This window comes from Stenella coeruleoalba (genome assembly GCF_951394435.1).
Source record: "Stenella coeruleoalba genome assembly, chromosome: 13".
Classification (NCBI taxonomy): domain Eukaryota; kingdom Metazoa; phylum Chordata; class Mammalia; order Artiodactyla; family Delphinidae; genus Stenella; species Stenella coeruleoalba.
In genome coordinates, this window is record NC_137159.1 from 82,555,654 (window position 1) to 82,842,228 (window position 286,575).

The window sequence follows — 286,575 nt, forward strand, 5'->3', positions numbered from 1 at the left end:
ATAGAAAGAAAGAAAGAAAGATAAAGAAACCTATTATATTTAGAATGGATAAACAACAAGGTCCTACTGTATAGCACCGGGAACTATATTCAATATCCTGGGATAAACCATAATGGAAAAGAATATTAAAAGGAATGTATATATATGTATAACTGAGTCACTTTGCTCTACAGCAGAAATTAAGACAACATTGTAAATCAACTATACTTCAATATAAACAAACAAATAAATAAATATGAACTCGTTAACAATTAAAGATAAAATCCCAGGAATGTCTTTTGCAGCCTTCTCTGACAATGAGACTTGTTTCCAACCTTGGGGTCAACCAGACAAGGGGTCACTGGTGAGAAAAGCTTTGGGAATTCCACTTGCTGTGAGAACTTGGCTTTGGGGGGAGATGTCAGAATGGAAGCCAGTAGCCGCAGGCGCAGACTGGAGGGGCACTGGCATCCCTGTCCTCTGGGCACCAGGGGGGTCCCGGGTCCCAACACCTCCCTGTCGTCCCTTGACCCAGAGCCCAGCCTCACACTCAGTTTTGTTTCCAGTTCTTTTCTTCCTGTGAAATAAAGAGCCCGATGGCAGTGGTGGGCACATGGCTTGGGTTGGGGTGAAGCCAGGGGGTCATGACCGTCACGCGGCTGTCCACAGTGGAAGGACCCCACGGAATCTCTTTCTCTCCACCCTCAGTTTATTCCTGTAGCCACTAAGTGGGGTTCCCGTCAGAAAAGGCCAATGACGGCAGAGCTTTGGGGTGAGCGTCGTGTTCCCTACCCACCCAGGTTAAGGTGGGTGGGGAAGGCATGCCCCCACCATGGACGGTGTCCAGGTCCCTCAGCCACTGTGGACCTCGCACCTTTAAGAGCTGGATACTGTGGGCGATACGCTTCACACGTGGGATCCAACTGTTGCGCACACGGACCCCAGAAAGCCCACAGTGTCTGCCCATTCTGTAGATGAAGAAATCGAAGCTGACCAACCAAGGTCCCCCAGCCACCGAGGGGCCCAGCTGGAGTGTGAGCTGGGGCCTGTCGGTCTTCAAAGCTGAGCCACGCCTGCTCCAGCCGGGGCGGTCCTGACCGCCGACTGGGCTGGCAGACACAGAAAGTGGCTCCTTAATTGACCTACAGGTGCAGAGGGCACTTAGGACAATGTATCGCGGTCCATGCATTTTTGCACTTATCAGGCACCTGCTGTGCAAGTGGGCTGGTGTGGAGCTCATAGGGGTACCAGGGACACGCAAGGCCAAGTCTTCCTTCAAGAACTGCCTGTGAGTCTGGGAAGCAGGGTGCACACAGAGGGGACAGCCCAGCGTGCTGGGTGCAGTTGTAAGTGTTGAGGGACCCCAGGAGAAAGCCTCCTCTGAGGATAAAGGGGTCATTCAGAATGCTTCGTAAAGACAGTTAGGTTGGAGCTGAGCTCCAAGCATGAGCAGGGCTTGAGTTGGTGAGAACAAAGGAAGAACATTCCAGAAGGGAGAAATAGGATGAGCTATGGGTCAGAGACAGACATGTGGAAGGTGTATTGGGGAACAATAGATCAGCCTGGCTGGAGCAGCAGAGGTCGTGGCGGGGTCTAGAGGGAGATAAGTTTGGAAGGTACAGTTCTGACACATGGTACAACGTGGATGACCCTGGAAAGTATTATGCTAAGTGAAATAAGTAAATGATAATAAAGGACAAACAAACAAGTGAGGGCCTTGTCATCTGTCCACTCTGACTAAATCACGCTTCTCTTCTAAATCCACCAGTTACAGGGAGTTCCCTGGAGGTCTAGTGGTTAGGACTTTGCTTATTCACTGCACGGGTTCAATCCCTGGTCAGGGAACTAAGGTCCCACAAGCCGTGCAGCCAAAATAAATGAATGAATGAATAAATAAATAAATAAATCCACCAATGACACAAAGATCTTCTTTCTGTCATTAAAATCTGGCCAATAACTTTCCATCTTCCCTGTTGGCTATCTGTTGTTTTTGCAAACTAATCAGAGGCTTTTATTATATATATATATTTTTTAATTTTATTTATTTATTTTATTTATTTATTTTTGGCTGTGTTGGGTCTTCGTTTCTGTGCGAGGGCTTTCTCCAGTTGCGGCAAGCAGGGGCCACTCCTCATCGCGGTGCGCAGGCCTCTCACTGTCGCGGCCTCTCTTGTTGTGGAGCACAAGCTCCAGATGCGCAGGCTCAGTAGTTGTGGCTCACGGGCCTAGTTGCTCCGTGGCACGTGGGATCCTCCCAGACCAGGGCTCGAACCCGTGTCCCCTGCATTGACAGGCAGATTCTCAACCACTGCGCCACCAGGGAAACCCTTTTATTATATTTTTAATAAAGGTATTCAAAACCCACCAAGACTTTTTATTGGGATGAATTGGAAACAGAGAATTGTGTTCCCAAGTGTCTTTGCTGTTGTTCCCAAGTTTTGGGGGTGCGCAGATATGGAAGTTTTTTATTGACACCTTGATTACCAGTGGTCCCCCTCAAAAAATCACACGACAATGGGAACATTTTCAAATATATTTTTCAAATGCTCAGTTGCACAAACTATAGCAAGGACTGTCTTAGAATTATCAGAATGTCATTTTTTTTTCTGAAGGGACAGATCATGTGCGGGCGGGTGTCTTTGTTGAAAGTATCTGCTAGGTGATGGTCACGTGATCAGAGAAAGGCTCCCTGCGTTTGGAGCACTTGTTTTTTGTTTGTTCTCAGCTCAGTGGGTCTTTTAAGTGTTCTGTCACAAGGTCACCTTTGGATCTCTGTGGAATGAGAGATTTTCTTCACTCCTATCTTATAGCAAAGTATTGAAAAGATCCTACTATGTTTAAAAGTGTTGTTTTTATAAAATTAACCACTTCTGGTCACATTGCTCGTTGGCGTCACACTCTTTGCCTTCCTCAGCGATGGAGGCAATGAGTTCCCGCTTTGTAACCTGATTCTGAATCGCTTTTTTTTTTTTTTTAATTCCAAGGAAAATGAAGCTCCCGTTGCTCACAGAGGTTTTCAATAACACATTGTTTTGAGGAGTCACTTAGAGTTGAGAAAGTACCTTCTTTTGGTGGCTCATGAAAATAATAGTAGTTCTTTGTGCACTTCGATCTTGAAACGTAATCTTTTCCAGATACAGTAACAATATCCCTAGTTTTATCCAACTGTAGATAGCAAACTTCCCACTGAATAATCTGTTCTAATGAATGTTCAGATTTTCACTTGTGTTTTCTAGGCATTTTCCAACAGTATTTGTTGACAAAGGAACGTGTTTTGGTTTGTTACCCTCTTCTATATCACTGTTTCATCCATTTAAGTGTTTGCACACTGGTAATGCCTCTTAGGCTTTTTCTATTAAAATAAAACTCAGAAGAAGCTTCTAGACACTTTTCACTACAAGAGTGAAAAGAGTTCATTTGCAAGAGTTTGTGAAGAACTGGATTAACTAAAATTTGTAAAGAAAAGTATTGAGGTGTGTCTTGGGCTCTGGGGGCTTAGTTTTTAAATGTGCTGCTGAGGGACTTCCCTGGTGGCGCAGTGGTTAAGAACCCACCTGCCAATGCAGGGGACACGGGTTTGAACCCTGGTCCGGGAAGATCCCACATGCTGCGGAACAACTAAGCCTGTGCACCACAACTACTGAGCCTGCGCTCTAGAGCCCGCGAGCCACAACTACTGAGCCCGTGCGTCACAACTACTGAGCCTGTGCTCTAGAGCCCACGAGCCACAACTGCTGAGCCTGTGCGTCACAACTACCGAGACTGCGCTCCAGAGCCCGCGAGCCACAACTACTGAGCCCGTGCGCCTAGAGCCCGTGCTCCGCAACAAGAGAAGCCACCGCAATGAGAAGCCCGCGCACTGCAACGAAGACCCAACGCGGCCATCAATAAATAATAAATAAATAAATGTGCAGCTGACTGAAGCGGCGTGGCACAATGCAATGCATGAACGCGAACTTGGAGGGAGGCTTCCTGTCAGTAGAGCAATCAGTATAATCCACATTTCGAATGGTCTTGGTAGCTTTTAAAGAACGGCTGACTTCTTGTCACAGACTTCTTGTCACTAGATATGCACGGTTTTTACTAGATGTTTGTGAGCTCGGTACCTATTGTGCAGTGTTTTCTGCCATCGCTGGTGGCACTAAACGCGTGTTGTTTTTCCACGCCAATAACTAATTCTCCAGTACTCTGGGGGACCAAGAATTCAACCCAATTCTGACATGACCTACCTGGAGTTAATGTCAGACCCCACAAGTTAAAGGTTCAGTCCTATATGATGGCCCCCAGGGATTGAACCCACGTCCTTGGCAGTGAAAGCCCAGAGTCCTAACCACTGGGCCGCCAGGGGATTCCCAGATGGCCCCCAACTCAGATGCCAGCCACACTTGGGATCCCCAGCTGGCCCGTGATTTGACCCCATTGCCTACAAATTCAGGCGTTCCCACAACTCTGCCCCCAGCCCCATCCCCACGCCCACCCCTGCCCCCAATCCTGGTTTGCTAATTCACTAGAATGACTCAGAACTCGGGAAACGCTTTACGGACTGTCTCCATTTATTATGAAAGGTACAAATGAACAGCAAGCATAGGACCAAGTCTGCAATGGCCTGAAGCATAGGCGCCTCATCCCCATGGAATTGGGGTGCATCACCCTCTGGCACATGGATGTGTTCACCAAAACCAGTGGTTAGGGGTTTTTAATGGGGTCCCATTACATGGGCACGATTGATTAAACCATTGGCCATTGGTGACTGAACGCAATCTCCAGCCCGCCCCCCTCCCTGGAGGTCAGGGGTTGGCGCTGAAAGTTCCAACTCCCTAATCATGACTTGGTCTCTCTGGTGAGCAACCCCCATCCTGAAATTATCTAGCTGGCCCCCCAGGAGTCATCCCCTCGGCATACAAAAGACACTCATCACACAGGAAGCTGCAAGGGTTTTTGGAGCTCTATGCCAGGAACTGGGATAGAGGCCAGATCTTTATTTTTTTATACCATATCTATTATCCACTTGGGCCTGCATATTAGGATTATTTCCACTCTTAGGGTTTTTGGGGTATTTTTTTGGTTTTTTGCTGAATATTTCAAAACCACTTCTCCATTTTAACACAGTTACTTTAGCTAATATCAGATGATGTAATCCAACTATCTATAGGAATCCCCTGCGTACAAGTGATCTGCAAATGTCACACACATCTAAAAAGGGACAAAATGTGGGACGAAATGTGGTTGGGAGCTCTCTGTATACTGTGAGCAGGACAACCTTCTGACATACAGGCTACGTGGGACCAGTGTCAAATGGAATAATAAATATTTGTAAATCTTGCTTTCTTCGGATGACAGAGTCAGTGAAGATTCTCAAGTTTCACCCGTTCATCCCACAAACATGTGCTAGGCGCCTCCTGGGTTTCAAATGCCGTGAGGGGGCTGAAGCCATGAGGTTGAATGGCACGGTCCTTGCTTTTGAGAAGCGCACAGTGTAGCCATCAATTCAGAAAGACAGACGGTTGCGCTGCCGGGTGTAAGCACCATGGGGTGATGGCGAGGGCTGGGACCAGTACGGGGGCGCCTACATCAGTCATGAGGCGTAGGAAAAGAGTCGAAGATAAACTTCCAGGAGGAGGTGACGTTCTGGCTGAGTTTCGAACATTAAAGTAGAGATATGACCTATGTCGTGACAGTAAGATTCAGGAAACTCCAAGGAAGGCGGTGAAGCCAGAGGGAAGTTGCCTTGAGGGGGCTATGTTCTAGTTTGGTGAGAATAGGACTGAGTTGACGCCCTGCATTCAATTTGTGCTTTTCCTGGAATTTCTTTTCTGTTCTTTCCGGAGGGGGAGGGCCGAAAAAAGGACCATTCCAGGGCGCGGCGCTGGGCTTGCCACATTTGGGAGCGCCGCCTGAAGTTGGGCGCACAGCCTCCCGACGCCCTGCCGTTGGGCTGGTGGAGGCCGCAGCACTGCTAGGGTTGTATCAGTCCTCCTGTTTGCACTATTTCTTTTTGCGACCATGGCCCCGCCTTAAGTATTTCTAATTAAGAAACAAAACCTCAGGAAACCGAAACTTAACCAGCCGCTCTCGCTTCTGTAATTACGCCTGCTGACCACCCCCCCCCCCGCAACCGTCCAACCAATCAGACGGCGACTAGTGTCTCTGTTTAAAAGTCAACCAATCGGCGACTAGCGTCTCTGTTTAAAAGTCAACCAATCGGCGACTAGCGTCTCTGTTTAAAAGTCAACCAATCGGCGACTAGTGTCTCTGTTTAAAAGTCAACCAATCGGCGACTAGTGTCTCTGTTTAAAAGTCAACCAATCGGCGACTAGTGTCTTTGTTTAAAAGTCAACCAATCGGCGACTATATTTGTACCGGTCTATAAAAGAGCTGTACTAAACTCCGCCAGGGCCTCTTAGCGTCACGGGCAACGAGTGCGCGGAGGTCCAGGTTCGAACCTGCAATAAATGACCCTTGCCGTTTGGCTTTGACTCTCGACTCTGGTGGTCTTGTGGAGGGGCCTCGCGACCTTGGGCATTTCAGCCTGAGGTTGAGTTGGGCAAAAAAGAGGTCAGCAAGAGCCCTGGGCCAAGGACTTTAGATCTTACCCAGAAAGTAACGGGGGCCAGTGAAGAGCAGAAGAAGGGATCAAGGTAAGATTCGAGTTTTAGGAAGGTCTTTCTGGCAGCAAGTTGAAGGATAATGCAGAGAGAAGAAGAGACAAGAGTCAGGGCCCCAGTGAGAGGGATGTTGTAATTGGGGGGTGGTGTGGAGGGATGAGGTCTCAGGAAGGGGAGCTCCCGGGGGTCAGCAAACTCAAGGTTAAGGGCCCCATCCTCCCTGAGACAGACCTCATTTTAGACCAACTGCATGCTCAGACCAGCTGGCTACAAATCCAGGGGTTCCCGTAGACTCCCTCGGTCTGATAATTCCCTAAAGTGACTGGGAGAACTCAGGAAAGTGCTAGACTCAGTGGTTACACTTTTATTACAGCAAGATAATGAATTAGAACCGCCCAGAGGACCTCACCCTGTGTAGGGTGAGGTCAGGAGCGTTCTAGAGCTTCCATAATCTTCAGGGTCATGGCGCGCCTCCAGCAGCAAAGTACGACAACTGTCAGAGTGTTTGCCAAGCAGGGACGCTCACCTGGGCGTCAGTGTCCGCACTTTTGGGGGGCACCCCAGTACGTGGCATGATTGATTGACTCACAGCCGGTGTGGCTGACCTCAGTCTCTGCTCCATCCCCGCCCCCCAGGTCCGGTCTGATATCTTGTGGCTCAAGCCACAACCCCCTAGTCACACGGTTGGTCTCCCTGGTGTGACCAGCCCCTATCCTGAGCCGTCGGTTAGCATAAACCGTCAGGTGTGGTCTGGGGGCCCACTGTGAATAACAAGACACCTCACCGTGTGGGAAATCCCCCGGATTTAGATGCTCTTCCAAGGAGCGGACACAGGCCAGTCGGAGTGTCCATTGCACAGGACCCTGTGGGAACGTGAGGCATACAGGAAATGCTGGAAAGGGAGGGCTTCGGAGTGATGGTGGTGGGAGGGACTGCTGGAGGGGCATCAATGGGGGGAGACAGGGAAGGGCTTGGGAAGCAGAATCTGTTTTTCTTAGCCCATCACTGGCTGTGGGCTGGTGTCTCCGAGCCAGCGCCACCTTGCAGAGCTGCGGGGAGGGGGTGGGGAGGGGGGAGAGTGGGAGAGAATTCTGAGCCCTGTCCTCGAGGTAACCTCCCCCATCCTTGCCACCTCCGCTGAGGGCCCCCAGCCCCTCCTTCCAGGCCAGAGGCCTGGTGTGACTGTGAGACGTCCCGTGCTAGAAGAGTCCTGGGCAAACCAGGACAGCTTGGCCCCTGCATCAGCAGCAACTCACTCCTGAGAAGTGAAGGAAGGAGGCCGCTCCCATTCTGGACATCACCATGCCCAGCTCCCGTTTGCCCACACGGCCTCTCTGCTCCAAACATGCTCCTCGAGCTAGAATAACCTTCACCAGGCCAAGAAAGAAAGGTTTTCCAGACACAAGATCAAAGCGAAAAGCCAGAAGAATGTTAGGTTCCAAGGCAAGGAATTTCCAAACAACGGGGCTCAGGTGATTTTGCATCTCACAGGTCTTGGTAGGAACCACCCCGGGGGCCTGACTGGGGCAGCACGGGGAGAGCCGGCTGCATCTTTGGTTAAAGGACCGCCACTGGGGCCTGACTGGGGCAGCGCGGGGAGAGCCGGCTGCATCTTTGGTTAAAGGACCGCCACTGGGGCCTGACTGGGGCAGCGCGGGGAGAGCCGGCTGCATCTTTAATAGCTGAGGAGCAGTCAGACAGGAGGCACGTGTCAAGCCCCAGGGCCGAGAGATGCCAAATCTGAAACGGCAGCCCAAGAAGTTGATGACGGGACTGGAGGGTATGCTGGGAGGCCTGGCTGCTGCAGCTCAGCTGGGCTCAGCCAGCGCCTGGTCTGGGAGCTTGCCAGCTTCCCGCGTGGGGAAGAGCACCTGGGAAAGGCAAGGCCTCCTGTCTGTGACCTGGGCCGGGGCAGGGGGCGCTGCCTGTGCTCAGGAGACCCCGTCATCGTCATACTTCCCTCTGGGTGCTGGATGGTGGTTTCTCCATCACCAGGTGGCTCACAGCCTTCAATTGAGGTTCAAGGTCCAGGAAGGCTGTTCCAGGTATCAGATCCATGACCCAGGTCTCACTCACAGCATCCCCTGCATGTCTGCCAGGCGTCCCCACCTCTGGTGCGAAGCCCTTGCAGCTTTGAGCCCTGCAGCCCCTTGCGCCCCAGCCCGGCTCCGGCCACCGGCCTCGGCTCCGGCCTCCAGGGCTGCTCGGAGGAAGCCGGTCCTTCTTTTCTCTGCCGGGCGCTGCAGGTATGTGAACACGGCCTTCCCCTCGTGGGTCTTCCCTGTGTTCCCAGTTGACAGGCCTGGCCCTGCGAGGGGTCCGCCTTTGACCAGGCCCCTCGCCACAGTGCTCAGGCCCAGCTGCAGAGTCTGCAGGAAAATGTCATAATTTCATAATTTAGGAAAAACTCATTCTCCCCTCTGGACACCAGTTGTGAGTCCAGGTGTCACTTGTGCTTCTGACCGACCGGCTGTAAAGGGGAGTTTCCCACGACCCCCTCCTCTGATTAATTTGCGAGAGCAGCTCACAGAGCTCAGGAAAACAATTTCCTTGATGTTTACGGGTTTACATCAGTAACCAGCATGGAAGACATGCGTGGGGCGACATGTGTGGGAAGGGGCGTGGAGCTGCCCTGCCCCCCCAGTACCCACGCACGTCCACCAGACCGGACGCTCTCTGAACCCTGTACTTTTGAGATCTTGATGGAGATTTTATCATGCAGACATGGCTGATCGTTAACACCATCTTCCCTCTCCCCTCTCTGGGAAACGGGGGGCGGTGAGGGGTGGAGGGAGGCGGGGATGAAAATTCCAAGCTTCTCATTGTGGCTTGGCCTTTCTGGTGACCAGCCGCCACCCAGGAGCTGTCCGGAGTCACCTCATTAGAACAAAACACACCTGCTATCACCCAGGAAATTCCAAGGGATTTAAGAACTCGTGCCAGGAACCGGGATCAAAGGCCAAATATTAGAGCAAAAGACTCTTCTAGAGCTCTTATCACAAAGGTCTCGGGAGCTGTGTGCCAGGAACCAGGGCAGAGACCAGACTAGCTCACACCAGTGCAAAAGAGCTAAGAGGTAGGGCCCTTATTCAGAAATTATTACGAATTTCCGGAACGGGGCGTTAAACCAGAGCGGGGTCCGGTGTGACTGCAGGGTCGCACGGCTCCCGACCTGGCCACTCCCTCTTGGATGCCCCCTGGCGTGTCCATGGCCTGCTTGGGGAGTGAGGTTGGGCTCATTTGGCCGGTCTGGGTGGGCACTGGACCTGGTCGGGCCTCACTCCCTTGCCCGGTGTTGCAGCCTGTAGTCAGAGAACCGACCTCTGTCCTCTGAAGCCCTGCAGGGCAGGTTGACTGTCCGCTAAACCTCCCATTCTGTTCCTGAGACCGCTGCTCACCTTGTCGTCCATCCTTGGTATGAACAGGTTCTTTCTGACCTTCTTGGGAGAGCACAGCCTGAACTTTCATCCCCTGCCCAGGAGAGAAGCAGAGGTGGCCTGCAGAAACGCCACCCAGTTGCCCCAGACAGAAGTACACCTGGCGACTCGGGTCTGTTCAGAGCTCCTGCCATGTGCCCAGGAGACCAGACGTACCAGCAGGACCACCAGGGCCTGGGACATTTGCGAAGGAGGTGTGGATGTTGGAAAACACTTGGGTTGGCCTGGAGGGTGGGACGGACTACAGGGACGCAGCCATGAAGCCTTGCTCGGCCCCCAGAGGACCTGGACTGTGGCCTCTGAATATGTTGTCATCTGGCTTCCTGCCAGGTCCTTCTCTTTCCCCAATCTCCTATCCTGGTTTTACTTCTTAGTCCCCAGACATCCTTTTTTTAATTTAATTTAATTTAATTTTTTATTTATTTATTTTTTTGGCTGCATTTGGTCTTCGTTGCTGCGCGCGGGCTTCTTATCGCGGTGGCTTCTCTTGTTGCGGAGCACCGGCTCTAGGCACGTGGGCTTCAGTAGTTGTGGCACGCAGGCTCAGTAGTTGTGGCTTGTGGGCTGTAGAGCGCAGGCTCAGTAGTTGTGGCGCACGGGCTTAGTTGTTCCGCAGCCTGTGGAGTCTTCCCGGACCGGGGCTCGAACCCATGTCCCCTGCATTTGCAGGCAGATTCTTAATCACTGCACCACCAGGAAAGCCCTATCCCCAAACATACTTTTCCCATCAGGTCTACACAACTCAGAGCATGAAATCTGCCTCCTGGGGGCAGATGGGTGTCCTTCCACCCATCAGGGCCTTTATGCACAATGAAAACTGACCACACGTTTTTTTTGTTTGTTTGTTTGTTTGTTTGTTTAACATGTAAAGAGTCGGTTTACTAATGGGGTCTCCGTGGAGTTTCCTGGGTCCTTCCCTTGCTCGCTCATTAGCAGGCAGCCTGGGGAGGGGGCCCGGAAGCAGAAGAAGGGGGCCTGGGGCTGCCCGGAGGCTGTGCCACGTGGGCAAAGCTGTGTCTCTTGCATGGACACGCTCCGTGGACCTTGCACACACACACCGATGGAAGCAATGCTGGGAATCATTTTCTCATCGTGCCGCTTCCAGAGGATTGCCCTCACACCGTCGGGCCCCCAGGTTTGGATACTGCCCAGTGCAACTGCCTGTGTACCTCACCAGACCTGTTGTGGGTATTTCCACATTAGAGGCACCTTCTGCAAAGAGCGGAGATTCCTGGGGCTACAGCTCCTCAGGAGAACTGACTGATGGCGCTACAGGCAGCTCTAACTCAGCTCTAAGCCAATCAGAGAAGGGCAGCAGCCTTGGAGCCAGCGCCACTCTGGGGCTGCTCACTTGGGGATGCCGTTCTCTGCGTTGAGTGTTTGCGAGGCGTCGTACACCCACTGTCTTGTCTGCTCTTTGCAGTAAGCCTCTGAGCTAGAGATTATTGTCCCAGTTCTACTGACAAGGAGGTGAAGGCTCAGAGGGGATGGGGGACTTTCTAAAGTCCCATAATGACTGAGCTTAAAGCCAGGGGTTGAACCGATTGGTCTTGGACCAAAATCCAGAGTCAGAGCAGACAGAGGTGTCTCGTGTTTGCCCCCAGGGCTGGGCTGGGCCCAAGTTCTGGCCTTTGTCTGCCTTGTTGGGAAGGGCTTTGGAGAAAGGAAGCTGGTGGCCGCCTCATCGTCCCCATTGCCATTCCTTCCTGTGAAAGACGTTTTCACACCCACGACCTCATCGTACCCCCGAAACCTAGGGCGTGTCGGTTCCATATATCAGGAGCAGAAAGTGAGACATCACATTGTGGCCAGAAAGAGATCAGGTGAGTTTACGGCACAATAGGTGGCAACACCCAAAGCCCTAGGAGGGATGTCACAAGTGTCACCCTCTGAACGGTTGCAGACCAAACTCTTAGGGATAGAAGTTCTTGCACTGTTGGTGGGAGAGTAAATTGATACAGCCACTATGGAGAACAGTATGTGGGTTCCTTAAAAAACTAATAACAGAACTACCATATGACCCAGCAATCCCACTACTGGGCATATACCCTGAGAAAACCACAATTCAAAAAGAGTCATGTACCACAATGTTCATTGCAGCTCTATTTACAACAGCCAGGAGATGGAAACAACCTAAGTGTCCATCATCAGATGAATGGATAAAGAAGATGTGGCACATATATACAATGGAATATTACTCAGCCATAAAAAGAAACGAAATTGAGCTATTTCGTTGGTGGATGGACCTAGAGTCTGTCATACAGAGTGAAGTAAGTCAGAAAGAGAAAGACAAATACCGTATGCTAACACATATATATGGAATCTAAAAAAAAAAAAAATTGTTCTGAAGAACCTAGGGACAGGAATAAAGATGCAGACATAGAGAACGGACTTGAGGACACGGGGAGGGGGAAGGGTAAGCTGGGATGAAGTGAGAGAGCGGCATGGACATATATACACTACCAAATGTAAAATAGATAGGTAGTGGGAAGCAGCTGCATAGCACAGGGAGATCAGCTTGGTGCTTTGTGACCCCCTAGAGGGGTGGGATAGGGAGGGTGGGAGGGAGGCTCAAGAGGGAGGGGATATGGGGATATATGTATGCATACGGCTGATTCATTTTGTTGTACAGCAGAAACTAACACAGTATTGTGAAGCAATTATACTCCAATAAAGATCTATATAAAAAAATAGAAGACATGGTGCTTAAAGGAAATTAAGGCCAATTTGAACCCTGTACCAGGCCAAAATAGTCCCCAAGGATGAGGGCCCACTCAAGCCACTTGCAGATAAAAGCTGAGAGCAGGTGTTACAAAGAGCCCTTCACTAAAACATGTACATCAGGGGGCTTCCCTGGTGGCGCAGTGGTTGAGAGTCCGCCTGCCAATGCAGGGGACACGGGTTCGTGCCCCGGTCCGGGAAGATCCCACATGCCGCGGAGCGGCTGGGCCCGTGAGCCATGGCTGCTGAGCCTGCGCGTCCGGAGCCTGTGCTCCGCAGCGGGAGAGGCCACGACAGTGAGAGGCCCGCGTACCGCAAAAAAACAAAAGGATAACTGTAAAAACAGTCATAACTGGAATCACACTGCCTGCTGTTTTGTATGCTGGGGGTGAGCATTGTAACTGAATATGATATTCTGTGGATTTTCCCACATCCATAAACATGATCTAAAAGCAAAATTCACTTTTTTTTAAGCCTAAGCTTTTGGAGAGGTTATGATACCCGTGGTGCATGGCACATGGTAAATTCCCACTGCCAAATAAATATCTACATAAAAATGCCACTTTGTCCCTGCATTGCACAACTCCCACCTCTGAGCTGGCTGGTCTCAGGCTCTGACTCGAGCCAAGGAAGTCAGACACGGGAGATTTGGAGGCACCCGTGTAACGAGGGGAGCTGCAGGCACTGATGTTAGAAGTACATGTGCGTTATCCCATCAGCTCACGTGGCCAACCTGTCAAATGGGGCAACGGGTCAGAGATGGCCTATTTTACCCCAGTGCTCCTCCCGCTTCTTCCTTAGCAAAAGGATCCTAATTTTATCTGGACACGTGGCTGCTGCAATAAGGACTACATTCCTCAGAATTCCTTGTTGCCAAGTGGGGCATGTGACAAATTCTGTCCAAACGTACGTAAGCTAAAGTGTTGTGTGTGGCTTCTTGGAAGTGTTCTTTAAAGAACGTCAGAGAACCCCACCGTGCTCCTTACTCCTTCCTGCTAACTGAAAACAGGGCATGATGGCTGGAGCTTGGCAGCCATATTGGGCCCCGAGGTAAAAGCTTCATTCTGCGGGTGGCAGAACACTAAGAGAGAAGGGGCCTGGGTCCCAGAAGATTATGAAAGTGCCGTGTCAGCCTGGGTCTCCTTACCTGTAGAATTTTAGATGAGAGAGAAATAAATTTCTATCTTGTTAAAAAAACAAAATAGTGTGGCTGGACTTTTGGAGCCCTGGGCTCTCTCCATAGATAACTCCCTACTATTAGGGAATGTTGTTAACATTTATTGAGTGTACCACTTGCCAGGCATATTATATACCTTCTTTAATTAAAGTTAATGTAATTTAGCTTAATTTAATTTTCCCAACAAACCTGCAGTGTTAGTATTATTATCACCATTCTATAGACACAGAAACTAAGGCTCAGAGAAGCTGAGGAACTTGTCTAAATCACACAGACAATGATGGAGTACGATTGCCCAATTTCTGTTCTTCTCACTTTCCGTTACTGCCTCCCAGATTCTTCTGGATTCATTTGATTTTGCTTCTGAAAAGAAGAGCTCCTACCTGAGAAAGTCAAATTCACTAAGGGTGGCTTTTTCTCCTTGTTTTCTTCCAGCCTCACTTTTTTTTTTTTTTAACATCTTTATTGGAGTATAATTGCTTCACAACGTTGTGTTAGTTTCTGCTGCATAGCAAAGTGAATCAGTGTTTCTTTGTAACAACTGCTCTCAGTTTTTATCTGCAAGTGGCTTGAGTGGGCCTTCATCCCTGAAGACTATTTTGGCCTGGTACAGAGTTCAAATCGGCATTAATTTCCTTTAAACACCATGCCTTCCTTCTATTTTTTTTATAGATCTTTATTGGAGTCTAATTGCTTCACAATACTGTGTTAGTTTCTCTTGTACAGCAAAGTGAATCAGCCATATGCATACATATGTCCCCATATCCCCTCCCTCTTGCGTCTCCCTCCCACCCTCCCTATCCCACCCCTCTAGATGGACACAAAGCACCGAGCTGATCTCCCTGTGCTGTGCGCCTGCTTCCCACTAGCTATTTTACGTTTGGTAGTGTATATATGTCAATGCTACTCTCTCACTTCGTCCCAGCTTACCCATTTGAGATGAAGTTCCAGAAACCGATCTGTTTCTCAGGGGTTTGAAGGAAAACTTAAACCATGTTTTAATATCGGTAAATTATTCTTTTTCTCTACTTAACGAAAAAAAAAAGTCCATCATCAGCTATAGTAAATCCAACTCAGTTACCCTTATTATAGTGATTACTGTTCATGCCACTCTAATTGGCTTCTCTCCGTTTTTATTAAGAACCCGCATCTTCAAATGTTTATAACTCAGATGCATTTTTACTTAGAGCTGAAATTTGGCTTTGACGGCCAGATTGGGAACCCAGGCGCCGGAGCTGCTGCCACAGAAGGAAGGAAGCCCAGCCTCCGAGCCGGCCCTCTGTGCCTCGGAGGGTGCCAGCAGGTCTGCCCGGACATCCGGTCACTCTGCACACTTGTCTCCACACGGATCTGAGTCTCGTTGGGACAGTCCCCTGGGCTTCTTGGACGGCAGTGTGGCCACGGCCTGGCCAGGCTCCCGCTGGGGTTCTGACAGCCCATCTCCCTATGAAACAGCCCCTGCCCGGGGACCCACCCGGTGTGGTGGAAGCAGGCGGGATGGGGAATCAGAAAACCTGGGTTGCGGTCCTCACTCGGCCCTGCTCGTGGGCACCTAGTGCTTGGCCTTTCGGATACCTCAGTTTCCCCATCTTCAAAGTGGGAAAGTAGTTGTCGTGAGGCTCAAATGAGATCAGACATGCAAAGCACTTAGGAAAAGTGCTGTATCAATGTGAGTCTCTATGGTGGACCCTAAGACACCAGATTTTCTCTCTCTCAACTGGGAAGCTAGGACAGGCCAGCTTTCTGGGCCCACAGAGACACAAACTCAAGTCAGTTCTGCCAGGGCAGGTGTCAGGCCATTGAGAGAGGCAGCCTGCCCCTCAGGTGTACGGGCTCCTGGGCAGCTGAGGGGCTCCTGCAGGGCAGAGAGGTGGGGTGCTCCTCTTGGAATGCCCTGAGTTCGAATCCTGCCGCTCCATTTATTCTGGGGAAGTCACTCGTCTTCTCCGAGCCCCCATTTTCACTTGTAGAAAAGGCACATAATAATTTTCACTTGTTTAGAATGCAGGCTGGCACAGGCTGGTTCTCCCTGCAGCAGACCTAGAGTCATTACCAGTGGGTAACCTTGCAGAATTCAGAAAAGCTGGTGAGCAGAGAAGGAATCAGCCCTCCGGTGCCTTGATCGTAGCCCCAGAGCTTGCCTTGGACCTCTGGCCTCCAGAACTGTGAGGACAACCTGGGCTGTTATAAGCCACTAAGTCTGTTGTCATTTGTTATGACAGCAACAGCAAACTAATCCAGAGGTGAAGGGGACACAATTAGGACCACACAGCCCGTCTGCTGGGATGGGGACCTGACCCCGGGTCACTGTGACCCCTGTTCTGGGGCCCCGCCCTCTGCCACCACGACCAAGGAGCTACCACAGAGCCCACGAGTTGCGGCCCCCCCACAGCGGGCTGGACTCAGCACGCGAGGTTACCTGAGCCTGGCAGGATGGGCCAGCGTGAGGTGGGCCTAACGATGCCCGTGAGGGTCTGCCCCTTCCAGTTTGGTGCCTTTGACCTCAGCAACGACCCCAGCATCTGCAGCTGCCTCACCCGGGGCCTGGATTCTCCGCCCAGGAATCGGCGCCGCCTGGGCCTCCTTGCCTCTGACTGGCCTCGAGGCCGGTCGGATCCTCTGTGGAGCCATCCTGGACCCCCACCTCTCCTCTCCCTACCTCTCCCTGCATGGTTGCCTCCCCTCCCCCTGCCAACTCCCTCTGCTCTCCCCCTGCCCGCCGGTGTGGCCGGAAGCCCCTTCCTGGCTTATCTGGCCTCCCCAGGGGCCATGCTTCATTCTGGGGGAGATGCCTGCCTCCCACATCCCTACCCCTCGTCTCTTCCGGACCCTCAACCCCTCCAGAGCACTGACTCCCAACCGCTCATTCAATTGTTCACCGGTTCTTCATTCAACAAACATCACCTGAGCGCCCATAGGTGCCAGACAGCGTCTGGGTGCTGGGGGTACATCTGTGAACAAAACAGCGAAAGATCCCTCCCTGGGGGGGTCCCACTCCAGCAGGGGTGGACCCACAAAAATACTAAGTCAGTACTGTGGAGGAGAGAGGGGCCAAAGCAGGTGGGAGGGCTAGAGGCTGCTGGGGAGAGGGGGCAGCACCAGTAAACAGGGGTCCGGGCTGAGCCGGGCTGGGGGCTGGAGCAGCGAGCCTAGTGGGTATCTGGGGATGGTGGTGTCAGAGGAACAACAAGCAAACGTCCGAAGTCTGCCCGTGTGTGTGAAGGACAGAAGCGGGCAGGTGAGGCCAGATCTGCGGAGCCCTCTGGGCGCTCAGGAGACCTGCAAGTTACAGGCCTGCTGTGTGGTCCCCGGCTGCCGCTGAAGTGACGCTGACCCACGTGGAAAACAGACGGGAGGTCCCTTCTCCCCTTCTCCCATCTTCCAGCCTCCCAGGGGCAGAGGCAGCCACAAGGGGTGTGGGCACGGCGGTTGGCAGAGTCCCCACTCCAGCATCCTTAGAGCCGGGGGCGGAAGGGTGGGCTTGGAGCTGAGACAACGGATAAAGCCCTGACTCAGCGGCTGGCCTCTTTCCACGCCCGCAATAGTAACAGCTGACGCTGGAGGGGCACTGCTTAGAGGGGGCCCGCGCAGTGCAGCAGCCCTCACGTCGCCTTGAGAGGGGTTATGCTGTCAATGAGGAAAAAAGATGACTTGCCCAGGATGACAGAGCAGATAAGTAGAAGAACTGGGACCCAAGGCCAAGGACACAGGATGGCGCTCTCGTGCTCTGGGCTGGGCCGTTGTTGTTGTTTTTTACTCTGGATCTCTGTGTCATGTTTGACTGTGTGGACCGCGCTCTTCTGAAAGGAGAGCTTGCCTGTCCTCCTCCTGCCCCTTGGGCTGTTCCAGCTGTTTCTTCCTTACCTCCTCGGCCGCTTCAGGGTCTGGCTCCGAGGCTCTGTCTTTAGCCCACAGCTCCCCCTGAGCTCTGCTCGGGCTCTGGAGGCCCCGCCTGCCTGCCCGTGACTCCTGAAGCCCCACGTCCAGATGCCCCTCGGCGGCCCACCGTGGTGTCCCACCCGCACCACAGGCTCGCCGCGTCCGGGACTGGCTCCTGACTTCCCCCCCGCCCTCCGCCTTGGCACCGCCTGAGCCAGGGACCTGGGGGTCTCCTTGCCCCCATCTCTCACATGCAACATGCAGGCCACCACCTGCCCCTCCCAATTTTGCCTCCTAAATGTGGGGGATCTCTTCCGCTCCTCCTATGCAGGTAATTACAGCAGCCTCTACTGTGGTCCCTGCCCCCATCCTGCCTCCACGCCCCTGCCCAGCTGGCCCGTCCGCAGCGCCCATGCATCAGACCCTGCTGGAATGGCCCCCTCACGCCCAGCTCCCAGCACCACCCAGACAAGGCCCCCGATCCCTCCAGGGTGAGCGCGGATGCCTGACAGGGCCACTGCCCTTCCCCAGCCTCAGCCCTGGCCTCCCTCCAACGACAAAAAATTGCTCCTGGCCGCCTGCCCTGTCACTTTGTTCTCACACCTGCTCCTTTGTTCGAGCAGCCCCTCAGCAGCACGTCCTTCACCTCCTGCTTCCACTTGGCTGGCACCTGCTCAGCCTTTAGGACTTGGACCAGGAGTGCCTCTCTATCAGGGCCTCGCCGACCCTCCTGCCTTCCCAGGTGCCTCCAGGTGTGTCCTTTCAACAGGACAGAGTGTGGGGGAGCCTCAACCAGATGTTCGTGGCTCTGCACGGCAGGGGCTGGCAGGTCTTGCTCTCCCCCGGTTCCACTGGGCACCATTCAGGGCCAAGCATTGTGTGGCGTCGGGTTCCAAAGCTCACAGGGGGACAGACGCGCCAAAATGACCCCAAAGGCTGCGGTAACCCCGGGAATCCCGGGACTCCTAGCAGGTCTCCTTGCCTCTGGTCTCCTCCCTCTCCAGTCCTTCCTTCCCTGGGCAGGTTCTTTCCAAAGTCCTTTAGATGGTGTGACTTCCCTGATCCATTGAATGGACCAGCTCAAACGAATGGTCCACTGCGCTCCAGGCGCAAAGCCCGAGGCTTAGCTTTCAGGGCCATCTGGCTGCCGTCCTGTGCCCCAGCCTTGCCCCCTCACTCCCTGCCGTGGCTCTGTGGGCTGTTTCTCATGCCAGGAGTGCCCTGCCTCACACCTCTGTCCACTGGGCATTCCTACTGGGCACCCCGGCCCTGAGGTAGGCGCTGAGGATAAAATGATGACCAAAGCATGGCCCTGCCCTGGGGACTCAGAATCCAGGACCACATGCTGTCCATTGTATTGTCTGTCTTTATTCAATGAATAAATGAGTGAATCGATTAATAAGGTAAGCAGATGACTGAATTCAAATGAAGTGTCCTGGGAGAACAGGTAGGAAGACATTAAGGGGTACATAAGTAATGCGCTTTGAGGCATTCCCACAGGGAGGGGGCAACAATGTAATTTCTGCTCAAAGGAAGGTGTGAAGGCAGGTTGCTACGGACTCAGTGTTGTGTCACCTCCCCACCCACATTCCTATGTTGAAGCTCTACCCACCACCACCTCCGCCCCCCACCACGTGACGGTATTTGGAGGTGGGGCCTTTGGGAATAATTAGGTTTAGATGATGTCATGAGGGTGGAGCCCCCATGATGGGAAGAGGGACCATCGTTCTGCCTCTACCCTGTGAAGACAGAAGGAAGTTGGCCATCTACAGGCCAGGAAGTGGGCCCCTCACCAGGGCTTGAATCCGCCAGCACCGTGATCTTAAGAATTCCAGCCTCCAGAACTGTGGGAAGTAAGTGTGTGTTGCTCAAGCCAGCCGTCTGGTGTATTTTGTTATAACAGCCCATGCAGACGAATACACAGGTGAAATACCACAATCACACCTGCAGTGAATTCTCCTGCTAACAGACAATGGCCCTACATGAAGCACACCTTCATTGGGTGGACAGTGTGCCCTCAGATATGCCTGGGAATGTGCCCATGATGGACGCTCAGGGTCCCGGGGCTTACCATATAGAAAGACATCCGTGCCCTCGGACCACAGAGTGACCTTCAAGGCTCCACGCCCTTTGACGAAGCCGTCACACGGGCTCCCAGCTCCCTCCTCCCTCCTCGTTGACCTGATGCAGCTTTGACCATGAGCAAACACATCCCAAGTTTAACTCAAGTCTCCACGTATTCTGTCTCTTGAAGGACTTTCGTCTTTTGTATTTTGAAAACAAAAATGTACATTATGGAGAATTTGGAAATTACAGAAAGATACAAAAATATTAGAATCACTTGTAGCCACACCATTCAGAATTAATTAAGGTTAACATTTTGCTGTATTTCTTTCCATTTTGCTCCCAGTATTTTCCTATGGGCATTTCCCCCCCAAATTGTTTCACATTATAGATATAATTTCATGCCCCTTCATTCACTGGTATGATTACTTTTTTAAATAAAGTTATTTATTTATGGCTGTGTTGGGTCTTTGTTGCAGTGTACGGGTTTCTCATTGCAGTGGCTTCTCCTTGTTGTGGAGCATGGGCTCTAGGCTCGTGGATTTCAGTAGTTGTGGCACGTGGGCTGTGTAGCTGTGGCTCGCGGGCTCTAGAGCGCAGGCTCAGTAGTTGTGGTGCATGGGCTTAGCTGCTCCGCGACATGTGGGATCTTCCCGGACCAGGGCTGGAACCCGTGTCCCCTGCATTGGCAGGCGGATTCTTATCCACTGCGCCACCAGGGAAGTCCTGGTGTGATTGTTTAGCTTAACATTGTATCATGAGTATCTTCAACGTGTCAGTAACTATTTTTCCATTTGTGGATTTTGATTTTTCATTCTTTCATTCACTCAGCAAATGCAGATTCCGGGCCAGCTGTGCATGTGCCGGACACTGATAACACAGAAGCCATAAAGCAGATGTGATTCCTGCCCCTGAGCAGGTTCCCATCCGGTGGGAAAGCTGAGTGGTAAATAGTCATTTGAAGGGTGACAAGCATTATGAAGGAGAAGTGTGATTGCTCTGGGTGACAACGAGAGGAGCGCCCACCTGGTCAGGAGATTCTGTCAGGAACTGGTGTTGAAACTAAGATCTGAAGACTGTGGGGAAGTATTTAAATCAGGGTGTGGCTGGGAGGTAACACTTTAGGCAGGTAGCTCAAGGTCTGGGAAGTGCGTGGCATACAGGAAGAATGAGAAGAAAAGCGTGTGGCCAGCATGGAGAAAGCCAGCCCCCTCCTCCCCAAAACATCCTCACAGGGATGGGTTTCTGCTCATCCACACACCCTGCCACCCCCCACCCCAACTCACCAACTTTGGGAGGTCCTGACTGTCACTCACCAGGCCCCCAGGACTGAAGACCAGAGATGTTTTGTCCACGTTGGGATGTGGAAACGGGGTTGGGGGGTGGATTGCTGCACAATCGCCAGTGGGTTCCCAGATTGAGGTCTCCAAGGACAGACCCAGCTATAAATCCTGTAAAAGACAGGTACTGTGTCTACCCAGCAGGGGAAGACAACCACTGATGCCCATCAGACTTCATCTTCAAAGGGCTACACACCCAGGATGAGTGTGACCAGAAGCAAACTTCCCTTCTTCTCCCACTTTAGAGACTACAAGGACCAGTTTCTTGACACTGAGGAGGTCAGGGGAGAAGTTCATCTCTGGGAAGTTGTAACCACATGCTAACCCTTGTGCAGACTGGTAGCCTACATTCACATCTTCTGAAGGGGCCAAAAAACTTCAAGAAGAAAGTTTAGAATAAAGTGATCCTGGAAGGGACATGATCCGAGGTACATGGCAGAAGCAAATGCAAATCCTTTCTGGAAGAAGTCACATTCATCCCGGTCCTCAAAAAAATTCCCACTAAGTAATTTTTCAGGAATAGTAAGCAGCACTCAGTGAAATATAATGAAACACACAAGGAAATGAGGCAATAAGAGCAAGAATAAGCAGAAAAAAACACAGCTAAGCTGACCCTCAAACACTTCGTATAACAGAATGATAGAAAAAAATTATAAAGCTGCTTATTATGTTAAATAAAATATAAGATTAAAAATCGGCAGGAAATAGAGAACTATAAAATAATGATCCGGCAGATTTTTTTTTAAAGAATCAAATAGATCTTTTAAAAATATAAATGAAAAATACAATGACTCAAATTTAAAACTCAATAGATGGGTTTACTAGGAAATTAGATATAGACAAAGAGAGAATCAGTGAACTGGAGGGTAGGTCAGAAGAAATTATCCAAGTGACAGCACAGAGAGACAAAAAGATAAAAATCATGAAAAAGAGACGCGGGGACCAGACAGATAGTGTAAGGATGCCCAAATACATCTAACTGAAGTTCTTCAAGGAGAAGTAAGAGAGAAGGGGCAAGGGTATTGTTTGAAGAGGTCATGCCTGAGAACTTTTTGGAACTGCTGAAAGATGCCAATCCATAGATTTAAGAAGCCCAACAAATGCTAAAGATGAGAAAAAAAGTAAAAAGGAAATTTAGATTTTGAGAGCCCAGGACAGCCCTGTCTCTTACTGGCAGGGTAGCCCAATGATGTGTCCAATGGGCTTATATTACTTGGTCAGTCCTAAGACATAGAGCTCCTGCCAGGGAATGAGCAAAGCAAGTATAATTGCCTCTGCAAAGCCCTTCCCTTCTTTCTTGGCCTAGGTCTGCCGAGGGCCATGATCAGCATGGCAGCTGAGGTGTCCGTACATGCAGATCCTCTCCTGTTTATTATTTATAACACAGGACAGATGGGAAAAATTGTGGGGACCCCATTCCTCCAAGGCTAGATTAACTTATTATTAAGACATCTAGCATGAATCCATTGTTTCCCCCACTCTGCCCTTTAACTTAATTTCCATGTCCACCTCTGTAGTGCCATGCACTTAGGATTTGATAGCAAACACTCTGAGAACTCTTGCCTAGCAAAAAGACTCATTGAGAAAAGTTTAATATTGTAAATTCTTTGAATGTCAAAGCTTAGGTTTGATGTAGTCCAACATCTCACTTTAAGGTGGAGAAACTGAGGCCAGAGAAGGTAAGCAACACAGGGGAATCTGTGTCAAGGCCAGCCTGAGCCGGGGTCTCCTGACTCCCAGTCCAGGGTGCGATCCACCATTCAGCTGCTCCCTTCTCAGAGAACCAGGAGGCAGGTGATTTCATTCTCAGGGATGGCATTTCAACAATGGTTTGTTATAACCATTGAACCGGTGAATCATTGCCGTGTAATGGAAAAATCAGATTGGTCACTAGGAAAAGTAAAAGGATCACTATGGGTGAGTCACTGGGCTCACCCTCCTGTGGAGTCTCTGAAACACTACACCTACTGGTTGATTCAGAGTCTGGGTTTTGTCTTCCTTTCTTCCACATCGATGTTTCGATATTTCACAATGGAACTTCACAAGTGAAGTAAATTTCCAAAGAAGGTTGGGCCAAAGCTCTACAATGTGTCTCTGGACTATTCTGATGGGTGGGCTCTGCACCTACACCCAAGGGAGATGGTAGTTTAAAATGGAATCATAATAGCTAATGTTATTGGGTGCCTACTGTGTTCCAAAAAGATACATGGACTCGAGATTCATCATCCTGATTAGTCCTCATAACAGCTCTATGAGATAGGCATTGTCCCCATTTCACAGATGAGACAACTGAGGCTAAGAAGGATTAAGAACCTGCCCAGAATCTCACAGTTAGTAGGAACTGATGGAGGTGGGATTCATCCCAGGCAAATCTAACCTAAGGCCTACGCTTTTTCTACCAGAACAGAAGGAATTCTCCAGTCTTATGACTGCCTTTGTGATGTAGAGAAAGGCAGACCCCCAGGGTGTCATAGGAAAAAAGAGAGAGCAAGTGGAGAGGGCCCTGCCTCCCCCGCACCCCGTACTCCCAAAGGCTATGCAGGAGGGATGGGCTTCCCCTTTGGTAGCTTGGAAGAGTTGAGGTGGGGGAAGAAAACCAGACACGTCTCTCGGAAGAGGACTTTTTGTTCAGTGGAGAGCAAGGCTTAAACTGATCTGTCAGTCCTTCCGTAGACCATGTCTTAACTTAGCCATCCGAGACCATGTGGAATGCTAAGCACTTAGAGGGAGGCCTCCTGGCAATCCCCTGCTCTGGCCTATGCCACGTAGTGGAAACTCTCCCAGAATAACATTTTCCAAAGCAACTGCTCCATTGGCAGGCCTGGTGTGGAGAATTGCCTCTTCCTCAGGAATTGCCAGCTGGGCCACATCAAAACCCAGCTATTTTGGTGGCTTGAAGGGTGATTCACTTATTTATATACATTACTGGTGTGACCCACTTTCTCAGGCACATCTCTTTTTAATATTCAAAAGGGTTAGTCAACTGAGCACGCATCTAACCAATTTCCCAAGAGCCTCAGAGAACTCAGTCTGAAAGGGCTGGACACTCTGCTTCCAGCTGTAGAGAAGTGAGGAGCTGACCCAGTTTCTCTGCAGTGGTTTCATCGTGGCCTTGAAGGATCATTGCCAAGCACAGGTCTCACGCAGTCCAATGGTTTTCCCTCAGCTGGCCTGGAGGCGGTTCCATAGGGTACAGGAGAGGAGGAGGGGTCTTTGCCTGCATCCATTCAACTGTGACTGCCCCTCGCCTCTCTGCTGCCATGGGCACCCCGGCCTCCCTCAGCAGCGTGCCAGACCAAGGCCACCTGTGCCAATGCTCACCTGAGTATCTGGCTCCCAGCCCCTCCCACCTCTTCATAGCCTCCGTCACATTGGGTAGTGGTCAGGTCAACAGCATAGTCTAGTCGGAGACCCACGCAGAGCTGAAAGAGCTCATGCTGCCCAGCCACACCAGGCCAAGTCCACTCCCTCCTGGTGGGGCCTTGTCTCTCCCACCCTCAGAGGCTCCAGTGATGTTGAGCTCCACCTGCCTCACTCCATACATTCACAGAGATCAATTCCAAATACACAGCAGATCTAGATGTGAAAGGTGAAACAGTAAAGTCTTCAGAAGAAAAAAATAGGAAAACACCCTCACGGTCTTGGGATTAGCAAGGATTTCTTAAACAAAACATAAAAAGCACTCACCATAAGGGAAGAAACCAATAAACTGGACTTTACTAAAAGGAAAAACTGCTCTTCATCAAACGGCACCATTAAGAGAATGAAAAGGTCAGCCACAGAGTAGAAGTTACCTGCCATACATATTTCTTTTTTTTTTTTAATTAATTCATTTATTTATTTATGGCTGTGTTGGGTCTTCGCTTCTGTGCGAGGGCTTTTCCCAGTTGTGGCAAGCGGGAGCCACTCTTCATCGCGGTGCGTGGGCCTCTCACTATCGCGGCCTCTCTTTTTGTGGAGCACAGGCTCCAGACATGCAGGCTCAGTAATTGTGGCTCACGGGCCCAGTTGCTCCATGGCATGTGGGATCTTCCCAGACCAGGGCTCAAACCCGTGTCCCCTGCATTGGCAGGCAGATTCTCAACCACTGCACCACCAGGGAAGCCCCCTGCCACACATATTTCTGACAAAGGACATGTCCTCAGAATATATATATATTAATTCCCACAAACCAGTAACAATCAGGCAAGCCAATAGAAAAATAAGCAAAGGACTTGACCAGGCTCTCCACCAAAGAACAAAGCCAAAGGCGAGTGAGCAAAAGAAAATGTGCTTTATCAGCCAGCGGGGACACGCAAGTAAAACCACAATGTGGTTCTACTATACCCACCAAAGGGGCTAAAATGAAGACAGACAAAACCATGAGTTGACAAGGACCCTTGTCAATACACACACACACACACACACACACATATCTGAATCACTTTGCTGTACGCCTGAAACTAACACAACATCTTAAATCAACCATACTTCAATTAAAAAATAAATAAATTGAGATGTATTCATACAATGGAACAGGACACAGTAACGAGAATGAACAGCATGTACAAGACACCAACATAAGGCTGAATAAAAGAAGCAGATGTAGGGCTTTCCTGGTGGCGCAGTGGTTGAGAGTCCGCCTGCCGATGCAGAGGACATGGGTTCGTGCCCCGGTCCGGGAAGATCCCACATGCCGCGGAGCGGCTGGGCCCGTGAGCCAGGGCCGCTGGGCCTGCACGTCCGGAGCCTGTGCTCTGCAACAGGAGAGGCCACAACAGTGAGGGGCCTGTGCCCAAAAAAAAAAAAAAAAAAAAGAGAAGCAGATGCAGAAGAGAATGTGCTGCATGCGTTTATACACATAATGTTCAAAAATGGTGAAACAGTCTTTGGTATAAGAAGGGTGGTTTCCCTTGGGAGAGTTAGTGACTGGGAGGGGGCATGAGGTAGCTGCAGGAACATTCTGTATCTTGCTCTGAATGGTAGTTGTACCTTTGGAAAGTTCATGGACTTGTTTGCTCAGAATTTATGCACTTCCTGATGTAGTTTATAGTCAACAAAATTTTTCTTAACAAATATGAAAGGGAAGGAGTCAAGGTCTCCAACTCCTTTCTTCCAGGAGGTTTCTCACTGTTTATGAATTTGCCCACCTCCTCACCCTGCTGTGACCTTGAACTCTGTGTTTCAAGGATTATTTTCCGGAATGGCCTTTGTCCAGACGATGAACACCTGTGACTCTTCCGTGTGCATTGCTATGGAGGCTGCCCCTGAGGCCTCTACCCAGAATAGAGGCATGTCTTTGCTTTTCCTGCTCAAGAAGCATCTGGCAGCTTTAAGACAACAGCTTCTTTCACCAAAGCAAACAACAAACAAGTTTTGCCTCATATCCTGCACACACACACACACACACACACACACACACACAAAACAAAACACTGTTTTTTGAATATCTAAGAACTGCAGACCCACTGAGAACATTTAGAAAATGTAGAAAAGGATACAGGAGAAAATAACAGCGTCCATAATCCTATTACCCAACGGTAAAAGAACTTACTGTTTTGGCATGTTTTCTTCCAGTCTTTTCTACACATATATTTTATGAATATATATTTTAACTTCTTTATTGAGGTATAATTTTACGTACATTGAAAGTCACCTGTTTTAAGTGTAAAATTCAACGACTTTCAGTAGATTTACATTTGTAAATTGATGTGCAGCCATCAATCACCACAGTTGACTTTTATTTTATTTAATTAATTTATTTTTTTAACATCTTTGTTGGAGTATAATTGCTTCACAATGATGTGTTAATTTCTGCTTTATAACAAAGTGAATCAGCTATACATATACATATATCCCCATATCTCCTCCCTCTTGTGTTTCCCTCCCACCCTCCCTATCCCACCCCTCTAGGTGGTCACAAAGCACCTAGCTGATCTCCCTGTGCTATGTGGCTGCTTCCCACTAGCTATCTATTTTACATTTGGTAGTGTATATATGTCCATGCCACTCTCTCACTTCGTCCCAGCTTACCGTTCCCCTCCCCGTGTCCTCAAGTCCATTCTCTACATCTGCGTCTTTATTCCTGCCCCTGGGTTCTTCAGAACAATTTTTTTTTTTTTTAGATTCCATGTATATGTGTTAGCATACGGTATTTGTTTTTCTCTTTCTGACTTACTTCACTCTGTAGGACAGACTCTAGGTCCATCCACCTCACTACAAATAACTTAATTTTGTTTCTTTTTATGGCTGAGGAATATTCTATTGTATATATGTGCCACATCTTCTTTATCCATTCATCTGTCAATGGACACTTAGGTTGCTTCCATGTCCTGGCTATTGTAAATAGAGCTGCAATGAACATTGTGGTACAGGACTCTTTTTGAATTGTGGTTTTCTCAGGGTATATGCCCAGTAGTGGGATTGCTGGGTAGTATGGTTGTTCTATTTTTAGTTTTTTAGGGAACCTCCATACTGTTCTCCATAGTGGCTCACAGTTGACTTTTAAAGCATCCATCACCCTCAAAGGACCCCTCGAGAACATATGACATCTGTCTCCATTCCCACCCCCAGCCCCAGGCAACCACCTATCTGCTCACCGTCTCTATAAATTTGTCCTTTCTGGATATTTCATATAAATGGAATTATACAGTATGAAGTCTTCTGTATCTATCTTATCTTACCATAATATTTTGAGGTTCATCTATGTTGTATCAGTAGTTTGTTCTTTTTTGTTGTTGAATATTATTCCAGTGCATGAACAGACCACATTTTGTTTATCCATTTATCAGTTGATGATCAGTTGGATTTCCTCTATTTTTGTCTGTTACGAATCATGCTTCTATGAAAATTTATGTACAACTTTTTGTATGGCCATATTTTTCATTACTCGGGTAGAGAAAATTCCTGGGTTATATGGTAAAATTATGTTTAACTTTTTAGGACACTGAAAAACTGTGGTTTTTTTGAAGTTTCAACATATTTTCCCACCAGCCATGTTGACACTTAGTATTGCAAGTTTTAAAAATTATAGCCAGTGTAAAGTGGTATCTCGATGTGAAATGGTTTTAATTAGCATTTCTCCAATGACTAATGAGCGATTTGTGCATCTTTTTTTGATGAAATATCTATTCAGATATTTCGCCTGTCTTTTAATTGGCTGTCTGTCTTCTTATTGAGCTATATGTTGTGGGTACAAGTACTTTATCAGATATATTGATTGACAAAGAGTTTTCTTCCAGTCTGTGGCTTGCCATTTCATTTTCCTAATGGTGTCTCTTAAAGTACAAAAGATTTTAACTTTTAGATGAAGTCCAACTTATCAGTTCTTTTTCTTTCACAGTTGTATCTAAGAACTGTTTGCTTAGCCCAAGGTCACAAAGATTTTATCCTATGCTTTTTCCTAAAAATATTAAGCTCTTATACATATGTCTAGGATCTATTTTGAGTTAATGTTTGTGTAAGGTGTGAGTTCAGGGTCTAAATTCATCTTTTGGCACATGGGTATATAATTATTTCAGCACATTTGCTGAAACACCGTTCTTTACTACCATACACATATACATATCCTTATGCCAGTACTATACTGTCTTAATTATTGTAACTTTATAATGAGTTTTGAAACCAGGGAGCATGAGTTCTCCAACTTTGTTCTTCTTCTTCAGAGTTGTTTTGACTAGTCTGGGTTCTTTGCATTTCCATATAAATTTTAGGATTAGCTTGTTAATATCTGCAAAAAATGCCTGCTGGGATTTTGATAGGGATGGCACTGTATCTGTAATTCACTTTGAAGAGATTTGACATCTATCCAATATTGAGTCTCCCAATCCATGAATGTGAAATGTGTTTCCATTTATTTAAATCTTCAGTTTCTCTCATGGAAGTTTTATAGTTTTTGGTATATAGGACTTGTGCTTCTTTTTTTTTTTTTTTGTGGTACGCGGGCCTCTCACTGTTGTGGCCTCTTCCGTTGCAGAGCACAGGCTCCGGACGCACAGGCTCAGCGGCCATGGCTCACGGGCCTGCCTCACAGGTGGTGCTAACGTGAGGGGCTGAGCCACACCCCGGGGGCTCAAGGCCCAGGCCCTACATCAGCCCTGGTGCTGAGCCTTCAGGGGGAAAGCCAGAGAAGCAGGGATACGACTCAGGTGGGGGCCAAGCAGAGGATGGCCTCCCAGGCGGCCATCAGGCAGAGGCCAGAGCTGGGAGCAGCGCCCTTGGTGCCCCTCACTGACACCCGGCCCTGGGGCCCTCCATGACTGCTGGGGGCCCAGGGCCCACCCAGAGCAAGGGCTTCCCAAGGACCGATTTCTCCCCCTTTCCGCAGTGATGGAGACCCCGGGGAACAACCCGGGAGCACCACACCTCAGAAGACCTACACTGGCCAGAGCAGGAGGTCAAAAGAGGCCAGGCCAACCCAGGACTCCCGCCACCTTTGTCCGAGCTTGAGATTTATGCAAACCACAAGTGAGGTCAGAGCGCCGGTGATCCTGAGCATTGCCTAGTCCAAAGAGCCCATTTTACAGATAAGCAAGCTGAGGCCAACCAGCTGAATGTGGAACCCCATGGTCCCGAATCAGGGGACCATTTCTGCTCAGCTGCTGTCTGAGGCCAAGGAGTTTTGACTTTGTTCTGGTTTTTCAGTCCCTTTCTTAGGCTGGCCTGTGACTGGATCCTCCTGGGTGTTTATTTCAAGGCACGCGTGAATAAGGAGTTTCTGACGGAGGTTCTGGGGAAAGGGGCTGTGAACGGGGTTTCTCTTGTCTCTCGTAGCCTGGATGAAACTGTGCGTGTCACGCCGCTGACCTCTGCCAGCCTGGAGGGAAGGAAAAGAAACATTTATTTACCTGCATTTATCTACCGTGAGGCTGACCTTGGACTGAGGGCTTCTACTCGGGGACAGCAAGGCTCAGAGGTGGGAATCTTCATCTCCTTTCCACAAGGCTGGGAAGAGCCCAAAGTCACACAGCCCCTCAGTGAAGGCCTGGGATTTGAACCTTGGCCCTTGGACGTCAGGACAGAGCTCCAGAAAACGAAGAGAGAAATCCACAATGTTTCAATATGTCAAGTTGAAGGATGAGCCAGCAAGCAACCCCCAGGTCGCATGCTGTGGCCAACAGTTTTCCATGCATCTGTACCTAAGTTTCATTTCTTAACCACGACAGTTCTGTGAAGGGGATGTTGCCGTCCCCAAGTGCTGACAAGGAAGCACATGTGCCGCGTGGGGTCACCTGGCTACAAGGACGGAGGCGGTAAGTGTTGGAGCTCGATGCCACTGGCCACCCCTTCCTGCCCCCGCTCAGAGCCCTCTGGCCAGGGAGCGGGGTCAAGGGCGATGCCAGGGCTGGTGCTGCAGGTGCCTCCTGTCCTACGCTCAGGGAAACGGGGGCTCAGAGGGGAGGCCTGACTTGCCAAAGCTCACACCCCTGGCTCAGAGGCTCCCACCAGCCGGTCGGTCCAGGCTCAGCGTCTTTTCCTAGACCTCGCCCCCTCCCAACCCCACTCTAAACCTCTGTGCAGCCCTTCCAGATGGATGCAAGGTCGGCTCAGGGGGCCGGCTATGCAGAGAGGGCAGAGGGAGGGGGGCGATGATCACCCCGCAGATGCAGCCGTTCGGTTACTTTCATCTTCTTGCAAATCCTGAAATAGCACTTTTTAATTGCTTAATTTTCTGCATTCGTTCATTTTATTTGGACTAGCCTGGGGCTCTCCAGTCTGGCTTATTAGAGAACTTCTTACTTTTTCATAATAATACTTGACATTTATATAGTGTGTTTCGTGTTCGAAGTACTTTACAGAGTTCACTAATTAACTGGAATACTAACTGCCGCCTTGGGCAGGTCGGACCAAGTTCTCAGGTTCCTAGTTGTGGGGATGGGATTCTTCCTGTGGCCCAGCCCCCATTCCCTCTCTGGACCGCCATTTCCATCCGCAGCAGAGACCCTGGGCCATCGGTCACGGCCTGGCCCCTGGGTGCTGGGCCGTGCCCACGGCTGGGGTCAGGGAGCTGGGTCAGACAGGCTGCCCGCTCTGGGAGCCATCCGAGCGGTGAGCGGAACAGATCGTGCGCACACGACCCTTGTGCTGGAGTGGACGCCATCGGGGAGAGAAGTCGGGAGGCCAGAGGGGGCGTTGGATGGGAACAGGCACACAAGACGTGGGACCGGATGGGCCTCCTGGAGCAGAGCTCCTGGAAGAGGAGGATTTGAGGAGTGGAGAGGGGCTTCCCAGGCGGGTGAGGCAGGGAGGGCATCCTAGGCAGAGGGAACAGCCAGTGCAAAGAGGCGGCATTGAGAAGTGGGTGTTCAGTGTTTCGACAAAGGAGGGAGAAGCAGGAGGGGCCGGAGGCCAGCGCCAGGCGGCAGCAGGCTGAAAGGCCAGCAGAGGACTGTGGAGTGGAGAGGAACTGGGGCAGAGGGACAGACGGACAGACCCCAGGGTCACCTGGCAGGAGGTGAACAGGACTCGGCGGCCAGTTAGGTGGGAGTGGAGGGGCACGTGGCAGTGGGCAGCTGAGGTGCCCGGTCATTGAGGGAAGGCCCGGGAGGACGGCGCCTGCACACTTCCTGCCAGCAAGGCTGCAGGGAGATGTCTACTAAACTACTGCGAATGGATCTGCAGGTCTAGGGCTTGGAGGAGATTTGGAAAGAAGGTCTAGAAAGAGCAAGGCTTGGGCTCCAGGTGACATGGAGACCTGGAAGTGTCTGGGCTCTCTGGGAACATCTGCATTTAAGGAGCGGTTGAGGAAGGGGGCTGAGGCGAGGAGGATAGAGTGGGGCAAGGTCGGGCCAAAGTCAGCTCAACAGCAGTTTCCACCGAAGCAGAAGGAGGAGGCTTTCAGGGCAGGAGCAGGGCGGCCAGGCCAGGAAAGGAGGCCTGGAAGGGCCAATTGCATTTGGTCACCGGGAGGCCAGAGACCAGTGAGAATGGTGTCAGAGGGCAGAGCGCATGGGCAAGGGAGGGCCAGCTGACATGTGCGATGGGTGTGCAGGGGAAGAGGTGGTTGGGCGGGAGAGCCAGTGGAGGAAAGCGCAGAAGGACGTTTCAAACATCACGCGTGGGCTTCCCTGGTGGTGCAGAGGTTGAGAGTCCGCCTGCCAATGCAGGGAACGCGGGTTCGTGCCCCGGTCCGGGAATATCCCACATGCCGCGGAGCGGCTGGGCCCGTGAGCCATGGCCACTGAGCCTGCGCATCCGGAGCCTGTGCTCCGCAACGGGAGAGGCCACAGCAGTGAGAGGCCCGCGTACCGCAAAAAAAGAAAACATCATGCGTGACCGAGTCCAGAGGAGAGAACAGAGATAAGCAGGAAAGAGGAAGGAGCTGGCTCTGTGTGCAGGGGAGGTGCGGAAGAGCCCAGGGGGTCCGCTTGCCGCGCACTGGGGACATTGGAGGCTGGGCGGGCGGGAGCAGAGGGGGCTCCCACCTGTGGATGCTGGTTGCCCCAGTGGAGGAGGATGGAAACTCTTCTGCATGGCACAAGGACTAGCCTGGCACCGGAGGCCATGAGCCTGTCCTGGACCTGCCCAGTCCAGGGGCCTGGGGCCGTCAGGGTGGAGGGCTGGTTTGTTGCTACAGAAGCTTGTCGTCAACATCCCAGGGACCAGCCGTGCCCTCGGAGGGCTCCGGCGTTCTTCCTCCTTCCTCCAGTGGGGCGGGGACAATGGCCCAGCTAGCGCTCTCTGCCCTCCCCGAGGTTCCCCTGAGGACGGGGCTCAGCTGTTTTGCTCACTCCATCCCAGCCCGGACCGGCGCCTGGGCTGCTCTCTCAGTAGTCTTGAGGGAAGCTGACTCAGCTCTGCCCAGTCCACCCTTGGTGTGGGAGCTCTGCCCAGTCGACCCTTGGCGTGGGCCGAGCAGCAGGGCTCAGGCAGCCCGTCCACATTCCAGTTCCCAACTCTCCACCCACCCTCCAGCAAGAGGCTGGAGATTAGGCTTGAAGCCCGAGTTGTGGGCCTGGAGTGGGGCAGGGCCTCAGATCCCACTTCCCACCGGTCAGATGCACTCACAGCTGGATGCGCCCCAACCTGAAGCCAGCCAGATCGGGCCTCAGTCCGAGGAGACTGGGAGACAGCGGAGAAACCGAAGAAGGGCTGGAGAGCAGGGCGGGTCCTCAAGCCGGAGGCTGGATGCAGTGCAGCTCCGTCCTGCCCGGGGGCACCGGCAGCGCCAGCCCCTCCGCCTTGTGACCGGGGCACCAGGGGACATCCAGGATGTGGAAAGACAAGGAATACAGAGGAGGAGGGAGCAGTGGGGAAGGAGAGGAAAGGCGCCCGGAGGAGAAGGGGCCAAAGCCGGGCAGCTGTCCCGCATCCCCGTCTGATTGTCCCGGACGGGACGACAACAAAGTAGGGCAGGAGAGGAGGTGCTGACTCCCGCGGGCCGCGGCTCTGCCAGGTCTGCGGCGACTGGGGGACGTTGCCGACCCGGAGGGAGGGAGGCGCGCGAGGTTCCCCATCTCCTCTCAGGGCTCTGACCAAGGGGGTGCTCAGGACCCAGGCCCGGCAGCCTCCTGGGCTCACGAGTCCCCAGGGCTGGGAAGGAGAGGAAAGTTAATTGAACAGCTAATAGGTAACGGGCCCCGGACCAAATAATAATAATTAACTTTGACTGAGCACCGTGCTGGGCGCTCCTCTTAGCCCTCCACATGAATTATCTCATGTAAGGTTCACTGCGACCCTATGAGAGGGGTGCCACTGGGGTTGCACCCACTTTACAGGTGGGGAAACTGAGGCAGGAGTCTGAGGCCACAGCACCAGGACTGAAACGAGTGCTGCACTTTGGATGCTGCTGTCTACCTGTACAGGCAGGACGCCAAGGCTCAGGACACCCAGAGGATGTGGGGGTGTGTGTGTGAGGGCATGTGTCCAGAACGACTTACCCCTCACCCAGTCATGGGCTTCCTCACAGGCAAAATGAGCACTTTGGACTAGAAGTGAGTGTTCCAACCTTTTAACCACAAACTCTTACTCAATGGAAATCTTATATGGGATCCCCATAAGATAGATCAGCAAGGAGTGTTTCCACGTGTGGGTCAGAGCTGACTGGCCTTCTTCTTTGGCCCCCCTGGACAAGCCCAGACATCTGGGAAGGGATGTAGAGACACGAAGGGCCCCTCACGCTGTCAGCCTTTGCCTTGAAGACCCCTGCTATCGCTGAGAAATTTCTAACCTCCACGACTAAGAGTTACCATCTTTGAACATAATGCACGCTTGCAAATCAGAAAGGCAAAGAGCCGCAGTATAGGGCTTCCCTGGTGGCGCAGGGGTTGAGAGTCCGCCTGCCGATGCAGGGCACACGGGTTCGTGCCCCGGTCCGGGAAGATCCCACATGCTGCGGAGCGGCTGGGCCTGTAAACCATGGCCGCTGAGCCTGCGTGTCTGGAGCCTGTGCTCCGCAACGGGAGAGGCCGCAGCAGTGAGAGGCCCGCGTACCACCAAAAAAAGAAAAAAAAAAAAAAAGAGCCACAGTATAGAGCTGTATGTGAGCGATTCACAGCCACACAAACTAGGTAGGAACAGCCCCAGCACAAAGAGTTAACTTTATTTTCAGTGTAAAGACACGCAAATTAATCGTGAGATAATGATTGTTTTACTTATCATTTTGCAGCCTCTCCCTGAAATGTAAATTGAAACCAAAGCCACTTTATAGAAAAAACCAGCACCAGCATATTTGACAAGTATTAACCCAGCGATTCTCTCCATGAAGGCCCCGGGGCCCAGCTCCCACCCTCACTGCTGCAGGCGGCTTCAAGAGTGGCCTGGCAGTTTTGAGTGGCTTCAGGATGGAGGAGCCCCAAGGAGCCCAAGGGCGTAGTTGTGCTGTGTGTAGGTTTCATTCATCCATGATATTTATGCATATAAATTCAACCTACTTACGCTGGGCACAGCCTGTGTTGGACAATCACAATTTGGGGGCCAGGGCGGGAGCAGCTGTGCCAGCTGGTGCAGAAGTGTGTCCCTATTGTAACAGTATAGACGAGCTGGGGCGCTTGGGGTGCACACACACACCCCGCCCCCGCCGCTCTTCCTCTTCTGCTCCAGGCTCTGCTCCCCACGTTCCCCAGGGTCCAAGGTGATCGGGAAACAGCTGGGAGAAGAGCCGGCCAGGCCAAGGACCTGCCCACGTTCCCAGAGCAACACGCAATCAGCTTGGGATGACAGCTGGCTTCCCCAGATGCGCCTGGGGACACACCTCCCTCCAGTCACCCTTCACTTCCTTCTTCAGGGGCCTGGCCCCGTTCAGTGAGGTGATTCTCATTTGCATGGAAAGGAATTTTGAGGCAGTGGCTCAGTGCAATAACCTAAATGGGTTTGTTAAATCATAATCCTTGAGTTTCACCACTGGGAAGTCCCCTAACCTTATGCAATCCACACTAATGTGACTTAAAGCGGTGGCCAGCCTGCAACAGGGACATCACTACATTTAAGGCAGCCCCTTCCACTTCTCAATGGATCTTATTAGAAACTTTTTCTTGAATGTTCCCCTTATTATTTTATACCCACACATCCTTAGGGTAGCTCTGACCAACATTTATCCTTTTCCTTGGAACATTTCAAGTGCTAGAAAAACAGGACTCACATGGGCCAACCCAAACTGACATCACTTCCACATGCTCCTCACGTGCCCCACTCCCCACGCGTGCAGGACCAGCATCCACCTCTGTCCCTTCCATCAGGCGTGATCAGGCCCTTTGCTCCAGCCCCCCAGCCCTGCTGGGCTCTTGGCTTGCCCGCTGTTCCATAAGAACTCTTCCAGTCTCCCTTTGATGACTAGAAACACTGATTTTGGTTGGTAGAGTTTGCCAACAGGTCCATGAAGCTGACCTCCCGCTGTGAGACTTTTGCTGGTAGAGAAAGTTGGTGTCGCGTGGGAAGGAGCACGTGGCTGGCTCCCCAGGGCCCAGCTGTACCGCCCACTGGCCGTGAGATCTCAGAGGCGGAACAGGGGCGCCTGCCAAGAAAACGCTTCTCGCCAGGTCATGTCTCCTGGTGGGAGGCTGCATCTTCCCAGAGGTGCAGCCTCTTCTAATTCACACGAAGGCGGCTGTGAGCCCCAGCTCCGGCCTCGCCTGGGGAAGTCAGGTCACCTCTGAGCCTCTTATCCGTAAAACGACGCTATGAGTGATGGCACCTGGCAGGTGGCCAGAAATATTTAAGTGAATGAATGGATGGATGAATAAATGGATGGATGAATGAACGATACCCATCTCACTGAGCGGCTGTGAAGACTCAGTGAGATCACGCAGGTGCTTACACCGCACCTGGCTCCCAGTAGGAAATCAAAACACGGTTCCCCCTCCCTTCACCTCCTTCTCTAGGTCCAAAGAAGAAAACCCTTCTTCACGCGCCGACAGCCTGCTTTCCGGGTCTTGCCTGCATTGCCTTCTCTTCCCACACGTGCTCTGCGCCAGGACCGACCTAGCTGTCCGTCTGGTCCGAGGCTGCAGGGGCGGCAGCTGGGAGTGTGGGCTGATCCGTGGCCCTGATGTTCGGTGCCTGGCTGGTGGCCCTGGCTGTGGGCACTGCCACACCCACCCTCTCCAGCCGTGGAGGCCATTAGAGGCTGTTGACAGAGGAGGAAAGTTAGTCAGTCTCCCCGCCATCCAGCAGCCGTAGCAGCTCTGTTACATCACAGCCCACACACCCGGCTGCCTGTCACCCACTCAAACGCGCTGGAGGACGCCCCGGCCCGGCCCCGGCCCCGGCCAGTGACCCGTCATGACTGTAGCTCCCTACCGCCTCCCCACACAGCTGCGGGCCCCGCCTTGCCCGGGTGCCATCAGCTCCTTTTCTCACCGAGATCACTGCGGCGAGAGTGGCGTGAGTAGCCTCTCTGCCTCCTGAGGTGAGGCGGACCAGAGCGCTTGCGCAGGGCCCCGTGGCTTCCAGGGCTCCCTCCCAACTGGCGCCTGTGACCAGCCACCAGAGACCCAGGGGACAGCTGCAGAGGATCGTTGGTTTAAATTATGCAAATGGCTCGGGTGGGGCTGGGGTGTCAGCGGGAGTCGGCTCCGCCGCTCGCCTGCCGTGACTCGCATTTCTAGAACCTCAAGCCTCAGTTTCATCAGCTGTGAAGTGGGGATGGTAGCAGCACCGACTCTGCACCCTGCTTTAAGTTAAAGGAGACGATGCTTGATGCAGAACCAGGACGTGATCGTAAACGGCTTCCATCAGTTGCCGTAACGACGCTTGACTCTTCCTTCCCTTTACTGCGGGTCAAATGGCCAAACGCAAACGCTCAGGCAAGGTCACGCACGTGGAAGACCTCGGCGTATGTGAAACACGCATGTGCACAAGGGGAGGGTGAGTCCTACTGGGCAACGCTGGCCCCAGTGCGTGGGGCCTTCTGTGGTGCTTCCTCCCTCAGGTAAACCTTAGTGTGTCAAGGGTCAGTCTCCATGAGTCCACCGGCACAGCCTGACATTTGTGAAAGCTGCCATGGTCTGTTTTCCCTTGTCTCTGTCTCCATCTCTGGGGGCCTCATCTGCCGTGTGGGTGTTCCCAGAGCTCGCCCGAGTCCAAGGCACCATCCCACATTCTGCAAAAGTAAACACCGCTCAGCCTTGCTGGTTCCCTGAATGGGTTCTGGGTGAATCAGCCGGACAGCTTACACAGCCTGTTAAGTAATCAGCCTCTCTCCCGGGGGTTCCCCTCTTTCCAGGAAGTGGCCTGTAGAAAGTCTGCTGTCTTGGGATGTGCTGCCCCAGCCCAGTCACTGCCCAGATTGCGCAAATGGTCAAGCCGGTGAGGAGTGCAAACAAAGGCCGGGCTGCCGAGGTGGATGCTTCCAGGGAAAGGAGCGCAGGGCCCGGTGCAGGTAAAATCCAGGCTCCTGAAACGGCCCCTGGCAGTTCTCACCTTGGGCCCATGTTCTCCAAGGGCCAATTCTCTTTATTTGATTTCTATTTGACTATCAAACTGCTGGCTCTGGGGAAAGACAGACATTGTCTCCAAACCTATGAGGTGGAGTCATTTGCAGAATGAAACACTGGCTTCCTGTGGTTAAGGGCTTCTGTACCTTGAAGGCAGCACAAGACTTAGGGTCTAGGAGGGTAAAATTCATCGCTAAGTCTATTGAGGTGCAACTGACAAATAAAATTGTAATGTATTTAAAGTATACAACATAACGATTTTTAAAAAATTAAATTTTGATGAAGTTTATTTATTTATTTATTTTTCTTTTTCTTTTTTTTTTTGCGGTATGCGGGCCTCTCACTGTTGTGGCCTCTCCCATTGCGGAGCACAGGCTCCGGACGCGCAGGCTCAGTGGCCGTGGCTCACGGGCCCAGCCGCTCCGCGGCATGTGGGACCTTCCCGGACCGGGGCATGAGCCCGCATCCCCTGCATCGGCAGGCGGACTCTCAACCACTGCGCCACCAGGGAAGCCCAATGAAGTTTATTTTTTTACGTTTGTCCCTCATGCTTTTGGTGTTACGTTAAAGAAACCATTGCCTGATCCAAGGTCACGAAGATTTATATCTAAGAGTTTCATAGTGTTAGCTGTTACATTTAAAAAAATCTTTGATCCATTTTGAGATTTTTTTTTTTGATATGGTATGTTTGTGGGACACGTCCAACTTCATCATTTCGCATGTAGCTATCCATCAGTCCCAGCACCATTGAAAACACTGTTCTTTCCCCCACTGAATTGTCTTGGCGCCGTTGTGGAAAATCAATTGCTCCTACGTGATTTATTTCTGTATTCTCAATTCTGTTCCACTGATCTACACGTCGGTCCCTATATTCCTACCATACTGTTTTGACTGCAGTAGCTTTATAGTCAGTTTTGATACTGAGAAGTGGGTGTCCTCCAGCTTTGTTCTTCTTCATCAGGGTTGTTCTGGCTATTCTGGGTCCCTCGAATCTCCATGTAAATTTGTGGATCAGCTTGTCAATTTCTGCAAAGCAGCCACCTGGGTGTTTGATAGGGATTGCATAGACTCTGTAGGTCAATTTGGGAGTATTACCATCTTAACCATATTATGTCTTCCGATCCATATACTGGAGATGTCTTTCTATTTATTTAGGTCTTTAATTTCTTTTGACAGTGTTCTCCCTCTCCCTCTCACCCCCAACCCCAGCCTTTTCCTTCCAGCCAAAATAACAGCAATCTCTTCGAGGTAACACATCAGACGCGGTTATGAGCCCCTCAGCCTCCTGGATGGTCCTCTGAGATGTGTTCCTGTTTGTCTGGGTCCCTTTGATGCTGTGGGACAAAGAACCCCTGAGCACAGAGGTCTCCCTCCGACCTGCACGGCAGGGGGGAAGAACTGTGCCTCTGGGGGCTCCACAGCACCCCAGGACACCACACTGACCTCCAGTAACCCACACGCTCCTAGGCCCCAGTATGCTCGTCCTGCGCTGTTGTCTGCCTGCCCCAGGACGCTATGAACCCATTCGAAGCAGAGACCCAGGCTTGGCCAGCTCTGTGTCTCTAGGGTCTGACTCCATTTTTTCTGTTAATGTTTATGCAGTAAGGCAGCTCCCTGGATCTAAACAACTATTAATTCCACTGAAGAGTATGTCTGCGGACGCTCCAGGACAGGACTGATCCTGTGGCCCGTCCTGTGAATGAAAGTCCCTCTCTCTTTGGAAACCAAGCATTCTAAGTACGGCTGGAGATTGCCATTCATCCTCTCATTCCACAGCCTGCTTCCAACTGACAAGACTCAGGGCATTTAGCTCTGACTTAGGTGCTTACATGGGAGCACTTTTTGCTTTATGAGTACCCAGAGGTGATAAATAATAATAATATTAATAATACTCTCTTCTCCTGGGCGCTAAGACTTTAAATTGAATGTTTCATGTGGCGGGTGCCTTCCAATGCCCACAGGCAACTTGCAGCACTTTCAGATAGGAATTGCAAACAGTGAGAACCATGTGACTCAGTTGCAGGAGAGCCTCGGAGACCGCCAGGAGTGCTGTTTCTGAGATACAGCATCTCAGGGAACAGAAGTTTCCTGGTAGGGCAGAAAGAGGATCAGTCAGAACAGAAGGCACTGGGCAGTCTAGGAGAAGTGAAGGTGTAGGAGAAGAAAGACAAGCAAACTAATGGCCTAAGGCAAGGAGCCCAGTTAGAAACAAACCCCCAAAAAAGCAGTCTAGAAAGAGGAACTGAGAAAACAAGAGAGGAAATAATGGATAACATAAATCAAGAAAATTTTCCCAGGCTAAAGGGTCTGAGTGTCCAGAATGACAAGGCCCCTGAGTTCCAGCACAATGGAGGAAATTTGAGCAGTGACCAAGGCTTTCCTGGGAAAGTGGCTTGCTATTATTTCCCTGAAAACTTGTAAGCAGTCACTTTCCCCCTGAAATGTGGGAGGAAAGAGGCCTCTGCGAGTTGTTGCTAGTGCTGGTAGGTGAGAAGGCTTTGTAGCAGGAACTAAAGGGAGGTTTAGCATGCCCTACCCGCTACCCCACCTCAGCACCAGGGCATACACTCTGGGCCCCCAACACTCCCTCCTTACCACCTTGGGGTCTCCTGAGATTTTTCTTTGAAGGAGATTTCATGGGCTGAATCATTGAATTGAAGGGGGTGCCTAATCAGTGGAGAGGTTTACTAAAGGGGAATGAGGCTCAGCCTGCGTGCAGGAACTGGACTGTGGCGGGAGGGTTCAGGCACCCTGCTGACTGTCCCTGGGGAGCTGGGGAAAGGATACCGTTTTAGGAACAAAGGCATCTGGAGCTGTGGCAGGAAGGGACCTCTGACAGCCGCCACAGGGTGCACCTGTGTTGGGTGGGGGAGGATTTTGGCTGAAGGAACGGGTGATGCCATAGCATCATCCCCTGCTCGGCCTTTTTCAAATCCCTCATCCGACGGCACACCTGTCCACGGAGCAGCGTTTCGAGGCTGGATGAGCAATCCATTCATGCTTACTCTGTGGTTGAGTATGAAGAGACCGGAGCAGGGATGACAGCCCCAGCCGCTCACTTAAATCAAGGTAGAAGGAGCTGAGGGCCTTTCTCCAAGCACAGGATTGATCTGTGATCCCTGAGTCACGAGCAGGTGAATGGGAGAGGCTTTCAAACTGGGGCGTTGGAGGGAAGCTCAGGTTAGTAATAGAAGCATAGTGAGCTGTTCTTGATATGACTACCACGCTCAGTAATTATTATTATTATTTGACCTACTCAGATGGATCCAATTAAATAAGAATTGTTTTGCAATCAGGATATTCAGAGTATGACAAAGAGCTCTCTCTTTGGAGGAAAGGACGATCCCTTGGGTTTATACTGCTCTGGGTGGTTTATAAAGCAGCTCTACCTGTAGGGTCTCCTTTAGATTTTGATCCACACAACCAAGAAGACCAGACATTATTGCCTTATGTTATGAGCAAGGAGTTATTTTATGCTTCAGAGAGGCCAAGTGACTTGCCAAGGTCACACAGCAGGAAAAAGACAGAGCCAGGGCTGGTCTGTTCTTCTGGCCCCCATTTCAGATTTGCTCCACTACTGTCCTGGGGTGGAGGACGAGCAAGTGCTGGAAGGAGCAGGGATTTGGGGTTAAATAAACAACTGTAATATAGGTCCTGATGATGGGACCCACTGGGTGGCAGTGGGACCCCGAGCCTTCCGGAATCTGTAAGCCTCAATCCTCCACTAAGCCCCAACCAGGCTGTGCTGTGAAAACTCTGGGTGTTGTTTGCATCTGAAGGAGACATAAGATTCTTGTTACTGACATTTCAAAATTAAAATGTGGTTTTCCTCCTTATTATAACAGCATGACAAGTTTATTACAGAAAATCTTGAAAATACATAAGACTATGAGGAACAATTAGAAATCACCCATATCTCTCTTAACACTATATTTCCTTTCTGAGGTCTTTCATGTAGGTATTTATTTTTTAAAGAATTAGGATCATGCTGTCTATGGTTTTGCATTCTATCTTTTTATCCACTTTAACTTATTTCACCATTCTCTTCTTATGACAATAGTCTTTGGGAATATGTTATTTGAAATGATATTGTATTCCATCATATGCAAATAACTTTTTGCTTGATTTTTGTCTTTGGAAAACCATAGAGATGAATTAAAATAAGAAAGAGAGACAGACAATATGCCTGTGTAAATTTCCAAGCACAAAAGTGTCTTCTTTAAAAACAAAGAGCAATTAAAAAATAAAAATCACACACACACACACACACACACACACACGAGTTTAAAAGACCTTTGAAAAAAACTTAGCATCCTTTCCTTAAAAGTTCTAAACACTATATTATGGAAACTTTAGAAATAAAGATCATTTACCAAGAACCAACAGAGAATATTTTTCTAAATGGTGAACCTCTAGAATAATGTTCATTTAAATCAGGAACAAATAAAGATGATATAATCACCATCACTATTTTTTTTTTTTGCGATACGCGAGCCTCTCACTGTTGTGGCCTCTCCCGCCGCGGAGCACAGGCGCCAGACGCGCTCCGCGGCATGTGGGATCTTCTCGGACCGGGGCACGAACCCGTGTCCCCTGCATCAGCAGGCGGACTCCCAACCACTGCGCCACCGGGGAAGTCCCATCACTATTATTGAACATGATCTTGGTGGTTACAGCAAATGCAATAAAAAAAATTTTTTTAAACTATAAAACTGGTTTGAATCTCGGAAAATAAGAGAGAACTTTGTCTATTTTTGTTGATGATATACTTAGAAACCCAAGAAATTAGTAAAAGTGATCAGAATTAATGAGTATTTGGTGACATAGCTAGATACAAGATAAATGTACAAATATTGACATCTCTCTAGTCTAGCCTTAAGTAAGTAGAAATGGGAAAAAAATATTCACAGTAGCAACCAAAACTATTGAATATTTAGGAACACAGTATAACAAGAAAAAAGTCTTACATTAAAAACAATAAAATCTTATCAAATGACATAAACAAAATTCTGAATAAAGGGAAAGCCATACCTTATTCTTGGATGGGAAGGCATAGTATTTATTTAAAGTCATCCCTCCTAGAATTAATATATATATATATTTAATGCAATTCCAAATAGAATCCTAACAGAGTTTTTTTAAGGGACAGATAATTGGATTAAAATAAATTATAAAGCTTATTTGGAAAAATAAATTCCTAAGAATACCAACTTTTTGAAAAAGAATAGTTAGAGGAATTTGCGTGATCAGATCAGGACATACCAGAAAGCTACTCTATTCAAATAAATATGGTATTGGCATAGGAAGAGAAACTAGCTCTAGAACCAAACTGAGAAAGCAGAAATAGATCCAGTATGTTTAAGAACCTAATACATGAAAAAGATGGTCTAATACATGAAAAGATGGATTAATTTGTTCTCAGTCTTACAACTTACACAGGGATCAATTCCAAATAAAAACTTAAATATAAAAGCAAGACAATAGGGATTTCTCTGGTGGTCCAGTGGTTAAGAATCCACCTTCCAATGCAGGGGACATGGTATCAACCCCTGGTCGGGGAACTGAGATCCCACGTGCCGCAGGGCAACTAAGCCCGAGTGCTCTAGAGCCTGTGTGCTCTAGAGTCCGAGCACCACAACCAGAGAGCCCTTGCACTACAAAGAAAGGTCCTGCATGCCGCAACTAAGGTCCCGAGTGCCACAGCTAAGATCCAATGCAGCCAAATAAATAAATATTTTTTTTTAAATCTCACAAAAAAGATTTTCTTAAGGTGCTACACAATAATTTAGCAGTAGGAAAACCCTTTTATCAACAATGAAAATTTCTAAGCTATTAAAAAATCAGTGACTTCCCTGGTCATCCAGTGGTAAAGAGTCCACCTTCCAATGCGGGGGGCCTGAGTTTGACCCCTGGTCGGGGAACTAAGATCCCAAATGCTGCAGCGCAACTAAGCCCTCATGCCACAAATACTGATCTCGCCCGCCTCAACAAGAAAGAGAAGACCCACATGCCACAACTAGAGAGAAACCTGTGCACCGAAACAAAGAGCTCACGATGCAGCAAAAGATCCTGCATGGCTCAACGAAGGTCCTGCGTGCCACACCTAAGACCCGATGCAGCCAAAAAACTAAAGAAAAAACCCCACAAAAACAGAACTAAACAACCATAAGAAAACCAGACAGACATGTTTGTCAATATTAAACCATTTAAAATTGTTTATGGCAAAAGATATCTTAAAGAAGGTGCCAATTATTTGCAATTCAGAGGACAGATAGTAGCTTAGTATCCATTATTTACTAAGAGTTCTTAGAAATTGATGAGAGACAATTACCTAATAAAAAAACGGACAAGGATATAGAGAAGCAATTTACAGAAGAGAAAATCCAAATGACTAACAAAATTTTTTGTAAGATTCTCAAAACTCTCGAGTGTAGGAAAAGCAGTTTATATTAACAGTGAGATAATTCTTCACAGCTATCAAACTAGCAAAATTTAAAAACAGAAATAGTACCTTTTGCTCTTGGGGATATGGTGAAATGGGTACTCAATTACTGGTTACAGCTTAATTGAGAGGCAATCTGGCAACATCCATTAAAATAATACATATATATCCTTCAGCCTAGCAATAACCCCATGTCTGGGTATCTAATGCATAGAAATAAGAGCATCAGTACATAAGACTTTATATTCAAGAACTGCAGCTCTGGAAGAATGTGGGAACAAAGTGAATACCTATCAATAGGATAGGGTTGAATAGAGCATAGTTATTCTCACCTTAGAATATTATATAACCATTAATAAGAATAAATTAGGGCTACAACTAATTTAACTTCTTTAAAGTTAAATTCAGGTGGTTAACTTCTTTGAGAAAAGTAGGATGCAAAAACCTGTATAAAGTATGACCTTGTTTTTGTAAATAATATTATTAGAACTTTGTATATGCTTGTATATTATTATATACAAGGAGAATATATTTTAGGTTGTTAGCATAGATGTCCAGAGGAGTTGTGGTAAGTGGAGCTAGAAGGGGCATGAAGGGCTGCCAGAAAAAAGGCAAAGGAAAGAATTACTACCCCCAGAAGAAAAATAAACCAAAGGGGATGGTGGAAATTGTGCATTCTGAACCTTCTTCCTTGGCCTGGGCCCAGGGGAAGTCCAGTGAGATCTGCCATATCTGCCAACAAAGACACAGCATGGAGGTTTTTCTCTAATATTTAGCAAGTAGGAATGAGAGACACAAGCTTATCAGCTTAGCCTACTATGCCCCAGTACTATTCAGTAAAATCATTCTTATTGCATCTTCTTCAGCAACAAGATGGTAGTGAAAAGTCTCACCTTGCCCTGTCCCCATATGGGTGATGAAATGCAGTCTTTTATTGCCTGTCCCACCATGAGAACTTTCTTGGACAGCCTCCCTCCCCGAAATGCCTGCTGCCCACAGGGACCTCTGGACTCAGGTGTCCACTGCACTCAGGGTACACGTGAGTGGAGAAGAGGCCAGAACCAGTCATTTGGTGATGGTGAGCTCTTGCACAGAAAGGTTGTGTTGAGTTGGGGCTGGGGTGACCATTTGGGGCTGAGTAAGCAGGATTGCGAGAGTGATGGGGGAGAAAGCACAGACTGCAGTAAGAACCACCACACATCCCCAGAGAGAAATTGAGAGAATAGTCACCAAGCCTTCAATGGCTTCCCAGCCCCCAGTTTCCATTCCCATGAACTGGACTTTGTTTCCATGAGCTTGCCCTGTGCACCAGTTATCTACTGCTGTGTAACAAACATCCCCAGGGTGCAGTGGCTTAAAACAATGATTTTATTTAGCTCATGATTCTGTGTGTCAGTGATTCGAGCTGGAGTCTGTGAGGTTTTTCCTCTGGGCTGAGCTTGGCTGTGCTAGGCTTGGGGTCACTCACTTGTCTGGGCATCCGTCCACGTGTCTCTCATCCTCCAGCAGGCTAGCTTGGACTTGGTGGCAGGGGATTCCCAGCCCAAGAACAGAAACTGCAAAACCTCTTCAGGTCTAGGCATGGAACTCTAATGTTGCTTCTGCCCAAAGCCAGAGTCAAGGGGTGAGGAAGAGGCTCTACCTCTTCATGGAAGGAGCTTCGAAGAGCTGTGGCCGTGTTTGCACACCCTGTATCATTTTGGTAACTACATTCATTCCATTATGTGAAAAAATTTCTGACCCCTGAAGCCAGAGAGCTTTGGCTACAACGTGGATAGAGACACAGAGCCCTTAAAAGAGATCAAATCCTACCTCTCTCTGTATCCTGAACCCTAGAAAATAATAATAGTTCCTGTTTGTTGATCATAGGAGGGAGCAGGCAGTTACAGCGAGTGGACTCTGAGGAGGCTTTGCAGCAGTTGGCCCGGGCCTGGAAGGAAAGGCAGGCGTCCTCCCAACTGAGGTGAGGGGCCAGCAGGGGCCAGTGAGAAGGCAAGGGAGGCACTGGGGAGGATGCTGTGTGAGGAGGGCTGTGTGCCCCAAGACCTCCTGGTCCCCGTCCTGTTCAGGCTAATGAGGGAGAACCTGCCTCCAGCCCGCTGTGGGTTCTGGAAGAGCAAGGGCCATGTGCCTCTGACATCTCCTTCCTCAGAGAGTATCTTGTGCAGGAACAGATTCCTCTTGGTGCTGAACCGCCGGGATGACACAGTTGCCTCCATGGAGCTCGCCGTGTGCCAGGCACTGCTCCACCTGCTTTCCCTGGAGCGCGACACGTACGGACTCGGGCGCTAGGTCCCCCCCTTACCACGTCTGGACACCAGGCAGTGCTTCATTTCGCTTCCTCACTTGTTAGCTGATGACGGCACCGTACCCCTCACGGTTCTCTGTCAAGGGAGGCGTCTCAGTACTTAGCCCAGTGTCTGGCACTTGGGAAGCACCTGGTAGACATTATAGTCACTGACGACCAAGTCATTGCTCGTTCATTGACCAAACAAGACGATGAACTGGTTTCAGTGACATTGCGTATTTGTGTTTACCTCTCTTTCCTGGCTCCCCAGCTAACCTGCATGGAAGTTGACAGACTTTAGATCCCTTTATGCTACTAAAGGGTATCATGATACGCCACTGGGTGAGTGTGTGGGTTTTGGCCATCTTGAAACAAAATGGCAGCAGGTAAATGTTCTTAAATTAGCGTATCTATTGAGGCTAAATTGAGTGGGGTTAGAGGCCCCCGAACTGCTAAGTTATGATTGTTCTTATTCAAAATTCAGGCTCACCTTTAAATTGAGAAGTGGCTTCTTATCTCTATGAAGACTTTTAAGTTACAATTGCTATTAGCTCTAAATCCATCTGGCCTATAACCAGGGAAATTTATTTCTACTATCTTGAGAACAAGAGAGTCTCCATTTTTCTGTTCATGAAGTGTTTTAGTGATTTTTTAAAACTGAAACTTCCAGGAGAATATTCCACAGGCACAAAGTTTATGACCTTTAAATAGCGGCAACTGGGCTTCCCTGGTGGTGCAGTGGTTGAGAATCTGCCTGCCAGTGCAGAGGACACGGGTTCGAGCCCTGGTCTGGGAAGATCCCACGTGCCGCGGAGCAACTAGGCCCGTGAGCCACAACTACTGAGCCTGCGCGTCTGGAGCTTGTGCTCCGCAACAAGAGAGGCCGCCACAGTGAGAGGCCCGCGTACCGCGATGAAGAGTGGCCCCCGCTTGCCACAACTAGAGAAAGCCCTCGCACAGAAACGAAGACCCAACACAGCCAAAAATAAATTAATTAATTAATTAAAAAAAAATAGTGGCAACTATGTTGTTTTTTCTTACAAGAGGGGTGCCTGGATTCACAGTTGATAAACGTTTTCCCTCTCCGTTCCCCTCTCTGTGCTCCCACCCCTTCTCCAATTTTCTGCCACCCCAAAGGTCAGATGAGCGTCAGTGGCTCCCATGAGAAAGGAAGGCTGAACACTTCTCATCTCTTGCAGCAGGAAGACATAGGCAAACACATGGTGGTTTCTCCTGGGGTTGATGTATGGGGCACACACCCACACACGACTGTGTGGACTTGCTCTTCCCACAAAGTGAGTCTTTCATGGTGGGAAGGGAATATTCATTTATTTGATTGGATGCCTGTCGGCATTGCTCTGTGGGAAAAATGCCAAAATGGCGCCAGAAAACAGGCTTAACAAAGCATCAGCTGAAAATCACTCCTTTATCCACCTCTTCACTCTTACTTCCTGTTGCCCTTGGGCCTACATCCACACATTTCATTCATTCATTCATTCATTCATTCAGTACTTATCCAGTACCTTCCCTGTGCTGAGGATACACAGACAAAGAACCCAGGGTTCCACCTTAAGGAGCTCACACTTAGGGGGTGGGCAGTAGGGGGAGAACAACAAACAAAGGGCCAGTGGCCCATGTCCTGGTAGAGGGAAGCTAAGGGAACCTGGGCAGCTCAGCAGACAGACGGGTCACCAGCTCAACTTGGGACAGGGGAGTCTGCCAGGGTGAGTTGACACTGCCGTTGGGTCTGGAAGGATGAGTAGACCTCACCAGGAAAAGAATCAGCAGATGCAAATGTTCAGAAGAGGGGAGAGGGTGGCAGTTCCGATCCCTCCAGCCGTGGGGCAGGTGTGTAGCACACAGGCACACAAAAACACCATAATTATTTGTTCAGTTGTGTCTCTTGCCCACTGGGCTGTAAACTTTAGGGCACAGATGGCATTCCCTTCCCCTGTGGCAGCCCCAGCACCGCACAATGGCCTTGATGCTGGTGAGACCACTCAGTGAATGGAGAGTGAGTCAGACAAAGGCCCTCGCACAGCTGACCCTGCAGTGCGCTCCATCTCGTCCTGGCCCAGAGGGGACTTGGAGTCCTTTCTCCTTTCGTGGAGCCTGGCACTTGGGATTCTGATCTCTGAGTGCTTGCTGGGTGCCTCAGAACCCCAAGATTCTTCTCTCTGTACCAAGTTATAGAAACAACAGTGAAAAATGCAATATTTTAAACCTGACTTTGAAATGCCAATGACATCTCCAAAAGTGGGAGGTGCTTCTCCTTTCTGGTCTATAAGTTAATGTCAAAGGAAGACATATGGTTAGAACATCATGTCCTTGGAAAAAAATAATTTGATCAAAGAAGATTGTTTGGTAAATTTGCCCAGAGTTCAATTAATTGGTTTGGGAGCAGATAGGATCTCCCTGAGATGTTCTGCTGCTAGATTAGTATTGGTCAAGATGTTTTGTTTTGTTTTGTTTTTAAATTTATTTATTTATTTATTTTTGGCTGCCTTGGGTCTTTGTTGCTGCACATGGGCTTTTTCTAGTTGCGGCGAGTGGGGGCCACTCTTCGCTGTGGTGCACGGGCTTCTCACTGTGGTGGCTTCTCTTGTTGTAGAGCACAGGCTCTAGGCGTGCAGGTTTCAGCAGTTGTGGCACACAGGTTCAGTAGTTGTGACTCGCGGGCTCTAGAACTCAGGCTTAGTAGCTATGGCACATGGGCTTAGCTGCTCCATGGCATGTGAGATCTTCCCAGACCAGGGCTTGAACCCGTGTCCCCTGCATTGGCAGGTGGATTCTTAACCACTGTGCCACCAGAGAAGTCCCTGTTCAAGATGTTTGAAGTTCAGAGGAGAACGGATTCCCAGAGGAGAAGCCCATTTGAATAATTGTCATCACGCGGGTTCCCAAACACTGTCTCCCAACATGAAACCCTCCTGGAAAGATGAAAGAGACATAACTGAGCTGGCTTTGCTGACAATGGAGACGTTCTGGAAACTTTTAAGAACAGGTGGCTTGGACTTCCCTGTTGGCGCAGTGGTTAAGAATCCACCTGCCAATGCAGGGGACACGGGTTCGAGCCCTGGTCCGGGAAGATCCCACATGCCGTGGAGCAACTAAGCCCGTGCACCACAAGTACTGAGCCCACACTCCGCAACTACTAAAGCCTGTGCGCTCTAAGGCCCATGCTCTGCAACAAGAGAAGCCAGCGCTCGCCGCAACTAGAGAAAGCCCGTGTGCGGCAATGAAGACCCAATGCAGCCAAAAATAATAAATAAACAAATAAACCTTCTAAAATAAAAAGAACATGTGGCTTATGACTTTCTCTTGAAAACTGAGTGTTTGAAGAGCACTAGCAAGTGGGAAGAGAAACAGGTTTGGAGGCGGAGGCCTTCTCCAAAGTCTAGGCCACAGCAGGGTTTCCTAACCGTGGCACTGCTGACTTTTGGGGCCTGACCATTCTTTGTCATCCGGGCTGCTCTGCACATTGTGAGACATGTGACAGCATCCCTGGCCTCTACCCACAAGATGCCAGGAGTACATACCCCTTCCTTGTCGCGACAACCAAAACTGTCTCTGGACACGGCTGAATGTCCCCTAGGAGGCCAGAATCGCCCCCAGCTGAGAACCACTGGGCTAGACCAATAAAATCTATTCTTTGGCTCTGAACAGAATTAGGTACCTGGAGCTTCAATCCATAAACTTCCTTTGTCAGGGAATGTTTCCCCCTCTAGCTGGTTGCTGTCCTCTTCCTAGCCTGTAGAGTAAAGATGGAGACTTAAATTACAATTCTCAATGACTGATTTGAAGTATTGCAGGCTAGTCCAGAGTTGTGTCTCCTCATTCCTGTGACATTAGCAGGCCATTCATCTCTCAGAGCCTCAGTTTCCCCACCTGTGAAGTACAGAGGATGCCCACTTCATTGGCATGGTGGAGATTCCATTAGCTGACGTAGGTGGTGCCCAGCACACAGCAGGGATTAATACTTGGTAGCTAATCTTGCTGTGTGTACACTTCTCTCTTTAGCCAGGAGAGGATGGGGCCATTCCCAGGCCAGAGGATCCGACCTGCTACTAAGCGCTTTGCTGTTGGCTTACCTTGTTCACAGCCTGTCTCACACCTTTAGAAAGAGCCAGGAGACCATTCTCTCCATGACAGGTGCACAGGGCTCAGGGAAGGAGCAGGGCTTTGACGTCAGTCAGGCCACACTCAACCTCTGGCCCCACCGTTGCCCAGCTGGGTCCAGGGCTGGGTCACTTAGCATCCTCACACTTGCCTCTCCTCCCCTGAGAAAACGGGGTTGAGTCCCCTCTTCACAAGGTCTTGGAAGGGACGAAGTGGGCGACACCTGTAACAGTTCCCAACACACAGCAGTTTCTGGGACATTGTAAATGATCACGTCTGGGTCAGTCAGAGTGACAAGCCCAAGCCCCGGAAGGCAAGGACCAGAGCAAGCCCCGCCCTTGACCCAGGGGGAGTCGAGCGGGCGGCGCTTTGCTGGAATGTGCGGGGACGGCTCCACCTCAGATGTGGCTTCTGTGCAGCGTTAAACTAGGCATGAGCTGGGTGTAAGTCGGCTAGCTGAGCACCTCGGTTTCTAGAACCATGAAATGTCAGCTCTGAAGGGACAGTTAATGGTCAAATCCGTCAGCGGTTCCGGACTCTTGGTTTTCTTTAAGCAAGAAAACGTTCTTCCAAACCAAGCCATTTGTTCCCCAGAGACTATAAAACTAGCAAAGACTGTGGCAGAGAGCTAGGGGCAGGTAGGGAGCAGCGTTGGGTGCGATCCTCTGGGGTCTCCCCAGGGGGCCTTTGGGCTCAGAGACACACAAGTCCAGAAGCATTTACTTCACAGTCTAGCTTTGGCATCCAGTTTGCTTCTCCATTCTCTTACTCTGAGAACCTTGGTTCTTAGCAGCATAGACATTTATCCTGCTATATACATTCACATATGTGATCATTTCAGAGTCACAGTATCCACATTAGCACCACGAGGACAGCCACTGAGCACAGCCTTGGTGGGTTCTTAAGAGGCTTGGTGTCACTGAGCGGTAACATCTAAGCACTGTCAATGGAAAGAGTCTTCTCCGGGCATTTGTGTCTTCACACTGATACGCAAATATTTATTTAAGCAGTGTTTTGTTTTTTTTATGGATTGCTTTGCAGTTCTTTTTCACTTTTTTTTTTAAAGTTACATGAAATTGATGCACAGTTCCAAAATTAGCACCGTGAAGCAAGGCACACTCAGAGAGGTCCAGCTTCCACGCCTGTGTCCCCTCGCTAGCCCTGCTCTCCCTTCTCCCATGGGCAACCGTTTAAAAATGAATGTTTGGCTATTATATGTAGAATGGATAAACACCAAGGTCCTACTATATAGCACAGGGAGCTATACTCAATCTCTTGTGATAAACCATAATGGAAAAGAATACGAAAAAGAATATATATGTATATATATTTTTGCTGTACAGAAGAAATTAATACAATGTTGTAAATCGACTATACTTCAATAAAATAAAAAAAAGAAAGAAGGGCTTCCCTGGCGGCGCAGTGGTTGAGAGTCCACCTGCTGATGCAGGGGACGCGGGTTCGTGCCCTGGTCCGGGAGGATCCCACATGCTGCGGAGCGGCTGGGCCCGTGAGCCATGGCCGCTGAGCCTGCGCGTCCGGAGCCTGTGCTCTGCAACGGGAGAGGCCACAGCAGTGAGAGGCCCGCGTACCGCAAAAAAAAAAAAAAAAAAAAAAAGAGAAAAACAAATGTTTGGTTTATTCCAGCATTGTTTCTTTGTGAAAAATAAGCAAATACATCTTTTGAGTCCATATATATGCTGAATATGTATATATATATATATATATATCTCATGTATATAAAGTATATTATTGAATATATACATATATATTACAGTATATACATGGACTACATATGGAATTTTTACGTTAGCACACTGCCTACGCACCATGCTTCTTTCTCTCAATGTATCTTGGAGATGTCTTCCGTAGCAGAATATGGAGATTTTTTTCTTATTCCTAAAATCAGCACCTACACCCTTTTCATTCTGACATGTAAGGACACTGGCCCAGAGAATCTCATCTGTCCTCTGTGCCCAGGATGTGTGGGGTCGGAGAGGCCACAGGACGAGCCCAAGCCTCTTTCTACTAATCACACACTAGTCCAGGGCCCCCTGAGACAAGACGTCTTTCCAAGGCTGCAGGCCGGGGTCATGTCTGCGCAGCTCTGTCCCTTGCCCCCAGGCAGAGGGTCAGAGCACCCTGGGGACCTTATCCAGACCACAGTCCAGGGCATCCAGCCCCAGGCCCCAGAATGGGGGCTAGAAATGGCTTAGGCAACCCCTAAGTCCAACAGTTCCCTGCACTGACGAGCAGCCCAAGGCTGGAAGAGGCCTCAGGCTCCCCACACAGGCACCGATCACGTCTCAGGCTCTGCAGGATGCAAGGGCTCTTCCCAGAGGGACTGCAGACCATGGGAGTGGAGTCCAGGAGACCTGGCTAGAATCGCGGCTCTGCCCTCCCATGCTGTGTGGCCTTGGGCGAGCCGCCTAACAGCACTGAGCCCCTGTGCCCTCATCTGTCAAACGGGGATCCCACGCTGCAGATTTCATTGCTGGTCGAGCCAGGTGTGTGAGAATTGGAGATGAGAGTTTCCCGCACACGATGGGCGTGCTGTAAACCGCAGCCACGGTGTCTTCCGCCACGGCCCATTTTGGACGTAGCCACAAGAAGCAGCAACGCCAGCCAACCACAAGCCAGCGTAGGGGGGAGAGTGGGTGCGGGGCGGGCCTGGGAGCAGTGGTCACATTCCCGTCCTGCTTCCCCCTCCCTGACCGGGGCTGGGGCCTCACCCTCATCAGTCCCGGGAATGAACCGAGAGCCTGCGGTAGAGGAGGCGACAGAAAGGGGACAGAAGCTCCGGGGAGCTCCCTGGGTCTGAGAGACCACGTCAAGGCCCTGCCTAGGCCCCAGCTGCCCTTCTGTGGCCATTTCTCCAAGAGCAGGCCCAGCAGTGCCGGAGCCCCGAGGCCCTGCCCTCTTGGTCGGTAATTCCCGGTGGCCCTCCAGGCTCCCAAGGGGCTTCCTGCCAGATTTTCTATTCTTATGGTCACTTTGGCCTCTCAGTAATCCTGGGGAACAGGCATGGGGCTTTGCAGGTGGGAAAACCAAGGCTCAGAGGCCACCAAGATCAGAGAGTGGTGGGAAATGCAGGAAGGGAAGCTTGACCTTCCCTCTCCAGGGACAGTGTGTTGCCCTGCTTTGGTAACACATTCGGGAAGCCCCCAGGCCTCCCTGAGTCTCAGCTTCTCTTATCTATCAAATCTGATGATTTCAGAAGTCCCTTCCAACACTCAACTCCTCAAATTCCAAGAATCAAGGAACATGGATTTCCTTCCTCTCCCCCATCTGTGTCAACCCCTCCTTGGGGGTCTGTCCCTGCAGAGAACCACAGGCCGACTCTGGGGGCCCATATCTGGTGAGAGGGCGGCCCCCACGGCAGGGTCTGCAGGTGTTCGTCCCTCTGCAGCTCTCAGTCACCTGCCCAGGAAGGCCAGCATGCAGGAGAGATGACGGAGCATCGCGGCCCCTCCTGATTGCCAGGTGCTCCCCGGCTTCTGCTTCCCACTCAGACCCTTGCCAGGGGGCTGCTCCCTGTGCTTTGGATGTGGAGTGAGGGATTTCACCTCTGTGTTCCATTATGTCACAGATTTCATCTTTCTCTCTTTCTTCATGGAACAGGGAATTGTGGGAAATGATTTTTTTTTAATTTACTTTATTGAAGTAAAGTTGATTTACAATATTGTGTTAATTTCTACAGTACAGCAAAGTGATTCAGTTATACATATACATATACATTCTTTCTCATATTCTTTTCCATATGGTTTCTCCCAGGATATTGAATGTCGTTCCCTGTGCTATACAGTAGGACATTGTTGTTGTAAGAACTGGTATCTTGAAGGTAAAATTAAGATCCTAACATTTGGCCTGGTAGATTCCTTGTGGGGAACCAATGAAATAAGATGGAGAGAACACATTCAGTGAGGAGCTGGCCCAGACCAGGGCATGGGCAGTCCTCACAGGACCACGGACCTCTCCGCGGACACTTAGCCGAGCGCTGACCCGTGGGGTGCTCACCACACTCTGGGGGAGGGGGTCCCAGTTTTCCAGATAAGGAAACATCCAGAGAAATTCAAATCCTCTTGAAGTCACAGACAGTGAGTGGCAAAGCTGAGATCTGAAAAAAGGGACTAGAAATTGTTGCCCCTTCACCGTCTGTCGCCCAGAGGCAGCGGCTTGGGTAGGCTGCACGCCAGTACCCACTTCAGGGGTCCGCGCTCCTGGGACCCCATCTTTAGGCTTGCCTTCCTCTCCATCAGCCAGCACCGCCTCCCCAGAGGAGACCCCTCCCCAGACCACAGAATCCTGGCGTGAGCAAAGCGGATACACTCTTCTTTCTTCTGGGTGCCCGTTCATTTCATGTTATAATTCTCAAGTCTAAATGTATTTTTTAAACATGCCAGATAGTTGTGAAATCATATGACTATTCATCCTACCCTGCATCCTCCCATTTTTCTGTGTATCTAGTACACAAAAAAGAATAATAAAAATCACTTTTTGTCAGTATCAGGTGCTTTACATGAATTGACTAAAGGGGCCCAGGTGTTATAGGGTTGACCCCAAATCTCACCCCTAAGGGGCAACGCTAGAGTCAATCCAGGTCTTCTGGGACCCCAAGCTCGTGGTTACCCCACTCTGACTCTGCTTTCCCCAGCAGAAAACCCTCCTAAAGGCCTGGGTTTGTCTCCCTGCCCCCTCACCCCAGGCTCCCCAGCCTGGGACTTAATTACATGTGTGGAAGGGCTTCAAGCAGAGATGAAAGGGATCAGCGCTACGGAATTTTCCACGTGGGCCTCTCGTCTGAAAGCTCTATCTATCTATTTATCATCTATTGATTTTTTTTTAAAAGAAGGGAATTGACTCTCCCAACACAGCTCAGAGGCAGGTGGAGATGGTCTTTCCTTTTTTTCTTACGAAGAAAGGAGCCTAGAGATGTGGGCGGGGCAGCTTTCTTGGGGGATGGGTGTTTGAACAGGGACCATGACGCAGGGTGGCAAGAGCTCATTCTTCCTTCAAACAACCTGGTCCCGGCCTATGCCTCAGCTTCCCCTGTGATTACCTCTCAAAGCTGCCAAGGGGAGTTATCGATAGAATGTCACCCAGGCCCTCCTCAAAGCTTAAGCGTGAAGAATAGTGGCTAAAGTCAGGAGGGGATCCTAGAGTTCGTCCTGGAGTCCTTGCCTCGTGTGTCAAACTGGGGTGATGACATTCACCTCATGGGGTGGTCATGGGATCCCAGGAGATAACTCATGGACAGTCCCTAACCCAGGGCCCAGCGCACTTATTAGAGACACATTATTATTTTCTGAAATCTGTAATTATCATGCTGCATTGATTATTGGTAGGGAGAAAACGTTATAATTTTTAAAAATTATATAAATTATCTTCTAGACCTTTTTCCTCCCACTTTCTATGACTATATCTGCCTTTGTTTCTGCTTGTATAGAAATTAAGTTTTGCCTTTTCTTGCAAAATTATCTTTTATAGCCTACTGGATTATGATAATAATACTTTGTACTTTCACAGAACCTTTTATCCGGGAATCTCAAAGCACTTCATAAACTTTAATTAATTCTTGCAACAAGCCCCGTGAGGTAGGTAAGTATTATTATCCCTATTTTATAGATAAGGAGAGCGAGACATTGAGAAGTTAAGTAATTTGCCAAAGGCCCCAGAGCAGGTAGTAGCTAAGTCTGAGCAAGACCGCAAAATGCCTATCTCAGGCCTCGCTTGGCCCACTGGGGCTGCCCTGCTGGTCTCCCCGGGCCCCAGGGCATGATTGACGGGGAGGCCTCAATCAATTGCAGTGCCCATGTTAAATAAATGTTGGATGGCTTACAGGTGTTATGGGGAATTATGCAGGCGACTCATATGCTTTGCCCCTGGGTACTGGCCTATCTTCAGGTGAGCTGAGCAAAACCTGCAAACCCACTTCTCAGATCAGGATGCTCGTGCTTCAAAACTCCCATTTCCCCCAGATCTGGACTTAAGTAAGCATCTGCTCTGTGCCAGGCACTGTGCCAGCGGCTTCTTTTTTCTTGCCTGTGCCCTCTCCTCTAAATTTAGTCTTATGGCAAAACTATGAGTGACTACTGTTATCCCCATTATACAGATGAGGACAGTTGAGGCTCAGAAAATGAAGTGACCTATCCAAGGTGACACAGTAGAACTGGGATTACAACCAAGTTCTGGCTCAAAGATGGGTGATCTTGTCACGCACCAGCTGACACCTGGCGTCCAGTTGTGTGGCAGGAAGGGTTATTGACCCTACAATGGATTTCCAAGGGGCAATGGTAGGTGATCAAGCTAACTCGTGGATGCACGAATTAATAAGGAACTCTCCTGGCAAGGTCTGATTGTACGCAAGATTTCAGAAAGGAGCCTGGTTCCTCCAGAGACCCTTTCCAAAGGGTATAGGGCAGAAGGCTCCCATTGTCTGCCCACCCCACCTTCTCTCTCCTTACTCAATGGCTTCTCACCACGGGCAGCAAAACTCCTTCCCACAGGCTTGAGACCTGGGAGAGACTCAAGAAGCTTCACTTGCTTTCCTCCAGAGTGACTGTTGAAGTCAGACAAGCCTGGATTTGAATTGCAGTTCTGTACTCACTCATGGTTAATCTCAGGCAAGTCTCAACCTCTCTGAGCCTCAGTTTCCTCACCTGTAGAGGCATTGTTGCAAGGATTCAATGAGGTAACAAACACCATGGCTCACAGCACAGGGTCTGGCATACAATAAGTGCTTAGTAAATGTCAACGTTCTACATTCTTCTTCTTGCCTGATCATTGCCCACATCCTATCTGGCTGACTCAGACCAGTGCTGACCAATTCTTTTCTTTGTTGCCTTTGCCAACATCCTGGCTTGGACCCTCGAGGCCCTGCCGTACCTCACTCAGGTCATTGCAACACCAAGAGAGGTCACAAAAGCTGCTCTCCGCAGTCCTACGTGGCAGCCCGCTGGGGGCCACCCAGCTATGCCTCTCACCAATCCTGGATGTCACGCTTGTCTCTTTTGAACCCCTTCTCACTAAAGTGATGTGTTGGACTTAAGGGGCTTCAGGCCCTCAGCCTTCCAGCCCTGGTGCCCCAGGATTCCACTCTGCCCTGACCACTTTAGAACTGCAACCTCAGCCTCAGGAAATGAGGCGGCCCCTCCCCGGGGCCGCTAGGTGAGGGGTGGTCATAGAGCCTGAAGGATCAGGCTTCTCTCAGGTAGGGCAAATCTGAGAGAAAAGAACGCGTTTTCTATTGGATTATAGCTTTAAAAAATAAGAATCGTGGGACTTCCCTGGTGGCGCAGTGGTTGAGAATCTGCCTGCCAATGCAGGGGACACAGGTTCAAGCCCTGGTCCGGGAAGATCCCACATGTCGCGGAGCAACTAAGCCTGTGTGCCACAACTACTGAAGCCCGCGTGCCTAGAGCCCGTGCTCTGCAACAAGAGAAGCCACCGCAATGAGAAGCCCATGCACCTCAACGAAGAGTAGCCCCCGCTCGCCGCAACTAGAGAAAGCCCGCGCGCAGCAACAAAGACCCAACGCATCCAAAAATAAATAAATAAATTTATAAAACAAAGAATGGTTACACAACAGCATTTAAGCTTTAAACAAGTTCTAAAATGTCAGCCCCAACCTTTCTCTCTCTTCTCCTGTGGGCTTCCCTTTGCTCTTTTCTGCTCCTCAGGCCGTACCTCCTTTCTGCCTCAACTGGTGAATCTTAGTTTATTGGAGAATCCCTTCCCCAGACACACTCAAGGTCTTGGTCAGCTTGGTATTAAAGGTTCCTCTTGGACCTGCCTTTTCTCTGCTCCAGCCACAAGCAGGCTGGGTGGCCTGGCCTGCCTTCCCCCACGGGGAGCACAGCCTGCCTAACCCCACGGGAGCCGGCCTAACCCCTCAGGAGCCGGCCTAACCCCACAGGAGCCGGCAAGGCCAGGCGGCCGAGAGCCTGTGAGGTGCCTCAAGGAAGTGGAGGGCCGGTGGGTGGGAGATGAGGGTCTGGCAGCAGAAGCAGGGAGCCCTTGAGGAGAGGGGGGTCCTGGGGCCCAGCCGGCCCCCATTCTGGGCCAGCATTGCCAGAGGCGCCCTAAGAATGGCCCTCAAGAGGGCCACTGAGGCAGGGGCATCGGAGCCTCGGGCAGCCGGGCCACCGGGCCTCTTAGACCAGGTGTCCTGGGCCACTGCCTGCAGGACAGACCCTGAGGCCCCTTTCCTCCCCCTGACTAGACGGTGGGCACGACAAGGTCAGGGACTAGAAGGGCACGTCCTGTGCGCCCAACCTTGCCCAGGGATGGCCCAGCGACAAGCATGGGGGCTCCAGATGACCAGCCCTCAGAGGAAAAGGACACACAGCTACCGTGCTGGCCCCAGGCAGCCTCTGACCCGCGATGCCCGCAGCCTAGGAGAGCTGGGGCTGGCCACCTGCTTGGCACCCCAGCGTGCCCACAGCCACCTGGGGTCTTTGGCTCCCCGATGGGTCTGCTGTCTCCTCGGCCTCCCTACCTGGGCTGGCCTGAACCAGTCCCTCAAACCTTGACCAGTGAGGGGTATCTGGGCCTGCAAAGGCAATGACCTGGCCATGGCCAACCCCACCCAAGTCCAGCCCCCTGAGGGCCCTGTGCACTCCTGCTCTCTGAGCTGTCTGCCTTTCTTACTTAAAGAGTTGCAGAATTAAACAAATGTTTGCTAAGTTCATGTGCCTAGACAGCCTCAAGAACTCCCACACTCGGGTCATGTAATCCTCCCGCTAAAGGAAAGTAGATTTCTTCACTGCAGTGGGTCCTTCTAGAAGTTTCTGGGCTATCACAAAGAATGCAACTGTACAAAGAACAAGGATGGTGTGTGTGCATGCACGTACGTGTGTGTGTGTGTGTGTGCGTGTGTGTGTGTGTGTGTGTGTGTGCACCTGTGGGCAGCCCCTGGGTCCAATGGGAAGTATTGAATTCAAACCAGCGTACAAAAATGACCCGAGACACCCGAGCTCAGCCAGCTGCGGGGCCTCTGCTCTCCAATGAAGGGAGTGAGCAGAGAGGTGGGCTCATCCTTGATTTGGCTTAGAAGGGCAGACCCCCCAAAGCAATGCTGTTTTCTCTCATTTTAAAAGATCACATTTATTATTTTACGGTCATAAAAGCCAAAACTTGCTTATTATAGAAAATTTGGAAAATACAGAGAAAAATTAAGATCATCTGAAATCCCACTATCTCTGGGAGAAGTCATATCTCCTGAGCTCTCAGGGGGTGGCAGACACACGGTCCCGTGAGCGGGCACCCAGCTGGGCTGAGGGACTGGCACACGCGGAGGTTCAGTGGAGGGCTTCGGTCAGACCATCAGGGGTGGCCGTCCAGCCTGGACTCCAACCCCACCAAAACGATTTATATTTTAGGCTTTTTCTTCCGATGTAAACTACCTCCCTCCCCCGCTTTCAACAAAACTGGGCCCAAATTGCATTCATCTGTATTCTGCTTTCTGTGTTTAAACCCTGTATTGTAAACATCTTCCCTGGTTTTGAAGCATTCTTTGAGAACACCATTTCGGTCCCTGTGTAAGTTTCCAGTCTATGAAAACCTACCCACGATTTATTTCATTGTCCCGTTCATTAGCCTTTACGGGCAGCCACGTAAGTGAGAGAGGACGCTGCCCCTCTTGAAAAACTGACCCCGCAGGCCACCCCTTCCCGGGGCCCCCGAGCTGGGGCTGCGATGGGCAGGGAGGGGTGATTGGTCAGGGGTCCAGGGCTCCCCTACTCCTTTTTGTCAAAGAGGGCTCTCCTCATTGAGACTGCCAGCTTGCTTGGTGGCTCTGAGGTTTCCTTTGAGGACATGAAAAAGCTCTGGGAGTAGATGGGGGTGCTGGTCACACCACCCTGTGAATGGACTGAATGCTGCTGAATTGCCCACTTCAAAACGGGAAATGTTATGTTATGTGGATTTTACCACAGTTTTTTACAAAAACTGTCAAACTGGACCCATCATTTTGTGACAGGACCAGGTTTGCTTCCCTGGTGGCCTCATTCTAACCAGGGGCAGAACAGGAGGAAGGCTTAGACCGTCACAGAAAGTTGCATGCCGCAGCTAAAGATCTCACATGCCGCAATGAAGATCCCATGTACCACAAGTAAGACCTGGCGCAGCCAAAATAAATAAAGAAATAATTTTAAAAAATAGTAATAATAGGGAAATGGGGTGGGTGGAGGAGTGGGAATAGGAAAACTGTATATTTTCTGCTCAATTTTTCTATAATGCAAGAACTGCTCTGAAAAAATAAAGTCTATTAATTAAAAAAAAAAGATACCACACGGACCCTGGCCAACAAGATGTAAAAAGAGTCCCACAGGCCTCCTGAGGGACGGGCAGCAGCTTTTTCTTTGCTGAATCATGCAGGGAGGCTGGGAGGGAGGAACGGTCCCAACGTGGGAGTGGGGGGCAGCAGTCACAGGGCCCAGGGCTGAGGAATTATTTCAATATGTAAACAACTGGTGTGGCCCTAGCATCTGAATATCAACTCTGACTAGTCCTAAGATTACCTTATTATTTTATATGAGTTAAAGGCAAAAATGAAGCAAGCAAAGATGTGACAGCCCTGTAAGCTAGATATTGTTACCCCGTTTTACACATGAAAAAATCGAGGTCCAGAGAAGTTGAGATTGTTCAGCAGAGAACGGTCCAGATCTTGGGATCTGAACCCAAGATTTTCCAGCTCAAAACCCAGCTCTTCTCAGAGGAGAGAGGGCTCTTCTGGCTAACACTGCTGGTGATTAGCTAGCCAGTCACTGGTTTACTTCTTGGTGAAGGTGGGTCACAAAGCTGCTGGCATTTGCAAAGAGCCCAAAGGACAGCTGTGCTCGTGCACACGAGTAGAGCTTCTGCCCGACTGGCTGCTCCCTCAATGGGCAAATCGTTTCCTTCCCTTTGCTTCACTTTAAATCTGGAGAAAGCCAGCATTGTGAAGACGCTGAGATCTCACTGGGTCAGTCATCCCACCCTCCCATTTTATAGATGGGGAAAGTGAGGTTCAGAACAGGGAAATGACTTGTCTAAAGAAACAACGAGAACGTGGCAAGGCCAGGGCTAGAAACCAGGCCTTCGGATACCCAGCATGCTGCCTGCTCTCTTGGAAGGCTGCAGGTCAGGGCACAGTCATTCTCACTCCCCAGGTCCCAGTGCACACGTGCAATTAAGCCACAAGGAGCCGTTTCCCGCTGCGGTCAGCAGGCACGGCCACAAGGCCGCTCTGTGAGCTGCACTCAGTGGTGTCACTGGGAGTTGTCCACATGTGACTTCACGAAGGTGCGACGGTGTAGCATCCACCTCCCCTGTGTTTCAAATCTGCAGCTCAGCATCTTCCGGATCCTTCTTTCACTTTTGTGAAGTGTGTGTTTCACAAAAGTAATGCTTAGCTGTGAGTCCATTTTGTGTAATAAGGGGTTTGGTTTTATGACTGGAAGAACTTCCTTTGTCCAGCAGCATGAAAACATGGTTTTAAAGTTAAAATTATGTCGTGGGGCGGCTCTCAGACTCTGGCAATGTATGACACCTCACAGGGGTGCTTTCTTCCAAGGGGAGGTCAGAGTTGAGGGGGCACAGCCTGTGGCTTAGGGAGCCGTTCCCACTTGCTTCTGAAGTGCTGAGTTAACAGACTTTCTGTCCCAGGCCAGAGTCCTGCCTCAAGGGCACAGCTCTTGAAGGGCCAAGTTGAAAGGGGAACATGGTTCCAGCAAATTCAGATGGTCTTCAAAATGCAAATGCTGGGACTTCCCTGGTGGTCCAGTGGTTAAGACTCCACACTTCCAATGCAGTGGGCATGGGTTCGATCCCTGGTTGGGGAACTATGATCTCCCATGCTGCGCTGCGCGGCCAAAAAGAATGCAAATGCTGTTGGGTGTGTCACTATTTGTATGTCTAATATCAACGTTTATAGCTTTGGCCTAGAACTGCAGTATCTAACATGGCAACCACCAACCAGGCATGGCTATTTAAACGAATTAAGATTAAGTACAATTACAAATTCGGTTTCTCGGTCCCTCTAGCCGCATTTCAAGTGTCCAGAAGCCATATTAGTAGCTTCCATTCTGGACAGCAAAAATAGAGAACACTCCAGGGTTGCAGAATTGGATGGCATTGGCCTGGAAAGTGAGGACCGCTGGCAGGAGTGGGTGAAAAGAGTATTTAGTACCGATCCAGGGAACCACCCTGAAAGGCCTGAGCCGCAGAGCACGTGAGCGAGTCTGCACGTCTAGATGTAGTGAGAAAATCTAGACCTGGGGTCAGTGCACATCATTCTACAGGGAGGAATTTGCTGGCTGCACCATGGTGTCAAATCGGTTCTGCCCAGAACAAGTTCCAGAATGAACCCCACTTAGTGGGGGACTCGCTGGAGACACAGAGGAACCGCAGACAGTCTCTGGTTTTTCACTTCGCATGTATTTTTAGTCCTGGATATCCAATCGTGAAGCAATTATTATAAATCGAATCATATTCTTCCAGAAAAATGTTCCTATTTATTCCAAGGGCATGTTTGTTTTCAAGGAGCCAAAGTGACCTAGATTAAGGAAAGGGAGATTTCTTCTAAGGAGTTAGGAAATCTCATGACACCTGAGGAAGGCAGCTGATCCCTGGCAGGGCTGGAAGTGGTGCCTCGCAGGCCCTGGGTGGCCAGGCCACCTGCCCCTCTGCATTCCCTTTTCCTGTTCCCTCGGCCACAGGCCATGGGGTCATTCTCCTCTGTGCACGTGCCTTACGTGATTCCCTCTGTTGCCTGCTCTCAGCTGATCCTGGCTGACCGACCCCCAAGCATTTTGGCTCCAGGGTGCCAGCACTCACGTCAGCAGTTCAGGCCAAGCATATCTGGCCCGCTGGAATTCGGCCCTGCAAGTCCAGATCAGGTATCTCTCTGATATCCAACCGCTTGAGACTGAGGGTACATTTATTCCAAGACTGTGGAAGGCACATGTGCTCTAGGACAGGTGGAGAAAGAGGAAAGAATGGCTGCTTCTCTGGTACAAATTGGTGTGAGATCAATCAGAACATCCTCAATAGTGTGGTCAGAAAAGAGAAAACAAAACAATGAAAAGCTCTATGGTCATTTACAATGACTGGAATTCGACTGGAAATTCAAGAATGTGAACCTAGATTTTCAGTGTCCGAGTGTTTAGAACAGAGCCTGCTCAATGAATATTTGTACAAAGAACGAATGAACGGCCTCATTGAACTGTAAGAGATCCACAGAGTACAGGAATTTTATTTCATATATTTGATTTTTTTTAATTAATTCATTTATGGCTGCATTGGGTCTTCATTGCTGCGCGCAGGCTTTCTCTAGTTGCGGCGAGCGGGGGCTACTCTTCGTTGCGGTGTGCGGGCTTCTCATTGCAGTGCCTTCTCTTGTTATGGAGCACGGGCTCTAGGCACACGGGCTTCAGTAGTTGTGGCTCGTGGGCTCTAGAGCGCAGGCTCAGTAGTTGTGGCGCACGGGCTTAGCTGCTCTGCGGCATGTGGGATCTTCCCAGACCAGTGCTCGAACCCGTGTCCCCTGCATTGGCAGGTAGATTCTTAACCACTGCGCCACCAGGGAAATCCCCAAATATTTGATTTTTAAAAGGGAAGAAAAATCCTTTTGTGCCTAAATAGACACAAAGTTTTTAATATCTTTCTTTCAGCAGACATTTACTGAAAATTTACCCTGCACAGCACAATGAGAACCCTTAGCAATGAAAGAGACATGGAACCGGCTCTCAGAGCTCCATCTCTGAGCTCCGTCTCATGGGGAAGACACAAGTTAAATAAGTTTGTATGTACACATATTCTAATGATGAAGGAAAACTGAACTTACACTTCCTGACTCTCTTGATAAATTTCACTGTAGCAAAAACAAGTATCCAAAATCATTCCAAAGTATTGGAGGTGGCAATTAAAAATGTTATTTTGAAGACAAAGCTGGTGTTTCTCCCATGAGACAGCATTTTAAATATGACTTAAATCAACAAAGAAATTTGCTTGTCAATTAAAAGTTAGATAATACAGGACAGCATAAAAAAGGAGAGTAAAAATTTTGTCCATTCATACACATTTACAGTATATAAAGTCCCACTGTTCTGTTTGGGGTGATGAACAAGTTCTGGAAATGGATAATAGTGATGGCTGTATAACCTTGTGAATGCACTTAATGCCACTGGATTGTACACTTAAGAAATGGTTAGGGACTTCCCTGGTGGCAGCAGTGGTTAAGAATCCACCTGCCAATGCAGGAGACACGGGTTCGAGCCCTGGTCCGGGAAGTTCCCACATGCCGCGGAGCAGCTAAACCCGTGCGCCACAACTACTGAGCCTGCGCTCTAGAGCCCACGAGCCACAACTACTGAGCCCGTGCACCGCAACTATTGAAGCCCGTGCTCCCTAGAGCCCGTGCTCTGCAACAAGAGAAGTCACCGCAATGAGAAGCCCACGCGCTGCAATGAAGAGTAGCCTCCGCTCGCCGCAACTAGAGAAAGTCCGCACGCAGCAAAGACCCAATGCAGCCAAAAATAAATAAATAAATCTATTTTTTTAAAAAAAGCAATGGTTACAATGCTAGATTTTAGGATCTGTATATTTTACCACAATAAAAATGAAGGAAAAAACTCTCACCAGACACACAATTTTATAAATGTTTTCTTTTTACAATATAGCACAATATTTCTCCGTATCGTTAGAAAGCATTCCTAAATATGATTTTACAGATTGAATACTATTTCATCCTATGGCTGCAGCATTTTTTTTTTTTTTTTGGGGTACGCGGGCCGCTCACTGCTGTGGTGTCTCCCGTTGCGGAGCACAGGCTCTGGATGCGCAGGCTCAGCGGCCATGGCTCACAGGCCCAGCCGCTCCGCGGCACGTGGGATCTTCCCGGACCGGGGCACGAACCCGTGTCCCCTGCATCGGCAGGCGGCCTCTCAACCACTGCGCGACTAGGGAAGCCCTGAAGTCTCTTCTTTTAAACCCAAAGAACAAATCAAGAAAATAAAGATTACTGCTGGTTTTTTACATAAGTTACTGAAGGAGACAATGTTGTACCAAGGAGGGGGTATGAAAGCTTTTCTGTTTCGGGGTCAAGTCCGGTAGGTACAACATTGGTGCTGTGTATAAATTATCTCATTTAATCCCCATGGCAACCTTATGAGGTGGCTTCTTTATTTTCCCCTTTTAGAGATGAGGAAACTGAGACTCAGGGAAATGAATTAACTTGCCAGGGAGGGCTGGGGTTCACACCCAGGCCCTCTGTCCCCAGAGCCTGCTCTCTTGACTACTCTACTGGGACATATTTAACCCGAACACTGGGCTCTTCCAGAGACCAATTCTGGCTGGAGTGTGAAGGCCTGGCTACAAATTTTTTGGTGAGAATATTACAGCTGCTTCTTTCAGTTTTACGTGGCTGCATAACAAACACCCCAAACTTTAGTGGGTAAAACATCTATCTATTACGTGCACAGATTGTGTGCGTCAGGGATGGTGGTGCCGGGTTTACCTCTGCTCTGTGACATCTGGGGCCTCAGCTGGGAGGATTTGGTGGCCGAGAGACTCCCCGGCTTGGGGCTGGGTGTTATCTGTTGGTGTCCTAGCTCACATGCCTCGGTCGGTACTGGCTATCAGCTGGCAGCTCAGCTTGCTGGGAGCGGAGCTCCTGCACACAGGCTCTTCACGTGGCCTGCAGTTTCTCCCCGCCTGGTGGCCTCAGGGTAGCCTCACTCTTACAAGGTGACGGTGCCAAAGCTGAGCATCCCAGTCAGCAAGGCACAAGCTGCATCGCCTTTGTCACATCCTCTAGGTTTAAACAAGTCACAGCCCTGCCCAGATTCCACTTCGCTTCTCGGTGGGGTCGGCAGCTGTCTTTGCAAGCTCCGATTCGCCTCTCTCCTCTTGTTTCCTGCCCAGCTGCTCCTGAATCTTCTAGCTTCGTCAGTGCTCAGTTGGGCCCTTCCTGGGACTTGCAGCCTCCTCCAGTCCCTGGTCTATCACAGATCTGTCAGGCGGTCCCAACCCAGAAAGCAATTTGGTGTGGGGCTCTAGGAGAAGCAGCAGATAAGAGGAGACCTTTGATGTATATGGTATCTGCTGAGTTTTGAAGGCATTTACCAATCACCAGGCAGTAGCTACCTCCCTGGACTCCTTGGTGAAAACGTTTATTCAGACTCTGAAATTCCAGACCCTTACATTTTTTAAAGTAGCCCCTCTCTAACCGATTCACTGAATACTTTTTGAACACTTTTGTCTCATCCCAATACCCACCGTTTCCCTCCCTCCAGGAAGGCGGTGTCTTCTTTGCTCCTCTGCCCTCCCGAGCTCTGGCATGAGAAAAGAGGGCAGAATGGAGACCAGGGACTGTGTCAGGAGGGCAGGAGGGCTGTGGGAAGCACGGTTGTCAGGGTAGTGCCCCAGCAGGGCAAGGCCATCATACGAGCACAGGTGGGGCAGTCTGCCAAGGAAGGGAGGGAAGGTTCTTCCAGGGAGGGGAGTAAGCAGGTCCCAGGGGTTTCCCTTGCCGGAGACAGAGTGATAGAGACAGTTTCCTGAGACACTGGACCCTCCCTCAGTGTTGGAGAAGAAGCAAGGGAAGACAGGAATTTCTGTTTGGACTGTCTTGCAACCCAACACCCCACGGGGGCTGAGCTCTGGGGATCACAGCCTTGTAAGCTTTCTGTTAACTCATCTTGAGCTTTGACGACGAGCCCCTGCACACACACACACACACACACACACACACACACACACACACACGATCTATTCTTCACGGCAAGCTCGGGAGTCCTGGAGAAATCTGAGGTTCTCCCAAGTGGCTTATCCTACACTGTTGTCCCCTGCTGTCTTCTGGCAGTGACAGATAGTGGATTTGTTTGTTAGGGCTGGTGTAACAAAGTACCACAGACTCAGGGGCTTAGACAACAGAAATGTGTTCTCGCACAGCTCTGGAGGCTGGAAGTCCAAGATCTCTGGAGGCTGGAAGTCCGAGATCAAGGTGTCAGCAGAGTTCATTCCTTCTGAGGGCTGTGAGCGAGAATCTCTTCCAGGCATCTCCCCCAGCTTCCAGGGGCTTCCTGGCAATCCTTGGTGTTTCCTGACATGTAAAACATCACCTTGATCTCTGTCTTTTTCTTCTCCTGGACTTCTCCCTGTGTCTTCCGCCTGTGCTTGTCTGTCTCTGTGTCTAAATTTCCCCCTTTTACAAGGACACCAGACATGTTGGATTCGGGTCCATCCAAACAATCTCCTTTAACTTGATTACGTCTGCAAAAATCCTACCTCCACATAAGATCCCATTCTGAGGTACTGGGGCTTAGGATTTTAATGTATGAATTTGCGGGGCGGCCAGGGGCACAATTTAAGCCCTAACAGACAGCATCTTCCAGGGAGCCATGCTCTTCATGGGAGGCCCAAGCCCACACCCAGTGCTGGGGAGTGAATCGTAGTCAGCTTATGTCAACCACAGAGGCCCTACGCTCCCTTCCAGGTATGAAGAAGGCAAGAGGATATGGTATGTTCCACCCAATGAGACAGGAAGGGAAGTCTGCTGAAGAAAATCATCTCTTAGATACAGAGAGACACAGAGGAAGAGATGCCCTTTCCTTTGTCTTATCTGTACCTGATGCCTAGAACTGGGGCCATCTTGGAACCACAAGGGGAGCTGGGCTCACCTTCTGGGCCTGGGAATGACAAGAGTGGAAAGGCCTGGGTCTCGGTGTTGTTCTCGAGGTTCTAGGTGGATGATACTGGAACCTCCCTTCCTTGAGACGTCTTGTCATAGGAGATGATTAATTTCCGCTGTTGCTTAAGCCAGCGTGTAACGTAACAGTGTGCTTACCAGACTCTCCTTGGGAAGTGTCCTCTGAGTGGGCAGGAAGAGGCTGACAAGCCTTTGGAAAGGGAGCTGTGCCCGTCGCTGGCTTGTTGGATCTCAGGCCCATTCCCCACCCCACCAGGCCCTGCTCTGTCTCTTGGGAGGAGTGGAGACAGGCGCTGACCCCTGGAAATCACGCTTGCCGGCTCTCTGGCCAATAGGTTCCAAGTGGGAGGCCCTGGCAGGAGCCTGAGGAAGGTAGAAGTGGACCTTTTCCCTCCCATGTCTCTACTGCGGGCAGCGTCCACAGCAGCGGCCGCTTCCCCAGTTCCAGCACATCTGGTCGGCACCTCTCCCTGTGGTTCCGGCCCCCACTGGACAGCCCCCGGGTCCTCTGCAGGTGGGCCTCGCTCCCGTTTACGCCCAGCCCTGTGGGTGGTGGTGCTTCCTGCAGTGGTTAGATATTCTGTTATCTCTGTAGCTAGTTCCCGTCCTAGTTAAATTCCCTTTGCTGAACTGCCTTGCCTGCTCTGGCCTGAGCGATACAGGGCACGACCTGACGAAGGAGAAGGTTTTGTACCTGTGTGTGGTGGCCTCCCCGCCTTCTAAGGTCACCAGGTCCTGTTGTCAGTGAGGATTTGGTGGGACTGATGGGAAATGCAGGTTGAGGCCAGAGCTGAGTTGTCTGCTCCATGAAGGAAAAGACCCCGGGGGTCGGATGCTGCCCCCAGAACGACCCCACCCACAGACCTCGGTCCTCTCGCCAAATGAGGCTGGGCCTGTGGAGGGCTGCCTCTGTGTGTGCCCCGGTCTGGTTCTTGCCCTGCGTGCCACGGGCCCCTCGCTGACTCAGCCCAGCCCTGGACAAGCCTTTCCAAGCCCAGAGCTCTCCAGCTCTCTGAAGACTCATAGCAGAGCTCACACCTTTGCCCTCGGGCCCCATGGTGGTACCGCGTGACCACCGTCCCAGGGACCAGGACACCGGAGCGCAAGCCCGGGGATCAGCGGCCCCTTCGGACTGTGAGCTCCTTGAGAGCAGGGGCCTCCTTCGCTCGCCTTCTCCCTGGTGGCTGGAGCGGCCCTGGGCTAGGCCGAGGGCTCACAGGCTGTGCGAAGGGAAGCAACGAGCATCCCCTTCAGATGCTCCTGCAGCCTGTCCTTGGGAGCCCAGACCCACGGCTGCCTTGTGTCCAGGGGCCCCTGCGGCTCAGTCCGCCATGATGCCGCAGGCCGTTTGGAACTCACCTCTGACTTGGCAGGAAAGTGATGCTAACACCACTCCTGGGAAGAGCACGTTCCAGAAGGTCTGGGTTGTGCAAGGGCCCTCCACATGCTGTTCCCTGCCTAGGAGAGAAGTCTTGCAGGCTCTGGGGATTCCCAGAGGCGGGGCCCCACTAGGGTGGGCCCCCGGCAAGAATGGGGCCGTGGCAAAGCCTAGCAGAGGTGCTGCAGCACGTCGGGTCAGAGGGAGTCACCGGGAGCTTAAGAAACAGTTCTCTTTTAGCGCTGGGGAGAAGGTCAGGTTTCACTGGGGCCCCGTCAGCTCCTCACTGGTCCCCAACAACCCAGCCCCCAGCTGCATACAAAGGGGGGGGGTTCCTCCCTTGCCCAGCACATCACTTGCATGTAGCAGACACTCAATATAAACATGTATTGCACGAATGAATGAATAAACGACCAAAGGAAAATATTCCAAATCTTTTATCCCCCAAATTTTAGATAGCACATGGGGAGAAATTCCCACAAGTTCATCAGTCATGTAGCAAATACAAATCACAGATTTCTCAGGACAGCCCCAGTTTCAATTTAACAAGATTGAGCGACTTCTGTGTACCAGGTACTCGGCTAGACACTTATGAAGACCCGTAAATCATAGTCCTAACTTCCAAGGGAGTGGGAGTGGGGGAGGCCCAAGGTGCCCGCACGGTGTGACCCATGCTGTGATGTCAGGCATGTGGGGCCTGCAGAGCAGAGTGGTGTCAGGTGGCTAGAGTGGCAGGAGATGGGTGAGGCTGGGAAGGTGAGCAGAGCAGACCTCGGAGGCTCCTGGGTGCTAGGCTGAGGCATTTGGACTTTACCCTGTGGACCAAGGGCCACCAGCAAAGGGCTTTAACTAAACAAGTGGTCAGATCTGAAACCTTCTGTCCTGCGGTCAGCCCACGTGTTAGGAAGGTGGCATGTCTGAAGCTGGCCTGGGCACATACTTCCTGGGACTCTGTGTTCAGTCCACTGAAAAGGCAGGCTGTGGGAAGCAAAGCATCGCTAAAATCAATGCGCCAGGCAAGCGAGCTACTGCTTCTCAACCTCTGGACAGAGGCCACCTCTTCTCTGCAATGTACCGTGTGGCCACTGACATGCCGCAGGGCCTTGCTGGGCTCCCAGAGGCCTGGCCCACTTCCTGCCAGATGGCCTTTGCCCCAACAACTCCCAGGGAGCCACAGCAGGGCGGAGGCCGGGTGGGGCGGTGATGCAAGCACTTCATAATACAAACGTCCCGGGACTTCCACCGACACTGGTGTCTTTGGCTCTTCCAACAGGTACTTTTGGAGATGCTCTACTTCTCTGATGACACCTGTGTTGCTCAGAGCAAGGAGGGCCTCCACGGAAGTTCCCTGTGCCCAGGGCACATCACTTGGATATTGGCAAAGATGGTACACTTTCTGCCTCATAGGGTGGATTGGATTTTGGGAAACACCTAAAACAATTTAAGAGCAAGCCTGGAGTATCAGTGAGTAACTGAGCTTCCAAACATTATTTTTGGTCCAGCATCCACATGTAACTAGCAGTGTCCCGTGACTGATTCCTATTTCCCTAAGTTGTGGCACCCTTGCAGGACAGGTCCTAACCCCCCAAAGTCCTCCTGTGGCTGGATGTCATGAGCCTCACTCCAGAGTCAACTCTTACTACACTTCTGGGAAGAAATTGGATGCAGAATATATATGACCACAACGTGTGGACAGAACACAAACCCATTTTCCAGAAAGTTCTCAATTTTTCCTGGAATGTTGACTCTTCCTTTACTGAGGACATGGATACATAAATCCTTGCTGACCATTGTCTCTTATGTTACTTCTTCTCAGTAAAGGTGACTCCTTAAAGTTTTAATTATCATATACCTTTATAAGGCCTTTCGGGTAAGTAAGTTAAGAAAAGATACCTTCTGTGCCAGACATGTCCTCACTTTTGGTTCAGAAAATGTGATTTGCAGATTCCTACAGAGCTCTTTGTAAAAGAAGTCAGAGATTCTTAGAACACCAGAGTGCAAAAGCCTGAGTTTTCATTCAGTCCAGTCCAGCCAGGGTGCATTTTACAGAAAGAGCTTGAGATCCAGAGAGCAGAAGTGATACCCAGGGATGAGCTAGGTGCTGAGGGTAGCTAAAAAAATTAGAGGTGGTCCCAGCACTTAGGTGGGATGACTAAGGGTACAGAACTTATTGGCATGTCCGACGTGGTTTTAGATGTTTTTGTTCACTTCCCTAAGTTACTGCTTCTGCACCAAACACAAAACCTCATCTCCATGTAAGGGTAACTTCTAGATGTTGGACTACACATCGTTTTCAAGGATCTGCTGCTTTTCTCTAAGGAAAAAAGAAAAAGTAAGGGAGAAGATAAACTCTACTGAAAATATACAGAAAGGCATGAGTGCCATTCATCTGAACAAAGCCAGGTTTAGTCACTGTAGGTTTATCTTTTCAGATCCAGATTGGTAACTGGGTTTAATGACTCAGGCCTGCTGACTCCCAGACCCAAGGCCAAACTCTAAGAGTCTGTCTGCAGCCAGGAGGGCCAGTTCTCAGGGAAGCCGCACTTCCTCCTTCCCTTGCTTCTGTTTCCCCATCTGGGTCAAGATGGGTCATCTGGGCAAGGCCAGGCCTCCCCAGGGGAAAGTGCAGCACATGGGCAGTTTGGGGTGGGCTAGCAGGAGAGGCAGTGTGTAGAGGTGACCACATGTGAGTAGCACATGTGAGCAGCAGAGGGACAGATCACCTGGCTTCCTGAATCAAGAACTTGCCTCTGGGTTCCAGCTAATGCTTCTAATTCTAAAATTCGGTCACAGAACTGAGCTGAAAGGGACTCTAGATCAGGCCCGAACTCTTCCCTTGATGGCTGGAGAGAGGCTCACAGGGGGTCAAGGAGATGGTCAAGGTCACACAAGGCAAGCTGCCGGCGGGACGGGGGGGCTGGCTATCCTTCCCTCCACACCGGGCTCCTACTAGGATCCCACACGCTGAGACATCCGGTTCCCTCTGCTGGGAGGAAGCCGAATAGTGGGGAGAGTGTTTGCCACGCAAGGACTGGTTGATTGATGTGCCTCGGAGAGCTGGGCAGTGCAGACAATGCTCCCCTCTTGGCCCCAGCTCTGGACACGGGAGACTTCCGGAGTTTGAGGAAAAATCTGCGTGTCACTGGAACAAAATGTTTCTTCTCAGAGCGGGGATAAATACCAGTGTTCACCATGGAACCAAAGCTGTTCCACTTAGTGCCTGGGATTGTAATGGTCTCTGATGGGATTGTTAATTTCATTATTAATCTCATTCCCTCCTAGGAATTAAAATTGCTGAGATGGGGATAACTCCCCTCTCCCTCTCTCTCACTGGTACCCAGTGGTTACTCAAGGACTATGTAAAAATAAGGTTGATCAGGGTGGCCAAGAGAAAAGGGAGCTCTGCCTGTCATATCCCTTCACATAGGAACACTCGTTACTGTTTACTGCTGTCTTCCCTTTTCTTGATTCTGTGGAAGCCATGCATGGTCCAGGGAGAGTTAGATACTCATTCTTTCCTGCATTCATCAAACAAGCACTCACTCCTCACAAAGAAGGTTTTTGTAGCTGTAAAGATCCTTGGGTCTTCTAGTCCAGCCTTCTTCTGAGGCCCAGAGAAGGGAGGTACCTTACCCAAGATCACACAGCAAGTTGGGGCCAAGGTGGGCTACAGTCTTGAGCTCTTCCAGGGTCCCTGCCTGGGGCTAGTTTCAAACTTTTTTACTCCCACCCGCAGCCCTCAGGTCGGTCACACCCTAGGTTGGGACATAATCACCTGTTGGATTTTGTCTACAAGGGAAGGAATGGTAAAAATGCAAGGGGCAAAAAGTGCCCCAAATCCCTCCCTGGGGCCGGCAGTGGGGGGCGGGGGTGGCCTGCACCCTGGAAAGGCCAGTTCTCCATCAGAGCCTTGGCTGCACTCCTGGGGACTCCCAATTGATGACAGGTTTTGCCATATGTATTTCTTGAGTAGACACTGGTGGTGTTGGGACTCAACTCTCCCAAAGTGTGCCAATCGCTGCTGCCCTTAAAGAAGTCTTCGATGAGTGCCACCCAATACAACTAAGGGCAGTGGATCGCTCGGTGGCTTGCAGACCTGTTGCTTCCTACCCCTTCCTCTAATGCCCTGAGACGAGTCTTTGGCTTAGTAAGCGTAACGTGTATCTTCGCTTGTCCACTGCTGTCTGCCACCTAGTTGGAAGACACCTGGATATGTTAGACACGGTTTACAGGCGCAGTGGCTCGGGAGCTGCCCCCAGCTGTGCCGCTAACTTGCCGGGTGACATTTCTCCCTTCTGCGTCTCTGCCCCCTTCTTCGTGGGATGGGACTGCGACAGAATCGCTTCCAGGTCCCTCCCATAGGAATGGAGACGCCGGGCAGAAGGAGCCAGAGTGTGCCAGGTGGGGTCCACGTGGCCCGCTCGCGCCCGCGATTTCCTTTCTCCGCCCGAGGGCACGAGGCATTTAATGCCAGGTGGAAGAACAGTGCTGTTTGGCGCAGGAGCTGAAATTTGGCGGCGGTCGGAGGCTGGTTTCGCAATTCTTCGGCTGCGGCTCTTGGCCCCAGGCGGAGCGCCAGGCGCAGGCGCCTGAGGGTGCGCTATTGGAGCCCAGGGCCCGCGGCGTGTGCGCCTGCGCGGGCCTGCAGCTGGCCCGGGAGGGGCGGGAGCCGCTCGGATGCGCTGACGTCGAACCGCCCGCGCCCCCCGCCCCTCCGCCCGGCTCAGGGTTGGCCGCCGCCGCGCCCCGCCCCCTCCCTGGGAGGACGCCCGGACGGAACCGATCGCGGCTGGTTTGAGCTGGTGCGTTTCCATGACGACACGCGCGGCGCTATAAGTAGCGGAGCTGCGGCGAGTCGGGCTTTGTCAGTTCCCTCAGTCTTCCTCAGCCTCCGCCGCCGCCGCCGCTGTCCCTCTGCCAGCGCTCCGGCACCACCTCGGGCCGGCGGTTCTCCGCAGGAGGGAGTGAGGTGGCGGGCGGCCGGGCGGGCGGCTGACGGGGGCGGCGGGGACAGCGGCGGGGCGGCCGGCGGTCCTGCGCGCTCGGCGGTGGCGTCTGGTCTCCATGGGGTCTGCCCGCGGCGCCCGTGCGCTCTAAGGTGAGAGGGGCGCGTCCGGGCGGTTGGAAGGCCGGGGGAGCGGGGGTGACGGCCACGTGTCCCTGCGCCCGGGCCCGGCCTGAGGCCGGAGCAGCTCCCGCGCCGTGGAGCTGCGAGGACACGTGGTCGCAGAGCCGGCCGCCGGCCCCTGACCTCGGTGAGCCGCTGCGCCCCCGGCCCTGGCGTCCCCGGTGAAGCCGGCCCCCGGCGCGCACGGCGGCCGCCCTCCCGGCTCAGGGCAGCCTGGGCTGGAACGGCCCGGGGTTCACCTCCTCCGAACCACGTCAGTGAGGGTTTCTGAGCCGGAAGCTGTTGAAAAGGGTCGGTCGTTCCTTCAACTGCTGTGTTTTTTTTTAAACCCATGTGGCAGTCCGGTAGCAGGTGCAGGAGAGGTAGGAGGCGAGCCGGCGCAGGTCTCCGGGCTCCCATCGCTCGCACTCATTTCTAGAAGGAAGAGACGTGCCATTCCGCCGTATTGCCCTGGAATTTACTTTTTTCTTTTTCATTTTAGCTTTTATTTGTGCTGTGTGTACAGAGCGAATGACCCAGTATAGAAACCCACTCGGGTCGCTAGAGCTGAGATGAGATAACCTCGTAGTAACAACTGGTAATAGTCAACCGGCCGTGGCTTAGAGTTGTTACGGGATCTTTGAATGACTCGGTGAGTCAAGGAAAACCTATAATATTAAGATCCCAGTTCAGGCTTCGGCATAGGAGCCAGTCCCAAGATCTTCCCAAAAAGGCCACCTGTGTTTGAAAATGCGAAATAATGGGGGAAAGTGGGGAGTAGAACCTCTTAGAAATGTCTAGGGAGAACAAAGAATGTGTTGACTTCATTCACACCTAAAATAGGGCGTAATTTCGTTCACTTGTGAATTTTTCAGTTGCTGTTTGAATTAGTACCTGTCTTTTCTAACGTTACCCAATTTGCAGTAAAGCATTTCATAGCAGAGAGGCGCTGTCTTGCGCTAGTCCGAGTCATTTTAAGTAACTTAGCTATACAGAAAGAACACCGAGAGGTGTTCTTGGGTGAAATGTTTCTATATCAAAAGTTATTGAGATAGGGCTTCCCTGGTAGCGCAGTGGTTGAGAGTCCGCCTGCCGATGCAGGGGACACGGGTTCGTGCCCCGGTCCGGGAAGATCCCACGTGCCGCGGAGCGGTTGGGCCCGTGAGCCATGGCCGCTGAGCCTGCGCGTCCGGAGCCTGTGCTCCGCAACGGGAGAGGCCACAACAGTGAGAGGCCGCGTGCCGCGAAGAAAAAAAAAAAAGTTATTGAGATAAAGCTTTGAAAGATACAAGAAAGCAAAATACTTAGTAGGGGTGTATTTCAGAGAAACAAAAACGTCCTAAGCTTAAGCCTGAACATTGCTTTAAAAATGTTTAACAAGACTCTAAATAGCCCAATCTGTCACCGGTGAGCGTATTTAAATGTTGTTATATAGACAGAATGGGTTTGCCGGCAGTTAGTCTCTTCCCTTCCCCTACGCGCGATTTAGGCAACGTAGGTGGTTGACAATGCCAGCAAGTCACATTAGATCAAGCCTTGCAAGTTCTGCCGTGCATGGGTTTGGATTTATGGCAGGCCCGTCCCCCTGGGCCTCTCATAGTGTCCCATGCCAGAGCAAACTGGCCCAGAACCATTGCCTGGCCTCTGCCCGTAGGCTGCAGGCACTGAAGCGGGTTGCACAGTGGAAAAGAAGCCCTCCCTGGCAGAAATTAAATAAGTTAAAATCAGTAATTTTAAGACAACTGTCATTGACCAGTGTCGCATTTCATGAAGGCCAAGGACAGTGGCTCTGATTGTTAAATGAGCTTTATTTTTGCTTATTCATAAATTATTGTTGGCTTATTTTTGTTATTCATAGTTAGTCAAAACTTATTCCCAGGTGATGATCCTTCATAGCTAAGCAGGTATTAGAGCACCTGTAAGGACAGTTGAGGTTCCCAGAGTTGCTGATTTAGTAGGCAGTGCTGGTTTAAGAATACTGATTTCTGATCCGCTACAGCAACTGTAATACATTATGTTGATTTGAAGATTGCAGTTTTAAAAAACACATGCCTAGCGTGAAAATTAGCTCATAAAATTCTCAGGAAACTTAAGAGCACTCAGTTAAGTTGAGAGCAATGATGCCTGTTAGTCACTAAAAGTTGTTCTGTATAAGACTTAGGAAATAGCAAGGTGTTTATACAGCAACTTTGAAAAATTGCTCTCATGCTATTTTAAGCTTCTAAAGAGAAACAGATCCGAAATAAAGTAAGCTAACTGTCATGAAACTTTTTCCCTATCAGTGAACTAAGTGCAGGAAAGCTTCTGAAACCTGCATTCAGCAGTTTTTAGCAGGGATATTTGAAATGCTTTTTTTGAGGTGGACAGTACTATATATGGAAGTTCAGTGTGAAAAACTCTAGCGTTGTATCTGTGGTGTCCTCATTCCATTGAGGTTTATGGAGTCACGTGACCTAAACCTAGGAATAATGGGATTCCCAAACCCAGTGAGTGAGGTGTCTGTGGAGGGTGCTTGAGTAGTCCTGCTTCTTGTGTGTGCTGCCAGTAACTGATCTTCCAATTTAATGTGTTCCGAAGGTGGACAGCAGATTGTGCGTTTGTCAGGACATTTTCACTGCTGCAGCAAGGGCACGCACATCTTTCAGTGGGACTTGGAATTCCTAGAGAATTGCCTTTGTGAAAAGCTGGCATAATTTCTTTAAATTTCATCTCTTAGTTTCCCTTGTAAGTATTCATGGTTGTTGCAGGCTTATCTTATTAGGAGTTACTAAGTATTGCTAAGACTTCTGAGTAAATCGTCTGCCCTGTCTGCAGTTTGTTGTTTCAGAAAGATATCAAGGAACCATGAACAACTTTAGTAATGAAGAGTTTGACTGCCATTTCCTGGATGAAGGCTTTACTGCCAAGGACATTCTGGACCAAAAAATTAATGAAGTTTCTTCTTCTGTAAGTGTATGTTAAGTCCTTGCTGGGAGTGCAGCTTTGAGAATGTTGGGTTGGATGGGAAGCTTCAGTGGGGTCTTGCGGAAATGGAAATGTCTTATTAGGGAATTTAGAATTTAATTGGCTACGGATCGTGCAATAAAAATGATATTCATGCCAGGAATTGACTAAATAGAGTAGGATTCATGAGAATGACGGGCAAGGGAAGGGAAGCCTGCGTGTTGGACACATTGTTAGGCCGCTGATGGGTTTCCTGTAACCACTGTCACTGCAGGACGATAAGGATGCCTTCTATGTTGCGGACCTGGGAGACATCCTGAAGAAACATCTGAGATGGTTTAAAGCTCTTCCTCGGGTCACCCCCTTTTATGCAGTCAAATGCAATGATAGCAGAACCATAGTGAAGACCCTAGCTGCCATAGGGACAGGATTTGACTGTGCCAGCAAGGTGAGCAAAAGCCGCAGAACTCACAGGATTGTCATGGCCTCGGTGTTCCCGCAGGGCAGATCAAAACTGCGTTGTTTGGGCAGGAGATGCTAATGAATTGAGTGGGGGTGGTGACAGCTTCCCACGTTTTTCTGTTTCTTCCATGTATTAGCTACATGTATTGTAACACCTCTTCTTTTTCAGACTGAAATCCAGTTGGTGCAGAGTCTCGGGGTGCCTCCAGAGAGGATTATCTATGCAAATCCTTGTAAACAAGTGTCTCAGATTAAATACGCTGCCAATAATGGAGTCCAGATGATGACTTTTGATAGTGAAGTTGAGTTGATGAAAGTTGCCAGGGCACATCCAAAGGCCAAGTAAGTTACTCCTCCATTTGAGGGCAGGGTCAGATGTGGCATCTGTATAATAATGGCAGACAAACTCAAATTTCCAGTTGTTAGATTTCCATACTTTAGTAAATTATCTGTGTACTGGGTCAGAGACAAAGTAGAAAAAACCTTAAAGCCTCTTGATTAATAAAACCAAATTAGACTTAAACCACAGGGTATCAGAGCCCAGGAGTCTCTGTCTTAACCATGGCTGTAGGTGATCTTCTATTATGGGAAACTTGATACACTTTTCTTGCCTCTAGGTTGGTTTTGCGGATTGCCACTGATGATTCCAAAGCAGTCTGTCGCCTCAGTGTCAAATTTGGTGCCACACTCAAAACCAGCAGGCTTCTTTTGGAACGGGCGAAAGAGCTGGAGATTGATGTCATTGGTGTCAGGTGAGATCTTGGTGATGGCAGAGGTAGAGATTAAGATTAGACAATGCAAGTTTTATAGGTTTTCTCCCACTGTGAATAGTTATTTCCAGAAATAGTAAGAAATAGCATATTCTACTTTTTTTGCCCCAGCTTCCATGTGGGAAGTGGTTGTACTGATCCGGAGACCTTCGTGCAGGCCATCTCTGATGCCCGCTGTGTCTTTGACATGGGAGTGAGTATATGTGAACCCCAAGTGGGAGGAGGGGGGGCAAGGATGACAGTAATAACTAGTCCCGATTCCAGAACTGACCTTTTGTAGAGGTCATCTCATATTACAGACATTTAACCCCATCTGCTGCGTGCATTTGTCACGCCGTGTTAGGAATCTGGCTACTTGGTTGACCTAATTTGATTGAATTCACTTTCTTGACTCCAGGCTGAGGTTGGTTTCAACATGTATCTGCTTGATATCGGTGGTGGCTTTCCCGGATCTGAGGATGTAAAGCTTAAATTTGAAGAGGTAATTTATAACAAAACTATAATCTGTAGCTCTTAGCAAGTTCTTTTTTGGAATATTTCAAAACTTAACTAGTTTTAACAGATAGTAAAGGGACTATACAAACGTGAAAATAAATGTCTTGGTGTGGTAATTTGAATGACTTCTGTGCTATTTAAAATGGTACTTAAGGGACTTCCCTGGTGGCGCAGTGGCTAAGACTCCGAGCTCCCAATGCAGGGGGCCCGGGTTCAATCCCTGGTCACGGAACTAGAAGAAGTTAGGCCATTATATGCTACTCATTTATAAAATAAATCCGTATTCTTTTTTGTTAAAATTACGTGCATAGGCAGAATAGAAAGTTTTGTTCTGTTGGCATGTATTTGCTAGATAAAAACATTTAGGCACTTTGTAAGTGGTAATAAATTTGTATCATTGTTTAATAAAATCATATCCATAACATCTTAGAGTAGAAAGGGTGTCTGGAGGGGAATCAAAATGAAACCACAGGGATGTCCAGGCTGGTTTTCAGGGAAATGTTTATCTTTTGCTGTTGTTTGAGGGTAAACCTCTCTGCTGATGACTGCTCTCAGTGCTTTTGATGTGTCATGTCACAAGGTACTGGTCCGTGTGAGTTCCCCTTGATGACTAACTGCTCTTTTCTATCTCACTCTGGTAGATTACCAGTGTAATCAACCCGGCGTTGGACAAGTATTTTCCATCGGACTCTGGAGTTAGGATCATAGCTGAGCCAGGCAGATACTATGTTGCATCAGCTTTCACACTAGCAGTTAATATCATTGCCAAAAAACGCGTATTAAAGGAACAGACAGGCTCTGATGGTACGTACAAAGGATGATTCATCGCGTGTACAACAAAGTTGGTACATGAAGTGGTAATTGAGACTAATTGTGCTTTTCTAGATGAAGATGAGTCAAGTGAACAGACGTTTATGTATTACGTGAACGATGGAGTGTATGGATCTTTCAACTGCATCCTCTACGATCACGCACACGTGAAGCCTCTTCTGCAGAAGGTACCTTGTGAACACGCTGTAGACAGCAGTTAAGAGGATCGGTCGGAACAAGTGTAAGCAGGCGTGTTTTTCTCTCTCTCAAATGTAGAGACCCAAACCAGATGAGAAGTATTATTCGTCCAGCATCTGGGGACCGACCTGTGATGGCCTGGATCGCATTGTTGAGCGCTGTAACTTGCCCGAGATGCATGTGGGCGATTGGATGCTCTTTGAAAACATGGGTGCTTACACTGTCGCTGCTGCTTCTACTTTCAATGGATTCCAGAGACCAACCATCTACTATGTGATGTCAGGGCCAACATGGTTAGTGACAACAGTGTGTGTGTTTATGTTTCCTGTAAGAAAATAAAACCTTCCAGGATTTGTTATGCTTGCTCTTGTCGAATAAGAAATCGCTTTACTTAGGGTTAAATAGTAACTTTTTTTTTTTTTTTGCGGTACACGGGCCTCTCACTGTTGTGGCCTCTCCCGTTGCGGAGCACAGGCTCCGGACGCGCAGGCTCAGCGGCCATGGCTCACGGGCTCAGCCGCTCCGCGGCATGTGGGATCTTCCCGGACCGGGGCACGAACCCGTGTCCCCTGCATCGGCAGGTGGACTCTCAACCACTGAGCCACCAGGGAAGCCCCAGTAACATTTTTTTAAATTGTTTTTCTCTCCATATTAATGTATGCTTTAGAAATTTTGGAAAATACAATGGAAGGAAAATCCCTTCAATAATAGTGATCTGTATTTTCAGATTTTTAAGGCATAATCATTTTAGAAAAGATTGATCGGGATATTTCTCTGCAGCTAGAATATTTTAATTAGTGTCTGTGACTTGTGCTTTCCTCGTTACCATAAAGATGGTTCTGAAGAAATGCTTGCTGTAGAGCTACGTTGAATTGCTTCCTGATGACATAGTAACCAAGGACATAAATAGGCTCATGAATAAGTTATTCTCAGTTTCTCGGTGTGGAATTGCTCAGTGAGGGGTGACTCAGGGTTTCTGAGCGTGCCACTCTGTCTCTTTCAGGCAACTGATGCAGCAAATCCAGAACCACGACTTCCCCCCCGGTGTAGAGGAGCAGGACATCGGCACCCTGCCTGTGTCCTGTGCTTGGGAGAGTGGAATGAAACGGCACCCAGCAGCCTGCGCTTCAGCTCGTATTAATGTGTAGATACCATTCTTGTAGCTGTTAACTGCGAGTTTAGCTTGATTTAAGGGTTTGGGGGGACCACTTAACTTAATTACTGCTAGTTTTGAGATGTCTATGTGAATAGGGTTGGCACAGATGCAGCAACGTGGAAGACTAGGCGATGGGGTCACACTTATCTGTGTTCCTATGGAAACTATTTGAATATTTGTTTTATATGGATTTTTATTCACTTTTCAAACATGCTACTAAAGCGTGCCCCTCAGCTGCTGAGCAAGCGTTTGTAGCTTGTGCATTGGCAGAAAGGGCCAGAAGCTCAGTGCTGTGACCTGTTTGAAGTAAAGTATAGGCACTGGGAAATGTCTACGGCGTGTCCATTCCAGATGGCTCACCTTGCGTGTGGTTTACAGGTGGGAAATTGATGCTTCTCCCATAGGCTGAGAAACTTGCCCCAGAGGACTAAGGAGTTGACAGGTTTTCAATATTTTGAAGATCCACGGAATGCCTTTTTCCTGTCTGACATTTTTATTTCAAGTCCACAAGTCCTGTCGGAAGTTTGCTTTGGATTCCCAGAATAGTGAGTGGGTCTAGCCCCATGTGCGGTGGAAGGAAAAGGAGGGGCGAGACAGTGAGCAGTCTCTGCTGTTAACGGCTCAGTCCACCCTGGATGCGACTGTGAGCCTGGAGTGCCCAGGGCCCCTTGTTAACTAGCCGGCCTGCGGCGAGCAGGGCCAGTGCCCAGGCCCCCTGCACCCTGCCTCCAGAGGCTAGACACAGGCCCTCCCCGTCTTGACTTCACTAGTTGCATAGTTACAACTAGTTGGGAATGTAGCACAGCTTTTGGTAGTTGTTGCACGTGTTGTAGAGCTTTACCTTCCGACCTTGGCCTTTTATATTCTCTTACTCAACTTGTACCCCCAGTCCTCAGAGGAGGTTGGCAGGCTCCCATACTAAATTTCCAAAATGGGAATTGTGAATTCCTGCTGTAGCACAGGGAGGAGGGAGGAAAGGAAGGCCACGTAAAAGCCAGGTGTCACCTTAGTAACTGCCACTGGTCTGTACCAGACACTGCAGACGGCACTGAGTGTCTCACCAGCTTCGTTAGAGGGACACGGGGAGACAGCACGTGGTACAGGTGGGAATGCTGCAGCTTCTTGCATCTCAGGGACTGCATTAAGCGCTTCTGCTGATGCTGTTGGTACCTTTACCAAGGAGTTGAGGGGAGTGACTTGCGTTTCTAAAAAGCCACCTTCCCCCGAGACCTGAGTTCCACCTGGACACAGCACATTGCAGTGATCGCTGACATCACATCTCGGCTGGTTAGCCAGACCCCTGAATAAGACATCTTAGGAGCCACAGAGAAAATAGGTCTGACTGGAGTCTGGGCAGAATAGAGGAAAGAACACAAGTGGACTGTCTGTCCGACTTCCTGTGAGCACATCCTTTTCTGGGTCCTCAGTCTGCCCGCTGCTAATGTTCAAAATAAAGGAATTGGTGTTCTGTATGGATTAAGTGCCAAGAAATGCAAGCTAGATGCCATGCCTAAGACTTTGAGAAATTAGATTTTCTACCTTCAGAAGTGAGGAGTAACAAGATGCCCTAGTGACAGCACTGAGCTTGGATTGAAAAGAGGAGAGGTTTTCCACTCAAAAAGTATGCAGGACTGAGGGCTTGGGAACTGCTCTGCTCGCAGCCTGTTAGGTAAAAGTGCAGTCCAGCCAACTGGCCAGTGCTGGTGGGGACAGAAGTAGCCCCAGGTAGTCCCATGGCGCCCATACAACAGCCTCTGAACCTGGCTCATGGCAGCTTGGTGAAGCAACTTGTGAGCCCTGGGAGCCTGTATGGTGACACGGCCTGGGCTGGGCCAAATGACCTCCCGTGGCCCCTACACCTGGGTGTGGGCGAGTTTGGCAAAAGGATGGAGATCTCAGACGGCTGGGTGTGTGTCGGTCAACACTGTCCTCCAGGACCCTCAAGTTCTAGCTTGCAGTGTGCACTTAGTATGTCCATTACAGATGGTACTGTCCGGTCATTCATAGAAATGACATTCCTAGACCTTGATTTGAAGTGAATATAGCTCTGGCCTCCACCAAGGCTGTGGGTGACTCTTCCTCCTGAGGGTGTTGGAGTCTCCACGCAGGCCTGCATGGGAGGGGCTACTGGTTCAAGGTAAAGGAAGTGGTTTCCAAGCCCCTGCATTTGAATCACTTGGGGAGCGTCTGAAAATGCAGATTGCCGGGTCCGCCCCAGGACTGGGGACGGAGGGTGGGGCAGTGGGTAACCACCTGGGCAAAGTAAGATGTCACTGATGCTCCTTACACCACAGTAAATCCCAGATGAAAGTTTTCATTGTGACAGGCCACAAATGTATTAGAAGAAAACATTTGAAGTCAAAAATGCAAGGGGCAGGGGCTTCCCTGGTGGCACAGTGGTTGAGAGTCCGCCTGCCGATGCAGGGGACACGGGCTCGTGCCCCGGTCCAGGAAGATCCCACATGCTGCGGAGCGGCTGGGCCCGTGAGCCATGGCCACTGACCCTGCGCGTCCGGAGCCTGTGCTCCACGACGGGAGAGGCCACGTGGAAGGGGCCAATTTCTTTCCTGTTCAAAGAGCTCCAATAGATCTGTAAAAAAAGAATTCAATAGAAAGTGGGCAAGCCACTTAGGTTCACAGAAAAGAAAAAACTTTGAACTTGAACAAACTTTAAAACGCAAGTGCATATTAAAACTATGAGAATCTATCACCTGTCAGTTTGACGAAGGTAGAAGAGTGCACTGGCTTGCTGGGTAAGCAGGCTGGCTCGCCCAAGGCAGATGGGAAACTGAGAATAAGAAGAATCTCTGGAGGGAATTTGGCGATATCAGAAATAATCCACGTTATCTTTGCCCCGACAAGTCTACTTGTAAGAATTTTCTGATAAGTCGGCTTAAGGCTTTTCATTGTGACTGTCTGTACAGCATGTACTAGAAACAACCGTATGCTCGTGAAGAGGGTGCTGGCTGATGAGATCACTGGGACACACGGCTGCTTCAAGACGCAGAGCCCTGCAGGAGCTGGTGGGGGACGATCTCCAAGCTGGAGAAAGGGGCAGAGGAGCACCGTGCAGTGAGCTATCCCGTGTGTAAAAGGCAAGCCAGGCTTGGTGTGCACGCCTGTACCTGCACACGCGTGGCAACTTCTGAAAGGACTGACAAGAAACGCAGCAGGAGGATGGAGGCCTGAGGAGGGGAGTGGAGACTGACTCCATACGCACCTTTACACGTGTCTATTGCTGATCTTAAAGGAATCAAATGAATATGCCTCCTGGGTGAGGAAGGAGAGGCCCAGAGAAAAAGTCCTCAGTCGTGTAACTCCCACGCGCACGAGCGGCTGAACCAGGGCCCGCGGGCTGGGCCGGGGACGGCGGCGTTGGCCAGGGCCGCCCTGCAGGGCTGGCTCGCACCCACCCAGCTCCTGAGGCTGCCGGAAGAAGCGGCCGAGTCTTCGGGGCCGAGTACTCACCCGCCCCCCCCCCCCCACACACACACCTCTGCCCCGCAGCCCCGTCCCCGCCTGGGCGGGGCCGTCTGCCCTGACAGGGCGCAGTCCCCCCGGGGACGGGGTCAGAGCCTGGCCTGCACCTGGACCTGTCCGCACCCAGGGCGCCACTGTCCACGCCTTCCACAGCCCTCTCTAGCCTCCTGGCTGACCAGCCTTCGTGCTGCCTCGCAGGCGGCCCGCTGGCCCACGCAGGCCTCGCTCGGCCTGTCTTCTGTAGCCCTGTGCTCCCCACGGCCCACGGTGACCCCTGTGATGGTCACCTTGCATCTCTGTGCAGACTCCATCCTTGTTTGTCAGGTTATCTACCTGCCAGCTGGTCAGGCTGTACTTTACGTGGCAACCCTATCAACCAGGCTTCCGAGTCCCGGGTACCAGGAGCCCGGCCTCGGCTTCTGTGTGCTGTGTGGCCCACGGGAAATCAGGTGCTCCCCCGGGCTTTAGGCTGTCAAATGGGACAGAGGCAGAAAGCTCCTGTATGAAGCTGGCCGGAGAGGCTCCGAAACCAGGCTGGGGGATCCGCGCTCCCAGGCCCGGACGGCCCTCCCGGATACGGCCACCAGGGGGCAGCAGCACCTCGTGCTTGAGACTCCTCGGCCAATCTGGAGCTGCGACCAAGCGGGCAGGTCCTTCAGTCCCTCAGCAAACGATGGCAGAGGCCTGACAGGAGGGCTGTGGGAACTGGAGCGTGGCCTGGCTCAGGGGGAGATCCAAGGGCAGCCACACCTGGGCAGCTAGGCTTTGAGGCTCCAGACAGCTCGCCCTGGACCAGGCTGCTCCCCCCGAAAATCTTGCGGAGCCCCACAGACGAAGACTCCCCCAGCCCAGCCCTCACACGCAGGGAACAGCTGGGGGTCCCCACGGCCTGCATTCTCTGCCCCCTGCCTGTCCGGAGTGGGTGATGCCCCCAGCCTGGGCTCCTGAAGTACCCACACCACACTTGGTGACCTGGCCGGCCACCCCTCAGGCGCCCCCTGGACACACCGCTCGTGCCCGTGCCCCGCCCGGGCCCTGCGGCCAGGCTCACCCGCCCCCCATCCCCCGCTGAAGCGTGGGTGGCGTGGGAAGCAGGGGGCACTGCCCTCACAGTCCACCCGCTGACCAGCCCTTGAGGCCTAAGTCCAGGTCCTGCTTATCCCCACACATCGGTCCCCGGGCGCCCAAGGCTGCTGGTGTTACCCCTCCCCATCTTCGCCTGGCCCGGGGCCATACTCTTCCCACAGCGGGGCCGCCCCACCCTGGGCGCCTGGTGCCAGCCCCGGCTCTGGCTCCCCCTTCTGGAGGAGCCAGGAACCATCTGCAGCCCTCGCTCTGAGCTGGAGGGGCAGGGGGGCAGATCCTGGCCCACGGGCATCCTTGCCCTCCCCCAAGGCTCTGCAGCCTGTCCCTCTTTATGTCACACTTAGTCATTCCACTTGTAGTACCTTATTCTACAGAAGTAATCCCGATGGACACAGAGATGTATATAAAACGTATTCACATTGTTTGTGACAGGGAAAAGCAAACTGTCTAAATCTAATTGCAAAGAATTGATTAAACTATGGGACATCAATATGATGGAACACTACATGATACCTCATTAAGTGAAAAAAGCAGGAATATGAAATAGCAAGTATACTACAATTCTATTTTTGTAATCCCTAAGTGTACAAATATATTTATAGAAAAAAATAAAAACACTGAGAATATATACACCAAAATGAACAGTGCTTATGTCTGGGTATTAAATTTATAGGTAATTGTTCTCTTGTTACTCTGTATTTTCTGTAAAGAATATATGTAACTCTTAGAGAAAGTTTAAAAGCAACATAAAAGCTATCAGAAAAATGAGGCCTTAAAAATACCCTATCACAACAGTATCATGCCAAAAGCTAAGCATATATTATATTAAGAATTCAATATTTTCAATTTTAGATTGAAATCTAAAATTGCATTTTAGATTGCGAGATCAAGGTCAGCACCCTTGGTTCTCTGGGCCCCTGCCTTATGTGCCCAGGGTCACGTGGCTTGTCAGTGGCCAGGCTGCGACTTGTACCCCTGCCTCTGTGTCTGAGGCCCACTGGGTGCAGTTCCAGGCTGTGGGGTGGACCCCACGCTTCGTTTGTTCACTCACTCATTCTGAGCCTCTAATTTTTTTCCCCCTCTTGTTTTTGGCCGTGCCACGTGGCTTGCGGGATTCTCAGTTCCCCGACCAGGGATCGAACCCGGGCCGTGGCGGTGAAAGCCTGGAATCCTAACCACTAGGCCACCAGGGAACTCCCTAATTCTAAGCCTGGCCTGTACCGGCTCTGGGTAGGGGAAGGGGGAAGGCGACCAGAAGGAAGTGAATGATGAGGTCAGTGCAAGGGAAGCAACGCTGTGGGCGAGGGGAGCACGGGGGCCGTGGAGAGTATCTGGGGAGGGTGGGGACGGCTTTCTGGAGGAAGGGACGTTTGCATGGCGTCTTGGGAAAGGCAGGTGTGTGGGCGTGCATGAAGTTCATGGAGGCCGTTTCAGCCCAAGCTGGGGACAGGAATAGGGTGGGTGCCCTGCTGTGAAAGCCGACTGGGCCAGCTTAGAGCCAGGGCCAGGGGCTCGGGTCCTGCTCCCACCCACCTGGAAGGAGCTGCAGGGCTGCCACCCAACACAGCCTCGCACACGTCCCCAGAAGCCACTCACCTGCTGATACAGGCCCAGGCCAGACGCGCCGGGAGTCTGGTGCCGAGTCTCTGCACGGGTGGTGCCTGGGTGTGCGTCTATGACACTGCCTTGTAGGGCAGACACACACCCCAAACTAGACACCTGAGTCCCACCAAGCCCTGTCTGCAGAGACCACACCACCTGCCCCTCTACACACACACACACACACACACACACACACACACACACACACACACGCTGAAAGGGGCACTGTCTGGGGGGTAGGATCATCTGACTAGTTCTGATTCTGCCACTGAGTTGCTGGGACCTGAGGGACATGGCCGGTTGCTAGCCGAATCCCCGGAGTGAGTGACGGGCCTGTGGGTCATCCCTGCCCTTCCCTGGGCCGGTTTCCTCATCGCCTAAGACTCCCTAAGGCACCACCCTGACCCCCAGATCCACAACTTCCACATTCGGGTGGAAGCACTTGGGATGGTTATTTTAGGTCAACGCGCCTGGGTCGTGGGTGTCCTGACAGTTGGTTAAACATTATTCTGGGTGTGTCTGTGAGGGCGTTTCTGGGGGAGATGAACATTCGGCTTAGCAGACTGAGTAACGTAGAATGCCCCCCTCCCGCCCCCGGCAATGTGGGCAGCCTCGTCCAGAGGGCTGACTAGACAAAAGGCTGAACTGAGCAGGGAGATTTCGTCCTCTGCCTGCCGGGCTTGGGCTGGGATGTCGGTCTCCTGCCTTCAGATCCAGACTGGAACTAATGCCGTCGGCTCTCCTGGGTCTCCAGCTGGTAGATCTTGTGTTCATTCCGCCTCCATAATCTTATGAGCCAATTCCTTGCAATGAATCTTTCTCCCCCCGCCCCACCCCAGTATACATGTGTGCATACAGAGGGAGACACCCCCTTGGCTCTGTTTCTGGGGCGAACCCTGCTACAGCGGTCATTCCCATCTGTGCCTGATTCCTGGGCAATGCCCCTGTTAGTAGTACTGCAGCACTCCCCGCCTCTCCTCAACAGGCAACAAGCACTATTGATTTAGCCTTGGCCAGTTCTCCTTACATTTTGTAAAATACAAGCCCCTCTCAGGGAGGGGAGATTCCTCCAGGCCAGGCGGAGTTGGCAAGGCACCATCCTGCTTCTCTGTAGCAAGCTGGGTCCACCCCTGGGTCACCTGGCCTCCCCCTCTCACCACCCCCTCCCCCTCCCACCACCCACGAAGGCCCAGCCTCGGCAGTGCCCCTGGCTGGAAAGTCACTTGCAGAAGGGCTCACCGTTTCTATTCAGAGGCCTGGAGTGGTAAAAGGTATTAAGATTACTAAAATCAGCAAAACAGCCAGGGTCCCTGACAGCCTGCTGCGGTCCGGCTCCGAGCTACACGCTCGGCCCACTTGCCTTGATCACCTGTCTCCCGGCTGCACTGCTTCCACAGGTGAGACTCAGCGAGGTCGCGTGGCCCATGGGTGGGTGTGCCAGGCGCTGGAACCGGAACCCCAATCCTGCTCACGCTTCCCGGCGCCACGCCCCCTGTGGGGAGGGGCCCTGCTCACGCTTCCCGGCGCCACGCCCTCTGTGGGGAGGGGCCTCATCAGCTGGGTGCATCCTGGCCGGCCAGTCATGGTCACCTCACACTCCCGGCCAAGGCACTGAGAAGCGGTGGGCAGGGAGCACAGGAGAATTTTGGAAAGTTCTCCTCCCCTTTAAGGAAGAACAGAGGACAGGCTGCTTCTCGTCCTGCCTGTGGAAGGCTCCCGTGTCAGCTGCACTGCCCTGCACGGTGACAGCCCTGCGGGGACCCCAAGGATTCAAGTGCGAGGACAGAAGCTGCCCGTGAGGCCGGGGGCAGGGCGGTGGGGGAGGCGGAAGGAACCTGGGCATCCTTAGCGACGCGCCCAGCTGCCGCATTAGTCTCGGCACGTGGTGGAAACATCCTTATGGTTGAAGCCCCCTCTGCTGGGTTTTCTGCTTCTGAGACCAGAAGCAGCCTGATGGCCACAGGCTGAGAAACCAGGCCTGCCCTCATGGCCCCGTGCTGGTACCCCTGATCCCCGCTCTGTCCTCGCTGGGGACGTGCGGTGCCGCTACCTTGCTGATTAAACCATGGGGTTGGCGGGGGAGCCGGGGGAGGGGGTTGGATACAGGCAGAAGCCTGACAGTCAAACCTGCCAAGAACTGTCATCTTTCATTTCCACAAGTATTTCTTGGCATGAGGCAGATATTGAAGAACAGTCTGCACAAGATTTATAGACACAGTAACGGCTACGTGGATACAGAAGGGGCCAGGTTTACAAAGAGCAGCAGGACCTGCCGAGCGCACCTGTTCTGGAGAGCGCGGAGGCCGCGGCAGCACGGAGAGCGCGGAGAGCGTGGAGGCCGAGCACGGAGAGCACGGAGAGCGCGGAGGCCGGGGCGGCACAACGGGGCCTCCCGATCCCACACAAAACTCAGACAGTGCCGTTTATTTGATCATTTTAATACAGGAAATGCCAGACCAATCAACAGGGAGGACAAACCTTACAGAGAGGCTGCGTTCACTACGCGGACGGGAGGGTCTCCACGGCCCTGGGCACGCATGCACGTCCTTTTGAAAAGGGCAGGTTGAGGGCATAAATACCACAAAATAACCAGGCTCGGAGGGATCACAGGCCACGAGGGAACCACGCTTCAAAGGCAATCGAGGCATTAAATACAGGACCTACACATTACATTTCACTTCACCATACGTATAACTTATATATTAAAGGGAGACCACAGTATATATACGTGCAAGCGGCTTTGGTCAGAGAAAACGAACCGAGCTGGGTGAAGCCATGCACGGGGAGGGCTTGCCCGTCTACTCTCCCTCTGTTCTTGTCCCCGTTTTCCCTGCGATCACAAAATCAATCAGCTGGCCTTGGCGCGATCTTAGAAAGTCCCACGGGGATCCTTGGGGTGTCCTCTGGGCTCCCTAAGGGCAGGGAGGTGCCCCAGAAGCCAGGACACCGTAAGCCCTGGGAATAACCACATGCCAGGGAGTTCGCCCTGGAGGGACTGGGGAGGGGGCGGGAGGAGGCCAGGTGAGGAGGGAGGCGTGGCCACCAAGCCGGCAGATGCGTGTTGCCTGGCCGCCCCCGGAGAGCAGGAATGATTGAAGAGGCATCCACTTTTGCAAGCAAAGCTTAAACGGCAAGACAAGCCTGTGTTTCTCTGCACTGTCCAGACGCCGACCCCTTAGAACTGACTGGCGCTGCTGGGGTCACACTGTAACAACCGGACGATGGATGGGTCGCTCTTGGCACCTTTAATGAATTCTTCCAGGGACAATTTGCCTGTGGGATGGAGGACGGGAGAAACGGGAGTTAGCCAGTACTCACAGTTCATCACCCTTAGGAGAGCATGGGGACAGCTCCGGTGTCAGGGACGTCTCCTCTGGTCCAAGTCTTGAGCCCTCCTGAAGCTAGACGCGTCCAGGCTCCACACACTTCCAGAGCATTTCTGGAAAAACCTTTTTTGCTTTCAGTGCTCATTGCAAAGCACTGGGCACCTCAAAGGACGTACCCAGTATGGCAGCAGACCGTGCCTGGTGGGGCAATTCAAACCCTTTTAGAAATAGCCCCACGCCTTATTTAAGAAAGATGCGCCTTGTCCAGAAAGAACATGACACCTGCCTCTAAACCAGAACTAACCCAGGGTCGGGAGGGCCAGGCCTGGGTGGGGACCTACTGCTTGCCTCTGCGTCTGAGGCTCTGCAGCTGTACGATGAAATAGAGCCATTTACCCCAGAGGACAGCAGTAGAGCGAATGCCAACCTCTCCACGTCCCAGGGTCTTCATCTGTGTGGTGGGATCGTGGGAACGCCCATCTCAAAGGGCCACCGGGAGGGTTAATTGGGAGGATGTGTTTGAGGGGTCAGCCCACGCCTGGCCTGCAGGATGCACTGTTAGTTAGCTGCCGCTGGGAAGCCAGGCAGAGACCTCCTGCTTGCCCACTGCCGAGAGGGACACGTCCTCCTGTGGGTCCCCAGCAGCGGGGGCAGACAGGCTGGCCCCGAGGGAGACTAAACAACCCCAGGCTAAGGGACGGATTGGGAAGGGAGGGGGCAGCCACCCCCTCGGCAGAAGACAAGATCTCTGGGCCCCTCTGACGATGGACAGGGGTTACTGGGCTTTGTTACTATTCATATGGTCGGTGGGGACTTGGCTCCGACCGTCCAGGGTGAGGAGCTTCTGAAAGCACCAGCCTCTTCTCCGGGCAGAAAGCGAGGCTGGCAAGGCGCTGGGGGTCCCTGAGCACAGTCTGTCCTGCAGCCATCAGGGTGTTCCTGGTGCATGGCCAGGCTCAGGTCACAGGAGAGGGCTTCAGTGACACCTGTGCTTTCCTAGGGGGGCAGGGAAGGTGTGGGGCAGTCCCCGGAGGACGAGGGCCTAGCCCTGGACCACCCCAGCTTCACTCTTCTCTCTTCCAACATCGCCTCTTCCACCCCTCTCCGAGCTCCAGGAATGCACGGATCCCGGTGTTCACAGGAGAAGCTCTGTCCCGGTGGGCACAGGCCCAAGTTCACAAACACCCTGGGAAGGTGCCCAGAGTGGGCCCTGAGGGGTCGGGGCAGAGGTGGGTGGAGGGAGAGCCAGGCGCTGTGCTAAGAGCTCTACTGGCTCTATCTCACTGAATCCTCAAAACCACAAGCGACTGAATTATTATCCCCATTTCACAGAGGAGCAAACCGAGGCTCAGAAAAGCCAAGATTGGTTGGAGCAGGTCTGTCGAACCCAAAGCCTGTGCTGCTACTCTGGAAGGCAGAAGACATGTTTTAAACTGGCCCAAAGGCAACGCCAGGCACGAGGCTGTCTTGTTTTACGTCTGATGGATCGTGTTTTGGAAACCGTTTCCTTGCAGAGATGTGCCTTCAGCCATGTTGCCCCCCTCCCCCTGCTGGCTCAGTCCTTGGCGTCATCTGCAAACCGCACTTTAGGGTTCAGGAGCACTTTTCTGTACATTAGCTTATTTTTAATCTCCAGCACAGCCCGGGGGTACTTTCTCTTTTTCTTTTCTAAATGCTGCATTTCTTTATCCTTCAAAAGCAAATCAGACCTGACTCTGGGACTGCACTTAACACTGGCAAGAGGTGCGGATCCATCCAGTTTCATAGCTACCTTCCCCGGCAGGGACCCTGCAGAAGCTCACGGCCAATGCAGAAGAGAAAACACGGGGCACGTCCTCACTGTATGGTCGCCACCGCCCCTCCTGGACACGCCACTTCTGCTGCGGTGTAGGCCCAGAGATCCTGGCAGAGCTGCTGCAGGCCAGCACGTCCCGACAGAGTCCCTGGGGCCACTGAGGTTTGGGGGAGGGATGACGGGGGGCAAAGGGACCCCCACCACCTGGAAGGCTTGATCTCAACCCCTCCAGGGCCCAGGTGCCAAGGGCACAGCTGCCTCTTCTCCCCGGGACACGCCCACAGGCCTACAGTCTCCCCGTTCTAGAAGCAAGCAGACTATGGCTCATGGGGCAGGATGCTGACCCGGTGCCCCGACTCCGAACTCTGGCTCTCCCCTCAGCGCAGCTGCACTGGCCGGGCAGGGCCAGGGGTGGGCCAGGTGAGGCCTGAGAAGCAACAGAGAAGGAGGAAAGGGTCCCAAACACATCTCTGCTCCCAGCAGTGGGGCACAGACACACAGGGATCCTACCGTCATTGTTGGTGTCCATCTGCCTGAAGATCTTGTCCGTCCGTTTCTCCGGCGTGGACTCATCCTCGGGCATCTTCATCACGGAGGACACCATTTTGTATATAGCCTGCAAAGGGGGACACAGACACATGTGCTCAGAGGTTCCAGGGTGTCCCTGGGTGGACAGCAGGACAAGAGGTCAGGATGCTCACAGCCTCAGGACCCTTCCCCAGCTGGAAAGTTCCCTGCTACTCCCAATACTGTGGAGGCATGTCACAGACAGCATGTGAGCAGAAGGAAGGCCGACTCACTTACGTGACGTTCAAGAACAGGCCAAACAACCCACTTTGACAGCTATGAGCCTGGGGTGTCTGCGGGGGCGGGAGGCGGGACAGTTCCCAGGCCCTCTGGGGCGCTGGGAATGCTCTCTAACTCACAGAGGGTCGTGGTGACACAGGCGCATACGTGCACAGCCCATCGCTCAGCACACGTAGCCACAAACATTTGACTATGGGATTGCTGTACCTGAGTTAGAAGCAAAAAAGACAGCCCACAGGGAAAGCCACATAACTAGGCCCAGAAAGGCCAGCGCCAGGGCAGATGGGTCTCTCCAGCAGGACCGAGAACCCCAGGACACTGCCATCCAAGGGCTCAGCACCATTGCCAGCCGTTTCTGTGTGTCTCTGTCCAAGTGGCCCGGCCCAGTGTTGTGGTGTGTGTGTGTGTGTGTGTGTGTGTGTGTGTGTGTCCAGGGGGCATGATGAGCCCAGTGACCAGCAGCTCATCAGAGTAACTCGCGAGGGGGAGGGGCTGTGCCACTGTGGGTTTCTGTGCGGAGATGGCTTGACTGAGAGTCTCATTCCTGAAACAACACACCAAGGACAGCAGAAGTCTGAGAGTTGTAGCATGTTAAAAAGCAGGTTTATGGGCTTCCCTGGTGGCACAGTGGTTGAGAGTCCGCCTGCCGACGCAGGGGACGCGGGTTCGTGCCCCGGTCTGGGAAGATCCCACGTGCCGCGGAGCGGCTGGGCCCGTGAGCCATGGCCACTGAGCCTGCGCGTCCGGAGCCTGTGCTCCGCAGCGGGAGAGGCCACAAGAGTGAGAGGCCCGTGTACCGGAAAAAAAAAAAAAAAAAAAAAAATGTAGGTTTACAAAACAAAACCAAAAAGGAATGATCCCAAGTGAGGCTGCTGGTATCTGTTACACTCTCTCTGAGGAGGGTGGAGGTGGCCAGGCCTCACAGCATGGCCAGTGTGTCTTTCAGGGCCTCTTGAGACAAAAACCCCTCCTAAGAGGGGCAGGCACTTGTTCAAGTGCAGAGGAGGCAGAGCAAAGACCCTCCCCGGCCTCTGGTGGGCTCTGAAGCACGTAGAGCCCAGTCCGTTCTGACGATGGAGTGGCGGCCGGGCGCGCCGCTCAGCAGGCCAAGCCGCCTGCGGGAGCCACGCGAAGGGTCTCAGGGTTGGGGCACTTGGTCTGGGGGCCTAGCAGCCAGACCCCGTTCGGACAGGCATGGGGCCCCTCGCTGTCCTGCTGTGTCTCTAAGTCTCGGCCGGGCCAGTCTGCTTGGACAGGGCCAGGGAAGCGAACGGGCCAGCTTGTGGGCCGGGACAGGTGATTCCTGAGAAGGAGATCTCTTCCTTCTACCACCGCTTGTCACCAAGAGCCAGGAGCGACAGCTGAAGCAGAGTGCCCTGAACCTGTGCTGATTTATTCTCACTGTGCGAAAACCACCTGTTTGGGAAATAGGTTGGTCGCTCCTCAGGCCACTTGCTGCTGGTCTAGGAGTTCATGAGTTTGATACCCTCTGTTTGTGGCTTAGCCCGGAAGTTCCTTCCATGTAGAGGACATCTCCTCTGAGGAATTCTAGAACTGAACTTCCCAGGCTCCAGGAGTGGGAGTGCAGGGAGGCACCCAGGCAGCGGCAGCTCTGTGCCTCTCTACCACACACCTAGGAAGCTGGGGAAGTGAACAAAACACGGTTTCTTTCTGGAAAACAGCTTCCCCTGCCAGAGCTGCTGGCTGGAGTCGAGGCAAAGAGGTCTCTGAAGTGCTTTCTGTACCAGAGCTTATTCTGTGGCCGCTAATGTTTCAGTTTTGCTTTACAACTGCACCTTCCTGGGGACATGCCAAACTGTTTGTTCTTTTATTCTCAGACACGGGGACTTGAACAGGTCTTGGCAGGTGGCTTCTGTAAGTGTCAAGGGTCCTCTCAATTACTGGAATTCTCTCTGAATTACTATAGCTCAGCTCTGTTAACTCTCTGGAAATCACAGTCCCCCACCCAGCCTCACATTTTGTGAAATGCAGAGAATGACACCTCCATCCCCGGCTCCGCCCACCCCACCCCCGCCCCGCCAGGGTCGGGAAGGCCACAACTCATCAAAGGGCTTAGGCCAGGCCTGATGGGTGACCAGTGATCAGTAAACTATGGCTCTTCTCATCACTATCTGCAAGGACCCGCCAGTCCGGAAACAACTCGTCACTTTCAAAAGTGCACGAGGGAGGGGCTGGCAGCCATCTAGCTGCGAAGGGCTGAAGGCGCGGGGAGGACAGGAGCGCTGTCCGGAGTGGGTGGGGCCTCGGGGGACCCCGCCCCCACCCCACCCCCCCACCCCGCGGGCGCGCTCCGCCAGCCCCTCCCTCTCCGGGGCGCACCTGCACGATCTCCAGCATCTCGCTGCGGCTGATGTAGCCGTTGCCGTCCAGGTCGTACATGCTGAAGGCCCACTTGAGCTTCTGCTCCAGCTTGCCCCGCGAGGTCACGCTCAGCGCGATGATGAACTCCCGGAAGTCGATGGTGCCGTCGCCGTTGGTGTCGAAGGTGCGGAAGACGTGCTCTGCGAACTTGGAAGCGTCGCCGTAGGGGAAGAAGTTGGCGTAGATCTTCTTGAACTCGTCCACGGTCAGGTGGCCGGTGGGGCAGTCCTTGAGGAAGCCCTTGTACCACTCCTGCAGCTCGTGGTCCGTGAACTCCGTGTTCTCCCGCAGGTCCTGCAGCACCTCGGGCCGCAGCTTGCTGTTCTGCTTGCCCATGGCGGCCGGCGGCGACACCTGCAAGACAGGGGCCCGGGCTGGCGCCATCAGGGCGGGGGAGGGCGCCCCGCAGCCTACAGCCACCGAGCGGCGCGGAGAAACGTCCCCCGCGTGTCCCGCACCAAGGGCTGGAGAGGCCCGCCTCCGGCCCTCCCCGCGATGCAGTGCCCCAGCCCTCCTAGGACCCCTGCGGGGAGGCGGGCCCTCGGTCTATGTACCACCAGGAAGGCCAGGAGGCGCCGGTGGAGTCAGGACAGGCCACCTCGCGCTGCAAGGCACATCCTGACTTCCAGAATGTGGAAAGGTGGAAACAACTTGAAATCAAGTGCCCAGCAGGGGCTGTACAAGATTGGAGGATGAAACCCTTACTCTCACCACCCTCATCAGCTTCCGGCAAAACTGTCACGCTGACTGCACCCCACGCCCTGTGTTCTGAGCAGTTCTTTTCTTGTTCGGGCACCATGTTCTGATTTTATCCTTAGAACAGGCGTCCAGAAGCTTTTAAGGAGTCCCTCTTGTTTGTTTTTGCCTCTGAGAAGCCCTCTGGTTGGGAGTGGGGGGCAGGGGTGGATCTAGAATTAGCACCAAGAGTACATGAATGTCTCTAAGGTTCGTAGTCAAGTCTCAGGCACCTGCGGGCGTGCAGAAGCGTGCTCCCCAACGAGGTTTTCCATAAGACCCATCCATAAGACTGACCCTGGGCTGATACTCCTACTAGACATTAATACAGCTTTCACCTCGCCACCTCACTTTATTTTCTGATTTTTCACAGTAACACTAGTACGTGGCTTACTCATTTTTGAAGCATATAGAATAGAAAATAAAAACAAAAGGTTTTCCACCCTCGTCCCAGAGGTAACCACCCTGAACTGCTTCTTCACATTTATAAATGCTAAACATTAAGTAGCGAATCCCCATCACTAAATATAATCCGTGTACTTCACGTATCTTCCCTGGCACCTCCTTTTACTTCTTTGTCTCCTCCCAGATGTTATTAGTTTCATACATATATATCATTGTTTTTACTTGTTATCTTTATGACTTGAAATTATATGAAATTTAAATTGATACACATTTAAATGATAGAAAAGTTCCTTTTCTAACCCCCAGGTAGGGGGATTTGGGAATATCTTTCAAAATTACAAACACGTTCCCTTCGACGCAGCAACCCCACTGCTAGGAACAAATCTAAAGATGCTCCCACCCGTGCCAATAGCCTGTGTACACGGCCAATTCCTGCACGTTGTCTGTAATAATAAACAACGCAGGCGTCTGTATTACTAACTGATGTGAAATAATCATCAAGATCTGTTTTTAAGTGAAAAGAAAAGGTGTAGAACAGCACATAGAGTTTTGCTACTGTTTGTGGAAGAAAAAACAAAGAAAATATATGTGCGCGCTTGTATGTTTGGAATGACTTCTTGGGAAATGATAACACTGGCTACAGAAAGAGAGACGGCTGATAGACAAGGGTCAAACGGAGACTTTTTTTTTAGTTTAGTTTTCATTGAAGTATAGTTGATTTTTTTTAATGTTCTTTGGATCATTTATTCTTTTACAACAAACATATTTTCTTTGAATAAATATCCCTCTACCATTGCTTTCAGTTTTTATTATCATATATATTTTTTTATTTTATTTTTTATACAACCGTAGACTTTTTAGTATAAATCTTTCTGTAATTTCAAATGTTGAACTCTGTGTATTTTTTTAATTCAAAAAAATAAACACACAAGAATCCTCTATTTCTTGCTTGAGCAACTTGACCCGGACCTCTCTCTCTCTGTACGATCAAGCTACTGATTCCCTTCTCCTTCCCTAACCTCTCCACCTTCCTTCCACATCAGCTCCTGTCTTGCGTGGGAACCACTATTTGTACATCGTCAAGGTTTACAGTCTCTACTTTCTGCTTTACCTATAGGTTGATCCTAATAAGTGGAAACCAGCGAATCTCTAAGTAACTTGGTTGTCAGTTTCCAATGGCCCCCAGCAGCCCCACTCGCCCGCCCCAGGGCCCCCAGACTTGACTTAAGACACCCCGCAGACCGCACACTTCCACCTCCGCATTTCCTGCACTAAAAAGGCTAATCTTCAGTCCTCTACTCAGTTCAGCTCCTCTCAAGGCTTTGTATTTTCCACACTCCTCTTAACTGTGAAAGTCTCCCAGCCAGTGTCTGGAGGGTGTGGAGAGGAGCAGTTTGTCTTAGGTGTCTCCCCTTCAACTTCCCATCTCATGCTTCAAAGGCAGCATCCAGGAGCAGAAGGGGCTGCAATGCGGAGGGTTTCACCACATCTGCCCCTCCTCGCTCCTCACTCCTTCAGCTGAGACCTGAGGCCCTTTTTCCAGCAGCGTGTGCCCACGTGTCCGTAGGGGTGGGCAGAGCGGGCCAGCTGCTGTCGTGGACTGAACTGTCCCCCCCAAATTCACACGCTGAAGTCCTAACCCTGGGACCTCAGAATGTGGCTGTATTTGGCGACAGGGCCCTTGAAGAGGTAATTAAGATAAATGAGGTCATACGGGTGAGGCCTAATCCAATCTGACTGGTACCCTTGAAAGAGAAGCTTGGGACACAGACACACAGAGGGAAGACCATGTGCGGACACGGGGAGAAGGTGGCCGTCTTCAGGCCAAGGAGAGAGGCCTCGGAAGGAGCCAAACCAGCCGACACCTTGATCTTGGACTTGCTGTCTGCAGAAGCGAGAGAGAATAAATGTCTGTTTTTGAAGCTGTCCAGTCTGTGGTGCTTTGATGCAGCAGTTCTGGGGCCCTAAGACAGCTGCCCCGAGAACTGACCTGGTACCGTGTGGCATCAGCATCCGTGAGGCAGAGCCCCGTGCCAGGCACCGTGAGGTTCCCAAAGCTTTAACTCCTGATCTGCCAGCATCGGGGACAATCAGAAGGTCCACAGACTGTGGGACACTTTTGTTTTTATCAGACACCTTGCCTGTATTAGTCCCACTTCACCAGGGAGGAAACAGACCCGAAGGCTCTGGAGGCAAAGCCAGCCCTCGGACCAGGTCGTCTGGCCCCCTCCCACATCTTGCCGGGGGCAGCCAGGGGAGGCTGGTCCAGGGAAGGGCACCCTGGTCATGAACATGGCCTTCCCGGCCGCCTTCAATAGTTAATGATACAGCCTTTTCCCGATTAGCATTCCTGCACTTTTCATTGTGGAAACAACCCACCTTCTGTGAAGCTCTGGGCTCTGAGAGCTCCGGGTTGGTCCTTCTACATCTTCTTTTTTTTTTTTTTTTTTTTTTTTTTTTATTTGCTGCGCCGCATGGCTTGCAGGATTTTACTTCCCTGAGCAGGGACCGAGCCCAGGCCTGGGTAGTGAAAGTGCTGAGTCCTAACCACTGGACCACCAGGGAATTCGCACAGTCGGTCCTTTTAGAATCCGTTCACCTCAGTGAAGACCAAACCACCGCTCAGAACAATGGTATCAACTGGCCTCAGAATGCGTCTCTGATTTGTGTTGTTTCTGATCCCACGGAAGTGCCGACTCCTAACACCTCCTCCACCCAATGTAACGAATGTTTCTGGGAAGGAAGGGACCATACCAGGGAGCATGACAAATACGGTCAACACAACCACTGGAAGGTGACAGCCGAGGCCTCTGAGGTCCGCCCGGGAGGCTTCCGCTTTCCCAGCCCTTCTCGCGTGTCCCCGCAGGCAGGCGCGTGGGGCTGCAGAACCCCAGCGGCGCCCTGGGCCGGGCGCACAACAGACATCTGTGTTGGTTGAGGGGGCCTTCCCGCTGCAGTGCTGGTACTGGTTGTGTAAACACACACACAGACACCTGCTAACTCTGAGGCAGGGTGGTTTCTGGTAAAGCTGGCCTTCCAGCAGAGCCTGGGTGTGCTCCCCTTTGGGGGATGCAATGCAAAGGAGTTCCTGAGAGTTCTGGGGGCTCACGGGATGGGGAGAGGGGAGAAGGTAGGACTCTGGGACAGACATATCAGGCCTGGGTCCTGCCTTTGAGAGCTCATCAAGGCCAGAGCATGTAGGATGCAGGCGAGTCACTCACACTGGTCCATTTTAGCATCAAAGCCCCCCACTGCAGCCACAATTCACCAAGCTGTGCCAGGCACTGTGCAGACCGTTTCACAGATGGTGAAACTGGGGCCCGGGGGTGTCAAGTAACTTTCCCAGGGTCCCACAGCTGCTGGAGCTGGGATGTGACCAGGAGTCCATTTGAGCTTGACCACAGAGCTCTACAATCAACCCTGAACCCTGCGAGATGGGTAGGGCCGGCCTGGCATTCCCAGCTGTACAGAGAGGAAAAGCAAGGCTGGGAGAAATTGAGGGATGGGTCCAGGAAGCAAAAAAGGTAAGTTTTACTCTGGGGGAAAACTGTCAAGAAATCGTGGGTGGAAAATCATGTTTTCCTGCCACTGTCTTGAAGGTTGAGTTAGTAAAGTCTGGGGCCGTCAGAATCAGGGCTGATGGGAGACCACGTGCTTGAGGATGATGTTGCAGGAATCCATCACTGATTTTCCAGTGTCCTTTAGGGAGACCCCACAGCTTTCAAGTAGGGTACCCACCTCTGCTTTGATTTCTTGACCACACCCAGTCAGCTGAATTAAAGGGCTGACTTATAGCATTACCGTTTTAAAAGTCGGTAACATTAATTTTGCTACAGAAAGTTCAAGACAACTCCAAGGATGTCGAAGCCGTCCTGGGGTACCAGGGAAGAATCCAGAGTTGGGGACTGGGCTTCTGTTTGTAGAAATTCCCTAAGAGCCCAAGCTGAATTTAGAGGAAGAGAGTTCTGGAGAGTGCTGGCTGCACAACAGTGTGAATGTGCTTAACACAACCGAACTGTACGCGTACAAATGGCCAAGATGGTCAGTTTCATGTCATGTACATTTTACCACAAATTGTAAAACCGGGGGTGGGGGTGGGTGGCAAGCGGTATAAGGACCACAGTGTTCTTTGGGCCCCTCTGCGGTCTGATGGTCTAGGACCCCTGGGCCTGGAGGTCCCAGGTCGAAGAATCCTGTGTCCCTATTGAGATGCAGAAGGCTCTCATCACAAGGGCTGACCCCCCCCCCCCAAGAAAGGCAATGGAGTCAGGGAAGGCGGTACGGCATCCCCTGAGAGAATCCGGAAACTGGTTGTCTACCAATCCCGTGTGGCTCATCACATCCCGCACCTGAGTAATTGTGCACATGCTTGTGGCGCACATGTGCCCACTAGCCGCTGCTCTGCCCCCAAAAACCTCAGCCCAGGAGTGCAGGCCACCCTTGCCCTCGGCGCGTCCTCTGGGTCTGGCTCCAGGCTGGGTGCACAGGCTGTGCGCACTGTACTCCAGTCCCCTGGGTCCCCTGAATGCCTGGGGACGAAGGTCCTGGCTCTCACTGCAGGCTGCTTACGGCATACGGATGGGGCATAGTAAGTGACACGAAGGAGGGGGAAGGTCCAAGCTCCGAGGAGGAATCCTTCATTCCCACGTGGAGCGGAGGCAGTCTGCCTAGGAAGGTGGCACGCGGAATCCAAACTGAATGACAAGGACTTTAAGAGCCACGGGAGGCTCGACTCCCACCGGCCACCTCTAGGGCGCACACGGCAGGTTCCAGGCCCTGCAGGCGGGGGTCACGCTTGACCGGACTGGGAGCAAGGGCATCTCCATCATCTCTGACTTAGAGACGAAGAACTGAGGCTTCTGCGAGGCATGAGATTGTCTGTGACAGGCGGGGCTTCCAGCTGGCGACCACCTCCTCTGTCTCCTCGCCATTAAACTTCTCACCAGACAGTTTCACAAGACGGTCTTCCCACTGTGAAGTGGGGCCCGTGAATGTCACATAAAGCCCCCCCCCCGGCACTCCCCATCACCTCCTGGATCAGCCTGCGTGTGCTTTCCAAAGGCTCGGGTGAAATATTTCTAAAGAACCTCATTTCAGCACTCTGTCCCAGAGGCTCTTGGCCTGAAGCAGGCAGCCTCAAGGGAACATGGTGGATGGAGGAACGCTGCACCCCAGTGACCCCTCTGTCACTAATTAAGCCAATGAACCAACCTTACTGACGACCAGCTGGCTGGAAAGATGGCTCACAAAATGCAAGCCTTTCTGCAAAGACAAAGCCACCACTCCCACTTCCCAGCAGAAATGGCCCCCTGGCCCTGTCATCAGGCAAACACCCCAGCTTTCATTTACTGGAAAATCTTACTTTCATCTACAGTGAAAGATGGGGTAAAGAACGGATGTGCCAGGGGAGGACAACTGATTCAGGGTCAGAGCCATCTCTTACTGGGCTTAAAAAGCTTCACGACCAAGCAGGGGTTGGATCAGACAAACAACACCCTTCTGAGGGCATCGAAGACGATGTTTTAATTCACAGTAATGGAAAAATGGGGGAGGGAGTTAATGTAGCGCTAACAGCCATCTCTGTGGTCCTCAGTTACTCTGTTACTGTTCTTAATGTGTTAAATTGTAAAGAAAAAAAAAGTAAACATGTAACTGGGGAGCCCTATGAAAATATTTAACCCAAAGTCTGTATTGCCTGCAAATTAAAGCCTTTTTAATGGCGTCGTTCCTATCAGCTGCCCGCCTCCTGGAACCGAGGGCGCTCATGTCCCATTAATCACAGCTCAACGCCTGCTGCCGGCGTGGGTAGACATTTCATCCCATTGCTCTAAAACGCTTTCATCACCTCAGATCTCCAAAGCTTGCTGGGCCAACCAGACTTAGAAACACTTGGGGGGAAGATGATGGGAGAGGTGGGAGGAACCAACTCCTCATAAAAGGCCAAAGGCTGGAGGGGCGGCTGCAGTGAATTTGCACTTCAAGGGACTGGAGGGCTCATTTGAGACAGTGCTTGTTCTGTCCGGCAGAACAGGATACGGTGGGCGGGGTGGGGTACGGGGGGCGGGAGGGGCAGGAGAAAAACTGGCGGTATGTGTTGTTTCTCATGCAGCAGCAGCCCTGGGTCTTTCTCCTGATGACTCATGGACAAACGCTCCTCCTGTGGCTGAGCCCGGGTCTTAGAGGGAAAAGAGGCTCACTGCATTTGTGTCCTTCTTTCCTCCCAGTATGCAGGTGGGAAGCAAGCCGCCTGCTGCCTGGGCTTCTAGTGCAGCTGCTCTGAGGAGGGGCCAGTCCTGTCCTGAGAGGTCTGCGACAACTGCCAGGACCCGGTGCAGGAGTGGCTCCGGCTGCAGTGCGGTTGGGTGGACGCTAGAGGGCGCAGTCGGGCAGGCTCCCCAGGACTTGAGCTGGAGACCCCGCCTCCCAGCTTTCTGACCCCGCCCCTACCACGCCCCCTCCACCTCGCTGGTGCCTCAGTTTTTCCATCTATAAGCTGTATTTGTCCAATATAGTAACCACAGTGGCTATTGAGCACTTAAAATGTGGCCGATCTGGGGCTTCCCTGGTGGCGCAGTGGTTGAGGGTCCGCCTGCCGATACAGGGGACGCGGGTTCGTGTCCCGGACCAGGAAGATCCCACGTGCCGCAGAGCGGCTGGGCCCGTGAGCCATGGCCGCTGAGCCTGCGCGTCCGGAGTCTGTGCTCCGCAACGGGAGAGGCTCGTGTACCGCAAAAAAAAAAAAAAAAAAAAAAAAAAAAAATGTGGCTGATCTGAATTCATGTAAGTGCCCTAGGCGTAAAATTCTCACTGGATTTTGAAGACTTAATACAGGGAAAAAATATCTCATTAATAATTTTTCGGGACTTCCCTGGTGGCGCAGTGGTTAAGAATCCGCCTGCCAAGGCAGGGGACATGGGTTTGAGCCCTGGTCCGGGAAGATCCCACATGCCACAGAGCAACTAAGCCCGTGCGCCACAACTACTGAGCCTTTTCTCTAGAGCCCACGAGCCACAACTACTGAGCAAGCCCGCAGGCCTAGAGCCCGTGCTCCACAACAAGAGAAGCCACGGCAATGAGAAGACCACACACCACAACAAAGAGTAGCTCCTGCTCGTTGCAACTAGAGAAAGCCCGCGCGCAGCAACAAAGACCCAACGCAGCCAAAAATCAATTAATTAATTAAAAATAATTTTTCTATCCTGATTACATGTGAAATGATAAATGATAACATTTGAGATACAGTAGATTAATCGTTTTGGTAACACTAATCTCATCTGTTTCTTTTTACCTTTTTAAGGGGGTTACCAGAAAAGTTAAAATTACATATGTAGGTGACTTGCGTTGTCTATCTAGTGGTTGCTCAGCACTGGGTAGATCCTTGGGGCGCGGTTTAGGGGGCTACCAAGTTCCTTAGCGTCCTGTTTACAGACCCACTGCTAACTGCGAGCCAGCTGGGAGAGGTGGCCTGTGTTTATTTCACTCCTTGGTGCCCTTGAGTGAAAGATAAGGGTGTTTGCCTTTCATAATTACATGCGAGTCCCACAGGTTTCTATTTTCAGCAGCTTCAAGAACTTTGCCAGAGGCCAGCTGCAATGAAGACCCAGGTCTGGTCCTGGCTAAGGTGTAAGGCCAGGGGGAGGGGCTGCAGAAAGGGGGTGTCCCTCCTCCTCTTCTGAGGGAGAACACAAAAGCCCCAGGTGAGATCTAGGGCAAGAGGGGATCAGTAACACCTCTGGAGCCGGTGGCTACTGGGTGTACCTGGATCCAAATTCAGCCCACGTACCTCGGGGAGCCACATGCTGGATGGGCTCCAGGCAATGACCATGGCTGAGAAAATCCAACTGAAAGTCCTGCTGACTTCTGTACCCACCCCAGCAGTTTAAAACCCCACGACTCCCCAAAGCTTTAAAAATATATAAAAGGATGGAAGGAGGGAGGGAGGGAGGAGAGGAAAAGAGAGAGGAAGGGAGAAGGAAGGAAAGAGGCAGGCTGGCCAAGCAAGGCAGAGAAATCTCCTCCTTATCTTGAGCCATCCTCTCCTTCCACTTTCCTGAGGTTGACATGCCCTAAATGAGGCAGGGGAAAAGGAAGAGGTGGAGAAAAGGAAAGGAAAGTCCCCGAGAGGAGAGGATGTTCTTTCCCTTGCAGAAACCGCTAACACAACAGGAATAGGAACTGTAGGTAGCTTTCCCTGAATACTTTGTGCCTGAAATCACCAGGTCAACCATGTGGCTGCTCCTCTCAGCCACCCAGCAAACTCCTACTCATCCACCAAAGCCCAGGTCAAATGTCACCTACTCACGGATGCATTTCCTAACCCCTCTACAGTTGCTCTTCCTTTTGCATTCCAATACCATTTTTAAACTTATTTCTATTATGACCTCAACTTTTAGTACATCGTTTACTAATGTTTTTCGCTCATTAGACTGTGAGATCCTTTAGGAAAGAGGATACCTCACTCATGCTAGTAGGAGAACCTGCTAGCCTGTTCCAGCCCCAAGGCCTTTGCATTTGCAGTTCCCTCCACCTGTCTGCCCTCCCCCTCAGTACCTGCAAATTGCACTCCCTCAATGTTCACATCTTTGCTCGAGTCTTCTTGGCGGTACCTCCTCCAAAGAGCCCATCTCAAGCAGCGGATGCTGCTTACCCGCCCTTACCCTGCCCCCTTTCCGTGGCCGTTCCTGTACTGATACATGGTTGACTCCCTGCTTTTGCTCACCATTACATCCCCACACTGCCCAGAACAGGGCCTGGCACACAACTAGGCTCAGTAAAAATATCTGAATAACGGTTGCGTGTCCAAGGGCTTAGCGCAGTGTCCGAATGAAGGAACAGATGAACAAGTGAATGGGTTTCTTCTAGGACCCTCTTGTTCTAACAGTTTGGGACTCTTCCAGTAACAGGAAAACGGGAAGCAACATCAGGGATTAGGATGACAAAGTGCTCTCTTGCTCGGGTTTGAAGCTCCAGGAAGGGACATTCTGTAATTCAGACTTGGTGTTCTGGAAAGTTCCATTTATCGGCACAGGACCAGCTACAGCAGAGTAGAGGTCCGTTCACCAAACTGGTACCATCTCCTCCCTCCTGCAGTGAACACACCCCCAGCTCTGTGGTCCTCCGCCACGGGGGCTCACTCTGCCCTCCAGCTGGGATCTCTCAGTTGAGTGGTGCAGCCTCACCCTAGAGCCAAGGTCACTGCTACTGGAATCTTCAGGGGACGAGCGCTCTGAACTGCTTTCCCAGTGGAGGAAGGCAGGTTAGTGGGTCAGACGTAAAGGAGCCTCTGGGGGAAGAACAAGACAGGGAAAGGAAGGGGAAATGCCCGAGAGGATGAGCTTCTCTCGACAGACTCTGATGATGCAACAGGAAAAGGACTCGAGGCAGGACCGAAACCAAGACCACGTGATTTTTCCTAATGCTGAAATTTCCATGCATGTCCAGCCATAGGTGAGTCCCATGTTTCTACAGAGGGTGCTGGATGCCAGGCCAGGAGCGGGGCCAGCAGCGCCTGGCGAGAGGTGGGCCTGAGCGAGCCAGGTGGGCATCCAGGTGTGCGGTCCTGGCCCCAGAGCCTGGGTCTCCCTCTGCCCCACCTGGCGCCTTAGTGCCTTTTGCTTTGAAGGCAAATTTGACGCTTACGGTGGCACAGCCCCAAATGCCAGGCTGGAGTGGGGAGGGACATTTGTTCCCTTTTGCCCACAAATGTTCCCGAGGCCCACTCTGAGCCGGGCATGGAAACACCTGGATGAACAAGACGCAGAGACCCTTCTCAGGTGCCCCCAGCACAACCACGATACGGGTAACGTGTAGAACGAGGCTGACTTACGAGGTTCCAGGAGTGCCGGAGCCGAGCTGGCCTGTCCCCCGTGAGACGGCTGGGAGGTCTGACAGCGCAGGTCTGAGCCAGGCTTAAGGGCTCAAGAGTTCTCCAGGTGGGCGGACAAAGGCGTGTGCCAGGGCAAGGAGGCCCAGAGAGAACCCAGCCAGGGCCACAGAGGCTGGGACGTGAGCACTGAGCATGACTGCAGAAGGACGCCAGAAACGCAACGCCGATTGCAGAGGAGATGGTCAAGGGGAGCAACAGGATGGGCTGACGCCCCCCAACCCTCCCCAGAAAGAGCCCATGCCCCAGGAAAACGCTCAGAATGAATCTAGTCCAGGACTCGGGACGCTACCGCTGTTCCAGGGAACGATAAAAGCTCCGAGGTTGAAACTAACGAACATATGAGTCACACAGCACCACCTCAGGGACGCAGAGCCGGCCGCAGGCTGACTGCTCTTTTGAAGGAAACCTAAGAGGCCACGGCAGGCTGGACACCGTGGGCTGAAGACAGCAACCGGTGTGAGATTTCAGAAGCCACTCCCTCCACTCCCAGCCCACCATAGATCTGCTCCCCCTTCGGTCATCCCTGGGGGGCACAGAGCTGGCAGAGGGGCCACCACCTCAGCTGGCTTGTTGCGCATGGAGGTTTGGGACACCGGCCCCTGCACATCTTGGAGTAAATTCCTCCTGGCTGCTTGGGCCCGGCTGGCTGCGGAGTGACTCACGCAGACCAAGCCCGCGTGGGAAAGACCCGCAGGCAGGCGGCAGAGTGAGCCTACAATTCCACTCTGATGCTCCCGGCCGGGATGTGAGCCGCTGTCTTTCCCCGAGGCAACGTCCTCCCAGCAGGAGAGGAACGGAGCAGGAGAGGCCCAGCCGGTGGGCCAGCACCCAGCATGCAGTGGCTGGACAGGCAGCTCTCGGGAGGCATGGGGGGGGCCGCTCTCCGGGCTTCAGTCAGGCAGGCAGTCCCCCGTCTCAAGGCTCCAGGCTAAGGCTCTGATGCTCCTCTGTAAAGGGCACCGAATGCCAGCCTCGGGGGCTGCAGTCGGGATGGGGACTGTGTACAGGAGGGACCCCCACTGGTAAATGGCCTGAGTCTCCTCCCAGGACCCACTTCTCCAGCCTTTTGGTCTTGGCTGTCTCTGGGCTTCTCTGGGCCTCAGTTTCTTTGGCAGTGGATGGGAATAATGGTCCCAACCCGTTGGTTTCACAGTGTAGTTGTGAGGATAAAGGGAAATGAAGGCTGTGAAAGGCTTTGACAAATTTAAGCATCAGACAAATATACGGAGGTTAAATCACAGCTTTTATGATAAAAGACATGCGTGATGGGCTAGATGAGCTCAATCACAGCATCAGACAGAGCCAGGCTGCGACGCTGCAGGCTGCAGGCGGTCCCGCACTCTCCGGCCGACCCTCTCCCTTGCATGCCCGACACGGTGGTATTAAACCCTGGGCCGCACACCCGGGTGGGCAGAGGGCCTGGGATCCCGGCGGCTCAGTACATCCAGCGGGGGCAGGGCCAGTGAAACTCCAACTCCTGCTCTTCAAAGAGAAAATGAGGGAAAAGGATGGGAGGAACCCAGTCCCTCAACAGCGGCAGAGCCTTGGGCTCACACTGCCCAAGGCAAGTCCGGCTCCAGCCTGAGGCCCCGGGGATCAGAGCGACGGGGACACCACGAACCCCCATCCCGAGGAGGTGAAGGGCTCTCTCCAACAGCAAGGTGTCCTGGGGCTTCTAACTGGTTCAGGTCCACTGGAACGGGCACGAGGATCCTGTTTACCACGGGACAGGCTCCCTGAAGGACAGGGAACTTCGCAGATACTGAAGGAGAATAAGCCCAGAGCAACCCCTGTGCTCCCGCGAGGCCGGCCGCTCAGATCTGTGCTGGACAGAGCAACTCTCGGTGGGCCTGTGACACACCTGTGCACACACACACCGTACTGCACACACCACATACACCTCACACACACACACAATACCCATAGACACACCATCCATATACACCGCACACATCACACACACACCACAACATACCACGCATCACGCCCTGCGCACATCACACACACACCATGCCCATCCCACACACAGCGCGCCCCTTTCCTCCACACTGGGGTGGCCCCACCACTGACTGTCTGAAAGCCTCGGTCTGTTCTCTGGCTGCTGGTACTGGGACGGAAATCAGACTCAGGTGTGGTGGTGGGGCTGGCAGTGCTCTCGGGGTGAGGGCCTTTCCTACACGACAGCATACGGAATGAGTGGGATTTCACTCCTGCGAATTCAACTATCTCAGAGAAAACAGTATGGGCCGTGCTTATCATTCCTGCCCTCGTGCCACCTCTATTTTATGCACCTACTGAACTCGCAGATACTTTATGCACCAGCAGGACCTGAAGACGGGACACGTGAGCCGTGCCGCAGCCGGGCTCTGCAGGGGCAGAGGGGCGAGTGGGCCTCCAAGCTGCCATCCGGGGAACGTCCACCCAGTGGAGAAGGGTCGGAACAGCATTCCAGGAGAAGTCGGCGTTCTACGCGGCGTGAGGGTGTGAACATGTGCGGTGTGGCTGGAAGAACAATGCCGGGGAGATGGACGGGGAGCCCAGGCCGCATCGCCACTTCAAACACTCACAGGCCCGAGCTTCTGGGAAGACCACCGCCAGCAAGTACCCGTCCAGGCCGCACAGCTGGGCCTGCTACCTCCCCAGGCACCTTCCTGGGCAATGACTGGCCTAGCAACGCAACAGTAGTGAACAGCGTAGAACAGCGTGGAGCAATACAGAGCAGTAGACGACACTGAGGAACAAAAGGACAAACGCAGGCTGGGGAAGGGAGAGGCAGCTGGGGAAGGAAGGAAAAGGCACCATCAAGTGCTAGGAATTCAGACGAGTTACAAATCTGAACTCTGCGCTTTGGGTAAAGTCTGAGTCAAAAAATACCTGAAAAAATACCCTTTTTCAGGCAAAGGGTAAGGACTGGAATGGCAGAGAGCTGTGAGGTAGATGACGGGCGCTTGCAGTGAGCAGAAGGAATCAGTTATTAGCACAGCCGCCGACGTCCCCCCATCAGGGCAGACTCGGGAGGCCTGGGCGAGCTTGGGTAGGTCACAGGTCTCACGGCTTTACTTTCCTCATCTAAAAAATATGAGTTTGGACAATGTGGCCCCCAGGCACGACCCACTCTAAAAAACGTCTTGGAGTCTATCCCCAGTGGAGGCCTCCACCGCACCGGAGAAGCTGGCCCACGTGGCTGGAGTGTGTGTCCCTCTCCCCGGGATCCCTGGGAAAAGACCCGTTCCCTTTTTTCCCAGCCGGTGGTAGAAAGCTAATTTCTGCCAGGTTCCTGCCTGAGTGATGACTCAGTTCTCAATCCATGGGCCCTAAACGAACCCTTTCCAGATTCTGAATTCCTGTGCCCCAAATGAATAAGGTTTGGTCACATTCTATGATGTCTTGGGTAGAAACAGAAGAAATGTCATTATAAACATTAGACTTGAGGTGTTTTCAAGAACCACGTGGCCCCCCTGGGGTTTTGTGCCGGTTGACACAGGGCTCCGACCTCAGGGCAAGGTCCACTCTGCGAGGTGCTGCCCACGGCAGAGCCCCTGGAGGGATGGCTTCCGCCGAACGCTGCCTGGCTTCACGCAAGTGCGCTTCAGCACACCAATCCCCATTTTTTGTGTGTGTTTTTTGAAACTTGGAAGAAAACTTCCAGTGAATCATCTCATCTGCTATTTGATTCATGTTTAATGTCTTTGGAGAGAAATAAAAACAGTCAGTCATCCTTCCTAAAAGTGGCATCAGCCTGGCCAGGACACACACATGTTGAGGTACCAGCTGCCCCTTGGTGGGCGCAGGGCTACGGTCTTGAGCTGTCATCAGAGACAGTATTTATAATCAGAGTGAAGACAGCTCACGAATGTTGCCCTTTGCCATTTTTATTCTTTAAATCACAGCACCAGAAGCCAGAGATTCTGCAGGAAGAGCTGGGGCCAAAGCACAAACTCACACAGAAAGTGTCGATCAACAGAGATTAACTGAGCACCTACTGAGTGGGAACCACTGGGATACACAAAAGTACAAGATGCCCCCAAAGCTCCTCCAGTCTAGCTGGGAAGGAAGGAAGACACGGAAGGCGTGAATTCCTCCTTCCTTTTCTACTCTGAGTTAGTTCCTACTCTAGCCTAACCCTGAGACAGCACGGTGCTGGAGGTGTGTGGGGAGGGAGAGAGGCAGCGGAAGGGGTGCAGAAGGGGGAGGGAAGGAAGGGGGCATTCCAGCCCAGGGCCCAAGGGTCCTTCCTTGACCCTTTTCCCCGAAGACATAGAGCTGAGTTCCAGTTACTCAGGGCGCAGCTAGGAATAGTCCACAGCCAATTAGCACAGCACCTCACACACACACACACACACACACGCACGCACACACACACACACACACACACACACACACACACACACACGATGGATGAGTAATTGGTGAGAGGAAGCAAGGAAGAAGAAGAGATGGCCGGCGACGGGGGCGCCCCTGGCAGCAGCCCCAGCTCCTCCGCGGGCCCAGCAGTTCAGCGCATCTGCAGCCGTGGAGCGCTGTCCAGCGTGCCCGAGAGCCCGCCTTCCTGGCCCTCCAGGTATCGGAATTGTCCATCAGAGGCCGTCTGACCCAGATGTTCTGCGACATCAGTGGAAGAGCCAGTTTCCTGGAGACCCTGTGAGGTCCTAGGAACAGCCACCAGAGCTACCATTTGGTAAGCATGCCCCAGGGGTATTTCTAATCTAAAAATGTGCACCTGGGGTCTGACAAACCCAAGAAAATATGAGGGGTCCACAGGAGAGAAAATGTGAAATCTGGGCTGTCTCAGAAATCACGGCCACGGGCCTGGGGCCGTGCCGGGTGCCTTGGGAGGCGAAGCCAGAGGAAGCAGCGTGGGCTCGACGGGAGAGGTGGGCGACAGAGGGGGAAGAGCCGAGCGGGCTCAGACCTGGCTCAGGGGCCCCGCCAGCGGCCAGCAGGCAGCGAGACCTCGGGGACATTGCTCGATCCTTTGTCTGTTCATTATGAAGCCTCCCTCTCTGTCCCGCCCCTTGGGCGCTGAGCAAAGACTGACTGGCAGGTGCCCTTCCTTTCTTCTCATACAGAAACCTACCCAGAGCAGAAGCTCAGGGATGCGGAAGACAGCGATTCCCTTGCCTGGGGCTGGCCGTCCTGCAGACAGGCCAGGACAACAGCCCCCACCCCTCCATTGTGCGCAGTGGATGAAAACGCTGAGCCGAGTGGTACGTACCACGTGTGTGCGTGTGTGTGCGCACGTGTGAGCACACGTTTGCCCACGACGCTCGTCGTGCAGGACCTGCCCCTGCAGTTGAGGGTTGAAGGAGACGCCCATAGGAAGTGATATTACCAAGTCATCGCTAGTTACTCTAAAAATAACCCTCAACGTACAAGCTAGGAAGGATTTCCCTTTCCCGGTGCCCCGCCTCAAAACCACAGCAGTTTCCATTCTGCCGGCCACTTCTGGACGGGCAGGTGGACAGCACCCAGGGGAGAGGTTAGCCCAGGGTCATGTTTCTCCTGGCCCCTGCAGAACCCCTGGTCTCCATGTCCCTGTTCATCTACCATCTTACACAGCCATGGTTAAATCTCTAGGAGCAACAATTATCTTTGAACTGTGTGCAGAGGTCCACCATGCAGTGCGATTTCGAGATGCTTCTCCTTGTTGGATTATGGTTGCGAGTGTCCCACTCCTCAGGCATGATCTACACCCTCCCACCTGTCCGGCTCATCTCCTAGCCCCCCACTTGTTCATCCCCTCCAGTGACACTGATCTCCTTGCCGCTCCTGAACACCTCAGACATGCTACTGCCACAGGCCCTTTGCACTGGTTCTTCCTCTGATATCCAATTGCTCCCTCACCTCCATCAGGTCTCGGCTCAGGGCACTTCTCAGTGAAGCCTTCTGTAAGTTCTCTGTCCAAAACTGAAGCCCCAACAAACATTCTTATCCCCTTGCCTACTTTATTTTTTCTCTTTATTTTACTGAATTGTCTCTCTCCCCCCAACTAGAATACAGAGTCCCTGGGGCCAGGTTTTATTCTAGTTGGTTCTCCATGGGAAGTCCAGAGCCTGGAAGCTCTAGTGTGTGTGATCGGTACATGTTTGTCGAGGGAATGAATGCATGATTGCTGGGGGTGGAGGCTGGGACCCGCAGCCATAGCACGCAGGTGCCTCTTCTCCAGTGCCTGGAGCGGGTGGGCCGAGATGGAGGATGCAGGGGACACACTGGCTTGTCCATCACCAAAGGCAGAGGGAAGAGAGAACGGGTCCTCCCATTTCCCATCACTGACCCAGCACATCCTGACCAAGGATGTTCCTGTGCCAGAGGCGCCATCTGCCCCCCAGAGCTTCTGATCTCTTGGTGGTAGGGGTGGAGGGGTTACTGAATATTTGCCGTGTGTGCACTGAAATACCCGGGGTCCCGGGATGGGAAGAGACACCACAGACCAGCTCCTCTGCCCACTTTGGACCCCTGCGTCTGCTTCAGCTCCTGACGCCTCGCTACTGGCCTCAGCAGGACTCAACCTGGCCAGGCACCACCCTCACCCCGTGCACCGGTGCCCACCCGCCAGCCTCCAGCTGGGCATCTGTATGCAGGTGATGTCCAGACAAGGAGACCCAGACCCAGCTCCATCAGGGCCGGTGAAAGGAGACTGGACTAATAAAAGCAGCACCTTCGTCTGTTTTCTTTGGGGAGAAAAGCCCAGAGACCCACTCACTAATCTGTCTCCTGAGGCAGGGGCCCCGCCTGGGTCTCCTGTTCCACCCCAGTGAATGCCTTCACTGGGTGAACAGGGAAGATGAGAGAAGGAAGGATGGGGCAGTGGGAGTAACACCCCTCCGTCAGGAAGTCCACACCCCAGTGTCCAAACAAGAGAGGCAGGAAAGCCCCACCCACGGGATGCCGGGAGGAGAGAGTGCTCGGCTGGTGCCGCGGCATCTGTGCCGGCGTGAAACCAGCTGCACCCGGGGTGTGCGGGGGCCTGTGGGTCTGAGCTGCCAGCTCACATCTGGTGGGAGCCCCCAGATGGAACCGGCAACCTGGCATCTGCCCTCAGACACACCGGTCGTCATGCCGGGCACCCAGCGACCTCGGAAATTAAGGTGCTGACACTTCAGCAGAGCCCACATCCCTGGCCTCCGTGGGCGCTCACAGCACTGGGGGCGGGCAGGGCAGGGCTGAGGACTTAGAGCAGTCACTGTAGTAACTACTGGGCACCTGGGCGGGAAGGCGGAGGAGCTAAGGGGCCCCCGAGCCTCCTTCTCACCCCAGCGGCACCGGCCCCAGCACCGCACCGGACACTATTCTTAGCTCTAATCTCGTAACCACCCCAGGGAGGGAGGTGTGATTAACCAGCTTATGGGTGAGACTGGGGGGAGGCTAAGTGGCCTAGAGGGATCCGAGTGCACAGATCCAAGTCAAAGGCCTTTGTCCCACCCACCGACTGGTTCCTTCCTTCGGGACAGGACTGAACACTCAGCTCGAGAAGAGCAACACAGCAGAGCGGCTGGCTTCTCAGCGCCGCAGCCAGCTGGCTCAGTGCAGCCCGCAGGGCAATAGGGATCACAAGGGAGCAGTACAGAGTGCCTCTGGGCACAGGTGACAGGCACCGGCTCTGCCCAGGGTCAGGAAGGCCTGGGAAGGGATGGGATGTGTGAAACGGATACAAGGGGAAAGGTGGTGCAGGCAGAGGGCAAGGCCGAGCAAAGGCCCGGGGGCTGGATGCCACCTTCAGACGGTGCAGGCGCCCTGCGTTCACAGAGCTTCCCTCACACCCAAAGCTTGACGTGAGGCCGGGAGGGTAGCGGATTCAAACAGATGAAGGGCTCACAGGTCATGCTAATTACCTTGCACTTTGCCCCTTGTCTGACAGGAGAGCAGGCGGGGTTCAGCGCTCCAGGTTTGGGGTTCAGACCCAGTTAGGGCCTCGCCATGCAGGAGCACAGGAGGCTGGGGAGCCTCTGGGCGAGGAAGAGATTCCTGTGATCAGTCTGGGGAGACGGGAAGGGCAGCAAAGCGGGGGGCTGGAGAGAGACGACTGGGAAGAGGGAGGTGGGTGGGAAAAGGGGGCATCTGAACCCAAGCTGTCAGAGGTAACGATGCGGCTGAGGTCCCGGTGTGGCCATGGGAGGGGCTGCGTAGACAGGGCGAGCAGGGAGGGTAGGCTCAGCGCTGGGACCCCGTGCCTCTGGGAGGATGGGGTCTGCATAGCGGATGACAGGAGATGTGGGGGGAGAGGGAAGAGCTCAGCGGCAAGAGCCTCAGCGACCGGGGCCGCTTCTTAGCTAGAGGAGGGAGGACTCTATACCCATTTCCCACTTTGTCATCAGGGTGACAGCTGGAGCCAGCTGCAGGGTGCTGCGTCCTTGCACACCATGGTTTGGGGGCGGAGCAAAGTAAATTCACCTGGGAGAGGGGCACCAAGTGTCCTGTGGGGCGTGGGCTGGGAGCACCGAGGGCCCCGACCACACTCACCCCTGCCCTGCTCAAGAGTGTCCTCTTCAAAGTGTGCCCCTTGCCCTCAGGGAGGCGCGGGAGAGGAGTGGAGGGCGATCACGCCACCCACTCAGGCACTGGGAGGCTGCTGAGCTCCCAGGGCGATCCCCCGCCCTCCAAACCCCCCCCCAGGCCACATGGGCCCTCGGGGGCACAGGAGGGAGGCCGGGGAGATCAGGAGAGGCAGGCGGGAGGGGCCCTCCAGGACCCCAGACCGGAGGAGCAGGAGAGGAGAGGAGGGAGTTTGCCCCGCCCACTCGAGCCCAGGCAGCCTGCTGAGCCCCCAGGTGAGGTCCCCCGCCCTCTGAGACCGGGGTTGGGGGCTCGCCTGGGCCCCTTCTGTTCCTTGAGCCTAAGCCCCACCCCGCACAGCCCCCAGGGCCTTTTCCAGCCCTGGGGGTCCTAAGCATTGGCCCCGCCCACCCCCCAAACCTCACCCTTGCTTAGGCCCCGCCCTCCACAGCCAAGGCCTTTCCATCCCCCCCCTTGTTTTTCCTTTCCCCCCTCCTCTATTTTACTACTGTGGTACTGATGTACCTTCTGGTTGTTGATTCATCTATATTTTTATTTTACATTCTTTCTAACATATCTGTTAGTTTCCTAGTCTAATTTTAGTTTTTACTTTGTTATTTTTCTCTTTTTTTTTTTTTTTTTGCCACCCCACACAGCTTGCGGGATCTTGATTTGCAAGCCCAGGGTTGGGGGGAAGCTCCTGACGTGGGAGCTCCAAGTCCAAACCACAGAGAACCTCAGACCCCAGGGAATATTCATTGGACTGAGCTCTCACAGAGTTCCTCATCTCAGCACCAAGACCCAGCTCTACCCAACAGTCTACAAACTCCAGTGTTGGAAGCCTCAGGTCAAACAACCAGTAAAACAGGAGCACAATCCCACTCATAAAAAGAAAAAAAAATGAGACAGCAAAAAAAATATGTCACAGATGAAGGAGCAAGGTAAAAACCTACAAGACCAAATAAATGAAGAGGAAATAGGCAATCTACCTGAAAAAGAATTCAGAGTAACGACAGTAAAGATGATCCAGAATCTCGGAAACAGAATGGAAGCACAGATTGATAAACTACAAGAAATGTTTAACAAAGATCTAGAATAAATAAAGAACAAACAGACGGAGATGAACAACACAATAACTGAAATGAAAAATACATGAGAAGGAATCAATAACAGAATAACTGAGGCAGAAGAACGGATAAGTGACCTGGAAGACAAAATGGTGGAAATAACTGCTGAGGAGCAGAATAAAGAAAAAAGAATGAAAAGAATTGAAGACAATCTCAGAGACCTCTGGGACAACACGAAACACACGAACATTCGAATTATAGGGATCCCAGAGGAAGAAGAGAAAGAGAAAAGGTCTGAGAAAATATTTGAAGAGATTATAGTGGAAAAATTCCCTAACATGGGAAAGGAAATAGTCACCCAAGTCCAGGAAGAACAGAGAGTTCCATACAGGATAAACCCTAGGAAAAACACACCAAGACACATATTAATCAAACTAACAAAAATTAAATTCAAAGAAAAAATATTAAAGCGGCAAGGGAAAAACAAAAAATAACATACAAAGGAATCCCTATACGGTTATCAGCTGATTTTTCAGTGGAAACTCTGCAGGCCAGAAGGGAGTGGCAGGATATACTTAAAGTGATGAAAGAGAAAAACCTACAGCCAAGATTACTCTACCCAGCAAGGCTCTCATTCAGATTCAATGGAAAAGTCAAAAGCTTTTCAGACAAACAAAAGCTAAGAGAATTCACATCACCAAACCAGCTTTACAACAAATGCTAAAGAAACTTCTCTAAGTGGGAAACACAACAGAAGAAAAATACCCACAGAAACAAACCCAAAGCAATTAAGAAAATGGTAATAGGAACATACATATTGATAATAACCTTGAATGTAAATGGATTAAATGTCCCAACCAAAAGACACAGACTGTCTGAATGGATACAAAAACAAGACCCATATATATGCTGTCTACAAGAGACACACTTCAGACCTAGGGACACATACAGCCTGAAAGTGAAGGGATGGAAAAAGATATTCCATGCAAATTGAAATCAAAAGAAAGCTAGAGTAGCAATACTTGTATCAGATAAAATAGACTTTAAAATGGACTGTTACAAGAGATAAGGAGGGACACTACGTAATGATCAAAGGATCAATCCAAGAAGAAGATATAACAATTATAAATGTTTATGCACCCAACATAGGAGCACCCCAATACATAAGGCAAATGTTAACAACCATGAAAGGAGAAATCGACACTGCACTTACACCAACGGACAGATCATCCAAACAGAAAATAAATAAGGAAACCCAAGCTTTAAATGACACAATAGACCAGATGGATCTAACTGATATTTACAGAACATTCCACCCCAAAGTGGCAGAATATACTTTCTTCTCAAGTGCACATGGAACATTCTCCAGGACAGATCACATCTTGGGTCACAAATCAAGCCTCTGAAAATTTAAGAAAACTGAAATCATATCAAACATCTTTTCTGACCACAATGCTATGAGATTGGAAATCAGTTACAGGAAAAAAACTAAAAAACACAAATACATGGAGGCTAAACAGTGCGCTACTAAATAACCAAGAGATCAGTGAAGAAATCAAAGAAGAAATAAAAAAATACATAGAAACAAATGACAACGAAATCACGACAACCCAAAACCTACGGGACACAGCAAAAGCAGTTCTAAGAGGGAAGTTTACAGCAATTCAACCTCACCTCAAGAAACAAGAAAAATCTCAAATAAACAATCTAACCCTACACTGAAAACAACCAGAGAAAGAAGAACAGAGAAAACCCGAAGTCAGTAGAAGGAAAGAAATCATAAAGATCAGAGCAGAAATAAATGAAATAGAAATGAAGAAAACAATAGCAAAGATCAATAAAACTGAAAGCTGGTTCTTTGAGAAGATAAACAAAACTGATAAATCCTTAGCCAGACTCATCAAGAAAAAAAGGGAGAGGATGCAAATCAATAAAATTAGAAATGAAAAAGGAGAAATCACAACTGACACTGCAGGAATACAAAGGATTATAAGAGACTACTACAAACAACTATATGCCAATAAAATGGACAACCATGAAGAAGTGGACAAATTCTTGGAAAGGTACAATATTCCAAGACTGAACCAGGAAGAATTAGAAAATATAAACAGACCTATCACAAGTAATGAAATTGAAACCATAATTAAAAATCTTCCAACGAACAAAAGTCCAGGACCAGATGGCTTCACAGGTGAATTCTATCAATCATTTAGAGAAGAGCTAACACCTATCCTTCTCAAACGCTTCCAAAAAATTGCAGAGGGAGAAACACTCCCGTATTCATTCTACGAAGCCACCATCACCCTGATACCAAAACCAGAAAAAGATATCACAAAAAGGAAAATTATAGACCAGTATCACTGATGAACATAGATGCAAAAATCCTGAACAGAATCAAACAGCACATTAAAAGGATCATACACTATGATCAAGTGGGATTTACCCCAGGGATGCAAAGATTCTTCAATATATGCAAACCAATCAATGTGATACACCACATTAACAAATTATGCAAAGATTCTTCAATATATGCAAATCAATCAATGTGATATACCACATTAACAAATTAAGGAATAAAAACCATGTGATCATCTCAATAGATGCAGAAAAAGCTTTTGACAAAATTCAACACCCATTTATCATAAAAACTCTCAAGAAAATGGGCATAGAGGGAACCTATCTCAACATAATAAAGGCTATATATGACAAACCCACAGCAAGCATCATACTCAATGGTGAAAAACTGAAAGCATTTCCACTAGGATCAGAAACAAGACAAGGATGTCCACTCTCACCACTCTTATTCAACATAGTTTTGGAAGTCCTAGCCATGGCAGTCAGAGAAGAAAAAGAAATAAAAGGAATATAAATTGGAAAAGAAGTAAAACTGTCACTATTTGCCGACAACATGATACTATACACAGAAAATCCTAAAGATGCCACCAGAAAACTACTAGAGCTAATCAATGAATCTGGTAAAGTTGCAGGATACAAAATTAATGCACAGAAATCTCTGGCATTCCTATACGCTAATAATGAAAAATCAGAAAGAGAAATTGAGGAAACACTCCCATTTACCACTGCAACAAGAAGAATAAAATGCCTAGGAATAAACCTGCCTGAGGAGCCGAAAGACTTGTACTCTGATAACTATAAGACACTGATGAAAGGAATCAAAGATGACATAAACAAATGGAGAAATATATACCATGTTCTTGAATTGGAAGAATCAATATTGTGAAAATGACTATACTACCCAAAGCAATCTACAGATTCAATGCAATCCCTATCAAACTACCAATGGCATTCTTCACAGAATTAGAACAAAAAATCTTACAATTCGTATGGAAACACAAAAGACCCCAAATAGCCAAAGCAATTTTGAGAAAGAAAAACGGAGCTGGAGGAATCAGGCTCCCCGACTTCAAACTATACCACAAAGCTTCAGTAATCAAGACAGTATGGCACTGGCACAAAAACAGAAGTATAGATCAGTGGTACAGGATATAATGATAAACCCACGCACATATGGTCACCTAATTTACGACAAAGGATGTAAGAACGTACAATGGAGAAAAGACAGCCTCATCAATAAGTGGTGCTGGGAAAACTGGACAGATACATGTAATAGAATGAAATTAGAACACTACCTAACACCATACACAAAAATAAACTCCAAATGGATTAAAGACTTAAACGTAAAACCAGACACTATAAAACCTTTAGAAGAAAACATAGGAAAAACACCCTTTGACATAAACCACAGCAAGATCTTTTTTGACCCCCCTCCTAGAGTAACAGAAATAAAAACAAAAATAACCAAATGGGACTTAATTAAACTTAAAAGCTTCTGCACAGCAAAGGAAATCATAAACAAGACAAAAAGACAACCCTCAGAATGGGAGAAAATATTTCAAATGAATCAACAGACAAAGGATTAATCTCCAAAATATACAAATAGCTCATGGAGCTCAATATCAAAAAAACAAACAACCCAGTTAAAAAATGGGTGGAAGACCTAAATGGACATTTCACCAAGGAAGACATACAGATGGCCAAGAGGCACATGAAAAGATGCTCAACATCACTAATTATTAGAGAAATGCAAATCAAAACTATAATGAGGTATCACCTCACGCTGGTCAGAATGGCCATTATCAAACAAACTAGAAACAATAAATGCTGGAAAGGGTGTGGTGAAAAGGGAACCCTCTTGCACTGTTGGTAGGAATGTAAATTGATACAACCACTATGGAAAACAGTATGGAGGTTCCTTAAAAAACTAAAAATAGAACTACCATATGACCCAGCAATCCCACTGCTGGGCACACTGAGAAAACCATAATTCAAAAAGAGACATGCACCACAATGTTCATCGCAGCTCTATTTACAATAGCCAGGACATGGAACCAACCTAGATGTTCATCAACAGATGAATGGATGAAGAAGATGTGGCACATATATACAATGGAATATTACTCAGCCATAAAAAGAAACAAAATTGAGTTATTTGTAGTGAGGTGGATGGACCTAGAGTGAAGTAAGTGAGAAAGAAAAACAAATACCGTACGCTAACACATATATATGGAATCTTAAAAAAAAAAAATGTTACTGATGAACCTAGTTGCAGGGCAGAAATAAAGAGGTAGACATAGAGAACGGACTTGGTGACATGGGGTGGGAGGGCGAAGCTGAGGCGAAGTGAGAGTAGCATTGACATATACACACTGCCGAATGTAAAATAGTTGGCTGGTGGGAAGCAGCAGCATAGCACAGGGAGATCGGCTTGGTGCTTTGCGATGACCCAGAGGGGTGGGACAGGGAGGGTGGGAGGGAGGCTCTAGAGGGAGGGGATACGGGGACATGTGTGGGCATATGGCTGATTTGCTTTGTTGTGCAACAGAAACTAACACGGTATTGTGAAGCAATTATACTCCAGTAAAGATCTATTAAAAATAAATCAATAGGGCTTCCCTGGTGGCGCAGTGGTTGAGAGTCCGCCTGCCGATGCAGGGGACACGGGTTCGTGCCCCGGTCCGGGAAGATCCCACATGCCACGGAGCAGCTGGGCCCGTGAGCCATGGCCGCTGAGCCTGCGCATCCGGAGCCTGTGCTCCGCAACGGGAGAGGCCACAGCAGTGAGAGGCCCGCATACCACAAAAAAATAATAAAATAAATAAATTTTAAAAATAGTTTAAAGAAAAAGTCTGCCCCTTATATTCCTTTTTTTTTTTTTTTTGACCTTGCTGCATGGCTTGCAGGATCTTAGTTCCCTGACCAGGGATCAAACCCGGGCCCTCAGCAGTGAAAGTGCCGAGTCCTAACCACTGGACCGCCAGGGAATTCCCTGCCTCTTATATTCTGATTCGCTAATTCTCCTCAATGGACGCATCCCACAACCAAAGCACCCAGGCCAAATGACTTACCCACAAAAACCCGGCCAATTTAGGACAAGAAACCTAGATTACTGTAGGACCTGGGTGGTTCTTTTTGTCTCCAGGCCTCAGTTTCCTGACCCATCTCATGGGAGTGCTGGGCAGGCTGTCCCCCCAAAGCCCGGTCTTCCCTGTTCGTTCCGCTGAGCTGGGTCAAGTCTGTGCACACCGGCACGTGGTCAGGACCCCATAGAGTGGTAGAGGCCCCTCAGCTCTCCATCCTCACCTGCCCCCAGGCCCGTCTGGTCTCCAGGAACACTTACCCAAGGCCAAGTGGAGGCGGAGAGGGAGCAGGGATCAGAACCTCGGAGGCCGGTTCCACGTCCTGGCCTGGGCTGCTAGACCATGCCCTGCAAGAGAGGACAGACCAGTCATGTGGGGTGGGGACACCCCGGCTCAGAGCAACTGACTTTCTCCCCGGTCGGTTCCGTGCACTCTACGCACATTTCCCCGTTATCTTCTCGTAATACCAGGTTCTCTCCCTCCCCAGCAATGATCATGGTTCATATGCACTCACTGGAGCGGTCCTGAGGACAGGAACAGAGTAGCTCACCCACCCGGAAAGCCCAGGCCCCCACAGTGTGAGGGCCCCCGGGGCTCCCCTTGCTGCTGCAGACTGAGGGGCTGCAGCTCCCCCGAACTGACTGTGAGCTCCACAAGGGCAGGGAGGCGGCGTCTTTGTTTCTGTGCAGCAGGCTCCTGGCCCAGAGCCTGTATGCAGCAGGTGCTCAATAAATAATCCGTGTTTGACAAACGAGTGCCCCAAAATGCATCACACGGACATTACTGCAGGCAGAGTGCACTTCGCTCAGAGTTGAAATTCGACCCTGCTTCACCAATACAGAGCTTCATATGCCAGTTACATTATTTAAACTCACTGCTAGGATTCCAGACGTGGAGCAGAAAAGGCACACATCTTTCCACCAGAAATTCTCACTGGAGGTCACTTACAGATTTTATACATATACATACACACACATATATATCTATATGTAACATTTTTAATAGACTTTATTTTTTAGAGCAGTTTTATGTTCACGGCAAAACAGAGCAGAAAGCACAGAGATCCCACAGACCCCCTGTCCCCCAGACACAACTTTCCCCACGTTCAGCATCCCCTCCACACACTGGGGTGTACGTGTTACGATCGGTGGACCTACAATGGTACATATTATCACCCCAAATCCATAGTTCACACGAGAGTTCATTCTTGGTGTTTTACATTCTGTGGGTTCGGACAAATGTTTAATGTCCTGTATCCACCATTATAGTATCATACAGAGCAGTTTCATTGCCCTAAAATTCCTCTACGCTCGCCTCGTCTCATATTTTGAAAAGGCGCTTTCACGTCAATGATCTCAGCGAATCCATCTCACGACTCTGTGATCTCTGCTTTGACACTCAGGGAAATCAAGGTCCAGACAGGGTCAAGGGCCCTCCACGAGGTCACCCTGGTGAAAACCAGTAAAGCAGAGTCGGTGGCAGAATGCGCTAGAAGCATCGTGGCTGGTGCCCATTTTATCATCCCACCCTCCTAACAGCCCTGGCGGGGAAGGTCCATTCTAACCCCCGGTTTACAGAGGAGCAAACAGACTTGGGGACACTTGCCAAGGTCACACGCGGCTAAGTGGGACGCTCAAAATGCAAAGCCCTAAACCCACTTCTGCTCTTTCCAGATGCACTTGTTAGTTACAGGGGCTTATAGGAGGCATGAGAATGCAGGGGGAAGGCACCGCCTCGGGTTAGGGGGGCTTTTGCTTTCCCGGAGCTAGAGCAGGTGGGTCCCAGGGCTGCAGCCCTCCTGGGGGGACCCCGTCCTCCAGCCATACTGCACAATTAATACCTAGGGGCCTCGCCTGGCTGCGGGTCAGTCCGACATCCGGCCACAGAGGCCCCACCATTCCCAGCCTCGTGGGGGCAGCCCTGCAGGAACATCGAGCTCAGGGATCAGCTCAGGGATGGATGAAAGCATCCCTAGTCCACATGGACACCGTCCTGTCTCACCAGACACACCCCAGCTCTCACGGGGCAAGCTCTGTGCAGTGGGGAGAGCAGAGAGGTGCGCCTGTGCTGAGCGACGCTGTGATCTCTGCCATCCTTAGTTTCCCCATCTGTGACAAGGCGGAGGGGCTGGATCCCTGGGAGGCTGGGCCAGCTCTGACACCAGGCTTCCTAGCAGGAGGGGCCCTCATTCCAGAGGCTTCTGGCTCCCAGGCTGCTTGGGAACACGCCATTAACTCAAATTGCAAATTTCCTCCTGGCTCTATCGCTAAGCCACAGGGGCTCCCCTGGCCACCAGCTTTCCTGTGACAGATAAAGATTACAGTCATTGCTCGAGATGGAATCGAGGAGCAGAAGTCATTATGCAGAAATAATTATGTTGAGTTATGTCTGGTTGCTCCTGATTTCTGCCTCACAATTGTCTTACAAATGGTCCTGCCTCTTCCTCTCCGGGACAGCAAACTGCGGAGGCCTGGGTGATTCAGACAGACCTCCTGGGCCCAATTGTACTGCTCCAAACTCCTCCTGCTGGGTGGGGCATCAGCATGGTGGGGCAAGGTTCTCTGTGACACCCTTTCCTTTCTCTGGGCACTTGGGACAGAGGAGAGGTAGAAGACAAAAGCCCTGGGGAGGGGGCACACTCACTGACTCACCCACATGCCCCACTGCATTGAACCCTCCTAGGAGGCCCTCTTCACCCATCACTTTCTCCTGGGGCCCTGCCTGACCTCTCAGCCCTTTGTCCACGTTAGGCCTAAGGCACCTCCCTCTCTTAGGTCTGGGGTCTCTGAGGAGTGACTCAGGCAGTGACTAGGATTGATTCATTCTTGTACTCCCAGCTCCTAGCACAGAGCAAGGCCTCGGGAGAACAGAGAGGGCTGGGTGGCTGGACTGCTTGGGCTCAAATCCTAGCTCTCCTGTTCCCTAGCTGTGTGACCCTGGCCCATTATTTAACTTCTCTCTGCCTCAGTTTTCCAGGCTGTAAAATGGAGACGATGATAATCCGACCTAGTTCTCAAGCTCTTATAAAGATTAAATGAGCTAATGTACACACACACAAAAGACTTGCTCATAGGAAGAACGCACTAAATGTCAACACTGACTAAAAGAGCAGAGAGGTCTCAAAAACATTCTTGTAAGACTCTAAGCCAACTAGAAAGACACAAACTATCGAAACTGACTCAAGAAGAAATATGTCTGAAATAACCTATAACAAGGCAAGAGATTGAATTAATAATCAAAAAATTACTCACAAAGAAAAGCCCAGATGGTCTCACTGCTGAGTTCTGTACACACTTAAAGGATTAATAACAATTCTTCACAAACTCTTCCAGAAAATAGAAGAGGAGGGAACACTTCCCAACTGGTTCTATGAGGGTAGTACTACCCTGATACCAAAACCAGATAAAGTCTTCACAAGCGAAGAAAGCTACAGGCCAATGTCCTAATGGGCGTGGATGAAAAGAGAAACAAACCAACCCTCAACAAAATACTAGCAGACCAAATCCAGCAACATAAAGGATAGAAAGAATTATGCATCACACCAAGTGGGATTTATCTCAGGAATGCAAGGCTGGTTTACCATCTGAAAATCAATTAAGGTAATATATCATACAATAAAATAAAAAGCAAAATCACATGCTCGTCTCAATTGATGCAGAAAAAGCATCTGACAAATCCAACATCCCTTCATGATAAAAACACTCAAACTGGCATAGAAGGAAACTTCTTCGGTCTGACAAAGGGTAGTTGTGAAAAACTCACAGCCAATATCATACTTAATGGTGAAAAGACCAGATGCTTTTTCCCTAAGATCAGGAATGAGACAAGGATGCCCGCTCTTGCCACTTCTATTCAACATTATACGAGAGGTTGTAACCAGGACAACTAGGCAAGAAAAGGAATACAAGCCATCTGAATTGGCAAGAAGAAGTGAAATTATTTCTATTTGCAGATGACACGATCTTATATATAGAAAATCCTAAGGAATCCACAAAAAAAACCCCCACCTAAATAGAATTAATAACATAAGTTAAGCAAGGTTGCTGGATACAAGATCAACATACAAAAATTAATTGTATTTCTGTACACTTGCGATGAAAAATCCGAACGCGAAATTAAGAAAACAATTCCATTAGCAACAGCATCACATATAGTTGTAAATGTACTAAAAACCATTGCGCTGTATACTTTCTAAGCGTGAATCGTATGGAACGTGGATTCTACCTCAATAAAGCTGTTTTTAAGAAAACAGAATCCAAGCCAGCGCTCTTGTACTTCTCTACCTCAGAGGACAGAACGGCAAAGGTGCAGGGAGACAAGCCACAGGGCTTCCCAGTGCTACAGCCCGGGGACCCAACGGGGCTCAGAGCTCGTCAGTGTGGCCGACCTTGAGAACCTGGCAGACTCAAGTCCAGGCTGAGCTGCAAAATTGCCTTGAAACACCCGCCTCTCCCCACAGCATGCACTCCAGAAACATGCTGAGTGCCTGCAATGTGTATTAGGTGCAGGGACACTGGCCCAACTTTTGAGGAGCCCACAGCCCAGTGGGGTACCCGCAGGCCTGTGCCAGATGTCAGGGGTGGGCAGCCAAACACAAGCTCTAAGGATGGCTCTGCATTCACGGAGGTGATCTGGTCCACTGGCGGGGCAGGGAGGGCGGAGTCCCTCAGGATACACCCTCGGTCCAGGCTGAAAGAGCTCAGTTCCCGAAACCACACGTGCTGCCCCGCAGGGCGCTCACTGTGAATCGCCACCTAAGAAGCAGCAGTTCTAGGGCCATTTCTGGGGCCAGTTCCTCCTCTAGTTGCCCAGGCCTGGAGGGCTCAGTGCCCATCGTCCTTGCTGGCCAGCCCTTGGGAAAGGCAGCTACACAAGCTTTTCCCTGCCAGGGCTCGACGCCTCCTCTCGCCCAGCCACAGGCCTCCTGGGCTGCCCCTGATCTGCCCGCTCACACCAGGGTGGATGTGTGCTCAAGAGATGACAAATTATTTTAATATATCCTGAAGTCCAACTTAATTCAGCAGCAAAGTCCCGGTGGGAGAAAAATATAGTGGGTCTGGAGTCAAAGACGGATGGATTTTGGATTATGACTATTTCTGAGGTGGCTGTGGTTTTAGGATGACTAATCCCCCCACGGTCCCCAGGTAATCAGGGCAGTGGCTCGCAGAATACTTTCACACAGACATTTGGCACAAGACAGAGGCATTTTCTTCTACTGCTCAATTCAAGAACTGAGTTAGAGGGGCTGCATGTCCTGCAGATGTCCCCAGGGGCGGGAAAGACCACAGAACATACCATGGAAGCCAAGACGTGCTGGTGAGACCACACAGGATGCAAGCTTCACAAAGGGGAGCAGGACTGTAAAGGACATCAACGCGATAGCGAGCTAAACCCTGAGCCCTGCGTGGCCACGACCAGTACCCAGCACTAGCCCTCCGGTCACCTGGGGCCCTGGCGGCTGGCCAGCTGCATTCCCAGCTTCCAGTGGGCACTCACAACGTCTTACTGTAGCTCCTGTGTCCACTCCCATTACTTGGGTATTTGAGCTCATGTCACTAAACAAAAGGAACCTACAATCTCCAACCGTTTTGAAAAACTGTCATATTTACTAAAGATGACTACACACACTCCATGAACCAGAAATTCAACTTCTTGATGTATTCCCGACAGAAAGTGGACCTATGTCCACCGAGAAGGCTCACAGTTGCACGACTTGTAAAAGTCCCTGGTGGAAGCTGTCCCTGTGTCTATCCACCATCAATGAATAAGAAACTGTAATGCGTTGGTACAGCGGAGGACCACAGAGCCATCAAAACGCACCTCAGTGACACATGACACATAGATGAAGCTCTAAGCACGACGCTGAGTGAGACGGGAAGACACAGAAGAGGACATGCTGTGCGAGTCCATCTACAAAACGGACGCGTGGTGATTGGCATCAAGCTAGCGGCTGTTCCTGGTGGGGGGCAATGACCAGAAATGGTCATGAGGGGGCTTCTGGGTGCTGGTGACACCAATTTGTTCATTTTGTGAAAACTGACCAAGCTGTCCACTTAATGCACGCAAGTTAAATTTCAGTAAAAAGTTCAAGAAAGGAAGCGAGGCACCCGCTGTCATTCCTGCATCCATCCCAGCCCACCCGGCAGATCTGGGGGCTTCCCGGAGGCCCACCCAGGCTGAGGACTGGTGGTAACTGTTCTCATAGCCCATGGACATCTCCTAAGACAGGTCCACTTATGAAATGGTGGAAAGAGAGAGCTCTGAAGTCGGACAGGCTGGGTTCAGGCCCTAACCTCCTCCAGGGGCCCCAGTTTCCCCATATCTGTCCAGGGAAGCTGCTAGAGATGTGAGTTTTCACAAAGTGAGACCCCTGTGGACCCAGCGCCTAGCCTGCACTTCCTGAAATGTCAGCCCCCCATTTATTGGACAGAAATTTACTGATGAACTACTGTATATGCCAGGCATCAGGGGTACTGAGTACTGACCAGCACCCCACTTCTCAGAGGGCTGGCTTTCCAGTAACAAGACCCCAAAAGAGAAAGTAAGTGCAGATCACAAACCGCTAGGAAAAAAATCAAATGAAGTGATCTGACAAAGATTATCAGGGGACTAGGGGTTAGGGCAATACCCTAGCTTGGATGCTCAGGGAAATCCTGAGTCAGGGACACACATGAGGAGGAAGGGACAGACTTAGGAAGACAGCTCAGAGCAGAGTGAACAGCAAGTGCAAAGGCCCTGAGGTAGGAGTGTGCTTGGCATTGTCAAGGAGCAGCAAGTGCAAAGGCCCTGAGGCAGGAGTGTGCTTGGCATTGTCAAGGAGCAGCAAGAAGGTGAGTGTGGCCAAAGCACGGCAAACAAGGCCAGGGTTGGGGGTAAGAGATGCGGTCAGCAGTGAGCAAGGGCTCAGAGGACGGGGCAGGGAGTTCACATTTTTATTTTAAGCACAATTGTTGTAGCAGAGCTCTGGGAAACCAGAGAGTGCTACAAAAATACTAGGCATTGGGGAATGGGATTATAAGATTCCCTGGAACTGAGGGCAGCAAAAAGTGGGAACTTCTGGCGACCCTCCAGGCGTCCCCCAGTGGTGGGGGGTTGGGGGTAGGGGCAGGTTACTTCTAAAGGTCCTGCACTTCCTTGAGACGTAACATTCGAGTTTGTTCACTCTTGATCCTCCGTGGGCAGGAAAGAACATAAAATGGCTCATTGCCCACTAATGAATTCCTAGAGCCTCCGGAGGCCCAGCCACTGCTCCCACTCGACAGGCTCCTGATGCCAAAGACCAGGGGCCATAAAAACCCTGCCTAGCGTTCTTCTCAGGCGGCGTCTGAGGCACCTCCTGTTCCCGACAGAGGAGGAAAAAGCAAAGCTTTGCCAACAGAGAACAATGAGGCAGCCACAGGGGAAACACCGGTAGGCCCGGGGAAGGGGGAGCAAGAAATCCAAGCCCGAGCCGGCAATTTCTATTTGGGGGCACATTCCGCCCACAGATACGCCCACCGTCAGCTGTCAGTCTCGACCAGAGAACGAGCCTCACGCTTTTGCAGTTGAGGGGACCCTAGAGACCCCAGGCTGGTGCCCGGAAGTGGCCAGGCCTCCCCCACCCCGGTGAGGCCACCTCACCTGCCGCGTACATGGACCCCCACCATGAATTCACTTGGGAGGAAAAGATTCCGCTGCAAAGAATAGTAACAAAGAAAAACCACCCACGTTGTCCCACCCTTTCTCTCACTTTGCAGTTGAGCAGACAAACATCCCCGAGGGAAGGGTCTCACCCAGGATCACAGAGCGAGGTCCAAGCCCGACCTCTCACCCAGGATCACAGAGCCAGGCCCAAGCCCGACACGGTCCTGGAGGGGTGCAGGCGCTTTCAATCTGCTGCGCAGAGATGCGAAGATTCAGGCCCCTTCCAGGTGCTCAGACTGCATGTCACCTGTCCCCGCTGGTCACTTGTCCCGTGAGCTGGGCCACAGGTCTCTCTCTTAAATGTTCTGAGAATTTTACGAGTAACGACGTTGGAGAAGAGAGGGAAAGGGTTTCGAGCAAGCTGTCAACATTGCTCTTTTCCTTGAAAGCCCGTGGGCAGGAGAGGACAGGAATGATGCGCCCCATGAACGGCAGCAAGGGCCACACCCGCGACCCCAGCTGACTTCATGACAGCAGGGCGACACACTGGATTCAGTCTCACCCCCACTTCATGGATGAGAACACTGAGGCCCGGGAGTTCAGGGTCTCTCCTGGAGCCACAGGGCCAGAGAAAGGAAGAGACTGTGGGCTTCTGACTCCCACTCAGGTCACTCAGGGGAGGTGTCAGCACTCCCGAAGGGGCTACTTGATGTCCAACCAGTTCTTCCCCCTCAGAACAGCTGTCCCTTCGAGGAAGGAGGCTCTCTGCCGGCCCGGGACGTGCCCGGTCTGGTCCCAGGCTTGAGGTGGGAGCTAGCTCTGGCCAGCCCACCTGCTTCTCTGCCCTGTGTGCCTCTATCCACTGACCCGACGGCCCACGAGTCGGCCGACCGTCCAGACACAGAGGGCACACAGACCCAGAGCCCTGCCCTCTTGGGGCTTAAGTTCTGGTTACATATGGTTCATGCCACACATTACAAGTCCTGAGGGGGGAGGGGGAGGGGCTTGCAATTCTACACAGGAGCCAAGGAAGGGGTCACCAGGTGACAGTGGCCATGCCTTGTGGACAGGCACCCCGTGGCCTCTGTTCTCTGGCTGCAGGCCCAGGCGGGGTCCCTCACCATGGACGTCTGGAGTAAGTAATGAGGAGGAAAGAGAGCACGGGGGCGCCCTTACCGCACCTGCCATCCCAAAGTCCCCTTCCTTCACAGCCAGTGCGGCCACAGCTGGGCAACAAAGGACAGGAAGACCGCTTCTCGACAAGGTGTCCCTGGGCCCACCCTGGATGCCCCGGACAGCAGGTACTAGAGCATCAGGAATGGGGGTGGGTACCAAGCACCCCCTTCACATGGAAACGGCCCGAAGCGCATCAGATTTGGACTCTGACATGTCACCATGTGGCTCTGGGCAAGTCACCTGTCCTTTGTGACTGCTTCCACCCCGTGAGCTCCCGCAGGGGACTGCAAGGACCAGAGGAGGCGACACATTCACGTGGAGGCCCTTGAAGCTCCTAGCGTTTAAGGCTCTACCTCAGGACCACTGGGCACACTCACACACCGCCCCAGTCTCAGGATCATCACCCACCTGTAGATGGGGAAATGGAGGCTCAGAGACATTAAGCCATTTTCCCGAGGTCACACAGCCGGACGGTGCTATGCCAGCTGAGCCTGCCGGGCCCTGCAGGGGAGGCTGCCAGAGACTACACCTTGCCTTCGAGGAGCGACAGATAAAGGAGCGAGGAAAGCGGCGCTAATTAAGCATTGAAGTGTAATTAAGCATTGAAGTGTAATTAAGCGAGACATGCAAGGCAGCGCAGAGGGTAGTGAGGTGGGGTCTGTGCAGAGGGGCCCCTGGCCAGGCTGCCCGCAGAGCAGTCTCCTCAGGCCAGCCTCCAGATGCCTGCCCCGTACCCTGACTGAGGCCCCAGCACTGAGCGTTTGAGGACTCTGACAATCCAGCCCCAGTCCAGGTACCCCTGGGGCCTCAGGTCGAGGATGTGGAAAATTCCGAGACTCCTTCCCACACAGCCTCCCCCCATTCCCGGGGCGCTGGGAGTCTGTGAGGCCTGCCTGGAAGCCGCCTGGGGCTCCTGGCCCTTGAGACTGAGCGCTGGGAGGGCTGGGTCTTGTTCCTACATCTGTCGTGCACGGCGCCTGGAGGGCGGCGGAGCGGACCCTCAGTCGGCGTTTAACGAATGAATCGGCAACCAGGCCGCTCCGAGGAAGAGGAGATTCGAGATGAGGCTGCTGAGAACGACACAGCCAGACCATGGAGAGCTTCGAGCACTGGGGTCCAGGTCGCTTTTGGCAATACGGAGCCACGGTGGGCTCTTAAGCGAGGGATTAGGAGGAAGACCTGCGTGGCAGCCTGGGCGGGAAGGAAGGACAGCAGTGCTGAGGCTGGTGTCAGGGAGACCATCGGAGGAGTGGGGGTGAGCGACGCGGGCACTGACACTCGTGAATATCGGGGATTTTTAAGGGTGACTGCGATCACGTGTGGCTTTCAGCTGGTCACAAACAGAAATGGGAAACAACCCCGCCCCCCAAGACAGAACTCTAGGGCATTGTTGGCGTTAATGTCCTAGTTGCCGGTCCACCCTGAAACCCCCAGGCCAGCTTGTGCTCCGGGCTGTGCTTCCCAAAGCAGGTAACGGGGAGGAAAAGCATAACTTCCTCACAAAGAAAGGAAAGCGCCTAGAGAGCATCTGGGCTCCCCTGAAACGCAGCAGCCTGCAAAGCAGCCCGCCAACGGGCAGCCAGGGCCGTGGAGCATTGAAGCAAGTTCTCCTGCGAAGTCACTTATCCAGCCACTTATTCAGCACAGAGCTCGCGCAGCCCATGTGCCGTATCCGCGATGAAGGGATAGTCATCTGAAAACACAAATAAATTATTCATTCCCCGCAAACGAGCAGCCTCTGGGCTCCTGCGGCAGCTGAAAGGCTCTGCGAATCCTATTAGCGACAGCGCTCAGCCGAGCAGACGCTGGATCCCGCCGCCGCCCGGTGTGGGCGGCTCTAGCCGGGAGCTGCCCACGCTGCAGTCCATTCCGCGTCCGCGGGTGAAAGCAGCCCGGCGCCACGTGGAGAATCACAGCCCTGCCGGCCTGACCCGGGCGGCACGGGGCCCCTGGGCAGAGCATTTACACCGGAGGACCGGGTCCCAAAGAGCTGCCTTCCACACAGAGCCTCCCCAGGCCCCCACTCCGGGGTCTGCACCGCCCTACCACCACCCATCAGGACCCAAGCCTGGGGTCGGCCCGCTTGCTCAAATGCAGAGTCCCAGGCCCTGCCCCAGACACCCTCTGGGGCTCAGTCCGCAGCACCGCATTTCCCACACACGCTGGAGCTGAGGTCACCAGGAGAAAGTGCTGGGGTCCCCGAGTCACCCCCGGATCAACGGCACCTCAGCCGGCCTCGCAGCCCTGGACAGCCCTAGGTCAGGTTCTGGGCCTCTCAGGGCCCCAGGTGCTCTGGGGGGCTCTTGGGAGGATGACAAGAAAGAACCTTTGCAAAGCAACTGTCACACATGGGTCTCTGCCCTCTCCGTGTCTGTATCTTTGATTCCAGCCTCTCAGCTCACTTCACAGCTGGGAAGAAAAGCCTCAGGGGTTTTGACTGCCAAGGCGGGGCTCCGCGCCACTATTTCCTCCGCCTGGAACACGCCCTCCGTCCCCACGGCCCCTTCCTCGGGGAGGACTCCCACCTCCCCGCAACGGCCCCCTCACTTTGAACGCACTTTGCCAGGGTGCCGCTCGGCGTCTGTAGCACAGGGGAGGGGCTGTGGACGGGACGCCCACAGGCGGGCACAGAGCCGCGGGTCAGCGTGGCGGTGAAGCGGTGACAGCGTGAGAGGGGCGCCCGCGGCCCACGGCGCTCGTTCAGCTGAAAGCTGTCTCTCTGCAGACTTGTTGCACGTGATGTGAGCGCGCGGGCTCTGTCCCTCTATCCCCGTCCTTGCAACGAGGGGTCTTCTGCAAGAGCCACACTTCTCACCTCTCTCCTTGGCGGGGAGGAAAGAGGGGGCTTATCTGACCTGGCTAAAGAAACGACCTTCCAACCTCATTCCCCCAGCCGCGCTCCCGTCTCCCCTACTCTGTCCCGACAGCGGACGCTGGCAGTGGGTCTGCTGTCTCCCTACGCCTGGGAAACATTTTTAAGGGTGAGAGCAAGTAGCAGGAAGCTGATTCTGGCCACAGAGCAAGCTTGCCAATCCAGAACTATCAGCAAAAATAGGGTGTGTGTGTGTGTGTGTGTGTGTGTGTGTGTGTGTGTGTCATTATAACTGGGGCGGGGGAGGGATCGGCAGTGGGGGAGTCATCTACTGGCACCTGAACACCCCAGTAGCCCCACCACAAACAGTCATGCAGCCCAAGCTGTCCACAGTGCCGAGGGTGAGATCCCGACATAAATGCTGTCCCCTGTTGTTCATCACTTGGGTCCACCTCTCCACTGGTTTCAGAATCTAGTGGCCTGGGGTGTGCTGGTGGAACCACACCCTCATCCCCAAATGCCAGGTCAAAGGTCCTGCAGGGCGCAGAGCCACTGCTCTGCCCGCACCCACTGCTCTGGAATCATGGCGACCACAGCCACGTTTTACACTCACCCCACTCGGGGGCAGCGGGCAATGTTTTAGGAAGCCCAGCCCTCGGGGTAGTATGAGCCCCCATGAAGACCTGGGGGCTGCCTCTGTCCTGCACCAGCGGTGACCCAGGCCAACCAAGACGCCCAGGGGTTCCCACATTTGACCCTTCTCACAGGAGTGATGGGCTGGTCTCTGAGATGGAACAGAAGTCTCATTTATGCATCCTTTCACTCATTCAAAACACATTTAATTGAACACCTACTACGTGCCAGGCACTTTCCCAGGTGTTACCGATGCAACAGGGAACATGCGCAATTCTTGCTTTCAAGGAGCTCACTTAAGTGTCCCAGGAGATTATGGGGCAAAGTGACAAGTGCCATAAGGAGAGTGAGTATAAAATTCGAGGGGGGCCGTGGTGAGATGTACAGCCCTACCTAAGGATCTGGGAAGGCTTCTTGGAGGAGGTGACATCTAAATGGCAACCTGAAGGATGACTAAGAGTTAGCCATGCAGAGAAAGAGGAAATGCAGAGGGGTGGGGTCTAGGGAGAAGCTTTTCCAAGGATTCCCAAGACGCTCCCTCACCCAGGCAGGGGCAGTTGACACACCACAGGGTGGTGGGCGGCTGTAGTCAGGACCCCCAGCTCCCAGGTTAAAGGGAACTGAGAGGATCAGGTGGGAAAGCCTTTGCCAGGAGCCCACAGGCTTGTGTCCAGCAGGGCTGGCCTGGGTGGAGGAAGCCCAGGGGCCAGTCATATTGAAGACACAAACAGCAGACACACATCCACCCCCGCCCAGACCACAGCAGTGGCCCTGCGTAAATACCCTCTGGCCTCCCGAGGAGGCAGGCTGACCTCTGCCGGCCTGCCCACCACCTTCTCACCATCCCCAGGGCGCAGGACCCTGGTGTCCCTAGACCAAGCCAGCCTCGTGCACTTCCTGACTGAGAGCTGGATTTTTTTTTTTTTTAATTATAAATTTACTTTGGCAAAGGGAAACGCAGCCCACAGTTTCACAACCAGCTCTGCCTACACCTCTTCGGTGCTGTAGACATTTGTGCAGTTACAATTGTGCCAAGGTTTTCTGCAGTGATGACAATTCCTGTCTGGACCTCCAGGTAGACCCGGCGCAAGGAGCCCACCCTCCCTTACAAGAGGGCCCCCTGGCTCCCGGAAGCTTTGCCCAGAGGACGCACAGCCGGGCCTGCTCCGGACTCCAGCTCGGAGGCTGCAGTGCAGCCTGCGTGGACCAACCGGGAAGAGTCAGGATGCGCGTGTGCGCAGAAGCCTCCCACGTCTTTCCATTTTTTCTCAAACCTGCACGCTCATGAATGAATGAATCTGCACTAAACCAAAGTGCACAGCTTGCCTTTAACCCTGTTAAATTCGTCTTATGTTCCACTCGTCCTTTCAACCTACCAGAGCTTCTGGAATTTCATAGCTCTCCAGTTTTGTACCCTCAGCCAATCTGATACATATGCCACATCTTATAAAGCGGTGGCTGAAAACGCAGACGCGGTCGGCAACCACCATCCCATCACTCAAGGCGTCTGGGGGTCGGGTCATTCGGCTGCCTGTGAGGCCACCTAACCATTGATCTTCAGCGCCCGTCACCAGAGGCCCAGCTGCACCGTGCTTGAAGGGCTGGGCCCACAGCTGTCCTCTGATAGCCCAGCCCATCAAAAAGCAGGCGGAGTTGCGTGTCCTCACGTATGGCCACCCTCAGACCCGCCTCCCAGAGCCATCGACACCTCGCCTTCAAATTAACTCCCGCTGGGAAGCTGGGACTTCAGGTCTCATCTCTAGAATCGCTCGTTTGCTCGGGCGGACAATCACAGGCCTGTGGGCTGGAGACCCAAACACGCTTCCAGTGGAGGGAGCAGAGTGGTACGGGGGGCAGGTCACAGGGTCACATCCAGTGCCAACTCCCCACTCCGTCCTGATGCCCCCGGGAGGGTGCCAGGGGCACGAGGACCACCTTCCATGGAATGAGAAGGCTGGGCTGAACCATGTCCAAGTCCAAAACTTCGTGACTCTCCATTCAAAGTTTACAAAAACTTTTGCTGTAGTTGTTGTTGTTTCGTTTTGTCTGTGGCCACGCGGCACGGCACGCGGGATCTTAGTTCCCGGACCAGAGATCGAACCCGCGCCCCCTGCATTGGAAGCGCGGAGTCTCAACCACTGGACCGCCAGGGAAGTCCCTACAAAAACTTTTTAATGACACAGGAAAATGGGCTGAAATGAGAGTAAATGGAAAAGGTGGGACGTGACACGAATGTTACATGACGTCAAGGAAAACATACCGCTATGTCTCTTCACCTCTCTGTAAATAAATACTGACCAGAAGAGATGGCCCCAAAGGTTAGCTGTGATTATCTCTGAACTGTCGGCCTGCAGATTATATTTGCTTTCTTCTTTTGATCATTACCCGCCTTTTTTACAATGAGCATTTAACGTATATAACCAGAGCAAAAATATTTTGAAGGACATGCTTCTCCACGACAGACGCCCAGAGGACAGCAAGCTCCCCTGGCCCCGCGCCCAGCGCCGTGCAGCGCCCTCCGCGGGACAGGAGGTAAAACTGACAGCTGCAACCACATCTCTCTGGCCCCTGTGGGCCTCGGAAATGTTAACGCTTCATGCAAACGAGTCCCACACCTCCCTTCAAGGCAGCCTTTTAAAAAAACCAAGCGTGAGACTATACCTTCCTCCAATTTGCCTTGGGCAAGGCAGCTGCAGAGTCTTGACACTGGAACATGCCAGAGAATTCCGACAGCTGAAGCCATCGTCAGGATCCTACTATGTCAGAAATCCCATCGAGAGCCCGAGTCCAAACAAGTTACCCCAAAAGGGCCAGTGTCATCCTGTCCTCTAACACCCAGGCTGACAGGAGGACACGAGCCTGGAAATTACCACCTTGCCTCAACTAAGGCCTTCAGTCCAAAGGGAAGAGGCCTACCCAGCCCCATGCCTTCTGGCTCCGGCAGCCCTCCCTTCTCTGCACCTGCTTCAATGCCCCCCCACCCCTGCTACCTTCCCTGCCCCTCGGCAGCTCGTGCCCCCGGGACAACTCTGAATGTTCGTATATGTTTACGTGTTTACTTTTCCACACTGGGCCAGCAGTTCTCCAGGACAGAACTCCCTAAGAACCTGTGTGTCTCAGTGCCAAACCCAGCGCTTGGGTTGAATGGAAGACAGGAGAGAAGGAGAAAGCAGGTGGTTCTGTGTTTTGGTGAATAACCTTGGCCCCGGGCACCGCCCGAGGAGCTGCTCATCTGCTGGGGAGACACTCAATGTGAACAGAGAGGGAGGGAAGCTTCCGGGAGGGAGGACCTACGGGTGGGCTTGGAGGCAGACGGGGAGGAGTGGAGGGAACCGCGCCCAGGTGGGAGGGGGTCCTATGTGGCCAGGCACTCGGGTGCCAGCCAGGTAGTGGGTGAGGCCACTTAACTATCCCGGAGTCCACAGATTGGGAGACAAACTTATCAGCAAGCAGTATGGCAGTGACCGTCCACACACCTGTCCAGGTGACGCACCTCTGCGTCTAAAGCAGTGGAAAAACAGAATAAATCCAGAGCGTCCAGCAACTCTGGACACACAAGGTACTTTAGTACCTTTAGTACCAAGGGCTTTAGCTGGGGCTCAGTTCAGCCACCTCCCACTCGGCCATTCAGGGTGGACTCGGCCCCCGCTGCCCAGCTTCCCTCACGCCTCTCGGCGGCGCCTTCTAGAAGGACCAAGCACTGAACAGCAGGGTGTTGGTTTAACCAATCGTCGTGCACGCCGAGGAGTGAAACAGTACAAAGCCTGCGAAGTCCGGCCACACAGGGTGATTTTAATAAACAGTAACATTTTTCAATAAGTTATGACGTTAGGTCACAACACAGTATGTAAAAAACAGAGTCCCGTCATGGTAAACTTGAATGAAACATGCATTTTGTGACATTCACGAGAGTAGGAACTCTAAGACAGTGTGATCCGGGGCGGCCCTGCCCGGTGAGGGTTTATTTCCCCACTCAGACTTTTAAGGTTGCCCCAAATTGCTCTCCACTCTCCCCCACGGGCTCTGGCACTGGCTCGGCCTGTACCACCCTCCTCGGCAGTCGTCCCCATACTTTGCTCGCCTATCACCTTCTTAATGAGGTCTGCCATCGCGACTTACCTAAAACCGCGAGACCCCCGCCAGCTTGTCTCCACTCTCCATCACCCTGCTCGATCAATGCCTTCCCGTGGCGTGTAGCGCCTGACACGTGATACGATTTACCCACCACATTCATTATTGGTCTCCCCCGAGAAGTGTGCACCTCTTGAGGCAGGAAGCTTGTCATTTTATTTTTCAGGTGGCTCCCCAGAGCCTAAAACAGTACCTGGCACATAGCAGGCACTCAATAAACACCTGTTGAATGAGGAACGAACATGTATAACTTTTGTAACAAGGAAAAAAATAATAGAATATTTAAATCCTTTTTCTTCTTCATCTAGGTCAGTCATATGTCTCCTTAATGCTAGACCTGGGTATTTTCATATGCTTTGTCGGCATTAAGAATGGGGTCTTTTTTTTTTTTTTTCAGTCAAGCCCTTTAAGGTATAACTCACGTACTGTAAAATTCACTCATTCTAGGCGTGCGGTTCAGCGGGCTTTACAAACGTGTATGGCTGTGTAACCACCGACGTAATATTTTCAGCACAAGGATGGGACCTTTGAATGTTATGATAATAAGTGGTCGTGGCTGATAGGAATTTTTATCATCTCTCCAACTGCTCTTCTGATTATTTTACTAATTGATAGGTTTCCAGTTGATTCCTTCATATTTTACCAGATACAGAAGAAGGGCAGAAGGGCAGCCAGCACACGCTCAGTGCCCCGTGTGCATAAGGGGTTGTTGTAGAGACTTTTTTTGGGTTTCATTTTCTCCTCCAACTCTCAGAGGGAGGCACTGTCCCCACCGTACATGGGGCAGCTAACTCGTCCAAGGTCACCCGGTTGCTAAGAAGACGATCCAGGGCTTAAATCCAGGTCAATTCTGATTTCAGAATTCACGTTCGTCCCAACAAATAACGATACAGTTAATGTGATCACCACCACCAAGGATGTAGCTGTAATTTGTGTTCTTATTTCTGCGTCTTGTCTGACAGCTTCGTCTTGAGTTTCCTAAATGATATGAAACAGGAGTGGGGGTCATTCCCAGTCTCTGCCGCTGTGCTTTACCCGGACAGCTGTGACGCACAACTCTGGGCCTAAGAAAAGCCCCCAAGACCCCCTAAGACCAGCCCCAAGATAAGTTACAGGGTGTCCGGGCAGGAGAGGTTTCTCTTTTTTTTTTGTTTTTTTTTGTTTTTGCGGTACGCGGGCCTCTCACTGTTGTGGCCTCTCCCGTTGCGGAGCACAGGCTCCGGACGCGCAGGCTCAGCGGCCATGGCTCACGGGCCCAGCCGCTCCGCGGCACGTGGGATCTTCCCGGACCGGGGCACGAACCTGTGTCCCCTGCATCGGCAGGCGGACTCTCAACCACTGCACCACCAGGGAAGCCCAGGAGAGGTTTCTTGTCAATACGGTGCTGCCTGATGAATTCTACAGAGAACGAAACGTCGCTAAGTGAACAAAAACAGGCTTTCAAACAGTAGATGCGGGACGATCCCACGTATGAAATCATATCTGTAGGATTACGGATCTGTGCAAGAGCACCCCGGGGTAGGATGTACACCAAAGTGTTGCCTCTGTGCTGGGATTAAGGGTAGGAATTCTCTCCCCTCCCCACATTGCTTTGTTCGTCTATGATTTTCTCATTTTTCTTCTCCAAAGACAGCTAATTAGGGAAGATACCCCAGACCCCCTCTGGGCTCAGATCCCCCTGCAAAGACCACCCTTCTGCGGCCAGCCCATAGATTCTGCCATCGCACAGACATCAGCCTACCACCCCTCCCCCTCCCATCCCTCCAGTCCGTACTTTAAGGTGTCTATTCTGTGTGGCGAGTAGGCCAACGAAGCCCTGTCCCTTGGGCGTTCCCCCCAACCCATCCCACGAGACAAGGTAACAGCAGACTGGTCCTCACCGGGGATGACGGGGTTAGGACACCATCTCTACACCACTTGGTCGGGGGGAACGTCTGCCTGCCTCCTCTCTGTCCCAGCTCAGCTCCCAGGCCTTTCCAAGAGGCCGTCACGGAACCTCTCAGTCAAAAGCACTCTCTCCTTTCCACCCAACACCCCCATCTCCAGACCCCGCTCCTGCCTCACTTGGATCCCGTCACATGTTTCATCTCTGAACTAGATGCACCCATGTCTGTCTCCCTGCACGCTCCTAGGAGCCAGGCCTCACCCGCACCCAGCACGGGTCTGGCAGTCACGGGGCCCTGGGAAGGCCAGCTCAGTTCAAACCGTGCCTCCGGTCTAGAGCGTCAGCCCCTCCGAGGGCAGGACAGGGCCCCATCTCTGCATCCTGTGCTCTATAAGACCTTGAAGAGACAGCAGTACATGAAGAGCAAGGGTACAAATGAACTTATTTACAAAACAGAAGTAGAGTCGCAGATGCAGAAAACAAACCTCTGGTTACCAAGGGATAAGCGGGGGAGGGATAAATTGGGAGATGGGGATTGACATATACACACTACTATATATAGAATAGAGAACTAATAAGAACCTGCTGTATAGCACAGGGAACTCTACTCAACACTCTGTAGTGGCCTATATGGGAAAAGAATCTTAAAAAAAAAAAAAAAAGAGTGGATATATGTATATGTATAACTGATTCACTTTGCTGTACACCTGAAACACAACATGGTAAAAAAAAAAAAAAATCTCAGAACAAAAACATGAAGAGAAACAGCTTCCCAGGGCAATCTGTAAAGACCTCAAGAACCATCAGATGGGGGGCAACAGGCAACCCTGGAAGGTAGGTGCCGATATTGCAATGAAAACAAAGACCAGAAGGGGATGCACAGAGGAGAGGGAGCCTGCTTTGGGAAGCCACCATCCGTGATTTCTTTTTTTTTTTGGCCTTTACTCTGCCAACTAGCTGATAGGTTGTTACATAACTCTTCTAATTAAAGTAAGTGTGTAAGGCGGTCCGCTGTCCCCTGGGCTCCGGCGTTCTGCCCCAGTGACCTGAAGGTCGTGGCCCAGTGGCTCAGGGGAAGATCTAGGACACCCAGAAGGAAGGAAAGGAGGCGCAGGACCGTGGGGACGGGCACGGACGGGGGCGGGGTGGGGGGCTGCTAGCTAAGCCAGCCAGGTCACCACGAGCCCCGGGCAGGGAAGCAAGGAGGCAGCCATGCCAGGGCCCAGGTGAGTCAGGTGGGCGGTCTAGATTAGGGGCCCCAGGGCCCTCCGGCTAGGAATGGAAACATCCAAATCTACCGGGGTCGGGGCGCCCAGCTTCCCAAGGGCCTGTGCCTGCCCGGCCCGGGGGCCTTCCTGGTTCCAGAGGCTGGGGGCCGGGTGGGAGGAGAGTCTGCTTCCCAAGGCTGGTGGGAGATCTGAATGAGAAGGAGGTCTCAGACCCGAGGGGGTCAGCTCTGGTCCCCTGCAGGAAGGAGCCACCCCAGGACCGCAGAGGCTGCACCCGGAAACAAAGCTGTGATATGTGACTCAGCCTGAGCCCGGGACTCAGAGCGCTGAAGACGGCGGACACCCTCCAGCCGCCCCAGAATCAAGGGACCTTTCACCCTTGCGTTAGGATTCTAAAACACTAAAAACCCGCCAAATCCAGGGGCTTTTGTGTCTGATATCATCTGTCCTGAGATCTGCTCTGCCACCCAATCTCCGGTTTCTAGGAACATTCCTGTCACTTGTCGTTTTAGATCACTTTTTAATTTTTCTATTATCAAGTCAAATGGTAACGATGCCACGTCGAGGCCTCCGCCCACCTCATGCCTTATTCACGGAGAAGCAGCAGTGTCTTCAGGGAGAACGTGCGTGCGGGAGGCCCGGTTCCGTCCCTCCCAGGACAAGCCCCGCTGCTCTGGGCCTCAGTTTCCCACCTGCCTCCCATCCAGTCCGGGAATCTTGGCCACCCGCCTCCCCCGGCCCACAGGCCATTCTCTTTCCTGGAGCATCATCGGCGCTCAGACCTGCTAGCCTCACTGGCCTGGAACATGCCTGTGGCTCTGAGCCCCCGATGTCACACCTGCTCAAGACCGTCCCACCTGTGGGGTAAGGCCAGCGTGGGCACAGTGAGGCAGGGGGGCCCTGAGCGCTGATCTGCTCACTCGGGAGGGCGCTGAAGGATGAGAGGTGGGAAGAGGGGTCCAGGAAGCTTCCAGAGGCCACAGGGGGCTGGCCGCCTTCTCCAGGATCAGCCTCAGCTTCCGGGCCAGGGAGTGTGGGCCCCCGCTGCCCCAGTGGCAGTGCCCGTGACACTGTGTCACATCTATGCTCCCCTGCCCATCTCCCCACCCAACCGGGGGCTCCCGGGCATCAAGCCTCACCCAGCGGGTATCCCCCGCATGGAACACAGTGTCTGGAACACAAGAGGGGCTTAATAATTGAAGGAGGGTGGGAAGTGGGCGCTCGACACACTCAGGCAGAACCAAACTGTGCCCCAAAGAAGCACCTCTTGGGAGATTCCGCTCCCTCACCTGAGCCGCGCAACCCACAGCGCCACCCGGCTCCCTTACGCGGCTCATGCCACAGAAAGGCAACCTTTCAGATCTTTAGCCCCAGCTGAAGAATGATCAGAAACAGAGATGAAGCCAAAGTGAGAGCAGAACCAGCTGGTGAAACTAGACTGATCTCCGTTCACCCAACACCCAACAGTTAAGCAACGTAGTTCTTGGGCCTTTATGTTAGAGAAAGAAGGCCCTCGAGGTCTATTCTGTCATCTTCAAACTCACCAGGCAGAGGAAACGAGGGATGTGAAGCCGCCTTTTGAGGACGAGAGAGCCGTCCAAAGTGCAGCAGACCCAGTCACGGCCCGAGGAGAGGGCGGCCAGGCCCACGGACCGTAGTCTCCCCACCACCCACATTGGCTTCCTGAACAGGACCGGAGCCAACCCGGCCCGGAGCCCCGGGACAGCCAAGTGTGCGGACCTCGCTCGGCTCAGACGTGATCCAACCCGCCCCGAGGGTAGCACTTCCTCTTCCCGCCAGCATCCATCTAACTGTTCCTTGCAGAGACAGTCTGGTTCTGCACACAAAGGCCTAGCTAGAGCTTCCCCAGCTGGGGACAAACTCACAAAACAGGCCAAAATCCTAACCCCAAAGTCCCCTGTGCGTACGCGCGTGCGCGCGCGCACACACACGCAGACCAAATTCCGTGCACGCAGCCATGGACACAACGGGTGCACACGCACACGTGCTGCTTCTCGGTCCTCCGCCCCATGGCCCACCCCCTCTAGGACTGCTGGGAACTGGGCTGGAAGAAAATTAAGCTGGAGGCGTTGGGATGGGGAAGTAGTGGCTACTAAGGGGAAGGGGAGATTCAAGAGACAAAGAAGAAAAGGGCTCCCAGATTTATTTAGCTACACCTCCACTGGGGCCCCGCCAAGGACAAGCTTGGGCTGCCCTGGGCAGGATGCCAAACACAATACCTGAGTCCCCACCAGCCCTGGGGCCTAACCCCGTCATTTCTTGAAGGTAAGTGGACCAGGTACGGCCTGCACGTAGAGATAAGGGCTGTATACAGAAGGAGAAAGTTGGTTTTTCCTGAATGTTAAGAAGCATATTTCAAGCGGTGGAAAGGGCTCAAAGGACACACTGGGAGTGGCCTAGTGAGGCCAGAGCCTTTCCCTTGTTCAGAATCCTAAGTTGAACTTCTTAAAGTCTAACTAATTCCGGTCTGGTTGGACTCACGCTGCTTTTTAGCTCAGTGAAGCTTTCCCTGTTGGATCCAAACACAACGTATAGTATTTGATTAAGAGGGAATCAAGGGACTTCCCTGGCAGCCCAGTGGTTAAGATTCCACGCGCTCCCACCAGGGGCTTCCGGGTCGGGGAACAAAGATCCCGCAAGCCACACAGCGCAGCCAAAACAAAAACCAAAACAACAAACAAAAGAGGGAATCAAATAGGGGACAGCTGCCAACAACGCTGGCTGGCTTAACTGCCACCTCCTCCAGGGAGCCCGCCCCAGCGCTCCCACTGCACCCACCGTCATGGGAGCTGTATCAGGGCCACCGTGAGAACACCTCCCTCTGTCCAGAGAGCCCCTGGGGGCAGGAGCGGTCCTGCAGTACTTGGATTTGCACCTCTTCAAAAGGAACTGAACCAGAAAGCACCCGGAGGCCCACAGGCGCTGCTGGTTAAAATGACCGCAACAAAACAGGTTTTATCAACCAGCTCCCTGCCTTGCGGCTGGCCCCATTCTCATTTCTTAGGCAGGGCTCGGTTACATTCCCTCGGGCCTACTCCCGGCCCTGGGCCCGGGCCCTACGTGCGAGATGAAAACGGAGGCCCAGCTATGGGCCTGGATCCCGTGCAGCCTGACCCTACACCCAAGATCACCCAGAGGACGTCCACACATCAACAGCACGGAGAGAAGGACCAGGTCAGAGCAGAGGGGAAGGAGGGGACGGGAGCTGGCAGCAGGCTGAGGGCTGTCCTTTCTGGATTGGAGACTCTCTCCTCTGAAGTTCCTTAGGAAAACTCACTTCTTCCTGGACACACCAGGGTCTAAATCCGCCTCCTGTCTCACTGCTGGGAGGGCCTCCACGGCTCCCACCTCTCTGCAGCAGCAGACACCTCTGGACTCGCACCCTGGATGGGGGCCGGCCAGGGGCCCAGCTCAGCTCCACGCAGAACCCAGACAGGCGCACGGGGCAAGGGTCTACACTTGCCCGGCCCCCAGACTCCCGGCCAGGAGGCAAGAAGGCAGATGCCCATGCAGGGCCAAGGAGGGCACCCCGAGACCTCTACAGGGTCTCCCGATACCGTGAGGCCGGAAAACCCCAGAGAGAATTTCCCAAGGGGTGAAGGAAAGGACAGCCAGCCACGAGGGCTGCCGGGGACCGTGGGACGTGTGACCCCGAGGAAACAGCCCCAAAGAGGCAAGATGGGGCACAGAAATCAGGCCGCAGGTATTCTGTGACTCTCCAGGGCACAGGGGGACGTCTCCCTCTCCCTGATCCCACAGAGCTGGAGGGACATCCCTCTGCTGTAGCCGCCACCCTGAAGCGGCATCTGTAGCTGGCTGGGTGCTAGGCAAGTTCGGCCACGTGGGCCAGGTGGGGCAGCCAGGCGCCGGGCGGCACGCTGGGCAGGTCTGGGTCCTACCTGGAGGCGGCCTCACGCTTTCCCCAACCTCCAGAAAAGGCCACAGGCCACCACCAGCTTGGGAGACGCGCTTTGGGGAAAATGCAGTCCTTGTGGCATTCCTCTGCTGTCTCTCCCCAGTCGGGATAGACGATGGCTAAGAAAATGAAGCCAGTTGTGGCAATGACTTCCAACAGATGTAATCAAATTATCTATTCCTGGATTCTGCAAGTACTGAAACGTCGTAATTCAATTCCTGAAGTGTCATTTGGAGCTGCTGGTGCAGGTGACAGGGAAGCTCGGGAATCACGCATCACTCAGGCCCAAACACACCTCCGTGACCCGGAGCTCCGGTGCCCGGCGCCTGTGCTGGGGGCCGGCCAAGGATGCCACAGGGGCGGGGGGCAGGTGGCAGTGACTGAGTCTGGGAGGTGCGCTGCAGAGCAACGAGGACGTGACACACTGAGCTTGAGGACAGATGCACCCACCGCACCAGGGGAGTCGGAAGGCTCCCGAGGGAGGTCCCTGGCGGTCAGCAAAGCTCCACTGACCGCAGGATTAAATGCTAGGCCAGCACTGGGGACAGAGAGGAGAGGGACCCGCCCTGCCCTCAGGGGCCTCCAGTCCAGTGACTGCGGATGCACACCTGTGGGCACACACACGCTGACGCCCACGCACACACATGCACTCGCAAAGTCCCAGGGCAGGCAGTAAGGACCACATGACAAAATGAGGACCCCAGGCAGCGCGGGGGTCCAGGGCAGACCTACCCCCAGCACCAGGCCCACTGTGACAATTCCAAGGTTCCCATGGGGGCTGTGGACTGTGAAATGGGATGAGAGTTTTTCTGGCGCTTTGACAAACTTACGCTGAGAAGCCTAAAAAATATATATCTAAACCAACGTGTGGGACTATAGTGATTATTATTTCACGTATCTACTGGTTTCCTTCGAAAGTTTATGAATTTTCCACAAGAGGGTATGAAAATTTTAGTTTAGGGGCTTCCCTGGTGGCGCAGTGGTTGAGAGTCCGCCTGCCGATGCAGGGGACGCGGGTTCGTGCCCCGGTCCGGGAAGATCCCACGTGCCGCGGAGCAGCTGGGCCCGTGAGCCATGGCCGCTGCGCCTGCGCGTCCGGAGCCTGTGCTCCGCAACGGCAGAGGCCACAACAGTGAGAGGCCCGTGTACCGCAAAAAAATAAAATAAAATAAACAAAATTTTAGTTTAAAAATGCCAACAAAATACCCCCAGATACAGCGCCACTATCTGCCCACCTCCTCAGATGAAATCTCATGTAAGTACCAGCAATGTGCAGGGACAGAGTTCTCCTCAAGGCCCAGGCAGGTGACAAGAAACTGGAGAAACAACTGGAAATAGCAAGACAGAAACATCTCCTTCCACACAACGCGACTCGGGGGCCGTGCTCCTGACGGGCTCCTCCCGCCAACAGGCAGGTCCAGAACGACTGCGTGTGGCTCCAGGCCCCTCTCGCCTGGTAAAAGCCCCCATCCTCACGCTGAGGGTCCAGCGTCTGCCCTGCAGCACTGTCCCCCCGAAAGTCCTGACTCCGTCCCCTGCGTGAGATCCACTGGGGCTCCTGCAGCTCTAGCATCCTTGATCTAACAGCCAAACCACTGGTGCTTTCACCGAGTGCTGAGCGCTCCCTGTGCCCATGGCTAGAGGCTCAGAGATGCACAGGCAGAGTGTCTACACCAGGGGGTAGAAACCAGGACAGCACACAGTTCGGTGGACGGGTGGGGCGGGCATCAGAGGCTTCCAGAGGTAATGGTGGAGCCGCTGAGGTGGGAGGCTGAGGCTACAGATGGGCCGGGGAGGAGGGAGGCGTCAGACCAGGAGGGACCAGGTGCCATTAGCTAGGGATACTGGTTCCCCCGGCGCCAGACAGATGTGCTCTGGGAAAACCAGATCTTTAACTGAATTCGAGATTTTGCTATTTATAGGAATGCAGCAGTGAGCGCCTCTGGGGCACCAAAGCATCCCTCTGTGGCAGGCGAGGCACTTCCTCCGAAAGACGGTGAGAGGAGTGGGTTCCAGAGCGACGGCTCAGTGTGCTGCTCACCCTGCACCTTCTCGGAGCCGCGTGAGGTCAGGACAGACAGCCCCTCACTCAGACGAGCGTGTGTGAGCTGCAGGCCTGCCATCTGCTAGTGGCTGTCATGACTGTCCCACCTCAGCAGCTAAGGCAGGCAGAGGCGACTGTGGGGTTGCGACGCGCACATCGCGATGCAGGAGGGGTGAGGGGGAGCCATCCCTGACCAGGCGGGAAGGCAAGCGATGGCTCCTGGCTGCCGCCTCCAGAAACAGCCATCCCTGGGGAAGACCTGCTGTCCCTCCCAGGCCGGAGTCCAGTTCCACTCCACCCCCTTCCACCTCCGGGCTGGCGGTCCACACGGCAGACACACTACCCACCCGCCTCGCTGCTGGAAGGTGCACTTGTTTCCAAGAACATGTCTAGAGGTGGGGCTCCGGCTCTGGAAAGTACCCTCAACACACACACACACACACACACGCACGCACGCACGCACACACACACGAGGGCCTGGAGCAGGTGCACAGTGAGGGTGTCCACTGAATAACCAAGATCTTACTGTCCTGGAACATCATTCCAGAGGAGCAAAAGCAGGGTCAGAGGATCTGAGCTCTAGTCCCAAAGGCCACTCTCCTCCAGGAGGCCCATCACGACCAGGTACCTTCCCTGCGGGGATGTCCCACCGCCCAGTGCCTGCACCCCCTCTGCACCCCAAGTCACCCTGCCCTGCTTACCACTTAGCAGGCCCACTGAAGGCCACCACTCCCTGGGCGCTGAACGCCTTCCACACGGCAGGCAATCGTGACCTAGAATGGCGGTGCGGTATCTCTGCCTTACAGAATAAATCCCAAGGCTCAGGAATGGGGAATTGCTGACCCAAGGGCACAGCCACATCTGAACCACATCCTGGCTCCGGGCCAGGGGCGCTCACACCTTGGCTGACCTAGGAACCACCTAAGGAGCTGGTTTAACATGTGGATTCCTGGCCCCGCCCTGGAGATTCTGATCAGTAGCTCTGGGAGGACCCAGGAGTCTCACCTTCCCCTGCCAGCTCCCCGGTGGTTCTGAGGGAAAGTGGGTCACACCTTCCAGAAACACAGCGATGGCCCAGAACCTCTCATAGAACTGAAATGCCACACATAAAACTTATGGGAGTGAGTACGTATTGACACGGCTAAGTTTGGGGGCAGCAGAAATGGAGGTGATGGAGGGGAAACCTCCACCCACCCACACTGGAGGGTGCATCTGCTCGCTTCACATTGCCGAGCTCTCTGAGTCAAATGCTCTCCCTCCTTGCCATGGTGTCACGGTGACCTCAGAAAAATGGCTATTCTGCTGCTCTGCTCTTTACTGCATTTGTTTAAAAAAAAAAAACCAAAAAAACCCCAAAACCCCCTCATCTTCAAGTCCACTTCAAAAAAAAAACAGACAGCATGGGCTAGAGAGAACAGTGCTGCAAGGCTGTGTGACTCTGGGAAAACCACTTTCCCTCTCTGGGCTGGAGATTCCCAGCCATACGGGAATCCCTAAGATCCCTAAGATCCGTCTCTGCTCAGGAATCACCTGACCTCATCCTTTCTATAATACAGGCCAGGGTTGTCCTAAAGCCACCGTTCAAAGGAGCCCCTTTATGGGGTGCTTCTATCTGACAGAGGACAAGTGTAGGCTGCGTCCCCCTTCAGCCTGGGCGCTGGGGAAAGGCCGGGGCAGGTGCCATGTGGGTCCCCACCCCCACCCCCCCGGCATAAACAAGCGTGCATTTTGCACAGCCTCGGGGCCTGCAGCAGCAGAATGGGATCCCGTGTCTGCAGATAAGCACAGGGACTGCTATGTCCCCCCCACAGGCTGTCAATCAGCAGAAGCCTACAATAGCACATTGTGAAGGCCTGGGCCTCCTTCCGTCTGGCGGCTCACCTTTCTTTCCAGAAGGAATGAAGGCTCATCTAAATAAGGAAGTAGAGGGACGAGCAGAAATGTTCCTTCCCTGTTCTCGCCACACTCCCCGGATGTCTCTCTGCAGAAATAAACCCCCAAGAATGCCTGCCTGACCTGTCAGGGGAGCAGGATCCAGAGGCATTCGAAGTTCTAGCCTCCCACAGGTACTGTCCCCACCTGAGGTCCAGGTGCCACCCATACACCTGCCCTGGGCTCTTCCCCCCGCCCGAGGCCGCGCCAGCCTGAGACTGCCACCCTCCTCCAATGCCACCACTCAAGCTCTGACTGCTACTGCCTGCGTGCCTGTGCTCCACTCTCCCCCATAATGCTGCATACAGCAAGTGCTCAATATAGATTGGCTGGTTGAGAAACCCATATTCAAGGACAGCAGAGTCAAGTCGAACCAGCACTGAGGCCCTGCTCGACCACGTATTAGCTGCATGACCTTGGGCGCGTCACTTAACCTCTCTGAGTCTCAGTTTCCTCATTATGAAAGAGAGAAGATAGAACTCCAGTTCCTAGTGCTACTGTGAGAATCAAATTAGTTGATGTATATGAAAGCACTCAGCAAGCTCTCAAGAGCCATGGAAATGTTATTAATGTTATTATCAGAAGACACAGTCACCATGACAGAGCCCAACCTTCCGATGAAGAGAGTAACATTTACAGCATAAGAAGGGCTGGAAGCGTAATGTTAAGCATTACTGTTCACAGCTGAGGCAATCAGCTACAAAGTAATTGACGAATCGACCCTCTCAAGTCCCTAAATGTGACTGGTTTCCCAAAACCAAATGAGGAGACGGAAGTAAGATCCAGACAGCTGGGGTTGGCCAAGATCCTTTGCTGGGAGTTCTCCCTTCAAGTAGGGTAACTGATTCAAATTTCAGAGACAGAACAAAATGTGAGTTATTTTGTAACTTTCCTCACGAGATAATGGATGGAAAGTGAAACCAGCTTCTCTCTCTGATCCCCCCACCCATCCACCACTGACTGAACTCCCCCATCACCTGGGAGCCTGTGACCATCAGATGCCCTGGGTGGCCACTCGCACCAGGGTTTCCAGGGTACTCTCGCCCATCCCGAGCTAATATTTATAGAAATAGAGGACCCGGCCAACAGGCCAGACAATGAGCTCCTTGAGCGCAGGGCCCACGTCTGCCCGTCTTGTTCTCACACGGTCCCAGCACCTTGCAGCTGCACAGCACATGCAGGAGACAGGCTGTCGGCTACGTAATGAAAAGTGTGATGGAAGGAAGAGAGAGAGAGAGAGAGAGAGAGAGAGAAGAGGGAATGAGGGAGAGGCGAGCTCCACTCTGGGCCGCGCGCAAGGCTCAGCCCTCGTACTAGGAAGACGCCTGTTTTCCTATCACAGGGGATTCAGTGTCCAAAGGAAATTTTGATGAGGTTTAGTTTTATTTTGTTTTTGCTTTCCATTTTTCAGTCTTTCATCAAACAGGGCCGTCAGATGAAGCCTCAGCTACCCTTCCGGGAAGCCTAAGGATCTTCTCAATTTCCTGGACAAGGCGTCACGTGCCTGGAATCCCCTCCCCGCTCAGCGCGCTCTCCCCTGGCAGCCCCTTCCAGGGACGCCTCCCCGACACCCTGTACCCTAGGGGAGTCGGGCCTCCCCCACTTTAGCCCGTGCCCCCTCCATCCACATGCTTGTGGGATGTGACTGCCCTCGTGAGACTGGGAGCCTTTGCTAGTGACCAGCAGCCCCAGTGCAAGGTCAGACAGGATGCCAGCGGAGGAATGAATGACAAACAGAGCAAGTGAGCGAAGGTGCCGTTCAGCCCTGACGCCACACCAGAGGGCGAGGCACAAGGAGGTGGGAAGCAAACTCAGGGTCTCTCAAGCTGGGGGAAGAAAGAGGACCCCGGCCTCCTCTGAAAGGGGTTTTCCGTGTGCATACGGAAATAAAATCGCCCACCACTGCTGGGAGCACTGGACTCTGCTGGGGGGCGGGGGCGAGGGGGCACCTCACTCCGGGTGGAGAGGAGCTGGCCCGACGTCAAGCCACGGTGTCACTAAAGTCAGGGTCCCGGGAGGAAGGGAACCGGGTGCTGTGGTTGGCTGGGCTTGGAGAGTGAGGCCACCAACCACCCACCACCCAGCAGACCTGGAAGCCCAGCGTGTTCACGGTTCAGAGACGTGGCTTTCTTGCCTCCTTTAAATTAATTAAAAAATAAATAAATAAAGACTATATGGTTAAAAAAATCACATTGGTTATTAAAAAAAGAAAGAAAGAAAGAAAGAAAAGAAAAGAAAACATCCTTTCTGCCCAAAGAAGTTGCTGCGATTTCATAACAGGATGACAGTCTCCTTACTGTTGCTGTCGGGGATGGGATTGCTCGGGGGAGAGAAACATGATTTCTTGATTTTCTTCTCTAAACTGCAAATGGGGAAAACAACAGGAGTAAATAACATTGTTCTGAAAACACCTCGTGGGGAGGGAAGGTCGTGATGTTTAAAAGAACATTCTGGTTCGATGCTCAATTTAGGGTAATCTAATCATTGATGCAAGTGGCATTTCTGCTCTTTCTAATACACTCCTTGGGGGAAACGCATCACCAGCAATGGTGGGAAACCAATCAGGATAGAATTCTGCCGGTGCCAAGCCCCACAAGGGCCCGCTCCCTCCCGCATTTCATCTGGGGTTTACCGTGACCTGCTGCCGCCTCTCTGCCCACATCAGCGCCACAGAAGGTATGAGACTTGGGCCTTGCATCACACAGCTCACACCATGAATGAAGGAGTAAGATAAGGAAGCGCTGCGAATTAATAAGGAAAATGCTCACATGGGAAAGAAGGAAACCTGAGCTGGGGTACGCAGGACTCCGGGCTAGGCCAGGGTGTGGGAACTTGGTCACCTGCACGGCTCTCCCTCCTCCCCAGCCCCAGCCACCCCCCAGCTGCATGGACCCAGCACTCCTCCTCTATCCCACTCGGCCATCCAGACCTTTTATAAAAGGATGCAGCTGCCTGAATGGACAGTGTGGGCTCGTGGGAGGAACACCTGGCCCACAGGTGGAGAGCACGGCCCACAGGTGGAGAGCACAGTCATCTCAAACTGCTTTTTTGTCTGGCCATGTCGCGCGGTTTGTAGGATCTGAGTTCCCCAGCCAGGGACTGAACCCAGGCCACGGCAGTGAAAGCACCAAGTCCGAACCTCTGGACCGCTGGGGAATTTCCTTAAACGGCTTCATAGATGAGGATTTACAGCTAGGATTTGGGGGATGGGTAGCCAGTGAAGGTGTGAGCCCCCAAACACGGTCAGGCCTGAGGAGCTCACAGGAGCCCAGGGCAGGAGCTGGACCTGGGGGAGGCCGGGGCCAGGGCCCAGGACCCCACAGGAGGTACCTGGAGAATTAAGCTGAGGGCTTCTCAGTACATGGGCCACTCACTTAGTGCCACCAACGCTGGAATGCTAACTGGGGTGCTCTTTCCTGCCAGCCAAGCCCCGGGTGGTGGGGTGACGGGGGCACGGGCTTGCTGTGAGGCCAGACTGACCTGGGTCCCCATCCTACCCAGTTACTTAGCCTTTCTGAGTGGCTGCAGGACGAAGGGGACAGTGTGTGTGACACCCGCACTGGGGCGCCCAGCACCGAGCAGCCTGTCTCCACCCCCTCCCCCAGTGTCTGCACCGCCTGTCCCACCTCGAGCTTCCCCCTCAGCCTGTCCTTCGAGGTCTAATTCAAAGCCACCTCCCAGACCCTCAGGCTAGAACAGGTCTCCGGCCTGGACTTGGGAGCTGTGTGTCCTTAAGCAGGTTACCTAACCTTGCTGGGTATCCATTTACGGGTAAAACAGAGACAATAAAAATACCTGGCTCACAGGGTTATTGCTGGAATCAGAAAACAAATGATTTGAATGAGTGAGTGAATAAGCACGGGGGGCGGGGCGGGGACGTATCCTCACCAGGCTCCTCCCACGGGGGGCTCTGTCCCTTCACAGGCACGAGGCGATGAGGGGGGCACCAGGCAGCTCAGAAACCATGCTTCCCAAGGAGGCGAAAGGCCAGGGCAGGAGTGAACCCAACGACACCGGCCTCTCCCCCTGGCCCTTCTCTGGACCTGCATCTCCACGTGTCTCTCCCCCGACCTTGTCTCTGCATGTCTTCCTCTGTGCATATCTTTCTCTCCCTATCTCTCCATCTCTGCCCAGAGTGTCTCTGCATCTCTCTGCCAGTCTGTTCGCCCTTCCTGTGTCTTTCTCCATCTCCCTGTCTCCCTCCCCCCGTGTCTCTCTCCCACTGTGCACCTCTCTTTCTTTCTTTCATTCCGCGTGTCCGTGTGTGTGTCTCTCTCCATCTCTCCCCTCCTCTTGGTCCCCTTGCCTCCTTCTCTCTGCAGATCTGTATGTGTGCGTGTGCGTGTGTGTGTATGTGTGTCTGTGTCTGTCTGTCTGTCTGTCTCTCTGCACCCCACCCCCATCATCTCTCTCTCTCTCCACCTGTCTCTCCCGACGTGTGGAGAGCAGGGCAGGACCTCACCTGTGACCGTGGACTCAGGCTTTGCACGGCATGTCTTCAGGCTGGTCTCTTGCCAGATATGAACAAGTATGTTTTGCCAAAAGGCTCACAAATCAGTACCATCCCACTCTGTACAAGTCCTGGGGTAAATTACTGTTACATGACTAATGTTCCCTGGGACAAGAACACACTTTCCAAGACAGAGCCCATTGCCTCAGCCAGGGACCCCCATGTCCAGATAAGAGAAAATAGGTACTGATTTCTGAGACTCTCATAGCAAGGCTTTGTGGGCCCCCTACACAGAGCCAAAAGAAACCTTAATAAGTTCTTTCTTTATCTATCTAGAAAAAAGTATGTATGTCTACGTGGAGTTTTTTCTTCCAATGCCTTTGTAAAACTACCTTCTCACTCTGCTTGACCCCTGGGCAGTAAGCAGATAAAGGAGGTCAAACAGTTATTGATCTTCCCAGCCATTTCTAGGGTGTCACCGCAAAACCCAACACAGACAGTCTCCAGGAAAGGTTGTCAGGACTGAACACCATTGTTGCTCCTCACTTACTGTTTAGCAATCAGTTGATTGTGTGGCTGTCCTGGAAAACTCTTATGCACCCTTCAAAGCCCAATTCAAAAGTCCTCTCTCTTTGCTGCCACTGCTCAGCCCAGGAACGTCCCACCCATTGTTCCCAGGGAGCCTTCAGAAGGCTGGGTGCATGTGTCCCCTTTGCCTCCTGACCTTCTGCTAATCTGTGAGCTCCCAGGGCACAAGGTCACCATCTCCCTCATCGTCTCCCAGCAGCTAACACAGGGCCTGGCACCTGGAGGAAGCTCAGTGGACCTGTTCATCGAAGGACCTATGTGGAGGTGACCACAGTTTGCAAAACAAAGGTTGCTCCACAAGTTTTCACAGTAGACCCTCCCATGGGGCTGCATGTTTAGGATCAGATGCTTTTGGAAAAGCTGGGGCACTTGTTCAATAAGCCCCCATCCATATCTTCCACCCCTGGAGCTTCCGGAAGAACCCAGAAAGAAGCAAGAAGGAGCCTTAAGTAGTTAGAACCCTGGTCCCTGCCTTGACAGTGTGGCACGATGGAAAGAACGTGAGATTCAAAGCCAAGAGACCTGGCCTTGAGTTCACGCCTCGGCCTTGGGCTGAGCAATGAGCCTGGGAGCCTGGGAGCCTGGTTCACGCCTCCGTACAAGGACAAGGGTACTCGTGGGACGCCTGGGAAGTGAACGTGTAAGGTAGCTGGCCCTGACCCTGACCCTGGCCAGGCAGGCCCTGATTTCAGCCCAGAATTTCTGAGAAGAGATGGGAGGTTCTGTTTAAGTGAGCCGCGGAGCAAAGTGGCCTCTTACCCTGCCGGGAAAACGAAGGCATGGGGCTGGGAGGATTGGGGAGTGTCTCCCAGAGGCCTTTTAGCTGCCTGACAGGTAGGAGGTCCTCAGAAACATTTGTGGAATGAAGGAAAGAGGGAGTGGACATAGGGAACTCACCTAGTGCACTTCGGCAACCTAAACGGGAGGGAAGTCCCAAAGGGAGCGGATATCTGTATGGGTACGGCTGATTCATTTTGTCGTGCAGTGGAGGCTAACACAACATTGTAAAACAACCATACTCCAGTAACAATTAAGCAAAAAAAAAAAAAAGGAGTGGAAGTGCGGGGCTGAAGGGCTGTGCACAGGGAAGAGGGAGCCAACTGCCGCTGGGCCTGGAGGGGCTGAAAAGGAAGATCTGTGAGTCAGACAAAGACAAATATTATATGATATCACTTATGATATCTAAAAACTAATACACATAAACTTATTTACAAAACAGAAACAGACTCACAGACATAGAAAACAAACTTAGGGTTACCAAAGGGGAAAGGGGGGGAGGGATAAAGCAGGAATCTGGGATTAACAGATACACACGGCTATATATAAAATAAACAACAAGGTCCTACTGTATAGCACAGGGAACAATATTCAATTTATCTTGGAATAACCTATAATGGAAAACAATCTGAAAAATATATATATATATTATGTATATGTATATATAAAACTGAATCACTTTGCTGTACACCCAAAACTAACACAGTATTGTAAATCAACTATACTTCAATAAAAATAAATAAAGAATAAAATAAAATAAAATGCCCCTTCTATTATCAAAGAATAATAACAGTAGTTGAGAATGTTTTATGTTCTTATTTGACAAAATTTAAAGTTAGAAACCCTATCTTGGCCCTAACTTAAAAAAACAATTTTTTTTAACCAGTTCATAGAATCCTAAAGTCTGGGAGCCACTGCCCCTTCCTTGGGTCCTAAAAACTGACTTTCCCTCAGGCTTCTCTTGACCCTCAGAGCCTCGCCTCTCCAAGACCCACGTGAAGCACCTGTGTGACGCCCTGACCCCCTGCCAGCGCTGAGGGCGGAGCTGAGGTGGCCGCAGCCTCAGGCGGAGAGTGGCACTGCGGGTACAGGGGACCTGCCTCACCGTGGATGTCACCCTGACCTCATCGTCCCAGGTCCCACACGCCTGCATAGGCCCTTGCTGCTTCTCAAATCAATCTTCGAGGCCAACAGGGCAGACATACTCCCCATTTGACAGATGAGGAAACTGAGGTGCAGAAAGGCCAAGTGACCTCTCCATGGTGCCCCAGCAAATGAACGGCGAGTCCTCACTGACTGACCACCAGCCCAGGGCAGTGGGGATTATCTCTGCCCTCATCTTAACCCGGTCAAGCAAACAACCTCCAACCACCCTGTCTCTGCAGAACTAACAAAGCATAATTTTCGTGAAAAGTCTTGGTTTTCAGTGACCAATTCAAATCAAAAAGCATTACGTGTCTAACCTGCTCAGAATTTTTTAATGTCAAGAATGGAACCCACCACCCGCCTACAAGAAAGAGCCTTGCAGTCTTCCTGACCAGCTAGTAAGCTCTGTAAAGGCGGGTTCCATACTTGACATTAAAAAAATCCCCACGTCTCCTTCCCCGCCTCTCCCTGGAGGCCTGTGCTGACCGCTGTGAACTCTCCTGACCCCTTGGCAGGAGACCAGACCAGAGCCCAGACGTCCCCAGAGGGCTGCAGAGGAAGAGACGAGCCTGGGCCTTGCCCCAGCACACATGACCTGTGCCAATGGAACCAATGGGGGATGGAGTCAACTGCTTCCCGGATCATTAATTTAGGTCCAGACAGCCCATTAAGAGAAAAAGAGATTCAAGACTAGAATGGAAAAGTTTTAGCTAATATGTGCGTGGGGATAAAGGTATATTCTACCTTCTAAGAAGGGGCTTAAAGGGATTACGGAGGGGAAAGAGGAGGGTCCCAATATCTCAAAAGGAACAGGATGCAGAAGAACCTCCCTCTGCTAGAAATCTGAGATGGGAAAAGAGGGAGGGGTCAGGCAGGGGTGAGTACGGATAGGCAGCAGTGCTCCTGGTGTTTTGTTTTGTTTTTAAAATAACAGCTTGTTGAGATATACTCTACACACCACACAACTCACACATTTCAAGCGTATAATTGAACAGCGGCACAGAGCTGTGCAGCCATCACTGCGATCAGTTTTAGAGCATTACAAGAAATCCCTTACCTGTTAGCAGTCACGCCCCGCTTCCCCCAACCTCCCAACCCCAGCCCTAGGCAACCAGGAATCTACTTTCTGTCTCCATATATTTGCCATTCTGGCCATTTCACATAAATGAAATCACACAATATGCGGTCTTTCGTGACTCACTTCATTCACTCAGCAGACTGTTTTCAAACTCCGTCTGTGTTGTAGCATGAGTAGTACTTCACTCCCTGGACCGGGAGGTTCCCACATGCAGCAGAGCAACTAAGCCCGTGTGCCACAACTACTGAGCCTGCGCTCTGGAGCCCACAAGCCACAACTACTGAGCCCGCAAGCCACAACTACCGAGCCCGTGCGCCACAGCTACTGAAGCCTGCGTGCCCTAGAGCCCGTGCTCCACAACAAGAGAAGCCACTGTAATGAGAAGCCCGCGCACCGCAATGAAGAGTAGCCCCCGCTCGCCACAACTAGAGAAAGCCTGCGCACAGCAACGAAGACCCAACACAGCCAAAAAAAAATAAATTTATTTTTTTTAAAAAAAGAGCATAGATAGAAAAAAAGACCAGAAAGAAAAAAAAACAGAGCTTCGTTAACTTCATCCCCTGAGCTGTCCCTGGGTTGTGGGAGGTGCTCACCTCCCTCTGTGAGGCACAGGGCCTGTGGGACCCTCTCAGGCGGGCTGCACTCTGAGCTCGCCAAGACTCAGCTGTGTCTGTCCTCAAACCTGCTTATTCCAGTTGTACTTATTACATTACTTAATTAAATTTTACATAAACCATTGGAATAGGTGTTAAAAAGGAATTGCTTTTATGAAATAAGAGTTGAATATTTGGGGAAGATTGCCGTTAACTCAGGCACAGACAAAATAGCTGTATAATATTAGGGATCTATAAAAATCTGCAAGTATTGGGCACTTAGTTCCTGCTTCACTTGATAGAAACCAAGAATCACAGAAAATGTATTAAAGGATACTACAGGGCTTCCCTGGTGGCGCAGTGGTTGAGAGTCTGCCTGTCAATGCAGGGGACACGGGTTCGAGCCCTGGTCTGGCAGGATTCCACGTGCCACGGAGCAACCAGGCCCGTGAGCCACAACTACTGAGCCTGCGCGTCTGGAACCTGTGCTCCGCAACAAGAGAGGCAGCGATAGTGAGAGACCCGCGCACCGCGATGAAGAGTGGCCCCCGCTTGCCACAGCTAGAGAAAGCCCTCGCACAGAAACGAAGACCCCAAACGAAGACCCTAGTCAAAATTAATTAATTAATTAATTTTTAAAAAAAGGATACAACAAAAAAGATAACGTGGACACCATGCAGTGGTAATCCGAGAAAGGCCTGGGCCTTAAATCAGATGGTGGCAGAACGAACACACGTTTTATGTTCAAATGAAATGTTTTACATTAAAATCAAATGCTCAAGGTATGCCTGTATTCTTTTTCTTTTCATTTTTATGATCCCCTCTTTAATACTCTTTTTCATTAAGCAACTTGTTGCCAGGGCTGATGGTAGCAGAAGAGGGCTTTTTCTGGACACAAATATACAATGGTTACCTGGGCACGTGTGACAAGATGTCATTTTTTCTTCTCTCCTTTTTATCATCTAGTATTTTCAAGATGTTCTAATGAGTATGTATTGCTTTTATAGTAGAGAAAAATGTGTGATAAATGTTCCTTTTTAAGATTCAGATTCTATTACTTCCAGCTAGCAATGGGGAGAAATTCAGGACTGCCACACTGTCCGGGCCAGCACTGTCCCCGGTGGTGCCAACCAAGTACCCCGGGGCTACACAGGTAAATAAGGAGCAGGAACAGAAAGGGAACAGCATAGAACCAACCAGGACTCCCAGGAGTGTGCTGCTACCTTCACTGAGAGGTAACAAACACTGAAATAGAGTCCCTACTTTGGTGGAAACTAAGACAGGCCCCTCCACTAAGCATTTTGGGCCAGCAGTTGGAGAGGCAGCCTAGCTTTTGGAAATGAGACAAGGCTGCCAGATCAAACAGGTTTGAGTAACATCACGCCACGCAAATCTGGATTTCCTGGGAGAAGGCCAGAATCCAGAGTATTGCTAAAGAAACACAAGGCTTCTGCTTTGATACGTGCGAAATAAGGCAGTTAAGAGGCCCGCCTCACTGTACCTAAACTTCTCCACTGCTGGTGAGGCTTCTGCGTCCCCGGCACCATGCTGGGTTCTAACAATGGGCTGGGTTCTAACAGCAGGCATCTAACGATGGGATGAAAGAATGCGTGATGCAGTGCAGAGTGGCTTATCAGGACACCGATCCTTCTGCTGCAGACCAGGGCTTCTGCAATGGCAGGGGCCATGGAAACACGCCTTCCATCCTTCAGCTGCACAGCCACTCCTCACATTCTCATAACTAGGCTTTCTTATGTTTGAAAGAGTCTGCTAAGCCAGGACCCCGACTGAATCCACAAAGACATGGAAATGAAGGGACTGGGGAACTGAAAGCAAGCCGATCAGCCCGTGCTCTGTGCCGGGAACACAGTGCATCCCAGGGGTGTGAGGGAGGCCTCCGGGAATCCCCACCCTCACCCGGAGAGAGACGATAACCCACGGGTGTTTAAATCCGTAGGGGACCAGGGGCTGGCAGAAGGACCCAGAGTCTCTGAGCTGGACTTGAAGGAAGGGACTGACACCCCCAAATCAGATCCTGGAACCCCAGGGTAGCAAGAGGCACTTCCGAATGAGGAGTGGAAAGTGTGGCCATTTGAAAACTGTTTTCCTCCCCCCACCTCTGCCCCCCGCCCCGTCCCCACTGCCCCCCCACAGGTCACTACACCCGTGACTGGAGCTCAGCCGGAACGACCATTATCAGGCGCTGGGAGGCACAGTTCTTACCGAACATGAAACCACCGTGATCCAAGTCGGCCACCAGCTCAGGAGGAAGCTTCCCCTGGACGCGCTGGATCCCAGACCCCGTGAGGTTCGGCCACAGCCGGGCCTGGCACCGAGGAGGTGCTCAGAGGGGAAGGCTATTGGGTCAAAGACCAAACCAGTGACCGTGTGAGCGAGTCCTCCCAAAGGTCAGGGCCCACCGCTCGGACCCCAGAGGCCACGTGGTCAGACACACTCCCTCTCGTGAGCTTGGCCCGCATGGCAGGCTGAGCTCACGTGACCAGCTTCCACCACCAGCCAGCACCTGGGGCAGGTGTTCCAGAGACGCCTTCTGAAAGTGAATTCCAGTCGTACAACACTCGGGCTTGTCTGTGAGCTCCGTGTCCCTTTGAGGATGAGAATGGTTCGTACCACCCCCTTCCCCCCACCCCCCTCGCCCCAAGCAAGTAAATACAAATCCCTCAGAAACTAGTGTGGGCAGTAGACAGGGTGTCGAGAGGGAGAGAGAAGGGGGAGGGAGGGGGAGGGCCAGCATCTGCGTAGGGGGATACGGGGGCTTTAATAGACATGGAAAACAAAAGGGGAGGGAGAGAGAGAGTGACAGGCTGGGTCACGTTCTCATTTTTATACCGTCGTCCTGCAGATACAGAACTTTTAGTTCGCTTGACGGTGACCATGCTGAACGCTCTCCCGGCACCTAATCAATGTAACTAAACACCTGTCTTGGGTCTGGGGTCCTCAGTTCAGTTGCCCAGTCAATGGTGGGGGGGGACACTCAACTGATCGTTTACACCACCTGGCTTGCGACGTAAGACACAAACACCCTCAAGAGTATCTGGAGATGTGTTTTGGTTAACGGTCTCTAGAAGACAGAACTGCTTCCCTACCCAAAGAGGAAAAAAGCCTCTTCGTGGAGCAGGGTGGTGAACCAGTCAGACAAAGTGTGCACCGGGGGCTCCAAAGGCCAGTCCTAAGTGAGGCACGAGGGCTGGGATGGGGTAGAGGACCGGTCAGGTGGGGCATCCCGGGACCAGGATTCCTCTGCCACATCCCAGAGCTTCCCGGCCCAGCCTCTGCGGGGCCGGACCAGCTCCTCGGCAGCACTGCTGGAAAAAAAAACAGAGGAGGCCAGCAGCGCACCTTCACACCCCCATGCCACCAGCACCCCGCCTCCTCTCAGAGAAAGGCACCCATGGAACAGAGCTGGTGCCCCACCAGGGGACCTGTGGGCCCCTGCTCGGACCAAGGCAGGCCCAGAGACCCCAAGGCATCGTGCACACGTGAGCACACACTCACACATACACGCACACATACATGCCCCCGCGGGAGCGCACTCAGACGTGCCCGGAGACTCACGCTCCGTTTATAAACTCAATCACTCCCCCTGGTTTGCGTACATGGACCATCTGTGTGCTCGAGCTACTTGGAAAATCTTCCCCCAAATGGCCAAATGTGCTCCGTGGTTGCCCCTTGGCAGGGAGGGGTATTACACATTATTAATCTGTTTTCTAGTTTCTCTATATTTTCTGAATATTCTACAGTGACCACGCACGTATCACATCTACATTCAGAAAAAGTTCAAGTATACAATATTTAAAAGTCTTTCTAAGGCAAGTAGTAAGTAGCATCCAAGTAGGACACACTCAGGTATCTCATCTTGATTCACATACAACAGCACCGAGCGTCTCCACGTACAAAGGAACAAACCGAGGATGGGAAGATGCACAGAGCTGCCCGAGGCCGCCCAGCTCGTCGGTGGTATCTTACTGCTGGGAACAGGCTTCTCTGGTGTTTCCCAAAGACAGCAGAGTGAGCGAGCGAGACAGAGAGACAGAGACAGACAAAGGGAAAGAGAGAGAGAGAGAGACAGGGAGAGACAGCGCGCTGAGAGGGGAGGGGGGAGGGGGGAGGGGACTGTGGCGTGCAAGAAACCCGTCTTACTCATTTGATTATAAAATATTTCTGAGCCACCAGATGGTATAATAGAGGCTGCAGATGCCCGATAGCTTTTCTTCATTTCTCTGCACCAGGCTCCATTTCAGGGCCCTGCAGAGTGATATCCAAGAAGTTATTGTGGACGCCATAAAGACAATAACTGTACAATTTAAGAAACACTGCTCAATGCATCCGAGTAACAGATGTGCCTTCATTCCTGCTTCCCAGATAAATGGGCCTTTGGCTACCCCTCAGGCAACTGGGGGCCCTCGGGCAGGGGTGGCCCCTTCGTGGCATGGCCGCCCGCCCAGGGATCTGGGCTCTGTTACATAATTAATCCTTGGCTCAGAAGAGCAGCACAGCCTCCACAGACAGCCCGACTCAGTGGTGATAGCCCTGGGGAGAGCACGCATCAAAGGCCATGTCTTCCTCTCCTCCAAGATCAAAGCAGGGTTGATGAGGTCACCGTAGCACGCACTCAGTCTTCCCAGTGGCTTGTTCTGCTTTTCTTGTCTAGTTTTAATAAGGGACCCTGCATCTCTGGTCCTTCAATAGCTCAAGAACCTAGTTTAAAAGCAACAGGTCAGGGCCCCATGCAGACGGCCGCGCCGCTCGGTCTGCACTTCAAAGAGCTGGTGCGCTAAGGTTCTCAATAACCCAGGAAAAGCGAGATCCTCCTGGGGCGCGGGCGGGCCTGCCCGAGGCTCACTCCGTAATTGCTTGCCTAGGAAGAGCTCGGCCGTCTGTCCAGCCTCCAGGCTGAGCCCTCTGTGCTTCTTCTCTGGTCACTCTCTACCCCGCAGCCCCACCCCGAACAAGAGGATGGCAGAAGGACTTTATACGCCATCGGTGGCCCATCTAAACACCCCTCTGCAAGGACGTGCTTTGCGTCTGCCCTTCAAACTCAGTTTTAGTCGGTTCCAGTGGGGTCACTCTGAGCTGCCATTGGCCACGCGCAATCCAAGGTCTGCAGTCAAAGGCAGCTGTGCCGTACCAGAGGCCCCACCCTAAGCCCTTCCTCGCCCTGAAAATGCTGCAGACTTCAAGGAGCCTCCAAATTCAGAAACGAAAGGAAGGATGACCCTGAGAACGGGAAGCGCCTACATGGAAGTCTGTGGGCAGATGCTAGGCTGGCTCACCTGCCCGCCCCCCCAGCATGGCCCACCATCCAAACACCCCCTACACACACACACACACACACACACACACACACACACACACACACACACACACACACACACACACGAGTCCTGGGGGAGATATGGTGCCATCAGTCCTTCACACCCTAGTGTGAATTACCACCAGGTTGCATTCATCCTGCCCCAGAAGGGAGCCACTACTCAGAGCAAGGACCCTCCTAGCAGAGGGGTAGGGGAAGAGGGGATAAGTAATGAGTGAGGTGTGTTTTAAGGGGGTTGCCTTAGGGGAGAACAGGGGCAGGATGGGCGCAGGAGGGGAAGCGGGTGCAAAGAGGAATGGAAAGGACCGAACGTTTCCCTTGTCTTAAAACTCTGCCAACCTCAACTTGACTTTAGTTAGAAGGAAACAGTCCTCCTCCCTGGCGTCCCACGCAAGGCCCTAATCAGGAGCTGGCAGCCTCCAAAGCCCGTGTTTCCACCGCGTGGCTCAGCCGCGCCCTGGCTGGTGCGTCGACCTCCCCGTGAGGGGGACAGGGGACACTGCGGGGAGAGATGCCAACGGCCACTTACACGCCACAGCCTTGGATTCAGGCCACAGGACAGACAGAAGGAGAGAATCCTCAAAGGCCAGGCTGGAACATTCTGGCCAGCTTGGAGGGCAGCCAGCCCACCCCAGGAACAGATTGTGCCTCTCCTTGCCCTGAGACAGAACCAAACTCAACCAGAGAGAGAACTGGAGGCACAGAAAGAGCTTAAACACATCTGGCTCTTTACGGCCCAGATGCCTTAGCACATGCTGTTCCTGATGCCTGGAATGCACTCGCCCCAAATTCTTCCCAAGCCAAAGTCTAGCAACCCTAAAAGCCCAGGCTAGGAAATCACGCCCCGCCTCCCGCCTCTCTCAACCACTAGGCCCCGCAGGGTCAATCAGTCCCTCCTGGAGCTCTCTGGGCACTCGTCCCCTCGGGCTGTATTATTTATGTTCATCCTCCCTATCAGGCTGGAGGCCAGGGACTGCGGCGCTTTATCACGGTATCCCAGGAGCCGGAGCTGCCCGGCCTTGCACTCCAGGCGCCTGCGCAGAGAAGGCGGGGTGCCCCCTGGAGCCGAGCAGTGCAGCGTCCCCACCCCCAAGCTCATTCAGTGACGAGCCACTGATTACTCACCAGCGATAAAACATCTGCCTTAAATCCTATAAAATCCCTATCTAAATGGAACAGCGCAACTCTACGAGGAAGGACCCCTGAAACTCCAAACTCCTGGATCTTTTCAAAACATTTGAATTTTCCCCAAGGTCATCAAAAAGGCGTTGCTTTAACACAGCCACATCCTCACGGAAGCGCTGGGCCATACCAGCTTCTGCTCTATCTGCGCTTCTCCCACGTCTCCCGGGCGGTCTTACAACACAGCCTGAGCAGCCCTGGAATCACTTCCTGATTTTGTAAGGGCCAACAGTTCCCCATTAGGTTTCCGAAGTCTGTGGGCAGCTTCCAGGACTCTAGGGGAGAGTTTTGCTTAAAGACCCAGCCCACACCCTGCGGTCACAGCTGAACCTGATAGAGAAGCAGCCCTGTAGTGCAGTTTCTGCCACAATTTCCATTTTATATCTAGACCCTTGGGCTCAGCCTAGGCCTTAAGAAACTGCCCGGGAACAGCCAATTTAGAGCACAGCTCCGCTGAAAACCTCCCTCTAGGTGCGTTATATGGGGCATAGGTTAGTGGGCCGTCACGTAACTTATTTGGAATTTACTGTACATCCAATACAGTATGTGGAATTTATGACAGATGTTCCGAGGGGAGGGGGAGGGATGGGATGATTCAGCCCAGAGAAGAGAAGTCTGAGGGTTAATTGAATGAACTCATCTTGATTATAAGAGCTCTTTCTTACCCAGAGGAAAGTCAACAGGACAGGGATGCAGGGACAGGGGAGGGGAGCTCTGGGCACTGAAGCCAGCCAGAGACAGAAACCTGCAGGGCCTGTAGGCTGCAGAGTTTCTTCTCAGAGGCTCTTCAGAGATCAGACTAAGTCCCAAAGGAAACTCCCCTGGTATCCAAAGTGACAGTAGAAAAGCAAAGCTCTGGGAGTGACAAGCTTGGGGCTGGAACTTACAGACCTGGTGGCCCAGCCAGTTCAGCCCCCTGTGAGCCTGCATCCCCGTGGGACAAATGATGTCACCCCTCCGGGGGCACTGCCACACCCACTTACAGGTGGCCTCGCAAAGTCACCACCCCTACTGTTGTAAGTGACATTCTGAGTTATCCAACATTAAGGAAACATTAATAACTAGAACATTTCTCTGACAACCCTTAGCAGGATTGTGGTGCAGTTTTTAGCAGCAGGCCCTATAACATAATCGCCCCTATAACATAATCGCTATGCCTTACGTGGTCAGAGCAGCCTGGAGACCCACAGGAGGAGCTCCAGGAATCAGTAAAGGAAGCATTAACAGCCTTCCTGTTCAGGTAAAGCAACTGGGCTCAGAGAGGTTAAGCCACTTCTCCAAGGCCACACAGCTGGTTGGAGGGCTACATTTCACACTCAGGTCTGTGTCTTATTTCTGCTCTGGGGGTGGCGAGGTGGGGATGGGGCGAGAAAGCAGGGCAGGCGCACATGCCCCGCCCCCTACCATTTGATTCCCAAATTTCTGAGAGGTCACAGTATGAGAAATAAAGAGATGTCTGTGCCCACAGACTTTACCAGATCAACATAATCAAGTGAAACAACTTCATCCCAATGTCACGAAGCCCAGATTATCCAAGAATCCCCTGCATTTAGGGGCAGAAGGAAAACGTCTTCCTTCTTTAATCCCCAGCCTTTAATCTCCCACCTGTCAAGTCTGGATCTCTTGGGATAAGGAAAGGGGAGGGTAACAGCCAGGGTTGGGCGACGCAGGAGCCCCAGGCCCTCGACAGCTCTGGCAGTAGGAAGAACTGGTGTCAAGTAACCCCAGGAGGCCCACTGGCCCAGGGGACCCGTTCGCCAGCCTGGTTGCTAAGCCCCAGTATCCAGAAGACTGTGGCGAGCTGTCTCGGAGTCTTGCCGTGTAACCTTGTACGCTCTGTACCACGATTTCCCTATCTGTAGCACACAGATAACAGCGCCTACCTCACGGTGTTATTGGTCTGTAAACGTTTTATTGTTAAAAAAAGAATTCCAATATGTACAAGACAGAGAGGCTAGTGTAATGAATGGTGGGTACCCATCACCCAGCTTCAGATGCCCAACTCGCGGCACATCTTGTCCCCTCTGTGCCACCACCACCGCCCCCCCTCTGGTGCTTCCTGGGAAACATCCCTGTCCATCGCTAGCTATCTCAGTAGGCCACTGGGGCAGGGGCCCTGACCTTTAGACACCAGGAGGGGGCACACAGTTAGAACTCAATAAACGTTAGCTTGCACTTCTCCGCGTTATTACGTCAATGAGCCCACATGAGCGCGCTGCCACGGCTGGCACCACGAGCCGGGCACGGAGAAGGCAGCCAAACAATCACGGCCACCACTCTGTGAGCACCTGCCAGTGCCACGCGAGACAAACGCCACCTTGCGGAGTCTGCCCTTCGACCCTGGGCAGCACCTGCCAGTGCCACGCGAGACAAACGCCACCTTGCGAGTCTGCCCTTCGACCCTGGGCAGCACCTGCCAGTGCCACGCGAGACAAACGCCACCTTGCGGAGTCTGCCCTTCGACCCTGGGCAGCACCTGCCAGTGCCACGCGAGACAAACGCCACCTTGCGGAGTCTGCCCTTCGACCCTGGGCAGCACCTGCCAGTGCCACGCGAGACAAACGCCACCTTGCGGAGTCTGCCCTTCGACCCTACGAAGTGGGGATTATCCCCACTTTACAGCTGGGGAGACTGAAGCTCAAAAAGATTACGCCATCTATTTTTTTTTTTAAATTAATTTTATTTTTGGCTGCGTTGGGTCTTCGTTGCTGCACACGGGCTTTCTCTAGTTGTGGTGAGTGGGGGCTACTCTCTGTTGCGGTGCGCAGGCTTCTCATTGTGGTGGCTTCTCTTGTTGTGGAGCACGGGCTCTAGGCACACGGGCTTCAGGAGTTGTGGCTCTCAGGCTCTAGAGTGCAGGCTCAGTAGTTGTGGCGCACGGGTTTAGTTGCTCCACAGCATGTGGGATCTTCCCGGACCAGGGCTCGAACCCATGTCCCCTGCATTGGCAGGCGGATTCTTAACCACTGAGCCACCAAGGAAGCCCCATCTATTTTTTTTAAATCACACAACTAACATCCAGGCCTGTCTGGTTCAAAAGTTCACACTCTGTTCCCTTATGTTGCCTCCCGGTAATCTGTCAAAATACTGTCCATTAATATCTGCTTGGTTTTGTTTTTAAAGTATACAATTCAGTGGTTTCTAGCATATTCATAAGGCTGTACAGCCATCACTCCGTCTAGTTCAGCACATTTCCATCGTCCCTTCAAAGAAGCCCCCCACTCTGGCAGCCACTTCCTAAGCCTCCTCACTCCTAGCCCCGGCAACCACTAATCTACTTTCTGTCTCTTTAGATTCGCCTATTCTGGCCATTTCATATAAATAGAGCCGTACAATAATTGGCTTTTTGTGTCCGGCGTCCTTCACTGAGCATAATGTTTTCAAGGTTCACCCACGTTGAAGCATGTGTCAATACTTCATTCCTTTTTATGACTGAATAATATTCCACTGCGTGGATATATCATGTTCTGTTTATCCATTCATCAGTTGAGGGACCTTTGAGTTGTTTCCACATTCGGGCTATTATGAATAACGCTGCTATAAATATTTGCGTACACGTTTTTGTGTGAACATGTGTTTTCGATCCTCTGGGAATGGAACTGCTATGTCATATGGTAACTCTATGTCTAATTGTTTGAGGAAAGCCAATTTGGTTTTCCAAAGCGCTGCACCATTTTATACCCCGACCGGCAATGCTTCTATTTCTCCACATCTTCACCAACACTTGTTATTGTCCAGTTTTTTGATTCTAGCCATCGCGGCGGAGGCATCCGTTTATATATATGCATTTATAGTTCGTCCTAAACTTCTGTGAAATCTCACGGGCTCCTCAAGGCAACCACACAAGGTAGGCAGAGAAGACTTTTGCATCTTACAGATGAGTAAACTGTAGGCTCAGAGGAAATGAATAACCTGACTGAAAGACGATAGAAGGTCACCTCCATCTCAAAGAAATAAGAAGTATGATTCTGAGCTCAGTTTCTCCTCTGCTCTAGAGACCGGCCAGACACTGGCAACTCCACGAGGAAGAAGGACTCCCGCCGTTTATTGTGACCGCACTGTGAGGTTTACATAGATGTCAGCACCTCAACATCACTCAAACCAGTCCCCTTGGTCTAAAATGCAGCACTCCTAAGAAAAAGCCACCCTCCCCAGTAAAGAATCATGTCTCTTCAGTTCTGCCCACTAAAAGGATTTATAATGCTCCTTTAACTTTTTCTAAAAATAGTAAATCCCCTCCCCAAATCCAAAGATGGTCAGTGACACAGATTAAGCCAGTGCCGCAGGGGCGGCTCGTCCTCAGAGGGCAGGCTCTACAGCGTCACCGGGGACACCACCAGGGCCTTCCTAAGCCCGGGTCTGGCCCAGGTGCTTCCCTCCCAGGGGACTGCACACCAGCCACTGAGAGCGCTTGGGAAGGGAGGTGGGGAGGAAAAGGCAGGCTGTGGGAGGAAGGGAGCAAGGGGATGTGTGGCAAGATCCTACTCACAGCTTCCAAAGGCCATAATGGCAGAGAAAGAGCCCAGGACGGGGCTGGAATCAGGGCGTCTCCTTATCACCAGCTGTGCAGCCCCGAGCACATTTCTCAACCTCTCTGAGCCTCAGGCACCTCGTCTGTAAATAGCGATGCACCTGTAACACCAAACCTCCCAAGGCGGCTGTGAGAAGTAAATAAAATATGAAAGCAATTTGACAACTATCAAGCTAGATGAGTTGTTATAGTCATGAGGGGGGAGGGGTGCAGTGACCTATTTCCATGTATTGTTTTCTTCTAAAAATGGTCATCAGGGGACTTCCCTGGTGGTCCAGTGGGTAAGACTCTGCGCTCCCAATGCAGGGGGCCTGGGTTCAATCCCTGGTCGGGGAACTAGATCCCACACACTGCAACTAAGAGTTTGCATGCTGCAACGAAGATCCCATGTGCTGCAACTAAGACCCAGTGCAGTCTAAATAAATAAATATGGTATTTTTTTTAATAAATAAATTTAAAAAAATAAAAATGGGGGCTTCCCTGGTGGCGCAGTGGTTGAGAGTCCTCCTGCCGATGCAGGGGACACGGGTTCGTGCCCTGGTCTGAGAAGATCCCACATGCCGCGGAGCGGCTGGGCCCGTGAGCCATGGCCGCTGAGCCTGCGCGTCCGGAGCCTGTGCTCCGCAACGGGAGAGGCCACAGCAGTGAGAGGCCCGCGTACCGCAAGAAAAATAAAAATAAAAATAAAAATGGTCATCAGAACTGATAATTACTTATAATTTCACAGCAGACATGCAGCAACAGATGAAACCTAGTAAACATAATAAATAGCAAAATCTTTACAAATGTGCATATTTCTAACCTAGCAACTCTACTTCTAAGACTCTATCCTCAGGCATAAACACACAAATTGGGGGAGGGAGGTACAGGAATGTTCGTTATACCATGTGGTAAATTGTAATGTTCAAAATGCTCACTGCCCCTCCCCCACAGGGAGAGGAGTGGGTACGGTGAGGTGGGCCACCCCACTGACATCAGGCCTGCCCATATGGTTTGCTTTAGCCAATGAAGTGTGAGGGGAACTGACACGTGGTACACGTCAATTCTCGATTCTGAGCAGAAGCTTAAAGAACCATCGTGTTCCACCATCTTTTCTTCTTTGCCATGAGACCGGCAATGTCTCAACATGAGGCTGCCCTGTCCGCCTGGGTCCCAGAGGGACGAGGGCATCCAGCAGAGCCAGAGCCAACAGGGACAGTCATGTAACTTGAGCAAGAAAGAAACCTACGATGCTGTAAACCATGGAGATTCGGGGGGGTCATTTGTTACCAGAACATAACTTAGCTGACTGACACACAGCCCTGTTCCTATTAATACAGAACTGCAATCAACCTAAATGGCCAGCTAAACAAATTCTATCTATCTATCTATCTATCTCCACATCGAAGGCCAATAAAATGATGTAGACATTGGCATGGAAAAACGTTCTCAATATGTTAACTTTAAAAAGGCAAAATGAAAAAAAAAGCAGAATATAAAATAACAGTACTGACAAAGGATTAGTCTCTGAAATACAAAAATATCTATAAATCAATACGAAAAAGATAATTACCCAAAAGGAAATTGAGCAAAGGAAATGAACACACAATTCACAGCAGAGGAAACCAAAAAGAAAAATAAACATACTGAAGTGTTCAGCCTCGCTAGAACTCAAGAACGTACAATTTAAAACAACCGTGTGATTCTGTTTTACGCCCATCTGTCATGTTTACAGGTCTTTACAGAGCCATCAATCAAAATAAGTGAAAATATGATCTTATTTTTGCTAAAGATATACATTTCTATTACAAGTATATACAGGGCATCTATAAAGTCTGGACACAGAAGACATTCTTTTGTTCCCTCACAGGTTGAAGATGTTCTTGACGATGCTGTGTCTACCTGGCAATGTTTCCAGACCTCACGGACTCCTCTATGTAGACAGGAATAACTCTTGAGGGGTACACAACAGCATGCTAGCAAGAGTTGTGGGGGATTTTTTTCTTTCTTCTTTGCTTTTCTGTGTTTCCCAATCTTACCCAGCAATTTTTGTGTGAAAAAAACAATTTCTTCAAAAATCAAGTCAAGCTCAAAAGCAAAACGGCCACAGGTGAACCCTGGACATGTCAGCTTCGGGAGCACAAAGGAATTCCAGTTTACACGGAAGGTCTGGGGCAGAGGAAGGAATACACCTGCCTCCTCGAGAACACAGACTCTAGAAGCTCGTCCTAGGTGGTGCCCCGCCCCTGGGCACGGCCAGGTGAAGGCGCACCTGACGTCAGGACCCTGGGGAGCTGCCTGGGAGGCTGCAGTGGCTCCTAGCCCCGGAGGGAAGGCTTCTCTTTGCCTGTGCTGAGGCCAGGAGGCTACTGAGACCATCGTGCTGGCTCCCCTGATCTCCAAGGCAGAACCTTTCCCCCAGAGGGTTCACAGAGAGTGAAGGAGAGTCAGAAGGAGGAACGCCAAAGCCCCAAGCACAGGCACAAGTGTCTACAAGTAATTACGACCACCTGATTTACACTCCGCTCTGCTGCCCGAGCCTCAACAGTAAAAACACATTGCTTGTACCAGAGGGGAAAAAATAATCTTTAAAAAGAGGAGTAGCGGGCTTCCCTGGTGGCGCAGTGGTTGAGAGTCCGCCTGCTGATGCAGGGGACACGGGTTCGTGCCCCGGTCCGGGAAGATCCCACGTGCCACGGAGCGGCTGGGCCCGTGAGCCATGGCCGCTGAGCCTGCGCGTCCGGAGCCTGTGCTCCGCAACGGGAGAGGCCACAACAGTGAGAGGCCCACGTACCGCAAAAAAAATAAAAAATAAAATAAAAAGAGAAGTAGCTTTGTCTGCATCTGCCCAAGAGGCTGATTAAAGACCAAGCCCACCAGGACCCAGCTCATACCTGGACCTCTGCACCCCACCTCTCCACCCCCAATTCACACCCCACCCGGCCCCTCCTGGCTTCCCCTGCCTGGCCCAGTCATCTTAAGGAGAATCCCCCCACCCTTGATATCTGATACCCGCAATCCCTGATCACATTCCTCATCCCCCACCTTTGAGGTCCAAGTCCTCAACCTGCCTGAGGCAGCAAGCCCGTTAGGCCAGCTCAGCAAGATTCCCCCAACACTTGACGTGTCCTCTTCGTAACTTCCCATCCACTGACCCCTCGACCCTGCTCCTTGGCTATGAACTCCCACTTGTCATCGCTGTATTCTCCCCCCGTTTAACAGGGTCAACCCTTTTTCAATGGTCCTGGATAAAGTCTCCCTACCGTTTAGCAAATGTCAGGATAATTTGTAACAGCCCTCGGCCTGGCAGGGAGTACAGGGGCCACCCTGAGCAGAAGCTGCCCAAAGAAGAAGGGGTGGTAGGATCAAAGAGGGACTTGCAGGGCTTCCCTGGTGGCGCAGTGGTTGAGAGTCCGCCTGCCGATGCAGGGGACATGGGTTCATGCCCCGGTCCGGGAAGATCCCACATGCCGCGGAGCGGCTGGGCCCGTGAGCCATGGCCGCTGAGCCTGCGCGTCCAGAGCGTGTGCTCCACAACGGGAGAGGTCACAACAGTGAGAGGCTCGCGTACCACAAAAAAAAAAAAAAAAGGGACTTGCAGAGAACCACCGGATGGTGGGGATGGGACAGTGGCTGGAGGGAAGGAGGGCAATTCCAGAGAAAACAGAAACCTGTTGGGTACAGGGACTTAAACACACATTTAAAAAAAAGTCAGAGAACATGATGAACTTCATGGTCCTGTAACAGAGTCTCTACTAGAGTGAGATGGTAGATGCTTAGGAGGCCAGAGAAAATGAGAAGGGAAGGGAGGTGGGCTGGGGACGCAGTGAGAGGACGCGGGCTCTGGCCCAGCACTGCCTCCAAATGGGTGACCTTGGGCAAGTCACTTCCCCCTGGAACCACCCTCTGTCAGCTTCCACAGAAGCAAGAAGGGAGGCGGATGAGATAAGCAAACGAGCGTTTAGGAACCATGTCTCTGGGAGTCCGCAAAACAAGTGATTCTGCTCTCACGTCAGGGAGGAGGGGCCTTCAGCAGCCCCGGGGGCGTGGGACCCACTCCAGTTTGATGCCAGCGGCAGGACAAGGCAAATCCTCCGACTGCAGCCTGTCTCCACACACCACGATGCAAATCAACACTCAGAGCTACGCGGGGTTCAACAAGGCTAAAAGCCTCAAGGCCCTTCTTTAGAAAGCCCGTTACCGCTCATCCGCAGGCTGCCATCCCTCAGGTCTTGTGACGGGATGACAGTGGTGTCCTTGTCTCCCACCCGGTTAGCTGGGAACCCTGCGCCCCAAAGCTGTGTTCAGCCCCCTAAAGTGCAGGCCACATCTGCCGGGCAGCAGGGAGGGGACAGCTGCGGCTCAAGGGTCGGTTATGCGGCCAGGAGCACGGCCATGCAGTGACCGGCGGGGGATATGCTGAGGGCCAGGACAGATGCTCACACGCAGGGGTCCCACCGGCCACGTCCCAAGCTGCCTTTCCTCTCAGCCATCCTCACCCACCCGGTCTAGGCAGCCACGACAGCTCATAGGAACAGTGGGGACAGGCGCCCTCACCTTAGTGACCTCCAGTGAATGTACCCACAGCTTCTGATAGGATATGCTCTACGAGCCAAAGAAGGTGCGCACTGGGGAGGCCTCGGAGATTGCCTCGGTTAGTGCTTTCAAACATTCTGGTTACGGATTTAAAAATGAAATCTTACCAGAACCTTGATAAAATGCAGGTGCGGGGTGAGGGGGGGTGGCAGGGCAGGCGGGGCGCTCACCAGGGCTCAGGCCCTCCCGTCCACCCTCCTGCACCCCCAGCTTCAGAGCAGGTAACTGTGACAGCTCAGCCCAACCCCCTACCTGGTGCCGCGAGCGCAGGTGTGCACCAGGTTACAGCTCAGCCAGCAATCGCAGGGCACGACATGACAACAGGCGACACGGGGCTCCCCCCAAGATGACAACAGGTGACACGGCCTCCCAAGTGAAATGACCGCAGGTGACACGAGCCCCCCCAAGGGAAATGACAACAGGTGACAAGAGTCTTCCAAGTGAAAGGACAACAGGTGGCACAGGGCTCCCAGGGAAACAATGGCAGATGACACATGACTCCTAGTGAAATGATGACAGGTGACATGGGGCTCCTAGTGAGATGATGACAGGTACACACAGCTCCCAGTGAGATGACAGCAGGTGACACAAGCCCTGCCGAGGGCACGTCACCAGCACAGGCAGTAGCTCAGCCGGGGGCCACCACGGCACGGCCAATGTGGCCGAGCAAGTGATGGCGGCTTATTTATTTCCAAGTCCAAGAAGATCAGAAACACCATGCCAGATGGGGAGGAAGAAGTAGCCGGAGAGGACACAGAGCCTGGAACAAGCGAGGAGACAGACAAGGCACAAAACACGCCAACTCACAAGGTGAACGGTCTTCCGCTCCCCGAGGACACACCTAACAAGGAAGGATGTCCAGGCCAGCCTTGAAAAGTTCCTGGGAGTTCACTTCCTACCCCGGAAAATCACTTCCTGCATCCATTTGGCCAACAAAGATTTCCTGAGTGTCCCTGGGTTTGGGACACTGCTCCGTGCCCCAAAGGACATGAAGGAGGCCTAGCCCAGTGCTTGAGGACTTGGACAGGAGGAAACGCAGGAGGAGGGGGAAGGGAAGGGTCCCCGGACCACAGGAAGGGCACGTGCAAAGCCTAGGAAGCAGGAGAGGCTGCCAGTTCCACAGACGGCAGCCGCTCCTGAAGGCCGGGGCCAGGGGCACCTGGGGAGTGGCGGAGGGGTGGGCAGGCGCCCAGGAAGGACAAACCTGGACGCCAGGCAGTCCCCGGAGCTGGAGTTGCTCTCTGCAGATGACTGGCCCGTCCCCAAAGAGCGAATCAAGAAGGCAGAGCAGTCGCGTGTGGCTTCTTTTCTGTCACTGCTGCAGCTGGGAGACTAGGCAAGAGGCATGGATGGACGTGGAGGCGACCGGGGAAGTGGGACCGCCTGGTCCACGGGAGGGACGAGGGACAGGCCAAGACAGCGGACTAGAGGGCGTGGACGGGAACGTGCTAGTGAGGCAGAATCCACAGGGCTTCGAGCAGTGGCTCTCAAACTGCAGTTCCTGTATTGAAAACGCAAATTCGCAGGCCCGACAGAGCAGCCTCGGACTCCGAAAGGCTGGCGTGTGGCCCACGAATCTGCATCCTCAGGTAGAGGGTCAGGGTCCATGCTTTGAGGAACAGGCGCGGAAAGCGGCTGCTCTGCACATCAGTAAGAGAAGAGGGTCCAGCAAGAACCTAGGCCTGGCATATAAGAGGCACTAAAGAAAGAGTCCTTTTCCTTTTCCATAGTTAGCGCTAGCCACCACCTGCTGAGTATGCGAAGCCCTTAAGGGCATCATCCTTGAGATTAATCCCTTACCAACGGTATTAGGTGAACATTATCATTCCCATGTGCTATAGGCTGAGTTATGTCCCCCAAATTCATACGCTGACAACCTCACCCCCAGGACCTCAGAATGTGACTGTATCCAGAGACAGGCTCTTTAAAGGGGTGATGAAGTTAGAAAGAGGTCATACGGGTGGACGTAATCCAATCTGACTAGTGTCCTTAGAAGAAGAGGTGATCGGGACGCAGAGGGGTGACCACGTGAGGACGCAGTATGGAGGTGGTCGTCCACAAGCCAAGGAGAGAGCCCTCAGATGGAACCAGCCCTGCTGACACCCTGATCTCAGACTTCCAGAAGTGTGAGGCCATCACTCAGAGGAAACACTGAGAGTGGCGTGGTTAAGAAACTGACCCAGGACTTCCCTGGCGGTCCAGTGGTTAAGACTCTGCGCTTCCACCGCAGGCGGGCATGGGTTCAATCCCTGGTCAGGGAACATTTATCACCTTTCCTCCTCAGCAGAAGGATCTACACTGGGACCATCCAGGCCTCACCGAGTCCCATTACAAGGCCCTCATCACACACTCAAAGATCACGGGACCACTTTGAACAGGAAAACACCTCTGGCTCTCCACAGAAACTGCACAAAGTCTTTAGTTTAAAAAGCAAAAGAACCAAGATTGAAATAAGAGGAAATGTTCTGAGGGTGGGTGGGAGACCCTGCATGGCTCGGCTAATCCTGGAGCCAGACTCTCAGAACCGTCCACCGATCCATGCAGCCACAGCCTGTGCCCCCGTGCACACCAGGGGGGCGGGGCCTATTGCCGCTGCTTTATCAGAAAAAGCGTGGCAAATCTGAGGCCCAGCTGATGGGGCCAGCGTCACCTCAAACACACTTTGTTAGAGGAATCTTCATCTCGGAGGAATTTCATGGTTCCTGCAGCTGGGAACCACGCCAGCCCAGCACCTACCTGGAGGCCAGGATTCTGGGCCTGGGTGGGTAGGGGGTGGGTGGGTAGGGGGGTGGAAGCAGTGGGCCAGGATGGTGGGACGGGGGCTGTGCCTGGGGGGAAAGTGTGAAGTGACGCAGGAGAGACGGGTCTCACTGCGAGGCAGGTGTCGCCGGGCCACGTCCGTGCTGGAGGCTCTAAGGGAGAATCTGTTTCCCTGCTTTTTCCAGTTTCTACCCGCCACCCACACCTCTTGGCTCCTGGCCCCTTCCCCCATCTGCATAGCCAGCAGCGGCGCTGCACTGCATCGCGGCCCAGTCTTAAGTCACACGGCCATGGGACTGACTACAGCTGGGAAAGGCTCCTCCCTTTTAAGGGCTCGGCCCTGGTGGTACCGGGTCCACCCTGGTCACCCAGGACACTCTCCCCGTGGCAAGATCCTCCATCGTAACCACATGGCAAAGCCCTTTAGCATGTAAGGTAGCATGTAAGGTAACACATTGTAACCCAGGGATTAAAATGTGGACTCCTTTCAGGGCCATTATCCAGCTGACCACAGGACTGCCAAGGAGCTGGATTCCACAAAGCTGGAGCCAAGGGTTTCTACCTTCTGGGTGCGTGAACCCCTCCGGGCAGCTCACAGGCATTCTGAGGCTCACCCCTGGGGCCCCTGATGCAGGAGAGGTGGGATGAGGCCAGGAAGCTGCATTTAATAATCTTCCCTGACAGCCCCTCACAGGCCAGAACACCTGTAGCAGACAGTATTCAGGTGGGGGAGTCACCCAGATGCTCCGTGCCAGGCCCTGCTGCAGGCTGGACTCAGACACCCCTGAGCTCCCATGCAGAGCTGTGGCCCCCTCGGAGAAGTTACTTAACCTCTCTGGGCCTCTCAGTGTCCCCTTGTGTGAAATGGGAGCCTCCCCAGCACCCGCCTACTGCAGAGGGTGCCTGAGGAGACAAAGGAGGCCACGCGTGGAGGCAAGTGCGGGCGCCCCTGGGCTGTCCCACCCATCACACCGGGCCAGGCTGCCTCAGAACCACACGAACAAACGGCTTGAGGACAGAAATGGCCTCAACTGAAGTCTTTTTACACTTACTGAATGCAACAGGCCATTACAAATGAAGCTTCTGCTACATCAGTCAGGAAATGAAAAGTTACGGGTCTGGTGTAACCATAAATCACCCACTTGTGAATACATATATAGTAAGTCGTTAGCGTTAATGCCATCTGCAGAGAACGCTACCTAGAGAACCAAGCCCCGCGCAGTTCGGCTCTGAATAATATCATTCTCTCCCGGAATAAGACAGAGCTTGGGGCCAAAATTAAGTCCTGGCTGAAGGTTGAGAGTACTCACACCCAGATGACTCTGGTAAATTGGTCCCAAAACAAAAAAATAAATCAGAAAAAACCTACTTGAGCCCAACATTACCAAAATAACGAACAAGAGTACAATAGCACTTTAATGAACACTAGCTCATAGAATCCTCGTGACAGCCTTCCCCGGTCAGGATAATTTACACGTGAGGAAACGGAGGCTCAGAGCAGTTAAGGGACTTGCTTGGGGCTCACGGTGCCAAGAAGCAAAGAGCCGGCACCTAACCCATCACTGGCCGTTGCATGGGCTCGAGAGAAGCAACTGACCCAGTCCCCCCGCCACCGGTGAGCTGCTTTACACATTCTGGGGTAACAGAACGGCTGTGCAAGAAACACACTTTTCGAAATTCTGTCTCACATGATCTAGAAGAATACCAAAGTATTTCCCCAACTCTTAGCCGTAGTTGCCAATCCCAGGAGTAGTGGGGAACGCGAAGCCAGATTCCAGGTGGACGCGAGTGACAGGAGCCATTCCACAAGCTGCAAGGGGCTCTGGACCACAGGGAAGAAGGGCCCTGGCTCACATCCCAGATGCGCTCATCTCCTTGGAGGAGGCTGCGGTGGAGAGGCTCTCGCTCTCTCTGCCTCTAAGATGTGGGGTCCACAGGTCGAAGCAGGGGCCAGCCCCGTGTGCTCTGGCCACCCAGACAGAGAGCTGGCTCCAGCTTGGGGAAGGAGGGCTTCCCAGAGGAGCTGACACCTGCCGTTGAGCCAAAGGGACAGCACAGACAAACAGCTGGAGGCTGGAAGGGGATGCGTTTGGGGGATGGTGACAGTCCAATGCAGCTGGACCCCAGGGCAGATCTGGGGCGAGAGGCCTCAGTAGCCAGCAGCCTAGGCTGGAAGCCGGGAGCATCTGTCAGAAAGCCCCGGCCAACCTCAAGGTGCATGGGGAGAGGGGAAGTGGGGCAAGGGCTCTATAAAAGACAGAAGAGGTCTAGTGACACCACCCCAAGTCCTCCAAAGGGAGAAACCACGTCTCATAAATTTACCAGCACTGCCGCTGAGAAGGAAAGTAAGTACCTCACGCAGGGCTCCACAGGCTTCAAGCCAGCCTCTCTCACACTCTCCCCTCTCATTCTCACCCTGACAGCGAGCTGGCCAGGCCTTACCTAACCTCACAGGTGGCGACACTGAGGCTCCGGAGGCAGGGAGGCCGCGCACACCAGGCCGCTAACTCCCGGGCCAAGCGTCCCGCCAGCACGACCTGACCTCCACCTCCACCCCCAAAGAGTAGCCTGTCAAGGTCTTGTTTGTTTGTTTGTTTAAATTTATTTATTTATTTATTTTTGTCTGCGTTGGGTCTTCATTGCTGCGCATGGGCTTTTCTCCAGTTGCGGCGAGTGGGGGCTACTCTTAGTCGCGGTGCGACTGAGATCCGACTGGCCTTTTCCCACTCTTGAGGGGCGGTTGTTGGGAAATGATGAAGCAGTTGTGTTTGTTTTTCTTCTTTTTTTTTTTTTGTGGTATGCGGGCTTCTCATTGCGGTGGCTTCTCCTGTTGCAGAGCACGGGCTCTAGGCGCGCGGGCTTCAGTAGTTGTGGCACATGGGCTCAGTAGTTGTGGCTCACGGGCTCTAGCACGCAGGCTCAGTAGTTGTGGTGCCCGGGCTTAGTTGCTCCGCGGCATGTGGGATCTTCCTAGACCAGGCTCAAACCTGTGTTCCCTGCGCAGGAGGATTCTTTTTTTTTTTTTTTTTAATTTTATTTATTTATTTATTTATTTATGGCTGTGTTGGCTCTACGTTTCTGTGCGAGGCTTTCTCCGGTTGCGGCAAGTGGGGGCCGCTCCTCATCGCGGTGCGCGGGCCTCTCACTATCGCGGCCTCTCTCGTTGCGGAGCACAGGCTCCAGATGCGCAGGCTCAGTAATTATGGCTCACGGAGCTAGTTGCTCCACGGTATGTGGGATCTTCCCAGACCAGGGCTCGAACCCGTGTCCCCTGCATTGGCAGGCAGATTCTCAACCACTGCGCCACCAGGGAAGCCCCAGGAGGATTCTTAACCACTGCACCACCAGGGAAGTCCCCAGACAAGGTTTTGAAAGCAGGACGAACCACAGGGCTCCCACCATCTGCTTTAAGAGACCAAGGATGCCAGACGGGGATGACGTGCCAGCCTCCTTCAACCCACATTGAAACCAGCACCCTCCCTTCCCAGTGACATGCTGGGGCCGACTGGGCAGCATTCGCTCAGGCCCCATGGCCAGCAGCCTGGGAGGCAGGGAGACCCCCGCTGCACTTTGAGACCTCCGAAGCAGCCCCAAGATTACATGGCTACGTTAATTCACCCATACACCCCCCCACAGGCCTGGGAGCAGGCTGTCCAGTGCCCCTGCTGCCTCTGCGCTCATTCTGTCCAGGATGCATTTGGGGAGCTCCCAGCAGGCCATGGGTGCGGGCACCGAGGTGGAGTCGGGCCACCGCAGGCCCGTGGCAAAAGTCCAATCTCACCCCCTCTGAGTTCTCTGGGTCCTCACCTCACTTTCAGGCAGCTCTGCAGCAGGTTAAACGTTAGTGCAACAACCTATCTCCTGTACAGAGTTTTAAAAACCCCCAACTGCAGACGTAGAGAACAAACGTATGGATCCCAAGGGGGAGGGGGAGTGAACTGGGAAATTGGGATGGACTCATATATACTATTGATACTATGTATAAATAGATAACTATGAGAACGTACGGTATAGCACAGGGAACTCTACCCAATGCTCTGTGGTGACCTAAACGAGAAGGAAATCCAAAAAAGAGGGGATATATGTATACATATAGCTGATTCACTTTGCTGTACAGTAGAAACTAACACAACATTGTAAAGCAACTACACTCCAATAAAAAACCAAACCCAAGGGGCTTCCCTAGTGGCGCAGCGGTTGACAGTCCGCCTGCTGATGCAGGGAACGCGGGTTCGTGCCCCGGTCCGGGAAGATCCCACATGCCGCTGAGCGGCTGGGCCCGTGAGCCATGGCCGCTGAGCCTGCGCGTCCGGAGCCTGTGCTCCTCAATGGGAGAGGCCACAGCAGTGAGAGGCCCGCATACCACAAAAAAAAAAAAAGAAGAAAAACAAACACAACTGCTTCATCATTTCCCAACAACCGCCCCTCAAGAGTGGGAAAAGGCCAGTCGGATCTCATTCAACAAGGACCCAGAGTGCAGCCCCAAGAAGGCACTAATTAGCCCTGATTTAGCCAGAGAGCAGGACCGCAGGGCAGGGACAGTGAGTCAGGCCAGCGGCACCTGAGCAATGGCTCCTGGGCCCTCCTGCGGCCAGGAGAGCAGATGTTTAATGCGCACTTTTCTGACTCGTGACGTCCTAAAACCACGCAGCACGAGGAAGCTTCTCTGCAGGACACCCCAAAAGAAACGTCATGGCAGCTCTGGGCCTGGAGCTGGGGACTGAGGCCTGGTCGGCCTGATGCTGACGAGGGCGGCTCCTTGGGAACCACTCCGAGCCACTCTCTGCAGAAACGGGTGCAGGGAAAGGCCGAGTAGCCTGGGCCTCCGGGGCTCCATGGGGACAGCCCATCCCAGCACCTGGGAGCCTGCACCAATCCTGGCCCAGCCACCTGGAGCCTGAGAGCTCGGACAAGCCACCCACCAAGTCCCGATGTCCTCATCTAGAAAACAACGGTGGCCCCAGAGAAAACCCCCTGAGGAAATGTGATTATCGCAGGCGATGGGTTAAAAGCACTGAGTTCAACCCAACAACTGCCCTCACCCTCCACACACACACACACACACACACACACACACACACACACACACACACACACAAGAACAAACAACAAGAGGCCAGCTATTCACTGGCCACTGGCCACGATGATAAAGAACTCCATTTTCACCAAAGGTCAGACAGGTGAGGCGGGAGCAGAGCGGTGTTTTCACCTTCCCTCGCCTCTGTTATTCACGTTTCCCCAAAAGGGAGGCTGAAAAGCAGCAGGGCCAACGAGAAATCCCAAAACTTAATGCGGTGGTTTCTGAGAAGCGCTGAATGGCTGTGTTACACTCAAAGCTGTGGAGGGGCCGTCCCTACAGCGAGGAAACTGAAGCAGAGAGATGGTGACTTTCTTCCCAAGGTCACAAAACAGGTAGCCTGGCTGAACCCAGACCTGACTGCAGGAAGCTCCAACCCTGCCCGGAGACACGCAGTCACTGCCAGAGCCCGAACCTGAATACCAGACCTGGAGAGACGGAGTGCTGTCGTCATGGCAACCAAAGTCTTAACAACTTTGGCATTTCCACAACCTTTGATTGATCCAGCTCTCGAAATTAACATTACAATGAAACAGTATTTGCATTTATTTTAATTGGCTTTTACATAACTAAACGTCTCGGTTTCACCCTTAATGACAACAGGGTGAATGAGTTCTTAATGGTGGGACCCTTAAAACAGCAAGATGAAAGTTCATAATTTAAAATTTTCGTGTTAGGAAAAATTCTTCACTGACCTGCTGGAAGCACATTTTTGCTTAATTCTCCTCTTTTTTTCTGAGAAGACAGCAGGACCTTTGGCATGTTGAAATTCATAGACTTCCTGCATCACACTTAAAAATTAATAATTAGAATGCTTTTGGTGCTTTAGTGCAAGGCGTGGGAAGTAGCAACAAGTGGAAGTGTGTGTGAGTTCCATGAGGACACAGGGGAGGCTTTTTCTTTTTTTGGGGGGGGTCTTTTTTTTTTTTTCCATTGATGTGTCCCTTGTGCCTAGAAGAATCCCCGGTAGGCCCTCGATAACCATTTGTTGAATGAGTAAAGGTGGGCCACTTCTCATTACCTGCGATAAAGCGTGTACAACACTTAGCATGGTGTCAGTTACTTGAGCTTTACTATTTTCATTATCATTATAAGTGAGGTGAGGCTCCTGCCTGGAGAAGGCACTTCTGGGCCTGTAAGGATATGGGTGCAGGTGAGAGGGAAGGGACCTCACCTGGGGGCCAACACCTGTAACTGCCTCAGTCACCCACCACCCCCAGCAATTCCCCAACACAGGCTAGAGTCTCTAGACCACACGTGTTTGATCTCTGTTCTCCGGGGAATTCTGTCTACTGGGAAGAAAGATGTATTTTTTTAAATGCCATTTCCCCCCCTCCAAGAGGTGCTCTAACACGGACAATACAGTTGCGTGCACAGGAAAAGGGATCAACTGGTATGGAAAGCCCTGCTCGACTCTTGAAGGATGTGTGGGTGCTTGTTGGGGGAGGGGGTGCGGTCAGGGATTCCCAGAAGGAACAGCACGTGCAAAGGCCCAGAGGAGTGAATGGGTGATGAGGAACTGCCAGTCAGTGGAATTCAAGACATCATGTAGGGGATGAAGGGTCGGTCGAGAGGTCGGGCAGGGTCGAGGGTCACAAGGAGGGCTTTTCAGGCCAGGCTTAGCATTTGGACTTTGCTCTGCAAGCAAGGATTTGAGAGCGTGGAGCAACGCAACCGACTTCAGAGAAGGCTCATGCAGGGCTGGGGCTGGGGCTGTGTGTGGGCGACCGGTCTGGTGGGTGTGGGGAGAGGCGGGGTCAGGAAACCAGCTAGAAACACAATCACGCAGAAAGGTGGTGTCACTGCAGCACAGGAGCGGTGAAGTTGGAGAGACTGGGATGGATCTGGGGGATCTAGATCTTGATGACTAACTTAAGAGACCAGCTTGATAGGATGGAGGGAAAGAAAAGCTGAGAAGGGGCTAGAATGTCTCCTGGGCCTGCCTCCATATCTGAGCAGGCAGTGGTCTATCTGGGGGACTTGGGAATAGCAGGTCCTGTTTCGGACACTCCATCAAACAACCTAAAACCCAGCAAACCATGGCTTTGACAAGAAAGAGTTTTCTTTGTGTCCAGGGCTTGGGCAGCGGTTCAAGAATGCCATCAATGACCTAGAGTCTCTTTCTGTTCTACCATCCTTAGCACATGGATCTCAGCCTCGTGATCACAGGATGGCTACCCTATTTCCACAAATTGCGTCTGCTTTCCAGGCAGGAGAAGATGGATGGGTCAAAATCTTTCTGTCTTAGGACTCTGGCTTTTTATTCAGGAAGGGAGCAGGGACAGGAGAGCATGCCAGCAGCCTTGAACTGACATCTCACTGGCCAGAACTCACTGGGTTCTCCAGGCTGGAAGGTTGCACCATTAGTTGTCCAGCCTCTGAGCAGAGGGGCCCTCGCACTTGCTGTTCCCTGTGCCTGCCGTCCTGCCCAGCTTCCACGTGACCAGCTCCCTCATTTTTTCCAGTCTTTGCTCAAATATCACCTTCTAATGAGGCCTTCTCTGACCACTCCATTTAAAATTTCATTTCTCACCCACCCCCCTATCCAATACCTCTGGACCTTCACTAACATTTTTTCCACAGCTTCTTTTTTATGTCTGCGCCTTGCAGCTTGGAATCTTAGTTCCCCGACCAGGGATCGAACCCAGGTCCTCAGCAGTGAAAGCCTGGAGTCCTAGCCACTGGACCACCAGGGAATTCCCTTTTTTTTCCTCCGCATCTTCTAAGTATTACTGTATTATACTACAAATTGACTAATTTAGTTTACTGATTGTTGCTCCCAGCTAGAAACATCAGCTCTGAGAGGGCAGGATTTCTGCCGGATATTCTCCTAGAGCGAGTCTGGCACACAGTGGGAGCTATGTGAATGAATGAATGAATGAATGAATGCAGGGCCGGTTCATGAGAGAGCACCTTTCCCTACCTAGGGATTCTTCCCAAGCCCGGTCTCTACTTAAAGGGAGACTACTCAGTACATGGTCCCTGCCCTTAGGAGCCCCTGGCCTGGAGGTAAGATGAGACCCACGTTTGGAGGTGACTGGCCAGGACCAGAGCCTTGCGGATGGCAGGGCCGTGGGAGCCGGAGCAGCAGTGCCCCAGGAAGAGCAGGGAACCTAAGCAGGGCACCTGAGCAGGCCCAGAAGGCTTCTGGGAAGAGGCAACCCCCGAGAAGGCTGGGAGTTGTGAGAGTGATTTGGGAGGGTGCAAGGGGCAAGCAGAAGGGTGTAGCAAATGTTCCTCTCCTCAAATGATGGCGCTGAGAATCATAGCCCAAGCCCAAGGCCGTGATGGGGAGTCCCCAGGACCAGCTTCCTGAGCAAGGAGAAGGTCAGATGTGAAAGACGTCCCTTAAAAAAATAAAAAGAAAAAATAAAGAAAAAAGTCTCTGAGAGTTTCATGGCAAGTCCCCACCCCATCCTGGCCCTCTGTCCCTGACAAAGGTGACCACACAGCTGGCTGTAATCCAGAAGCAGGTTTAAGGGGGCTGCTTGCTCAATCTATGATCTGATCTGAGCCAAGCTGACTGCCCTCATTTCAACAGATGTCTTTAATCTGAGCAGTAAATTCCCAGGCTGCCCAGCACGCAAACAGCCATTCCCTGCGGGGCAGAGACAGAAAGACGGAGCAGGTCCGACGTTCCAGGAAGATGGAGAAGCAGATACCAATGTCCACGTCCTTTGTAAGGCTCAGCCAGTACACACCCCGGACCTCTTCTGTGGGCTAACATCTTGCAGGAGGAAAATGAAAACCGCAGGTTGACTCCAGACCAGAGAAGGGAAAAAGGCAGAAGACTGGGAACTCCAATTCCACAAAGGAAACCAGAAAGACCCTGCTGTTTTAGGCAATCATGTGTCAGGGGCAGCAGGATGTGAATAAGAAGACTGGTGATGAGGATGAGGATGGTGATAACGATGGTGACGGTGACGGTCCCTACATTCATACAGCACTTTAGAGCTTACAGGAGGTCTAATGGCTACTTGTACAACAGTGCTGGGAGCTTCTATAACTCCCATTTCACAGATGAGGAAACAGATGCTCCAGGGCAGCGCTTTGCAGACCCAAGGGACTTGCGCGGAGAAGGTGAAGGTGGGAGGTGTTTGAGCCTCGGGGAGGAAAGGAGGATCGGGGCAAAGTGATAGAGGTGACTTTTTTCCTTTAAAAAGAATGGTCTTGGGGTGGGGGAATGAACTGGGAGACTGGGATTGACATATATATACTACCATGTATAAAACAGATAACGAATGAGAACTTACTCAATGCTCTGTGGTGACCTAAATGGGAAGGAAATCCAAAAAGGAGGGGATATATGTATACATGTAGCTGATTCACTTTGCTTTACAACAGGAACTAACACAACACTGTAAAGCAGCTATACTCCAAGAAAAATTATTTCAAAAAAAAAAAAAGAATGGTCTGTTCCCTATCCATTAGACGGTAAGGAAGTCAGGACAGCATCAGGAAGAGACATCTCCAGTGTGCAGTTACCTCCAAACTGGAACCCAACCAGGCAGGATGTCCCTAAGCCCAGGCCATTTGGGGTCTGAAGGTCGTTTTCTTGTTCAGAGCGCAGCATCCTCTGCAGCTGCGAGACCAAGCTCTCCGGTCAAATCACAGAGCACACAGAGGCCGGGGTCTGCCACTTTCTCAACGTCGCTGAAAGCCAACACAGCCACCAGCTCTGTTCCATGCCCACGTACAGCCTCTGCAGGCTGTGACGAGCCCACTCGAGGTCCCCACCAATTAAGGAGTTTGTGCAAAACGGGCCGTCCGACGGAGGAGCCGAAGGAGGCCTTTGCTCATGACCACCAACCCGCAGAAGGGAAGGAAAAGAGTGGATGTGCCTTTGCTGATGAAGTGACTGCAAAGAAGCAGAGGGCGGGAGAGCGAGGCAGGGATGCCCACCGCAGGCCTCCAGCTGCTAATGTTGTGGGCGGGGGAGGCGGTCTGTTTCCACGGGGTTGGAGGATGCTGAAGCCGAACTGGATGAAGGGAGATAGGAAGCTGCCAGGCGCTCACCAAGACGCAGGAAGCACAGAGAGCTTTCTACACAGCTAACCGTCAAGGGATTGCCTTTAGAAACTATTAGATGGAGAGGGACCCAAGCATAGGCACGAGTAGGATTTTTTCCGTGTATAAAATCATAAGCAGACTGATAAAGCAAGGTTCTACACTCTGGAAAATGCCTGTGAATAAGAACAGCTCAAACGAATCAGTTGCTGTGTCATCCCTCCAACAAGGCCCGGGGGCCGTCACCCCACGGGACAGTGAGAGGGGTTCAAGGCCCCGTTGTGTGGCAGTGGCCAGCAGCGTAAGCCAGGGGAGGTCAGCCCAGGGTCCCTCCTTGGCTTCCCGCTGTCTTGGGTCACAGTCATAATATGAGCTCCCCAAGGGCAGGTCCCCCAACAACTTGTTCTTCGTTGTATCCCCAGGCCCAGAGCTGGACTTGGCATACAATATAGAATTATTGAACTAATTTGTTGAACTGTACAGGGTAATCATCGTTCACACTAAAGAGAGCATTCCTGGCTTTATTCAAAGATTTTGTTCCAGTTGTTGTCTTGGGGTAGGCATTCCTTCGATTCATTTTAAGCATTTTGGCAGGAAAGGTAGGGTTATGCATGTTAAAAATTAAGCAAACAGAACGGAAGGCAAAATTCTGTCAGAAATCCCTGTGTAAGTCAATAAAACAGAGGACCTTTGTTTAGAAAAATTTAATTCACATACACAGTTTCAGAAATATCACAGTAAGTGAGGTTTATTCCTTCTCCAGGACAACTGGGATACCCAGGAAACCAGTGGGACACACCCGGTCTCCATGGTAACCTACCTGTTTCCAGTGACAGGAGAGCTTCCTTCCCACCTCCATGTGGAATCCCGCAATAAGCTAAGGACCCAGCTTTCAAAAATAACAATTTCTGAACACAGGGGCCATACTAATTTTTTAAAAATATGGTTTCCTCATAGTGAAGATCCTGAAATAATTAACCAGATGTGTATGTAATTTTGCTGACAATTATATTTTCTTTCACAAGATCATAAATACAGACACTAGACTATAGAGATATGATTGTTTTAAATTTCTAATTCAAGAAACTATGAGCAGGCACTGAGCTAGTAGCAAAGGCAACCTCTGATTTATCACATTTTATAGCAATATTATTTGCCTGGAGAGACAGCCCAGCCCCCAAGCATCCCTCTCCTTCATTCACTCTGAAATTAATCTTTCCTATTAGCCAATTTCTCTTATGGCTGGCTTTGCCTTCATAACTTTCCACTGCTGACTCAATATCCTGGACTCAGACAGATTAAACCTCTGCAAAACGACAGGAATAACAGCCTAAGAAGCCTTTGGAGGGATGCCACCGAAAGTCAGGCAGGGCCCTGACAAGGGCTGAGATGGCCCTGCTCACCAGCCGGTAAATAAAGACGGTCAACCCGACGTAAGCCCAAGATCAACGCAAGGTCAACCCAAGTCAACCCAACATCAACCCAAGTTCAAGGCAGGAGCAGCACAGGCAGGGGGGAAGGATGACCCTCAGAAGCCCTTCAATTTGCAGAAGCTGAAGACCAGCAGTTCCACTCTGGGGGAGTCAGGAAGGAAGGGCTGGGATGGGATGGGAAACCCAAAAGGTTATTTTCGAAAAGGGAGCGAAAAAACATCATCCTGAGAGACAAACAGTAAGGAGATTATTCCTGGAAAAGGGCCACTGCGCGATCACTCAGTGAGGAGAATACAGAAGGAAAAGCTGGGGTAGGTGGTCCGAGGACATCAAACCACCTCATTAAAAGACCCAATGTCAACACAGCAGGAGCCGTGAAGCCTCCTTACAGGGCAAGAAACAAAGTGAACGCCCAGATTGAAGCAAACAAAATGGAACAAGCACATCCTAGATCATAAACAAACTCTACCCCTGCCATGTTGAAATGGCGAATTTCTTGGAAGACTTGGAACATTTTTTTTTATATCCAAGTTAATAGAGTTACTCAGTATTGAATTTAGATGAGATTAACAAATTCTAACAATGTAGCATGATAAATTTCCATTAATTCAAATCATCACAAGTATGGAATTTATGGGTTCCAGCCAGTCTGACTATAAAAAGAAAGTTTGCTAAGCAAATTAAGAGGATAAACAAGGTTATCAGAGGAATGCGTTCTTCGGGTTCCTTTCTAAAACCTTCTTTTTTTCCTAATTGCAAAACTAACACATTCCCGTGGGTGAAAATTTAGAATGTAGAGCAAAATGAAAAAGCAGAAAAGAGAAACCACTCATGATCCCATCAGACTCAACTGCTAACAGTTCGGTATATGTCCTTCCCATCTATTTTCTCTGAGCTTTTTTTCCGTCCCTATCTAGTTCTACATCTTGCTTTTCAGCCCAATATTTAAGAGACACGTTTAAATTGCTTATTTTCAACCCCTTTAGCAAATACTCACTAGCTTACTACAAGAAATATGTTCATTTCAAAGAATTCTTAGTAACTCACTAAAAAGACCAATTTGAGGTGAAAGCTGGTCAGGAGTTTGCATCAATACATATACTTTTGTCTGAAAATAATACAATTATTTATCTTCTACAATACTCCCTAATTCTGACTTTTCTCTGGTTCACAGTTAGTCAAAACAAGAAGTTCAGTCCACCAGTTTCTTAGATCGTGAGCAGCATGGCCTCCCAGAAAAAACAGAAGTGCCCCATTGCACCGAGGAGGGCGACATCTACATCCTCTACACTGGCTTTTCTTGCCATATTGTCCTCTTAAAGGAATTGTAAACATGGGACTTCCCTGGTGGCACAGTGGCTAAGACTCCGTGATTCCAATACAGGGGGCCCGGGTTCGATCCCTGGTCAGGGAACTAGATCCCACACGCATGCCGCAACTAAGCGTTCACATGCCGCAACTAAGTGTTCACATGCCGCAACTAAGGAGCTGGCGAGCCGCAACTAAGGAGCCCACGTGCTGTAACTAATGAGCCGGCGAGCCGCAACTAAGGATCTCGCCTGCCGCAACTAAGACCCAGTGCAACCAAATAAATAAATAAATAAACAATTGTTTTTAAAAAAAGGAATCGTAAACAGCTTCTAAGTAAGGCTCTCGGATCTAGAGCATAAGACCTCAGCTCAACTGCCAACCTGCTTCCGTGCTCCCACAGCGAATACCCCAATGAAATCACACTCTTCCTTGGTACCAGGAGTCCCTGTCATCTTAATCTCAGCTTCCTTAAGACATAGCACCGTCCCTGGCACAGGAAGTTATAAGAAGGCACTGAATGGACGGATGGGTGGATGAAACACACAAAGGTCGTCTCCCTAAGTTCAGTACCCTCTGCCCTACCCTTTCCTTCTAGTCTGTGCTCCACAAATCTGTTCCTCAATATTGTCACTCTCTTCTGAATTGTGATGCCAGCTCTTCAGATGGCGGTTGCATCTGTGTTTCGTAAGAGGTTCATTTTTTTGTTGCAGTCAGTTTAGCTATGAAAATTCTCTCCATACTTTATGTTGGATGTGCCCTACAACTCAAATTTACTTTTTTTTGGCCACTCCGCGCGGCATGTGGGATCTTAGTTCCCCAAGCAGGGATCAAACCTGCACCCCCTGCAGTGGAGGCGAAGAGTCTTAACCACTGGACCGCCAGGGAAGCCCCTCAAGTTTACAATTTTAAGCATTTTTCCTGGCTTGTAGAGCTGACAGAGAACTTACAGGTTATCGAGCCCCGAGCTGCATTTGACAAATGAGGAAACTGAGATCTGTGGAGGAAAAGCCGCCCATGCCAAGTGAAACCAGACATTCATAACAGGAGGGCAGTCACTCCACCAGCCCATAAGGTCGTGATGCTTTCCAGGCCACTGTCCTGCAGTTTTCATGAGCGCGTGAAACACTCACCACCAGCGACAGCACAGGAAAGAGCATTAGTGCACTGAACCGCACAGTCGCACATTCAGGCCTGCAAAGCAAGCCCCTTAGCTGAGGTGCTAAGTTTTAAATAATTCAATTCACTCACCATCCTACAGTTGAGAGAAGAGGATGGTGGTTTGGCCACACATCTGGACATCCACTGAGTCCCAGGCTCAGTGCCAGGAATGCGGGGCCATGGAGGAGAAATCCACAGGGGCCCTGTATGCAAAGAGGCCCACTGCCCTGGGAGAGGCAGAGAAGCTCAGTCCCCAACCTGCTAGGTCAGGCCCTAGAGAGGCACATCAGCAAAGGGCCTGGAGAATACGGCCAGGAGCCCAATCTGTCCTCCCTGGGGGGACAAAGGTGACAGTGGCTCCCCCCTGGGCCTGAAAGAATGGGTGGTGAATTAGCCAGGGTTCTCCAGATAAACAGACATATGCAAATACAGGATATGCATATATCTTATATCTTGTGTGTGTGTGTGTGTACACACACACACACACACACACACACACACATACGGTAGTCCCCCCTTATCTGAGGCGGATATGTTCCAAGACCCCCAGTGGATGCCTAAAACCACAGACAGTACTGAACCCTATATTGCTATTTTTTTTTCCTGTACATACATACCTATGATAAAGTTTAAACTATAAATTAGGCACAGTAAGAGATTAACAACAATGATAATAAAATAGAACAATTATAACAATTTACTATAATAAAAGTTATGCGAATATGGTCTCTCTCTCAAAATAGCATACTGTACCATCTCCTCCTTCTTGTGATGACATGAGATGATAAAATGCCTACGTGACGAGATAAAGTGAGGCGAATGACGTACGCATTGCGATGTTATGTTAGGCCTCTACTGACCTTCTGATGATACGTCAGAAGGAGGATCATCTGCTTTGGGGATCCTGGATCACTTGAGCCATCAAGATGTTGACGGTTGGATGTCAGGAGCAGATGATGTTGACGGTTGGATGTCAGGAGCAGATGATGTTGACGGTTGGGGATCCCAGAGGGATGAGGTGGGACAGTGTGATATTTCGTTATGCTACTCAGAACATCACAAGATTTTATTTTATTTTATTTTTTTCTTTTTTTTACATCTTTATTGGAGTATAATTGCTTTACAATGGTGTGTCAGTTGCTGCTGTATAACAAAGCGAATCAGCTATACATATACATATGTCCCCATATCCCCGCCATCTCGCATCTCCCTCCCACCCTCCCTATCCCACCCCTCTAGGTGGTCACAAAGCACGGAGCTGATCTCCCTGTGCTATGCAGCTGCTTCACACTAGCTATCTATTTTACATTTGGTAGTGTATATATGTCCATGCCACTCTCTCACTTCGTCCCAGCTTACCCTTCCCCCTCCCCGTGTCCTCAAGTCCATTCTCTACGTCTGCGCCTTTATTCCTGTCCTGCCCTAGGTTCTTCAGAATCTTTTTTTTTTTTTAAGATTCCATATATATGGGTTAGCACATGGTATTTGTTTTTCTCTTGCTGACTTACTTCACTCTGTATGACAGTCTCTAGGTCCATCCACGTCACTACAAATAACTCAATTTCGTTTCTTTTTATGGCTGAGTAATACCCCATTGTATACATGTGCCACATCTTCTTTATCCATTCATCTATTGATGGACACTTGGGTTGCTTCTGTGTCCTGGCTATTGTAAATAGAGCTGCAATGAACATTTTGGTACATGACTCTTTATGAATTATGGTGTTCTCAGGGTATATGCCCAGTAGTGGGATTGCTGGGTCGTATGGTAGTTCTATTTTCAGTTTTTTGAGGAACCTCCATACTGTTCTCCCATCACAAAATTTTAAACTTAGGAATTATTTCTAGAATTTTCCATTTAACACTTTTGGACCACAGTTGAGCACAGGTCATTGGAACCTTGGAAAGTGAAACCACCGATAAGGGGGAACTACTGTATATACGTATACAGCTAGACTCATTACAGAAATCGGCTCAATTTGAGGCCAAGAAGTCCTACAATCTGCCAAGTACAAGCTGGAGAACCAAGAAAGCCAGCCGTGTAAGTCCCAGTTCACACCCAAAGGCCCAAGAACCAGGAACACTGAAGTCCAAGGACAGGAGAAGATGCCTGTCCGAGCTCAAGAGAAAGAGCCAATTTCTCCTTCCTCTGCCTTTCTGTCCTACTCAGGCCCTCAGTGGATTAGATGACACCCATCCACAATGGCGAGGGCCATCTTCTTTACTCTGTCTACTGAACCAAATGCTAATTTCTTTCAGAGACACCCTCACAGACATACCTATACATCCCATACCTAATGGTTTACCAGCTACCTGGGCATCCCTTAGCCCTGTCACATAAAATTAAAAAATAAAATTTAATCCGACACATAAAATTAATCACCGCAGGTGAGATTTTTCCAAGAATCTTACAGATTAGTTATTCTCATGAGGCCACTTGCAGAGTGACATTCCATCATCCTCCCATTCGGGTCCTCTGTGCCTACCACTATCCTGTCGTAACCCCCCTCATTACCCCCCTAACACTAGGGGGCATCCCCCCAAGGAACAGCTAATTCAGCAGAAATGGGCTATGTGATGCAGTAGCCAACGTTTGGGAAGCAATGCTGAGGCTGAATGATGATGACGTGGTCGTGATGATGGTTATAGTGATGCTACTCATGGCGATGGTGATGATAGTGGCGATGGTGGTACCAGTGATGGGCGATGATGTGGCTGTACTGGAAAGACGGCAACTGGCCCAGGACAACACCCAGGGGGAAGGAGTTACAGTGCAAGGAACACGGTGAGACCTTTACACTGCTTGAGGGTCCCTGGTCCTGAGGACCTAGAGTCCCTTACCTGCGCTACACCTCCCCTGCCCCCCCCCCCAACCAACAATGTTGAAACTAATTCCCAAATGCACAAGCTCTCACTTTACGGCTAGCTCTGGGAACAATGAGGCAGGCCATGTTGTCTTTAGGTGAAAGCACATCACCAGGAACGTAGGCTAATAAGGCAGTAATCCTTTATCCTGTCTTTAGAGAGAAAGGAGAGAGAAAAAGCCATCCCCAGAGAACAAGAATGCCAAAGTTCTGGCATGAAGGAAAGCCGGGGCTTAGCGTCTGTCCAAGGCCTGCTTCTGCCTTTACTCACCAGGAAGGAGAAACACACCCAAACGAGCCGCAGCCGCCGGCACGGCCGGGCTCCCACCCCTGGAGGCTGAGCCAGGCCGTCCAGGCTGCGTCACAAAGCGTGGCACTGGCACCGCACGACTGAGGGATTTTTAATAAAGCCTCATCCCTGCCGCCGCCCCACGCTCCGGGGAGGGCTGAGAGCGAGAGAGGGGGCGAGCCCGCCACCAATCCTGCCCCTCAGGGGACCCCCCACCGGCTCCACTCAGCCACGCCCGTAAATACAGAAAACGGCACGACACTGGAAACGACTGTCTTTAAAACGATTGATTTGGAGAGGTTCTCACTTCCCTCCAAAAGTGGATTACAGCGCAGCAGAGAGAAAGGATGGGAGTGACAGCGAAGGGTGGGGAGCTGTCGTCAATTCTGTTTTCTGGAAACTTCTGTTAAATGCACAGGAAGGAAGCAGAGACCTGAGCATTTTGCTGCTGGAGGGAAAACAGCGCTGTGATCCACACATACGGCTGCTCAGAACCATAACTCTGCCGGTGTTGCCAGGAGTCCCCCTTCAGCCCATTGGCACCCACGCACCCAAACTAATAAACGCTTTCCAAGTGCCCAAGGGGGGAGGGGATTAGGGGGTCTGGGCCTCCTAATGTCTGAGAAATAACCCACAGGTCTCTCTCTATGTGCCGCCCCCCGCCCCAAGTTCAGGGTCACTGTGGCTGCATCAGGGACCCTGTGCGACGCTTTGCAGGAGATGCGAGCTGGGGCAATCCAACACGGCAGCTCCCCGAACTCCAAATCACGACCCTCCCGGCTCCCTTCCAGGACCCTTGGCACACACACATTCACAGGCTCTCATGTCATGTGTCTTGCTGCTACAGTCTGGGTCAAAATATGCCTAATAATCCTGAATTTGAAAAGAAACATCGATTGCTGGGGAAGCCCTGCAGCAGTCCCCACTTCCGCAGACACGTGACCAGCCAGACTCAACCGGGTCCTCTACATCCAGGTTTCATGAGATTGTCTGATGGGGCCCAGAACCCCTTTGCTCACATGAGCAAACTCAGAAAGGGTCACTCAGCCAATAAACAACAGAGCAAAGACTGACTGGAACCCCGGTCTGCCTGACCCCATCCCTGGTCTTTCCCCTGGGATATTCTGAAAAATAGGGTCTAACAACCCCAATCCTTCAGGAAGAAACAAGACACTCTCAGTGTCCACGGTGAAAGTTCTCTGCATCAGTGAGTGGTAGAGACCATCTGTGACCTGGTGGTCTACACACCAGACCCAGACCGATCTATATACGCTGGGTGTACAATTTCTGTGTCTCAGGATGCACATTTGTAAAATGGGATCTCCTCCCCTGCTACTTTCCTCAAAGAACAAAACTGACACAAGAGGGGACTTCCCTGGTGGCGCAGGGGTTAGGAATCCGTCTGCCAGGGCAGGGGACACGGGTTCGAGCCCTGGTCTGGGAAGATCCCACATGCCGCGGAGCAACTAAGCCTGTACGCCACAACTCCTGAGCCTGCACTCTAGAGCCCACGAGCCACAACTACTGAGCCCGTGCGCCACAACTACTGAGCCTGCGTGGCCTAGTGCCCGTGCTTCGAAACAAGAGAAGCCACTGCTATGACAAGCCCGCACACCGCGATGAAGAGCAGCCCCCGCTCGCCACAACTAGAGAAAACCCGCGCGCAGCAACGAAGACCCAACACAGCCAAAAATAAATAGAATTAATTAATTTTTAAAAAATGACACAGGAAGAGACTTCTGAACGCACAATGTATAGAGGCGCATGCGCCCCCTCCCTCCCCCAGGGCCTTCCTCCACATCTATTGACCAAGAAACTTTGCTGCACATCCACACACTTAAACTGAGTCACTCCTACCCGGCCAAGTACTGGGGCAAAGGAAGCTGCGCCCTGTACCACTCATGCCCTTGAAGGAATTTACATTGTCTGGGAGGTGATGGCAGGAAAAGCCACAGAAGGGCATCTCCTTACTGCCTAATAGGCCTGGAAGGGAAGGTTTAATTCTTGCTGCTTCTTATCTACCAATGGCTTTGGGCTACTTATTTTGCCCTGGGCATCCTCCACATTTTCATTTTAAAAAATGGGTTTCATCCCATTTGCCTCACATGTTCCTGCTGAAACGAGATAATGTAGCAGGGCCTCACAACACAAGGACACGCTCTGTGCTTTAAATTCCAACACTTTGCTGGATACTCAGGATTTCACAAAAGAAACGTGAGGGAGGCCACTGCAGTTAGTCCAGCCAACATGCTCTGGGCATCCCAGGTGCCCGGCGCTGTGCTAGGTGACAGATGAGGGGCCAGTAAGACCTGAGGCTCCTTCAGAGAGCTCCCCGACCCACAGGGAGACAGCACTGGCTACTTCAGCAGCCTGAGGGAGAAGCCAATTCTAACTGGAAGACTCCAGGAAGGCCTCCCAGAGGGGACCCTTGAGCCAAATCTATAAAAGGAACCATAGGAAGAAAAGGCAAATCTAGAGACAGAAAGCCGGAGGGTAGTTGCCCGGGGCCAGGAGTGGGAACAGGGAGTGACAGCTAATGGGCGCGAGGGAGCCTTCCGGCGCGAGGGAAACGCTCTAAAACTGGATTGTGGTGACAGTTGCACAACTCTGTAAGTTTACTGAAAAGTATCGAATAATACTTTTTTTTTTTGGCCACGCCATGCAGCATGCGGGATCTTAGTTCCCCATCAGAGATAGAACCTTCAGCCGCGGCAGTGAAAGCTCAGAGTCCTAACCACTGGACCACCAGGGAATTCCCATCTAACGATACACTTTTTTTTTTTTGGCTGCGGCAGGTCTTCATTGCTGCGCGCGGGCTTTCTCTAGTTGCGGCGAGCGGGGGCTACTCTTCGTTGCGGTGCGCGGGCTTCTAGGCTTCTTCTCATTGCAGTGGCTTCTCTTGTTGCGGAGCACGGGCTCCAGGCACACAGGCTTCAGTAGTTGTGGCACACTGGCTTAGTAGTCATGGCTCGTGGGCTCTAGAGCGCAGGCTCAGGAGTTGTGGCGCACGGGCTTAGTTGCTCCGCGGCCTGTGGGATCTTCCCGGACCAGGGCTCGAAGCCGTGTCCCCTGCATTGGCAGGCGGATTCTCAACCACTTCGCCATCAGGGAAGTCCTACTAATACACTTTAAATGGGTACACTCTGTGGTATATAAATTATACCTCAACAAAGCTGTTAATTAAAAAAAAAATTTTTAAAGGTCGAGTAGGAGTTTAGTGGATCAAGTGTGGCTGGGAGAGAAGAAAGACGCTGTGCCCACCTGCCTGGCCTCACCCTCACTGTCCCACCTCCCTCCAGACACCTCCTCCCGAGGCTTTTCCCCAGGCCCGGGCCCGGGGCGGGAGCTGCCCTCCCAGCACCTGTCAATTCCACCAGCTCACTAGATGTTCGCCCCAAGACCAAGCTCTCAGGGGCAGGGATGAAGCCCGTGGCCAGCTTTCGGAGCCCAGCTTGAAGCAAGACCACAGTAGGTGTTCAGAAGAAGTTAGTGAGGAAGAGACTGAACTGGGGGGTTGGGGTGGGTGGAAAGGGACAGGATGAAATGGAAGCCGAGCTCCAGGCTAAGGGATGAGGCTTTGCTGGGCATTGGGCAGAAGAGGCATGGGTATGCGGAGGAGGGCGGGGCAGCAGAAGTCTGACCCGCTAGATGGGTGGGGAATGGGGGAAGGGCAGGCGCGGTGGGCTCTGGGCTCTGCTGTGACATGTAGTAGCACGGAGCACACACACAGCACAGGGTCAGGGCGGTGGGAGAGCTCCCTGTCAGTGCACAGACGTGACGGCAGGTGCCTGACCAAGGGGACACCTCCCTTGCTGAAGGGGACACACAGCAAGGGGAGACTTCGGTTGGGCAACAGCGTATTTAGGCAATCAGGGAAGACTTTCAAGAGGGGAACTGCATACCTCCAAAAGCTTTTTTCCTGTGTCCAGGACCACGGCTGCTTTATCCAGAGTCAGAATTTAACAATCCTGAGTATTTCTTAACCAAGGGTCAGAAACCCATCACTAGCTCCTCAAGGAAGACTTCTCGCCTAATGAGGCCGGTGAGGCTGAGGCCAGCACCCCTACTCCAGTCTTCTGGCTTCCTGCCAGCCTGTGTTGTACTAAGACTCTAAAGAGAAACCAATATCCAGAAAACACAGCTACTGGATTAGCGAGCAGGGGTCTAGGGGTAGAGGGTACACTAGGCTTATAAAGGAAAATGAAAAGGTCAAAGAAGCCATTTTGCTGCCCTGATGCAGGCAGGGGAGGGAGCCTGAGGCCTCTCATTAAGTGTCTTTAGTTAGTCACGTGTCATGAACTCAAAGATATGAAGCACTGCCTCTGAAATTCAATTCGACTTGAAACGACATGGCCGAGGCAAGGCTCTCTTAAAGGATTCACTGAGCTTTTCAGATGATTTTTTTCTTTTTAATTCTTTAGACTTGCCCCTTGCTCAGTGCCTAAGAAATGTTCCACCCGTCAAACTGTATTGATTACCTGAAGTTACATTAAACCCACACCAGTAGATTCCAATGAATTTTTTTTTTTCTTTTTGGTGGAAAGTGATTTGAAAGAGTTTTTTCCACGGGGCACGTGGCACCGAGAGGCCCTCAGCTCGCTCTGCTATCTCCATATACAATTACCCTCTGTCATCCCCTGGTTAGAAACTCAACCCAAAGGGAAGAGGACAGGAGCCACATGAGGTGCACAGATGCGCAGACTGGCGTGTGGGCGTGAAAACACGAAAGGAACCCAGCGAGACTGTGGGAGAATGGTGCGTCCTAAAGGAGAGCATGATTAAGTCTCCAAGTGCCCTCCTTCCCCAGCACAATGACATCAAGGGCTGACAAACTAGCAAAACACACAGAATCCGCCATCAAGTCTGGGTTGGCAGCTCGTAAATTGGAAGCATTATCCTGCAACAACGAGCACGGTTTAGGGCCTGGTGGAATGCTAAATTCTAATACCAACCCAATCCCCAACCTAGACAGAATGTTGGCCGCCAAGAAGCTTGCTGTCTGATGCCAAATAAAGTCTGGGGCTCCTTACTATTACCCCGGATTATCAGACCTCGGCACTCTACCACTTCCAAGTGGCAATGCAAGGTCTTAGAGTAAGTCTCGGGGAGGCCTGTGGGAATAAGGGGGATACAGACTGCCCTGAGGGACGAACACTCACTATGGTATTTTTTTGTTTTTAAAGACTTTTTTGATGTGGACCATTTTTAAAGCCTTCATTGAATTTGTTGCAATACTGCTTCTGTTTTATGTTTTGGTTTTCTGGCCACGAGAAAACCGTGGGATCTTAGCTCCCGGACCAGGGATCAAACCCTCACCCCCTGCGTTGAAAGGCGAGGCCTTAACCACTGGACCACCGGGGAAGTCCCTCACCATGCTGTTTTATGTGAATGGTGACCTTGGAACTGTGCACACAGAGCCCTGAAAAGAGGGGGGTGCCAGCCCCAGATGATAGCACTACCTCTTTACCAGATGCAACTGCACAGCAGCTCCAAGTAGAAATGGGGCTTGGTGAGTGCAAGGCCCAGGCTGGGGAGTGTGGGCCGACGGGGGCCCACTCCTTGTCCTTCTGTCCCTTGTATTTCTAATTCTGCACAGCCCTGAGGTCAGAAAGGGACATTAGGACAAATTCTGAAGGAATTCGTCCAAGCTTTTTATTTCTCTAGAGTCTCTCTCTAGAGGGCTTATTGGAAATGAATGGGTCATTGGCTAGAGTTGGGGCAAATCTTTGTTCTTCTGGGGTTTTGACTTATTCTTGTTTCTCCACAAGAAGATGACCTTCCGGACATCTGATTCCCAAAGCCAGGTCTCCCAAATTATTATCACACGTTGACATCTATTTTCCAACTTACAAAAATCGGAATGCAAATGGAGCAGGCAAGGCCAGAACGAGGCACCACGACCACCGGCAAGCAGGAGGCAGAGCCCCTGGCCCTTCCCTCTGGCACATTATGCAATAGAACCTCAAGAGCTCGGTAATTACAGGCCTTTCAAAAGTGAAACAGAAATAGATCTAGGGCCAAAACACTGGTTTCCTTAAGGCAAATGCTGGTTTTAACTAAGGGGGAAAAAATCCCAGCTTTTGGTCTGTCTTCTGAGCAGAGAAAGTCAGACTGATTTTTTTTAATATTATTATTGAATTGGATTATGGGGAAGAGAATAGGATTCAGATCAAGAGCCTTGTCTCCTCTAGGATATAAATCATTTTATGAAACACGAAAAGCAGGTTCCATTCTAAGTATGCTCCTGACACCAAATCAGGATAACAAATTAGCTTATTCGTTCCCCTGACATGCAATCACTGTTGAGATCTCAGGGCTTCGGTCCGGGTGGAAGACAAACCAGAGGTTTCTGCTACTGTGTCATAAAAGCCTGAACAAGCTTCCTTGAGAACACCAACCGGGAGCATCTGATACTTGGAAAGGCACCCAGACCCAGACGCAGGCCCTGCCCACTCCCTGCCAGCGCTTCATTTTAACAACCTCATGTACCATGAGGTCAGCTGCTCCCTTGGCGAAGGGTTTTTTTTTTTTTTCCCTACCGGGAAGGGTCCTGAGAGGAAGAAACCAGAGATGGAGGGAAGGAATCACTGGCTGTGGCAGAAAGCGGCAGAGCAGCCCTGGCCAGCTCACCCTGCTGGGCCTGAGCAAGCGCTGTGGCACTGCTGGCAGGACTCCGCCAGAGAGAGAATCATGGTTAGAGCTGTGTGCACATTCACTGCAGTTCAATGAGTAGTAGGTTTGAAACTAAGCAATTTAAAAATTAAGGCGTGGGACTAGGATGCAGACCCTCAGACTCCTGCGTAAGGCTGATCAAAGGGAGAGGGGATTGCCGTTGACGGGGCCGGTACCCAGAGGGTGTTCAGTGCCAGGGCCTAAGGCAGGACTCATGCTCCGGCAATCATGCTCCTCTAGGGGGAATCAATGTTGGAGGGGAGGAAAAGGGGGCAGCCTTCGGCGTGACCAGGCCTGGCCAGGGTGCCCTGGGAGCCCGAGATCCGTCTCTGCGGGGAGCGCCACTTCACACCGGGGCTCTCAGATTGCAGATGTGCACGCCCCGGGGACTACGCACTTGTTGAACAAAAGGGCTCCTGACTTCCTCAGCCTCTGCCTTCGGCCAGGAGAGGGACCCCCGCTCGGGCGCCAGAGCCTTCGCAGCTGGAGAAGGGCCGGCGCCCCGCGAGGCGCGCTACTGCACCTTCGAGGCGGCGCCGCCCGGGAGCTGCGGCGGGGAGGCGGCGCAGCAGGCAGCCTAAACTTTCTCGAATCTCGGAGCTTCATGGTTAAGTTAGGACGGCGAGTGAGGCACAAAACACGCGCGGGGTGGCGGGGGGGTGTAAGAGTCCCACCCACGATAAAGAAAACAAAAGGATTTTTTAAAAGAGAGACGCTAATGCAATTAACATTAACACCTACTATGTGCCAGGCACTGGGCCGAGAGCCATCTTTAGTGGTTCTCATTTTAACCGTCACGACAGACCCCGAGGGAGGAACTGTCCCCACTTGATAAGAAAACCGCGACCCGGGAAGGTGGCGTGTCGGGCCCAGGTCGCAGTGCGAGTCACGGCGATGCCAGCGCTCCTAACTCCGCATCAGGGCTCTGTACGTCGCCCCTCCGCCTGGGGAAGAGGGAGCAGATGGCCGCCGCGAGGGCCCCCTCCCCTGGCCAGAGCATACAGGCGACTCACGTGGGCCGCGCGGACCTGTCCCCGGGCAGGGCTAGCCAGGGCTGCCCCCTAAGCCCGGGCTAGCCCCCTCGGATCCCAGCTATCCTCCGGGGCTCTGTACTCCGTCCGCACTGGGCCGGCCGGCTGGGACCCCGGGCTCCACGCTCGCGGTGGACCGCCCACGCCCACCCTGCCACACGCGCCTCACGCACAGCCGCTCACACACGACACGCTCCCCGCCCCGGTCCCCACCAGCAACTGCGCCCCGACACACAATTCCACAAACGCAGCCCCAAATGTGCACATCCAACTGCACACACGGATCCGCACGAGGACACGCCATTCCAGGGACACACCACCGTACTCAGTCACCCACAACTCCACTGCGCAAAGCAACACAATCACCCCTCAACACACACACGCACACACACACGCTGAGAGCCCGATCGCAGCGCACGCCGGTGCACACGCCCGTACTCCCCGCAGCCCCGCAGCCCGCCCCTTTCCTACCTGCTCCGTCGCAGGACGCGATCCGCCGGCTCCCCGAGCCCAAGTTCCGAGCCACCGGCGCTGGGGCGGGCGCGGGCCGCTACGAGGGGCGAGTGCGCCGAGGCCGGAAAGGGTGCCTAGGAACGCGGGCCTCCGTGCGCCCGCAGCCGCCGCGCCGGCCCTGCGCTCATCTCCTCGCAGAAAGACAAAAGGAAGCCGGCAGTGAGGGAGAGAGCGAAGTGGAGGTGCCCGCCAGTCCGCCGATCCGCCAGTCCGCCGTCTGCAGTCGCCGCGGCCCGCCTGCCAGACCGGGAAAGGAAGGGACGCGAAGGCGGGGCCCGGAGGCGGGGCGCCCGGCCGGGGTGGGAGCTCAAGTTTCCTGCGGACCCGCCCCCGCCTCGACCACGCCCCAATTTAGCCCCGCCCGTCAACCCACTCAGGTCACGCCCCCGTCCCTAACCACGCCCCCCTTATGGCCCTGCAGCGCCCGGCCTCCGCTCTTCCAACGCCGCCCCCTCGCTACTCTCTAGCGCACGCTCTGCCCGGCTGAGGCCTTGACCCGGTCTTAGCCCCGCTTGGATCTCGGGGCAGGGGCGGAGCCAAGCACCGGCTCCGCCTCCCTAACCTTTGGCCTCTGGCCTGAGGGTGTGGGAGAGGCCTGGAGGCGGCACGCGGGAGGGGCCGACCCCGAGCCCTCTTCCGGAAGTGCGACCCGGGTGGCCCAGAAGGGAAAAAGGCTTCAGTCGCCGCAGGCTGCCTGCCTGGTCCCTCTGGTCCCTTTCACCACCCGTCCCGTGAGCAGATGCCACAAGCATTCCCGCGCCTGGTTCAGGGAAGGAGCCCGGGGCTGGGAGAACGGAGGCCTGGGTTCCAGTTCTGGTTGCCTTTGCTGACTCTAGGCCATTTTGACAAATCCCTTGGACTCCCTCGGCCTCGGTCTCCCCACCCATAAAATGGACAGGACGAGGAGCGGGCTTCCTCGGGCCCTTCCCTCCTTGACATGCTGTGGGGGGTCAGTCTCTGCTCAGGAAAGGGCTTGGTTGCCATCTTAGTCCCAGGAACTGAGAATCCCTGGGCCTCGGAGAGGTGGACCGGTGTCTCCTGCAGACTTTCCCGTCTGCCTGCCATGGCACGCGTGAGCAGCTAGCCGACAAACAGCAGGGTCTGTGCTTCCCAAGACCCCTTACCAGCAGCCCCAGAAAATCTGGGTGGTAGAAGAGCAACTATGTCCACAACCCCACCACTACCATCACCACCACCACCACCACCACCACCACCACCACTACCATCACCACCACCACTACCACCACCACCACCACCACTACCATCACCACCACCCCCTCCACTACCATCACCACCACCACCTCCACTACCATCACCACCACCCCCTCCACTACCATCACCACCACCACCACCACCACCACTACCACCACCACCACCACTACCATCACCTCCACCACTACCATCACCACCACCACCACCACTACCACCACCACCCCCACCACTACCATCACCACCACCACTACCATCACCACCACCCCCTCTACTACCATCACCACCATACCCTCCACTACCATCGCCACCACCACTACCATCACCACCACCCCCTCCACTACCATTACCACCACCCCCTCCACTACCATCACCACACTGCTACCATCACCACCACCACTACTATCACTACAACCCCCTCCACTACCATCACCACCACCACCACCACCACTACCATCACCACCACCCCCTCCACTACCATCACCACCCACCCCAAACATCCCCAAAGAAATGTAACCACAGAAACAGCCATAAATGTGGAGCTGGGAGTTAGTGTTAGGCTGAGACAAACTGTCTTTCTAGCGTCTCCAGGGGAGAACTCAAATCCTCCCTCAAATCCTCCCCCACAAAAGCACAGTAAGTGAATTCCCACTACACAGGAGGCTGCACAGAGAAATGGTGATGGGCAGCTTTGGGGGGAATTGGCTGGGAGCTGGCAGAGAAGGTGGTCTGATCCCAGACCCCTCTCTCTGCAGACAAATGATGGAACTAAACCTGCAGGGAGTTCGTCTCCTAGGGCCCTGCTTCAAGCATTAAGTGCGGTAATGACCGTTAGCAGGGGCAGTGCTGGGCTGTGATGACGTCATCGGAATCCAGCTCTGGCACCCAAGGGCTCCGTCTTTCCTTCTCAGCAGAGACCAGTGGCCAAGGTCATTGCCTAGGCTTCTGGTAGCATATCCACGCAGAGGGTAGGGTTACAGCTGAGCTGCCCTGACTCAGATGCCCAGCCCAGGCCTATCAGCCTGGGGTAGTGGGGGCAGGTTATGTTCTGCTGTGGTCACACTTAGGACCCTACTTCTCACTCAGGGTGCAGTTCAGTGCAGGTCGGGGGGCATGGAGAAGAGTCCATACAGGCACTCAGGAACCCTAGCCCTTCCATCTAGAGAGTCCACCACCCTCCTTCAGGGCTTCTGAGGCCTCCACTGGCCCCTCGGCTACCAGCCAGCAATGAGAGAAGAGAGAGCGCCAGCCGGGGGTCTCGGGGGTCCTCAGGAGCCAGCCCTGGAGGAGGCACACAGCACATCCGCCGCATTCACTGATCGGAATTAACCACCTGGTCCCACCTGGATGCACGGGGTCTGGGAATTACAGTCTCCTGTGTGCCCAGAAGAAAAACAGTCACTTTGGTGAGCTCATTGCAAAGTCTCTGCTACAAAATCGGAACACAATTTGAAGCTCAGTTACAGGGCCACAGATGTCCACCAGAGCACGGTAATCACTGTCATCAAGGTCTGAGCTGTGACCACCTACGACGACACACAAAACCCGCTCAGAAGAGGCTCACAGAGCAGGTGACATTCTTTCTGGGTCTGGAAAGATGAGGAGGGGAGAATAGAGCCAGGGGAGAAGCAGAGGCTGGAGGATGAAAAAGCCCTGGGAAGGCACAGAAGCAGACGGGGCGCGTTCCTGGACTCCCCCGCCTTTGCCCAGGCTCTTCTCTCCCACAGCATGGCTTCCCCTTTTCTCCCCACCAATCTGGCACCTACCCATCCCTTGAGGCTCAGTTCAGCTCCCACCTGGCCCTCCATCCCTCAGCTCAGATGTACTTCTCCCTTCTCTGAACTTCTAAGGAATGCATGTTCTCCCTCAGGTGAGATAAAACCAAGAATCTTCCTTTCTGTGTCTGCAGCTCCTTCAATACCCCTTATGAAGCTTCGTGGAGAGCATGCAGTGGTCACTCAATAAGCACATGTGGGGCTTCCCTGGTGGTGCTGTGGTTAAGAATCCGCCTGCCAATGCAGGGGACACGGGTTCGTGCCCTGGTCCCACATGCCGCAGAGCAACTAAGCCCGGGAGCCACAACTACTGAGCCTGTGCTCTAGAACCCGCGAGCCACGACTACTGAAGCCCACGCGCCTAGAGCCTGTGGTGCTCTACAACAAGAGAAGCCACCGCAATGAGAAGCCTGCGTACCACAACGAAGAGTAGACCCCGCTCACCGCAACTAGAGAAAGCCCGCGTGCAGCAACAAAGACCCAACGCAGTCAAAAATAAATAAATTTAATAAATAAATTTAAAAAAATAATAAATAATCACATGTGGATTTAATCAATAGAGCAAGAAATTCAGAGTAGCGTGTTACGTTAGTTTCCTGGGGCTTCGGTAACAAAGTACCACAAACTGGCTGGCTTAAACTACAGATATTTATTGTCTCATAGTCTGGAGGCTGAGTGTCCAAGATCAAGGTGTCGGCTGGGTCGATTCCTTCTGGGGGCCGTGAGGGAGAGTCTTTTCAGGCCCCTCCCCAAGCTTCTGTAGCCTCGGGTATTTCTTGGCTCACAGGTGGCTGTCTTCTCCTTGTATCTTCATGTCAGCTTTCCTCTGTGTGCGTCTGTCTCTGTGTCCAAATTCCCCCTTTTCATAACGACACCAGTCATCGAATTAGAGCCCAGCTTCATGACCCCACTTTAATCAACTGCAAAGACCCTATTTCCAAATAAGGTCACGTTCACAGGTACCAGCGGTGAGGACATCAACATCTTCACAGGGGAACAATTCAACGCATAACGGGTGTCATACGACTTGTTTTCCATATGATAGCTGTGAAAACAGGAATGACTCTGATTATTCTTAATAATATCTGACTTTTATGATTTTTTTTTAATTGAAGGGTAGTTGATTTACAATGCTGTGTTTCAGGTACACAGGATAGTGATTCAGATATATATACATATTCTTTTTCAGATTCTTTTCCCTTATAGCTTATTACAAAATACTTCCCTTTTTGTTATCCTTTCTAAAATCTCCTTGGAGATGAAGATTACCATTCACATTCTGCATGAGACAGATATTAAATATTTTCATCTATTTGATTTTTTATGTACAAATTTTGTTTTTAGTCTGTCTTCTTTTTATTTATTTAATTTATTGGAGTATAGTTGATTTACAATGTTTCAGGTGTACAGCAAAGTGATTGTTTATATATATATATATATATATATATATATATATATATATATATATATCCTTTTTCAGATTCTTTTCCCTTATAGATTATTACAAAATATTGAGTATAGTTCCCTGTGCTATAGGTAAGGGTTAGGGTTAGGGTTAGGGAACGGGTACTGTTTAGGGTACAGGTTAGGGTACACAACGGGTACTTTGTCCCTTTGGTCCTTGTTGGTTACCTATTTTATGTATAGTAGTGTGCATATGTTAATCCCAAACTCCTAATCTATCCCTCCCCACCCCCTTTCCCCTTTGGTAACTGTAAATTTGTTTTCTATGTCTGGGGTATGATGTTGTTTTGGAAGCACTAACATCTAACATTCTTGAGATCATTTCCCCCGCATTTTACAGGTGAGGACACTTCTGCTTGGAGAAATGAGGTGTGTAAGGTTGCATATTAGAATCAGTGACAGCCAGGTTTAAAGCCAGACTCAGTGTCACTGTGCTGGGTCCACACAGGCATCAGAAAAAATACTATTTAAAAAAACTATCTGTACTACTTTGCTGAACTTGAGTGTGTATCTTACTAGGGAGGTCCTTTCAAATAGATGAAGCTCTAGCTCACAAACCCCTGCTCCGGAATGTTTGAGAAGGTGGAGGCCCGCTTGTTTCCGGGTCCTCTTTTCATTCTGTCACTGTTTCGTTGGTAATTACAGTGTGACGGCCAGGAATAGAGCGGGCGATGGTGGCCCCTCTGGCTGCCCGCCCTGCTCCTGACCCCAGAAGCTCAGGCAAAGGAAACAGGCAGAGAACTGGCTGGCAGCACCGACAGTAAGAATCACTGGACCTGCCTCTGGTTAGTGGATGCTCAGAGGTGGGGAAATTGAACCATTTAGCCCATCTTGCTTAGCCCTGAGGTCCACCAGTGTTTGTGGCGGCCCCCAAAGATGATGCTGTGGTCCATGGGTCAGCCAGGGAATGTGACTCAGGGGCACGTTCTGATGGATCCCCCTTTCCCCATCATCCTTGCAAGCTCCGGGGGGGTCAAGATAAACCAGGTTTCTGATTTCCTAATTTGTTAAATGTGGATATTAATGTCTCCCCTGCACTAAGAGAGGCAAATGTGTGTACAAGGGCCTATGGTATGAGAGAAACTCAATAAATGATCAGTACGTTACCTTCATCAGCACCAACATCATCATCACATCAAAGGCGAGCTGACTCAGAACAAAGGTATAAAGAAAATCATCGCAGTGAGTCTGTCAGGAGACCTGGGTTCCGGTCCCAGCTCCGACAGGTTTTAGCTGTGTTGCTTGGACAAGAACAGCTACCCTCTCTGAGCTGTTTCCTCACGAGTGCTCTGCCTTCAGGTGGCTACAGGGAGAGCTGCATTCAGATGCACCTCGGAATGGGAATGCCTTTGTCCTGTGTTGCAGTGCAGACCAAGGACCGAGGGTGTTGATCTTAAAGCGGTGGCTCGCAAGGATAGGCGGGCGGGTTGCTCTAGAGCCTCCAGGGCAGATGCATGTTGTTGATTTGCAGAGCAAGATGGGCCAGGGCGTGTGTCCATGCACAGCACGGCTGTGGATAACATGGTTACCCAGTGCAGGAGGAGGCATCGGGGCAGCAGCCTGCCAGCCCCCGCAAGCCGAAGCCCCCAGCCCAGGGCTCTGCCCGCCAGGCCTGACATCTTTTCCATGTCAGTGAATGAAGTGGCGAGCAGCCCAGAGTCTGTCTGGCTGCATAAGGCTCCCTCGAAAGGACAAAACCCAAAGCCAAACACAAACAGTGGCTTGACCACTGTTTCAAACCAGTTCATACTGGAAAAGGCTGCTTGCCTTTCCAGCTCTGCTCCTGATGGCTTCTTTTCTGGGAAATAGAGCTCCTGGTGCCTGAGAAATTGGTACATGCCCTGAGCAGGACAATAGGTGTGTGCCTGCAACAGTTCCACAGCTACTGTGGGGTGCAAGGAACAGCCTGCAGTCCTGTACCTTCTTGCAGCCAACAGTGTCCAAATCCCAACAGAAAGACAGCACAAGCCACAGACGCAGGCACAATTTTAAAAGTAAAACCACACAGATGAAATTAATTTTAATGATACATTTTATTTAATCCCATCTATAAAAACTATTACTTCAACATGTAATCAATCTAAAAATTATGAATGAGACATTTTGCATTCTTTTTATTTCATACTAAGTCTTTGAAATTCAGCGTGTGTTCTGTACTTACAGCACATCTCAGTTCGGATTAGATGCGATTCAAGGGCCTAATAGTCTTTTCAACAAATGGTACTGGAACAACTAGATAGTCACTTGAAAAAGAATGAAGTTGGGCCCCTACCTCACACCATTTACAAAAATTTAACTCAGAATGGATCAAAGACCTAAATGTAAGAGCTAAAACTATAAAACTCTTAGAAGGAGTTTTATAAACTAAGCATAACTCTTTTTGACTGTGGATCAGGCAATGGTTTCTTAGCTATGACCCCAAAACACAGGCAACCAAAGAAAAAACTGACAAGTTAGACATCAAAATTAAAAACTTTTGTGCTTCACTGGTGAGCCGCAACTAAGGAGCCCACCTGCCGCAACTAAGACCCGGCGCAACCAAACAGACAAATAAATAAATAGAACTTTTGTGCTTCAAAGGACACTCTCAATAACGTGAAGAGACAACCCACAAAATGGAACAAGATATTTGCAACTTAAATATCTAAGGAACTTTTATTTAGGATATATAAAGAACACTTACAACTCAACAATAAAAAGACAACCCAATTTAAAAATGGAAAAGGACTTGAATGGACGTTTCTCCAAGGAAGATATATGCAGGGCCAATAAGCATACACCAGGAAAAGATGATCAAGGGATTTCCCTGGTGGTCCAGTGGCTAAGACTCCACGATCCCAATGCAGGGGGACCGGGTTCGATCCCTGGTCAGGGAACTAGATCCCACATGCTGCAACTAAAGGTCCCACATGCCGCAACTAAGACACAGCACAGCCAAATAAATAAATATTAAAGAAAAGAAAAAGATGATCAACATCATTAGTCATCAGGGAAATACAAATCAACACCTCAGTGAGATTACTCCACACCCAGTAGGGTTGCTATTGTCAAAAAGATGGACAATAGCAAGTGTTGGTGGGATGGGGACAACCTGGAATCTCCGTCCACTGCCGGTTGGTGGGGAGCAGATACAAAACGGTGTGATGGCTGTGGCGTCTGGCACGTCTTCAAAACGTTAAACACAGAGTGACCACATGACCCAGCAGTTCTACCCCTGGGTATATACACAAGAGACTTGAAAACATATGTCTACCCCAGAACTTGTGCATGAATGTTCATAGCAACACTATTCATAACATCTACAAAGTAGAAATAACCCAAAGTCCACCTACTGAGGAATGGATAAACAAAATGTGGTCTTGGGAATTCCCTCGTGGTCCAGTGGTTAGGATTCTTCGGTCTCACTGCTGAGGTCCCAGGTTCAATCCCTGGTCAGGGAACTAAGATCCCACAAGCCGTGCAGTGCAGCATGGCCAAAAAAAGGAAAAAAGGAAAATGTGGTCTAACCATAATAGTGGAATATCATTCAGCCCTACAGAGAGATGAAGTACTGATGCATGCTACAGCATATTGAACCTTGAGAACATCGTGCTGAGTGAAAGGAGCTACACAAAGTGTCCAGAACAAGCAAAGCCACAGAGACTGACAGTAGATTAGTGGTTGCCAGAGTCTGAGACTTGAGGAAAATGGAGGAAGACTGACCGCCAGTGGGCGCGGGGTTTCTTTCTGGAATTAGACAGGGAAGATGGCTGTGCAGCCTTGTGAGTATACTTGCAACCACTGAACTGTACACTTGAAAAATAAACTTTTAAAAATCAGAGAGGAAGATATTTGCCCCAAATTATATAGATAATAACATCGAGGTGGGAGCTAGACTCTGTCCTGGACTCCTACGTAAGAGTTTTTCCCTGCAGCTTCACATGACCTGTGGGGCTACAGTTTTTTTTTTTTTTTTAGTATTGCAAGAACATGACATTAAAAGAAACTTGAAGGGCAAAATCCTTTTATAAAGTGAAAAAGGAATTGCACAGAAGACATAATCCGAGTGGCCAAGAAGCATGAAAGATGTCCAGCCTCCTCAGCAGCTGAGACAAAATACAGCAACCACGAGAGAGATAGGGTTACTCCTTACCAGTACCAAGTAGTGAAGAGGATGTGAGTAAGGGACGCGAGTACATGGAGGGGAAATTGCGACAATCGCTTTGGAGGGCAATTTGGCAACATCTAGTAAAGCAGAGAGGCAAATACCGTTCCGTCCAGCAATTGTCGCCCCCTCCGGTTATCCACCCCAAGAAAACCTCTGTGCAGAAGCCAGAAGTCCATGTGCAAGAACATCACCGCAACAAAGGAGGAGTGAAAATTGAAAGCAGCCTCAATGTCCCACAGTCAGCGAATGAGTAAATAAATCACTTTATAGTCACACGATGGGCTCCTATAAACCACAGTTAAAATCAACCAACTAGATGTATCTGAATTAACGTAGACAGATCTAAAACACAGCACTGAATTTTTTAAAAAGGCAAGGAGTGGAAACTCCATGGTATGTTACTGTTTAGGTTTATTTAAAACATACGATACAATGTATATCTGTGTAAATATATACAAATATAGCAAAAGTATCGAAATGGACTGAAAAAGAATGTCACTAATTCATGTTAAGCATTGTTTCTGGAACAGGGCAGGGTGGGAAAAAGACTGGAGTGGTGGAAGGGGGCCTCACTGTTACCTGATGTACATTATTTCTAAAAATATGAAGGGAATCCTCTGGCGGTCCAGTGGTTAGGGCTCTGCACTTCCAGTGCAGGGGGCACGGGTTTGATCTTAGTCGGGGAACTAAGATCCCTCAGGCTTTGCAGCATGGCCAAAAAAAAAAAAGAAGCCACTATGTCCTGACAGCCACTCTGTTGTGGATGCATATGTATCTGATATTCTCTGTACTTACCTATATTTTATTTTATTTATTTTTTTTTTTTTTGCGACGCCACGTGGCATGCGGGATCTTAGTTGAACCTGTGCCCCCGGCAGCGGAAGCATGGAGTCTTAACCACTGGAGCGCCAGGGAAGTCCCAGTACTTACCTGTATTTTAAATAGTTCTCATTAAAAAGTAACATGAATAGTATCCCTTGACCCACATTTTATTTGATGTTAAGTCTCCAGTTCTGATCTATGGTAAAGTCCGGCTAATCTAAAAGTCAAAGTGCCAGGAACCTCAACTCTTTGGAATGCAACCCTCAAACCAAGGGAAGGGCCCTTGGCATGGTGGAGACAGTTGTTATGAAGCCCAGGTGCCAAATTGTATAGAAGCTTCAGCCTTAGTTGGCAAAATAAAGCAGGCTATTAGAAACAATTCTCACAACAGAGGAATGTGAGTAGCTCAGAAGGATGTTAAAATTTCATGTCTTTCGAGCAGGGTCAAAGTCACCGTAAAGCTCAAAATTAAGGAAGGGCCGGGACAGGAGGAGGCACTGCCAAAGTCAGGGTGTGCAAAGACAGCCCCTATGAGGGGAAGCTTAAGAGACAGTGAGAGAAGGCGTCTGATGCCACAGCCTCCCCGGGGAGGGGGTGTAGGAGGGGCTGTCCAGAGGGATCCAGGAGGAGAAGCGCACGGAAGGTCCAGCAGAAGCAGAGCAGACAGCTTCCTTGACAACCCATGGCCCTGCCCCCAAGATCAGGCCTCTGCTGTTCTGAGAGCTTCAGGGCCCACAGAGCCGGGCATCTGCCCCAAGAGGGACGTAAGATCTTGCCAGGCAAGCGCAAGCCGCTCGCACGCCCCTGAGTTGCCCTGAGGATACCACCCAGAACTCGCGGTGTCGTGGCTGCTGTGATGCACCTCCCAGACTCCCCATCAGACCCAAGACACGCACACCTCAGCTGCTGGGAGTGTTGGCTACTAATGGCTCTCGGCTCATCCCTCCCTGGGAACCGCCTTGAGTGAAAAGAGCTGCTTGGCCTAAGGTTCACCGCTCCCCAGGGACAGCCCACATCCAGTAACTGTTAGCTTGGGGACACAGCTCAGGACGTCTCTGAAGGTCTCCCCAGCCTCAGAGCTCCCTGTGAGGATGGCTGAGGCTCTGCTGTAGCTGCTTCATTCTGTGTCTCTTGCTTCCTGCAGAGGTGTGTCCCCAAGGGCACTCCCTCATAAACCTCCTGCCTGAAGATCTCACCTCCAAATCTGTTTCCCAGGGAACAATCAAAGACACAGGATATCTAACAATGGTCTGAAGTTATCAAAAACATGTCACATACAATGTGTTTAGGAGCCTCTATCTGAGACTGTGTAATACATCTATATTCAATTCTGCATTAGAATCAGCTGCAAATAATAAAGGCCCAAGAAATACTGGCTTCAGCAAAGTAAACATTTCATTTTTTCTCTTATAAAAGTAGACCAGGGCAAAACTAATCTATAGGACAGAAAGGAGATAGAGTAGGTATATGGAGGAAGGGGGTGGGGATTGACCACAAAAAGGTACAAGGAAACGTTTGGGGGTAACGGGGATATATATATGTATCTTGATTGGGATGGTGGTTGCATGGGTATATACACACATCAAACCTCATTGAACTGTACACTTAAAATGGGTGCAATTTATTTTATGTAAATTATAACTCAATAAAGTTGAGAAACCCAGAGACAGGAAATAGCCCAAAGACAGGAAGTCTGGGATTGAAATTGTCCAGGTGACTGGGACTTGGTCTTCTATTTTTGTGTTTTTCCTCCTTGCATCATCTTTAGTCTCAAAGTCCCCTCATGGCCCAGAATGGCTGCAAAAGCTCCAACACTTACATACTTTTTCTAGGCAGAAGGATGCAAAAAGGGAAAAGAGGCATCTCCCTCCTTTCTAAAGAGAAAGTAAGTGCCACGCAACACTTCTGCTCACATCTCACTGGCCAGAACTTTGTTATAGCTACACCTTCCAATAAGGAAGCTGGAAAATGTGGAGTCCTTCAATGAGATCTTTGCAGCTCCAAATAAATTTGAGATCCTGTAGTTAAGGAACAGGAAGAGGATGACTGTTGGGACAATTCTCACAATATCTTAGAAAGATTTCCATGAAAAAGCAGTTGAAATAAAAAATACTTTGTATACTTTAAAGGGAGAGCGTCAAGATGGAATATTGACTGGGGGCAGGGGGTGGGGGGGTCTTAGGGCTTTTCCAGTGAAAGGAAATGTCAAAGAAAAAAAAAGAAAGAAAGAAAGAAAAGAAATGTCAACGTCAGCACAGGGAACTCCCTGGTGGTCCAGTGGTTAGGACTCTGCACTCTCACTGCCGATGGCCCAGGTTCAACCCCTGGTCAGGGAACTAAGATCCCACAAGCCATGCGGCATGGCAGAAAAAAAGGAAAGAAAGAAAGAAAAAGTCAGCATACATTCGTATCTACACTGTTAAGACAGGTTTAGGATCTGCAAAGATCTAACCTCCAATGTAAAGGCATCTGATTTTCTTGGTAGATTCGTGGTTTCCTAGGGCTGGAGGCTGTGTTGGAGTGAAATGGGCAGGTGTCTGCTAAAGGGTTTCTTTTTGGGGTGATAAAAATGTTCTAAAATTGGTCCTGGCGATGGGCTAACCCAGGCTGACTGGGCAGCGTCCTGTCCTGACTTGGGGAGAACATGGCTCCTTCTCTGTCCGCTGTCTCTGGAGTTCAGACCAGCTGCCAACAGAACCCCCAGCATTACCCCCAGCCTCTCAGGCGCGTGGTCTAGAGGCTCACGGGAGGCTCCAGGGGTACAGGGTCTGAAATAATCCCCCCACCAATGCCCCCATGTGTCAGTTACAGGTGTGGGGAGGTGGAGGCAGGCCTGGGCCATGCCCTGAGCCTCGGGCAGCTCCAGAACCTGGGTCTCCGGACCCACCCAGCCCTCCGTTGGTCCGACACGCACTGCGCCTCCGCCTCCCAGAGCAGGAGCTCTCAGCATCACTGTCTTCAGGTGGAGGGGGGCCAGGACGTCAGCGAAAAAAGGGAGCTGAAAGCGCTTTGCGGACAGTACAGCACCTGGCTTTGTCGTTCCTCTTTCGGGGTTGAGGCTGCAGTGGTGCTGGGCATTGCTCTGGGAGGGGGGGATCTGCTGGATCGCTTCAGGGGCTCTTCTCACCTCCTCCACCTTTCCGGGAGGCTGTCCAGATTTGCCAGAAAAGACCGTCAGCTCAGAGGGAGCAGAGCACTGAGCTCACCGACCCTCTGCAGCCCCGGACGAGGGCAGAGGCAAGCAAGGGCCGGGCCTGCCTGTGCGGAAGTCAGGTGAGGCCCTGACAGGCCTGCTCTCGGAAGGGACTCCCCGTCAGAGATGTGCATTTGGGTGAGAATATACAGGGTAGGGACCTTCCCCACAGGGTTTGTGCCCAAGACCTCCATCTTCTGATCTCAGTGATGAGACACTGAGCCCTGCAAGCCGTCCTCACCACCGGCTGCTCCTGCGGCAGGACCCCTCGGCCAGCCCGGCCAGCCTTCCCTGCCCAAGAGTCCACCCAGCGCCTGATCAAAGTGGAGACGGCTGAGGAATCGGGGCCCACCGCAAGTCGGCAGGCCCCTAACAGCAGAAGTCGGCCTCCCCTCTCCCTGGCCTCCCCCGATCGGCCAGGCTGCACGGGCCACCCTGGGATCCCTCCTGCATCCCCACAGGCAACCTTGCCCACGCCACCCGCGCTGGGAAGGCCCTTCTCACCTTCTGCACTTATTTTACGCACTTTTCACCCTTCAGGCTCATCTCAAAGCTCAACTGTGGCCTCCCTGAGCGCCCTCCAGCCCTGCACTGCTCCCTCACAGCACTGTGGCGGGGCTGCACGATGATGGGTTACCTGCCGGCACGGCCCAACCTGTGAGCACGCTAAGGGGCATGGGGCAGCCCCAGCCCAGTAAACACGCAGTGACAAGTGAGGGTTGGGGCCTCGCCAGGCCCTGCAGGGGTCGGTGGGTTGGCTTGTCCGCAGCTGGCAAGGCCACGTGAACCCAGGCTGCTGGGAACCCTGGGGAGCAAAGGGCCAAGCGGTCACCACAGCCCGGGCAGCCACCTTCCTCCTGCCCACACCAGCCAGGGCCCAGAGTGACTCAGCACTGGAGGCAGGCTTCCTACCGAGAGCGCCACCGCTTCTGCCGGCTGGGCAGCCAGCAGGGAGCTCGGTGCCCGCCAGCGCCTGGGGCTGGTGTGTCTGAGGGGCCCCCCCGGACCAGAGGTCAGACCTTGAGACTTGGGCTTCTGATAATCCATTTGCAGCTGTGTAGCCTTGGGCATGTCGCACAACCTCTCCGAGCCTGGGTTTCTTCATCTCTGAGAAGCAGGGATTGGAACCCAGCGTTCCTCCCTCCGAAGCTGATTCAAGAATTAAATGTGACCCTGTGCTTCGTGACCACCTGGAGGGGTGGGATAGGGAGGGTGGGAGGGAGACGCAAGAGGGAGGAGATATGGGGATATATGTGTGTGTATGGCTGATTCACTTGCTGTAAAGCAGAAACTAACACACCATTGTAAAGCAATTATACTCCAATAAAGATGTTAAAAAAATGTAGTATTCATGATTAATGATAAAAAGGAAAAAAAAGATAAAGCAATATCACTTGTCAAAATAAATAAATAAATAAAATTTTTTAAAAATAAAGTGACCCTGAAAGTCCCGCCCCTTGTCTGCAGGCCCCGCCCTTTCTTACCTCTCTGGGCTGTTCCTGCTCTTAGTTGTGCAGACACCTCCTACCAGCTCCGTGTCCCCGCAGGAGGTCTGGCCCTGCAGCTCCCCTCTCCGTGTTGGCAGTCGAGGCACACATGGTGGCTCTCTGTGTGCTCCCCACTCTCTGCCCTGTGAAGTCTTTGCAGGGTTCCCCGGGGACAGCCCAGAGAGGTGCTCAGCAAGTTTTCCTTCTTGCAAGAGAAGCACAGTAGTGACGATGGAAAAGCAACGGACCACAGGTCCCCGCTTGAAGCTCAGACACAAACACACATTTCTGCCCATGCTGTGCGCCCCGAGGCAGCTCCCTCACCCCTCGGGACGCCAGTCTCCAGCCTCAGAAGCCAGGTTGTCTGTCTGGGCTTCACCACAGGCTGTCAAGCGGAGTGAATGAGTCCGCCCGCGGGAAGTGCTCCGTATGACGGAAGCTTCCAGATGTTAGCGCAGCTGGGATGGGACAGGTCATGAAGGTCACACGTGATCTGCTTCCCTGCAGACGTCTTGGGGTACAATCTGCTGTGGCTGGTGGTCATATTTTCCAAAAATCAGGACACCCAGACTGACGGTGGGGAAGGATGCTCATCCCGGAGGACCTGGGTCCCGGGGCTGCCGCGGGTGTGTCAGCCGGGAGTGCAGGTTGGGAGGGAGGCTGTACAGCCCCCCATGGAGCCTGGGGAGGCATCGTCCTGAGAGCTGCGCCTGTTTTCAGCTGGCTGCCTGGGGTCAGTTAACATACGCCAGAGGACACGGTGTGTCCTTGTGCTCAACCTGGCACCTGCACCAGCCTCTGACAGAGAAACGTCACAGGCCTCAGGTCCCCACACCCTAATGGCAGAGGGCCTGGAGCATTGTGTGGGGAGTCTCCACTCAGCCCCCTGTGTCTCAGAGCTCCAGAGGTATGGGAGCCCGGGGCTTCCTGAAGGAGCTGCCTCGGGGCGTCTTCTATCTCCAAGCTCTCCCTTTTCCCTGGAGTGCTGAACCACGCCCTCTCCTGCCACCCCGCTTCTATGCCTCAACACCTGGGTGATGGAGAGGTGCCTGGGGACCCTTCCCCCCTTCTCTGCAGGGCCAGCTGCCACCCTTGCCCTGGAGTCACTGGGGCCCTGAGCACCCTTCTAGCCAGCACTACCTCTGCTCTGTGACTTGGGTCTTTTGCTCAGACTCCCCCACAAGGAGTGCTGAGGGCGGAAAACATCTTATTCCCCACTGCATCCCAGGCTCATTTGGGGGGCCCAGACAACAAATGTCTGCCTGACGTGAGACAGGAAATAAACGTACAGCTTGGTTTGAAATGGAAACTACAATTTTTTTTCCTCTTAGTTTTCTTTGTTGCTTAAAAAGGATCCAGCATTAAACGCACCTCCCAGGAGAAAAACGCAAATATTTTCCTTTACACCCAGGAAGTACATGGAAGTTAAGCTAGCCTGGCCTTTGCAGAAAGGATCTAACCGAAAGAAAAAGAGAGAGCACTTTGGGGGCGGAAGAATAAAGAGGGTGAGGGTGAAAGAGGAGAGAAGGGGTGCCGTGCCCCCAACTTCTCAGGCTGGGAGCTGGTCCTACCAGCGAGGTTCCATTTTGGAGCGGTGAGAAGGGATGAACAGCTGCTTGGGAGGGGCTGTGAGTGGGCCTTGAGAAAGGCCACTTGGGGGCAAAACTGGGGGCGGGGGGTCCAGCAGCTGGCCATGGAGTGAACCCTCATTGAACAAACCCCTCCCCACAGGCTGGTACTTACAGAAGCCTCCCCGTGATGCCCAGGATACCAGCAGCCAAAGAGGGGGCCTGGGGGCCAGCAGGGCTGGGCCGATGATGGGAAGCCTCTGAGCTGGGTGGTACTTGGTGACACCCTTTAATAACTGAATCAATGGGGAAAGGGTGGATTCCCTGGCAGTCCAGAGGTTAGGACTCTGAGCTTTCACTGCCGTGGCCCCTGTTCAATCCCTGGTTGGGGAACTAAGATGCTGTAAGCAGCACAGCGTGGCCAAAAAAAAAAAAAGAATAGTGGGGAAAGGGTGGTGCAGAGAGTTGGACGTGCAAGCCCTTGGGAGGCAGCCCAAGGCTCTGTTCGCTTCAAGGTCATGGCCATGACACCCCGTCTTCCCCTACCTTTCCCAGCTCCTCTGCCAGACCGTCTGGGCCCGAGGACGTCCCCCACCGGGTGTGAGGTTGAGAACCCACAGAGAGAGGGGGCCATGAGCCCTCGCTGCCCTCACTCTACATGGATAGCTCCCTCCTCCCCTGCTGCTCCCTCCCTGCGGGAGGCTGCGGCCCCGGACTCACTCGGCCCCTCCTGGGGATGCTTACACTGTGGGCTCTGGGGCCAGGCACCCAGTCAGCGGCTGTGCGGGAAGCAAAGGTGAATCCGACTTGCTGCTCATAGTTTTGGGCACAAAGCTGGCCTGTTAGCCTGCTCTAAGTGCGTCTAGGAAAAGCGCCTGTGTTCTTTCTACTCACAGACTATTCTCAACACATATGTTGGTTTTCCCATCAAGTAACTCTACAACCCCAGCTGGGTGCCCTCCAGCTCAATTCTGACACTGTCCTCGGAAGAGAGGGACAGATCCCACAGGGTGAGGGCCCAGCCTGACGAGACTACTCCCCACCCTCTTCAGATGCCAGTCGCAAGTCCAGTTTGTCATCTGTGCTTCTGGGCCAACTGCCTGTAGGTTGGAGATTCCCATGACCCCTCCTCAGCTTTGATTAGTTTGCTAGAGTGGCTCACAGAGCTCAGGAAAACCGTTTCCTTACTAGATTACCAGTTCATTAGCAAAGGATACAACTGCGGAGCAGCCAGGGCAACCCGGGCATCGGGCAGGAGCTTCCCTGCCCCTTCCAGAGGTGCCACCCTCTGGAAGCTCCACTACGAAGTTCTCCAAACCCTGTACTTTGAGGATTTTCATGGACTTCATGATTGATTAAATCATTGGCCATTGGTGATGGGACTCACTCTCCAGCCCCGCCCCCCTCAGGTCTCCCCTGGGGGCTTTCCAAAGTCACTTCAGTAACATAAACTCAGCGGTTGAAAGGGGCTTATTATGAATAACAAAAGATACCTTCATCTCTCCCAGGTTTAGGAAATTCCAAAGGTTTTAGGAGCTCTGTGGCAGGAAGTGGGAGGCGGGGCTGAAGATGAAATATACTTTTCTTATTCAAAATCACAAGTTGCCATAACAAAATACCACAGACTGGGTGACTTAAACGACAGACATTAATTTCTCACAGTTCTGGGGGCTCGAAGTCTGAGATCAGGGTGCTGGGAGATTTGGTTTCAGTGAGGAAGTTCTCCCTAAAGCTCCCCAAGGGACCAGAGCATGCACCCTGGGTCAGGGGAGCTCCCTGTTGACGGATCTGCACCAATGGGAGGTGAGGGGGTTTGCAGAGGCATCGCCTTCCTTTGTCTCTGGGCTCTGCCTGGCACCTGGGGAGCCACTGCTGCCTCCTTACTGCCCCTTGGGGAAGAACGGTCCTCTCATTTCTGGTGTTTCCTCACCCTCACAGCCCTCGGCTTTCACTTCCCAAATAAAGAGGCAGCTCTTCAATCTTTGCCCCGTGCCCCGACTCCTAGAGCCTGCGGCTAAGGCACGCGCTGCCCCTGTTCCTGCATCCAAAGGCAGGAGGGAATCGGGGTGGGGGGGGGGGGTGATTCTGAGCCGTGTGTGTGAGGCACAGAAAGTGCCCAGGAGACTTTCCCGGCGGGAGGGCAGACGTGAGTGGGTGGCTGTCACTCCCACCCTGGATGGCCGACCTCTAAACTTCCCTGACAGAACAACCACACCCTGTGGTCGGTGTCAGAAGTAGTCAGCTCGGGCTGCTGTCACAAAACACCATGGCATGGGTGGCTCACACCACACACATCTGTTTCTCACACTTCTGGAGGCTGGGAAGTCCAAGGTCGTTATGTCAGCAGGTTTGGCTCTTAGTGAGAGCCCTCTTCCTGGCTTGCAGGTGGCCCCCTTCTCCCTGTGTCCTCACATGGTGGAGGGAGAGAGGGTGGGAGAGAAGGGAGAGGAAGAGGACTTGGGTCTCTCTTCCTCTTCTTATAAAGCACTAATTCCCTTCTTGAGGGCTCCACCCTCATGACCTAATCAACTCCCAACCCCATCCCCCACCCCCACCCCCGCCAGATACCATCACAGTGGAGACTGAGGCTTCAACATACGAAGTTCAGGGGACCAGGCATTCAGTCCATAACAAGCTCACAGCAAACCCAATTGTAATGGATAATCACCCTCTACTATCCCCAATCTGAAAATAAAACGATAACAACAAATCCTTTCTAGAATTCCATGCTCTTCTCCATGTACTGCCCTCCTTCTCTTTCATTTCTGTTTCAACTGTGTTGTAATTTGAAAGGACTCATGGTCTCCACCCATGCACTCATGCATCTCCCATTTCCTTTTGCTCCTGGTTCAAGGTGGCATTGACCTCCACCTGAGGCCTCATGCCCAAACGTGGCCGTCATCTGTGATCCATCCCTCTCTCTTACCTCCTTTATCCAGTCCACCACCAAGTCCCCATGGTCCAGCTTCCAGAATATTCCTTGCATCTGTCTGCCTCTCTCCATTCCCATGACCACTGCCAGCATCTCCCACTTGGCCTTCAGGAAGAGCTTCTTCTCCATAGAAACACTCTCTCTCCAAGCTTTCTGGAGCAGTGTTGTTTTAGTTTATCAAAAAGTGGGCTCAGGGGCTTCCCTGGTGCGCAGTGGTTGAGAGTCCGCCTGCCGATGCAGGGGACACTGGTTCGTGCCCCGGTCCGGGAAGATCCCACATGCCGCGGAGCGGCTGGGCCCGTGAGCCATGGCCGCTGAGCCTGTGCGTCCAGAGCCTGTGCTCTGCAACGGGAGAGGCCACAACAGTGAGAGGCCCGCATACAGCAAAAAAAAAAAAAAAAAAAAAAAAAGATAATAGTAATAAATATCTGCTATTTTTTTCTTCCTAGAATCTACCCTATTCAACTGGCAACAGTATCTGAAATTTTCCTGGGGAAAATGAATCCTTTATAAATCAGCAGCGTGGTTACTGTGGGACGTGACCCTGCCCAGGTTCGATGCATCACACTTTCCCCGCCCAGAGAGACTGGTTCCGAGGTTGGTGCCTGAACCGGATCAGGCCAATTAGTCAATGTACTGGAACCCTTCAGAAAGAGAAGCTATGTGTCTCAGAGTTACGGCTGGTCGGGTTTAAACTTAGAGCTGCTGAATGGCATTTTATTACCACGTGTGGAGCGTCTGTATGAAAGTGAACCCTAGAGGGAAGGGAGCTAGACCGAGGGATGGAGGGAGTCGGAATCCTGACAGCATCATCTGAGTCTTGGAATCGAGCCATGCTTGGGCTTTTCAGTTATGTGTATCAGTCAGTACTAATCCTTTTTCTTGATACATTATTAGTTCTTCATTATTTTCATTATTATATATTATGTCTTTTTAAGTCTTAATAAATAAAAGTTGTTCTTCAGCCTAAAAAAAAATTCAAACATATCTTAACATTTTTAACTTAAATCATATAGAAGTACATTCATCAGTCAACTGTGATGACGGGGCAAAGCCTCCTCTGAGCCTGGGTCACGTGGTTGGAGCACGAGTGGCTCTTCTCACACAGGCGGCCCCCACACCGCACTACTCATGACTCCTACTTCCTGTTTCTTTAAAATCTGAAAAACACTGAAAAGCATTTGTGAAACAACCTGAGTGCAGGCTCCGTTTAGATTGTTCTTCTTTTTTCTGTCGTTCTTTTCCCTGTGTGTGCTGGTTATCTACTGCTATGTAAAACATCCCTTCAGTACTTAGTGCTCGGAAGCAATGAGAATTGTTCATTCTGTCTCAGTGTCTGCGACCAGGATTATTCACGTGTTGACTGGAAAAAAAAAAAACCTGAAAGTTTCGACTTATGTTTTATTTGGGGAACTTACTAAGGACCATAGCCCGGGAGACAGCCTCTCAGAGAATTCTGAAGGATGGTGCCAAAGAGGTAAGGAAGGAGCCAGGACATATAAGAGATTTTTATTGTTAAAAAAAAAAAAAAGAAAAGAAAAAAGTAATCAAAAGATTGCTGCTAATTGCAAAAAAAAACCAAACATCTTGAGTTAATGATTGTAGTGCTTTTCTATGTATGGGCAGGTGCAAGAGTCAGGGCTCATTGAAATTATTCCTTTCATATGCATCTTAACTATCTAGGGCCAGTATCCTATTTTTCTCCATCCCGAATTCCCACCAGGGTGCACCGTTGGCTGATGGCTTGATGGAAGGTAATGTTCTTTTTATTTTTAATTAATTAATTTATTTATTTTTGGCTGCGTTGGGTCTTTGTTTCTGCGCGCGGGCTTTCTCTGGTTGCGGCGAACGGGGGCTACTCTTCATTGCGCTGTGTGGGCTTCTCATTGTCATGGCTTCTCTTGTTGCGGAGCATGGGCTCTAGGCACGTGGGCTTCAGTAGTTGTGGCACACGGGCTTAGTTGCTCCACAGCATGTGGGATCTTCCCAGACCAGGGCTGGAACCTGTGTCCCCTGCATTGGCAGGCGGATTCTTAACCACTGAGCCACTAGGGAAGTCCCAAGGTAACGTTCTTTGTTAACTGAAATGGCAGGCAACGTGTTTTTCATCCACACAGGTCTGCTCAAGTTTTCTCATGAGGCTGCTGCCAGACGGCGGCCAGGGCTGCCCTCACGAGAAGGTTTGGGGTGCTGCAGCGTCCACGTCCGCATCTGCTCCCTCACGGGGCTGGTGCCGGCTGGCGGTAGGAGGCCTCACCTCCTCTCCGTGTGGGCCTCTCCAAGAGGCTTGCGTGTCCTTATGGTGTGACGGCTTCCTCCAGAACAACTGACCCAAGGGAACCAGGCAGAAGCTGCAATCCCTTCTGTGACCTCACCTCAGAAGGCACTGAGTGTCACCGCAGTCTCTCAGCCTCACGCAGCAGTCTTGATTCAGTGTGGGGGAGGCTTACACAAGGTGTGAACGCCAAGGGGCCTCCTGGAGACTGGCTACGGCACCAAGCTTAATTCAACAGCAATCTATTTAAGGCAGCTCACCTAGAATTAATCATTCTCAAAGAATTTAATTTAGCATTCAGAGAAACAACTCTTTAAATCCACATTTTATCATTTTATGTATGCTTAATAACAAGCATAACTGACATAAGCGGATTTGGGGATGCAACAGACTGACGGAGGGACAGGTACGAACGGCCGTAGCAGCCCGATGACGCAGGCACACCAGGGAGGTGCTGCCCACTGGAGATGCTGCCAGTGGGCATCACCTGGAGCTGCAGAGCATCAGTTAAATGGAGCCTAATGTACTGTCAGGTGCCCCCGGAACCTTCGAGAGGGTTGAAGAGTCTGTGTGCCCAGGCCCACTCTTCATTTCTTCCATGAACCTAGGAGCTGTAGAAAGTGTGTATTTGGTTTAAGAAAAGTTTAGTTCCCTCCAATAAGCATTCCCTGAATACCTAGACATCCAGGCACTGATGGTGAGATGAATTCCTCTGCAGGGAAGTCACCATCCACAGCAGGAGATGTCAAGGTAAAGAAAGCACTTCAACATGGTGCTCGCTGACACGGAGGGAATCGGGGAGGCGGGAGAGCATAGGGGGTATGTTAGTCTCCTGGGGCTGCCATGGCAAATGGGGGGGAGCCTAATCAACAGAAATGGAGGCCAGAGGTCTGAGATGAAGGTGTCGGTGGGGGTGCATTCTCCCGAGTGTCCCCCTTTGGCTTGTAGTTGGCTGTCTTCTCCCCGTGTCCTCATGGGGTCGTCCCTCTGTCTGAGTTCTCTGTGACCTCATCTTCTCTTCTTATAAGGACACCAATCATGTTGGATTGGGGCCCATTCACACAACCTCATTTCACCCTAATTACCTCTTTCAGGCCCTTTCTCCAAATACAGTCACGTTCTGAGTTACTGGGGGTTAGGACTTGACAGTATGAATTTGGAAGGGACACGATTCAACCCTACCAGGGAGGGAAGGGCAGCCACTCCAAACTGGGAGCCTCAAATGGGCTCTGAGAGCAGGCACTGCCTCAGCTGTGTCCTGACAGATGCATAGGGGTTTTCCTGGCAAAGAGGGGGCGGGCTGGGGACATGAGCTCTGCGTGGACAGTAGGAGGGGAGGGGGGCCACAGCCATTCAGTGGGGAGTGTGGGGTTGAGCAGGAGAAGCCCTCTTTATTTTATTTTATTTTTTTTATATTATTTTTTTGGGCCGCACCCCGTGGCACACGGAACTTCCCCGACCAGGGATCGAACCCACAGCCCCTGTGGAGTCTTAACCACTGGACCGCCAGGGAAGTCCGTTTTTTTTTGTTGTTGTTGTTGGTTGTAAGCCCTCCTTATTTTAGACTGGGTCCCTGGGCCCCCTCCCCCCAGCCCTACCTTCTCCTTCTCGGGGCTCAGCTCTGGGGAAAGAGGGCTGAGGGTCCCCCACTCAGAGCCCAGCCTGAACCAGTGCTGCCACTGTTGCCTGGAGGGAGTCTCTAGTGTGTAATGTGGCCTTGAGCGTGGAAAGTTAACTCAGTTGGAAAGAGTAAAAGGAAGTTGGAAAAAAAAATGTTAACTCAACCACAGGCATGATAAAGAGATGGTGAGGTCACTAAGGCTTTTGGAAAATATGAATCTGCCCGACAGTCTGAAGGAAAAAGAGAAAAGCAGGGCCAGGCGAGTCCCTCCCCTGCCTGTGTGTGCAGCCTAGGGGGCGTGTGTGGTCTGGCCCTGCGGGACGCTGTCCTCCTTGGAAGAACCTTCCCCATCCGGCTGTGGTCTCCTCGGGCCAGCTTTGCTGCAGTTGGGCGTTTGACTCCAATTCCTGGGAAGGAGAAGGCGGGTCATACATGATCCTTCTGACCTAAGTCTCACAACAGAAGGAAGTGCTCCCAGGAAGCAGAGGGAGTGTAGGGACACACACACACACACACACACACACACACACACACACACACGCTTCCCACTCAGCGGGATACCAGGTTTGCAATATCTGGTTTGGGGTGTTTTGGGCAGGGCTGGCCCGATAAGGCTCCTGGCTGGCCTGAGGAAGCGGAGCGGTACCAGGTGGAGCCAGGCAGCCTTGAGGGCTTGGTCCCTGGGCACCTTCCTCAGGCAGAAGCCCTTAGAAACCTGGGTGAGGTCCCCCCGTGGGAGACTTCAGACCCCACAGCAGACTCCAGCCCTCTCATTTCACAGCTGGTGGACTGAGGCCCTGGAAGAAGAAAGGACGTGCCCAAGGTCACCCAGCCGGTCAGCCACAGCACCTTCCATCCTCGGCCCTCCGTGCCCGTGTGTCCAGCCCTGCGTGCCCAAGGACCCTGGGGGTACAGAGTGGCTGGCACGGGCTGGGCTCAACCACCCCAGGAGCTGACAGGGTGGGATCCTTCTCGCTGCCAGACCTGACCCAGCTCCACCTGCTTGGGAACAGGACTGAGGACCAGCAGAGAGGAACGCCTCTGGCCTGCCTTCCGCCCTCACTCCCTCTCCACCTTTCAAAGTCAGAAAACCTGGCTCATCTGACATATGCTGGAGCTGGGGGCCAGAAAGAGGCCGGCACCTGGGCGCTTCCCGCAATAGGTGTGCGTGTGCGTGTGCGTGTGCGTGTGCATAAGAAACCACTCCCTGCCTGCCAGTGACACAGCTTCTGTAGTTTTGGCTTCTTGTTGGTGACACGCCCCTGATGCCCAGGGAGCAACGTGAACGGTGATGAAGCCGGTATTTGCAGTGTTTACAGCTTCGAAGCCACGCTCCCCTCCCCACGTTTGGCCTCCTCTTGGGTCCTGCTGCCTCTGGAGCATGCTGGATTTCCCTTTCCCCCCGGCAGGGAGGGGAGATGGGAGTCCAGAGGAACAATGTGATTTGCCCAGAGCCACGCGGGCCTGGTGCTGCAGAGCCTGCCACGAGCCCTGTCTCCTGCTCCAAGTTCAGAGCTGTCTGCAGCATCCCCACCTGACACCTCAGTAGCTTCCATGCTCTGCAGGGCTGGCTCTAGACCAGCATTCTCAAACTTTGTGGTGAGCTATTTGTCTCACCTTCCACTCTTAAAAATTGTAGAGGACGCCAGAGATACTCTGTGTATGGGGTTATATTTATCAATATATTGTAATCGAAATTAAAACTTCCAAATTTCAGAGATATTTTTATTAATTCACTTAAAAATAATAAGTCCTTTACATCATAACATTTTACATGAAAAAAACCCCTATATTTTCTAAAATAAAGCAAATTTAGTGAGAAGAGTGGCAGGCATTCTTTTACATTGTTTGCAAATATCTTTAACGTCTGGCTTGATCGAGGATTTACATACCTGCTTCTGCATTTATTATAATAGTGCCCACATCTGGAAAACTCTGCTGTACCTTCAGAAGCGAACTAGAACAATGAAAGCAAATAATGTCTTACTATTATTACGGAAATAGTTTTGATCTGCAGATCCTTTGAAAAGGTCTTGGGCAACCCCTGGGGTGCCCTTGGATCACACTTTGAGAACCGCTGCACTGCACACTCTGAGGTACGGTTTGCCTCATGCATCATCTTCATTCACTACATCTCCTTGATTCTAAGCTGCCCCCCAACCCCCAGCCACACACACACGATAATATGTGTGAAATTCTAATGAATCTTGTCATTGCATCTGGTCTATCCCCTCCCCTCATGCTCTTTTGCAATTGCAGGTACATCTTTTAACAGGTGGCCTCTTTGAATCAGGGGCATGTATTATAATAATCATTGGCAGGAGACTCTGCAGACTGCTCTCAGCACAAGGGCTGGCACACTTAGCTGGCACGTAAACGGAGCCCAGGCTGAGGTGGGCACTGGGGCAGAGGTGGAGGTGGAGTCCTGATCTGGCCAGTGTGCACACCGGCAGCAGGAGCCGTCCGGCCCCAGCCTGGCTTCACCGCCTGCCCAGGACGCCTCTGCCCCCACCGCCCCTCCAGGGTGTGTGTTCTGTCCGGGGACCAAGCTGCTGCACTAAGTGTCTAGGAGTCTGCCTTCCCACCTGGCTGGGGGCATCTGGAGGGAGGCGGAGTATCTTTTCCATCCTTAGAGCTCAGGTCCTGGCACCGAGCCTCCTCTCAGACGTAGGAGAAAGGAGGCTGCCAGGTTCCGCCCTGACAGCTAGGGAAACTTTAGTTCCCACAGACCCATTCCCGGGAGCAGATGGAGGGCAGAGGCAGCAGAGGGATTGGTTCACGCAGGGCAGCTGTTGAAGGGCAAAGCCAGGGTGTAACCCAACACAGAGGGGAGCTCTCTTCTGGCAGCTCCTCCAGCCTCTAGAGATAAGCTGATGGTGCCAGCAGGCAGGGAGCCTCGCTCCACACAGAGGTGTTGTTTGGAAATCCTGCTGAGTTTAGGCAAGTCAGGAAGCTGATGGCTCCGGGGACGTGCAGGGGTGTCCTCCGCCAGGCGAGTGCCCTCGGGTCGCGCTGAACGGGCCCCTCCATGCCCTGGATGCAGCCCCGCCTTCTCAGAGTCACTGGGGAGTTCTTCTCATGCGTGCGGTCTCCGGGGCCCCAGCTTGGTGCTCAACACAGCGCTTGGCACCTAATAAGGGTTTTGGGAACTGAATATTTCAAATGCACCAGGAGACGTGTATTGAAAGGATCTGCAAGGTGACTTAGTTGCCCAGCGACTGTTTCATCTGGACCAGGAATAGTGGCAAGGGCGCTGACACACGTGGGGTTTTCTATCCTGGGTTTTCTTCAAATGGAGCCCACTGGGTACTTGTAGCTGAGGCAGCTAGAATGTTCAGGGATTCTCGGCAAATCTGAGCTGAATTCTTCCTCCAGAGGAGGTGACCAAGTGAGGAAGGCCCTGAAAGCCCAGAGGGCCGAGTCCTGGGCAAGGCCGGCACCTCTAGTGTGTGTATGTGCAGGGGGTGGTGGGATTAGGGGCAACCCCGGCTCTTCTGAGCCTGTCAGGCTTTTGTGTGGCCCAGGACCCCACAAGCATCCGTGTCTTAATCCCTGAAACCTACAAACGTTATCTTCTATGAAGAAACGGTTCTGCGTAGGTCACCCCTCCACTTAAAGATCTGCCATCGTTCCCCACTGTCCCCAGAATAAAGGTCACATTCTCTGGACTTGAAATCTCAGACTACTGTACAAAGTCTCTCCTCTGTTCAGAGCCTCCTGAGAGGTCTTCCCCAGGTTTGTCACCTCTGCTCCTTGTACCACTAATGGCCTCAACTCTCGCCAATGCATCCACGTAGACACAAGCTGAGATGTCCCTAAGACCACCCAGACCATCCCTTCACACATTTCCTGCCCCCCCAGTCTTCCCTGCCTGGGTTCCCCCAAGCCCCAAACCTGGTGTGGGACAGGCCAAAAACCAAGTCTGTTGCCTCTTCTTCCTGGACACACAGTTTGGACTGTGTTTCCCAGGCTCCCTTGCAGCTAGGTGTGGACATGCGATGGAGACGGAGCCCAGGGAACTTGGGTGGAAGTGATCTATGGATCTTCTAGTCCTGGCCCATAAAACCCTCCCCCTCCTCTCCCTCCTTTTTCTTCTAGTGGGTAGAGGGCAGGGCAACCCCCAGGGTGACCCTGGGGAGCCATGTGTCGTACAGGGTGGCTCTACAAGAGGGAAGAAGCCTGGATCCCTAAGTCTCTGCTTGCAGCTAGCTGCCTATGACACCCAGATTGAAGCCCTGCTTGAGCAGGATGTAAGCTCTGCTGTGCTGAGCTGCTGAGATGTGTGAGCTGACTTTCCTTATCTGGGCACCTGGCTTCCTTCTGAACACTCCCTCTGCCTCATCTCCGATCAGAGAGAAACCAATCCTTATCCTTTCAAAGCGCTAGATGTCTCCTGATTTACTCTCTGTGTGTCCTCTTTTTACTAGTTCCAGCCTCAGTGACTCCATCCCCAACGGTCTCCAGTTTTGACACGAGAGCCCCCACTCCCACTTTTCCCCATGCTGCTATCAGTGCCACCTGCCCATCTGCTGGGGGGACCACGTCACGCCCCTCCTTAAAGCCCATGAGGGATTTCCATTGCCTTTGGGACAAACTCCAGACCCCTCCCCCTGGCCTGAGGCCCCTCTGTGATCTGCGGGCTGCCTGCCTCTCCTGTCTGTCTCCTGCCTCATTGCCTCACCACACCCGCAAGGCTGGGCTGCAGCCACTCACCTCCCTGAGCCTCTGCTCAGGGAACAGAGGGAACAGTGGTTCCCTCTGCCTGAAATGCCCCTCCGCGCACACTCGGGGCTCAGTGTGTGTGCCTCGCTCCAGAAAGGCCTTTCCTGGCCACTCCAGGCTGCACTGTCTCCTCTGAGCTCCACAGCCCGTGTTCACGCCCCTTGGTGGCCTTTGTGCCACGGGAGCCATTAGTTGCCTTCCTGTCTGTAGAGGATGTCCGTGGGGTTTTGTCTGCCCAGCACCCTTTTCCAACTGGGGAGGTGCCCGTTTTCCTGATATTGCAGTTAGTTCTGGGGTGTGTCTGTCAGAGTGTCTGAACCTCTCCCTGGCCCTGGGATGGGTTTGTCACCTAGACCTGACCCATCACCGTGGGATGGCTGTGTCCACATGGTCAGTGCATGAGTGGCCCCAACCCTACCCACCTACATTCATGCTTTTGCCATGTGACTTCGTGGTTTCTCCCATCACATGAATCCTTTGGGTTTGGCCGTGTGTCTTAGTCTGTTCGTGCTGCTACAACAGAGATACTGTAGACCAGTGGCTTATAGACAACAGAAATTTATTTCTCACAGCTCTGTAACCTCACATGGAGGAAGGGATCTCTCTGGGCACTAACCCCATTCACGAGGACTCCACCTTCATCACCTAAGCACCTCCCAAAGACCCCACCTCCTACTACCATCACCCTGAAGGTTAGAACTGGTGGTGGTAGCCAGGGTTACTTTCTTCCTGCTCACCTTTCCCCTCCATTAGGACGGAGACCTCTACCTTGTCCAGAGGGACCCACGGTCCCAGTTTGCGTGGGATTGTCCCAGTTTGAGCATTAAAAGTCTTGAGTCCCGCTGAATCCCTCGGTCCCGGGCAAACCAGGATGGTGGTTGCTTTGGTCAGCCCGTGACACATACATATATCGATATAGTAGACACTCAACAAATATTTATTGCATGAACACATAAATGCCATTCAGTTAAATTTAATACCATCTGATCTAACAGACGCACAGATACATAACAATGTGGCCTGAGTTGCAGTCTGCAAAACTCCTTTCTGTTAACGGCCGTGACCTGATCTCCTCCTGTTCCTGGAAGGCGGTTTCGGGGATGGAGAGGTAGGTATCCCTCATAAGGAAACCAAGGCCACTGATGCCTACTTCCCAGCTCAGAGAATCTAAAAGTCAAAGCGGTTCCCCGAGGCCAGCATGGTGGTGGCGACCCCAGGAGGAGGGTGAGGCCTCGACGGAAGTGTGAATCTCCCAGTCCAGGCCCTTCCTCTCTTCCTGTGCAGTTGCCTCTCCCAGGGCCTGCTCAGACCTCTGCTGTCCTTTTTCACACGAAGGTACATGTTAGTTACATTTCGTCCTCACGTTTCTTGAAAGCATTTTGACAGAGCGTGAGGTTGGAGTGGGTGCCAGAGGAAACGGCAGCCCTGCATGCTGGAGGGGAGCCAGGGGGGAGTTCAAAGTGCCGAGGGAGGTGGCGGGAACACGCATCTCACAAGTGTGAACATGACTTGTTCCCAGCCGCGTGTGCTCGTGCGCCAGGAATGTAAGTTCTGTTTTGTTTTGTTTTGGTTTTTCGTAAGTTCTGGTTTTGGTGCCAAGAGAGCTCCAAGTACAGCCCGGCCAATTCAGCTTTCATCAGAGACTAAACTGCTTCCCCTCCCTGCAAACTATGAACTCACTCACTGTGATGACGAAACCGTAGGGGCAGCAACTGTAGTCATCCCATTGGACGGAGCCTCCCTCGTTTCCAGAAGAGCAGACAAAACCTCCCTGACCACATATCAGTCCTTCCTGGTTTGCAGAGAATCAGCCCCAGGTAGCAAGAGGGTCGCCATCTTCCTAGACACAGAGGAAAGTAAGATCCATCTTTGTACTCTGGGGGGAATATTCCGGATATCCCCCGCAGGCTGTGACGTTCCGTGAGTCCATTACACCAGCGCGCACCTGACACAAGCTTCTAAGAAGCTATTATTGGCTGGGTGTCTGGGGGCCCTGGCTCAGCACAGAAACATCGTGAGGGACTCTGGGAAGCAGTGGGAAGACCCAGAGGGGGTGAGAACAGGGTGGCCACTGAAAGGGTCTGCAGCAGAATTCTGCCCTCCCTTCTGTGCCCCTCCCCCACTGCCTCCTTCAGGACTTGGGTAGCCAGGCTCGTTTCACCGTCCTTCCCTCTCTGTTGTCACTCCATGATGTCCCCATGCGGTGTGCATCCGGTAAGGCTAAGTTGTATTGTGTGTCACTGGCCATATCTTTTCACTGTTGTGCTTCGGCCACACCTGATAAGATGTGCTTGCTGATGGGAGGGTGCAAGGCAGGACCCAGCAAATAAGGAATAAGAAGTAGAAGGTGGCAGAAGTGTTGGCGAGGACCATGGGGTGGGGAGCGTGGGGAGGGATGGAGGAGATGATGCGGGTGGTGACATAACGCTCAGGGCTCAGGGAGTTCTAGCTCAGCCAGCAGATGGAGTCAAACAGGTCTGCCCTTGGCTTTGCGGATCTGGGCCTGTGATGACGTGTCCATTGCAGACTCCAGCACATTTACGTACCCCAGCTACAGAATCAGTCACTGCCCAGCCCACAGCCTGGCTCAGTCCATCCCTTGTCAAATGCTACACGTGATCATAAAACATCTTCTAGGAAGAACATGTTTCCACTTGGGGCCTTTGGAACGACAGCGTGAGGGGAGCCTAGCTTCAGAGCCTGGGAGCTTGCTGCCTTGGCGGTTAGGGGTGTGGGCGCGGAGGAGAGTGAGCGCCGGGCGTGCAGAGCCCACGCCGGGAGACACCGCAGATCAGACCACCTTCCTGCCGTTCACTTCCTGGTAATGGCCCAAGGCTGGCGGGTCCCCAAGGGCTCCTCGCCTTGGAACCCACCGTGTGCTCACCCCTTGGAGAGCCACGTTTGGGGAGAACGGGCTGAACGTTGAGCTGCCACAAAGCACATCTCTGTGATTGGGCTCCGGAGGCGCCGCCCGGCAAGCTGTCAGCGGAGCTCAGAGTGCTGGCCCATGACGCGGGTCGCCATGGCAACCTTGCCCCACACCTGGGAGCTGCCCTGTGGTCCCAGCCACGGCATGGAGTGATGGGGCAAACCCTGCAGGGGCGAGGACAGCAGATCCCCTAGGATGGGGTACAGGGGCAAGGACCCGTCTGAGGAGCGGGAAGGGCCACCTCTGCGTCTTCACCAGGCCCCGGCTCCAGCCCAGCTGCCTTGAGAGCCATGTGCCTCTCCTGGAACCCAGAGGCTGATGGGGGAGTCTGCTCTACCAGGGTAGGGCCAGCTTTACAGAGGGAATGTGGGCTCTGGTCCGGTGATGGGGGTGCTGACAGGTGCTTCTGAACTCCTGTGTGTAACCATGGTGTGGCCTCCTGCTGCGGGGCTGTGGCCAGCTCTGTCACTAATTCCCAAGAAACGTGCTCACCTGGCTAGGGTGAAGGTTACTTCTTTTTCCTTAGAAGCAAAACAAGGTAGCACCGTATGCAGAAGAATTTATCCTTTCTAGTGACATCTCTGACTCATCCCCCCGTCCCCTGCACACCCCAACAGGGCCTGGGTGCCCTGGAACCCCCGCTCCTCCCGGCACTTACCTGGCAGAGCCCACACAGCTGTGGGCCTCTCCCACCCCATCAGCCTCCACCCATCCCGACACAATCCATCCTCCCACGAGCACCTGGTCCAGAGGACCTTGAAGGGGGCCAGACTGAGAGTCAGACAGCCCCGGGCTACATCCTGCTTCCTAGCGTGGTCACCGGAAGAGATTCCTTAGTTTCCTCAGACTCAGTTTTCTCATCCATGAAGTGAGCTAACAGTAACGAGGCCTTGGTGCCAGGTGCACAGTGGGTGATGGTCCGCTGAGCAGGAATCTCGGTTCTGAAGCCGTGACAAGAGGGAAGGGCCAGTTCCCTCAGCCACCCCACCTCCACCTACCTTCCCTGAGCCTCTGTTTCCCTGTCAGCAGACGAAGGTTACACGCCAGCGTCTGTGTCCAGGGTGACCAGGGGACCACAAGAGACGATTCGCAGAGCCCTGAGCCAGCCAGCACTCGGGAGGGGCTGCCATGTGTCAGAGAACGGCATTCTCTGCCCAACCAAGCAGCCCCGTCATATATCTCTCAGAACTCAGCTAACGTTCCCAGCCCACATCCGCTCAGGCTTCAGGGGAGAGGAGACTCAGGGGGTCCGCTCCAAAGAGCCCCCGAACCCCTGACCTGGGAGCCCTTCCAGGCAGTGGCCTCCATGCTGCCACCTCCATTTCTCCTGCCGCCCAGGGTGGGGAGACATCCGAGAGAGTAGAAGTGGCTGCAGGATCGGCCTCAGGGACGGAGGGACAGGGCAGATACCAGGTATGACCTGGTTGTCTCCTGCTGGGGTGGCCGTGATGAACATGAGGGTGTCAAGGACAGAGGTCGGGAGCAAGGGCACAGAACCTGCAGCACCCAGGGGGAGTCCCTGGCTTGTTCCACCAGCACAGAACCTCATTCCCCACCCCGGGCGCCGCAGGACTACATGGGCACACAGGCAAAACTCCCACCCGCAGGTGCACGCCACACACGTACACACCACACACACATCACACAACACACCACATCGTGCACACACACACATCACACACCGCGCACACACACGTACCACACATGCACACACAGCCCAGCAAACAGCTCCCTGCTGGAGAATTTTTCAAGAAAAACCGGACAGTTCCCCACTCTCCTCCCGGGTCTGATCGGCGCCGCAGCCCAGCTGGTGTTAGGGCTGTTGGCAGGTGGCTGGTGGATGCCCGGCTCCCCGCAGCACGGCTGTAGCTCATCCATTGCAGTTGGCAGCGGCCCTGCCCGTTAAGAGAGAGGAAAGCCATCCTGGAGGCCGGCTGCAGAGTCGGCATGGCCGGGACGGGGGTGCGGGGTGTCCAGAGGCCACTCCGAGCCCACGCCCCACCCTGCCGGGACAGCGGCCCCCTGCCCGGGGAGGCTCCAGCCAAGTGCTCATCAGGCCTCAGGGGCTCTGCTAAGGCCCGGCTGAGCCGGGAAGGGGCCCAGAAAGCAGAGGGTTTCCAGGGGGTTCAAAACGCAGGCTGGCACCAGGGAGGGAGGAAGCAGGCTCCCTTCAGGCCGGGGTGGCCACCGGAGGGCAGGTGGGGGTGTCAGGACCGCCTCTTTCCGGGACTTGCGGTACAGATGCCGGGCGCTCCCCGCAGCCCTCTCTTTCCTTGTTCTAGACGCCACCTTCTCAGGAGGGCTTCCCCAACCGACCCCACCTGACACACCCAACTGCTCCCTCACCCCACCCTGTCCATCGCCTCGTAGCTACAGTCACAGCATGTCATCACTTGTGCGCCATCGGGGCAGAGCGCTTAGACCCCGCCAGGCCCTCAGTGAACATCTGTGGGAGCGGGGGGAGGAATGGGGAAAAAAGTGGGTGAGAAAACAAAGGAAGAAGAAAACCACCTGTCCAGTCCCTTCCTGCATCTGGAAGCTGCTGGGGCTCCTCAACCAGCATCTGGTCACAAGTGTGGGAGAAACGGCGCTAGTCCTTCTGGAGCCCGAGGCTGCTGTCGGTGGGGACAGGGCCCAGTCCTTGGAGCGGTAACGGAGGTGCCCCGCCCCCTTTCCTTGGCACGGGGACAGTGACACCTCTCACTCAGAGCAAGCAGCTTTCGGACAACCCTTTCTTCCCACTGCCAACAGGCACTGCCCCCAAGTCCCTGACCTTTACTGGCTTCTGGAGCTCAGCGAGGAGGGAGGGCAGGCAGCTCCCTGGCAGCGCTGAACCCTCATCTGGCCACCTGTAAAGGGTGCACAGGCTGAACAGGCAAGGCAGGTCCTGTCGCTCCTTTGCTTGAAACCCTCTGGCGGCTCTCATCTTGCTCAGACCAAACTCCCTGCCGTGGCCAACTCGGCCTGCCAGGCCCGGCCCCTGCTTGGACTTCACCCCTAACACCCGCCCCCTGTTCGTGCGGCTCCAGGCTCTCTGTGCCTCGAACTCTCCCAGCACGGCCTCCTCAGGGCCTTTGCACGTGCTGTTCCTTCTGCGGCAGTGCCTTTCCCAGATGTGCTCACCTCCAGCCTGTCTCTACTCAGAGGACCTCCTTCCACCCCACATAGGTTAGCAACAAAGCCCACCCCACCCCCCTTAGCCTGCTTTATTTTCTACTTAGCCCTTTTATCACCTGACATTATATTGTTATTTGTTTATGTACTTTCTGTCCCCTCCCTCAAATGCGAGTGCTCAGGGGGCAGGGTTTATGTCTGTTTTGCTCATTGCGGAATCCCTATCTCCCACTAGAACTGTCCTGGCGTGTAACAGGTGCCCAACCAATATCTATTAATAGAACAAAGAGCAGAAACTGTCTACTCAGCAGAGTACTTGGCATATCAAAGGTGATCAATAGATGCTCTGGCTGGGACCTGCACATACGGTTGCCAGATATAGCAAATAAAAACACAGAATCCAGCATCACTTGGGACACATACAAAAAAATTATTTGGTGTTTATCTGAAATTCAGATTGAACTGGATGTCCTCTATTTTATCTGGCCACCTAACCCGCATAGCCCCCTGCTCTGACTCTGTCTCCTTGCCTTTCTCTCCCTGTGGCCAGTGACCCGCGGTACCCGTGACCCAGCGCTGAGAGGCTCTGAATTTCCCCACCGGGACAACCACACCTGAAGAGCAGCGTCCGCAGAGGAGGTGCTGGGAATCGCGGTGTTGGGCCTGCTCTCTGGGGCCTCACGCCCGGGGGGCTTATGTCCTGCACCCAGCCCTGCAGCTGTCGCCAGCATTGTCACTCTGCTTGGAATGTGGGATGCCAGATGCTCGGTTAGAGCCTTCGCGATCAGAGTGTGATGAAGCCACTGGTAGGAAAACCCTGGAAGTTGACCTGGAAGGGACCCCTCAGCCCTCCTCCCTGGGGAGCAGAATGTGGTGGCCACCCTGGAAACCTCGCAAGGCCTTTGAGGGGACTGTCCCCACATCACACTCCCTCCCTGCCCTCGCCATCACCAGGGGCTGAGGTCTCCACGTCATCAAGGGTGATGTGTTTCTCCACTAAGGATGGACACCAGACCTCTTCTCCCTCCACGAGTACCCCACCCACCCCCCGGGCTGTTTCTCTGTGACCGGGACCACCCCGTGGGCCTCAGGGCTCTGACACCCTCCCCCAGGCCTCTGCAGCAGCCGGGACTGCGCAGAAAGACTCAGGAGACCTGACTCAAAGCCCACTTGCACCAGACTCACCTTTAAGCCAGTTAAGCCTGCAGAGTCCTGGGCCCACGCAGACTTCCTTGATCTGAATCCCTGGGACTGGGGCCCAGAATGCCCCAGGGACGGTCACGCACACTAGAGTCGGAGAACCTCCAAGCACAGGAATAGTAGCCAAAGGTAACACGTGGATAAGGTGCCCAAGGCCAAGGCCACTTCCTCTGAGAAGCCCTCCAGGGCCCTCCCTGGACAGACCTCCCTCCTGGTTACCAGAGCCCGCGGGGCCTCTCCTCCCATGACTCTGCCTTGGGTCTGGCTCATTGCTGAGCTCGTCTTTCTCCACTAGACTGTGATCCCCGGCCGGGGTCTGTCTGGCTTCTGCCTCTCCTTGGCACCAGCGTGGAGTCGGATAGGTGGCTTGTGGGATCAACAAATGGGCCAAGCACCTCAGCAGCCTGTCGGTCACTCTCCCCAGGTCCCAGGTGGGAGAGCAGCTTTGGGCACCCAAGAGTGGCCAAGCTCGAGTGTATTCACCACTACGGGAACAGCAGGACCAGTACTTCCCGTATCTTCTCGGAGCCAAGCGGGCAAAGCCCGGCCTTGGAGCTCAGCCCAGCTTCCATCAGCCTGTCCAAGCCCGGCGGGGCTGTCCTAGGCCCATGGGACACCTCTCACCAGGGCTGTGCCCCAAATCAGGGTTGGGAAAGCCCTTCTGTCCCCAGAGGGCGGGTGAGGACGTGTTCTCTCCAGCAGCTGAGAGCAGCCCTCTTGTGACAGCACATAGGGAGGGCAACGCCCCAGAGACCTGCAGAGAAATAGCCGGAACCCCTCCAACCAGTCCAGAAATGGCTACACCTAGGCTTCTATTACGTCTCCTTGTTCGTTCTATGAAATGGCTCTCCCCTTTAGCATTCATTTTTGTATTTGAATTTGTATTAGGAAATATTTCAAATAGAGACCAGTACAGTGAACTAACTTTATCATGAAACTCAGCATTGTTTTGTTACTTTCAGTGAAAATCACCCCAATACAGCTCCAGATCGTACAGCCCAGAGGGGGGAAGAGAGCTCCCCTCCATCTTCCCCCGCTTTTCTCTTCTCTCCTCCACCTCCCTGCCCCTCCCCCAGAGCCCCAGAGCCGGGCTTTCTGGTGGGTCTGAGCCCACGGGGTCTGGGGTCCTAGGCGGGTGCTCGGGGCCCACAGGAGTCCTCTCCACTCGTCTCCTGGTCTCTCCCATGTGTAGTTCCCAGGGGCAGGGCCCCAGCCGCAGGAGGAGGACATCACACAGGGCTCAGAGCCTGCACCAGACCTGGGGAGTCTGCCTGGAGACTCCTGGGCTTGTTCCCCAGCGGCAGCATTTAGGGAGTGTTCGGTGGGCTCGTGTCCCAGATAAGGAAGCCGAGGCCCAGCCCCGAGGCCTGACGCCCAGCCCTCTCCCCCGCCAGGTGAACTGCTCACCAAGGCCGGGCCCACGTGGGCTCCTGAAGAGGGGCCGACTCAGGGGAGGTTTTGCGGACAAAGCAGGAGGTGAAAGACCGAGGCTGGGGCTTCAGCTGGAGGGGCGAGACCATCTGGGCTCAGATCCAGAGGCAGCAGTCGTGTGCGGAGGGCAGGGAGGGAGCCCCGGGGCACAGCTCGAAGTTCGGGAAGAAGCAGGACCGCTGAGCCCAGCGCTGGCCTGACCCCCAGTCGGGATGCTGTCTGTGAAATGGGGCTGCTAACTGGGCTGTTGTGAGAACCGTAGGATACTCAAGCCAAAGCCCAGCCCGGTGCAGCATGTAGTAAGTGCTTAACGACAGGCACTCGCACGGCCATGGCGGCCGTGTGTCTGAGAGCCCCGCGCATCCCTCGGCCTCCCCCACGCCCCCCCATCGCCCACTCCACGCCCTCCCACCCCTCCCACACGCTCGGGCCTCCCCTGGAGGGTCCAGCCCGGTTTCTCTCTCCTCTGGAAACGTGGCTCTCACGTCACTCCACGCACGGGTCAATATTAATAAGGAAAGTAACCACCGAGGTTCGTGAGGCACCTCAGATGCCAGGCTGTGTGATAAGCACTCTGTAACCACGAGGGACCGAGGGGGCGACCCCTCCATGCCCCATGCAGCCCCTCTCCTTCAGGGGGCAGTGAGCAGTGGCCCGGCCCCGGGGGTCCTTCCTACTGTTGGGCTTCTTGGAGGGTCGGTTGGGCCCACACTGTTGTCGCGGCTCGGGTACTGCCCTGTGCGTGGCCGTGGACACGTCACTGCCCACTGTGGGCAGTTTTCCTGTCTGTAGGATGAGGGATGTGGTGGAACAGGTGCTCCTTGGGGCCCCTCCAGGCTCACACCATCTGATTCTGCGACTAAAATAATGACAGTCGCACAAGTGCTTCCCTTGCCTATTGGAGCCTCGTTTTCACCACTTCCATTAAGACGTGCACATATTTTTAACATCCTCCAATGCCCTCAATTTGCTTTCTCATTTTCATCCTCATTTCTATTGCCCCCTGGGACTTGGGACCTAATTTTAGTGAAGGCCAATTGCAGTTTCTCAGGCTGCCCCTCTGGACACCCACCTCTGCAAAGCAGGCCTTCCTGCTGCCTGGCTCTGCGGCAGGGGCATCCGGGCTTGGCCAGGCGGGGGCTGGGTGCCTGGGAAGGAGTCGCTCAGCTCACTGCCACGCGGAGGCCTGGCTGGCGCACGCTGGCCTCAGCGTCCTTCTAAAGGGCTCAGAACTGCGCGAGGCCCGAGTGGTCTCTGCTTCAACCTTCTCCCCTGCGGCGGGGGACCCAAGGCCCAGGCAGCGGCTTGTATAACCTGGCGAGGATTCGGCTAAAATCCATCCCACAGTTCAGCACCAAGGAGAGAGAAAGGCTCGTGGGGTCACTCCCTGTACGCATATGACAGCGATCAATGGCAACGCGTCAGATCTGCCGTTGGTAATGCTGCACTTGAATCTGAGTCTCTCAGGTACCCAAGGTCGAGTCAGAGGTGCCCTTGGTTGCCCTTGTGGCTGACAAGATCCCCGTGCCCCAAGAAGAGGCCACCTGAGTGGACGCGAAGACGCTTGCGGGGGTGGAGGGTTAAGCGGCTGCCCGCGCGGGAGGGTTCTGAGGGCACTGGTTGCATCAAGTGGCCAGTTGGGCTTGAATGTGGATTTGCTCGCCCACCGTCTACGCTCCCCCCGGTGCCCCTGTGAGCCCCGCCCCTGGCTCCAAGGCTCCCCAGCTCCAGGCTCACGGGTCCCTGGGCTTTCCCCACCTTCCTCCCAGCCCTGTTCCAGCATCTTTAGTGGCTGCGGGCCAGAGCCCCTTCCTTCTGCCCTTGCGCCTCTGCCGCCTTCCCTCCGCTTTGCCGGCTGCACACGTGGGCCTGGGCATCCCAGGGTGGCGACACGACCACCTTGTTTGCTGCGACGACCCCGAGGCTCAGGGAAGTTAGGGGAACGCGCTGCAGGCCCCCGGCCTCGCCTGGCCACGAGGTGGAGGTTAGGGGCATGTGGGTGAGGGTGGGTGTGCGTGTGCGCTGTTCTCAGCCAGGCCCAGCGCTGCCCGGGTCCCTACAGGGCTGTGGAACCTGCCTGCGTGTGAGTCGAGGGCACCCAAGGGGACTATTCCTCAAGGGTGGGCTTTCTGTCTCTGTTAGCTACTTCCCCCCAGAAAGGCCATCCTCAGGGCAGGGCACGCTGCCACCTCTGACCCCTCCTTCCTGCAGGCCCCCGACAGCTTGGGGGTGAGTCTAGGCATGTGGGTGCCTTCCTGGTCCCCAGCATCGAGCCCGGCCCACCTCTGATTCGCCCCCCGTGTCGGGGTCCCCTTGCCTCCCCAGCAGGGGCAGGGCACCCAGTAGGTGGTCAGGGATTCCCATGAAAGGAAACAGAAGGAGGCTCCGAAGGGCTCCCCCCGCCAGCCGGGCCCGGGGCCATCACGCCCGGGCACCTGCAGAAAGGGCCGAGAGCCCCCCTCCCAGGGGACCCCTCACATGGACTCACACACATGGTGAGAGGAGAGCGCAATGGAGAATTCTGCCTGTGGCTTTTCCTCCCCATCACCTCCTCCCGGAGCTCTGGCCATTTCTCACAGCTCAGCCGCCTGATTGCTCAGGGCCTGTGAAAGCCTCTTAGATCTTCCGGGACCTCCCCTTTGCTACTGCTTCCCTTCCATCTGAAGGAGAATTGGGTTGGTGTGGAAAATGCAGCCTGAGCACCTTGGGGTGGTGGTGGGGAAGCCCTGGAGGCACTGCCTCTCCCTTCCCCCCGCCCCCTGGCGTGGCCCAGGAGGCCACACCCTGCTTCCCGGGGTTGACTGGACACCCTGCACAGGGCGAGGCCAAGGAGGAAGGGGGCTCTATGGGGCTTTATGGGAACAGACCAGAGATGTCTCATCAGGCAGCTGCACTGTCCAGCAAACTGTGCCCCAGTGGAGGGCTGTAGAAAGCCCTGGTCCCAAGGCCTGGGTGGGGCTGCCACAGGAGCTGGGGCTCCGTCCTGCCTCCCACTGGTCCAGAGCACCAGGCCGTTTGACCTTCCTCTGCAAGGCAGGCGATGGAAGAGGCCGGCAAAGCAGCCCCGAGGAAATCCGGACACTCAGGCCTCTCTTGGGCTCAGGGCCGATGAGGGAGCCTTGGGAAAACCAAGGCCAACAATGCAGTCCAGGCTGGGAGGATGCCAGGGCGGACACGGCCACTAATTCAACACCCACCAGAGCCCATCTCCGTTACTGACCCAGCCACAGACATACACGTCCAAGACGGCAGAACTTCTCGATGGCCCTGCCACCAAGTCTGGGAGATCCCGGGCAAGTAATCACCGACCTGAGCCTCAGTTCTCTCACCAGCAGAGAGGGGGGTGGAATTAGATGACCTCAAACATCTGAGATGCCACAGCTCTCACCCACTCTGTGTTCACACGGAGATGGGAGAGAGGAGCTCTCATTTCCGGGGAGGGGCAGTGGGCTTGGCTCCCATGTCTGTTTTCATTGCTTCACCCGGTGTTCACGTACAGCTCTACCTCCCAGCAGCACAGGTGAAGAAGAGCCGATGAATGAGGCAGTGTGTGGCCAGGCTGTGTCCACCTGCCGTGCTGTCCAGGGGGATAGAGAGCTTTGCCACTGGTGCCGTTTAGAGTCCTGCTTCTAAGGACTGGCGTCCTGCCTCTCCCAGAACATTGAGAGATGCTACAGCTGCAGGAACTGGAGCCATTAGGATCTAGAGACCACCTTGACCTCTCTGTGCCCTTCCCATAGAGGGGCCCAGAGAAGGAGATACCTTCCCGAAGGTCAGGGGCAAGGTATGTGAGAGCCAAGTCTCAGACAGGATGGTTTCCTCCATCCCGATATCCTGCCAAGGGCCCTTGAACTTGTTCTGAGAACCAGGGGCAGCCTTGAGAGGAGCCCAGCCAAGGGGGCGGGCAGCAGAGCAGCCCCTGTGTACACAGAGGAAGAGCAGGCATAAAAACATCAAGGTCGGGATTTCCCTGGTGGCGCAGTGATTAAGAATCCGCCTGCCAATGCAGGGGACACGGGTTCGAGCCTTGGTCCGGGAAGATCCCACGTGCCGCGGAGCAACTAAGCCTGTGCGCCACAACTACTGAGCCTGAGCTCTAGAGCCCGTGAGCCACAACTACTGAGCCCACGAGCCACAACTACTGAAGCCCACGTGCCTAGAGCCCGTGCTTCACACAAGACAAGCCACCACAGTGAGAAGCCCGAGCACCACAACGAAGAGTAGCCTCCGCTGGCCACAGCTAGAGAAAAGCCCGCACTCAGCAACAAAGACCCAACGTAGCCAAAAATAAATAAATTTATATTAAAAAAAAAATCAGGACTTCTCTGGTGGCGCAGCGGTTGAGAGTCCGCCTGCCGATGCAGGGGACATGGGTTCATGTCCCGGTCCGGGAAGATCCCACATGCCACGGAGCGGCTGGGCCCGTGAGCCATGGCCGCTGAGCCTGCGCGTCCGGAGCCTGTGCTCCGCAACGGGAGAGGCCACAACAGTGAGAGGCCCATGTATCGAAAAAAGAAAAAAAAATCAGGGTCAAGTGCTCGGCACAGGCTGATGGAGGAGGGATGCAGCCTCAGCTCTGCCCAGCACCAGATGGGTGACCTTGGGCAAGGAAACACTCTTGCTTGTAATGTGGGAGGAGACCAAAATCTTTAAACAGTACAACCGTGTAAAGCCTGGCACAGGGCCTGGCACACAGACAGAGTGCAGTAAACACTTCTGTTGTGTCAATCAGGGACTGTGCCCGGGGCCTAAGAGGGCAGCCAGCCGGTTCCCGAACATTCACTGTAGTCAGCTCTTCCTCCAAAAGGCGGCGAGGGAGGGTGAGTTCTGGGTGGGGTCACAGGGCTGACCGTTCCTCGTGCTGCTGTGGGCGCCTAGCAGCACTTTATGCCGGGGAAGCTGCAGCCCACACGTCCCAGCACCTCCCAGCCTGGTGTCCAGCGCGCAGGGATGGCTGCAGGAAGGCACGCGGAGGCCTGGGTGTTTTCAGAGATCTGTGTGCAACGCCCACACCCATCACCTGATGCTGCAGCCCACAGAAACAGAGAACGGCGCAAGAGGACAGGCTGGACCTCCTTTTACATCACACAAGGTCTCCAGCGCCCTCGCCGTTCCTTTCCTTCTGGAGGCAGGAGATATGACATCTTCTGCAATCAGATCAGTCAGCTGCACAGGCCCTGGCGGGCTGGCAACATTATCTACGAAGAGAATTGTCTGCGTATTTGGGGAATAGAACTAAAAAGCACTTGATTTGATAAATGTCACCCGCCGGAGGCATTTTCAGAAATGCATGCAGCCGCAGCAGTTTTCCAACCACAAACGATGTTGGAGAAAGCCGGCGTCCTGCTGCCTTGTAAATAATGGCTTGTACTTTTCCAGGACACTCCTGGGGATCTGTCCCAGAGCCATGTGTGACTCACCCGCACCCACGTCAGCCCATCATCTGAGCTCAGCCAGGGGCCAAGCCATCCACAGGACTCTTCCTGTTTGTGAACCTTGTTCTCTGTGGACTTGGGACCAACCACTTTCCACAACAGACAGAGTCTTGGGTTCCATTACACCCCCAACAGGCTTGGGCTGCAACCTGAGGGGCTCTCCCCTCCTTTCCCCAGCACCCCCTGGACCTAGGACATCTGTCCGGTGGTCCATCAGTGCTATGGGACCATGAGTGAGTTGGACATGACTGCAAAGGAGGGAGGAGAGTGGCACCTGGTGATGTCTGGCTGACTTGGCTGGGGGTCCTAGAGCTTGGCATCTGGAGGAAGATGGGTCCCCAGTGGTGAGGGATGGAGGGTGAAGACGGATTCCCCTTACTGGTAAGGGTTGGGGATGGATGGAGATGCGTCCCCAGGGGTGAGGGATTGGAAGGGGGGGTGAGGACATATCCCTCCAACGGTGAGGGATGGGGGTGGTGCAGATGGGTCCCCAGTGGTGAGGGATGAGGGCAGGTCAGGACCAGATGGACCATATTGATATCTTTAGACAGAGCTGTCCCTGGAGAATGCCCAGTGGGGGGCATTTGCTGAGATGCCTGCCTATGGACTCTGGGGTAGCTGTGGGAAGCAGGTGGCCAGAGCTGCAGGAAGCCTGGTGGGGGGAGGGGGGAGGAGAAGAGGAAGGGGTAGAGGGGAGGGCGGTGGTAAGAGCCGTGCACATCCAGTACTGGAAAAGGCCAGACTGAGAGCAACCCAGCTGAAGGAGAGCCAGGGGCAGCTGACCACCTGGGAAGAGAACCCATCTTCCCCTTTCCCACCCGCCCAATTCTACAGGGTGGCTGTGATGCCCCGTTTAGGCTGAACCCTTTCAAATCAGCTGGGATGTAGTAGAAACTGTCATGACCCTCATTTCAGACCATGAAATTTAGAATCCAACGGGGTATGTTTGAGAGCAAATGAGCATGCTCTTTTTTTTTTTTTTTAATTTTTTAATTTATTTATTTTTGGCTGCGTTGGGTCTTCGTTGCTGCACACGGGCTTTCTCTAGTTGCGGTGAGCAGGGATCACTCCTCGCTGCGGTGCGCGGGCCTCTCCTTGCAGTGGCTTCTTTTGTTGCGGATCACGGGCTTCAGTAGTTGTGACTCGCGAGCTCTAGAGCGCAGGCTCAGTAGTTGTGGCGCACGGGCTTAGTTGCTCCGTGGCATGTGGGATCTTCCCTGATCAGGGCTCGAACCCGAGTCTCCTGCATTGGCAGGCGGATTCTTAACCACTGCGCCACCAGGGAAGACCCAAAGAGGGTGCTCTTAATTGTTGTCCTGGGTGACAGACATACACCAGAATGTCCAAGACAGCAGGTATGTGCCTGCCCTGTTCTAGAAGACCTGGTCTAACACCGACATGGCAATGGCCGGCTGTGTGTCCCTGAGCACAGCACCTGATCGCTCCAGACCTCAATCTTCTCGTGTGTGAAATAGGTACGGTAGGGCGTCATTCATGGGTGTCTGAGGGCAAAATGAGAGAACAGATGTGGCTTTAATCTGGAAACATTACAGCTCTAATCAGAAGTCCCAAGGCACTGCCATGTCCTCATGAGCCGGTGCTCCCAGGTGGTAAGGACTGGAAGGTGATTATGGGACGATTTTCCTACCCTTTCAGGAACGGTCCTGGGATGAAAGGGGAGGACATTTCTGAGGACGGGGGGCCGTGAGGAGCCCTTTGGAAAATGTTCGCGTTCCCCTGAGGAACCCCATCCCATCACAGCTCTCAGGACACCCCCAACAGTCCTGCTGGGTGGAGCTGGTACCTCCCCACTGCAGACAAGGAAACTCAGCCCCCAAGAGATCACAAGGCTGGCCTGCAGCCCCACAGCTGGAATGCAGACCTTCAGAGGCGCTTCAAGGCCTACAAACTCCACCCACGACCCCAGACACTGGGAATTACCGAGCAATTCCTGCAAGCCAGCCACTGGCTAAATGTCTCAGGGACTGGCCCATTTGACCCTAAGAGGAGGCATCACATTCTCCATTTTCAGAGGGGGAATCAAAGGCTCCCCCAGAGTTGACTCCCAGCTCCAGGGTCCAGTGGAACTAGAACCCTCTTCCACCAGACTCCACAGCCCACAGCCTCCCGCTAGGACATTTCCAGGAAAGTTGACTGGGCCTGGCCTGGAGCCCAGCTGACAGGAAGCAGCCAGAGGGACGCCTACGTGGATCGGAGTTTGATAAAATGAAGTCTGCAGGCCCTGCTGGCTGGGTTGGAGAGTCCCTCCCCTTCCCTGGGGAGACCTGGGGGCCTGGCTCCTACCTGCAAGGGTGGGGCTCAGTTGGATCCATCAGGGAAAGGTGTCTCTCATCCTGGCACAGCTGGCCTCGACCCTCCTGTGGTAAGAGCCCCTTCCCAGCCCCATCTCTGCTCGTCCAGGTGGCTCCTGAGCTCACCCGCATGGGGGGAGGGGCCCCATGACTGGGGGCAGCGGCTTCGGGCTCCCCAGGGCGGCGACCCCAGCTCAGTCAGAAGCTTGGGTTCCGACTCTGCCTTTCACACCGTCGTGTTCTTGCTGCAACTCCTTTTCCTTGGGGTCAGTGTTCAGCCCCCCATGCACACTCGCTCAGTTGCCTTTATCGTGTCCCACCTTTTTCCATAACACGGATCACCTTGTGTGTTTATCACGCCCCTTGTTCAGTCTCTGTCCCGCTCTCCATGGCACTGTGAGCCCCTGGGGTTGGGGAGCCCATCCCTGGCATTTTGTAGGGATCTGAAGACGCTCATCAGAGGCCTGTGTAGAGCTCCAGTCAAGGGCACCCCACCATCTGCGCACAGGCGGGCACACCCCTTCTCGGCCAGGGGCGGGTGGGGGGAGGCCTTGCACACCTTCCCTCCCTGGCACCCCACTTTAGTCATGACGCTCCCTTCGCCCATGGCCCTTGCAGCTTCCTGGGCTGAGCGTGGTCACATCTGTTTAATGTGCTGCTCTTTGCAAAGAAAGCTCCACCCCAATTGCCCTCATTTGATCTCCTGCAAGGAAGGTCTCAGCACGCCTTCTGGACAGACGAGAATGCTGGGCCTGGGAGACCCGCTGGCCGGCCTGGTCCGGGCAGAGCCACGATGCGGGTCCCACCCCAGGTTCCTGGCTCCCACTGCAGGGTCACTGCAAGCTGCGCATCCTCAGAGCCCCAGCGCCGCTCACCACCCCGAGGAGCCCTTCCAGCACCAGGCCCTGGCGTGCCACAGGAGCTCCTCAGTTAGCGCGAAAGCCGTCCCCTGTGCCCGTCCTGCCTCTCCCTTCCAGAAACGCGCGGCACACGGACAGGGCCCCCGTCGGCAGAGCCTGAAGACAGCTCTCACGACCTCCTCAAGCATCCCTTCTCCAGCCTGAAATCTTCCCAGTTCCTTTAGCTTGTTCCCTGTGACCTGGTTTTCCGTTTGGCTTGCCTGCCGGACGCGAATAAGCGGGTATTTCTGGTCTTTTAGGAAGGGCCCAGAGACTCCAGTAAAACTGCCTCACGACAAGAGGGACAGCCTCAATCCGCGAGCCAAATGTGTGATACTCAAGATTCAGACACCTACCTCCAAACTGCAATGTTTGGAGAGAGACGGTTTCTTCTGAGCTGTGGTGGGGTGTGGCGGTGGGACTGCTGGGGACCGTCTCGCCCCCCCTCACGTGAGAACTCTTGTGCAGAGTAACCCGCAACTGAGGGACGAGTTCTCTGAGGCATCTTCTGAGTGCTGGATACAGCCATACCTGCATGACACATTGTGAGCCCATCAGTCACTATTGGTGTATTCACTGATTGGTCAACCACTGATTTTGCTTCAGCCGGTGAAAGTGTTTTCTGTCACCTGCAACCCAAAGCTCCTTGACTAGGACGGCTTTGTGAGCACAAAGTATCCTATGGTGGCACCTTAAAAACTGGGGTCCTGACAACGCCTAAGCTTATGGTACTTATAAAATAATTATAATCATGTATATTATAATTCATATTAATTAATAATATAAATTTAAAACAAGCTAAGCCACCAATCCAGAGTCATAGAAAAGGTCTGAGGCCATGTTTATCCACATGCTTGGGAACAATTAATATTAATTAGGAAAGAAATAAACTGACATCTAGTAAGGACCCCCCACTTTCTGTGTTCCAGGCACTGGGCCAGGCCCTTTCACATGCTTTATTTCATCTCCCCAACAGCTGTGAGGCAGTGTGTTACTTGCGATAACTCTAGCTGCTGTGACAAATAGACCGCAAATGAATGATGGCTTGATAACCACAGAGGTCTGCAAAGAGGCTGGGAAGTGTATCCAGGAAGACGAGGACAGGGGCCTGGGAACAGCCTGCAGTGTCTCCTACAACAATGTCACCTGCTCCAACATGAACAATGAGAGACTTGGCTGGTGAGGGACGGAGTCAGGATCTGGACTCGAGTCTGTCTGACCCTATGGGTCACTCACTCGCCCTTCCCCCTGCTGCCCGAATCGGTGATTGGGAGAGCAGCGGGGGTCTTCTTGTGGGCTTACAGTCCCATGGGGAAACCCTAAACACTGGGAGGACGATTCCCAATGGAATATAACAGAGTGGGACGGGTCAAACAATGAGAGGTCAGAGGGTGAGGCCGTGCTGGGCTGGTTGGCCAGTGCTGCGTGGAGGAGGGATGGCGGCCTCGAGCTCATGCGGGGCATGAAATAAGCGCCCAGCAGGTGCCTGAGCTGGGCTCTGAAGGGATAACCTCCGTCTTACATCTGTGAATAATTCCAGAGGTAGGAAGGAGGAAGGAGGATTGGCCTTGATATTAATGGGGGTGCAGCTCTTTCCTGGGAGCGACTGCCTGTTAATGGTCAGGACTCCGTTTCCCCAGCCAAGTCTCCCACCTCGATCAGGTCACTGCAAAGAGGGAGATGGAGCCGGTCCCACCCAGACCTTTGAGGTTCTGCCAATGAGAAGGGGCAAAAGCATCCTAAATGGTGGGCTCCTGAATTGCTCCCCGAATCCTCCCGCCCTCAGAGCCCCCCATCCTTCCTGTGCATACTGCCCCTCCGAGCCTACAGTCACAGCCTTGGGGCTTCCTTGCAGGAAGCCTGAGACAGGGACCCTGGAGCCCACACTTCAGAGGCAGCGTGGTGTCCAGACCCACTGTTTGGGATGCTAGCGATCTCCTCCCCTCTCTGAGTGCATCTGCTGGAAAGGAAAATGTGTGATTCCAGCCTGAGCTGTCGGCAGGGGCAAAGTTGTAACCGCAGCCCTTCCCCCCCACCCCACCCCCGCCACCAAGGGCAGAGGCCCAGGGAGGGGCAGGGCTCGCCCAAGGTCAGCAGGGAGGTTAACAAACAAGTGTGTTTGTGCTTCCCAAAGGTGTGCCCCCCAGCTGCCCGCCGGAGTTTCCGCGGTGAGATAAGAGCCAGTTAAGTCTTGGTAAACACCGGGCTTGGAGTCAGGGCTGGTCTGTGGCACGAACACACTTTCTTCAGCGAAGGAGCAGCCTCTTCTGCTCCCCAGACAGACCCCAGCGCTGCTCTGGGCAGCGAGCCGGGCCTGGACTGGACGGAGTTGGTCCATCCACCTGGTCCCCTGGGAGTGAGCGGCTCTCAAAAGAAGGTTCCAGTCTTGGCTCTCAGCCTTGGCTGGGCATTAAAATCTCCGGGGAAGACGAGGAGGTGTCGGTGCACAGGCCCTGGTCCCAGAGATTCTGATTTAGTTGGTTTGTAGTGCTGCCCAGGCAACTGACTTAAAAGACCCCAGGCAACTCCACATGTGAGCCTGGGCCGAGCCCCCCTGAGCTAGATGAGGAAGGCCTCAGGCTGCCGGAGCCCCGTCGCTGTAAACGGGCCAGACACCCCACGTGCAGCGCTCCCGATATCCGCGGTGTCGACGCTCCCACCCAGGTACCACATTTGAACAACCAGCTCGCAAAACCCCTCCAATCAAACTGGGCTCTGCCGCACGGTCTCATCACCCCAGGGCACTTGTACAACGACCTCTCCTGGCCGGCACGCGGCACAACAAGAAGGGAAACTTCCAGGCTGTCAAAACAGAAAGTCAGAAAGCCTGTGTCCTAAAGTGAGATCCGATGTTTAAAAAAAGGGAGACAGAAAGTAAAAAGTTTCCTGACAATGGAAGACAAGAGGACAAACCAGGGGACGCGTCAGGGTCATCTAGTGCTGGGGCAGAGCAGCTCAGCTGGAAAGCAGGTGGACGGCTCAGCACAGCCAGTGACGTCCCGGTGGTGCCTGGGGTCGCGGGAGGAGGGGGGCAAGTTAAGATGATGGGTTTTGGGGGTTTTATTGGAATTTTTGAATTTTATTTTATTTATTATTTATACAGCAGGTTCTTATTAGTTATTCATTTTATACATATTAGTGTCTACGTGTCAATCCCAATCTCCCAGTTCATCCCTCCACCAGCTCCCCCCACTTTCCCCCCTTGGTGTCCATACGTTTGTTCTCTACATCTGTGTCTCTATTTCTGCCCTGCAAACCGGTTCTAAGATGATGGGTTTGAGGAAAGAGTCTCAGGAGACAAAACAGCTACGTTCTGGAAGGCACTCACGATGCCTGCAGGCTCCCAGGCCAGTGGGAGGTCACGGGGGCCGATGCCCTGCACACGCGTGCTGTGTCTTCAGGTCCTGTTCCTCCCCATAGTCAGTTAACAGTTCCTGATGGGTTTCTGGCTGTTAAAATTGGCACCTTGACTGGATTTTTGCTGGGAGGGAGCAACTGAACCTGCGGGTGAGGGGACGGGAGAGGCAGGAGAGGACGAGGCAGGAGCTGGGGCTGGTTGGGCGATGCCGCCAGGAAGCTTGATCTCGGAGTCCTGCTCCAACCCTCTGGAAGAGGAGCTCTGGTGGCCTGCCTGTGACAAAGTGACAACAGTGTTTGTGGGGTGACTCTCCTAAAGCCAAGTGTGTCCCATGTAAAGTTCTGGCCTTGGTGCTGAGATGTATACATGTGTCCTTTCTCTCACGAAGCGATGGGAGACTGGATTGCTGCTGCTTATTTTTAAATGTCTTCCCTTGATGTAGTGAGAAATGGGTGCCTCTCTGTGGGTCCTACCTGGCTGGGAGGGGGGGTACCATGGGTGGGAATTCCAGAGCCTCAAAACGCTGGATGTGGGTCAACTCCCTCACTTACCGGCAGGATGACTGAGGGGTAGAGGAGAGGGCGTGGCTTGCTCAAGGTCACACAGAGAAGTCCTCGCAGTCTGGAATTCGGGGTCAAGAACATAGGGCGACCCCAGGCTCTGGCTCCTCCAGCCCTGAGACCTCCCTGGTGCCTGGGCACTGTATCAGATTCCACAGGCTGCTGTGACCAATGACCACCGACAGAGTGGCTTAAGACAACACACGTTTATTCCGTGAGGGCTCTGGAAGGTGGGAATCTGAAGTCGGCTGGCAGGCTGTGCCCCTCCTGGGGGCTCCAAGGAAAAATCCACTTCCTGGCCTCCAGCTTCCAGTGTCTGTCCTGATCTTGGCTCACACCCCTGCATCACTCTGACCTCTGCTTCTGTCCTCACATCTCTGTCTCTGGCTCTGACCCTCCTGCCCTCTCTTTTCTGTAAGATATTACTTTGGACCCACCTGGCTAATCCAAGATAGTCCTCCCCTCCTTAATGTAATCACACCTGCAAAGTCCCTTTCACCATGTCAGGTAACACTTGCAGGTTTTAAGGATGTTGATGTGGATACATTGTGGGGGGGGTGTTATGGGTTGAATTATGTCTCCCCCAAAGATACATTCATCCTACAGTGATAGTTGGAGACTTCAATATCCTACTCTCGATAAAGAATAGAGCAACCATACAGAAGATAAGTAAGGAAACAGGGGACTTGAACAATCAAATAAACCAGATAGGTCTAACAGACATATATAAAGCACTGTACCCAACAACAGTAGAACACACATTCTTCTCAAGGGCATACGGGACATTCTCCAGGATAGACCATAGGCCAGGCCACGTATTAAGTCTCAGTGGATTTTAAAAGATAAATATTATACAAAGTATCTTCTCTGACCACAAGAGGATGAAGTTAGAAGTCAAAAACACAAAGAAAACTGGAAAATTCACGAATTTGTGGAAATTAAATAACAGTCTTAAACAACTAATGAGTCAAACAAGAAATCATAAAGGCAATTAGAAAATACTTAGAGACAAGTGAAAACAAAAACACAACATATCAAAACCTACAGAACACAGTGAAAACAGTGCTAAGGGAGATATTTGTAGCTATAAACACTTACTGTAGAGCAGAAGAAAGGTCTCAAATCAACAACCTGAATTTACAACTTAAGGAACTAGAAAAAAGAAGAACAAACTGAACCCAAAGCTAGCAAAAGAAATAATAAAGATTAGAGCAGAGATAAGCAAAGTAGAGAATAGAAAAAGTTGGATGGCCTGCACAAAATGTACAAATTTCTAGAAACACAAAACCTACTAAGACTGAGTAACAAAGAAAATATGAATAGATCTATAAGTAGCAAGGAGATTGAATCAGTAGTAAAAAATTTAAGATCCAGGGCTTCCCTGGTGGCGCAGTGGTTGAGAGTCCGCCTGCCGATGCAGGGGACATGGGTTCGTGCCCCGGTCCGGGAAGATCCCACATGCCGCGGAGCGGCTGGGCCCGTGAGCCATGGCCGCTGAGCCTGCGCGTCCAGAGCCTGTGCTCCGCAACGGGAGAGGCCACAGCAGTGAGAGGCCCGCGTACCGCAAAAAAAAAAAAAAAAAAAATTTAAAATCCAACCAAAAAAGCCCTGGACCTGATGGCTTCCCTGGTGAATTCTATCAAATACTTAGAGAACAGCAATCTTTCTCAAACTTTCCTCAAAAATTGAAGAGGAGGGAACACTGTGGCCAGCATTGCCCTGACACCAAAGCCAGACAAAAACACCAAAGTCAGACAAAAACAATACAAGAAAAGATATCCCTTATGAACACTGATGCAAAAATCCTCCACAAAATACCAGAAAACAGAATTGAGCAGTATATTAAAAGGAACACAAGTGGGATTTATCCTAGAATGCAAGGATTGTTCAACGTACAAAAATCCATCAATGTGACATCTCACATTAACAGAATGAAGGGAAAAAAGACGTGTGACCATCTCAACTGATGCAGAAAAAACATTTGACAAAATTCAACACTCAGTAAACACTCAGTAAACCAGGAATAGAAGTTTCATGATAAAAATGCTTAATAAACTAGGAATAGAAGAAAACTACTTCAGCATAATGAAAGCCATACATGGAAAATCCACAGCAAACACCATGCTCACTAGTGGAAGACGGAAAGCTTTTCCTGTAAGGTCAGGAACAGAGCAAGGAACTTCTACCACTTCTATTAAATATAGTACTAGAAGTTCTATCCGGAGAGACTAGGCAAAAAAAAAGAAAGAAAAGGCCTCTAAAATGGAAAGGAAGGAGTAAAATTATCTCTGTTCGATGATACGATCTTAAATGTATAAAACTCTAAATATTTCACAAAAAACTGTTAGAACGATTTAAACAAATTCAGCAAAGTAGCAGGACACAAAATCAACACGTAAAACAGTTGTGTTTCTATACAGTCCAAAGAGGAAATTAAGAAAACAGGTGTGTGTGCTTAACTCTGTGACGAGGGCCCAGCTTCTGGGGGACACCCACCCGCTGAGGTCAGAGGCAACAAGGACTGAAGTGTGTTTCAGTCCATCCTCATGGACTCCAGCTCGTGTTCCAGGGTTCCAGCTTATTCGTGTTCTCTCTGCCTGACATCCCACTTCCCTCCCACCTTTTTGTCCTGGGGACTCCAGCATCATCAGGTGAAGATAAGAGCCTTACAGAGACTGCTTAACCATCTTCCAGAGTTGTGCAAGGTCAAATCCTTACGATGAATCTCTTCGTATACATACACACACATGCACGCCCACCACATGCACACATACTACCTACATAGCCCCCCACATGCTTCTCACACACAGGCATACATACTGCATATCTACTGCCCCTACCTATATGCACGCATGCATACCACATGCATAGGTGGTTCTGCTTCTCCCATTGACCCTGACTGACACACCTGGGGATGTTTTTAAAATTCCAAGCCCAGGTATCACCCCAGACCAATTAAACCCCAACCTCTGAGGTGAGACCCAGACATCAGTATCCTTGAAGCCCCACAGATGATTCCAGTATGTAGAAACCACTGGCTAATCTACAGAGACCCCAGGCTACAGCCCCAGAGCCTTCTGGGAGCTCAGATGGGGCCCAGGAAGGGAGAACCCTTCCCCTTACTGAAAGTTCACAAGGTTGGGTTCACTGGGCAGACTCAGAGGACAAAGCCTCAGGCATCCCGGGCCTGCTCTCCTGTGGCTTCTGTTTTCATTGTAACAACTTTTGTTATTAATCTGTAATCAAAATCTCAATTCCCCCATCACCTTGGTGGGCTAGTTCACCCACTGAAACAGTAGTGACCAGGGTCCTGGGCGGCAGACAGCCCTGTTTACCCAGAGGCCGTCCAAGCCAGGTGTAGAATAGCTGGGGTTTCTCCTAAGGGTCTCGGGGTCGAGGTGAAGGGTGGTCTTGGGGTGTGGCCCAGTGGTGCACTGCCTGCTCTCACACCTGCTGGGGCTTCCAGCATGGCCCCAGAACCAGGTGATTCATCTTTACAGATCCTGCAAGAGCCTTCTGAAATATATGCCTACCTATGCCCCAGTTAGCTCCTATGTACAACAGACATATGTACATTTGTGTACCAAAAATATGCACTGGGATGTTCTTAGCAGCACTATTTGTATTGGCAAGAAGTGAAATGACCCAAATGCCCCTCAGAAATAGAACAGAAGAATGGATGAATAAACAGCAGTACAATCAAGCATACAACGAAATACGCTACAGAGATGAGACAGAGTAAACTGCAGCCACGTGCAACGAAGTAGAGGAATCCCGCAAACGCATGCAGGTGAGAGTCCAGACAGAGGAGATGAACACGTAGAAAGAATACACACCATGTGATTCCACTTAAGTTTGAAAAACAGGTAAAACTAAGCTAATGTGCTAGAAGTAAGGATAGTGGCTACTCCTGCCCATCTGAAAAAGAAAAAAGAAAAGAAAGAGTCCATGGTGAAAGAACTGAAGAGCGATCCAGAGGCCTGGCATTAAGGAAAGAGAGAGAGGGGCAGAGGGCCAGGACAAGACACACACCATTATTTCCCCAGCAGAGGCACCAATGATGGCTGTCGCAGGAGGGGGATGAGAGGCCAGAGGCTGTCCTGGAGAGTCATCTTGTGCTCAAGCTCACCTTCCACAGAGTATGCCTGTCTCGTCCCAAATCCCTCCAAGCATCTCTTTCACCAGTTTCCACTTGGCTCGTTGGAATATGTGCTCTGGAAGCCTTAGCCACCAATAAGCTGCTGGTCTACCATGAGGCCGCCATGTTGTAAGGAAGCCCAAACTCACTTGTGTGGAGGGACCCTGGGGCTTCAAGAAAAGAGATGCCTGGTCAGCCCCGAAGGCCTTCAGCCCCTCGGCATGTCTGACTGAAGCCACATGAGAGCCTTTCAGCTGGACTCTTCCCAAATTCCTAACACATAGAAACCACGAGAGATAATAAAATGATTGGTGGTGCTTTGGGCCACTACGTTTTGGGGTGATTTCTTACGGAGCAGTAAGTAACTGGAATACCTTGTTGAGTGACTTGTAGAATGCTGGCAGAAACCCCAAGTCAGAGGGCTTTGGGCAAAAGAGAACACTGGGGTGTGAGCCCTCTAGGGGCCAGATCCCACTGATGAAGGTCGGGGGTCAGAGCTGTGCTGCCGTGGGGGTCACTGCTGCTCCAGAACTGTCTGCCAGGCAAGGTGGCCCAGTGAGCAGCGAGCTGCCTCAGGGGAGGGCCCCGCGAGTCCTCACTGGGCAGAGGGGACGGGGCAGTAGCCAAGGGCTGAGGGCAGGTGATGGAGTCCGAGAGGGGCACCTGCACACAGCCCCACTCACTCTGTAAAGGGAGGTGAACAGCCGCGGTCCAAAATCGACCCGTGAAACCACAGGAAGTCAGTGGACTCTGCAGCCCTGGAGAAGCTCAGGAGCAGATGAGATTTTAATATTTCAGAAGTTTCTGGGTCACAGCTGAAATGTTGTACCGGAGGCCTGCAAAATGCAGGGCCATACTGAACATCACCCAGCTATATACTCCAGAGGCACAGATGAGGCCGTGGGGCCGGACTCAGCAGCAGCCCCCTGACCTTCATGGGGGGGATGCCTAGGGGGTGACCCAGGGTCTGGCAAACCTGATTGGGTACAGGCCATCCTCACCTGGAGTGGAGCAGTGGCGATGGGAGTGGGGGGCTGCGGCCTCAGCCCGGGGCCTCCCGGCAAGACGGCTGGGCTGCGGACAAGGGGGGTTTGGCCTTGGAACAAAACAGCGGCCGGCAACCGCAGGGAGAGGCGAGGGGCGCAGGAGAGGTGGATCAAGCTCCTGGGGACCAGGCCTGCCACGCTATGCCATGTTCAGACACTTAGGCTTCAAACAGAAAATTGACTTAAAAACAAAAGCAACCCCTTAATGTAGTAGAGAGAGAAGAAGACACAATGTAATGAAGTCGGACAGGCCCCCGGGGCATCTCAGGAGGAGCCATGGAAGATCCCAGGCGTCCTCCTTCACTCCCGCTCCTTTGAGGGAAGGCGCTCACAGTGAGAGAACTGAGAGACCGCGGGCCCCTAACACCGCCCGGGGGCCGGGGGCCAAGCTTTGGGGTCAGGCAGGCTGCGCATGGATCTGACCAATCTGGACTCCGTCCTTTAAGCTTTGCCCAAGTTACTTAACCTCTCTGGGTGCAGCGTAGGGAGGGGGGTGGTGAACCCTCCCCCAGAGTTCTGAAAACTGAGTGGCCCTGATGGGGTGGGTGTGGCCACAGCCCCGACACGGGGAAAGACTCACAGCTCGGTGGGCATCCACTTTGGAAATTCAAAGCTAAGGGAAATTACGTTTTTTCGTCTTTCTTTCTTTCTTTCTTTCTTTTTGGCTGCATTGGGTCCTCGTTGCTGCGCGCGGGCTTTCTCTAGTTGCTGCGAGCGGGGGCTGCTCTTTGTTGCGGTGCTCGGGCTTCTCACTGTGGTGGCTTCTCTTGTTGTGGAGCACAGGCTCTAGGCGGGGAGCTCCAGTAGTTGCAGTATGCAGACTCAGTAGTTGTGGCTCACGGGCTCAGTAGTTGTGGCTCGCGGGCTCTAGAGCGCAGGCTCAGGAGTTGTGGCACACGGGCTTAGTTGCTCCGCGGCCTGTGGGATCTTCCCGGACCAGGGCTCGAACCCGTGTCCCCTGCATTGGCAGACGGATTCTCGACCACTGCACCACCAGGGAAGTCCCTAAGGGAAATTATCTTTTAATTCAGACCACATTCTGGATTTTGGACACCACTTGTCTAGTCATCATGCGTGTGCTTCCCTCTTTGCTGAGTCAGACAAAGCTGAGGTCCGACTTACCGTGTGACTCGTGTGGCCTGAGCCTGCACCTCACCTGGCCTGGGGTCAGAGCTCCCCCCTGGACCGGAGCCCCTGCTCTCTCCCCCCAGCCCAGAACCTGCGATGGTGACACACTGTCTGTCTCCCCGGTGGCATCCAGAAGGGTCTGAGGTCAGACGTGGGCACAGAGCTTAGCACAGGGAATGCAGAGAAAGTGTTCGTAGAAGGAAGGAAAGAGGGGGGAGAAAGGAAGGAGGAAGGAGGGAGCTGAGGGGGCCTCAGTCATGGCTTCTTCATTCCCCTGCTGGCTTCCGGCAACTCGGCGTCAGCCTGGCTGCCCCCCAGCCCCACCCCAGGATGCTGTCAGCCGGCGTCCAGAGCCCTGAGAGGCTGTGCCTGGTTCTCTCTTTTCTTCTTTAGTTATTTGGCCACCGCCGCAAGGAGTGCAGGATCGCAGTCCCCCGACAAGCGATCAAACCCGCGTCCCTGGCAGTAGAAGTGCGGAGTCCTAACCACTGGACCGCCAGGGAAGTCCCTGGTCCCAGATGTTTTCAAAGCCCAGCACAGCCCCTCTCAGACCCAGCTACCCCTCCTTGCTCTGACCCTTCACCCACTCTTGACCTAGTCTCAAGGCCTTCAGAATCCCTCAAACAGGGTCTGGGGAAGGAAACCCACTGAGAAGGCGTCTTGGAACATCAGACAGGCCTGGGTGAGCATCTCACTCGGCCATTTACCAGCTGCCACACCTGCCTCCGGGTGTGTGGTGCCCAGAGCCCGGCCTGGGACCCCAGACTGTCACCTGTCCTCTCTGGGCCTCAGTGGGCTCATCTGTAAAGTGAGGATAACATTCCCTGCCTCTACCCACCTCGGAGGGGCCTCAAAGATCACTATCAATAGCTGCCCCTCCCCATTACCCAGGACGTCCAAAGTTTACGGCACAGTTGTAAACGGGGAACTGCACTGATTCTCCCCTCGTCTCCAGTGCGTGGCCTCTCAAATGTGCAGAACTGGTTAAAATGCAGATTCCGGTTCAGCAGGTCTGGGGTGGGGCCTGAGCTGCTGCATTTCTCACAGCACCCGGTGATGCCGCGAGAGCTCTCTGACCGCAAAGCTGTAGAGAGAGGTCGTCCTGGCCCCATTTCCCCGGGGAGGGGCCTCCGTCTCCCTGACACGTGCCCTGTGCCCCTTGGCGCGTTTGCTTGGGGTGCAAACTAGCCTTAAATTCAGTCCTTACAGCCCGACCACGCCCCTGGCAGCCAGGTGCATGGGCGTCTGCTTAATGAACACTTGGGTATCTCTTGGGGTCACAACCTCCCACCTCTGATTAATGGACACTTGAGTATTTCTTGGGGTGACGACCTCCAACCTCTGAGAGGATGCCTGAGCTTCCGGCTCCCCAGCACTGCAGCTGGGACACATCATTTCCCAATTCAAGGGCCAGCTGAGACAGGTGCCACCAGGGCTCTGGGCTGGTCACAGCAGGAACAGGCAGCGGGCAGCTGGTGACCACGTCTTCCTCAATGGACTGAGGTCACCTCCACTCAGCAGCTGAAGGACTTCACGAAGATCAGAGGAGATGACGGTGTCCATGAAAGGGGGTAGACAGCTGGGGCTCAAGTTCCTACTTGACCACTGACTAGCTGAAGACATCAATGGGGTCCGACCTTCTGGTTCTCGGTAGCTAGACAAGGACAATAACATCTACTTGCAGCCTAGCTGTTGCACATGAAAATACCCAGTGAATCTAAGGTGCCCAGCATGGTACCTGACCCAGGGGGGAGCTTGAGACACAGAGCTGAGCCCATTCCTTCCTTCCTGCTGGACCAGGACCACCTACCCTACAGCCCCCTGCACGGGCTTCCATCATCCTTGGTACTTTGCCATCACCAGCCTTGTGAGGTTGGCCACCCAAGGGTGCTTTATTTCCCCCCGGGCATTGTGATGACTACAAGAGGGGCTGGCAAAGCCTTCTTCTCCACCAGCTAGGCCTCCCCGGGGCATGCCACAGCAAGGCCACCTTTATTAAATGCTTCTCCACTCAATTAGGGTTTTCTATGGAGCAGAACATTTTATTAAAAGACCTGAAGGTAAATTATTACCAACCACTAATGATTATATTTAAAAGGGCAATACATAATTTAGAACAAGGTTTAAAGAAGTTAAAATACCTAGTGTATTTTTAGTTGGAACACTTTTGGTTGCTAACAACAGGAGCCCAGCGGCATCTAGTTACAGCAGAAAAGGGAATTTATCAGCTCAGGAAGGGCGGGGGGCAGGGGGGCCTTGGGATTCAGACTCAGCTGGATCAGGGGCTCAGATGAGCGGCATGTTTGGGTTGGTCTTCCTCTGTCAACGGCTCTCCTGGCAGCTGCTTCCGTTCTTTGTGATGGCAAAGGTATTGCCAGCCCTTCACTCAGCACCTCAGCCACCCCAAGGGAGAGACGGGCCTCGGTCCCGCCAGCCCCACATTGGGTCCCTGCCATCCTGACCCAGGAAGCAGAGGCTCTCGGTGGCCAGACCTGCTTCCGTGCCCACTTCTGGAACACCTCAGGGCCAGGGGGAATGGGGTCCGCTCGGAACAGGAACAGGACATAAGGACTTCGAGTGGGTGAGGGACCGGTCCCCGAAGAAGAGCGGGTTCTGGTACGGTCGAGCCAGGACGCTTTTAGCAGCTCTCCCCTCTCCTCGCCCCAGCACGGGATCTGTGTCGGGCACGGGTCAATGCAGTGGCTTTGCTCGTACTCAACCCAATTCCTGGAAGCGGAGGGAACGTGTGAAACCTCTCCAGGTCTCCCTGGTTTGTGAAGACAAGGTCATCAGCTCTGCTAACCCCAGCCCTGGAGGATGGCGCAGGCCGGGCTGGTGGCCAGTCGACCCTCGGCCAGCTTGTCAACGCTCCCCATCCGGCCTCTTCCCCAAGAGCCTCCATCTGTGTCACCAGCGCTGGCTCCGCTCAGCCACCCCTGTGACACCGGCTTCTACTGGAAACTTGCTTGACTGTGTCTCAGGAGGAGTCAGTCGTTTTCATCCCTTTAGAGCCACTGAGAATTGACCCACCACTGTTGTACTCCTGGGCCCGGAGCCGCATTTCCCTGAGTGAGACGATTCCCAGCACGCGGATCTGTCCTGAGGCAGAGGTGGAGGGAGCGACCCACGCCACCCTGACCTTTCTCCCATACTCAGGGCCCTTCACGGTTCGCAGCCCCCGTCCCGTCCCATCCACCGTATCTCTAGCTCCCCTCGTCGTGCCTGTCTGTGTCCCGCCGTTTTATGGAGGGTGAAAGGCGCATCACTGAGGCGCAAAGTCTCTAAACCCCACAGCCGTGGGCGGGGTGATCTCCGCCCTGGAACCAGTCGCATCGGGGTAGGGGTGTGGTCCGTACTGGTGACCAACTGGGTGATGGGTTTCTTGACCCTCTCTGAGCCTCGCGTGGAAAATCAGGACATTCCTGTGTGGCTATGAAGATGAAATTGAGTTATTGACTGGGAACGTGTGGCATAAACTGTAAAGAGCTGTGCCCCTGAAAGCGGTCATCACCAGCTTCGATGTCATCGTCCTGAGTAACAGGCCCCCCCTCAGAGGGAGGCCACAGGTGACAGCCAGCCAGCCTCTGACCTGCCAGCGAAGCCAGTGTCTCCGGAGACAGAACACACGATGGGCCCCGATTCACCCCGAGCTGACTGTTAAATTCCTGTGGGAAAAGACCTGAGCCGTGACCCCCGGAACAAAACCAACACAGCCAGCCGGCAGCTGTTCTTGAGTTCACGAAAATAAGTGCTTCAGGGCACCTCGCAGCAAGAGCAGAACACAGTCATTACTGGAAATGACAGACGCCGGCTGACTGAGTGCATTCTTCTCAGCCAAACCTGAAATTACTGCGCTATTAATGGGGGCCTAATGGGAAAGGCACAAATACCCCGCAGAGAGCCCCACCGTGGCCCCAACGGCAGGCAGAGCCCGCCGGACCGCACGGCCTGGTGCCTCCTTGCCTGCACCGTCTCCTGGGGTCTGGGGTCGCCCAGAGAGGGCCGTGTCCTGGGTCTCACAGGCAGCAAATGCGAGATCAGGTGCCGTCAATGCTTGCTGGATTATTAATGAATTAATCCGTCCTCACTGCCAAATTTGCTACTAGGACCTGTGGTCCCCTGCTCCCACCCCCCATGTGGCTTCGGGGGAAATGGGCGACTGCCTAGCTGCTGTGTTTCCCCAGCAGGTCTGTGCTCTCAGATCCCCACCCGAGCACTGCTGCATTTGTGCAATATATCTAACATAAAACTGACTATTTCCAGATTTTTAAGTGCCCATTTCAGTGGCATTAAGTGCATTCATATTGTACCATCACCACCATCTAGTTCCAGAATTTTTTTAAAATAAATTTATTTATTTTAGTTATTTTTAGCCGCATCGGGTGTTCGTTGCTGCGCACGGGCTTTCTCTAGTTACGGCGAGTGGGGGCTACTCTTGTTGCGGTGCACGGGCTTCTCACTGCGGTGGCTTCTCTTGTTGCGGAGCACGGGCTCTAGGCTCGCCAGCTCAGTAGTTATGGTTCGCCAGCTCAGTAGTTGTGGCTCGCGGGCTCTAGAGCACAGGCTCAGTAGTCGTGGCGCACGGGCTTAGTTGCTCCGCGGCACGTGGGATCCTCCCGGACCAGGGCTCAAACCCACGTCCCCTGCACTGGCAGGCAGGTTCTTAACCACTGTGCCACCAGGGAAACCCCTATTTCCAGGATTTTATCTTCCCAAACAGAAATTCTCGCATTAAACAACTCCCCATCTTCCCCTCACTCTGGCCCCTGGCAACCTCCTTTCTACTTTCTGTCTCTATTGAAGACGACTACTCTAGGTTCCCCACAGAAGTAGAATCATACAGTATTTGTGTTTTCGTAACTGGCTTATTTCACTTAGCATGATGTCCTCGAGGTTCATCCAAGTTGTAGCAAGCATCAGGATTTTCTTCCTTTTTATGACTGAATAATATTCCATGTTTACCCCTTCATCCACTGGTGGACATTGGGGTTGCTTCTACCTTTTGGCTATTGTGAATGATGCTGCTATGAACACAGGTGTACGAATATCCATCCCAGTCTCTGCTTTCATTTCTTCCAGGTATGTATTCAGAAGTGGAAGGGTTGGATCCTATGCTAGCTCTATATTTAACTTTTTGAGGACCCACCCTACTCTTTTCCACAGCAGCTGCACCCGTTTACATTCCCATCAGCACAAAGGTTCTGGTTTCTCCACATCCTGGCCAACGCTCATTATTTTCCCTTGTTTGATGATAGCCATCCTAGAGGGTGTGAGATGGTATTTCACTGTTTTAAGACCGGCCTACATGCCTTTCTTCTGTTGGACCAAAATCCTGGGGCAAGACCCCTCCACACCCAGTGGGGCGCCTGCCATGGGGGTGGCCATTTGCGGCAGTGAGGGTCCATGCTGAGTCCAGCTCTGCCGCCGCCGCCTCTTCCCCACCGGCCCCCGCCTCTGACTCCAGACACTGGCTTCCTTCCCCGGCGTTTCCAGAGGAGCAGCCTGGCATTCCCCCGGCTCATACAAGCCACAATTTGCTCTTCAAATTGCCAAACTGTTTACCAACAGCAGACCTTCCTTTGTACTCTGCTGATCTGCAAAACCAGTAATTATCCCAAGCCCGGCTGCCTCACCCTGATGTGAACAATGGCTTAATAGGAAAATCAGCACAAACAGCTCAGAGGCCCAATAACTGTCCTCCGCTGAAGCCCACACCTGACCCAGCGTGGCCTCAGCCCTGCCACAGGGAAGCAGGAGGCTGTGCTCAAGGTTCCTCGAGGAGAGGCTTGGCTCCTTGCGGTGAAGACAGGCTCCCTCTGAAGGAAAATGCAGCTCATCACATGGTACTAAGCCCTTCCAAAGGCTGGAGCTCGGGCCTTCTAAAGGCTGGTGCCCTGACGACAATGCCTATAGGCCCCTTGGCTGGCTGGAAGTACAGGGAGCATGGCCAGAGTCCCAGCCAGACAGACTGGGATGGGGTCCTATCCACATTACTTCTCAGCTGCGTGACCTTAAACGAGTCACTTGGCCTCTCAGAGTTTCAATTTCCTCACCTATGAAACAGAGACAGTAAGTGTACCCCTCTCCTAGGCTTCCGTGAGATCTCATCAGAGAAATTATCCACAAATAGCTTCTGCTGCAGCGGACACGTGCGTCAAGCAGGAGACAGATGGAGGTGGGTTCGAACCCCAGCTTTGCCACCCACTGGCTCTGGGATGCTGGGTCCTAAACGTCTCTGTGCCTCAATTTCCTCTTCTGGAAACAGGAAGACAACACCCACTTCACCGCATTTGTGCAAGGATTACATGAGTTGCTGGGCACGAAGGCCAAGTACATGGTGGCTGTGCAGCAGCCCTGAGGGGTCGTTCTGGGAGATGCCTCGGCCCCCAACACCCTTACGGAAGAGGGTCAGTGCTCAGCAAGGCTCATCTCCTAAGTAGGAGCCCCTGGGGTGATGGCAGGCGGATGTCCAAGGCCGCGCCCAGTGCCGGCGCTCCTCAGTGTGACCATCTTGCAAGTTGCCATGAGGCCCGGGTCCTCGGAGAAGCGTTGCTGAAGGAGAGGCTGCCTGGGGCCAGCAGGCGGGGCTGGGATCCCGCACAGAGGGGCCAGCACGGCAGGTACAGCCGGCTCCAGGCCACACAGCCAGAGCCACCCTTCCCATCAGGACGGCCTCCTCCTGCACTGCAGGGTCCTGTCGCCTCACCCTGGCAGGGGGTGGCACTCCCAGGGGAGAGAAGCCGGATCTGGAAGAACCATGCTGACGTGGGTGCCCGGCTTCAGACCTGGAAGGCACGGGGCTGACTTGTTAGGGCCTGAGGCACAGGGTGGGTGAAAGTAAGAGACGGTCCCCCTAGCGAGCTCCCAGTCTAGCCGGGGAGGCAAACCCAGACTGATGATGACAGGAAAGGATAATTTGGGGTCTGATGGGACAGGGGAGCAGAGGGGACAGGGAGAGCCTTGCCCCAGCCTAGCGCTCCGAGGGGCTTCCTGGGGGAGGATGTGGAAGGAACTAAAAGCAAATTAAAAGAAGGGCCAGGACTTCCCTGGTGGCGCAGTGGTTGAGGGTCCGCCTGCCGATGCAGGGGACACGGGTTCGTGCCCCGGTCCGGGAAGATCCCACATGCCGCGGAGCGGCTGGGCCCGTGAGCCATGGCCGCTGGGCCTGCGCGTCCGGAGCCTGTGCTCCGCAACGGGAGAGGCCACAACAGTGAGAGGCCCGCGTACCGCAAAAAAAAAAAAACAAGAAGAAGGGCCAGAGCGCGAGGGGCATTTCATGGGATGGTCAGGCATTTGATGAGCTTTTCTCAGACCCAGTCAGTGTCCAGCCAAGGCCCAGAGAGACTCAGAGACTGCTGGGCCCTCGGCCTGCCTCGTGGACTCTCCAGGTCGCCAGATGGAGGCTGTGGACGTGTAAGGAACCTAGGACTCCTGGGGAAGCTGCCCCAGCACCACGGGGCCGAAAGTTGAGGGGACCGGGGTTGAGTTGTGTGAAGGTCAAACCTTCCCGGAGAGTCGCATCACGGCTCTGGGCCCCGGGGTGGAACTGGGCGGTCACAGGCCAGATACGTGGCTGCAGCTGGGCTCTTCCTTCTGGCGCACCCGTCTCTCGGCGTCACCGGGCTCAGAGCAGAGCATGCTGATTGACTCTTGGTCCCAGCTGCCATGGAGACCCGAGCAGAGGGACGCTCCGTTTTCCTGCAGAATTGTGTCGCCATTCGATCATTTGTCTGCTGTGTAGGGATTTGCCTGCTTGCAGGCCTGGGAGATTCCAGAACTTCCCTTTCATCTGCATTTCCACCCCTTGCAGGGCTCCTGGTGGGCAGTGCCAGCCCCCCACTGCAACCCCATGCCCAGGGGTCCAGCTTCAAAGAAGGGTGAGCAGTAGAGGGAGCAGGGCCCCTCTCTGGGAGGCAGGGGCTCAAAAAACTACCATGATTCATCACGCCCGAACATGAACCGTCATAAATAATGGAACACATTCGGACATGGTGATTCAGTGTGTCAAAATATAGAAAGGCCATTTAGTATTGGTGACAAAATTAGATGAAAGGCTTCACTCCTTCAGATGAAGCAGCAGACCGAATGGTGCCAAGAAAGAACGCAGAGCTGCACCTCCAAATGCTCTAAATGAAAATGTGAGTTTCCCCAACAACCCAACGGGGTGACCATCCCAGTCTGCTCTGCTCTCACACAGGGTAGTAGACGGGCATGCACCCAGGAAACCTCCCGTGATCGAAATGCACGTTAGAAGAGCAACTGTTTCTCCAGGAAATAGTTAAGAGCTGGAGGACTTCCCTGGTGGTGCAGTGGTTAAGAATCCGCTTGCCAATGCAGGGGACACGTGTTTGAGCCCTGGTCCGCGTGCCGCGGAGCAACTAAGCCCATGTGCCACAACTACTGAGCCTGCGCTCTAGAGCCCACGAGCCACAACTACTGAAGCCCGTGCACCTAGAGCCCGTGCTCCGCAACAAGAGAAGCCACCGCAATGAGAAGCTCGCGCACCACAATGAAGAGCAGCCCCCGCTCGCTGCAACTAGAGAAAGCCCATGCACAGCAATGAAGACCCAACACAGCCAAAAAAAATTTAATTAATTAATTAAGTTTTTAAAAAAAGAGTTAAGAGCTGGAGTGTTTTACAATAGCCAAGACATGGAAACAACCTAAGTGTCCATCGACAGACGAATGGATAAAGATGTGGTACATATATACAATGGAACACTACTCAGCCATAAAAAAGAATGAAATAATGCCATTTGCAGCAACATGGATGCAACTAGAGATTATCATTCTCAGTTGAAGTAAGTCAGAAAGAGAAAAATACCATAAGATATCACATATGTGGAATAAAAAATATGACACAAATGAACTTATCTATGAAAGAGAAACAGAATCATGGACATAGAGAGCAGAATGGTGGTTGCCAAGGGAAAGGGCGTTGGGGGAGGGATTGAGTGGGAGGCTGGGGTCAGCAGATGTAAGCTTTTATATATAGAATGGATAAACAGCAAGGTCCTCCTGTATAGCACAGAGAACTCTATTCAATATCCTACGATAAACTGTAATAGAAAAAATATTTTTAAAAAGCATGCATATATATATATATATATATATACAACTGAATCACTTTACTGTACAGCAATAATTAACACAACATTGTAAATCAACTATACTTCAAAAAAACTAATAATATAAAACAAAAAAGAGCTGGAGTGTTTCAGAGTCTCAATACCACACTCTTTTCCTTGCAGGAATTTAAATAATTTAAATGTTTTCTATAAAAGCATTTTAAAATCACATTCTAGAAAAAGTAAACTGACTGATCAAAACTCACCAAAAACAAAAACAAACCCCAAAACTCACCAAAACAGACCTGCCTCTCATTTGCACGTTCAAGCCACAAGTCTAAAGCCACAAGCCGAGGAGCCTCTATCACTTTTGGCCTCGTGTTGCAATGTTGCTCTAAGCTAAGCAGGGTTTAAGCAAAAGAAGTACTACCCCACCCCCAAGCCCTCTGAGCTAAAGCATCCTCAAAGCAGCCATGCCTCTGATGCTTTGTGAGCCACAGCCTTCCTCATCACCTGGGCAGCGTGTGTGCAGTTACTGTCAGAACAGACCAGTGCACGGTCCCGAAATGAGGGTTTTATCCTATTCAGTTTGCACTGGGAAATTTACACTGGGAAAGAAATACTGGTATTCACCTCAGAACTGCATTCTCTTTTTTAAGAAAAAAAAATTATTTATTTTATTATTTATTTGGCTGTGCCAGGTCTTAGTTGCGGCACGTGGGGTCCTTAGTTGTGGCATACAAACTCTTAGTTGCAGCACGCATGTTGGATCTAGTTCCCTGACCAGGGATCGAACCCGGGCCTCCTGCATTGGGAGCATGGAGTCTTAACCACTGCGCCACCAGGGAAGTCCCAGAACAGGTTTCTTCACCACAAGATTTCTCTGAACTAATCCCATGAGATGTAACACCCACACGTGTGCATGCACACTCATGCACGTGCTCACGCGTGCACACACACACACCGATAAATATATCTGAGATATACTACATAGAATACCTCTCTCCTGGCAATTTACAATGCATATTAACATTTTAAAGGCCCTGAAATGTGCTGCAATAAGGAAACGTGATTAACTTTGCTTAACCTAACGTTTCACAAATTTAATTAACCAAGGAAACCTTTTTTTTTTAATTATCAAGACCTATTAATATATGGAGACGCCCACATGTCACAGAACACATTCGGAAGTGCTCATATATAGATAAGGAAAATCGTGTCTTTGCATTGGCTGTTCTTTTTTTCCCCCAGAGAACTTTCCCAGTAACACTTGAGGGAGGTGGAGAGGTCTTACAACCTTCCTCTGACAGATGAGGAAACCAAAGCTCAAAGAAAATAAGTAAGTTATCCCAGGTTGCTCAGAAATAGATGACTTCTTAGAGAATTTAACAGAGGTTTTGATTATATACACATGTACTGTCCGGCACGAAATTGTTCCCCAGCTCATAGGACTACATGCAAATGTCCTGCTGGCCAGTCTGGGTCTCTGTTCTCTTCTCTCCTCTCTTCCCGTGTGGTTCCTTGTCTCCCTGACTTGTGGTGTCTCTGGGGGATCATTATCTGTGCACCGAAAGGGCCCTGGCCTCTTCCCACACAGCGAGGGGCTCTCTTTCCCCTTGGGGCCCAAATGCAAAGTGCATCTTCCCACCAAGAGGAACTGCATCTTCCTGGGCCTCTTGGCAAAGAGGCCTCGTGGGAACCAGCCCTACCCTGGGTACCCAGGGTTGAACTCCACACATGAGCAAAGACTAAGAAGTTTCTGTGTTGAGTGATAAGGACCTGAAGCTCAAGCTGTGTGTCCTGGTGAGCAGAGAGCCGTGGAGACATGTCCTGGACCAGGATACCACCTTCTGCCACAAAGGTCATGGGTGTTCTTCAGTCTCCAAGACGGGACGAGCCAGGACGGCCGCCAGCACGCCTGCATTTAGATGCACAGCCCCTCCCAAGAATGCCAAACTCATGGCTAGAATTCCTCAAGGGAGGAGCTGCCTCCCTGCTCTATGCCCTCCTTTCGGGGGCCCACCCTCTAGGAAATAGGAATTAGTGCCTGCACCCTCCCCCGGCCAGCATCCCAGGTCGCCAGCCTAGGGTCCCTCACCAGAACCACTCACCAGATCAAGAAATAAAACCTTAACCAGAACCCCCAGAACTCCCCTTGTGCCCCTTTCCGAGGGTGACGAATGCTCTCCTTATCTCTAATAGGACAGATCAGTGTGGCCCGTTTTTGAACTTGAATGCAATCATCCACATTGTCGCATGCAGCTGTAGTTCACTGGTTCTCATTCTGTGGAGTGTTCCATCATATGAAGACACAACTTACCTGTTCACCTGTTGGTGAACACTGGATCACTTCCAGTCCTGGGCTATCATGAATACTGCTGCTGTGAGCATTCCTGCACACGTGTTTTGGTGAACTTGGGTATGCATAGGTGTTGAATGTATACCCAGGAGTCGTCTTGCTGCCTCATAGTGGGTGTTTATATCCAGCTAGACTTATGTTGCCAGAAACTCCCACCAGCAATTCAGGAGAGTTGCGATTGCTCCACATCTTTTCTGCACTTGGAATTGTCGGCTTTTTAACCTCAGCCATTCTCACGGGTGTGTAGCAGTATCTCACTGTGGTTTTCATTTATATTTCCCTGTGACTAACAAAGTTGAGTGCACTTATAGGTTTATTACACATGTGGATATGCTCTTTTGTAAAGTGTTCAAATTTTTCTATTGGGTTGTCTGTCTTATTTATTTGAAGGAGTTCTTCATGTATTCTAAATTCAAGTCTTAGGTTAAACATACGTATGGCAAATTTCTTCTTCCATTCTGTGGTTTGCTTTGTGTCTTTTGTTCAACAGATATTCTTAAATTTAATGTAGTCCAATTTGGGACTTCTCTGGTGGTCTAGTGGGTAAGACTCTGCACTCCCAATGCAGGGGGCCCGTGTTCGATCTCTGGTCGGGGAACTAGATCCCACGTGCATGCTGCAACTAGGAAGCCCGCACGCCACAACTAAGAGTCCGTGTACTGCAACTAAGACCCAGCACAGCCAAAATAAATAAATGAATATTTTTTTAAAAATTTAACGTAGTCCAATTTATCACCGTTTCTTTTATGGTTAGTGATTTTTGTGTCAAGATATTTGCGTACCCCAAGACCATGAAGATATTCTCCTATATTCTTTTCTAGAAACTTTTTGTTTTGCTTTGAAAATGTATATCTATTGATACAACCCTTCTGGAACTGGCATTTGTGTATGGCAAGAAGTAGTGATCAAAATTCACTTTTTCCTGTATGGATATCCAATTACCCCAACACCTTTTATTGAAAAGATCATCCTTACTTCCCACTGCACTAGGCTTTCATCTTTGTGAAAAATCAAGTTGACACTATGTGTGTAAGTCTGTGTCTGGATTCTCTGTTCTGCCCCATTGATCTATTTGTCTATCCTTGGCAATTACCACGCTGCCTTAATTGCTGTGGCATCATAATAAATCTTGGAGTCTGGTAGTATAAATCCTCTGGTTTTGTTTTTCCTCTTTAAGATTGTCTAATTTTTCTTGGTCCATTGCATTTAGAATCAACACACACACACAGCCCCACACACACACCCCTTCCTCAGCTCTGTGCTTTAGATCTATTCCCGTTGCTTTGTGAGCATCGTGTCTGTAACCTGTAACTGTTGCATGGTGTACGTGTCCATCACTGGCCAGTCAGGGAAGAGAAACCTCACTAGATATTTCAAGCAAAGAGGAAATTAATTCAAGAAGCTCATGACAAAGGTGTGGGAACCGAGAAAAGGGGAGGGGATGTGACCTAGAGATCAGGGAGCTGCTACTCCTTCTAGGCTGGAAGCGCGGAGCAGGCAGGGGTGCTACACAGAGACAAAGCGAGAGAGTGGCGTGGACATATACACACCACCAAACGTAAAATAGATAGCGAGTGGGAAGCAGCCGCATAGCACAGGGAGAGCAGCTCGGTGCTTTGTGACCACCTAGAGGGGTGGGATAGAGAGGATAGGAGGGATGCTCAAGAGGGAGGGGATATGGGGACATATGTATACTTATAGCTGATTCACTTTGTTATACAGCAGAAACTAACCCACCATTGTAAAGCAATTATACTCCAATAAGGATGTAAAAAAAAAGGAAACGTCAGCCCCGGGCTAGGGTCATGGCCAAGCTCGTCCTGCTGCTGCTGGACCCCGGCGACTACTGCCCCAGATCCACGAACAGGAGCAGACGGGCTTACACCGTTGCCACTGTCACAGTTGCGTGTGTCCCCACAAAATGTGTGGAAATCCTGACCCCCAGTCCCTGAGAATGTGACCTTATTTGGAAATAGGGTCATCACAGATGTGATTAGTTAGGGTGCGGTCAGGCTGGAGTCAGGTGGGTGCTACTCCCATAGGAGAAACTTGGACACAGACACACGCTGGGAGAGTGCCATGTGAAGACGAAGGTCGAGATTGGGATGATGCTTCTACAAGTCAAAGACCGCCAAAGATGGCAGCAAACCCCCAGATGCCAGGGGGAGCCCTGAAGCAGATTCTCCTTCCCACCCCCAGGAGGCGCCAACCCTGCCTAGACTTCCCACCTGCAGAGCTATGAGACAGTAAATGTTGTGTAAGCCACCCAGTCTGTGCTACTCTGTTACGGCAGCCCCAGCTAACTAATACACCCACCTTCTAATCTGGTGCCAGGGCCTCCTGTTGGCTGACTCTTGTCAGAGCCCAGCTGGCCAGGGAGCCTACGACATGTGGCTGACAGGCTTCCAGCCCCGTGGCACAGAGAGGGAAGAAGGCCAAGTGCAATAGACGAACATCTAGCCAAGTGCATCCTCCAGGTGTCGCCTGGCCATCTACCCCTGTGACGGACACCAGGTGGCCACCACCAGCACTGTGATGGACACCCTCCGACACGAGGGTCTCTGTAAGGACGTGGGGACTTATGTCAAGGTGCAGAATATCTGTAATGCTGCTTCTGCAAGGCGACCTTCGAAGCCGCTCCTGACCTGGCCCCTGCTTCTCCCTGGCCTCCTCTGCTCCCACTCAGCTGCAGCCACGCTCACCCTCCTTCCCTGTCTCAGGGCCTTTGCACTTGCTGTTCCTTCTCCCAACTAAAGGGACCACCTCACTATGCATCTAAAATACCTCCCTCCTTGTTCATTCTCCCCCCCTGCTTTGCTTTCTTCATCCCACTTACCAATATCCAAAATGACAATAGATTTACTCACTGATTCTAGGATCAATCATGACAGAATCTTGTCTGACTGGTTCGTTGCTGTGTCCCCAGACCCCAGAATATAGGTCCTGGAACATATAGCAGGTGCTCAATAAATATTTGTTGAATGAATAAACACTGTGTCTTCCCCATACCATGAAACAGAGCAGGTTCACCCAGGTATGGACTGAAGGATAAAGCTGGCTCTGAGCAGGCCTGGCCTTGGGGGTCACCGGGCCGCCCCAGAGCTTGCCAGCCTTCCCTGGGCCTCTGATCTCCTACTCAAAGCAGCTCTGCCAACCGCCCCTGCCTATCCTCCCAGTGGATGGGGCAAGACCAGAGTTGGGGAGACCAGGCTGGCAATCAGGCCAAAGAAGAGACAGGTCTGAGTCGACAAGACACGGTGGGTGGGAGAGAAGGTCTCAGGTGGGAGAGGTGTCAGGGGGCTTGAATGCCCCGCATCAAGTATGATGTTTGGGTTTCTGGCCTGGCACCAGGGGGGCTAGATCCTGAGATGGGGCTGCATCAGGAGGCGCAGTTGGCTGGAGGTGAGCTGAGTTTGGGGGCCTGGGGGACTCTGATGCAGAGACATCAAACAGGTCGTTGGAAATACAGCTCTGCAGCTCAGGGGAGATTAAGGTTGCAGGTGAACCTACGAAAACCATTTTTGTTTCACCAAAATTAAATATTAAAGCAGCTCATGAAACAAAGAGTGAATCAACCACCCTTTACACATCTTAAATTAACGAAGACAAGGACCGCGTAATTACCTTCCATGTCAGACTCCGTCTCCCCAAGGGGTCAGTGAGAGTCTTGTGAGCAGAATTAGGCTTGGTTGCAAGCAACATGTGTACAGGAAGCATACTTTTTGTGTGTCTGTCCGTCTACCCAGATGTTCACTGACTTAATGATTTTATGGCTCAGAATTGTTTATTCCTGCCTCCTGGGTCTCACCACAGTCCCAGCAACATCAAGAATGTACACCTTCCAAATGGGAAAGGCCTCTGTTGATCTTTATTTAACCTGCCTGGCAGGGCTGAGCACCTCCCTTTCCCAGTCCTGTAGGGGCTGAGCGCTCTCTGCTCTGCTTGGATAACCTCAAAACCCAAACCCCTGCCATCCGCCCACTTACTCTCCCCGTGACATCCTTTATCTCCCCCAGGCTTCACTGCAGAAAGCCACGACTCCGGCTCTGCTAAGTTCTGCTCCCTTTCTTTTCCCAGTTCCCAATTCTTTCGTTTTCCAATTATTTCCTTCCACACCGACTCACAATTCACTTATACAAGAATGGATGGATGTGAAGAAGAACCTGCATATTCTCGAATTTCACATAAGGGAGATTGCAGGATGGAATTCATAAATTCAACAATTATTTGGGGAATGTTTACTATGTGTCCACTCTTGCATTAGTCCTAGAGATATACTGATGGGCAAAAAAGAGGGAGCTTTTTACCTACTGGAACTTAAAGTCCAGTGGGGAAACCAGACCATAATTAATTACACAAACAAGTATGAAGTTGCTCCTGGGACAAGTGTCATAGACGAGGGTACTGTGGTTCTACGAGTGCATTCAGTGCTGGAGAGTGGACCTCATCAGGGAGATCAAGGCGGACTTCCTGGAGGAAGTGCCAACTGAACAGAGATCTGAAGGATGAGTGTCATTAACTAGGCAGGAAAGGAAGCGAAGGACCCTCTTTGTAGTGGGAACACAGTGGCAACAGCCCATGTGGGCAAAACAGAGGTCACACATGAGGGACCCCCTAGAGAGTCCAGAGGGGCTCAGGCAGAGGCAGGGGGAAGGCAGGGGTGAGTCTGAGAAGCAGGCAGGCACCAGACTACACAGACCTTCTCTCACCTGTTAAAGACTTTTGCTTTTATCTCAAGAGTAACAGGATGCCCATCAGAAAAGTTACAAACAACAAATGCTGGAGAGGGTGCAGAGAAAAGGGAATCCTCTTGCACTGTTGGTGGGAATGTAAATTGATACAGCCACTATGGAGAACAGTATGGAGGGTCCTTAAAAAACTAAAAATAGAATTACTATATGACCCAGAATTCCCACTGCTGGTCACACTGAGAAAACCATAATTCAAAAAGACACATGCACCCCAGTGTTCATTGCAGCACTATTTACAGTAGCCAGGTCATGAAAGCAACCTAAATGCCCATCGACAGATGAATGGATAAAGAAGATGTGGTACATATATACAATGGAATATTACTCAGCCATAAAAAGGAACGAAATTGGGTCATTTGCAGAGACATGGATGGATCAGAGATTGTCATACAGAGTGAAGTAAGTCAGAAAGAGAAAAACAAATGTCGTATATTAATGCATATATGTGGAACCTAGAAAAATGGTACAGATGAACCGGTCTGCAGAGCAGAAATAGAGACACAGATGTAGAGAACAAACGTATGGACACCAAGTGGGGAAAGTGGCGGTGGGGGGGTGGTGGTGTGATGAATTGGGAGATTGGGATTGACATATATACACTAATATGTATAAAATGGTTAACTAATAAGAACCTGCTGTATTAAAAAATAAATAATATTCAAAAATTAAAAAAAAAAAGTAACAGGATGCCAATTCATGTTTGACACAGAGGGGAGACAATGTCAGATTTGCATTTCAAAGAGATCACCCAGGCTGCAGAGAACAAATCAGAGGCGGACGTCTGGGTGTTGGAAGGCTGGGTGCTGGAAGGCTGGGTGCTGGAAGGCTGGGTGCAGCAGGTTAGCACAACACGGCAGCTTGGCAGCATGGAGGTGGGGCGAGGGGAAGTGGATGGATTTAAGAGATGCTTGGGAGGCAAAGATGACTGGATCTGGGGGAGGCGAAGGAGAAGGGGACCTCTGATGATTTCTGTTTCTGGCCTGTGTAATTATAGTCATCATTCACTGGGGCAGAAAACCCCAGAGGAGGCCCGGCTGAGGGGCAGTTAGGAGTGCAGTTTTGGACACACTGAGTTGACTTTGAGACACAGCCGTTCTGAAGGCTCCTCTTCCTGACATGTACTTTTTTTTTTTTTTTTTTGCGGTACGCGGGCCTCTCACTGTTGTGGCCTCTCCCGTTGCGGAGCACAGGCTCCGGACGCGCAGGCTCAGCGGCCATGGCTCATGGGCCCAGCCGCTCCGTGGCATGTGGGATCTTCCCGGACCGGGGCACGAACCCGTGTCCCCTGCATCGGCAGGCGGACTCCCAACCACTGCGCCACCAGGGAAGCCCCCTGACGTACATGTTTTAGTGAAGGGCTCTTTGTAACACCTGCTCTCAGCTTTTATCTGCAAGTGGCTTGAGTGGGCCCTCATCCTTGGGGACTATTTTGGCCTGGTACAGGGTTCAAATTGGCCTTAATTTCCTTTAAGCACCATGCCTTCTATTTTTTTTTATAGATCTTTATTGGAGTATAATTGCTTCACAATACTGTGTTAGTTTCTGCTGTACAGCAAAATGAATCAGCCATATGCATACATACATCCCCACATCCCCTCCCTCTTGAGCCTCCCTCCCACCCTCCCTATCCCACCCCTCTAGGGGGTCACAAAGCACTGAGCTGATCTCCCTGTGCTATGCGGCTGCTTCCCACTGGCTATCTAATTTACATTTGGTAGTGTACATATGTCCATGCCGCTCTCTCACTTCATCCCAGCTTACCCTTCCCCCTCCCCGTGTCCTCAAGTCCGTTCTCTATGTCTGCGTCTTTATACCTGCAAGATACTCAACATCACTAACTATTAGAGAAACGCAAATCAAAACCACAATGAGGTATCACCTCACACCAGTCAGAATGGCCATCATCAAAAAATCTACAAACAATAAATGCTGGAGAGGTTGTGGAGAAAAGGGAACCCTCCTGCACTGTTGGGGGGAATGTAAATTGATACAGCCACTATGGAGAACAGTATGGAGGTTCCTTAAAAAACTAAAAATAGAACTACCATAGGACCCAGCAATCCCACTCTTGGGCATATACCCTGAGAAAACCATAATTCAAAAAGAGACATGAACCACAATGTTCATTGCAGCACTATTTACAATAGCCAGGACATGGAAGCAAACTAAATGTCCATCGACAGATGAATGGATAAAGAAGATGTGGCACCATGCCTTCTATTTTTGTGGTTAAGAAGTCAGCTGATCTACGTGTCATCTTCTGAAGGCAATCTGCTTTGTCACACTGCTTTTAAAATCTCGTCTTTGGTGTTCTGTAGTTTCATTGTGATGTATCTAGGTGTGGATTTCTGTTTATTTATTCTCTTTGGAAATTGTTTTTGTTTTGTTTTCTTTGCCTGGGCTTTGCAAAGTTTAAAAATCCCCAGGTATTTCTAACCTGCAGGCGTGTTTAGTAAACACTGGAGTAGAAAAAGCCATCCTCCAACCCAAATGTGGCAGAGAAGAAATTGGGGAATTGTTATAGCTCGTGAATCTGATGATTGGTGTCCTTCTCTGAGAACTGCTTCTCCCCCATTCTCTGTGTTATCTCCTTCTGGAATTCCAGTTAGTGATTTATGAGACCTTCTCACGTTACCAGTCACCATGTCTTTTTACCTCTCTTTTGTATTTTTCATGTACTACATTCTAACTCTCCCCTTTCACGTATCTTTTATGGCTGAGTAGCATTCCGATCTATTCCAATCCAGGTCTATTCTTTCACATATTAATAGATGTTCAGGTTGTTTATATTTTTAATTATCATGAATAAAACTGTTATGAACAATCTTAAGTAAGTCATTTTTATGAACGTGTTTTCATTTCTCGTGGATAAATTTCTAGAAGTAGGATTTTTGGGTCAACGGGTTGGATGTGTGCTTAATTTTATAGGACTCTCCCAAACTGTTGTTTGGTTTTCATCCAGCATCTGGGCCATAAGCTTTCTTCAGACATCCAAACTCCCAGGTTCCTGAAAATGGAAGGTACACACCTCTCTTCCCATTCCCCAGAAAGCTAGGACCAAAAAAGTAAAGTAACAGACCCCTCTCCTCACCTTCACGTCCCCCAAAGTCCATGTGCACAGGAAGAAGAGGAAAGATAAGCACTAAAGTCCGTGCAAGATCTCAGTGAGCTGCACTTTTGTGTCTGCAAGTGATGAGAAAACTCTGGGTTTGCCCAAAATGCTGTTCAGAGCTGGGAAAGGCAGATTAAACAGAACATATGGGGCAGTGACGGCAGATACCGCAAACCCGATTTCCTGTTCGCTCCTCTGGTTTCGACTGTCAGATGCTCATCAGTACAGAGCCTCCTCCTCCATGCTCTCTCCTCACTTCCCTCCCCTGCCGTCTAGGCCTCTGATGCCTGGCTACCAGCCTGAACTTGTTGGGACAAAAGCCAAGACTGAGGAGAAGCAGAGAGACCAGAAGGGAAGGCAGAGCAAAGGAGCCGTGGAGAGGGGGTCTGATTAAAGAAGTTCGCTGGTCTACAAGCAGCGGGCACGGGGCTGCTTCTAACTGCTAGATCTGCCCTGGCTCAGGCTATACCTCAACGCTGTCAGCTGAAAAAAAATGTGCAACTTAAAAGTTGAGAATTATGTTTTATTCGGTGGACAAAACTGAGGACTTAATCCCGGGACACAGCATCTCAGATAACTCGGAGGGACAGATCCGAAGAGGTAAGGGAGAAGCCAGGATACAGAGGAGTTTTTGCAACAAAGACCAGGTAGCCGGAGGGATATCAGGAGTTAACAGATTACTGTTAATTAAAGGAAACCAGACATCTCAAGTTAAGGAATTTAGCACTTTTCTGTGTATGGGAAGCTGCAGGAGCCTGGGCTCATTGAAATCGTTCCTTTGGTGTGCACCTCAGCTATCCGGGGCCAGTGTCCTGTGTTTTCTCATCCTGAGTTCCATCAGGGCTCACCATTGGGCCGGCTGTAGTGGCCGATGGCCGCAACATCCTTTGTTTACTGGTATGGCAGGTGGCATTTTTAGTTCACAACCCCCAGGACCGTTCCTCTTTCTCTAGGACACCACGGGGTCCTCGCAAGGTCTGCAACTGTTGGTCTCGCAATGCCTGTGGACGTTAGTGGCACATATGACATCTCTGAGCTCATCAGGAGAGGCCGTGGGCTCCGTTTCCAGTGCCATCTGCCCTGGAGGAGGAAAGATTCAGGGTCTGACTTCCTGCCACAGACGGAGTATCTGCATTACCACTCAGGACCATTGCATCAATGGTAATTAAGCAAATTAGCCGTTGCAGGCATGTTCACAAAGCCAGCAGACTCAATGGGGCGCGATCCATTAGAATCCTGTCCCTAATGGTCCCTGCGGCTCCTCAGAGAACGAATCCCTGCACCCAGACCAAGTTGGAAATGGTGCACACAGGGCTGGCGGGGAGCCTGCAAGCTGCCCAGGCATCTGCCAGAGCCTTGACTGGCTACCTCGCTTACCCGCCAGTTCCTCTCACTCTGCCCTATTGTTTTCTGTGTGCCTCTACCTGGAGTCTCCTACAATGTTCTCTTCACCTGGCTAATGCCTTTTTATCCTTTAACACTTGCCCTGGAACCACCTCCTCCAGGAAGCCTTCTCTGATTCTGCAGGCTAGATGAGGGCCCCTCTTGCCTCCATCACTGGTCAGTCTCCCCTAGAGGCTGGGCTCCGTTGCCAGAGGAGGAGGCCAGATCCCAGATGGAAGACATCCACCCCCGCTTGTCTCGGCCACAGGAGGTTGTACCAGGGTTCTAGGGGTGCAAGCACACAGAAACCCACTCTGGCTACCTTTAGAATCCCTGGAAGGGTGAGCAGCGTCAGCTACGACAGGAGCAGAGTGCTCCGGGCATCCAGATGGGGACACTAATGCCTGGTCTCTCAGGACGCACCTGACGGGAGGGAGCATCTCCTATTTGGAGTCTTTGTGTCCCTGGAGGACCAGCCTAACGGGTCTGACCTGGGCCACGTGCTCCATGCCCTCGACCAGGGCTGAGCAGGGCTCCATGGCTGGCAGACCCTTGTATGTATTACTGATGCTTCCTTCACTCCTCACAAGCAATCTGTGAGTAGATACCACTGTTGTCCCCCATGTTACAGTTGGGGAAACTGAGGCAGGGGCAGTGGTGACCATCAGGAAAGGAGAGCTGCCAGGCTGGCCCCCCGGCCCCCAGGCTTATGGAATAAGTACATGTGTGTTGAATGAGTGAGCGACTGCTTTAGAAAACCACACGGAGTTGGCTTCTCCAGAGCCAACCTGCTTCCCCAGCCAGGTGTGGGCGGGCGTTTGGCCCTTTCTGATGGATGGGTGATATTTTCTGGGGCAGTGACAGGATGCACACCTGTCATCGCTGAGGTAATTACTTCTCCCTCGCTGGCCTTTCGGCCAAGCTGCCGCCCTGAAAAGCCATCGCTCTTTCTCGGGCATTCTCAGCAAGAGGCAAAGGAAAGCTTAGGAAAAGGGGAGGTGGAAAATCTGTGCTGCCTTTCATCGTCGGGAAGGGAGGCCGAAGCTTCAGAAAATGGGACAGAGACTGAGGCCAGAGGCTGCGTTACGCAGACGTGGACCTCAGAGGCCGGAAGAGAGGCATTGGGTCCGGAGCACAGGTCGGGCGGACCCGGAGCAGAGCCAGAGCAGAAGGCAGAGCCCCCTGGGCGGGGAGGGCCCTCCCTCCCCACCTTCTCTTTATTTCTGGAGCTCGCTGAGCTGTTCCCCTGCATCCCGAGCTTCTTCTCAGGCAGCTGAAAGGCCGATGGCGGGGTCAGTGCTGGAGAGAGTGGGTGGGAGTGGCGGTCCTGGGGAGTGTGGTCATCGAGCACATGCTTTCCTGGGGACCCCAGTTCTGTCAGTATCACTCTATCAGCCTGTGGCCTCGGTGGGACCCTGGCCTTGGATCCCATTCGGGCCCCAGCCCTGGTTGGTCCTCCCTGCTCCGGGCATCCTTCACTCCTCCCGGCCTCCTGGCTCTGTAGTCCAGCCCGGCTCATCCCCCTGTGTGGTCATTGCCAAGTACTTGTCTGCCCAACCTCTGCCCCGGCCTGTGAACATCTCGGCCCAAGGCTGTGGTCTGTTCATTCGTGGACCCTCAGCACCCGCACGAGGCTCGGCCCAGTGAGGCCTGGCTGGGTGGGATAATGGTCGGTTCCGGATTCCTCAAACCCCACTTGGCAGCCAGGGTACCATGGCGGGGGTCCTGGGCTGGCCGTCTTACCTCTGGTCAAGGTTTCCTGAGTTTCCACCCCCAGGAACGGCTCCAGGCCCCTCTCCCCCAGTGGCTGGCTGCCGCAGAAACGGCCTCACAGAGGGACCCTGGGGCTCCTGTCTGTCTGTGCCGATCACTGACATGGCTGCTTCCCGGGAATAAACCCAGTTCTTTGCAAGGAGCCAGGAGAGACACGGAAGGAAGGAAAGGGGCTGCTCAGAGACCCCATCTTACTGACGACGCCAGAGGCTGGCCATCCACGGGGGACCGCGACCCACCCAGGCCCCCTCCTGGCCGCCTCTCCCAACCCCAGCCCTCCGCCCTCTCGAGGGTCTGTCCGCGGGCCCTACTGCTTGTGCCTCGGTTGAGGACACGGGTCCAGACGCAGCAAGGGTCCTGCCCATGCGATGTGGTGTTAGAGGAAAAGCCTCAGGGCGATGTCTGTAGCAGGAATTTGCATTTTACAAGGGATTTTTAAAAATTGAAAAGAACTTAAAATTCTAAGAAATTAACTTCCAGTGGTTACCTTCCAAGGGGAAGGCAGGGGCAGGGCCCTCAACACCTGTAAGAACACAGCCATTTCTGTCTCGCCCTTTCCTGAACCTGTCCCTATACACACCAGCTTCTGGTCACTGGTGCAGGCCGCACACAGTCGTGGTCACTGGTGGTGCCCTCTGACCTGCCCCTCCCCCACTGACCCCGGCTCCGGAAAGGTACCTCTGATCACACAGTTGAGGAAGCAGAATCCAAGGGGTGTGCCTCCCTAGACTTCTCCCTCTCCTTCACTCTGCAGAGCCCTCCATCACCACTTCCTGCTGATCTCATTTCCAGTATCTCTCAGATCCACCCCTTTTCCCCACGTGCACCCCCAGCACGGCCATTCTGGTCCACATGTACCTTCAGCTTTCAGCCGGGCTTCTCCTCCTGGACTCCTCATATCCTCTCTGGCCCCCTTCTAATCTATTCTCCAGGCTCTGGCCACAGCAACGTTGACTGGGATTGTGTTGGATATATAGACCACTTTGGAAAGAATGGATACCATAAAAATATTGTTTTCCAATTCATGAACACAATATGGTTCTCCATTTATTTAGGTCTTCTTTAATTTTGTTCATGAGTGTTTTATAGTTTCCAACATACAAATCCTACCATTCTTTGTTAGATTTACACCCAATTATTGATATTTCATGTTTTGGGAAACTATTGTAAATAGTGTTTTATTCAATTTTTAATTATTCATGGCTAGTACATTGAAATAGAAATGATTTAAAATTTTTATTTTAAAATAATTATAGATTCATAAAAATTTGCAAAGATAGTACAGAGAGGTCCCGTGGACCCTTCACCCACCTTTCTCCAATGACTACGTCTTATATAACTATAGTACACTATCAAAACTAGGAAACTGACACTGGTACAACTTGTGTGTATAGGTCTATGGCATTTTATCACATATGTAGAGTCATATAGTTACCACTCTCAAGATACAGAATGAAACACAATTGATTTTTGTATACTGACTTTCTATCTTGCAACTTTGTTAAACTCACTTATTAGTTCTAGTCAAAGGCACTTTTTGTAGATTACTTAGGATTTTTTACAAAGATAATCATGTGATCTGTGAATAGAAAGTTTTATTTTGTCCTCTCCAGTGTGGATGATGTTTTTCTTGCCCTATTGCATTGGCTAGGACCTCCAGTTTAATGCTGAACAGGAGTGATGAGAGCCAGCATCCTAGTCTTGTCTTGCTCTTGATCCTGGAGCAAAGCAGTCAGTCTTTCATCGTTAAGTATCATGTTAGCTGTGGGGTTTTTGTAGGTGCTCTTTATCAGATTGTGGAAGTTCCCTTCTATTCCTAATTTGCTGAGAGTATTTATCATGAATTATTGTTCAATTTTGCCAGATACTTCTTCTGTATCTATGAGATGATCATATGGTTTTCTTCTTTAGTCTGATGATATCACAGATTACACTGAACTATTTTCAGTGATATTGAGAAAGCACAAATATAATCATGGCATGGCCCTCTTTAAGTGTTCAAACCATCTAATAGCTTCCCATTGCTCCTAGGATAAAATCAAAATCCTTAACGCAATGAATCAATTACAAATATATGTGCCTATGAGAAGCACATATCTAACTAATTGTTTAAATAATATAGCCATTTAACAATAGCACATAATAAGTCTGTAGTTCCAGGGCTGGTTCAGCCACTCAACAACAGCAGTTCACCAGGTTGGCATCTCTGTCTTGCCCTCATGGTTGCAAGATGGTTGCAGCAGCTCCAGGCATCACTTTCTAGCACAGTTGTGTCCAAAACTGGAAGGAAGGATGGAAACAAAAGGATTTTCCTCATATCATCTCTGTTTTGATCAATCAAGAAAATTATTTTCTACAACTTCCTTAGCAGATTTTCCCTAATATCTCATTGGCCAGACCAGGTCACCTACTTATCTCTAAACCAATCACCTGGCACAGGACTACCATGATGGCCTTAGACCAACCACAGTTCATCCCCTGGACCTGAGTATGTTGCTATTGGACAAAGTCAGGGAGAAAGGAGATTGCATTTGGGGAGTGGCCAATGTGTCCACCATACTAGTCCACCCAAGTCTCTGCATGACATGGCTTCTCCCTCACTTCACATCCTCCGTCTCCAGATAAATATTATTCCTTCTGGAATACTCTTCCTCCCACACCCGTTCACCCAGCTGAAGGTAACTCACCCTCCAGGTCTTACTCAAGGTGTCTCTGCTCCCATTGACTTCCCAGCTGAGTCAAGTTCTCCCCCCAAATCGCCTCTGCCAGCCCTCCTACATTCACAGCACCCACCGTAGCCTGGACTCAACATTCCCTTGGACTCCTCCTGCCCTATCCCCTCTCAGAGTCCCTGCTCACCCTCTTCCTTCCCCCCATATCCAACTTTCCACCTCCAAATCCCACCCATCCTTCTAGGACCATCTGCACGCTGCCTCTTCCATGCAGACCTCCTCAACCCTTGCAGCTACAGTTCCTATCTTCCTCCTTCATGCCCACCTGGCAAATGTCCCTTGAATTGCAGCTATTTTAGTGCAGGCCTGTCATACTGGCAAGTTCCCTGGGAGCCCATACCATGTCTCATTCCTCTCTGTAGCCCCCGCCATTGCCACAAGTGCCTTTCCCACTGTCGGCCTCAGCAGGTGGGTGGAGGCTGAAGGATTAGAAATAGATTGCAGATTGAAACAGTTACCACCACCGCCATCCCCTTGTGAGGGTTTCTGGTGGGCCGCAGGCTTCACAGACATCAGCTCTAATCCTCCCCACGGACAATGGTGTAAGGGGCAATGTTATCCCCACTCCCATGTTGAAGACCGATGCCAAGAGGTTAAATAAATAACTCTCCCAGAGGCACACATGGGGTAGAACCAGAGCTTGAACTCAGGTGTATTGCCCTGACTCTAAGGCCGGGGTTTTCCCCACCACTCCAGGGAGGCAGGGAGGAAAGGGAGGAGGTGGGTCTGTGACTGAGGCAGACAGAGGAGGGCACCGGGTGGGGGAGGGGGGACACAAAGACCAGAGTCTGGACATCAGCCCCAGCCCCTGAGCAGGAGCCCTTGCTGTCCCTCCTCCAGGTGGAGGTGATCAGGAGAGAAAGCACTTGGGCCATAAGCATGAGCTCGGGCCAGAGCCACGCTGGGCACGGGGAGAAAGCCGTGGTCCTCGCCTACAAAGGTCCGCGGTTGGATGGGGACCTGAATCCAAAACTATAAACGATGAAGCAGGACAAAGAGGTGTGCTGCTCGCTCCAGGAGCTGCGGGAGGACGTGGCTCCCTGGACGTCACTGGAAGCGGCTGCTCTGCGTGCGGCAGTGTCCACCCTCATCCACGCACACCTGCCGGGCCAGCCTCACAGCACCCAGGAGCAGCAATCGTCGTTTCTGTTCCACAGATGAGCAAGCTGAGGCCCAGGCAGGATGAGGACTTTGCCCCAAGACTCAAGGAGTTGGACCCAGGTCTGCCTTTCCCTCAGAGACCTCTCTGCCCCTTCCCCAGGCAGACTTACTGCAGACTGATTCTAGAAGCTGGCCCCGGGCCGTGTCCATCCAGGGAGCTGGCAGCCTCCTCTTCGTAGCTTTTCCAGCTCTCTTGGTTACAATCCCAAGTGATTGGCCACCATACATCTCTCTCTTCTTTTCAAAGATGACTCATAAGATGAAATGAGGCATTTTGGAGTAAATGATGAAGGGACTGAATTATTCAAACTCCTCCAGATTCTGAAATGACTTTAATGTGTTTATGTTTTGCATTAAGCACTGAAATGGGCTGAGGGGGTCACAGGATTTATCTTAATTTGGGAAATGCCTCTTCGTTGCACACTCCAGGGCAGGACCAGCTGTGAGGTAAATGTCTAGAGGACATCGAAAGCAGTGCCCACTTCCCTGCTAATTGCCCCTGTGCCTTTCTTCCCGGTTGGGTTGACAACTCTGGCTTTGTTGTTGCAATCCCATGTTTGCCCTGATAAAACCCAGCTCCGTCCCTCTGTCGGAAAGGGTGTGCTTTGCAACTGCTGACTGCTCTGCTGAGATCGTGAAGCCCCAGGTCTGTTGCTGCCCATGCAGAACTGCCCACTGAGGGCGCGTGACTTGTGTAACCTGAACGTGGGTATAAAGAAGAAGACAGAACTGTTGTGTCCATGACTCACAGGGCCCTCGAGGTCCCTGGCACGTAGTAGGCACTCAGTAATGTCTGCTGGAAGAATAGTCTTGGAGCTGGACAGAGTTCCCCTGCCCCGAGTGGGGAGGACAGGTGTGCTCAGCCTGCGTTCTGAAGAGCCTACATGAGGGGAGCAGCAGAGAGCAGGGAGCCATGAGGCATGTTGGGGTGCCCGGTGTCTAGCCCTGGGGGGACCTGGCACCACCCCAGACCAACAGGAGGGAGAAGCCCCTGCCTGGAAGCAGCTCTGAGTAGGAGGGAGCATGGAACATTCCAGCCTCTGTCCCCTGAACTTGCATCTCTGACCAGGGCTTCCCACCAGCCCAGTCCAATGGGCGCTGGGGGACAGGTGAGTCATTACCAAGTCCATTCAGTCCAGCCTCCAAGACCCAGACCGGCAGAGAAGAGCAGAGAACGGACGGGAGAGAGCTGGCTAAAGAAGAAAGGGGCCTGGGCGAGTCCAAAACCTGACACCTCTGGCTGAACCTCCACTGGAGCCTCTGGAAGTCTAAGGGCTGTCAGAGCAGAGAAGGGAGTCCAGGGCAGGTCTGCATAAGAGGGACAGCACTGCGGGTATGGGGAGCACGGGGACAGAGGCCAAGAGGCTGTTCCCCCTCACGCAGGAGGACGCAGGCCATCGGTGGGAGGGGTCTTTGAGTTGGAAGTAAGTCATAGAGGAAGGACCAGGGACTGTGAAGTTGGGTTCGGGGTCTGAATGCACCACCTCTGGGCACTTCCTGCCAGGGTGGAAGCAACTCCCACAGGACGGACCCCAGACAGGCTCCATCACCCTCTCAGGCTTCCCCTGCTGAGCGGGTAGAACTGCGGAGACCAGTCCCCAGGGGCCAGAGGAGGGGGCCAGCTCTTTGGGTCTCTCCCACTTCGGCTTGGGCTTCCTCAGGTTGCTCCTACACTGGAAAGGCTAAAAACCTTGGCCACGAGCGGGCAAGCCTAGGGGCCAGACAAGGACACCTCCACCCCGAGTGGTAGGGTTTCCCGAAGCGTGTTCCCCAGACCTGCAGTACCACACGTTGCTGTAGGGAGAGGGGATTCTGCAGTCACGTAAGTTTGAGAAGCACCGCCTACTCTGCTGCTGCCTGAGTGTCACAAATTTCCCGGCCCACTAAAGGTTGTGATAAGTCCTGCAAGGGGCGGGGGGCAGGGGGGCCCATTAAACTGCGTCGAGCTCAGGTTTTCACAGACATACTTGGCCACAGAAACTTTTCATCACAGAGCATCTATGCATACTTTGGGCACTGCTGCTCGAAGGAGCCCTGGGCTGAAGAGGAGCCTTTGAGCATCTAAATCCTTATCGCCCCGGCATTTGTCTCCCTTGTGTCATCCCCGAGCCTTTAGCAAAGACCCACTTACAGAATCTGGCCAGACTTGGCCTCGCAGTGAGGCTCATGGGGAGGAGATGTCTCCGTGCCTGCGTACAGGCTAAAGGGCTACCGAGGCCAGATTATAGGCAACAGCGTTTGTCAAGGCATGGGGAAGGTGAATCTCCAGGGAATGATTAGAAAGGAGACAAGAAGCCAGCTGCCTCTCCCACGTGGACAGCCTCCGTCCTCCACAAGCCCAGCGTCTGGGTTACTTGTACTGCACAAGGAGGGTGTTATCCTGGAGGGTGGTCCATGGTCCGACTGGAGGGAATGTCGCTCTGGCTTCTTCTAGGGTCCTGCTCCCCCATTTTCATCAAGGGGTCCACCCAGACTGGCCCACCACCTGGGCAGGGATGAGGGGTCAGCCCCTGAGCCAGGCCCAGTTAAGGCCTTCTGGGACAGGGGCCCCAAAGCCATCTTTGTGGGCTCTGCCTCTTTGCCCCCCGGCTGGCAGACGGGCCAGGGTGGGATGGGAAGCAACCCCTGGGTCCTGGGAAGGAGCAGTGACTTGGGGTCTGGGCTCCAGCCACTGCGATTGTAGAGGAAGGGGGTGCCGTCCCCCAGTCTGGAATTCCCTATCCTCCCCTCCCCCTGCAGTAGGAATGGCACCTGCTCTGTGCTTCTCACTCCTTCCTCCCAAGGACCCCCATTAGAGATGGAGGGAGGGGTCGTGTGCCAAGTGGCATGCTGGCTCCAGCTCGTGCATGTGGCTCCGAAGACGGAGCTCTTCTCCATGGCGCTCCCTGCCCCCCTTCACACGGTCAGGGCTTCAGTCAGCCCACTGCCTGCCCACTCTGCCTGGGGCGTCCACAGGATGGGACAAATGAGAGAAGCTCCGCTGAACAGCCCATCCTAGCCTCCCACCCTCCCTTCTTCTGAGCGGTTTCAGGGAGCTGCGGCTTCAGGGAGCTCTGTTGCACATAGACGCCGGCCTACTCCATCCTGTTCTCTTGGGGTCCACCTCCAGGTGTGTCCACCCTGGCCTTAATGAGATCCTCTGAGGATGCAGTTTTCAGGCCTGACAGTGCTATGCAGATTCCTCAGGGGTCAGGGGGTCATACAAGGTCATTTCTGCCATTCTCCTGCCTCTGCATTGTGGGGCCTCCACGCTAAGGGTGTGTCCTGCCTGCCCCTCCTCTGTCAGCAC

At 52.2% G+C, this 286,575-nt stretch overlaps 2 protein-coding genes across 4 annotated transcripts; one reads left to right on the forward strand and one right to left on the reverse strand.

The window, feature by feature from the left end:
- The first annotated feature begins 74,814 nt into the window (after window positions 1-74,814).
- On the forward strand, window positions 74,815-85,651 carry ODC1 (ornithine decarboxylase 1). 3 transcript variants are annotated; one of them, XM_079940337.1, is made up of 12 exons: window positions 74,815-75,065; window positions 77,652-77,798; window positions 77,889-78,020; window positions 78,292-78,465; window positions 78,649-78,821; window positions 79,097-79,231; window positions 79,361-79,442; window positions 79,647-79,730; window positions 80,386-80,548; window positions 80,630-80,742; window positions 80,831-81,045; window positions 81,756-85,651. In XM_079940337.1, exons 3-12 carry the CDS (start codon window positions 77,919-77,921, stop codon window positions 81,898-81,900), a joined length of 1,386 nt encoding a protein of 461 aa, XP_079796463.1. In that variant the 5' UTR covers window positions 74,815-75,065; window positions 77,652-77,798; window positions 77,889-77,918; the 3' UTR covers window positions 81,901-85,651. The 3 variants fall into 3 exon arrangements, with proteins under 3 accessions (XP_079796463.1, XP_079796465.1, XP_079796464.1); XM_079940338.1 differs by lacking the exon at window positions 74,815-75,065 and adding an exon at window positions 75,705-75,726; XM_079940339.1 differs by lacking the exon at window positions 77,652-77,798.
- Window positions 85,652-90,500: 4,849 nt separating this feature from the next.
- HPCAL1 (hippocalcin like 1) lies at window positions 90,501-202,439 on the reverse strand. The gene is made up of 5 exons (XM_079940350.1): window positions 202,141-202,439; window positions 122,671-122,757; window positions 96,345-96,740; window positions 93,708-93,813; window positions 90,501-91,349 (listed from the first exon to the last, which is right to left on the reverse strand). The coding sequence occupies exons 3-5, from the start codon at window positions 96,720-96,722 to the stop codon at window positions 91,252-91,254; spliced, it is 582 nt and encodes a 193-aa protein (XP_079796476.1). The 5' UTR covers window positions 96,723-96,740; window positions 122,671-122,757; window positions 202,141-202,439; the 3' UTR covers window positions 90,501-91,251.
- Between the last annotated feature and the right edge of the window lie 84,136 nt (window positions 202,440-286,575).

Bases quoted from the DNA above. Each gene is read 5' to 3' on its own strand.
- ODC1 (XM_079940337.1), top strand. From the start codon at position 77,919: ATGAACAACTTTAGTAATGAAGAGTTTGACTGCCATTTCCTGGATGAA. The intron at 79,232-79,360 runs GTGAGATCTTGG...TTTTTGCCCCAG, and splicing joins ATTGATGTCATTGGTGTCAG to CTTCCATGTGGGAAGTGGTT. The intron at 80,743-80,830 runs GTACCTTGTGAA...TCTCAAATGTAG, and splicing joins TGAAGCCTCTTCTGCAGAAG to AGACCCAAACCAGATGAGAA.
- HPCAL1 (XM_079940350.1), bottom strand. From the start codon at position 96,722: ATGGGCAAGCAGAACAGCAAGCTGCGGCCCGAGGTGCTGCAGGACCTG. The intron at 93,814-96,344 runs GTGCGCCCCGGA...CCCCCTTTGCAG, and splicing joins AGATGCTGGAGATCGTGCAG to GCTATATACAAAATGGTGTC. The intron at 91,350-93,707 runs GTAGGATCCCTG...TCCATCCCACAG, and splicing joins GATGGACACCAACAATGACG to GCAAATTGTCCCTGGAAGAA.